Source organism: Ambystoma mexicanum, chromosome 12, assembly GCF_040938575.1.
Source record: "Ambystoma mexicanum isolate Mex_15411 chromosome 12, UKY_AmexF1_1, whole genome shotgun sequence".
NCBI lineage: Eukaryota > Metazoa > Chordata > Amphibia > Caudata > Ambystomatidae > Ambystoma > Ambystoma mexicanum.
In genome coordinates, this window is record NC_090936.1 from 55,806,583 (window position 1) to 56,092,315 (window position 285,733).

Consider the following 285,733-nt stretch of genomic DNA (forward strand, 5'->3'; position numbering starts at 1 on the left):
CGTTCTACGTACTCGTCCCTTCTACGTACTCGTCCCTTCTAGGCATTTGTCCCCACTACGCACTCATCCCCACTACGCACTCATCCCCCACTACACACTCATCCCCAGTACGCACTCATCCCCAGTACGCACTCATCCCCACTACGCACTCATCCCTGTTACTCACTCATCCCCACTACGCACTCATCCTCTCTACGCACTTATCTGACTCCCGCGCTCTTTTGCTCCCCGCATTCATCTGCTCCCCGTACTCATCTGCTTTAAGCACTCGTGCCTTTCACGCATTCAATAGCACTATCCTGTCCTATATATTCACCTCTACACTCATCTGTTCTATACCTTCATCTGTTCTGTACACTCATTCACTCTGTACACTTATCCGCCTTATCCACACATCCACTCATCTGCCCTATCCACTCATCCACCCTATCCACTCATTCTCTCATCCGTTCTATCCTCTCATCCACTCTATCCACTCAATCCACTCTATCCACTCATCCGCCCTATCCACCCTTCCTCTCAACCGTTCCATCCTCTCATCCACTCTATCCACTCATCCACTCTATCCACTCCCCACTCTATTCATATCCTCTCATCCGCCCTATCTACTCATCCTCTCATCCGCCTATCCACTCATCCTCTCAACCGTTCTATACTCTCATCGACTCATCCGCCATATCCACCCATCCTCTCAACCGTTCCATCCTCTCATCCACACTATCCACTCATCCACTCTATCCATTCATCCACTCTATCCACTCATCCGCCCTATCTACTCATCCTCTCATCCGCCCTATCCACTCATCCGCCCTATCTACTCATCCTCTCATCCGCCATATCTACTCATCCGCCCTATCTACTCATCTTCTCATCTGCCCTATCCACCCATCCTCTCAACCGTTCCATCCTCTCATCCACTCTATCCACTCATCCACTCTATCCACTCACCACTCTATCCATATCCTCTCATCCGCCCTATCCACTCATCCTCTCATCCGCCATATCCACCCATCCTCTCAACCGTTCCATCCTCTCATCCACACTATCCACTCATCCACTCTATCCATTCATCCACTCTATCCACTCATCTGCCCTATCTACTCATCCTCTCATCCGCCCTATACACTCATCCGCCCTATCTACTCATCCACCCAACCGCCCTATCTACTCATCCTCTCATCCGCCCTATCTACTCATCCTCTCATCCGCCCTATCCACTCATCCTCTCAACCGTTCTGTCCTCTCATCCACTCCGTCCACTCATCCATACTATCCATTCGTCAGGTCTATCCACTCATCCGCTCAATCCACTCATCCGCTCTATCCACTCATCCGCTTTATCCACTCATCCGCTCTTATCCACTCATCCACTCTTATCCGCTCTTATCAACTCATCCGCTCTTATCCATTCATCCGCTCTTATCCATTCATCCGCTCTTCTCCACTCATCCGCGCTTATCCACTCACCTGCTCTAACCGTTCATCCGCTCTATCCGTTCATCCGCTCTATCTGTTCATCCGCTCTATCCGTTCATCCGCTCTATCCGTTCATCCGCTTTATCCGTTCATCCGCTCTATCCGTTCATCCGCTCTTATACACTCCTCCGCTCTATACACTCCTCCGCTCTGTACATTCCTCCGCTCTGTACACTCCTCCGTTTTGTGCACTCCTGCGCTCTGTACACTCCTCCGCTCTGTACACTCCTCCGCTCTATACGCTCATCCGCTTTGTACATTCGCTAGGTCTACACACTCTCCGCACTTCCATATTCATGTGTTATTCATATTGATGTGCACTACATACTCATCAGGTTCACATACTCATCTTTTCTACACACTTATCCCGTTTACGCTCATCCGTTCTGGACATTCATCTGTTTTACGCACTACTGCGTTTTTCTCGCTTCCCTGTATTACGCGCTCATCCGCTCTACACGCTTGTCCGTTCTACACACCCAGCCTGCTCTACAAACTCATCCACTCAACATGTTCATCCATTCCATATACTCATCGGTCTACATATTCATTCGATTCCCACATTCATTCAAACTATATAGTTATTTGTTCTAAGTAATTCATCCACACCATTTACTTTGTTCGCTCTGCATGTATTCTATCGATTTCGGGAGTTTAAATCTCTTTCCTGTTCCCAAATGATTTATTCTTATTAACCATTTCACTGCTTGATCTACTTTATTAATTTAATTAAGTTTGCCCTTCTAGTTTACATTGGGGGTCGCTGTCAGATTCTAGCATCAGGTGGTTTGATGGATTTGTGTCATTGAGTTGCTGTCGGTCTGTTTGGGTTAGTTTTGTATGTGTTGGTTTTAGGGGAAGAGCCAGGTTTTCAGCAGTTTGCGGAAAGACATTAAATCCTCAGTCTGGCGGATGTGGGGTGGGAGTGAGTTCCATAGCGTGGGGGCTAAGGCTGAGAAAGATGATCCGCCTAACCTGATTGAGTTTGTCTTTGGAATGACTAGGAGGCCGGCTGAGCTTGATCTTAAGGTGCGTGGGGGGTTGTAGGGTTTTAGCTTGTCTTGAAGATATTGAGGTCCGGTTTTATGCACTGCTCGATGCGAGATGCACAAGGTTTTGAAAGTCACCCTTTGGGCTACTGGAAGCCAGTGCAGCGTTTTAAGGGCTGGGGAGATGTGGTCTCTTGGGCCAAGCGCAAGAAGCAATTTGGCTGCCGCGTTTTGTGCCCTTTGGGGTTTATTCAGTTGGTACGCGTGGACTCCGAGGTAAAGGGGGTTTGCGTAGTCCAGTCTTGATATAACGATTGATTGGACCGCAGAGAGTCTGTTGGGAAAGGAGAGATATGTCCAAAGCTTAACATGAAAAGCAGGAGATCTCATACCCCAAAGGAGGGTAGGACCCCGAGTGCCTAGAGTGATATACAAGGTCACAGTCTACAGGCCAGGCAAGTTTTTACATTTTACAGTAATTGTTAACTACTGTCATGATGGAAGGCATGCACAGGATTAGAGAACCCGAGCAAAGGTGTAAGGCGCCAAGCATAGCATCTCCCGCGGAGGAACCAGGAATGGACTACAAGACCCACGCATCCAAGCAACCAGTGCAGGAATGGGCGGGAAGAAGACAGAGCGCCGCTCCGTTCCCTAGACCCAGGAGCCAGCACATGACTTAACCAGGTCCTGCGCCTTAACGAAAAGACTGCTTTTAGAAGTCCTGGAATGGAGTGCTGCATAGTATCCTGTTTTTTCAGCAAGCACTGCAGGAAGAAACTGCCTAAGCTTCACATACAGTGTTACAGCTGTCACAACTAGTATATATGTCCTGCAATTTACAGACATCTCTTTATTATGTTGAATACCGTGACCAATCAAAACAGAAGGGTCCATTATTCACTTAAAATGGCTTCTTACTGAATCACTATAAGACATTATTTTTTGTACTTACCTATTTATTAAATATATACACATTACAAACAAATACTTGACACATTTTACAGAGTACAAAAACAGCCCCCCCCCATCCCTCCTTCACAGTAGTGGCCAATAAACAATAGTAACATCCCTCCAACCATATCATACATTTTGACTCTGCATATGAAGGTCATGCCAGTGGATGCCTAGGTTTTCAACTCCAAGAACCTTTCCCATATTCGTTCCTAAAGGTTGCTTTTCTTATTCCGGTACATGATCACCCTCTCTATTGCAGACATTTGCTGTCAATCTCTTAACCAAGGGAGAGGGCACCTGCTCACTCTTCCATTCCGCAGTATAATTATTTTGCAGATAATGATGCCCTGAAGAACCAACATCGCTGCAGGAAAGACAGATCCACTTTTAAATCCTCTTCCTCCAGGATAATACTTGTGAAATCATAATACACAGTAATCATCAGAACTTTGTTCATAGTCAATGTAACTTCTTTCCAGATGTCCCTTAAACTGCTGCACTCCCACACCATACGCTCAAACCATCCCACTGTGTGTTTGCATCTCCAACATGCCTCTGACTCTAGCAAGCCCCTTTCAAAGAGTTTCTGCAGGATCCAGTACACTCTGTTCAAAATGTTGATCTATTTCTCGTTCCTGCCGATTCCATCTTCATGATATTCGCAAAGTTCATCCCTTCCTCACTTTCTAGGCTTCCAAACTTCTTATTTCTTCCCTAAACTTTTCTCAACGTTTCTGTTGCTCCACCACCCTTTTTGGTCTCTTGAGTTCTTGTCTTGCTCCTCTAAAATCTATCTATAATTCTTCTATTCGTCTACTTTGTCTTCTCTCTTACCGAGATTCTATTCCTTCCTCACGTGCTTCACTAAGTCAGTTACCTTTTCACTCCCAACTCAAATATAATTTTCTTTGTTTAGTCTTTAAATCCCTTGATGGGCTTTCCCCTGATTTTCTTGCTGCACTTGTATCCTTCTACACCCCACCTCGCACTGTCTGTTCTTCTTCCCTCTTTAGACGTAATGTTCCCCGTCCTCCATGCTCTCAGTCTTGGTTTCGATCTTCCTATCTTCTTGCTCCCCTACACTGGAATGCTCTCCCACTCTCTCTCTGCTCCATTAGTGCTTACTCTCTCTTTCGTCTTTCCTTGAAAACCCACCTTCTTCAAAACCCCTGATTGTTGACAAACAGGATTGATGTTTATTGCTAATCATTCTTTTTGTACTGCACTTTGCTTTTAAGATGTACAGCGCTTTGGATTAAGGCGCTATATTAAAATATAAATAAAATACAAATAAAAATATCTAGCCCTTTCTCCTAGTTTCAATGATGTCATGGTCACATTCCTGCATATGTTGTTCCATCTGCACACACTCATTTCTGAATCTGTTACTTCTGACCATTTATCCATTAGCTTCCCATTAGTTTCTTCATATTTTGCGAGGTGTTTATAGACCTTTGACGCAGTGTGTCCTTCCAACTTAAATTCTTGTAGCACTCTGTCCAGTCTTTGTACACTTCAGGGATTCTCTCACCAACAGGCCTCTTCAGACTTCGATAGTCCCCAAATGTGCAATCTTTAAGACCCTTTTCGGTAGTTAATCTGTTAAAATTGATACTTTTTTTATCTTCAAAAAGATCGCCCAGCCATTGTATACGGCTCAGAAACCAATTTGGTTAGAACAGCGTTTTCTCTTCCAGCTTAATCTCAGGGTTTAGCCATAACCATGAATTACTAGAGTAGGAGACATCTTCTTTGGTCTTTTTCAAAAGGCTTTGCCAACATTCTCTCAAGAATTTTGTTGGAGCATCCATTAGCATCTTCTGATGTTATCAGCGCCCTGGGTGACAGTGGTGCACACCTTCTCGTCTCTGCCTGGGTCCAAACATCTGTTGAATTCTCAATGAATGGAAGCAAATGTCTTGCTACGTAAGCTAGGTGGTAGTTTGCAAAATCTGGGACTCCTAAATCACCTTTCTTAGTCGATATTTGCAACTTCCAGAACTTCAGCTGCAGGGGTTTCCCATCTCACAAGAAAGACTGTATCAAACTCTCTATTTTTTTCATTGCCTTCTTTTTTGCCACCATTGGAACCATACTCAGGATGTAACTAATACGTGGAGCAGATGTCATCTTGATTGAGTTCACTCTCCCCCAAAGACTCAGCCTCAGTTCATACCACCTACGCAAGTCATCCTTCTAGTTCTCAGTTACACAATTCAAATTAACATCCATCAGGCGATCCACGTCCTTTGTCAGCAAAATGGCCAAATATTACATCTTCTCTGGGCACCAACGGAAGCCATAATTACTCAACCGTTGACTAGTACAAGCGTCCGAGGCTGGCATAACTTCCAATTTTGACCAGTTTATCTTGTATCTTGAGTGATCATGGAAGATATCGATTTGACTCATTGCAGCCGTGACAGATGTGTCATTACTCTGTAACAGCAGTAGCATATTGTCCTCATATAGCCGTTTTTGTGAGGCCTCTCCAAATTGAACCCCCTGAATCAAGGGATCTCCTCTGATCTGTGCAGCTAATGGCTCCATTACAAGGGAAAATAGCAGTGGGGAGAGTGGACAACGTTGTCTTGTTTCTCTTCCTAGTTCGAATCCTTTTGAAGACAGTCCATTTGTATTTACACTTGCTGAAGGTTTTGAGTGCAACAGCTGTCCCCGTTGAATTATATTTTCGCCCCGTCCAAAACCTTCTAAGGCGGCCATGAGGTACTCCCACTCTATGCAATCAAATGCTTTCTCTGCATCCAGTGACAGTCCCGCCACCTCTGTTGGTAATTTCCTGCTTTCATATAGGGTCAGGATCAATCTATGCATGCTCTCAGATGCATGTCTTCCTTTAACAAAACCCGCTTGTTCAGGTTCAATAATCTCGGTATACCATGTTCTCAAGTCTCAAAGCCAAGGCCTTCGCGAAGATCTTATTGTCAGTGTTAATCAGACTTACAGGTCTGTAGCTACTCAGATTTACTGATGGTTTGCCTTTCTTTAGAAATAACGAAATTGTTGCATGTCTAGTTGTGAGAGGCAGCAAACCATTATTCTTTGAGAAATGCAACATGGCCAACATTAGATCAAATACTTCATCAGGCATAACCTTGTACAGTTCAGCTGGCAGACCGTGCGCACCCAGACATTTCCCTGTTTTCAGGTGACACACGGCTCTCTTAAGTTCATCTATGCTCAAGTCCTCCTCCAAACTGAGTCTCCTTTCCAGTTTAAGTCTCTTCAAATTACAACCTTCAATGTACAACTTTATGGTGTCAGAAATAATGTGTACATCCGAAGTGTATAGCTTAGTATAGTATTCTCTGAACTCCTTATTGATTTCCATTAGCTCACATGTAAGAACACCAGTCATGCCTTCAATTGCACCAATTCCTTTTCCATTACTTGTAGACGGTGGGCTAGGAGACAATCACATCTTTCTCATCCTTCATAGTCGTTGCATCTTGTTTTAAACATGAGTCTATCCGCCTTCTCCGTAAGTAGTTTCTCTATTTTATTTTTCTTCGGTTTAAGAGCAGAGCAAGAATCTTCTGTATAAATTTACCATAGCTTGCTGTTCAATTTCTTCAATTTCCTCTCCAAGTTTCTTCACTTTCATCTCCCTTTCTTTTTTTCTTTTTACTCGAGAGGCCAATCAGCCTACCCCTCATGTAGCATTTAAATGCCTCCCAGACATACTTCACCAACACGCCATCCGTCCAATTAACCTCCAAAAAAGAATGTTGCTTCCTTCACAATCTTGTCCAATATCTCTCTGTCGTCGAGAAGTGTAACATTTTCCAGACACTTGTCTTAGGCATTGGTCATTACAATGAAATCTCAAGAGAAACTGCGGCATGGTCAGAAATCAGAATAGTGTCGATGTCTCCCCCTTTGTATTTCTGTGTACATAATCAGGATGTCAGTAGAAGATCAATTTGTGAATACATTCTATGACTACCAGAATGAAATGTGTATCCTCGGTCTTGTGGGTGTAGAAGTCTCCACATATCTTGTAACCTGCACTCTCCCATAAAATGTACAGAGGCACCGCGTTTCACCATACTTCTATTACACAAAGTGCTTACACTTCTGCCCAGCATTGGGTCAAGTGTGATATTAAAATCCCCCTCCCACTATGAGGTTGGGTTGATGCACAAACTGCACTAGGGTGATGAATAATTTGCTATCACCCTTGTTTGGGGCATAAATATTGCAAACACAATATAATACATTTTGTTTTTTCACATACAACTCGCCCTTCATTGTCCTTCGTACATGTGATTTCGGATATTGGCAAGTTCTTCCTTATCAATGTGCAAAACCTCCTAGAAAATGAGCTGAATGATGAGCAAAAAACCTTTCCCACCCAGCCCCGTTTCAATTTGTCTGCCTGTTTCCAATAAGTGTGTTTCCTGTAATAAGGCTATATCTGCCCCCAACTCGTTTAATCGATTCAAAATCCTCTTTCTTCTGTTTGCATAGTTTGCTCCATCAATATTGCATCAATACAGACAATCTACAAACAAATATAGCAAAACAAACAACCACTTGGTTTTGTCAATCCCAACACAAGGGCACCTCCCTTCCATACTCTTGCAGAGAGCACTCTGTTCCCTCCCTCGCCATTAATTTGAATGTGTTCTCTTGCACTACTATATTCCAATGTAATTGTCACATAAGCCAATAACAATCACCTTAAATTTCCATTCTTTCTGATCTAGAAAATATTCATGCCTCTCTAATTAGCAAACTATATATAGATTTTTGAAAGAAGCGTAGGGATAGTAACTATATCATGAACTCAATCCTGATATACTCCCCGTCAATTGCTGATCAATATCGCGCTTAACCAAACAATTCAGGCACTGCAACCTCAATGGTATCCGGCAAACTTCTCTGGTTCTGCCAAACAGTATACTTGATATATAAACTGGAGGGGCAGCCCATGAAGGCGGAACCTAAGGCTGGGGTAAACAGTATGTCACACAGAGGGTAGCCGCCTGACAAGGTTAAACCATACAATAGATTTAGCATGCCGTTACTTGTATTTGAGTTAGTGGTGTTATCCTAAATTCACCAGTGATTCATAGTTGTGATGAAATCTAAAACCCCCCTAAAACGGTAAAAAAAGGCCAATAGATTCAATTATATTGGTGAGCTCTATATGATTAAGAGCAGCAGTATTTATTTATAGAAGGTACAATTATGTTGCTCAAAGCTTCCTGTATCATAATCAGCAAAAAACTAAAGTGGAATGTCCTGATATCATAAAAGGACTAAGAAAACATGAGCTGTGGACATTAATCTAGCATCAATCAAAAACAAATAAATCAAAAACAACAGGACAGACTAGAAATGGAGTACTAGGCTTCTTAACAACATTTCTACAGTAGAAGAAACTTTGCAGAATTGGGCAGGGGCATGATTGCTTAGAAATATATTTTCGTTCATTTCAAAAACAAGAAAGTGCCCCTTTTTTTCCCAGAGGTTTGTGGCAAGAACAAAGCAAGACAAACTGGTGGGTGTTAGTAAATGGTGTACATTTGTATATAGAACTGGAACAGTGGTCCTTCAGATGCCCTATATTTGTACACTGTTTTTAGATCTATCGGTGACCAATCCTTGGCCTCCGTCATGAATTGATCCATGATCTTGTTTATTTCTTTGAGTTTTTCGCGTGTATTGTCTAATGTACTATCATTAAGAAATAGACTTGAACCACTTACCCTTGCTGGTCGTCTTAGGTCTCTGCCTTCAACACCACACTAACGCGCACTCATTGACTGGGTACTAATCCCTACAATTACCAAGGTCAGAAATCAAGCATCTCTGGGATAATCTTTAACAACTATTGGGTATTGCTGGCCCTTATTATATGGGACAATACCCCCCCTCGCTTGCACCAGAGCAACTATAGTTTAACCTTAAGCAAACATATCGAGAGCAAGAAGCCTCAATTCTCGACCATGCATGCCTCCGAGTGTCCTGTTGTAGTGCCCATTCCTAGGTTTATTGTGGCCTCATTGGTCATCTCTATTAACTTCAATAGGGAACTTGTGACAAATAGGAGATGAAGTTGAGAAGAGGCCCATGCTATATCTTCCCAGAGTGTAGGAATTCTATAACCAATCTAGTGTCCACTGACTGTATGCTGTTTGCTCTCCACGGGATACTATGCATTTGTGCACACGGGCCAATGTAGCCTAGTAGTAAGCCATGTTTCCCAATATCACACCACACCCACATTACATATATGTTCTGCTCTAACAGCTTTCACCTCTCCCCAGCCCCAAGCACACTACCTCAATCCAGATTGCTTAGGTTTACAGGAGCCCGCTCACCAACTCCATCAAAGAGCCTGCATGCTTAACCTAGCTCTGCTTTATACATATAATAGACAACATAGGGGCAGTGATCTTAAATAGGGACTCGGCCCGGGGTCAGCATAGGCAAATGCAGGAGTCATGCACTTACTTCAGTTGTATAGGTTAGATAAATGTGGAAAGATGGAAATCATGTGTTGCGGGAGAGTGCTTGGGATGTGAGTGATTAGGGCAGTCCAGCAAGTCAGGTGTACTACTTGTGGATAAATGAGATATATGTTTGAGGATCGGTGGACAGGGTGGGCATGCTCGTGCTGTGCGACTGGAATCAGTGGTTTGCAGGGTGGTCGGATAGCTGGAAAGATAGGTGAGAGGGCTAATCTGGCCTACAGCATGCTGGAGGTGGCTAGAATGAATGGGTGAGTTGCTAATTAAGGGATCGAAATGTGGGTGGATCGATGGGTGTGAGCATGTTGCAGGAGGATGCATAGTGTAGCTATATGAGAAACTGAGCGCATGCTCACGTTGGCTGCATGCATTGCCAGGAGCGATGCTGATAACTCACCCGCCAGTGTTTCGTGATGGGATTAGAAGGCCTAGTGCATTTGCCCGTTGTATCCGTGAAGGACGTCTCTCTAAACGTCTCCTGGAGTCTGGGTATCTGCAGGCTCTCATAGCCGGAGCGGGCGACTTGCAGCAGAGACAGTCCCTTCCGGAACCACGTCCTGCCGCTGGGAGGGGCGGTGTCCACCAAGCCTGGGCCAGTAAGCCTGTGTGCTGCTGCGAGCGAGAAAGGCAGCATCAGGCACCAGCAGCGGTGATATTGTGGGACTACACTAATTGTATTCACCCCCAAGTCTGGTCACTAACCGCTCTCCATCCCACAATCCTCCCTTAACCGCAATCTCTGCTGCCCGCACCTTCTCATTAGAAGAAGGTACCCTATGCGCTTACATGCTTGCATGACTCCACCACACAAGCCAGTTCCAAAATGCTCACAGAACCGTTAATAACTGTAAATACTCAATTGCGAATATTACCAATAGATAAACATGTTTAACCAATAAAATATAAATATATATGTAAAATAAAAGCTGGTACAACACAATACTGCTAGTTTCACCCAAATGGAGCCAAAGTTGAATTTAGACAAGCACAGTTATTCCTGGTCAACCCTTGGTTTTACAGCTTCTTTAAGCCAAAGTTCAGCCTATGCAGGGTCATATGTTTGCATGCCTCCATCCATGTAAATCTTCAGGACTGCAGATTTTACCAAGATAGTTTTCAGGTTTTTCCCCAATGCTAAGGCCTTTTCAGCCTTGAGAGCCGTCCCTTTCGCCACAATCTCCTTGGGGTAATCTGGATAGATGGCTAGGGGTCTCCCATCAAGAATACATTTCCCCTTTTCCCTTGCAGCCTTCAGGATCCGTGAAAACCAGAACAATTTGCCGTGATTTATCTGCCATAATTTTCCAGGCTCTGTAGGAGTAATCCAAGTTACCAGGTTACAATATCCAAGTTACAATATTCTTTCCTAGCACCTCGGGCAGCACCTCAAGAACTAACGAATACATGTCCTTATCCAAATCAGGACTTTCCTGTAATCTCAGCAAGCTCTTTTTCTTTAGGTCTGAAATTTTAGATTTTAAATTTTTGTAGGCTCTGAAGCTCCCCGCCACTTCTGAGGCCAAAGCTGAGTTACCAGACTCCACTTTTATAACTCCGGTCTCCCGATGGTTCATTTTTGATGTCAGTTAATTCAGGGAATATTTCATCTCCCCCACATCCCGGGAAACCTTCAACAAAAGGGCATACAAATCACTGATGCCAGGAGTGCCTTCCAGCACAATACCTTGTTTAGATTTTTTGCGGATTGGGTTTTCATGAACTTCGATCTTCTTCTTATTCAAGGTACTCATTTCTGAGACTTAGTGACTCTAGTGTCCACAGACGGTGGAGGGGGCAGGAGCAGCTGGCTTAAGATGCTCTTAGGTCGGCAGACATTCCAGAATCACTGTTAGACACATTTAACATTTAAAATTGTAGACGTTATGATGTTCCCATAATGCTCTTTGCATTTATGCAAATCGCTGGGATTAGGTTCTATGAAGAGATGGTGTGTTGTGCAACCTGACCAGGGGTCACACCCCTTGGCCCCGCCCCCTCCTTCCCACGGCCCACCCCCGTTCCAACTAGGTGACAGTTCCCCATTAAATCTTTTCCATTTCCAGCACGCATAGCACTAGGGAGGCCAACTGTCCCGTATTTTGCGGGACTTACCCGCATTGATGGGTTTTGTCCTGCATTTTGCAGGCACCCTTTCTGGGACGCCAAAAGTCCCGACTTTGCCTCGACACCTGGCCTGAGCAAAGCGTTTTATGTCCTGAGCTCACACTTCCATGTGATAGTTGAAGCTCAGGGCAGAAGAGCGGCTCTCTCAGGTGCACAGCATCTTAACACGTTGAAATAAGACTATGGTTTTAAAAAGCCAATGAGAATGTTTTGTCTCACGTGTGTGTGCCTAGTGCTACTGTGACCTTTCAGCAGGATGGGGAAAACAAATCTTAAGTCAGACTCATTTTGCCCAACATGTTTCTATGACAATTTATATAGTGTAATCTCACTGGCCCTCATTACGACCCTGGCGGTAAGGGGTTTGCGCCAGCGTTAGCTGCGCCGACCCCTTACCGCCAACTACGAGTTCCCATAGCGCCATGGTCATTTTTCCGCCCGCTTTTTGCGGGCGTAAAAATCCATGGCGCTATGGGACCTTGGTGTTAATTACGCCACCGTAATTTACGGTGGCGTAATTAACTCCTTCCCCACTCCCATTATACCCTATGGGGCCGAAATGGGAATGGGGAAGGGTCAATGGGGACTTACCGCCCCGCCGACCTCGGAATGGGGCGGTAAGTCCACCATCCGCCATGGCGTAAACGGACTTTACGCCATGGCCGGAAAGTCCGTCGATGGCGGAAAAAATCCGCCAGGGTCGTAATGAGGGCCACTGTGTCTTATCTGGTGTAGATGTAAGTGATTCAGTTCATAGCTTATGCTATTATAGGGTATCTGGTCATTGCATCGAATGAAATAGAATTGAATGACATACCAGAGAAAAAAAGCATCGTAAAAAAGCATTGAATTATTTTTTTTAAAGGTAAAGGGTTTAGTTTATTTAAAATGTTTTTTTTAATTTGTTTATTTATAACTCAACACACAGGAGCATATACATTCACAGTACTTGTAGCTTCTCAAAACATATAAGGCACAAACCCCCCCCCTCCCCTCCCCTCCCAAGTCCCTCGGTGGGCACTGTTCCCGGGCCTAATCGGCCTGGTCCGGCAGCGGCGACGGATCGTCCATAGAGTGAAGGGCTCTCGCAATCAGGCGTGGCTTATGTCAGGGCCGGGAAGTTCTGATCATAGTCCAGCACCGGTGCCCAAATGTCCATAAATCGGTGAAGCAGTCCTGCTTTAGCTGCCGTGACCTTCTCAGCGATCAGAATGTCCCAGAGTTTGACCCAGCAGAGGGTCATCAAGGGTCCATCCGCGGATTTCCAAGTGCGGGCCACCGTGATTTTGGCTGCCAGTAAGAACTGGGATACTAGGGCCGCTCTCCTCCCTGATCTCGGGTATACGTCTGGTAGCGGGATCCCCAGGAGGACTTGCTCAGGTGTGAGCGGAATGGCCACCTGGGTGACGTCCTCTATAATGGCTAGGCAGTGAGTCCAGAACTCCTTTACTCTGTGGCAAGTCCACGACATATGAAAGTATGATCCTGGAAGGCCGCAGAGACGCCAGCAGTGAGGGTCCAGGGCCCGTTGGAAGTGATGGAGGCAGAGGGGGGGGTAATACCACAGCAGGAGCAGTTTATGGGCACACTCCCGGTTGGTAATGCAGCTGGATGCTGTGCCCGTCTGGACCAGATGTCCACCCACGTGTGGTCTTCTATGGCGTGCCCGAGGTCCGTCTCCCATTGAGACATATAGGAGGGCCTGGAACGAAAGGGGTCATCTTGTAGCAGGTTGCTCACTGTTAGCTCTAGTGGAGTAAGGGGTCTTGTGGCCGCAGCCTGGGTCTGGGGGTGGGAGCACCAGTGCCTGAGTTGGGCATAGGAGGAGCTATCCGTCTCTGCCAGCTGGAATGCCGATTTACAGCGCTCAAATGTTAGGGGGGAGTCCCCATCGAAGAGTCTCTCATTCAGCCGGGGTCAAGCCCACTCCGAGCGCCGCTGACTTTTGAAAATTAATGGCAAACCCTGATGCCCTCCCGAAGTCGTGGATTTCAGTCAGGGCCGCCCTCATGGAGCTTTCAATGTTCGTGATGGTCAACAGGACGTCGTCTGCATAGAGGGCCACTTTATGTTGTTCGGAGCCGATCTTCGGGCCACTGATCCGGGGGTCTTTGCGAAATCGTAGAGCCAGCGGCTCCATAGCCAGAGCAAAGAGCAGCGGGGATAATGGGCATCCCTGCCTCGTCCCGCATGTGAGATGGATTGGATCCAATAGGCGGCCGTTGACCCTCAGCCTAGTCTTAGGGGCTTGGTAGTTCGCGAAAACCATTTTCCCGAAGGTCGGACCAAAGCTAAAGGCCTCTAGAGTGAGGCGTAGGTAAGACCAGTCCACCTTGTCGAAGGCCTTGGTTGTGTCCAGCGCCAGTAGGGCCAGTTGTTGGGGGTCCCGATTGGCGATCTCTATTAGGTCCAGTGCTCTGCGGATGTTATCTTTCGTCGACCTGTGGCTTATAAACCCTGTTTGGTCTGGGTCTATGATGCTTGAAAGGATAGGTGCGAGACGGTTGGCCAGAATCTTAGAGTATATATTGGCATCCAGATTCAGCAGAGAGATGGGTCTATACAAACTGATTTCTTGAGGGTCCTTTCCAGGCTTGAGGATGAGGATGGTGATGGATTCCTGCATCGTTGGAGTGACAGTTCCAGTGGCCGCGAATGAGTTGAAGAGGCGAGCCAGGGGGGCCACCAGTTGGGGCCAGAAGAGTTTATAGAAGCGGGTGGAAAATCCGTCCGGACCTGGGGCTCTAGATTTCAAGCTTTTGATGGCAGCCTCCACTTCCTCTGATGTAATAGGTGCTTCATGGTCCTCCCTGGCCATCGAGGTCAGATGCGGGAGGGCCGCCTCTTGGATGTACGCACGCTGCTCGGCCCTCAGGGCTGCCGTCACTATTACTGAGTGGTGCGCGGCCGCCAGGCATAATTTCTCATGGTCCGCGTAGTGGATCACCCCCCGCGGGTCGTGGAGGCTCAAGATGGAGTTCCTGCCCTTCTCCCTGGCCAGCTTATTAACCAGCAGTTTGTTGGCCTTATTGTTATGAAATTACCATTGCTTAGTTCTATTTAATAGGTTTGCAGTGGCCTCAGCGTAATGCGCTTCAAGCTTCTTCCTTGCCATTTGCAGGACCCTATAGGATTTTGGGGCCCAGCCCTTTCTTTTGTGGGTAGCTTCAGCTTCGCGGACCTCGGCTCCCAGGGCAGCACGGGTCGCCTGCTTTCTTTTGTGGAATGCAGCACCTTGGGCGATCAGTTCCCCTCTGAGCACTGCCTTCATGGCATCCCATGTGTTGGCTGGGGAGGTATCCTCATTGCCCTGGCGATTGAGTCTCTCACTGCCATGTCCCCCAGAATAGGATCATATAGACTCCACTGGCGGCGAGGAGGGATATCTGGGTCATGAGACCGCAGGGTTAGAGTGACTGGAGCGTGGTCCGAGAGAATCCGTGGGCCAATCACCACATTGTCTGTGAAGGTCAGGATCTGGGGGGAGGTCAGGAGTAGGTCGATCCTGGAGAAGGACGTGCGAGTAGTCTTTCTCAGCTGGGGATAATACCCTTCAGGAGTCCACAATGTTCAGTGTACGGAACAGGTGGAGCAGGCCAGTGGCCAACTTCAAATCTCTGGATTTCGGGGGGTGGGATCTGTCCTTGAGGGGGTCCGGGACCCCATTGAAGTCCCCTGCCATGACGACTTGCCCCTCGATGTCATGGCCTACAGAATGCGCCCCTTTTGGACTTCCTGGTCCTTGTCTCAACGGGGCTTGCACTCCCAACATGGCCGTCCAGCGTGAAACACCTTCCTCGCTCTACATGTTGGACGTAGCGTGTTCTATTAATAGACCACGCCCCCCGCGGCTCCGCGCGTCTCAATGCTATTGCGAAGTAGCGACCAGACGTGTGCTCCATAGCTCGCAGTATTGTTTCCTTGATTCTACCCCAACTACTCCATTCCTAGACCCTTCCCTTCTATCTTACTTCCTGGACTCGTGTGCTGAGTAGTGCACTTTCTTAAATTCCCGGATTCCTGGATCGTTGCATCCCGGAACTTTGAACGCACTCTGGAGTCGGAAGAGACTTGTGCAGCCTTATTCAAGACCTGATCCGTCCGCAAGAAGGCATCGACCAAGAAATCCAGCAAAGATCGGACTCAGGTGAGAAGGAGTGAACTCCATGACAGTTTGAGACGCCACCCGACCGAACTCGATATGGACATGGAAGCGGCTGTCCAGGACCTGATGCATGGCATGCAAGAGCTATCAACCGAGGTACAGAATCTAAAGGCGGAAAAGGCCGCTCTCAAACAATTAGTTCTATCCCGTGATTCTGCCACAAAAGAAAGTGTGTTGCTGGGCGGCATAGTGGACAAATACGATGGGTCGGCAAAAACCCTTTGTGGATTCCTGGATTCATGTTTGGTCCACTTTACTTTTAAGCCCTACTACTTTTCAACTCCCGGGGCTAAGGTGGGTTTCATAATTTCTCACCTTTCAGGAAATGCCTTAACCTGGGCTACGCCCCTCGTTAATTCTGCCAATGCTCTCCTAGATGACTATGATGGGTTCATACAGGCCCTTAAAAACATGTTTGATCGCCCATAGCAGGTATATAGTGCCCAGGAACGCCTGTTAGACTTTCAGCAGGGATCCCAGGATATGCTCACCTATGTAACCCGATTCAAGCAATTAGTCAAGGAAGCTGATTGGTCCCCTGAAGCGAGTTTTACCCTTTTCAGGAGAGGACTGAATGAGGAGATTAAGGATGAGTTGGCCAGAGTGGCTCGCCCAAACTCATTCCAGGCACTAATGGACCTTGCCATGCAAATAGACTTTTTCTTATCCAGGAAAGGAAGGCAGAGAAGAAGAAATCCAGAGGAAATCCTCTGAAAGTGTCCTTTGAGAGCACTACCAAGACGGACACAAACCCAGGCCCAGTCACTGAACCAGAACCCATGCAGATAGGAGCCTTCCGTGGACCTATATCCCCGCAAGAAAGGATGAGAAGGATTCATACGGGGTTGTGCATGTATTGTGCCTCAGACAAACACTTGGTTAGGGAGTGTCCTCTAGCCCCTCCTCGGTGTTCGGGAAACGCCAGCTCCCGATCCTAGATGGAGCAGAGCTTTGGGAGAGAGATGTTTGCTCCACATCAATTGCATCCTTGAACTCTCCTGGACAAAACAATTTGGTGATACTGCAGGCCTTCCTATCGCCCTCCAAGAATAAGACCTATTCCATTTTGGCCTTGGTAGACTGCGGAGCTATGGGAATTTTCATTGATCCAGATTGGGTTGTTAGTCATCATATTCCATATGATACACGAAGCACCATACAGCCGGTGGAAGCAATCGACGTAAGACCCCTCACTTCAGGACCCATAAGCCTGCAGACTAAAGAGATCCAGCTTTCTATAAACCATCACCAAGAGCGGATTAGATTTGATATCATTAAGTCAGCTCATTACCGCATGGCATTGGGTATGCCCTGGTTACAGAAGCACAATCCGTATATCAATTGGACAGCAGGATCACTATTCCTAGGCTCAGAGTTTTGAATCTCTCACAGTCTATTCCTGGATCCCTCCTTGATACCCCCTAAAGAACCACCAAGAGACCAGCAAACACCACTCATGGTTTCCAATATCATACAAGTCCCTGAGGCCTATCAGGGATATGCTGATGTTTTTTCAGCTGCCATAGTCCAGGCCTTACCCCCTCACAGACTTGAAGACTGCACCATAGATACAGATCCCTCAGCAGTGATTCCCTTCGGCAGAATGTTCATCCTTTCCGAACCTGTGAAAAAGGCCCTCCGAGAATACCTGGACACCAACCTTGAAAATGGAACCATAAGACCTTCAAAATCTCCAGCGGGTGCTTCGTTGTTCTTTGTTCCCAAGAAGGACACCAAGGAACTCAGACCTTGCCTCGACTATCGTGGCTAAAATCAATGCACCCTCAAAGACCGGTACCCTCTGCCCTTGATCTCAGATATCCTGGAAGCTGTGAGAGGCGCCGTAATATTCACAAAGTTGGACCTTCGGGGTGCCTATCATTTGATCCGTATCCGTGAAGGAGACGAATGGAAAACAGCCTTTAGAACACCCTTTGGTCACTATGAATATCTAGTCATGCCCTTTGGACTAGCTAATGCCCCCACAGTTTTTCAACGTTTCATGGATAGGGTGTTCTCTGACATGTTATTCCTCTTCGTCATTGTCTATCTCGACGACATATTAATCTTTTCCAAGGACCTTCTAAAGCATGAAGAACATGTAAAGGCAGTATTACAACGACTCCTTGAACACAAACTTTTAGCCAAACCCGAAAAATGCTTGTTTCACGTTACTTCTGTTCACTACCTAGGATTCATCCTTAGCCCAGAAGGAATTGGTATGGACCCTTCAAAGGTAAAGGCCATACAGGCATGGCCCGCTCCCACGTCCGTGAAACAAGTTCAATCCTTCCTGGGGCTTGCCAACTTCTACCGGAAGTTCATATCCACCTTTTCCGAGATCGTTCATCCGATCGTTGCTCTCTTGAAGAAAGACACCCCCTTTATCTGGTCTACACCGCAAGATAAGGCATTCCAACGTTTAAAGGCAGAGTTCACGCAAGCCCCCATCTTAGCCCAACCCGGCATAAATCGACCATTCCTAGTGGAAACGGATGCCTCTAACTACGCCATAGGAGCGGTCTTGAAGCAGGAATTTGAGGGTAAACTGGAACACCCCATTGCTTACCTTTCACGAACCCTGACTCCCAGTGAGACACACTACTACGTCCTGGAAAAGGAACTGTTAGCCATCCGCCAAGCCTTCACTGAATGGTGACATCTACTTCTGGGTGCTAGATATCCATCGGTTCTACCCTCTGTTCTCCCTCATCCCACACCGGTACCTACTGTCGACTCCTGGATCGAAACCTTGATCAACGTACACCAGGAGGCCAAAGAAAACTTAGAGAAGGCCAGAACACAGACTAAGAGGTATGCGGATTCCAAAAGAAGACCAGGGCCTTCTTATGCAATTGGTGATCAAGTCTGGTTGTCCTCGAAATTACTACCCCAACATCTACGGCCAAAGAAGTTGGCCCCTCGGTACTATGGTCCATTTCCCATCAAGGAAATTATAAATCCAGTCTCATACCGGATCAAACTACCAGACTTCTGGAAGAAAATTCACCCAGTATTTCACACATCCTTATTAAAACCCTACATCCAATCCTCCCGGAAATCCTGCAGACCCCCTCCTCTGCTGGTCGACAACCAACTGGAATATGAAGTATCCCGAATATGCGACTCCAGGTATAAACGGGGTCAGCTTCAATACCTGGTTGGATGGAAAGGATATCCTCCTAGTGAAAGAACCTGGGAACCACTTTCTAATCTCAAGACCCCTCGACTGCTCAGAAGATTTCACCTTATACACCCGGGCAAACCTGGAGGAACGGGTCTTCGGAGGAGGCATGCTGTCCTGGCCTACAGAACGCGCCCCTTTTGGACTTCCTGGTCCTTGTCTCAACGGGGCTTGCACTCCCTGGTACTCCCAACATGGCCATCCAGTGTGAAACACCTTCCTCGCTCTACACGTTGGACGTAGCGTGTTCTATTAATAGACCATGCCCCCTGCGGCTCAGCGCGTCTCAATGCTATTGCGAAGTAGCGACCAGACGTGTGCTCCGTAGCTCGCAGTATTGTTTCCTTGATTCTACCCCAACTACTCCATTCCTAGTCCCTTCCCTTCTATCTTACTTCCTGGACTCGTGTGCTGAGTAGTGCACTTTCTTAAATTCCCGGATTCCTGGATCGTTGCATCCCAGAACTTTGAACGCACGCTGGAGTCGGAAGAGACTCGTGCACCCTTATTCAAGACCGTCCACAAGAAGGCATCGACCAAGAAATCCAGCAAAGATCGGACTCAGGTGAGATGGGGGGAACTCCTTGACACTCGATGAATGGGAGGAGGGAGTCTTCCAGGTCTTGGTAGAAGCCATCTTGGTGTTCGTTCGGAGCGTAGGCCGAGATGAGGGTGTAAAGTTGACCAAGGACGATGCATTTCATTGCGATAAAGTGACTATCCTTACATCGTAGCAAGTCCAGGATCTGGGGCTTCAGGTCTTTTGCGAATAGAATAGCGGTGCCTCCCTTCTTAGTTCCATTGGAATCCAAGAATTGTAGCGGAAAGAGTCTGCTTCACAGATGAGAGAAGTCTGCTGGGATTAAGTGTGTTTCTTGCAGAAAGGCGATCGAAATCCCATCATTCTGTAGCCTTTGCAGAATGGATTTCCTCTTCGGGGGGGAGTTCAAGCTCCTAACATTCAGGGTGGTAAACCTAAGTTTCAAATGTGGCGGCTGGCTTAAAGAGTTCGCTTGCTGGGGGGAGGAGGACTGGGGGGGTCAAATCAGCCATGGCTGTGAGAGCATAGCTATTTCAGGTTCTCCTGTGGTTGAGGATTTTAAGAATAGTATGCAATGGGAGATATGAGCGTTCAACAACTGCCTCCAACGGGAGGTCCAAACTGCGACCAGGGGGGCCGATTTTAAACTATCGGCCTGGCCCCTGGCCGCCCAGGCTTTCGTCGGACAGAACCAACATGGTTGGGAATTTCTACAAGGGTAAAGAGGTGGCATCTACCTTGGAGGAGGGTATGGACCGCATAGGGCCTGCGGCGAGCTTAAGCGGCTCAAGTGGTTCCAATGCTGTGTGTCCTGTGCGGGCATCCTCGCACGTCATTTGGGTTTGCGGTTTCTCTGCACCCTTGACCAAGGGGCCCGATTCAGCCTTGGGGAACTGGGGTTTTTGAGGCCGGGCTTGTTCGGCCCGGGTAGGATGGATCTGAGGACCCGGGGGAGTCCGGATGGAGAATTGATGCTGCATCGTCGAGGTGGCTGATGGTGCGGGGAGTGCCTTTGTAGGAGAATTGTAGCACTGTGGGGAAGAGCCACCGGTAGCGGATCTGCTGGTCTCGGAGGAAGAGCGCTAGTGGGCGAAGCATCCTGCGCTTCTGGAGACTTAGAGGGGAGAGGTCCTGGAAGATCTGTAGTGGGACGCCCTGGAAGGAGAGCTCATCCTTTGATTGGCCTATTGCTGCGATGGCCTCCTTAGAGGTGTAAAAGTGGACCCTTGTAATTACGTCCGGAGTGGAATCGGGAGTCCACTCCCCAGCGAGGACGCAGCCTATGGGTCCGGTCAAGTAGGAGTTGGGCCTCGTCCAGATCCGGTAGCAGGGACTGGAAGAAAGTGCTTACATATCTAGGAAGCTTCTTATCAGAGACTGAAGTAGGTACCCCTCGGATGCGCAGGCGGGAGCGATTTTCCATGTCTTCCTGTTTGAACTCAAGAATTTCGGTTCTCCCCATTAACGTCTGGATGGTGTGTTGTAGAGCCGATAGCAAGTTGGAGTGATCTTTGGCCAGGTCCTCGCCCTCCCCCATCCTCTTTTCTATGCTACCGACCCTTTGATCAGTTTGTTCCAGTTTAGCAGTGAGTTCCGTCATGCAGGTTCTAAATTCTGATTTGATGTCCAACATGAAGGCTTGGAGGTCCTCTTTGGTTGCGAGCGTCCCTTTGTCGTCGGTCACTTTCTGGGGTGTAAGTTTGGAGGAATCTGCTTTCTTTCCTTTATCCACGGCCAGTAGCATGGTGGAAATGTCAGCCGATTTGGAGGACTTCGGCGCTCTGGACATGGCTTTGGAATGAGGGGGCACCCTCTGGGGGTCTGGCCCCGAATCCACGTGGCACAGGGTCCAAAATGGCAGAAGATATTGGGGGTGGACTGGGCCGGAGCGCCCCAGGAGGTGAAGAGAATTTCAGGCCTTCAGGAAGCGGTCTGGGTCGCCGTAACCGGTGGGCCTCACAGAGCAAAATGGCCACGGGGCTCCAGGCGGCCCTCTGTGGTGGGGTCCAGGATGCGGCTGACAGGAGCAGGCTCTGCCCGGCTGGCGAAAAGGGGAGGTGGGCAGGGGCGCCCCAGGAAAGCAAGGAAGGTGTCACGCTCCGGGCTGGGGAGCAACCATCAGTAGTTTCAGGGCCCTGCAAGGAGGAAGCAATGTGGATGTGTGTGGGTCGGCGGGCCACCGGGGGCCAGATGTTGCGAGCCTCAGAAGGCTAGGCCACCCCCAGCTCTCCACCCCAGGCCCCAGGTGGACCGGTGCGTGGATCACGCTGATGGCGGGCTCACCAAGCCATCGGGTGCGGTCCAATGGCGGGATGCAGGCTGGGCTCCTACGAACTGCTCCAGAGCAAAATTTAGGTGGCAGGCAGGCGGGAGCAGGAGCCGTCAGCGCCCCCTTAATGTGCGCCAGAAAGGCTCTGGTCTCCAGTGTCAGCCGCGGGCCGGGGAGGAGGAGCCGGCGAGGTGCAGAGACGCGGGCTTAGAGGAGTGGCCGCCATCTTGGATACGGTGCTGGCCGCCGGAGGAACGTTTCTTTCGCTGCGTTTATAGCGAACCCGGGGGCGTTAAGCTCCCAGATTGCAGGCGATGGTGCTGGGGATGTTCCGCTGCCTCAATCTAGTGACGTTCATGGCGGGCAAAGCAGGAACCAGGAGAAAATAGCTTTTAGCGCGGACCCATGTGGAGGCCATTAATGGAGCTGCCTCATCGCTGGCGCTCCAGGCCACGCCCCCCCTTTAAAATGGGTTTTAAAGGTTAAAAAAAGGGGTGATGGACGACCCCCAATTTGAAAACATTTTTTCGATGCTTTTTTTCCTCTGGTATGGCATTCGATGCTATTGCATTTGATGCAATGACTATAAACCTATTATACTATTATGTTATTATAAGCTGTTATAAACAAATCCTCTCTACTGGTCTTAAGAGCAATAGAGTTGCTACCTATACAATAATAATAATTGTGTAATTTGTGCATTTCACACTACAAAGTTATTTGACACTCAGTTTACTCATGGCAACATATTGTAATGTCACTTTCATTGGTGCTTCTAAGTATCAAAGACTGGTGATGCTTCTTGCAATGCTCTTTCTGTGAAGTCACCTATGTTGTTGTCAACACGTATGCACATTTGGATGTTTGCATATATTTTGTCCCACAGGGCCTGGACAGAGCTCCAACAGATGAGTTTCCTGCATGTATAACAGTAGTACAGTTTTGTGTGTGTGGCTTTTGTGTTTAAATGTCATCTGCCACTAATGATACCAAAAGAGAAGATGCGGCGGGGGTTGCGCGAATGACACCATATGGAACCGCGCGCACTGCAGGCCGCTTCTGATGCGCTACCATGTCTAAAGTGTCCTGCAAAACCATTCTGTAAAGTTGGCCACCCTAGCTAGCACCCATGTTCCTGTGCCATGTACGCTACATAGCTTCAACGTCGCTCCAGGTTCCATGATGGACGGGGGACAATAAATGGTAAAGGGCAGTGCCTTAAGTGGCACTACAAAACGAGCCGGGGCTCATCGAGGGGGCGTGGCCTAACAGCGGGGGTCTTGATGGCCCGTTAGGCCACGCCCCCTTAACGAGCCCGGGCTCAATGGGCTACTGCCACCCCTGCCAGGCAGCCTTTCGTAGAGATTAGCACCCTTTCCCCTCTGGGGGAGAGGGTGCTCATCTCTGCATTTATTTTGTGTAGGCTTGCCTGGCAGGGGACAGTGCCTGCCTATTCAGCCTTAATGGTGGTGCTGTCCCTCGCCAGTTGGGGAGGGGCAGCACCACCATTAAGGCTGAAAGGGTGAGGCCACTGGAAGCAGAGGCCTTTTTCCTAAATACTGAAACTCCCGCGAATGCGCGGCAGCTCCAGTATTTAGAAAGCAAGGCCTCTGCTTTCAGCGGCCTCACGTTTTTTCCATAATGGTGGCGCCGGCCGACGGGAATCTCTTGATTAAAGGGATGCTTCGCAGGTGCGGCGCCAACATTATGGCTGAAAGGCATTTTTTTCTGTAGCCTGAAGCTCTCGCAAACGAGCAGCGTTTCAGGCTGTAGAAAAAAATGCCATTTCGTGTAGTGGCCGGGGCTGCCAGGGGAGATTAATGGGCCCCGGCAGGGCCCCGCCTCAAAACGAAATTTCGGAGCCTGCCGGGGCCCAGCCCCGGCAGGCCCCGGCCCACTTAAAGCCCTGGTAAAGGGACACCAGAAACCAAGAAGACGCCGCTGCTCGACAATACAAGCAATGGATTCTTAGGTGTGCCTGGTGCCGATACGCGCCCATATTTGTTTTAAACTGCTTCCTGTGTTCCGACCCCTAGCTACAGCTGACCTGGAGGGGATCCGCCCCTCCTCCTAAAATAATTGTTAGCTATATATTTCAGCTGCCTTCACTTTACCGAATTCCACTTTGTTTTCTCTCTCTGCATCTGCCAAACGAACCCTCTGACTCATTTCTGATTTTGTCAATTTCTTTGTGGCTGGTTCCTGCATCTGGTTATTGTTGCATTTCTGACAGTTCCATTAACTAACTCTTTCCTGGGTGTTTCTATATGGATCTGCTTAATCCCTGAACTGGTATCTCTGCAGAAGGCTGTTGTTTTTAGCTTGCAGTTTTTTCCCTAACCCCGCCTTTAACAAACGCCCCCTGTCGGCCACTTCCTATGGTGACATATCTGCGCTTAAGCGACCCCATTCGTCCCTTTGGCAAATTCATAATCCAGTGGAATGTTTCTGTCCCAAGTATCCCTATTCCTGCCTCTACTGAATAACCATTGAACGTGGTGTAATGCTGCCCCCCTCCACTGCCAACCTACCCAACACGGATGCTTGATTCTACGCCCTCCCTCCCAAAGCTGCCCCTAGCCAAACACTTATCAGAGTGAAGTATCCAGCCCCCAAGACACACTTCCCTCATCCTAATGTGGAATGCTGTAGAATGAACTCCTTGATTTCTTTTCCTTCATCTTCCTTCTCTGCCCTTGCAGTTGACTGCTTACTGTGGTGGTTCGTGTCCGCCCTAATTCCCTAAACAGGCTGCTTATTGCAGTGCTAAGTTTCTAGTCCTCCACCTTACCCTGATTTCACTACTAGCCAACCATACAACGTAGAGCTGTATTTCTGCCCACCTCCGGGCCTGGTATTCCTCCATTGTCCACTTCAAAATTCCCACAATGTCTCTTCCAGTTGCCACAGGCCAATAACTTGCACATACTTGCCCAATAGACCTGATCAGCAACCATACACAGCTATTCCTATTCTCCACTTCTTTACCCTACTCCTCAAGGCCATCCTCCCTATTTGCTATTTCGATGTGAAATACCCACGCCCACCCCATACACTCAAATCACATTTTGTTAGTTTCTGGTGCACGTTCACCGAGTGAAGTAGCGTGGTACCCCTTACCACACCTGGACCAGAGCATCTTACTCTCTTGGGTATTGACACAACGGGGAAAAAGGGATCCAGCCAAACCCCTCAACTACCAACATGCACAACTAGAGTGCCACCCGTACATATAGCACCACCCTGTCACAACCGCAAACACCAATAAAACGACCCTGCTCACTATAAGGCCTTATCGGGCAGTATGCTGAACCAAGTGCCAAGTCTACCCGCCAAGATCAAGAATGGGGTTTCAGAGAAATTTGCTTACACATTGCCATGCACCCTAATTTGCGGTCATCCTCCCTCGGTACATGTCAAATCCCCCTGCCCTGTTGAAAACTACAGTTGGTATTGAAACCTTATTGGCAGTACACCACAATCCAACATTAATGTAGCCCAGGAGCACCCCCAAAAGCCTTCCCGAACAGGATCCATGCAATCTCAGGAGTTACTAATCCGATACACTCTTGACAACTCTGTCCCTCCATTTTCTATGTCCTGCCTTCCCCACTGAGCGGGTATGTTTCTGGCAGACAAACACATGACACCGACTCACAAACCACAGAGTTAGAAAAAACGTATACTACCGATAGTCAGATATTCCTACAATCGTGGTGTGAGCCCAACTGCAAGGGGAAAACCATTCCTAGAGATCTCAAAGGACCTCCCAGGAAGACGTTCAAGTAAGAGAATTATTGCTGAGTCAACATTAGGACACCTCTTGATAGAAATATTACTCATGTAAAAAACAAAGTGTAAAGCAACATCATATACCCTGGTCCCCTAACGAGAGTGCAGACTGTGGGGCCGAATCATGGAATTTAGTGTGCAGAAAATAAGCTACTTGTTCACAATGTGCACCCAATCTGCGCGCGCCTCTCTGTCGATTCATGGAATGCAATGCGCAGCACTTTCCCTGGACTTGTGTGGATTTCGTGCTGGCCTTGTACGCCCGTGCGAGCCGTCGTGGCCCTGCGTGAGACTCAGAGCAGAGGGTGGCCGTGGCCTGCGCAGAGGGCTGGGAAGGGGCCGGAACACCAGAAATGTGGACTAACTTGTGAAGAAGTGGGCGTTCCCAGGGGCAGACTGCCGGCAGTCCCTCGCAAGCCTAATATTGCGCAGCAAGAGACTAATTCAGGTAATCAATGCAACATCTCGGCTAGGAAATGCGCACCCAAATCCTTTAAGTACACTTGCCCGTAGGATTTTCAGTGCGCAGGTGGGATCGCATATCGAATTCTGGGGTGTGTGTACTCAATCGGGGTTCCGATGTAACATCGGGTTGCACATAAACTGTGTAGCGGGGTGCAGGTACGTTTTTATGTCGGTTTCCACACACATTTCCCGAGTTATTGCCAAGTTATAAATTATCATATTCATGTTGTCATTGGGAGCAGAAACAGTTACGGGAGACCCCATGCAGGCTCCCCGAGTCACAGGCCTGCTTGCGGGGGACCCCACGCACTGTTCAAAGGGTGCGTGTATTGCACGCTACCCAAGGTGCAAACGGTAGCTGATCTGGCAGTTTCCTGCTTTGCGTGTGAGCGTTACAGCCGTGACTTGCGAATACGGTTCATTTGCGCAAACATTTCCATGAATACACGTGGTGTGGATTTTTCTTCCTGCAGGCAGTCCTTGCGCGATTTCTGCACGAAATTACATGAATCGGCAAAGAGTAGCGAAACAAGTAATTGTATTTTGTATTTTATTTATTTGTTTAGCGCACTAGGCCCGAGGGCAACCAGGCGCATATCTTAAGGTACAGAGTGCAAACATGGCATAGATACAGTTACAAAGTGCAAACATGGCATAGATACAGTTACAGGCATCGAATAGATACACACGTGTTTATCTTAAGGCACGTAGGTACAAACAGGCAAAAACATGAGTTCTCAAGCAGTGAGGTGCCGGTAGTACGAAAAGTGGAGCTGGAGGCTTAGGCTGGTAGTGGGTGGGATGTAGAGGAAAGCCATAGCTTGGCTTTGTGTTTGAAAAGCGTGGTGGATGAGAGGGTTCTGATGGACAGTGGCACGGAGTTCCAGAGTTTGGATGCAAGGACTGGGAAACTGAGACCTCCGGCCGTCTGTAGGTTGTATTTGGGAATTGTGAGTGCATGCGCTTGGGCAGATATTAGAGTCAGTGAGGGAATGTACTGCGAGAAGCGGGAGGTTAAGTAGGTGGGGGCTTGGTTGTTGACACATTTATGAGTCAGAGTCAGTGATTTGAGCGAGATTCTTTGGGCGACCGAGAGCCAATGTAAGCTCTTCCTGGTGTCAGAGATATGCGCCGATCTAGGAATATTGAGGGCTGCTCTGATAGCATTATTTTGGGTGATCTGCAGTTTATTAAGATTACGTTGTTTGGTGCCTTGGTACAGTGCATTGCAGTAATCGAGTTTAGACATAACCCACGTCCTGGCGAGAGTAATGCAGTTCTGGGAGGAGAGGAATGGGCGGCAGGCTGTGATTAACTTGCATGTGTAGGCCGATGCAGCGGCAACTGCGTTCGTTTGTCGGTTTAGGGACCGTGTGGAGTCCAGGTAGATACCTAGAGTTTTGGTCTCTTCAGCCACTTTGATGGCGTTACCATCAATGTTGAAGGTGCTAAAGGCCGGATCAAGCTTGCTAAATCTTTGTTGGGTGCCAAGGATGAAGAGCTCTGTCTAGTCATCATTAAGACAGAGCTTGTGGTGCGCCATCCATGCTTGGACGACTTGGTATACGTCGTTCAACGCTTTAGCGTCTGCAATGTAGTCACCAGTGATAGGGATGAGTATCTGGGTGTCATCCGCGTAGTTGGTGTAGGTGACACCCAGATAGTCAAGCACATCGAACAATGGTTTGGTAAATACATTGTAGAGCGTCAGAGATACGCACAACCCTTGAGGAACTCCACAGGGGACCGGGGAAGGGACAGCTGATGCAGTAGGTGAAAATACTCTCATGAGTCTACTATCCAGGAAGGATCTGATCCAGTTAGTAGCTTTTTCTGAAAAGTGGGCAGCAGATTTCAGGTGTTGGCATAAGATTTGGTGATTGACCAAATCAAAGGCTGCGGAGAGATCCAAAAGAAGTAGTAGGGCTAGTTTACCATTGTCGTTTAAGTCCTCTATTTGGGTTTTCAAATCTAGTAAGGCTGTTTCTGTCCCATGCCTAGGTCTGCAGCCAGATTGTCTTGTGCCAAGTAAGTTGTTAGTCTCCAAATATGTCTGTATCTGGAGGTAGGCCACTCTATCTAGGATTTTTAGGAGGAATGGAGCCGTGGTAATTGGTCTGTAATTGGTGGGTATGGACGAATCAAGTGTAGATTTTTTCAGCAAAGGGATGACCCACGCGTCCTTCAAATTATTGGGGACAATTCCAGAGTGAAATGAGGAGTTAATGAAGGCGGTAATAAAGGGAGCAAGGTCCTGGGCAGATTCCTTAATGATGGGTGCCGGGCAGGAGTCCCCTTGGCACTTAGAGGGTTTAAGGTTGCTGATAATTTTTTCGACTTCGGGGATGGTAATGGGGTGGAAGCTAAATGGGGGCTGAGTGAAGGTGGTAGTGGTGTTGGGTGTAGGAGGTTTAGAGAGGAGAGAGTTTTGTTTGCTGTTGATTTTGGCTTGTAAAGTGGTAATTTAGGAGAGGAGAGCATTTTGGATGCTGTTGCACCAGGAGCTGTCTTTGTTGCAGGTGCCTGGTATGGGTGAAGGGGATTCTAGTTCTTTAAGAATTTTGAATAGCTCCTTCGTGTTGGATTCAGCTTGCGAGATACTCAGGTTATAGGTTTCTTTTTTAGCCTGTATGATCGCTTCCTTGTAATTGAGGGATGGGATGAAGAGGTTGTCTTTGTTAGCGGGGTAAGGGAGACTTTTCCAGAGTGATTCCGCCTTACGTTTTTCTTTGTGCAGAGCTCTGAGTTGAGGAGTGAACCACGAGTTCAGGTGAGCTTGTTGTTTAGCTTTCCTAAGTTTAAGCGGGGCAATAGTGTCGATAGCTTTGAGCAGTGTTTGGTTGAAAGTGTCCACTAAGACCATAGGGTCATTGTAGGGTGTGGCACAGATTTTCAAAAAGGGTAGGATAAGCAGGAGTAGCTTGTCCCGGGTGATGTCCTTTTTATTCCTAGTGGGAATAAAAGGGGCTATTTTAGGTTTGGTGCTTGGAATGGTGGCTGGTAGGTGGAAGATGATGACGTGACGGTCAGACCAGGCACAGGCTGAGTTGGAACTTATCGTAGTATTGCAATTCAGGTCTACGATCCAAGTCCCTGGGTTCAGCAAAATGATATACATACTCCAAAAGTGCAACAAACTAGACTGTGTAATGCAATCATTTTGCTATGCCCCAGTTTCATCCCCCAGATTTAGCCCACAGAGCTAAACAATCACAATGGTGTGACGACCAATGTTTATTGTGTAGTTTAAACATATTCCTTTGCCTTAATAATGGACTATTTTAACATGGCTACTTTGTTAAAGTCGTACCATTGTTAGGATTACGCGAAGTTTGCATACTCTGGCGGATCAGCCAACCAGGATAAACAAGCAATCTGTTGAATGTACAGGGCATGATTATTTTAAAATATATTATTTAAAGCATGAATGCAGACTTGGAAATATTCCGCTATTGCTTAACTGTGCATGATTATCTTGAACGTAAAGATCTGTTAAGACCAGAAAATCTTAGAATTGAATACATTTTAGTTACTTTTAATATATACCAATGCATAAAGTCATTGGACATCGATATACGCAGCATACTCGATACTTAAAGAACAACAAATGCTTGTCGGAGTGAAATGCTTAGTCCTAGACTGCATTAATAATGAATAGTTCTCCCCTGGCTTGATTCCATTGTAATGAAAATACTCACCATAGTTTCATAGTGAGCATCATCTAATGCTACCATTGTTTTTTATTTTGTGTTTTTCTACTCTACATTTTTTGAAGCATTTGCTTGTTGGGCGTGGGGGAGCAGGTGGGAGGAACCATCCACACCATGAAGACCACAACACACACCTTACACCCCACCACCAAGTTGGTCGAGCCACTGCCAGCGTGTCTCCCCACTTTCAATGGTGTGGCGGCAACTTAGATTATTGACCTAAGTGACCTTCAGGGGGTCCCCTGGCCTACAACAGGGAAAGCTGCCTGCTGATGTCAACATTGAAATGCATAGGCAAGTAGAAGTTGGAGGGTTTCAGATATGAAATTAGAAATGAATCCTATGGACATTGCACTAACTTTGCGAAACCCACAGCACTGACCTCACTCAACCTTTTTAGCTGCAAACATTTCTGCACAGGCTTAAAAGCTACACCTGCCCAATTAAGAGCTGTTAGGTCACAGTACAGATGTAGCTGCGAACCTTTGAGGCCGCACATTAAGTACCAGTGAATCATAGAATGAATACGTCTCAGATTTGGAGACCTGCAAAACGTGACGCGTCAAACAAATGACTCGAGGCCCCTCCGCCCAAATAAACTGCAGGCAGGCAACAATTTCCTAATTCCAATCCGTACCGAAATGTGGCCCACTGCCAACAGTACAGCAAGGAAGCAAGCTCCGATCTCATGAGTAATGCTACGTCACAGTGCAACCAGTGCACCAACCAGCTACGTCACCAGTAAAGAATGCCAAATATTAATTACATCTCTGTTCAACCAGAAATCCAACAGGTCACTTTAATACTGCACATTGGAGTAAAGGAGTGACATTGCCCTACACCGCTATTATCGTCTGCTAGACAGCCCCCTGCCTCCTTGGGCATGCCTAATACTTTAACCCAAGACACTGGCCAAAACATCAACCATTCTAGCCTGTTAGTTCTGCACCCCTCAACATTTCTTTTGTAGCCTGCCCCACATGGTCAGACAACCTAGCGGCTAATGTCCTAAAGACTTAATGACTTCTCATATTGCCCCTACGCTCTATTGAATCCAACACGGAGCAACTGTGATGCATACTAGTCTTGCTTTGCCTCAATTCCCTCTGGGCTTTGTAGTCCTGGTAGTCTGCAGAAAAGCCCTTTGGAGAGAAAATCTCTAAAACCTTTGTCACTTCAGAAATTATGTACACTTTCACTTGGAAACAGCTGAACCTAACGGCGACACAGTTCCAACTTACCCATGATTAAGACCTGCTTCCAAAAGTAGCGACGCGAGCAGACTTTCTTCCTGGACAATTCTAACTCTCAAGGAAAAGTTTGAAGCAAGACACGGGACTAAATGCGTCAAAACTAAAGCCGTCACAATTTTAGAATCCCAATTGATCGCCCATCGTTTCGTACCCAAGTGAAGATCAGAACTCACTCACAGATGAGAAGTTATCTGTAGCCCCAACCCCACGCTTTTCACTGGGACCTCTTCCCCCTGGTAAGTACTGTAAGGGTGCAGAAGGAGACTGATACAAAGGGGTATGATTGTTGGCATACACTTTTATTTAATCAAACTGAAGAGGAAACCTATCACTTCCAAACTCTAAGAGGGCTTTCACTGCCTCAACTAAGGAACTAAGGATTTGGTCCAAATGTCCAAGTAAATGAAAAGAAACCACTGTCGTGTGTCAAAATGACGACTTCTGTCCCTCACAGTCGTAACTAATACTAAAGAGGCAGTGGATCTTCTTGGTCCAGAACAATGGCTCCCTTCTTCCGGACAGTGGTCTTTAGTTCCAATTGCAGGTGGGGACTTCACCTGAGAAAATGATTCCCTTCCCACAACACTCAGATCCTTTCCAAGATACAAAGTTCCAGCTTGTGATGCTGTATACTTCTCAGTTCCAATTCAAAAAGTAAATTTCCAACTCAAACATCACTAATTATTTCCTATAGTTTTCTTCACTATGGGCTGCCTGCAGAAAGTCTGCCTTCTCGAGGTATCTTGTTCTCAATACTTTCTCAGTGCTAGGAGAATGACTCTTTTCACCCGTACCTTCTTCGTCTTGGCTTTACGGTATACAACATCAGTGGTATGGCTTCCTTTCCCTGGTCTCTTCGCCACAGTTCACAAAGGCTGGGGAATGTCTCCCTGCCCCTGACCTTTTTCAGGCTTCTTATATCAGTTCGCAATGTCATGGGGGAATGTCTCCCTTCCCCTGGCCTCTCTCAGGCTTCGTATTGCAGTTCAAGATGCCAGGGGGAAGGTCTCTCTTCCCCTGGCCCCTCCTGATCTTTGGTTTGGGCAGACCTGGTTCACTATCCTGCCAGGTTCTGCCACCAAGAAGATAACTTGCCAAAAGTTCTTCCCCAGTAGATGGGGGTACCAGACCCCTGTTTCTCTGTCGTTTAGGTGTGGCAAACCTGGTTTACTTCCCTGTCAGGTACTGCCACGTAGAAGATTACGTGTATGGATCCTTTGTGGGTGCAGGTCCCAGACCCACATCACTTTTGTTATATTTCTGTCTCTCTTGCTTCCACCAACGGTTCTGGTAGCCTATGTACCTTTCCGGGCCTTTGCCAGCGTTCTCTGGTTGGTCTCGGGTGCCTCCTGCTTCTCTGGAATTCGTGTTGCCTTTTACAATCTTGCATCTACTGTGTCGGAACCACATAGTCGGGTTCCCTCATGGGCAAGCGAACACTCCTCTGGCGTCTTCCCACCAGTCTCTGCTGTTCCCTTGCCTCCTTCCGCACTGGAGTTCCCCTGACTGGAGAACTCAACACTGGTTCCTGTCCCCACGGGCGAGGGCACTGGTGTGTGTGCTATAACTGTGAGGCCCCAGATTCTCCAACCTCTCTGTCTTTCTGTGGTTCTCCAGGGTCCCCAGTCCTCTCAGGTTTATCAGGCTCTCACAGTTCTCCGCACTTCACTGGCTCTCAAGGTTTCCCAGTCTTTCTGGTAGGCTTGATGGTCTAAAACCCCTTCTCGCATAGTACAACTTCCCTGTTCAGTGCTCCTCGAGGGAGGGCCTCTCAAGTAGGAAAGGCCTTCCTTTTAATTCTTGATGTGCAATAACTAGACCGCCCATTCCAATTCTCATAAGTACTCTTCATTGCTCTGCATTTCTTCTTTGTTCCAGTACATTCCAAGGCCATCTTCATTAAGTTATCCCTACTCCCCCGCATCTCAGTAGATGTTGGTTTTCTATCTGAGAGACGTACATAGAGGTATGTGGTCTATGGGGTAAGAGGACGTATAGGAGGTGGGTGGAGAATTGGTATACCACGTTCCCCATGGCTGGTCATCCTTGTCCCTAGGGGTAAGAGTCACTCCCCATGAGATCCTCCCGCTGAGTACCAAACCCTGGGGGGACTCTCAGGTAGCGGTCTCACCTCCCTGGCCTCATGGGAAGGTGTTAGGTAAAATGTCACTTACTGCTGTTCTACCTCTATATTTGTGGACCCCCAACTTTTTGCTTTTGTTTGAGCCTCCTGACCTGACTTTCTGCCAGTGAAGCAGCCTTCAGCTGCACGCCACTTAGCTTTCGCTCTTTGTTCTGTGGAAACTGACTTGCCCACCTGACAGTCAGTACTGGGAAACATTGTTTCCCTTAGTTTTATGACTTTGTTGCCACTTTTGGCAACTGCGTTTCAGTGCGCAAAGTATATTACTGTACCGTGCACTGGGGTCCTTGCGTTTTCGGGCCCTAGACATCCCTCAAGGATTTTTTGGTAACTGGACAGTGTGCCTAGGAGCAGACTGGTGGCAGCAGAAGCTTTTTGTGTAATTTTATAAACTTTTACCGAGACATACCGCGCTTACCACGTTTGGCTCATGGCTGTGGCTAGTGTCCGCCATTGCCGTGCCATGAGGTCTTTTGTCTTCTCCTTTGGCCATTTTGTTCTTTCCCTTCCCTTGCTTTTTGTGACCCAGAGAGTTCTTATTTGGGCATACATTCACTCCTCTTTGTCAGCTGGGGTGTGAGCACTCACTGGACATTAGGATATGAGGAGGGGCTCTGAGTGCGGACCCGCAGATCACCCCGAGGTCCGAATAGACCTCTACACGGAGCCAAGTATCAGGAGAAACAAAGCCGATCCAAGGAGTGTCCGGAACCGTGCAGAGAAGGTTTGGCACCCTGAGCCCTCTGTTGCCCAGGTAGAGTCCTGCTTTGCGCTCGATTTCTGAAGACCTGCAAAGGTTCTTCAACCCTTTTGAGTGGCGGGACCAATCACTCTCAACGTCTTCTTGGTACCCTGCAAATGAGCCTTCTCGGAAGTGTCCCTGGGCCGTCCTGTAGACTGACCAGCTGGAGCCTTGCTACATCAAGTCTCGGATCGAGCTTTGGAAGAACCCTATTTCACACTGTAAGGCACATTCTTGCCAAATCGCGTCTTCCCTAGTGATTTGGGCCATGAGAGAAAACCATGCGTTAGTCCGCAAGACTAGGGTGTTCCTGTGTCATTGGGCGACAGTGGTGGTCACTGCTGGCAACTTTCCCGTGTTTCTTCAAGTGTCCTGAGACCAGCTGCATCAGTGTTATCTTTGTCCTACATTTGTGACAAGATATAGCACCTGATGAAAATCAGACCCGCATCTGCACCCGGAGTGCCTGTGCACTTTGAAGCGTAACCAAGGAGGGGATTTCGTAGTCCAGGCGATCTTCAAACCAGCCAAGTTTGAACTCGGAGTGAGCTAAAGGCGATGAGTAATCATACCACTTACCTGTGGCCCCTAGTTCATCCATACCATTTTTACGCACAAAGGATCCTGTATGGTCCTTGTCTTGACTTGGGTGGCTCTTCCTTCCTATAGTCGTCTGAAAGTTGGAGACAGGCTTGTTCATCGTTGCAGACCCACCTCTGACTCTTGGAACCAAATTTCTCACATTCCAGTGTCCTCTTCTAACTTTTCCTTCCCATTGAAGTTTGTCCCTTGTGAGCTTTTCACGACGACCAGCGCTTTTACGCACAAACATAACATTGAGCACAAGGCTCCAATCTTCGTAAGGCTGGACTTCTTAAGTTAGGGATAACCATTTCTGGAGTTGGCCATTGTATTAGAGTTTGTGCGTTTTCCCTCCTCACAGGTTTTGGCGGGAATCCGGACTCAACCACATTGACCGAAAAGTGACTGTACATATATTTTACATAGTGTGTGTTTAAGTATTGATATTATTCTAGTCTTCATTATTCACCGGTGTTTGGTAAAGGCCTAATAAAGTGTATATTTGTTTTATATACTACCACTGTGTAAGAGAAATTCTTGCCATTTCCTGCCCTCCAGACCCACACCTAGATGATCCATCCCTCCCACCAGACCCACACCAATATGCCCCCAAATCCACACCAATGTTACCCCACCCCTCCCCTCAGACCCACAGCAATGTGCCCCAACCCCTTGCCCAGACCAATGTTCCTGTCCCTCCCATCAAACCCACATCAATGTGCCCCATCCCCTCCCTCCAGACCCACAGAAAGATGCCGCCATCCCTCCCTCCAGATGCCCAATCCCACTCTCCCAACCCACATCTAGATGACCCATCCCACCCCCCAGACCCACTGTGCCTCATCTCTCCCTCCAAATCCACACCCATTTGCCCCCATAACTCCCTCCAGACCCACACCAATATACCCACACCATCCCTCCCTCCCGACCAGTGTGCCCATCCCTCCCAGACCAAGATGCCCCCATCACTCCCTGCATACCCAGACGCCTGAATCCCACTCTCCAGATGCACATAGATGTCCCCATCCCCCCTCCCAACCAATACCTAGATCACCCATACCACCGTCCACAGATGCCCCATACATGTTCCAATGTGCCCCCATCCATTGCAGAGCCCCCCCAAGATGCCACCATCTCTCCCTCTACACAGCAAGATGCCCACATCCTGCCCTCAACACCCACACCTAGATGATCCCTCCTTCCCAACCCACATCAATATGCCCCATCCCTCCATCCAGACACACACCAATATGCCCCCATCCCTTGCCCCAGATCCACACCAATATGCCCCCATCCCTCCCGTCGAGATCCACACCAATATGCCCCATCCCTTCCCCCAGACCAATGTGCCGTCCCTCCCATCAAACCCACACCAATGTGCCCCATCCCCTCCCTCCAGACCCACAGAAAGATGCCCCATCCCACCCTCCAGATGCCCCCATCCCATCCACACCAGGATACCCAATCCCACCCTACCAAGACACACCTAGATGACCCAGGCCAACCTCCAGACCAACAGATGCCCCACGCCAGTTCCAGACCAACACCAATGTGCCCCCATCCTGCCCTCCAGAGCCACACCTATGAGCCATCCTTCCCCCAAACCTATGTGCCCATCCTTCCCATCAAACCCACACCAATGTGCCCCCAACCCCTCCCTCCGGACCCACACCACCCATCCCCTCCCTCCAGACCCACACCGATGTCCCCATCCCACCCACACCAGGTTGCATCATCCCTCCCCCCAAACCCACACCTGTGTATCCCACCCCCCACACCAATGTGCCCCATTCCTCCCCAGACCCACACCAATGTGCCCCATCCCTCCCCCAAACCCACACTGATGTGCCCCATCCCTCCCATCAAATCCGCATCAATGTGCCCAGTCCCTCCCATCAAACCCAGACCAAAGTACCTCCATCTACTCCAAGATGCCCTCATCCCATTTTCCAGATGCAGAGGTCCCCATCCCACCCACACCTAGATGCCTCATGCCAACCCCCAGACCAACAGATGCCCCATGCCTGTTCCAGGCCAACACCAATGTGCCCCACTGTGCCCTTTGCAGACCCCAAGATGCCCCCATCCCGCCCTCCACTCACACCTAGATGAACCATCCCGACCTACACTGTGTCCCTATCCTGCCCTCCAGACCCACTAGATGAACCATCCCTCCACCCAAACCCACAATGTGCCCCTATCCCTCCCATCAAACCCACACCAATGTGCCCCATCCCCTCCCTCCCGACCCACACCAAGATGCCTTGCCCCACCCTCCAGATGCAAACAGGTGTCCCCATCCCACTCACAATAAGATGCCCCCTCTCATCCTCCCAACCCACACCTAGATGACCCATGACACCCCCCCAGAACAACAGATGCCCCATACCTGTTCCAGACCGACACCAATGTTCCGCCATCCATCCATTGCAGACCCCACCAAGATGCCCCATCCCACCTTCACATGCAAACAGGTGTCCCCATTCCACCCACAATGAGATGCCCCATCCCGCCCTCCAGACTCACTGTGTCCCATAATCTCTCCCTCCAGACACACACCCACTGTGCCCCCCCCTCTCCCCAGGCCCACACCCACTGTGCCCCCCAGGCCCTCACCCACTGAGTCTCCCATCTGTCCCCCCAGGTCCTCACCCACTGTGCACCCATCTCTCCCCAGGCCCACATCCACTGTGCCCCCCATCTCTGCCCCCAGGCCCACACCCACTGTGCCCCCCAGGCCCTCACCCACTGAGTCTCCCATCTGTCCCCCCAGGCCCTCGCCCACTGTGCCCCCATCTCTCCCCCAGGCCCATGCCAATATGGCCTGTCCCAGCCTCCAGGCCCACACCAATTTGCCCCGTCCCTCCCATCAAACCCACATCAATATGCCCCCATCCCTCCCTCCAGACCAACACCCATGTGACCCCATCCCTCCCCCTATCCTCACACCAGTGTGCCCCATTCCTCCCCCAAAGCCCACACCAATATGCCCTGTCCCTCCCATCAAACCCACATTAAATCTACACCAATATGCCCCCATCCCTCCCGCCAGACCCACACCAATGTGCCCATCCGTTCAGACCCACGCCAGCATGCCCCTATCCAACCAGTCAGATCCCACCAAGATGCCCCATCCCTCCCTCTAGACCAATACCATAATGCCCCATCCTTCCTCCACATAGTAAGATGCACCATCCCACTCGGAGACCCACACCAACAAGCCCCTGTGCCTCTCCCGAAACACACGAGGATAGCTCCCGCCCACCCCCTCTAAAACCACCCATCCTAAACACACTCTCATCAAACATTAAATTCCCCTATGAGGACCCTTTCATCGGTTAAACTCCACCATCCCTGCCCTGTTTATTTTCTTAGCCCTCATCTTTAATAAATGACATGATTTTTAAAGTAAACGTAATTATTCCGGCTGCTCCTGCACTGGCAGCCGAAGCCTTCCCACTTCCGGCTCACTGAAATGGCTCAGGCAAATCATAACGATGACGTCAGACGCCAGGTGACAGGCAGGGAACGTGCCCAAAGTCACGTGACGCAGAGTGGGCGGGGCGGGCATTGTTATGGTCTGTTTCTGGGATGGGAACTAGACTCTACCCTCTATGAAAGGCTCATTTCCTGATTGCAGGCAGCATCAGGTGAGTACATGCCATCCGGCTCTTTTAGTGAATTGTGTATGTATTTTTTTTTTAGCATCCACTAATTTAGGCGTCCTCGCTCCTTTGTTGTTATATTGGCAAGAGGAGCCCTTGTCACAAAATGTCACATATCTGGATTGCAATAAAGGACTACACCCCCGCAGGCTTCCAAAGCTGCACTTACTGCCTCCTCCTCTCTCCCTCCCTCACCAGCAGTGTCCATAGTGTCTCCTCCAGGGCCCACCCTGCGGATCATAAGGAGAGATAAACATGCAGCCTCACAGCTGTCAGACCACCAAGTGTGGGGAAACCATTTCACTACTTGGCCTTCCTTTACCTGTTACCCCTGGGGTCCCATAAGAGTTTCCATATGGAGCACGGATTGATTTGGAAAGCCTGAGCAATTTATGTTTTTTTAACTCTGTTCTTTGTTATTAGCAGTGCCTTTTCTAATATGTTAATGTTTATGTAATTGGAGCTGTGATAAACCTTTGTGGCTGAAAACCCAACAGTATGGCCAGTTTCCTACCAAATTCCTTATAAATAATTAGACAATGTTAAAAGTCCTGTTTTGAAGCTTTGTTAACGTCTATGAAGTGTGCTAGTTTGACTTGGAAAATATAAAGTCTCATTCTATATGACTATTCACGTTTTCTTAACAGAGTGCATAACAACGGGCTGGATGTTTGCGAGAAAGATCCCAGATTTACTGCTAAAATGGTGTGATCCTTGCCAAATAATTTAATTTCACTAAGTGTTTATTGACTGCACAAATTGGGAGTTTTCATAACCTGTGATCTTTTGTACATCACAATACTGGTGCCAAAACAGGACAAAACCAGTCTGTGATTTATGAGCGTCTTTGAGTGATGGTTGTATTGGTCTAACAGAATCAAATTTAAAGTTAATGACTTAATAGTAAATCTCAGTATAATGGTTTATCACCGATATGTGTCTGCACAGCATACTCCAAAGGCCAGGCTCTGAAAATAATACAGGCGTACACAGACAGTTAAAGAAAGTGTGAGGGTATGACTGCCTCGGGGAGACAGACCCATAGCAATGGACAAATAGAGAATGATTTCTGAAGAGCAAGAGTCGCAAATAAAGTTAAAGAAATGGAGAACTGAAAATGGAGTGTAGCACAATGCGAGATAAACTGAAACGGTTCAATGTGCCTCGGACTGGCTCTCGCGTAAAAGCGACTTCCAGGCCCTGTCCCACTTAAAGCCAAGATTGGCAACTACTTGCACTTCTTCTTTTTCCACATTTAAAGCACTGTGCACAGGCTAATGATTGCAGACGTTTACTGTCTCCAGTTCCAGTGCCTACTCTGAAAGTAATGATTTCTCAGTGGCTGCAGATCCGGTACGTTCTCTTGGTTTAATGACCCTTCTGTGGATAATAACTGCAGGTACAGTGTCTGTTCTAGGTCTAATGGCTGCAGACACAGAAACAACACCCAGATGAATATCGATAGATACTACCTTCTCTAGCGCTAATGGAAAAGGGCCCATCACATCCTCTGGCTCGAGCGAATGAGCGCAGACACAATACCTGCTCTTGAGCTAATGTCTTCCGATACAGTACGTAATACCTGCTCATCAGCTACATCTGACAATACCTGCCCTGGGGCAAATAATTACAGATACAGTACCGGATGTGGGATACCAATTCCAGACACAGTACCTGCTAATCCGTTACATATGACAGAATACTTGCCCTGGGGCTTATAACTACAGACACAATACCTGCTCAGCACAGTACCTACTCTGGGGCTAACGCTTCCATTCACAGTATCTGCTCTGGAGTTAATGGTTAACATAGTACCTGCTCATGAGCAAATCTGGGGTTAATGACTGCAGAAACAGCAAAATCCCCATTCACCCTTTCCTTCTCGTGTGTCCTTTCCCATTCCTAATTCACCTCTGATACCTCGAACCACACAGAAGTGATCAGTAGGGATAAATCATTGCGCCACGATTTTCAAAACATGTTTGGTGCAACTGGTGGGAAGCCCATTCACTTCACTTGCGCCAAAAAGGTGGTGAACCATGTACGAAGGACATTTAAATGTGTGCATCATAGTTGTGCGTGCACATTAAGATGATCTTTTCCCATGAAATGCACAACTGCGCAAGGCAGAGGGTTGAAAGGTGGTTTGGGGCATTTTCAAGTATATCCCGATTTTAAAAAGAGGTGCACTTTTGAAAGCACAAGGAAAAAAAACGTTTATCTGTGCCTATTTGGAACAGGTACAGGGATAATATAAAATGTATGGGTAGGTCACTTATGATCGTCTCATGCATTGTGTGTGTGTGTGTGTGTTCGTTCGTGCTGGGCCAGGGAGCGGGAGCTGATTTTGGCTGGTGAGGGCAGCACAGTAACAATGCACTTAAAAAAATATATATATATATTTTATTGGCATTTTCAACCATAAGAACACATGTAACACCCCTCCCCCTTCCTTCTTGCCCCCCAACTTCGCCCCTCCTTGCCCCCCTTGATCTCAACACATGTAACCAACATCGCACCCAGTCCTGTCTTCCCGCCCCCAAGTCCATAAACTATGTAGATGGCTCCCGATCCCAGGATTCTGTGAGTGGCCAGCTCTTGTACGGGCCCTTGCACTATTAGAGAACCCCCCCCAACCCCCAGTCCTGGTCTCACCTAGAAATTTCAGCCATATCTTCTCCCTGCCTGTGAAGCCCCCTCCCCAAGTGGCGCGAGTACTCGCACCAGCCCCAGCAATCTAATTTTCCTCGGGCACCATGCAGCCCGTGAGTCCAGCTTCCTGTGATGCAGGACAATGTCCCAGTCTGAGAATCGAATAGGTCACCCACTCCAGTGCCATAAAGTTCCAGATTTTACTAACCCATTCATGTTCTGTGGGGGCAGCTTTTTGTTTCCATTTGTATGCCACCACAAGCGTTGCCGCCACTATCAGGAAGATAGATGTATGTCTTTCTTTGAGCTTTCGAGGGTAGGTTTTCCAGAATGCCGCCCATTCCCAGGATGGCCATCTCTGTGTTATCTGGCATCTGACTCCCAAAAATACTATTCATTGCTGCACAGGTCATGTCCCAACAAGGCTGTATGACTGGGCATTCCCACCAGATCTGCTTCCACAATCCCAGTTCCCCACATCCTCTCCAGCAGAGCGCTGACGCAGTTGGTTGGAATTTATGTCGTTTTTATGGGGTGAGATGCCATTGGACCATTACCTTAACGCACATCTCCTGAATCTGGATGGCCTGCATGAGCTTGGGGATATCTGCTCATAACTGAGTCCAAAGTTCCCCCTCCAGCGGCTGCCCCATTTCAGTTTCCCACTGCTCCATATAGTGCCATGCCTGGCTCCTTGCCCCTTTTGCTATAATCCCATGTTTGTATTTATTAACTTTTAAATAGCGCTTTACACCAAAGCGCTTTACATTAAACAACAAGAATACATAAGAAGCAGTAGAATACAATTCATGATTCAAATAAACAAGAACAGTATGAAGAACAATTTGCTGAGTTCATTAGGAGGGGGTGGGCAGAGAGAAGGAAGATGCCAGCAAAGCGGGTGAGGGGGAGAGTAGAAAGAGAGGAGGGAGGAGAGGTAGGGAGGGGCGAGATCATGAAGAGATGTAAAGACAAGACAAAGGAAGTTGAATTTTAGTTGAGAGTGAAAGGAGAGCCAGCCAAGTGAGGAGAGCGAAGAGGAGATGGAGTCGAAAGGAGAGGAGGAGCAGAGAGCGTGGATAGCAGAGTGGTAGAGGGATTTGAGGTGGGCAAGATGAGAGGCTGGGAGGCCGAATAGGAGAGCTGAGCAGTAAAAACGACTGGAGAAGATAAGGGAAGAAATTAAGAGTCTGGTTGTGTGGAAGGTGAGGGACGACGGATTTTATGGACGTTGTAAAGATGGTAGCGACAAGCATGGGAGGTAAGAGAAATGTGGTGGGTAAAGGAGAGGTTGGAGTCAAAGTGGAGGCCGAGATTACGGGCAGAGGCAGAGATGGTGAGATGAGTGGGCGGAAATAGGATGGAAGGAGGGGGGCAGGAAGAGTGTTGGCAGGAAATAATAAGATTTCAGTTTTGGCAGAGTTTAAAGTGAGAAAGTGGGAGGACCGCCATGTTTTGATAGCGGTGAGACAGGAGGAGAGTTTAAGGTGAATGTCAGGGGGAGAAGGAAGAGAAGGAAAGGAAGAGCTGGATATAATCAGCGTGAAAGTGGTGAGAGATACTGAAGGAAGAGATGATTGGGGCAAGAAGTGAGAAGAGGAAGGGGCCAAGTACGGAGCCTTGGGGAACACCAAAGTCAAGGCAGTGAGTAGGGGAGGAACGGCCGCCCCAGGAGACGGCAAAGGAGGGATTGGAAAGGTAGGAGGAAAACCAGTTGAGAACGGAGCCTTTGAGACCAAATGAGGATAGAGTGTCAAGGAGTAAGGGGTGATCAACAGTATCAAAGGCAGCAGAGAGGTCAAGGAGAATGAGAATAGAAATGTTCGGAATAGCGAGCAGTGAGAAGGGAATTAAGAACAGTGGTAAGAGCAGTCTCGGAGGAATGCATTGGGCGAAAACCGGATTGAGTAGGGGGAGGAGGTTAGAGACAAAAGCTGAGAGTTGGGAGTAGACTAGTCGTTCAAGGAGCTTAGAGAGGAAAGATAAAAGAGAGATGGGCGAAAGTTGGAAGCTAGGAGAGGGTTAGCTGAGGTTTTTTCTGGATGGGGATGATGGTACCATGTTTGAAGGCTGTAGGAAAGGTTGCAGTGGAGAGACAAATGTTGAAGAAAGAGGTGAGATAAGGTATGAGAAGAGGGTAGATTTTGTGAATAAGAGGAGTGGGTAAAGGATCAGAGGGGGCGGCAGTAGGGTGAGTTTTGGACAAGAGGAGGGAGATGTCAGCGTTAGAGATAGGGGTGAAGTTAGACATGAAGGAGGAAGGGGTGGAGTGAGATGTAGGAGGGGTTGAGTAGAATGTTTTGGGGTAAGGTGAGTATTTTAGAGGAGAAGAAGTCAGTGAAATCTGAGGGCTAGAGGAGAGTTAATAATGGTCAGTGGAGGGGGGGAAAGAAGACGAGTTAGTGTTTGGAAAATGTGTCTAGGATGAGAAGCTTGAGAGTGGAGAAGGTTAGAGAAGTAAGAACGTTTGGCTGAGCTAATACAGGAGTCGTACAGGGAATGGTAAGAGAAGTAGGAGGGTTGGTTTGCTGGTGAACGATTTTTAAGCCAGCGTCTTTCAAGGCGTCAGAGAAGACGGCGCATAGACAGAAGGTGAGAGGACAGCCAGGGTTGGGCAGACTTGCGAGAGGGCCGGAAGGGGGAGGGAGGGTAAAGTTGGTCAAGACTGGAGGAGAGAGAAGAGGATAGAGTAGAAAGAGCGTCATTAGCAAAGAGAGAAGAAAATTGGGAGAGAGGGGAGAGGATGGAGGAGCAGGTTTCGTAGAAGTGAGAGGGGTTAAAGTTATGGAGTCTCCTCTGGAGAAAGAGATAGAAGATGAAGGGGTAGGAGGAGGAGAGACGGGGGAGTGAGGGAGAAGGAGAGTAGAGCCTGGTCGGATAGGTAAGTGGGGAGAGAGACCGAGGAGAGGGTGATAGAATAGATGAAGATGAGATCGAGAGTGGAGCCAGAAGAGTGAGTAGGTGAGGTAGGAAGGGGGTTAAGGAGCTAGGGGTCAAGTATAGAAAAAAGGGGGGAGGGTTGGTTAAAGGAGGAAAGGTGGAGATTAAAGCCGCCAAAAACGGTTAGGGGTGTAGGGGTAGGGGAGATGAGGGAGGGGAGGTGGTCAAAGTCGTCGTAGAAGTAAGTGAGAGGGCCAGGAGGGCAGTAAATAATTAGAAAGGAAATAGTGTGGGGGTAGGTGAAGGTTTTGAACAAGGAGGGGAAGACAGGGAGAGGAGTAGAACAGGGGGAAGACAGACATTTGAGGTGATAGAGGAGACCATGGCCGCCTCCACGGCTAGAGGGACGAGAGACATGAGTAAAGGAGGAGGAGGAAGAGGAAGTGAGAGAAGCAGGTACGGTAGAATTAAAGGGGGGGATCCAGGTTTCTGAAATGCATAGGAAATGATGATTTAGTGGAGGAAACAGGTCTAGCTAGTACAGTGGCAGTCTTGTTGCAGAGAGATCTTGCATTCCAGAGGGCGATGTTGATAATGTTGGAGGGTGCAATGACAGGGGGATAGATGAGGTTGGGGCGGTGAAATAGGGTAGAGGAGATGAGGTTGGGGCGGTGAAATAGAGTAGAGGGGTGTCTGGTCGAATGGGGGTGGGAGGGCGGGGGTAGAATGAGGCGATGGCCATGGTGAGTTGGAGGAGGGTTAAGAAGAAAGGCTTAGTAGGGCGATGGGGAGTGAGGTGAGAAGGCAGAGGAAGATAGAGTAGAGGGAAGTGAAAGTTAGAATCTTGCATGCCTAAGGAACAAATGGAGCAATTGGAGGCGTGGTAGAAGAGTGGGAGTATAATGCGGGGATCAGGGTGAAACGGGTTTTACAGGAGGAAGCAAGTGGTTTCCGCAGAGATGAGGGAGGGAGTTCCAAGGAATGGGTGAAGAGGACACAGAAAGATTGGTCAGTGAGCTTAGGCCAGGAATCGATATAGCAGTGCAAATGAAGGTTTCAGTGGGGAGGGGTAGAATGGAAGAGGCAGCTGGGAGGGGAAGCCGTGAGGATGAGCAGGAGAGTGGGGCATAGACAGGTGACTTCAGGAGGAAACATGGCTATGGACGTGAGAGGCTGAGATGCGTATCAGTGCAAGGGGGTTGTGCGTGAGGAGGTGGTCGGTGAGCTCCAGAGCACAGTGCCACGGGAGGGGTGGGGAGAGGATAAGAGGAGATCCAAAGACAGCTTCGCAGTCAAGGAGCACACATTCAGTTAGTAGCAGGTCCTAGCTTAACTGGAAGCGGTATAATGTTAGCTGCCAACTCCACAGCAACAAGCGGGGCGGAAGCAGTCACAGGTTACAGGCTGAGGTAGGATAAGGGAGCACTGCACGAGCAGAGAGAAGAGTCCAAAACACAGTGTAAAGTCTAGGAGCCATAGGAGGAGGAGTCACCGGTAACAGGCGGGGCAAGATGAGGGTGCACTACACAGGCAGAGAGAAGAATCCCAGCTGCAGTGCACAGTCAAGGATCCATAGGAGGAAGGGTCAACAGAGGATGATCATTCAGTTAGAGAACCAGGTTGTGCACACTTGGTAGCAGAAGGATCGATACACAAGGGTACCGGTCTGAGTCTGCATGGGTGGCAAGGCTGGTAGCGAGCCATATCGTTGCAGACTATAAGAAAAGCCCCACTGACTGAATCAGAGCAGGGTGGAGGTGGGCCCGTGGAGGAATGGAGCGCAGAAGTGCCAACAGTGCGAGAGCTCAGAAGGAGGGGGGCCAGACAGCCTGGGTTTAAGCGTCGATCAGGCAGGGAGCTGCAATGGCATGAGGTGCCGGTGGAGGAAAAGAAGGGCAGACGACCAGCTGTGGATGATGTGCAGGCAAGGCGGTGAAATGCAGGAGCTGGCTGGTGGCTCTCAGGCACGGGATGTGGGCAGGAGCCACTCTGTAAGGTGTGGAGCAGGCTCGGTGCACCCTGACCCAGGATGCAGGGTAGGAGCCGCTCAGTCGAGTATGGAGCAGGAGCAGGCTGGGTGCGCCAGGAGCTGGCTGGTGGCACTCAGATGCGAGATGCGGGCAGGAGCAACTCTGTAAGGTGTGGAGCAGGCAAGGCGCACAGGCCACTCAGGGCTGGAGCCGCCCAGCCGAGAAAGGAGCTGGCTGGGTGCTCCCCGAGGCAGTGTGCGGGCAGGAGCCACGCAGACAGGAGCAGTGCAGGATTGGAGGTTTGGTCCTGAAAATGGTAGCGTGGGTACACCTGCCACGAATGAGCACAGGAGGCGGGGACCAGGCGGCCCAGGCCAGTTCGATGATCGGGCTGTGTTGCAGGCCCGAGAAGAGCTGGCTGATTCAGAGCGTTGAGAGATGAGCCGCTGCAGGACTTTGTGCAGGCTGGCGGAGAGCTGCAGTAGCTGGGCGGGAACTCTCGGATGGATGAAGCAGGCGATTGGCGCTATGACGGGTCCGGAGCAGCCCGGAGGAGAGATTCTGAAGGCAAGGAGCGTGGGCACGCCAGCAGCGTACAAGCTCCGGTGGTGGGCGTCAGGCAGCCCACACAGTGTGCCTTGTACAGGCGAGATGAGAGTCACGCTGGCTGTCCGGAAATTCTCAGAAGCAGGTGAATGGCGCACAGACAGGTCCGAAGCGGACTGGAGTAGAGATCTTGAAGGCAAGGAGCGTGGGCTCCAAAGGACTGAGTCCAAAGTTCCCCCTCCAGCAGCTGCCCATTGCAGTTTCCCACTGCTCCATTTAGTGCCATGCCTGGCTCCTTGCCCCTTCTGCTATAATCCCATATAACGCTCCTACCAAATGCCTGTACCCATGTCTATCGTTAAGAACTGTTCAAAGGGCGTGAGATCCCTGGTGGCCGCTGACCTGACCATTGGGTTTGTGAGTGAGTGCCTCAGTTGAGAGTACTGATACCTCTCCCCCTCACCTATCCCAAAGTCCTGCTTGCACTATGCAAAGGATTTAAAGTCCTGACCCGAGAACATGCCACATAGTTTGCAGCACCCTGCCGCCTCTACCCATCGAAGGCACCCCATTCCATACCCGGTGTGAACTGGGGGTTCCTAAACAGCGATGTTTGCAGGGAGGGGAAGGTGGTCAAGTTCACCAAATGTACCAGCTCATACCATGAGTCCCCCACTAGGGCCCTAATCCTGCTGCGGTACATGTTTGCAGGTGTAGCCCCCTTGGGTCGCCACAGCACCATGTCCAGCGGCAAGCCCACCACCGCTTTTTCCATTCGACACAGTCCGTCTCGCGATCTCCCCTGAACCAATCCCAGCTCACTCTGATTTGAGCCGTAAGGAAATGGAGGCAGACGTGTGCTGCTCAGCCCTCCCTTGCTTCTGGGAGACATTAGCATCTGCATTGTTACTCTGGTTCTCTTGCGGTTCCAAATAAATGACTCCACTTGTTTTTGAATGGTCCTGAAGAATCCTTGGGCCGCAAAATAGTACATGATTTTTGGCAAAATCACAATTTTAAGGGTGTTTATCCTCCCCATCCAGGATATTGATGAGGGCACCGCCAGCAGTCGGTGCAGCTTTTCTGCTAAAGGTGGGTAGTTTGTAAGTAAAGAGCACCCAGATAAACAGTAATCTGGACTCCCAAATATTTAATGCTATTTTCTGCCCATCTATAGAGTACCATACCCTGCAATGTCTGACCCTTTTCTGAGTGGGCGGTCACGTTTAATAACTCTGACTTGTGGGCATTTATTCTTAACCCTGCCACCTCCGCAAAGAGCAGAAGTTCCAGTGAGATCCCTGGACATGAGGTTTCTGGTTCTGTGATCAATAGGAGCATGTCATCAGCAAACGCTGTGACTCTATGCTCCTCACCCCCAAAGGCACTCCCCCCTAATATCCGGGGAGGCCCTAATGCTGGCCAAGAGCGGCTCCTGATGGATGGCGCATAAGAGCGGGGAGAGCGGGCCACCCTGCTAAGTACCCTGTGAGACAGTGATCCTCTGGGAAAGTTGCCTGTTGATTGCCAGGCGCAAGGAGGGAGTTTGGTAGTTGGCTCTTATCATTGAAAGGAATTTAGAACCGAATCCCATAACCTCCATGGTATGGAAGAGGAATGGCCATTCGATCCGGTCGAATGCCATCTCGGCATCAAACGCTAGTATACGTGCAGGGGTTCTAGATTTATTTACTTTTTCAATCAGATGACAGACCCGCTGAATGTTATCTGAGGTCTGCCTATGCCTAATAAATCCTGACTGATCGGGATCAATCAGTTTGAGGAGGAGCTTATCCTGGCATGATGCCAGAACCTTGGTGTAGACCTTTGTGTCTAGATTAATAAGGCCAATGGGCCTGTACGAACCGCATAGTGACATCCTTACCCGGCTTTGGGATCACCAGAACCTTGGATTCTTCCATTGTCGGGATGATACACCCTCCCAAAAACAGTGGAAGAGCTGGACTATGTGCAGTATCGGTGCCTCTCTAAAAGTTTTGTAGAAGCATGCTGGAAAGCTGCGAGGGTCTGGAGCCTTTCCTGATGGCAAGGCAGCTATAGCTGCCCTTACTTCTCCTGGAGCAATGTCTCCCTCAAGTTGTTCCCGTTCTTGAGAAGTGATCTTAAGAAGGGGGCACCGGGACAGGTATTCCCTTTGGGGTCCCTCCTCAGGGGAATCTGATGTCCACAGGGATGAATAATATTCTGTGATTTATCAACTGTAACAATAAAACAAAACAAAAAAAAAATATTCTGTGAAAACTGAAATTATGTCGGGTAGTGCAGTGCTTTCTTGCCCCCTTATTGTCTTTGACATAATACCTCTGTTTGAGGTAGAGCAATGAAAGCTCTGCAGGTCTAGTCTGCAAAACATCTTATTGGCCCCTAATCGGCCGAAATTCCCACCGTTATTTGCCATTTGAGCCACTGTTTGTTTAAGTTTAGCTTCCAATTCCTCCTGTAAGAGACCTAGTTTTTTGTCCCTCTGACACTTCATCTCGATGAGCTCCCCCTCAATGTAGCCTTAAACGCATCCCACACCAGCCGGTCCTGTACACCCTCTGTTGCGTTAAGTGCAAAGTAATCCAAGATTTTATTCTTTATGTCCTCACATAGGACTCTGTCCTTAACGATGTGGCTAGGGAACTTCCACCGCAATAGGCCTGGTGCATTCTGCCCCATATTTTTTAGGCAATGGGCGCATGGTCTGACAGGGCGATCACTCCTAGCTCTATCCCTGTGACCCTACCCAACCGTGACCTCGAAATCCAGGAGTAATTTATCCTTGAAAAAGATCTATGAACGTGGGAATAAAATGTGTAGCCCCCCCTCAGTTCCCTTCAGCCATCTACCAATGCTAATCGGGCCATGTGTTTGTTCAAACAGGTAGATGGCGCCACCTGATTGTGGAACACCCTTGCGCTCCTGTCTTCTCTTGGGTCCCAGGCCATATTAAATTTGTCTACCAATATTATCTGCCCTTTGGCAAAAGTCTCCAATTTGGTCAGTGTTGCCTGCAAGAACCCATTTTACCCGGTATTGGGGGTGTAGATTGCTGTCACTGTATATGTCCCCCTCTCCCATTGGAAAGAGGCTACCAGATACCTACCCTCTTTGTCCCCCACTGTAGCTATGACCTGGAAGCCTGGGATGTCCTGAATAGCTATTATAACCCCCCGTCTTCCCAGGGGCATTGAATTGGAACAGATGGCATTACCCCTTGATTTTCAGCTTATGCTTGTCTCCCCTCTGAATTTGCGTCTCTTGGAGGGCTACATTTCCTGCGACTTCCCCCACCCCAAGAACTGTTCCACCTTCCTTCTCTTAACCAGGGAATTAAGCTTCCTGACCTTTAGGGCGGTCACCCGAAGCACGTCCCTATTTCCCATGGTCGTCTTACCGCACGGCCCGCACTAATGAGTGGCTGCCGTTGGGATCCCCCCCTGAATCCCCTTCACCCTCCCACCCCTCTCGGTGGGTTCAGCCAGCCTCGAGCTTCTCCCAACCCATGATCCCTGGAATTGAGCCCTTGTAACAACCCAGAGTAGATATGTGCGGGGCCCCCTAGACCCATGTAGATAAATCAAGAAATCCTGTACCACCCACCTCCTGGTACCTTTCCCCTGACTACCTCCCTCAGGCAGACTCCAACATCCCTTCCCATAACCCCCCTTTTCCCTCAGCGTGGCGCTCCAGTATCTGGGCACCTTCCACTCCTGCCCCCTTGTCGGGGGGTTAAACAGCCCCTACGCTCAGTTTATTTTAGCCCCTTGTCAAAAAACTTCATCCACTCTCACATTTACCTCTTGAGCGGTTCTCTCGCCGGTCTTTGTTCTTGCCTTGGTGACCACCAGGCCCATCATCCCATGCTTCATAAAGCTGGTCCGGGCTACGTCCTTGAACAGCTGAAGTTCCGAGCCATTGTAGCTGATTGATCTGACCCTCCTGGCAGCCACCAGATCCTTCTCTTTCTGCTCGTGCTCGTGTAATGCCATCATTACATCTCTGGGTCTGGCCTCTGGCTCTGACCTTTTTGGCCCCACTCTGTGTATGCGGTCCAGCTCTATCCCCGTCCAGTCTTCCACCTCCAGCAGGTCCGCAAACACCTGCTGCACCATCGTGCATAAATCCTTGTCAGCCACCACCTCAGCAAGGCACTTTATTTTGAAGTTAGATCTTCTCGAGCGGTTTTTAAAGTCTTCTCTCTGGGTCTTGAGGCTCTGCGGGGCCCTTGCTAATTGCTCTAGCAGCTTATCTTCCTTGTGTTCCCTGCAACCACCTCTATGGCTCTCTCCGCTGCATCGGTCCGCTCCTCTAGTTTTGTTATGCTCCCCCTTCACCTCTTGCAACAATTGGGGAAGTTCCGCCCGCATCATGTCCAACTGCGACTGAATGGCGTTTGCTATCTTGTCAACAGAATCCTGAAAGCATTGGCGAAGGACCTCCTGGGTGACCACTTAATCTTTTGACGTGCCTGCCAGCGCCCCCAAATCCTCTCCTGCCCTAGGCCCCTGATCTCCCCCAGCCGGTACCCCGCTGTCTCTGCACCAGAGTCTCTGCAGATTACCCTCCTGTGGTTTCTTCACAGACTTGGGGACAGCTTGCATGTCCTTCCCCTTGTTTTTGGACATAGTGTGTAGGCAGGTCTGATGGGGGAGCCCTGCCCCCTCCTCTTCTCCCTGATATTGTTTTGCATCCTTCGGACTTCTTCTGGGCATTTTTTCAGGGCGTAGGAATCTCCTCCCTCCGCTGCTTTGCGGGTCTGCCCTTGACTGTGCAGGTGGGTTGGTACTCCCCTCTAACTGTGCACAGGTGAGCTACTGTTTGTCGTCCTCCTCAGGTTTCAAATGACCTTCCTCCTGGCCTTGGTGCCAGGATCACTCTGCCCTGAGCCCAACCAAATGGCTTCTCCCTTATTCTTCCTTGCCAGCCACAGATGTAGAAGGACTCTTCATCTCTCTATTCGACCTCAGGATTGGCCCGGGAGGCCAGGGCCCCACCGGTCACTGTCTCCCTTGCTGTGCTTCTGGATGGGGTGTGCTGGCTGAGGCACCATATGCAGCTCCAAAATCCAGAATTTACCTCAAATGGGCCTCCAGCTGTCCCGGCTATAACACCACAGGGCCTCCCCTGGTCTTCTCTGCAAAGTGCTGGCTTCAAAGCTTGAGCAGGGTGCCTCCCGCAACGCTTCCCCACTTCTCCCCGTCACTCTGCTCAAAGCTGGTGATCACTGCCTGCACTGGCCAGCCTCTGTCTGCTTGCACCCTTTCCTTGGGCCAGGGCGCACGCTGACCTGTGATGGTTCTCCCCCAAGGGGGGTTTATGGGGGAGTCAAGCCCCTCAGGGTCACTGTCTTCCTGCCTCTTGACTTTCGCGGTGTGGCACCTCCTGGTCCTCTTGGCCCTTCCGGGTGCTCTTCTCCGCTGCGCAGCTCTCTGCAGTGGGCTACAGGTATGGCCCCTCCAGATCCTCCAGATCTCTCTGATGAGATGCTGCTTCTCTGGCGTGGGGACGGCTCGGTCCCGCTTTCATCTTCCCGCTGGGGCTCGCCGTCAGGAGAGCCCCGCTCCACGAATCCAGCCACAGTGGGCCTCCAATATCGCAGGGAGCTCCTTCCTGATGGGCTTCTCCGCCGTCTGACAGCTGCTGCTTTCTTCCACCACGCCTAGCAGCCGCACTGGATCCTCGGCCACCCTATGTCTCCCCGAGTGGTTCTTCTTGTTCGTGGTTTGCAAACGTGTCTCTCAGCTTGGCCAGCACTAGCCGCGGGCGCAGTGCCCCCGCACCTCAGACACTGCAGGGACGAAGGGCGCACACCCGCCTCTGCCAGTTTTTACATGTTTTCTTGTTGTGACAAGACATTTTTAAAGGCAAAGCCAACAGGAGTGTGTGGGAGAGCCATGGTGGGCATGTTTTCTTATAGTATCATTACTGGCATTATGTTATGTTAAATTGATTTATACCACACCGCTGCCACCCAGTTGCAGTCTTCAGGTGCTCGCAAAAAAGTGGGGTGGGGAGTTAGTGGAGAAAACGGTGAGATGATAGGTTCAGAACCAGGAGTAATTGGTGATTGCGAGTGTTTTGCATGTGGTCACTTGCGAGCGGCCTCGCAAATTGTAACCGTATGGGTAAGATTCCATGCCTCGGGTGTGTGGTAGTGTTTTGTGTTGGTGTTACTGTTGTGTGGTTATTATGGATTGGTCGTGTGCACTGGTTAGATAGTGTGCATAAGGGATTCAGAGTCACAGGTGGTGGTTGTAGCTGAAAGGTAGTCCGGCATCTTGGTGTGTTGTCGCATTTTAGGTGGCATTGGACTATGTGGGTGGTTTGCTCTGGATGTCGGCATAGTAATGGTTCTCTGTATGTTTTATGAGTGTGGCTAGTCCAAGATCTGGTATAGAGGCGCCAGTTATGTAGGAGGAGCAGAAAAGGAAGAGGATTAGTAAAGTTGGTCAGTTTGTTGTGGTCTCTCTCTGGGGCGGCCATTTGGATGCCACTTGACGGTATCTAGCCAGGTTCTTGTTTGCGGTTCTTTGGCCCCTCTTGTCTCCTTTCTAGATGTTTGTCTGCTGTGTTGTTGTTGTTGTTGTCCCTTCTAGGTTGTCATGGTCTGCTGAATAGCCAGGTTTTGTGCTGTTTCCTGAAGGTGATGTGGTCTTCTGTGGTTCTAATTACTTTGAGCATGTTGTTCCAGGTTTTAGCAATTAGACGTGAGAATGCTGTTCCGCCAAATTTCCTTTTTTCTTGGTGTTTTGCCTCTATTTGTAGGTCGTTGCTGGATCTTAGTTCCCTTCCTGAGCGATACCGGCTATTTTTGTCTTGGAGGAATTCCGATCCTTGTCTGTGCAAGACTTTGTGGGCGATGCAGAGTGCTTTGAATTTGATGCGCTTTTTTACTGGTAACCAGTGTAAGGTTTTCAGTGCTGGAGTGATGGGGTCTCTTCTGTTTAGTCTTAGTAGGATCCTGGCTGCTGTATTTTACACCATTTGGGGTTTCTTGCTGAGTCTTTCTGGCATTCCTAGGTAGAGTGTCACAGGATTCCCCTTTTCTCACCTGTTTTGCGGAGTCCTTTGTCTGGGTTTTCATCCGAGCAGTTCAGTTCTTGTACAAGCCCGCTGGGCCGTCTTCGGATTCAAGGATTTGTTCAGCTTCTTCGTCCGGGATCTATGGAAACTCCAGGAAGCTTGGAATAGAGGTAGCACACAGAGGCGGTCTGCGCGGAACACAGAAGAAACAGGATAAAGGAAGAGAGAAGGAATGGAGAAGGAGGAAGGTCCGGGAACCAGGAAGCAACACAGTTCAGGAGAACGAACTACAGAGCACGTCAGGCCACAGCTATCGGTAGCGTTGAGACGCGCGGAACCGCAGGGGAGTGGCTAATTTATAGAACGTGCTGCATAGGATGTAAAGGTCGATAGAGCGCGTTCCGTGTATATGGCTATGTTGGTTGTACTACAGCGATTAACCCCTGATGTGCCAGTGACCAGGAAGACCAGAAAGGGCGTAATCGACGGATCATGACATAGAGGCTGTTTGCCTAGGGTATTCTTGTGAGTATCTGGGATATTACTGTGAGGGTTCTGTGGGAGAAGGAGAGGTAGTGAGTAATCCTCTGAGTAGTTACAGGAGGAATAAGCATTTTTGGTGATTGCATTTACTTGCGGTTTCTGTGCTAGTCCCGCATCCATGAGTATTCCTAGGTTGTTATCTACATTGGTAGTCTCTGGTTGCGTTCGCATGCTGCTGAATGGCCAGTCCAATTGTGGGTTCCCTCTGTCAAACCCTGCGGTGAGAGCATTATTTCCATTTTTGCTGGGTTCAGTTTGAGGTTGTTCCTTGTCATCCAGTTGTATATATCTGTGAGGCAGTTGTTGAGGGTTTGTTATTTTGATCGTGTGTTGTGTTGTCTTTGTAGTTGTAGGCGGTAAGTTCATGGGATCGAATGATTTTCATCAATGGGCACATCTAGAGGGGAGAGGCAGGAACCCTGTGGAATCCCGCTGGATATATTTTTGGTGTTTGAGGTTTACAGTGGCAGGTAGTTTCTTTTGGTTCAGTTTGTTAGGAATAAGGTAAGCAGAATTACAATCTGTATTGGTCCGCATATATTCCTTCAAATTTTCATGAGCCGCAATGATCCTCTTTTTAGGGGCTGAGTGGGTGAGGATGATTAAACACAAAATCAAAAAGGGTCCCACAAATCAGCTTCCTTCCCTTACCGCTCCGAGTGAGCTACCCTAGATGTATACATATTTAATCCTTTGCATCTTTTACCCCAAAACAAGGGCTCTTAACCATGTAGTTGTTGAAAAAATATACATATTTTTATGTTTATCACAACGTATCTTCAATTCAAATACACAATGTTAAAACAACACATAAATTTGTTCAAAACACATACTTGACCACATATTATTGTGTGTGCATTTCACTAGAGGCATAAAAACAAACGCGTCAGAAACCTTATTTATGGCTTTCTATGGTGTATTCTCCACAAGGAGCCACCGTTCTTGTTTATGCCCTTCCCAGTTTGTACGGGCAAAAAAGGAATGTGCCAACACTTGATACAACAATGTGTTTCTAGAACCAACATAGAAATATATCTCTTGAAAAATAGGCCAGGTAAATATTCCCTATTGCGTATCCTGTTGGTGCTGTCCTCAGGGCACTCGGGCTTAGTTCATGTTCTGGTTTTCACACACTGAATGGTATACCACAATTTGCAATCTCTCTAAAAAACAAACAAACAACTAGTCTTAAAAACATGGTTTTCAACTTTATGTGCAAAATAAATACTGTAAAACACCTATAACAACTTCATCTCTGTTATTTATATAGGCAGCAGGGATATATTCATTCTTCAGTGGTATCATTATTGACCACTTTCACACTTTTCTATAACATTAGACATGATTCACTCTCTTTACATCCTGTGTCTGTAATTACACATTCTCCCTATAGGGTCTTCATTTCATTGGTCTGACATTCTTTGAACTGGAGAGACTTATCGCTTTAATCTATCAATGGGGGGACACTTATGATGTCATTTTAAACCTCCATTAATCAGGTGCCCCTCTATACTTGTTTCTCAATCATTTGTGAGACACACATCCTGAATGCTCACCTTTTGTTGACTCTTCAACTGTTATGTACTTATTAAAGTTACTCGTGTATCTGCCATACAGGCGGAGTTGCCTCCCAATTGTGTTCTTTGTCACAGGCCAAAAGAAAACCGTCTCCTATTTAGTACACGGTCTTAGTCTGTAATAAAACAAGGTTCTGTGTTGTTTTACTGATTTACCAATGATCGCCTCAAAGATTCCAGCTAAAGAAACAATATACGCCTTGAAATTCTATAATATTAGAATAGGGTTTACCCATGAGGTTCTCTCCACTACCTTCAAATTACTTCAATGTATACGAGGAGAACTTCTTCTTTCCTCGCCCCTCGCGTGGCTGTGTTGAGCGTGGTCTAAATCGTGACAGTAAACAAAAAGGGGAAGCACAATTAAGTCTCCCTTCTAAATACATTGTGACTAAACATGTGCATAACGCCTGTGTCTTACCTTAGAGGTTAAGCTGCAACCTTCCGTCCCGCTCGCGGTTGACAACTGCTTTTCAGCAGTGTGGCGAGCCTACTAACGGATTAGTCTGTCTTTAATAGCAGATCTAACAATGTCACGTGGTACGCGCACGCATTCACGTGTCGTCGTATCACGTGACTCGTGAGCTTGTTGTTCTGAAGATGTCCTTTCTGCAGAATAATTAGTGCCGTATCGCCGCTATACGAGCATCTAATTTCATTCGTGTTTATTTATCATATGTTCGGGATGTTATTTAATGATGCAACGCATGATCACGAGCCGCATATATTCCTACAAACTCTGATGTTCTGAAGTAATCAGCAAGTCCTCCCCAAATCATCAAGAACAAACATGTTTCATGGCAATGCTCTTGAAGTAATCAGCAGGTCATCCCAGAATCATCAGGGACAAACGTGCAATCTCTTCAAGTGATCAGCAAGACATCCTAAAAGCATCGGGAACAAAGAATTTTCTAAAATATGGATGATGTTACCATATTCATTAAGTCATCCTAAACTATTCCCCCAAATCGTCACCCACCATTTTGAGACATTTGCTGATGACTTTTAACAGTGTGATGATGTCTGATGATGTGGGGATGACTTGTAGTGTAGTTCGATGATCCTCAGATGACCCCAGGATGGTCTCTGAAGGCATCCTTTTAGACCAGGGATACCACTCAACCTGTTGAGAAGCCACGGGTGAAGTTGGATATTTTTACAAAGCAAGCCCCTTGAAGTATATGGCAGGTCTTTAACTTGTGTGGTGTTTAACGATTGTTACCATTGAGGAAGGGTTGGGGTATGCTATGCCCTTTGCCAGGGGATTACATCTAAACTTAAGTGATCTAGTGTCTAATTGTAAAACTGTAAAATAAATAACTAGTGGTACTTTTGATTTGGCAGGGAAAGTGAAAGGTGGGGTAAGGGGCTGGCCTTATTGTCCTTTTTTGGTTATCATTGAACAGAAAAAAAATCTTTGGGACCTCTGATGACATGGGAACTATTCCTTTCTCATTGATGGTTAGTCCCAGAATTGTTTATCCCCAGGATTATGGCTTTTTACCAATATACGGGTGGCTTATTAATTCGCAGAGACTCTGAAAAGTTTCAAGGGTTTTAATTCTAAACTTATCAGATGTTTCAGTTTAATGGTAGACCGGTATTTCGATATAGCGTCCAGGCTGAAAGGGGTTTGAGGAGAGGCGCTAGGTTCGCCCCTCTTTTCTCCCTTGGGATGCCCACCGTATCATCCGTAACTCCTTGTTAGTAATACTGATCAGTAGCCCCTTCTGTCTAATCTCTGAATGTATGCTGATGTTGTGTCCCTGAATGCAGGCTTGCTGATTTAACTCCCTCAGAGACTTGCTAGCTGGCCCTACTCTAGCCCTGCTTAGTGTTCTACAGGGATTTGGTGATGGTGTCTGCACTTACTATGTGTGCAACCACATAAGGCCAGTCACGCTCACCTTGCCCTTCTACTCTGCAACATCCTCTTCTCGATTCCTCCTCACCAACCTTCTCTCTCTTCAATGTTTCATGCTACTCTCCTCCTTCGTCCACCATTTGAGGTTAACTCTTCTCATCTTCCCAATACCTCTACTCTTCTCCCAATACTCCCCTCCTACCACTTCACTACACAAGCACCCTCCTTTCACCCAGTACCATTCAATTCATATTCACTCCTTACACTAACTTCTATTTACCTACCACACACACAGTGACAATACAGCACGCTTGCACTCATTAAGCCAATACGGCCTCCACACTCGGCCACTCCTTTCTTCGTCCTGCTGATCTGTTGGTCCACCTCCACTGCTGACTTCACCTGGATAACCCATACTTCCTCTCCTTTGTTGGGCGGCTCAGCCTCTCTTAGGCACTGTAGCTGCCCCTGTATCCCATGTGCTGGCACTTCTGTTAAGCTGCTGATCTTGGTGTTTGGAGTTTGGAGTTTCTCTTCTCTGTTCTCTTCCAACGTGGCGATCTCTGCACATGAAAGAAAACACTGGTGAGTATTTTGGCAACTAGTTATGGCATGAGACAAAGATGTACTCCCAGTTTATGAATTGGCACCAGGGGAAGGAGTAAGGGTTGAGTTCCCTCAGTTATATCCCCCCTCGGAGCCATGAATGGCTCTGGACTGCTTTGTGGTGAGCCTATCCCTCTTGTGAGAAATCTCAAGGTGTCTCCCTAGCTAGTCCCCGGGGATCTGTCATCCAGCTGGCCAGGACACTGCCATCGCTATGGCATCCTTTTCCTGGGGGTGGACCAGTGAGGGAGGATCACCTGGATGGGGGGTCCTCTGGGAGTGGGACACCGGTGGGTGAGACGCAGTAACCCCCTTCCTTTGACACCTTTTCCCCCTCTTCTCACATAGGACATTCTAAACCACTGCCCCCTCCTCCCCCAACAAACACTTTCGCACAATACAAAGGACAACGGACTAACACCTGAGCCGTTTACCTAACATGTCCCAATACAAGGGTCGAGCAATTGATCAGAATCGCACACACCTGACAGCCCTTTCCCTTCCCCACAGGAATAAAAGATGGAGCCAGGGAGCACAGTGCGAGCATGGCAGGCAGCACAGCTAACGAGGCACAGCAGTTCAAAAGAAGGAGAAAGGCAGCAAGAATCGAGAGGGAGGCGAGGAGAGAAGTAACCTTGCCCTTTTTTGTCCCAGAACCGCGGATCCTTAGTGGAAGAAAGTCTAAGACCGCGAACAATAGCGCAAGTGTCTTGCAGCAGATGTCAATGATACACGGGGCAAGCCTACGCCGATAACGGTACTGGCCTTGACTCCAATGAAGAAGAAAAGCCAAGCAGTTCATCACAGTAAGAACAATAAGAACCGGGCTAAGAAAGGACTTCATAGAATCGGTTTGCTGCAATCAACGGCACCGGGAGTACTGGTGATTGCAACAATTATTTGCTTGCAGTGGCCTTAACTACTGGCAGGCCAGGCCTTCTGGTGGATCAGAGCCTCTACTGGCAAACTCTTGAGTGTGCCGGCCCAGTAAAAATGCTGGAGCTGTTATTACCAACATTTTTTCCAGCAGTTTTACTGGACCAGCACACTCGTAATGAGCCTCAATATCTTCAGTATTTGGCAAGTTGATGTTGAATCTCTGGAACTTTTTTAACTTCATACATTCAGTTCACAACCTAATGTATATAGTTTATCCTACAGTACAACATGTGGATGCTAATGTAACAATTGCAATATTACCATTTTAGAGCAAACTTTTTACAGGAACGAAAGAGACAAAAGTAACCTGCTGGAGCTGAGTTTTCATCCTTCAAGTATTTTAAAAGGCTTATCTTGCCGCTTGTTTCTTCAAGTCACATGCATAGTAAGTCATGGAGATGATATACTACTGCAAATGAAGATTGGTGAAAGATATTCTACTTAAGGAGATTGTATAATAGCAGCTCAAAGTCGACACACAATAAATCTTGTAAACAAATGAACAGTGAAAGAATCACCTAATTTAAGTTTGTTTCTAAGCACGTGATACAAAACTTAATGTACTATGCTAAACCAGGTAATATCTGTATGCCGTCGGCAAAACCCCTTAGAGAGCATTCAGAAAAAGCAAAAACTGCATTTAATAAAACTAGGATTTCCCCCTTGCTTGGATTCTTTAAAGTGCAATAATATTGTGAAAGTGATGTTGGTATTCCATCTCAGAATAGGCAGTATCCTTGTGGTAAATACCCTGTAGAATAAACTTAAATGAAAGTTAAACTGCAGTGGTGTGAACACTAATGTGTTTTCTGAATCGAGAGTTTGAAATGTAGAGTGAAAAAACATTTTAACATAGAAGAACACTCAGTCAAATGAGAATGCAGATTTTCAAAGTAATTTAAGTACCGGCCAGAAGTTGGAGCTCAGTGCTGAAGAGTTACTAGAAATATTGGAGGAGAGTGCATGTAACATATTGAGTATATGAGAGAGTGGTAGCAAACTTGAGAGAGGAGTGGGTGTAAGAGTAGATCAGAGTGAGTGGTGGTAGAGAGGGAGAGGTTGTGGGCGATGGGAGAGAGCGAGAGTAGAGCATGAATATCGTGGACAGTGAGATGGTACACTCAGAGTGCGAGAGAGGGAGAGGAAGTGTGAGCGAAAGAGATAGGAGGTGTAATAGTATATATGAGACAGGTGTAAACGGTGAGTTTGGAGATGGGAGGGCTCAGTAGGAGTGGGAAGGGAGGAGAGTGAGAAAGATTGGAGGGACAGAAAGGCAGAGAAAGACAGAACATTAGGAGGGAGAGAGAAAAAGGATGAGAGTGAGAATGATCAGACAAAGAGAGGAGGCAGTAGGGTTAGAGAGAGCAAGAAAGAAGGAAGGAGGAGAAGACTGAGACGACAAGGGTGTCAGAACTACCATGTGGTTGCATTGGAAACGTTAGCATCCCTCCCGCAGTATCGCTTTGTTCCAACAAAGACCAATGCCGTTTCTGCAGTCCAGTGTTTGTCCATTATGGTGCTCAATGTCTTGTACGTTGTGGTTTCATTGTTGAAATGCGAAACTCACTGAGTGGACACTGCGTCTCAAACAGGTTCTACTATCCCTGTCCAACGTTTATTGTTCTATCTTCATAAACTTTCCTTGTTCCTTATTCCCGATTCCTACTGTCTCTGGTCCTTGCCTTCCCTTGTGCTATTCTCCTTGTTGAATTCCTCACTGCTGACTGCCTCTACCCAGAAAATCTTCCAGTTCTTGGGCCCACTGCAGAGTTTTCATACGGCTATGGACTTCGCATCTCGACCGCTGTTCAACTCGCAAGTGGGGAATCGAAAGTCTCCCAATCCTTTCCTTGCCTTGTGACCTGCTTCTCATACAATTATCCTGCTGAGGGTTTTTCTGGCTCTTGTCTTTTCCCTCATGGACTTTGCGCCTGGCTCTCCCTTCGGTTTCCCAGTTTTTCACGTGGGTTCAGGAGAGGGGAACGGACCGAGTAGTGCCATACTCATCAAGCCACCTTCTTCCCAAAGAAATATGGACGGTTAGTGGGTTTCTTTGTCTCTAGTCTGACAGAGGGACAAGATTAGGGAAAGGAGAGTGAGAGGAGAGAGAGTGTCAATGGCACCATTTTGAGGGTCATTGGCACATCACCACAGTAGGGATTCCTTAGAAAGTCTTAGAGCGAGTAACGTAGATAAGGCTTTGGCTGTTAGACTATCATTGGTAGCGTGGGATAGAACCAGACCGTAGAGGTTTACCTATCACTAGTCTTGGGTTTTGACCTTCTGAGGGCATAGTTAACCCTGGGCAAGAGTGGAGAATGCCCACGGGAGGTTGCAGGGTACACTACTGACCACCCATTAGTCGAGCCTTCCAGTCAAATTGTGAAATCTAAAAATAAAACTCCTAAACTTCATATCTGGATCCTTCATCTATTGCAGCTATCTTTCAGAAATGTCCTCCTGTCGCTGTCCATGGTTTGTTCTTACTCTTATTGCTTCAACTCCTGGTGACAAGACTGGATGGCATTCACATCTTTCTGCACTGGGGCGATTTGATTGCTAAAAGCCGAGTCCTCCCAATTGGTTTATCCTCATTTCAGACATAAGTGCGCTCCTATTCATTCCTTGGAGGTTTCCGCTCAACTTCTAAGAAATCCAAACTGACCTTGATCTAGTTCATCGGTATATTCCTGGTTGGGAAGGTTCTTTCCTCCTGCTGAGAGATAGTGAGGCATTTGTTATGCAATGCCATTTCAACTGCGCTCTAAGCAGATGTTTCTGCCTTTTGAGCATTATGGCAGTGTGCACCTTTCAAGTGCCAGAGGAAAAGCTGTGGATTCTGGGCTGGGAGACATTTTGCCTCCTTGGCCACAATTTCAGTTGCTGATGGACACCTCACTGGTTGCAGAGCCTATCTGTCTCACCCATCGGTCACTGGCCATTCTGATGATCAACAATAGGAGGTTGTTGCATCAATCTCTCCAAATTGGCAGTCATCTGATGTGATTGAGCCTGATGGAAGCTGCAATGAAGCCCTCTGCTCTGGTGGCTATTTTAAGATTGATAAATTCAGTCCGCTCCTGTATAGGCTTCTGAAGACTAGGAATCTGTGAGTTAAAAATCATGTCCATTAAGAAGACTCTTGCTAGAAGGAAGGCAAGTAATTTGTTAATCTCGTTTGGATATCTAAATCTTTGTGCAGGTCACTATCAGTTTGCTTGATGAACGCCTAACAAATGCTTTGCGCTGTGTGAGAAACCTGAGGGTATTCTCACTTCTAACTCCCGCGGATACTCTACGCAGCTGGCCAGGGAAAGACCATCGCTTTTGGTTCAGGAGCTTGGGGGTAGACAAGCGAGGGAGGATCCCCTGGGTGGAGGGTCCTTGTGGGTTTGGGAGAGAGTACCTGAGGACGAGACATGGTATCCCCCTTTCCTAACACTGACCTATCTCACCCCTACTCAGCCTTTATGGGTTATATGCAATTCCAACCCATAACTTGCCATTCACCCCTATCTGGTTCTGAGACTAAGAAGTAGAGACTAGGAGTAATGCACACCTCCTATGTAAAACGCCACTATGGTACTGGGACAAAGAAGAGAAGTATGCAGCCATCCCCTACTGAAGATCAGTTATGTCCCAATAATTGGATTTATTATGGTCAGGCCATACCAATTGACAACATACACCTGAGACCTATTGACAGGGCTCAGGGGTATTAAAGGTGTAGCCCAAATCAGTACAATGAGGGAGAGCTGCCTGGGTGCAGGGAGAGAAAGCTGCCGTGGTGCAGGAAGAGGGAAAGCTGCCATGGTGCAGGAAGAGGGAGCTTCCTGAGAGACGACCTTGGTGGCAGGAGATTCGGAAGTCATGAGACTTGCCACTATCATGGAGGACCCACAAGACCAAAAGCGAGCAAGTCGCATGGTGTATGCCGCACCGGGAACCTATTGCTGTGAAAAAGGACAGCAGGAGATGTCAAACCAAAGGAAAGCAGAACGGCTGCGGTTTGTAGCTGCTCTGTTTGCCTGCGTATGCAGTGAAGTGTCCGACGAGGAGAAGTGAAAGCGGTCTGTGTCCTGGCTGGCCAGGAGGTGAGAGGGAGCAACAGGGACTGCCTTGGTGGAGCGGGAAGAGCCGATGAGGGTCAGAGGACTCGGCAGCACCGGAGCGCTCCAAGGGAACCGCAGGCAAGCAGTGGTTCACCGAAATGAATGCAATTACTTAATCTTGAATACCGAACTAAATGAAAAGCACTGCTTGAAGATAATCACTCAATTTTGAAAACTGAACTGAAATAAAAGATCAAACTTATCGAAAGACACTGTTTGAATGCAATTAATCATTCTTGAATACCGAACTGAATGAAAAGCACTACTTGAATACAATTACTTAATCTTGAATGCTGAACGAACAGTAGTGTTTGAACGCAATTACACAGATTTAAATACTGAACTGAATGAGAAGCACAATGTAAATGAAAATATGCCATATTAAATAGAGGAGGAGAGAAAGTATTGTTTGAAATAAAACAAGACTTATTAAATACTGGAATATTAAACACTGAATGAACATTGGCAAATAAACTGACAAGGAGTGTTAGATTGAGCAAAAGCAGTATTACACACCAAAGCAAAGAGGTTAACAAACTGATGTGGAGAAGACTTGCAAAAGACTGATGTTCAAGAGTGTAACAACTGAGGAACTTGTGTTTGCGCGACCTGTGATGGGTGGACCGTATGATTTGACAACTGCGCCTAGGCCTGGGAGTTCCCCACTGTGAAGTTCACCTACAGTGAAAATCAAGTCAAGGAGGAGCACAGGGCTCCTGGTTTCCTAAGCTGTGATGGGTGGATTGTGTGATCCGACCACTGCGCCAAGACATGGGGGAGGGCGGGCCCAGATGGTGAAAAATCTGAGACCTTTGGTAAGTCAATTGAGCCCTACACTGCACTCTTGGGGGAAGTGAATCCAGATGACCTAAAGCACTGAGAAACACTGTCTTGGGGAAGGGAACCCTGAGGCCTCTTTTTTGTGAACTATGCTAAATTGAACTTGGAGAAGGGAAACTCAAGATTTGTCAGACATTGGTTATACTAAAAGCTATTGGAGCTATATTGAGCCTGAAGTATAAGCTGAGAGCAGGTGAGACTTTAATTTTGAACACTATTTTAGTTACGAGATAGCCAGCACTTTGTTTATTTATAGATGTGAGGGCAAGCATAGGTTTTGGGACACAGACCGTACTTTGATTTGGACTTACTGATTCAGACTTTGCTTAGTTTTCTTTAGGATATAGAAATCCACACATTAGTTAAAGGGCAAGTTAGGCCTTACACCATCCTGGCATTTTAATAAAGCTTGTTGGAACTTGACTTCTGCTGTCTTTGTTGTTTCGCTTGATACCATGCCTGTCTCGCAGCTGCTCCCGACGGGCCCTGCCCTAATGTCCAAAAGTCCCAGCAGACCACCCACTGAGCAGAGACCTGAGCATGTTAGTAAAGTTTGAGGTGTAACTGCCAAGCAACATTCTAAGGAAGGTTTCAAGCAGCATTTTCTCTGAACCAGAGGTTCTTTTCTTCCATAGCCCTTAGCATGTAGCTTATGGTAATGAGTCTCAGCACGGTTCCCCTCCCTCATCTTCTAGATTGCATATGCTTGCTTTGTTGCACATGTGGTGCAATGTATTTATGAGATATATATGTGATAGTGACAGTGTGAGCTTGTGAAATGGGACCTGTATGCAAGAAGCCAGTGATAGAAATGGAGGGTTGGTACCCAGAACCGGGTACTTTCGAACTGCACCCATCAACAACACAGGTTTTGCACATTCCTCTTTCACTAAAGACCCATTTTTTTTTACAATGCTATGCACATTGCGGCCACCAAAAGCGGCAGAAGGCAGCTATCCAAGACCACTTACAACTCACTACCTATGTGCCAAGGACACTACTATTACGAGATGCATCATCCGTGTTCATGTAAATTAGTATATTGTTAAATTAAATGAAATATGATCAGTGTAGTGTTTCGATAACAGGGATGGCAGAAACTGGTGAATGGGATAGTGTAAGTTCTCAAATGATTTTTTTTTTCTGTATTGTTTATTTAAAAGATTATTTGAATAAAATGTAGAGGTTCGCTAGTAGCTATGCTTTTAAGTTTTGTGTTCTATTCATATGAATATTAACTAAATTGTTTGTTTTCGTTGCACTAGGACAAGAAGGTTGAATGTCATTCAAAGAGTTTCAAGTTGGTAATCCGCGTCAGAGAAATTATAAATCTGTAAGTGATGTCCATTAATTTGATTTTGGATACATATTTATACCTTTTGAGCAAGGCTCGAAATCTTTCGAGGAAGCAAGTGGGCAAGCCACTGAACTTTCTTTTTCCCTTTAACATCTGTTCTCGAGTGAGTCACACACAACCTCTTCGATGTTTCCATCTCAGCAACCGTCAATGTAAATGGACCAGAAGCAGGACCTTTTGTGTGACCCAGCAAGGCTTCCTACAGCACAAAGTAATTTTTTACCGCAATAATTGTAAAGTCAGCACTTCTTCGAAGGGAATATCAAAAGTGAGCAGTTCTATGTCACGGATTAAAAGCACTTTAGACTCTGTCTCGAAGGCAGTTGGTGGTACACACAATGAGCTGATTGCCCGAATTGCTCGAGCCAAGGCTAACTCTGACAAAGTGGGGAAAACGCCTAAGGATATTGTTCAGTCGAACAAGGACGTTGCTGCAAACCCAATAGTCGCAGTTCAGGAAGAGCCAAACCAGACCAGAGACACATTTGAAACCAATGGTAAACATGAACTTATTTGGCCAGGTGGCCATAGTACTCCTCTAGAATCTATAAAGGACAGTTCAGACTCAAAAGATGCCCTCTTCCATGTTAGCTACTTTGCAACCAACTTTGGAGAAACCTACAATTTCTTAGCCACCCATATTAACTATTATTTTGGTGCAGATATCACAATGGCTCAGGAGAAGAAAGCTAATGTTATTCTAGCAAAAACGAATGATGGAAATCTAAACGATGCGCCTGCATGTTCCACAACGGACGTTCAAAATGGGCCTGATGCAGTATCTCCGAATGCATTGGTGGGTCAAGAAGCAACTGATGCCGATCATGGAATTGCTGACCCTTCGACAACCACTAAAAAGAGTATTTCCAATTTCCTTTCAAACTCATCTGACAGTGTCCAAGCGTTTGTGGATAGCTACTTGGGTGGGCTTGTCCCCAAGAGGCGGTCTGAAGCAAAAAGTGCATTGGAACCCCAGAGTAAAGAAGAAGAAAACATTGAGGTTGTAAATAAGGGTGACAAAGATCCCGCCAAAGAAAGCAAAGCTTCCGAGGATAAAGCAAGGCGACTCTCTCTTCAACGTGAAAAGGCAAGTCTGGATTACATTTTCATTACTGTGCACTTTTTACTTGCTTGTTTATCTGGATACCTTTTTCATAGTTTTACCCATTGTTCTAACCTTTTAATGTGCTTTGTGAAATGATTGCAGAAAACAGTGCTTTCTTTCTTATAATATTCTGCAATATGTATTTTGTATAGCGGCCTCTTAATCCAACGATTAAAATCTGATAGACGGTTATAATAATTGCAAAAATTAAGAATAATGAAATTTAAGAGTTGCTCAAAGTTTCATGAAAATTATTCATTTAAAGTTGAAAGGCAAAAATAAGCACATTTTATATTTAATAAAAAAGATAATGCAATGGATGAAACAAACGCTTTCTGGGAGAATTATGAAGAAATGCGTCTATACCGTTTCTTACATTTGTAAGTAATGTTTATTCAGAGGGCTCATGGAATGGCCAACTTAAAGTAAAGGTGGTTCTTTTAAACAAAGTGTCAAGGTGGAACAATGTTCTAGCCCTGAGTGTACCTCTCTTGCCTCTGATCCATAGACTGTTCTTCCTGGTCCCTACTGTGTCCAGGAGGGGTTTTTATCACCATTTGCCAGTTCTCTGGAGATTGAAGAACGTCTGGATCCTTAATGCTCCTTGGAGTGACTAGCTTGATGCAGTCTTCCACCATCCAGAACCCCAAAGACTAACTGTATGGCCTAAACTGTATGGTTTAGGCCATCTGCATGCAAGTCACTCATACCAGGCATCTGTGAAGGAGTTGGGAGGACACAGTGAGGAGTCATACTCTGCAAGTATCCCTGTTGTCTCTACTCTTCCAATAAGCTTTGTGACCCCTTCACGTTCCTCCTCCTGGTTTCTGGTCCTGCCTAGTGCTGACCCAGCTGCCCGAACCGGCTTAAGGTAGCTAACTGGATTTTGCTACTGAATAGGGTCTCTCAGGGTTCTCTTTGTAGCCCTTCTGCTCCATCTAATGGCTGTTGCTGTGTTCTCTGGCTCTCCCCTTCTTTTTGATTTCTGCCCCAACCTCCTTTCTGTTGTCTCCTCCTACTGCTGCTCTGCTATGTTCTCATCCTTCTTCTTTCTGTCCTCCTTCATTCCACTCTTTCTTTCCTCACTGCCACCTCCTTAACTCCAGATGATGGTGTCCTTACTATCCTTTCACTACCACCTTCGCTTCCACTGGTCACAGCCTCTTCCTAAGGTTTTCACTTCTCTCTTCCTACCCTCTTTAACCTCCTTTGGGTACTGCCTTAGCCTTGCCCCCTGATGTTACCTCAATAGCATCTCCGCCACAGTTTTTTTGACCTCCACACTCTTATTACTTCTGCCCCTGGGCTCCACCTCAATACAATGCCCGCCAACAGATGTTATCACCTGTCCCTCTGTCTGCCCGGCTGCCACCACTTGAGGTCAGCTCATCCAACTTGATACTCTCTTCACCACCTAATAGTAGGACCTCCTCTGTAGCAATGTACTCACTTGATGTTAGCACTGCCTTTTCTCTTATCAGCCTCTTCTCCCCTACTACACATCTGTCTCTCTAATACCTCTTCCATCTATCCCACTTGCACTCCTTCCAAACCTCACTGTTCTCCAAACCTGAGCATTCTTTTCACTATTTGATTTATTTTCCTTTCTCTGAGTGCTTCCCAGGGCTGTGTCAGTTAATGGCTGCAATTTAATGCCACACACACATATGAGCCAGCTTTATGCTGTGGTACAACATGTATTCATTGTTCACGACTTGTGCATACGATTTACGGGCCCACAGGGTTTGGGCCCCGCTATGGAGACGGGCTCGTGGACCTGTTGGATAATGTGGTGTGTAAGTAACCTGAAGGTGTCTCACCCGCTAGTCCCCGGGTATCTGTCATCCAGGTGGCCAGGACAAGGCCATCGCTTTTGGATCCTAAGGGTGGGCCAGTGCAGGAGGATCGCCTGGATGAGGGGTTCTTCAGGGAATGGGACACTGATGGTCCTTCCCTATAACACCTTTTCCCCATCCTACTAGGTAGGATACTTATGAACTCAGCCCCCACCCCCTTTTCCCGACACAAACACTTTCTCACAGTTAGCTTACCATGAGGAAACCAGACCAACACCAGAGCCGTATACCTGACTTCCATCACACCCCACACGGATAAAAGGCAGGGCACGAAAGCGCACACTGAGCAAGACAAAGCATACGAGGAAGCAGCATTTCCAAGATGGCAGTTTAATGCGAGAAGAAAGACAGCAAGACCAGAGAGGGTTGCAAAGAGGGAAGTGCCCCTGACCTTTTCAGACAGTTATTTTCTTGATCCTTAGAAAATAAGAAACCTTGGACTAAAGCTGAAGATACCTGCATTGTGTCAGCAGTACCCAGGGCTCTCCTGCGTCGATAACCAAGGCGGGGAGGAGCGTTTACCACTGTGGTACTGTCCTTGGCTCCTACAGCAAAGCAGCACCAGTAAAGACAGCACAGCCAGTGAGTCAGAGAGACTGATACCAGACCAGCCTGTGTTAGAACCAAGGTTGCAAGTGGCAACATTGTATGAAAAAATCTAAAGAGAACAGTGTGTGAAACGTATGTGACTAGTAACGTGAATATAATTAAAACCCAGAGGAGGGACTGAACTGAAGTCAAGAAAGATACCGTACACAGTGGTCCAGTGCCACGTGGGTGCTCATTCGAAGGTCTCTGTTAGGTATCCAACTGGGTGACAAATGTGAAACAGAAATTGTGAGATTGAAGTGGCCCTGCAACTGGTCAAGCTAAACCCGCTGCACATTTAAAAGTCTTCGATAGTTTAATGCAAACTGAAATTGGTCTGAGCCCCACTGAGGGAGACTAATTGTATAAGAGGAAGGATTTGAGCCCGGCTGAGGGGGATCCAGGGTGAACAGTGAGTCACACGAGGAAAAGAATATTCTCTGAAAATTGTAATGAGGGATCTGAGCCCGGATAGAGGGGGATCCAAGGTAACGAACATTGTAAGAAAAGGGATCTGAGTCTGGCTGAGGGGGATCCACGGTGAAGAGTGAATCACCTGAATAAAGTACTTATAAGGTATAAGAGGAAAGGAACTTTGTGTTTTGTTTTGGTACATGAGACCCTCTGAATCAAGAAATTTTGGTAAGTAAAGAGACTTGGGCACTGTGATGCTGGAAATGCTTTGGAGGCACAGGGCCTCGCTGTCCCTGTCCTTTTCCGGTACTTCTTTATCATGTGCTTTCTGTGTTCTTTTCTGCACAGGAGTCCAGTGGAACACCTGGCAGTGCAGCTCTTCCTCTTTGTGGTTGTGGTGAACAGAGACCCTTGGGATGCCCTTATGATACCCATGGGTGGGGATACAACCCCTAGTGTATGTGTTTGGGCACCTGTGTGTCGCCCACAGAGCTGGGTATGGGCTGGTGACAGCTTCATGCTGATATGACAGGATCACTGGGTATCCTCCATTTTGGGATACCCAGAGCCTGGCTGTTTGGTGGAAGAAACATATATGGTATTGTGGAAAAGTCCAGTCCAGTGACTGTATGTTGTTGGTACACTCTTGGGGTGGGACCTGTGTGAATAGTGTGTGACCAATATGCATTTTATGTTATAGGTGTCTGGTTTCTGTGTGTGTGACACAATGAATGAGACAGCCCTGCCTGAAACTGACATGAATGCAGTGTGATGTGCTGAAAGGCTGGGTGCTTGCCCCAATGCACATTCCTTCTTATGGGTGTCTGGGTGGAAGTGAATGGCCTGAATTCCTTTGAGCTTGATTGGCTGCCTGCCTACAACAATGCCCTTCTGTGTGATTGGCTAACTGAGCCTGGCGCAGCCAGGGTGAATGAGGGACAGATGTGTATATCTGGGTATCTCTCACTTATCAATTTGTTCAGAAGCTGAAGTTGAAACTTGAAGCTCATCCTTGAAGCCCAGCATGGAAGAAGTAGATTGCTGCTGCATTTCCTTCGAAGTAATCTAAAAGCTGTCGAGTCTGTTGAGGACTGATCCGAGAGAGGACCTGGCTCGCAGACCTCTTCCTGAGCTATGAGGGACCATCGTGAAAAAACTGCTAGCAGATAGCTGTTCTTCATCGAGGCACCCTGGAAGCCAGTTCTGTGAGTCAGACACCCGGGGAAGGGGTCTGCCAAGAATCCTAAAGAGAAGCGTCTGGACATCAAGGCCATCTAAGTCCATTGATGTCAACTGGGGGTTTGGAAGATTTCCGTGACCGCTGGAACCCAGTCGTATTGTGTTGCCCAGAAGCAGGGACATCTTGACGCCGTGCTGCTCTACGCCGGGAGTCCATAAAGCTCCACCATTGCCTAAGAACATTTGACAGAGGGCTCCCATGCCATCACCGTCGACCACTTTGTCCCACCGGAGAACGTCAAGGTCACCGGCTACCGAGGAAAGTCAGCTGGTGGGTTTCCTGCCACCAGTAGCCGACAAAGCCGTCCCGAGGACACCGCCTCAGTGAAGATCCGGGGTCGAGCCCGTGGTTGAGTCCCGATAGTCGAAGCTATCCCGATGTACGTGTTGCAGATGCAGCACCGAAAGGCCAGAGGACCGCCGAACGCAACGCCCGCTGCCGGGCCTGCATCCACCACAGAGGCTTATTTGTGGCACCGAGCACTTTGAATCGAGGTTTACCGCACGCCTCATCTTCCCAGGACTTCCACAATCGATCGTCGAAGAGCACAGCGAAGGTCAGAGCTAAAGTATCACTGCAAGTGTTCCACTTTTCCTCGAGGTTCTCAATGCCCCATGGCTCCCGCTTTAAGGGTGGGGTTCATCCTCGAAGGATACCGTCAACGAACTGCCGAAGAGACTCTTCCACTTCAGGTACATTGGGGTGGTTGAACTATTTTGACCAGGAAGCAAGACTTATTAAGCATTTATGGATTGGGCTTTTTAATACTTTTATTACAGATTGCCCAGGTGGGGGGGATCCTCATTCAGAATTGTGTATCTATAGCCAAAGAAAGCATTCTGCCATTGTTTAACCCTAACCTACCTTCCTTCCTTATTTTCTATGTTGATACACCTTACTGAAAGATGTGTATGCTCTATTATAAACTGCCAGCATTTGATGCATTTTAAAGGAATCTGAAAGTGTGGTACCACAAGAGCATTGTATAGATTTGCCAATATAGAATTACCAGGGTACAAACTGTGTAATTGAATTGTGTATGTATATATATATATCTCTGAACCTTATTTTTATATAAAGAACTGTGGTAGCACATACCATAGTGTGTGGACATTCCTTTGTGGGGGCAAGGGTCTCACTGTACTTAAGAACCAACCCGCTTCACCTCCTGAGAAAATAAGCCTTGGTTGCTCATCCGTAGCTACCATATAGAGAACTTTGGCTGGGGTGATGTGTGCCTCTGCTCTGCCATATAGAGGGCAGAAGTACAGATACCCCCCCGCCCAGTCTTTACTGGCACAGAAGGCCCTGATGCTGGTAATGGAACTGTATCCTCTTGCAGAAGAAGCCAGAGTGTGTGCTTTGCTCGAGTGAACCGCCTTGTCCTGTGCTGAAAATGTGGGGAAGGGAGGCCAACGGCCTGAACATCCTGACATATTATTTTGTGAACACTTCTTTCTTTTTCATAAACACTACCCCACACTATTTGTATTTAGAGGTAAGGATTAGCAATAGTTTTTTTAGTATAGGCCCTTTTATTTTGATGAGACTCCGCTAGAACTGCATTATGATTATTTGATGATGGTTGTAGCTTGCTCCCATCTGAAGATTTAGGATTAGATAGACATTTATCACACCCTTTTTGTAGTTCAATAAACACCCTTGAACTGTAGTCACTTGTGTCTGTTTTACTGTTGATACCATGCCTTTCTTACAGGGGCCTGTGAGCATGCTCCTCTGGCTTTGGGAGAAGGCTGGACCAACTCCTCTTATTTTGGGTCTTGCTGAAGGGAGCTTCGGAATCTGACATACAGGAACACAACGGTTTTTCCCTGCCATGCATTGCGGACCAAGGGAGAGTGATGTGATGCATCCAATGGAGTTAACACAGATTTCCCGGCGGTAACCTCCTCACATGTGGCCAGTGGACGGCAACCGCTACCTGATCCTGACCCTGACTCTGGGGGCAGCTATATGAAGGAGGATTACACGGGAGGAGACAGCCTCGGGGGAGATGTCATGGCTTCATTTGGTGAGCTAGTCCACCATTTGCCCATGAAGAAAGCCCCTTGATCCCAATACTCTAATGCATCTATACCCCCTTTTACGAAACATAGAGAAACCTTTTCCAAAGCCCTTTTGACGAACCTTCCATTCCTGGACAAAGGGGTAAAAGCTCCAAGACTGGTTTTTTTCAGCTTTAATTATCATCCATGTAGAACTGGCTCATCATTTAGAAGAATTGCAAGTAATTTGTCGAGCAATTCGCATCAGTCACCATCAATGGACTTCACCTCCCACAATTACCCACATACTGGAACAAGGAGAAAGCAAGGAGTAATACAGAGCGGAAACATCCTCAAACACAATGATAATGATGTGTTATTTATATAGCGCCTTTATCCAAAACACTTTACAGAGCACATATTTACATACAATATCACCCAACTGAAATTGGTACTCATTTATCGACCTCGGAAGGATGAAAGACTGAGTTGGCCTTGCCAGGATTCGAACCTGCAACCTTCAGATCATGCTCAGATCGCAGCAGAAAGCGCTGAACCCGCTGAGCTATTTTACCGGCAATGGTAAGACAATGAGCATGGTAGTCGTTTTCACAATGGTTTAAAAAACCAATTGCAAGAAGCTGCTGCTGTTTGGAAGAAGTTCTACCTCTCTGCGAGGCATGTGGTCCCTTGGTGCACAGACCGGTGTGGTGTAGCCAAGGGGCCCGTCAGCAAGGAGGCAGGGAAACGTTGCGCGAACAGGATGTGCCGCAGACACTCCAGGAACAGAGGGAAGACTCCTGGGCGTTCGGCAATCGGAGAAAGCAAGGCTTCACTTACCGGGACCTGAAAGGCAGGCGTGCTGACGGGAAGCCGCGAGAGGAACCGGAACAATGTGGAAGTAGTCCAGAGTGGAAAGCGGGCGGCAAAGCGGTGCCACGTCAGCGCAAACGAGACCGTAGATGCCACACAGAGCCGGTGTGTGAACCCAAGCAAAGTGGGGCTGCGTTTCGGCGACCGCGCCAAAAAACATTTTGTAAACTTTAAAGCCACAGAAACCGAAACATTGAAAAGACTGTCTGCAAACCAAGAAGGAATAGTGCAAATACGAGCCCCAGCCATATAGGAGAATGTGGAATGGAGTTTTGGGGGAAACCAAGACCAAATGCTGTAAAAAAGAGATATATTAAACCAAAGAAGATATGTGCAATTGTGGAATTAAAAGAGGAAGTGTTTACCTATGAATGTGTGAAAACTTGGCAGGGGAGTAAACCAGGAAGTCACAAGTACATAAGAAGCCCTGGCAGCGGAGTATACCAGGCAGTTTTAAAACTACGAAGTCCCAAAACAGGACTGTGTTATGTCAAAAAGGAACTTTTGAAACAAAGAACTACAAGGCTAAGGAGCTTTGTAACAATAAGGATTGTTGTGCGACAAGTAAGATAGAAAGGACTGTTTGACCACAAATCTTTTGCATAGTGTTGAAGAATCCAAATAGTATTATTAATAAACCAAGAAAGACATCAAGAACTGTTGCAACATTGACGTTAAGGAAGAATCCAGTCGTAGGGAATAATCCTCTGGAACCAAGGTTTGCTCCTCTTGATGAATTCTTGTGTTGAAAGGATTAATCAATCTGAGACGAAATCCAGGAGAAGAGAATTCCCCTGCAACGAAAAACTTATTTTGACTTTGGAATACCATTTTGTAATTTGAAATGAGAAAGAAACCAGGGGAAGAGAATCACTCTTTGGAACCAAAGCTCTTTTATCTTGGAGGACCTTTATGTTGGAGCAGTTCTGTGTTTCCTATATGAACTCTTTCTGCAATCGCCAGGTTAAAGATATTTCCCTTTTTCACCTTCTAATTCGGTTTGTAGTGCGACAGTCAGGATAGAACAGTTTTGATTTTGACATCCTGACAAAGACAAACTCTCAGTTTTGGTTTTAGGTAGGGAAATCCCTCTTAGAGCAGGGTCGGAGAGGCATTTTCCCAACACATTCATGTAAATAAAAGTTTTTAACCAAAAACATGGCAACTTTCTGTCTGGCTTTTCATTTGTGACTCCTCACAGGGACCATAGGGGACCTTCCCATACCACCCCTGGTGTCATCCTCTGGCTTGAGGAGGCAGTTACAAACTTTAAAAGAGTTAGATTTCTGATGATACAAAGAAAAACAAGTGAAATAGCACTAATTTAATGACATTTTCTGAGTTTGGCTAAGGGGAAGATTTATTTCTGAATTGCTAAATCAATCAGAAATCAGCAACACATTTTAAAAGAAATGCATATATTTTAACAGATTTTGATTTAGTTAAAAAATATAAATGTACTTATTTTTACTTTTGTCATTCAATGTTTACAATAGATTAACATTAATTTCCATAAAATTATTTTTGCCTCTGCATTTTTCCCGGGCTTCATTTTTTGTCTGAGTAATTTGTACCTAGGTATTGAAGTAACTTTTCTTTAGTTATACTGAAAGATGTTGTAATGAATGGCAGCCTTCAATACCTGTATAAAAGCTGCAATAGTTGTGACCTCACAACCCACCTGTAATAAGAAAATGACATCACTACCGCTCTGTAATCTATTATTACAGATGGCTCATGATATTACAATACATGTCACTTGAGCCAGCGCAGAGCAGAATTCCGTTCATTCTGGCACTTGATTAAAGGAATGGTTCGCCCAAAAAATTTTATTGCCCAAAAAGATGGGCAATAATAAAACAAACATACTCGCACTTTTTTTTTTTTTAGTTCCTATGTAAAATTTGGAGCAATTCAAGCTCAAAAATTGGAAAAGCAAGCACATGGCCGCATCCATTTTGTGAAATGGATGCCCGCCTCTGCTGGCTTTTGCTTTTGCGGCAGTAATGAAGGAAAAGCCAGCCAGCTGTAGTAAACAAAAGCTACCACTGGGTGGCATTTCCTTCATTGGTGCTGGGACTCGGAGGACGCGGACCGGAGACTACAGGCAGAAAAGCTGCAGCTGCATCTCGGTAAGTGCTATTTATTTATTTTTTTAAAATAAGCACTAGCTGCAGTTTCTTTTCTAAAAACTTAGAAATAAAACCGCAACTTTAAAAACGTATTTATGTTTGCGGTCGCTTTTGAAGCAACCGCAAACATAAATACAACGTTAATGTGTTTGAAAACGCTGTGGTTTTTCTTTCTAAGTTTCTCAGGCTCCTCCGAGCCTTAGGAGCCTGAGAAATTTAGAAAGACAAACCGCAGCGCTTTCAAACACAACCGCGTTGTGTTTCTGCCTGCCGTGGCTATCCATTTGGGTCTCTGGTGCTCTGGTGTGTTTACATGCTGCAGTGTTTCTGCCTACAGCTGATTTCCCATTTGGGGCCCGAGAGCCCCAAATGGGAAATGGTAAATGCTGCAGTGTTTCTGCCTAAATCTGCTTTCCCATTTGGGGCTCTCGGGCTCCCCGGGAGCCCGAGGGCCCCAAATGGGAAAGCAGATTTAGGCAGAAACACAACGCGGTTGTGTTTGAAAACACTGCGGTTTTTCTTTCTAAGTTTCTCAGGCTCGGAGGAGCCTGAGAAACTTAGAAAGAAAAACTGCAGCGTTTTCAAACACAATAACGTTGTATTTATGTTTGCGGTCGCTTCAAAAGCCACCGCAAACATAAATACAACGTTTTTAAAGCTGTGGTTTTATTTCTAAGTTTTCCGGGCTCCTCCAGCCCGGAAAACTCAGAAAAAATACCGCAGCTAGTGCTTATTTAAAAAAAAAAATAAATAGCACTTACCGAGATTCAGCTGCAGCTTTTCTGCCTGTAGTCTCCGGTCCGCATCCTCCGAGTCCCGGCACCAATGAAGGAAAAGCCACCCAGTGGTAGCTTTTGTTTACTACAGCTGGCTGGCTTTTCCTTCATTAGTGCCGCAAAAGCAAAAGCCAGCACAGGCGGGCATCCATTTCACAAAATGGATGCGCCCATGTGATTGCTTTTCCAATTTGTGAGCTTGAATTGCTCAAAATTTTACATAGAAACTTAAAAAAAATGTGGGCGAACCATTCCTTTAAAGCCATGACAAATTCCTTTCTTGTAAAATATCTTTATGGGACACTTTGCAGTGATTAACTGATAAGGAACTGTTTACGGTATTATTTTTGTTCTGTGCACTGCAAGAGTTTTATTTGCTACATTTGTATAGCACAAAATGAAAACTTTATTCAACTGCTTAAAATATTTTTCTGCAACACATTGAAGGCTGCATATTCGGGTTTTTTAAATCCAAACACATTCTACACAATTTTATGAAACAACAATTTTATGAACCAACAAATGGAAGATCTCTTACGTTAGGTTAAGCAAGATGCCTGGTATTATGCATGAGGCCAGCTATTAAAGGGGATATAGCCATGTATTTATAAGGAATAAAATATCCACTATTTACTTAAAAAGCATATTGTGTGGTACGTAACCTTATAAATGAACTCTGCCTTCAGCCTCATTCCCCCTATTTGGTTGCAGAACTCCTCTGTGACATGCAATCTCCATATAGCCAGGGTACGGCATCCCATATGTAATACTTGAAAGCCCACAGTAGCTATACAAAAAGCTGTACCGTCATTTCCTATTACAATCAGTACTCCACTGTAACAACTCTGAACAGTTGTTATGATTTCGCAATGTGTCCTGCCATAGCCAACATATAGTTTAAAAGCCAGCTCCCTAAGCAGAATTTCAGCGTCCACCAAAACACTTGTTTTCCTTCATTCTCAATTACCTTACTCCAGTCATACTTCTTCATTAGTTGATTAGAAGACAGCTAGGTTAGCATGTTTGTTTAATGTGCTGCTGGTGCTCGCACAAGGAAATCCAATATTTTATCTGCATTTTACCACGTTACCGAGCACAAATTCTGCTTTTAATTGAATTAGTATTAAATAACTTAAATATTTGCAATGCTTTTTAAGCTGTACATTGTGTCAACCCCCCAAACAGCACAGATTCTAAATTTGGCCTGCAAATCACAAACTGAATATCTCTTGCATCGGAGCGAGCAAGAGATCCAAATAAAGGAAAATGAAGGTTCAGCCATGTAGTATAAGGAATAAAATAACCTGTATAGAATATCTAAAAGCATGTTGCAAGACATCTCAGGGTTTACTGTCTTTATATGAAATAAAAGATTTGCTGCTGGGCCTTGTTTCTTTAGGCTTTCAGTGGTTTCGGATCTTCTTAGTGACGTGCAATATTTGTATAACCTACATTAGGGGGTATATTGTACTATATAACGGGGTACAAATTGCAAGTGGCATGTTACTGGCAGGTTTCGATTTCCCCCTACAACCCAATTCTTCACGCACACACAAACACACACTTTCTTACTCGTCAATTAACAATAGTCAATGGATAGTAGTGTGTTTTAGATTTTGAGGCCTGTATAGAATATTGGATGGGCAAGGAATTTATTTTGTTGATCCTGTGATATTTTAGGATAAAACTATATTAACAGGAATATTGTCGGAAGAGTCATTCAACATTTACCGTCTTTGTTTCAGATTATTGCAAGAGTGAGTGTGGATAACCGGACGCGAGGCTTAGTCCAGTCTCTCCGGAGGGCTTCTGATCGCAGGGTGTGCATCAACCGGATTGAGGAACTAAGTTGTCATCTTCTGGAGTTTCCAGAAACAAGAGGAGTAGCTGTAAAGGTGAGGACTATTCTTTTCTGTGCACTTGGGTCATACAGACTGACATATCAGGTTTTAGGGAATGACTTCTGGCATGGTCAATGGTTCATACTACACTCGCTTTCAGTGTTATGCTTTTTCATACAACCTGAGTCTGTCCCCTGCACTTATGCACCAGACTTGGTTTTATTGTAATGTTGAGATTGATCCACAAATCTAAAACAAGTTGATGTGGTAAATGGACTTCTGTTTTGAGACAATTTACCAGATTATGAGGGTAACGGAGCATCTGTATTCTATGTAATAACCAAAATATTCCAGCTGAAAGAGACTTTGAACCAAACACTTCAAAGCAAGGGATAAAGACACAGACGTTCAAACTTTATGGATTGTGTTTTTCAGAACAAGCGGCGGTGAGGGGGTCAGTAATATCAGACTAACGACTAGATCTAGTTTTCTCAAGGTTTGACATTTTATTTTACACAAAAATTGAAAATAAACCCTAATTAAACCTACTCTACCAAGGGATTCCCTATCTATTCTAGGATCTGAGGAAAAAACTCCTAGCATACACAAAACGAACCCTCAGACTAAACAAGACAAACATTCAAAGTAACATATAAACAACATAAATTAAAAGGGTCATCAAAGAACCAGTGTCTGGGATGACTTCTACTTGTCCTGGGTAGATCTTTTTCCCTCGGGAATGTCCCAAAGTAAATGTTCTCCAAGGAAAGGAAAGTCGTAAATCAAGTCTTAAAGTCCCAAAGAAATAAAAGTTCCCAAAAACAAAAAATCCATTGGTAACTGTTCCTTCTTCGCTTGATGAAAAGATTCCCTTTCCAAATTCCACAAAGGAAACCGCACCAATGATATCCCTGGATAACCTCCTTCCAGGAAACAATTGGTAAAGTTTAAGACAAAAGTACCACTTCTGGCTAGCAATAACTAGTCTTGTTGTATCTTCTGAAACGTCTTTGAATACAGTTTGTCAGGATGCTTCTTCTTAGCACTTGCTTTCTCTCTAGCAACTCTCTTGTGCTACTGATACTGTGTGAGCAGGCTTCCTTGCCCCACAGTTTGCTTCTGCTTCTGCTACATTCAAATAATAATGTTCTGACAAAAGTATCAACAACCACAGTTCTACTGCTGCTAGTACAACTTTGTATTTTAGGCAACTTCAACAAGACTCTTCGAACTTTACAGGTTGGCAAGCAACTCTTCTCTCTTGCATGGCAAGAAAGGGCAGCCTCTTTGCCTTTCCTTTCTGCTTGCAGCTACCAGAAAATCTGTCTTTAGCTCCCAAACTGCTTTTTCTTAACTTGAACAGTCCCAGCTCTACAGATTTTAATGAATTCTTTTTAACAAGTACCCAGCTCCCTTACCCATCTTCATATACACCTTCTTGCCTCCAGTAGTTACCCCAAGGCTGTATGGCCACTCTTCCAGCGGATAACCTTGTTACTCTTGTATCTGGACTCTGCATTTACAGCAGCTTCAGCATCTTTAAAACAATGCTGTTCAGTTTTTAATTGAGCTGGTTTCACTTTAACAGGGTTTGATCTACTGGCTTGGTTAATAGTTGTTCTTCGTTTGGCTTCAGAAACTTCTACGACTACTACATAAGTATTCAGTATGTTACAAGGAGTTTGTTTCTCTGTACAAATTAAATTAGGTACACGCGATTTTCGTTTTTAGAACTACCACTTTAAAGTTGTGCGTTCCCTCTTTTCAGTCAGCGTTATGCTTCAAAAGAAATTGGGAAACAGTTTCATGTATGCAACGTCTTTTGATGTTAAATGTGCTTGTACTATTGCAGGAAAGTCAGCTTCTACCTTCATAAGAGTTCCCAGCAACGTTCTCCTCTTTAATAGGAGACACGTGACCGTTCGACCTCAGTTTATAGCGAACAGTTGGAAAAATAGAGGCTTTCTCTTCACATGGGTACTTTAGCTTTGATGATATAAGATGGTGATACAATTCCCTTGTTAAAATGACTTCCCAATCCTGCGAACAACTTTCTTTTTTTTCTTTTTGCATTTGTAGCAGTGCACTAAACCCTCGGGTATCTAGGCGCTAGTTACATTAGGGAAAAGGGAAGCGGTGTATAGGTAAAGGTAAACAGGGAAAGTAGGAGGCGTACATTCAAGACGTTAAGCAGTAATACAATGTCTTGGCTCTGGTGAGCTAAGGCGAAAAGCCAAGTTTTCAAGTTTCTCCTAAAGGACCAATAGGAGGCAGGGTTGCATTCTCAAGAACAGGAGATTGTTCCACAGCTAGGCAGCGACTACAGGGAAGGTTGAGCCTCCTGCAGATTGGCAATTGAAAATGGGCACGTGGTCGTATGAGGATCTTAGTGGGCGAGAGGGGGTGTATTATTCCACGCGCTGAGAAAGGTAGGCAGGTGCAGTTTCAGAGAGGCACTTGTAAACGATGGAGAGGATCTTGAAGTTGATTGACTCTCAGATCAGCAGGCCGTGGGCCTCTTTTCTTGCTTCTGAGACATGGGGGTGTTTGGTAAGGCCGAAGGCAGCTCGGAGGGTATTGTTTTGGATGATTTGTAATCTTTTTAGGTTGCGTTCTGAAGTGCCAGCAAAGAGGGCGTTGCAATAGTCCAACTTGGCCCCAGTGATGGCTCTGGCAATTGTGAGGCCATTGGGTATGGAGAGGAAAGGCTTTCTGGCGTTAATCAATTTGGCTGTGTAGGCGGCAGTGGAGGAGATGGCGTTAACTTAACATGAGGTCTAGTGAAGCGTCCACATAGACACCCAGAGTTTTGGCAGCGGGCGAGAAGGATATTAGGTCGCCGTCGATGTTGAAGGAATTGTAGGTCGGATCCAAGTTGCAGAGAGTGGTGGGGGAGCAGACAGTGAGAATCTCAGTTTTATCGTCTAATCATAGCATGTGTGTTGCCATCCAGTTTTGGACGATGTTGTAGACTGATTGATGGTAGCGATGTCTTGGTGGTAAGAACCTGAGGGGGGGGAGGGGATTTGGTGTCATTGCCGCAGTTCGTGCAGGAGATGCCGAGGACATCCAGGTGATGGAAAAGGGGTTTTGTATAATTGTTCTACAGAGTCAGGGAAAGGCAAGAACCTTGGGGGACGCGCAGGTAACTGGTGTGGGTGAGGCAGCATGATCGTCTATGAAGACCCGAGAGGATCTGTCTGCTAGGAAGGATTTGATCCAGTCAGTGGCTGCAGGGGAGATGTTTGCTGTGATGGTGAGATGATCAGAGATAAACTGATGGTCAATGAGGTCAAACACAGCCGAGAGATCCGGCAGGAGAAGCAAGGCAGGTTTACCTGTGTCTTTGATGTCGTCTAGTTAATTTTTCAGATCGAGCAGGACAGTTTCCGTACGATGCCTTCTGAGGTAGCCTGATTGATAGGGGCCTAAGATGTGGTTGGTTTCAAGCTATTGTACTTGGATGTGGGCTGCAAGGTCGAGGACCTTTAGGATGAAGGGCACTGTTGTGATGGGACAGTAGTTGGTGGGGATCACGGGGTAGAGGACATTTTTTTTAGTAGTCGGATGATCCATGCTTCTTTCAGGGATGCTGCAACAGTTTTTGTGGAGAAGGAGGCATTGATTATGGCTGTGATGAATGGTGGGAGTGACTCTGCTCAGTCTTCGATGATGGGGAGCCGGGCAAATGTCACCTTTGCCACGGGATGTCTTGAGGCTTTTGATTATGTTGGCTACTTCCAGTTCTGAGACGGGGTGGTGAAAGTCAAATGGTGTTGAGGATGAGGAGTTTGGTGCCACAGGGGGAGAGGAGGATGGTGATTTGGCGTGGATGGCTTGTTGCTTGGAGTGGATTTCGCTCTTTCTTGCATGCGAGTGCAAATTAAGCTGGCTATAGTTACCGGCGAGGTATTCTTGATGATTTGGAGTATGGAGCTTCCTTCACCGACTTTACAGCGGCTGCGGGCTGCTTCTACTTCTCAACTTAATTTCTTCTTCTGCTCCTACTGCTAAGGCACTCTTAGGACCCACACCCCTCTGCAACATAGGTTGTTTCCGATCCGGCCTCATTAATGGAGTCTTCCTTTCTCCAGCTTCCCTCAGCTTGCTTCTACACACAGGCCTTGGGTAGATGCACGACTTCAGCTCTGCATTCACAGCAATTAGGTGTACCTGGAAAGACTCCCTGTTTCTCCCAGTCTCTTCCAATGCTGCCACAGCCAAACAGGGTTTGTGAGCACAGTACCAACTCAGAGCCTGCGGGTGAAATCTGCTCTTCCTCTTCTCTGGCGTCCCTTCTGTGGTCACACTTCCTAGTGAACTGCCAGCATAGTGCTCTGCTTCTTCTACTGCTACCTTTGCAGGCCTTCCAGCTTCTTTCTACTGCTCCTTCCTGTTGCAGCTTTTTATGTCCCTCAGGTGAGTTAATTGGATTTAAGTACAGGCCCTTAGGACTAATTGCCTGACCTTGCCAAAAGCTATTAGGCCTGCCTGACCTTGGATCCCCCGTGCCTCTTCAGCCCTCTTCTTTGTCACAGTCCCAGGGGGATTGTGGGACATGTAGTATACTTCAGAGAAATTTAGTTTTCTTCTTTAAAAGGTTTAAAGGTGATTTGTCCTCCCTTGATATTATTGAAGGAGGAGTTATAGGGTTTAACCTTTTGAGAGTCAGATGGGACAGGAAAAGTCACTTGTTCGCCTTTCCTTTTGTCATACTTTTGATCTTGTGGAGGATATGGGGATTTAGAGGTATACAAGATTGGTTATTGGGGTTCAACACTATACTGAATCACTTCTTTAGAATGTACCTTTCCATCCTTGGTAGGAGGTCGAGATATATCAAAATGGCAATAAGCCAATTCCTAAGTCTGTGGTAAGAGTATTCCTCTTCCAGGAGAAATACTGCGTCTCACCCTGCTAAATCTCCCCGCCGCCCTGGGCCTTGTCTCCACCCAGGTGATCCTACCTCCGTACACCACCCCCAAGATTGGGATCAGGAAGCGTCTGACCTCTCGAGGCCACCTCGGTGGAGACTTTAGGCAGGGATCTAGTGGGGGATCCGCAGGATTCTCCACACAGCCCCACCACCTTAATAATGGGACAAAGGGGAAAATGTATTACAGCAAGCTGTCGATCAGTCAAAATAATCTATTAACCGTTCACCATTACACAACACACACATTTTATCAAATGAATCCAATAAAATGCTAGCTTGACATTAAAACATGTCACTAATGCTTAACTTCTGTGTTTCCATTGCTTTTAACACATAATATGACAGACCATTGTGGTGAATCTGGGGGCTTCCTCCCTTCTTTCCTTGGCGGAGCAACCCTGTTTGAGGCTAGGGAGGTGAGCCTGCTAGGCAAAACCCTCCATACAGGGTTTGGGAAAGTGGGACCTCACTGGGAGTGACTCCCCTCAAGGGGACAAGGACTCTCAGTCCCATTGGGAACTCCCTACAATGAAAGCAGTGTCTGTATATAAGGGAATCCAAGAAGAGGATGTTTCCTTCAGCCATGAAACTCACAACCATGTAGAAGTGCCTTTACTTGTTTGTCATAAGACAATTCTAGTTTCTCTGAACTTAACAAACCCAAATCAACAGCATGCCCCCTGTAAGGGTGCAGAAGGAGGAGACTGACGCGAAGGTGGCATGGTTTTGATTATAGACTTTTATTTCTAAGGCAGAAAACCTCACTGCCCGTTTTTCTATGAGAGGTTCCTCAAACTAAAGGAATTTTCAGAAGGTCCATCAAATCAAAGTTCCACCGTCCTGTGTCAATTCCTACTCTAACTCTAACACTGTAACAAAAGAATAAACAAACAAACAGTAATTCCTCCAGGTGAACAGTGTCCAATAATTGTTCTTTCTCAATGGAAAAGACCAGGGGAAATGACTCTCTGCCCCTGGCTCACAGGTTTCACCCAATTCTTTAGCCAATGCCCAGGAGAATGACTCCCTTCTCCTGGGGGACACTTTGCAGTTCCCAGTAGAACCAGAGGGAATGACTTCCTTCCACTGGTGTTGCTTGGTTCAGTTCCCAAATATGACCAGGGGAGTGGTTACTTCATCCCCTGGCTTCTCTTTGGGGTCCCAACCCTTGTCTGGTGGTCAGTGGTCTCCCAACTGGGATTCTCTTTACGGTTCCCCACCCTTCTCTGGTAGTCAGTGGTCTCCCCATCTAGAGAAAGTGACCCTCGGATGCACTGTATCTTTTGCACAGGATCCCAGACCTTCCTGGCGTCTCTCTAGGCCTTGTATATAGTTCACTTTCCTTCAGGGTGTGGTCGTTGACACTTCCCTGGTGGTCAGTGGTTTTAGGGTGACGAGGAGCCAGCAATGAGACGCAGACACAGAGGACTCATTGTTTTGGTTACATATTTTTATTAAATGAAAAGAGGGGTGGGAAATGCCTCGCTATCCCTAATCTAGGAGGTGTTTCCCTACCTCAACCAAAACTAATGGGTCTGTCCTTTGTCAAGATGTCCCAAAGTGAGAATACGTCCTGTGTCTGAACTCCGATTCTGACCCTCACACTCTAAAACTAACTCTGAGGTGCAAAAGATATTGTTTTTTTAAACGTGTGCAAATGTTGTGTTATGTTCTTAGTTGCCCATATTATGAGTTCCCTGTAATCATACTTTACAATAGAATGTATCCGTGTTCTGAGTTCCCTGTACCACATTCCACAATAGGGTGTATTAGTGTCATTTAGAGTGTTTGGTTTGAAAGGTTGACTATTGGTATGTTTGAGTTTGCAGCACATGCCGGGGCCCTGTTGGCTTCAATAAAGGAGCTTGTTTAACTCACCCAACTGTCAGCCTTTCAATGGCGATGAGGATCTAGGCATCTTAAAGCCCATGGAGCACAAGGACAGCAGCTGCCAGTCGCACAGAAGGCGATGGGACCAAGAGGACAGCGTCAGTGAAAAAACAATATAAGTGAAGGAGAGGTCGGTGGTCCCAACAAAGCTCCAGGGAGCCCTTCCCCAGAAGGAAGGTGCGCCGCAAGGAAACCAAATTAGTTGTGTGCAGGAAGACAAAGCGTGCAACTCCACGGGCACATGACCCGATCAGAGTAAAGGACCTTAGAGTGTGCCACGCGCAAACCAGAAAGAACGTTGCCAAGAGAACGGAGAGATCAGCACAGCGTGCGGTGATCAGTGGACAGCAAAACTCGCAAAATAGCACAGCACAGCGATTACTAGCAACACAGTTCCACTGAGTCACTTCAGAGTGAATCAAATATTAAAACAAGCACAAAAAAAAGTGCAGTACTGAATAATAGGTAAGCACAATGGCCATGGCCACAGTGCGTAATCCCCCACCACCACCTTTCCTAGCAGAACCAGGAAACCCCCCAATAAGGTGGGAAAGGTGGAAAAGAATGTTTGACACTTACCCTGTTGGCAATGGGGGGGACACATTTGCCCCTGCAAGGAAACATGCTTTGATATTACCCAATTTGGGAATTGAAGGAGGTTGTGTATTTGAAGGTCTGTCAGAACCCACAACTGTAGTTTCGAGTGATTTGGATGACTTCACAAAAACAATCAGGATGTTACAAGAGCACTATGTGCCGAAAACAAAATATAACATTTGAGATGCATACATCTTTGCAGAGACAAGAGTTTGCAGAACCAGTGGAGGGTTATGTGACTGACATACGCACCCTTAGTCACACTTGTGAATTTGGACGATTGACAAATTCTCTAATCAGAGATCAGTTAGTGAGATGCACAAACAATGTTAAAATTCAAGAGAAATGATTGGCTAAAGATCTGTCACTTGAACAAGCAGTGGAGCCTACTTGCAGCATTGAACAGAGCGCTCACTAGATGAGAGATATGAAAGTTGAGCAAGGAACTAGCAATATTTGTACTCTGAGAAACAGAAGAAGCAACGAAAGAAGGAAAGAACTACGTTGTTTTAAATGTGGTTACACTGGACATGTGTTCTCGAGCCTTTTTTGCCCGGCGAGGACTGCATCTTGCATAAAATGTAAAGGCAAAGGACACTTTGCCAAATTGTGCAAGGAAGGGTCAGTGAATACAATTGAACAGACACCAACCAAGCCAGGACAAGAAGTGGTACAACTGTCCTTGACAGAAAACAAGAACACGAATGTCCGACATGTATTTCAAATCTCAGCTATGGGCGGAGGAAAAAAGTACCTTCAGATGAGTTTCGCATCAATGGGAAATCATTAATTATGAAGGTGGACAGTGCTTCCCCTTGGACAATTATCTCTGGTGAAACCTTCACAAATGTCATTGGCGGAAGAGTACGAGACTTACTGGAACATGACATTCAACCGCATGGTTATGGAGAAGTTGAAATAGGAATGTTTGGAAAATTCAATGCTGAATTAGAATATAAAGACCGTAATTGCACAGCAGAAGTGTTTGTAGAAGAAAAAGGATCATCCCTTTTAGGATGGGACGAACAAGCAAACCTGGGTATTTGCATTCAAGCAAATTCACATGAACCAATAGCAATCGCAGAAGTTCAGGACAAATGGGAGAGCACATTCCCAGAAGTTTTCTCGCAGATGTTGGGAGAACTCAAGACGTCAACCAACTGCATAAAACTGAAAGCCGACGCCAGTCCAGTAACACACAAAGTATGTCCAGTACCTCACCACTTGCGAGAGAAACTGAAGGAAGCATTGGACACGTTACTAGAAAAGGACGTTATTGAAAGAGTGGAAGCAACTGTTTCTAGTGGTACTGGTAGCCAAGCAAAATGCAAATTTGAGATTCTGTGTAGATCTTAGGTATTTGAACAAAAATATTCTAGTAGATCGACATCCCCTGCCAGTGATCTCGGATGCCTTGGAACTTCTACAAGATGCTAAGGAATTTACAGTGATTGATTTTTTTCTGCCGCGTATCATCAGGTACCATTCGCACAATCTTGCCAAGAACTTGCTTTGTTTATCACACCTGAAGAACCTTCAAGTACTTCAGGATGCCCTTTGGTTTGCCTTGGGCGGCCGCTGTCTTCCAGAGGGTAATAGAAAAGGTTCTTGAGTTTGTAGAGAACATCCTAATATTCCAGGATGACAATTTGGTATACTCGCTGTTAGTGGAGGAACATGACAAGAGGGTGAGAGAAGTACTACATAAACTAAAAGAGGCAGGATTAATTGTTCAGACAAGCAAATGCAAAATCCGAGTGCAAACTGTGGAATATTTGGGACATAACATTTCGGCAGAAGGGATTATCCCAAAGCACAGTCTGGTTGAGGCGATCTGGTTGGCTCCAGAACCAAATGACAAGTAACAATTACGTTCCTGGGATTATCAGAGTACTACCACAAATTTGTTGAAAACTTTGCAATTTTGTCCACGCCCCTCAGGTTGTTAGTAAAAAAGGGTGTGAAGTTCACATGGTCTAAAGAGTGTGGAGTAGCATTTGAAAAAAATCTAAGAAAATATATCTAATGCTCCTTAGTTGGGATCATTTTCAGCTAAAAGTAGAACATTCCTGAATGTTGATGCTAGCATTTTAGGATTAGGTGCCTTATCTGTCAAAAGACACTTGCACTAACATAGCCAGGGCCATAACCGGCTCGCGTCTTGATTACTGCAATATTCTTTTCCTTGGGACCTCCAACAAAAATCTTGAGAAGCTCCAAGTAATACAGAATAATGCCCTACGCGCTGCACAAGGCATTGCCAAGAGAGAGCACATCACCGCTGCCAGAAAAGCATCCCACTGGCTCCCCATAAAGGAGAGGATCCTATTCAAGGCTCTTAGCATCACCCACAAATGTGTCCATCTTGCCGCCCCAATGTACCTTTCCCAGAGGATCCACCTGGTCTCCTCCACAAGACCCACTAGATCACCCCATGCCAGCATGCTCTCAGTACCTAGGGTAAAAAGGACCAGAGCAGGGGGCTCCAGTTTCCCGTACCTCGCTGCCGTACACTGGAACACCCTCCCTAGCTCCTTGCGCTCTGAACCCTCACTGACCGCCTTTCGGAAAACCCTGAAAACGACCCTGTTCATCTAACAATTACATGGCCCAGCCCTCATAATTGTATTGTATGATGTATTATCTGGTATATCTGATCACAGGTCACTGCCTCACTGTAACCCAAGGCACAACCTGCACACATTGTAACTAAGTCTTCCTTGCAAGTAACAGTGCCACAATGCCCCTGGGCTGCCTGCGCGCTATATAAATTTAATAAATAAATAAATAAATAAATTGACCCAAAGGGATGGAAGTGGGGAGGAACGAGTGGTAGCATTTGCCTCTCTGCCTTTGAGAGCTTCAGAAGTTAATTACTCGGTTGTGGAGAGAGAAACACTAGCGGTATTCTGGGAAATACTACACTTTATATATTTTTTTTTGGGGTCAAAAGTTTCTGGTAAGGTCTGACCACAAACCATTAGTACAGATGATGGCCAACTTGGGACGGAGTAAAGGCTCTCCAAGGCTATCTAGTTAGTTGTTAGGCCTGAAAGGGTATGAATTTGGTGTCTGTTACCTACCAGGTAAGAGAAATTCAGTAGCAGATTTTCTTTCGAGAATGCCTGTAGACTCCATGGTGCACGAAGAATGTCATCAGGTAGATTAGTGAATGGTGGCGAGCATTGAAGAAGTAGCAATATGTGAAGACGAATGGGAAAATGCAATGGAAGATGACAGTGTTGAAATCATTTATAGAGTGGACGGCCTGGCAGGGATGTGCTAGATAGGTGAACCTTTCTCTGAAGTGAAAGATGAATTATACTTGGTAGGAACTAAAATAAGGAGGGGAGTGAAGTTTGTGCCTCCAGAAAATATTAGGAAAAGCTTGATCGAACTGGCGCATCAAGGTCATTTAAGAATACATGGCACAAAAAGATTACGTCAGAGTTAATGGTGGCCAGCTATGGACAGATTAGTTGAAAGGGAAGTAAGTGACTGTGTAGAGTGTGCCTTGAGTGACAAAAGCAAGGTTGAGCGGGAGACCCCTTTAATCCCAGTAGAAGTACTTCCCCAACCTTGGCAACGAGTGGCGGTGGATGTTATGGGTCCCATTCAGGGTTTGGGGGAAGAAACCAATTAATTTTGTGATGGTAGATCACCACTCCAAATGGTGGACAGGTGTGAATGAGTCCACCATAAGTGAACTAATCAGATTCTTAGAAAATGTTTTCTTTGGAGAAGGGTTTCCAAGTACGCTAGTGACAGATAATGGAGTGCAATTTACGTCTGAAATGATGACGACATTTTTGTGTGAGTACAGTTTCAAACATGTGAAAACAGCTCTATATCGCCCTACGGTAAATGGTTAAGTGGAGAGGGTGAATAGATTTTTCAAAGGACAGATTCAATTGGCGTTGAGGGCGGCTTTACCTTGGAAGGTAGTACTGAGACAATTGATTTGGGGGTTATAGCAACACACCACATTCAGTAACAAACATTTCTCTGTTTGTTTCATTGAAAGGACGTGAGCCAGGGACCAAAATGTGTCCAGGCTGGATGGGGGTGGCAACACCTTTGTGGGTGGATCGTGAGGAGGTAATGCAAGTTATTCAAAGAGGACAATAACATTTATTAAAGAGTGTTTGATAACTCGCATGGGGTGAAAGATCACAAATGGTCAGTTGGGGACATGGTTTGGATCAAAAATCCTCGCATGGGACCAACAAATGTCTGGAGAGCATGTTTTTGGGGCTGAAGAACATTTCTGCTGTAAAGGAATAGGTGGTGGTGGTTGTTGAGTGGGGTGAAGTATGGTCTAAAGGCAGGTTGGCCCCGTATAAGGAGGTGGCGGGGAGTAGTGAAGGGAATGAAGTGATGGGCTTGGAAATGAACAATGCTCCAGGACAGCAGTCTGGTGTTAGGGTTCCGGTCGGAACCAGGATGAGTTGTAGAGAAAGAAGAATGCCAAACCACTTGAAAGATTTAATTCAACAGCTCCTTGTTTCTGTTGTGTACAGCTTGGTGAAAAACCACAAGTGTTTCTGTTGTTTACATTGTGAGGAAACTTCACAAATGTAACATTTTCAATACTTTATCATAGGGTGCTTCATCAGTATGCACCAGTTAATCTTTAACTTACTAATTAAATTATTAGGATTCTGTGGAGGGTAAGATAGGTCATGTTCTTAGCCCCATGTTATGAGTTGCCTTCCTGTAATCATACTTCACAATAGAATGTATCGGTGTTCTGAGTTCCCTGTACCACATTCCACAATAGTGTATTAGTGTCATTTAGAGTGTTTGGTTTGAAAGGTTTACTGTTAGTATGTTGGAGCCAGCAGCACAGGCTGTGGCTCTGTGGGCTTCAATAAAGAACTTGTTTAACTCACCAAAATGTCATCCTTTCATGTTGCAATCCAACACAAGGGTATACAGCCAAACCAAAAAGTTCCAAATGGCTAATGTTCACATTTCCAAGGGGTGGCTCCCTTCCCCAGGTTCCTTTTACTAACTCCCAAAAGTTCAAACTAAGAATAATCAAGTTTCTTAAAGTTCAAAAGGATAACTCTATCCTTCTGGATACTGCAATCCACTCCCGGGGAAATGGCTCCCTTCTGCAGGTTTCTCTTCACAATCAAAGCAGGTTACAATCCAAAGGGTCTGAGTCCTCCTTGGAATTCTCCTTTTACTGTTTCACAAATTGGGTGCAGGTCCCAGACTTGCAGGTCACCTGGTATACTCCTCGGCCTGGTTGTTTCCAAATTAACAATAGCTGAAAGTATTGCGTGTGTGATTCTTCCTTGGTCTTTCTTTCTACAGCAGTTTATCACACATACTGGACTGTGCCTGGTGTTCTCTCCTGCCATGTCCTGGTTATAGTTTCTTTCATTGCTTTTCATACAGGTAGCCTTGCCTGGTGTACTCTCCTGCCAGGACTGGTATGCATTTGTTTTCAACATTGCATATCAGTACTTCTCATCTGCTCCTATTATCATTAATGTATATTTGGTACTTTTTCTTCCGTTCATTCAGCTTGTTTTACAAATATTCAGTAGACCTTGTCATCATGGTTCAACATACAACATACAATGTCTCACTCAGGTTTTTCCTCCTAAGTCTTCCCCAGGTTTGTATGGAGGCTCAATGACTCCAGTCACACTGTCTACCGCCTTGGCGTCCGAACCCTTTCCCTGGGCTCACCAGCTTTTTGTTCATGGCTTCTCTGGGTTCCCGACTCCAAGTGAGGTGTTTCTCCAGGCTCCTGCGGCTCTCCCTGTTGCTGTCGGCGTCTTCAGTGAGCATCTGCACTCTGGGCGGTGTCACAGTCTTTGCAGCCTTCAGGAAGCATGACTTGCTCCACTCTGCGTCCAGCGAGCCTCTCCAAAGCACGTTGCTTCTTGTATCGTATTCCACAAATCTTAATGTCTTTTTAAACAGTTCAAAACACAGTTTCTTGGGACTTTAGTCTTTGCCCCACTTGGGATGCGCATTCCGTATTTCTTCTCACTGCATGATTCACTTCCCTTACTTTCTCATAGTGTGTCGATCAAAGTCTTTCGATTGTACAGGGATTTTACTAGACCTCCTGTATAATCACTGTGACCTCTTTTAGCGACTCTCCTGCGGCTTCTGGTACCCATAGTTTCGCTCCGATGGGATCGACCAGAGTCTCTCTCGAATTAGCACCCATGTGGTGCTGTATTCCCTATGCAGCTGGTCTCCCCTCAACACTTCTTATAGTTACGCTTTTTACAGTTCAATAATCTTGGTTCAAACATGCCACTTTGTGCTTATCGGCGTAGGCTTGCCCTGTGTACTGTTGCCATCTGCTACAAGACATTGGTGCTATTGTTTGTGGTCTTAGGCTCTCTCCCACGAAGGTTCTGCGGGTCTGGGATGAAAAGGGCAAGGTCACTTCTCTCTCTCGATTCCTGCCACCTTTCTCCTTCGCTTGAACTACTGCATCTCCTTAGCCGTCTTTTCTTGCTGTCTGCCAACCTTTTATCCCTGTGGGGAAGGGAAAGGGCCGTCGGGAGTGTGTGATTCTGATCCATTGCCTGAATTTGACAGACCCTTGTATTGGGACATGTCGGGTAAATGGCTCTGGTGTTAGTCCATTGTCCTTGCGTTCGTGTTGCAAAAAGGGGGGCGACACTGGTTTGGAACGTCCTATGAAAAAGGATGGGGAAAAGGTGTTAAAGGACAGAGGATACCGCGTCTCACCCGTCGGTGTCCCACTCCCGGAGGACCCCCCATCCAGGTGATCCTCCCTCACTGGTCCACCCCCAGGAACTGGATCCAATAGCGATGGCCGTGTCCTGGCCACTTGGATGACAGATCCCCGGGGACTTGCTAGGTAGACGCCTTCAGGTTTCTCACAGACCATGGACCCTTCCATCGCCCTACACCCTAGGTAATGGATAAACAAGAAGGGTCATATAGAGCCAAGGAAGGGACGCTTCGAGAAAAAGTAGAGATCAAGAAACCAGATCCAAGATGTAAAGTTGAAAGCAGAAGGGAGGAAGTAAAAGGAAGCAACCCACCTCAGTTGGTCTTTTTTTCCTGTAGAGAAACAGGTAATCTAGCTAGACACTGTCCAAGGAATACAAAAGACGAACCTATGGAAATAGGCTGCTTGAAGGGTGAAGAGTGGGAAGAAGCGAGGAAGTGCCAGAGACCTTTAGCATCTGCTCATGTCAAACCCCTACCGAGTTCACTTATGAAAAAGGCTTGGGTGAATGGTAAACGGGTCAAGGCTTTAATCGACTTGAGTAGTAACCAGACCGCTATACGGGCTGATTTAGTTTCACCACCAGATATAAACCATGCAACCCTAGTCCGAGTAACCGGTGTACATGGAGACAACAAAATCTATCCTAAGATACCAGTAAACATCGAAATCCGGGGAAAGACCTGTGAAATACCATCTGGCATCATTCCAGGACTCCATGAGGAAGTTATTCTGGGGCGATACTTACCCATCGTCTCTACTCTGTTACAGGAATCTCCACCCCCCCACTCCTCTTTGAAGACTTTCTGCCCCAAAGATCCTACCAAGAAAGTCACGAGTCCCAAAATTCTCCAGTATGGGATTGGGAAAACTCAAAACCCATGAAACCCAAGACAGCCTTTGAAACCCAATTTATAGGTTATTGTAGATAGGCGGATAAGGTCCCTTCACCTCCACCTATTAACCCTTTAAGTGCCATGGGTATTTCTCCCCAGTGCCAGGGCCTTTTTTGGTGATTTTGGTATGTGGCCATTCAATGGCTTGTAATTTTTTTGTTACATGAGATATCTCGGCCAAATTTGGCTCCTTTTTTTCCCACATGTAGGCGGTCGTAACGCCACCCAGGAATCCTAGGTTGCTGTAGGGGGGTGAGAGAAAATAAGGAAAAAGTGCGAAAATGTAGGGTTTTTTCAAAAAATGCCAATAAAATGATGTACAAAGAAGCCTGTGTTTTTTTCCTTGTAAGAGATAGGAACAAATAGTTTGCTGTGCAGAGTTCCCCAATTTAGTGGCTTTCAGGAACAGGTTGAGTGGAAATGGAAATAAAATTATTTTGATGTGGTTATCAACCGTTTTGTGAGAGGTAGGCGATTTTTGCCATTTTTGCCAATTGGACATGCATGGACGGAATGGAAGAAAAGGGCAGGAAAGCCAAATTGGAGGACAGAAAGGCATATATTTCTGAAAAGTAGAAAAAATTCCAGGTTTAGGAAGGGGTGATTTGCATAGGTCAGGCAACAACTAGGTAGGGGAAACTGCCATCGAATGGGGGAAAAGCAGGAAAATGACTGGAAAAAAAAGGTATGTGTTGGACATGGTTGGCTTGGTACAGCAATGACTTCTATGAATTTTGAGAAAAGCAATGCTCCGCTACATTCCCCCGACTCTTGCAGTTAAGAGAGCATACAATTTTTGTAGTGTTTTTACAAAACAAGCAATACCACAAGCCAAACACTGAGCCATGGTACACAGGAGTTTTACGCTCACGGCCTGACCAGACGCACTTAGCATGTGTAAATTGGGAAAACCAATGTGGTGAGGAACGGCAAGCATACATTTTTTGAAAGAGCACAGGCAGACCTTTTCAAGGGTAGGTGACTTGTGCAGGTTACAAAAGTGTATGGTGGCTAAAGCAGCGACTAAACGTAGGTCACATTTGGGAAAAGAAAGGGTTGTGAGACAAAGGGCACCAGCAAATGGGTCAAAACATTATGAAAACCACACAAACACAACACATGGCCTACCGTCCCGCGTTCCCACAGGTGTCCCGATGAAAACGGTACCTCACATGTGTGGGTGCACCTACCTGGCCGCCAAGGGGAAAGCCTAAAACACAAGTAACCCCAAGTCTGTTTTCAGAGTGAAATCTCAGACATTCTGCCGACCGCACAACGTACAGATATGGGCCTCGGGTGTTCAAGCCACCGAGGAAAACAGGGAACCCCATGCATTTCCGAAAAGAGGACACCCGTGGGAATACGCAGAGGTATGATTTGCGCACATCGCCCCAGAATTTTTTACCCAGGCAGCCCCGCAAAGTCCGAAATGTCGGGAAAAAAACACTTTTTCCGCACATTTCGCTCGACGCACCCATCGAAACACGCCCCCAACAACACATGGCCTACCGTCACGCGTTCCCACAGGTGTCCCAATGAAAACGGTACCTCACATGTGTGGGTGCACCTACCTGGCCGCCAAGGGGAAAGCCTAAAACACAAGTAACCCCAAGTCTGTTTTCAGAGCGAAATCTCACATTCTGCCGACCGGCACAACGTACAGATATGGGCCTCGGGTGTCCAAGCCACCGAGGAAAACAGGGAACCCCATGCATTTCCGAAAAGAGGACATCCGTGGGAATCCGCAGAGGTATGATTTGCGCACATCGCCCCAGATTTTATTACCCAGACACCCCCGCAAAGTCTGAAATGTGCCCCGGACTTTGCGGGGGTGTCTGGGTAATAAAACACGTGTCCCAATGAAAACGGTACCTCACATGTGTGGGTGCACCTACCGGGGGCGCAAAAGGAAAAGGGTAACCCACTGGGAACCCCAAGCCTTTCGCCACTGCCCATTTTGTTCATGTGGGCAACCTACAGATTCGGGCCTAGGGTGTCGAAGCCAACAAGGAAAACAGGGAACCCCATGCATTTCCCAAAAGAGGACACCCGTGGGAAACCACAGAGGTCTGACTTACGCAAATCGGCCCAGAATGTAATACCCAGAACCACCAGCAAAGACCCACATGGGAGAAGGGTGCCCAAGGCCAGGGATATTACCGCCGACTTTGCTGGAGCCCTGGCTGCCCTGCGTTACAGCTTCTCCCCACCAAGGAGTCTCGGCAGTGTGCCAATACCTCCCCGAAGGGAAAAGCTGTAATGCTGCCCAGCCGCAACTCCAGGACAGTTGGAGGTGATCTGCCCAGACGGGCCATTCCCACCCACACCACCAACAATCCAGCCCCAGTCTCACCCACCCCACTGACAGTGGGCCCTAACCATAGAATAATAAAAAACAGTACTCACATAACGTTGCAGCTGCTCGGGTAGAAAAAGCTGTAAACAAAACAAAGAACATGTGTTACCTACGGTCACACCAGCAAAATGTGGCCCTCCCCGGGGGCAGATAAGGGGGGGGGGCTTTCCTGCACTCCTCCCTGGGCTGAGGCGTCCGTTCCTAGGAGCAGATATCTGGTCCCAGGGAGGGCTGCATGACTTGGCACCCACTCCATTGCGGGTGGGGGGGGGAGGGGGTCAACGCCCCATCCCATTAGAAAATTCCCTGACCCTTTGGGGTGCCCCACCGCCCCCCCCCCTAAAAAGCGTTCCACCATTTTCATTTTTTTCCTTTGGTAACCCAACTCCGCTTGGTGCAGAGGGTCACGTTGGTGTGCCAATCTGGCGCCGGGGTGCCCAAACCTTACTGCCCCACCCACTGGGGGGGCCTGTCCCACCATTTTTGGGGGCCCTCTCCCCTCTCACCCCAAATGGGTGGCGGGGGCACCTCATGCAGGCCTCCTCGGGCCTCCTACAAACGGCTGCGTGAGGTACACCCCACCTCCATTTGGGGTGGGGGGGGAGAGGGCCACCACAAAAGGTGGGGCAGGACCCCCAATAGATGGGGCAGTAGGGTTTGGGCACCCTGGGGGCAGATTGCCACACTAATGTGGCCATCTGCACCAAGCGAAGTTGGGTAAAAAAAAATAATACAAATTCATAGGCTGCTTTTTAGGGGGGGCTGAGGGACACCCTAAATTGACAGCGAATGATGTACTGCAACGGGGGGTGGCCCTCAGCCCTCCCCCACCCCAAATGGAGGGCCCCACCTCATGCAACCCTCCCTGGGGGCAGATAGGGGAGGGGCACCTCTTGCATCCCTCCCTGGGGTCAGATGCCCCTTCCTAGGAGCAGATATCTGCCCCCAGGGAGGGTTACAAGGGGTGCCCCCTTTCTACTTCGGTTGGGGGGGCACCCCCCCCTTTCATTCAGTAAAAAATCCATGGTGTCTAGTGGCCCCCACCCCCTTTTCCCATAATTTCACTTTTTTTTTTTACATTTCCTTGGGGCAGATGGTCAGCCATCTGCCCCAGGGTTCACATGCATGTACACCCATGCTTTGGGGGCCGGGAGGGGGAGAGGACTGCTTACTTGAAGCAGCCCCCCCCACCTCACAAACGGATCCATGGTGGTCTAGTGGGTTGCTGGTCACGGATCGAGCGCCCTGCGCCCGATCCGCGACCAGCAATGCCTCATATGTGGTGTCCTTGGACAGGGGAGAAAGTCCCCTTTCCAGGGACACCACTTTTTGATCAATCCGTGGTGGTCCAGTGGGCCCCAGGGCCCCAAACCCCCTCCCAACTCCCACCTCCCCTTGATTTTGTTTTTATTTTCACCCCTGGGGGCAGTGATTCGCTGCCCCCAGGGGTATCTGGCGCTGTGGCCCCATGCCTTGGGGCCACTGGGGGAGGGGGGCCGCTTACATAGTAAGCAGCCCCCCCTCCCCCTGCGTCACAAATGGATCTGCGTTGATCCACTGGCATTGCTGCCCGCGGATCGCGCGCCCTGCGCCCGATCCGCGGGCAGCAATGCCTCATATGTGGTGTCCTTGGAAAGGGGAGAAAGTCCCCTTTCCAGGGACACCACTTTTGATCCATCCCTGGTGGTCCAGTGGGCCCCAGGGCCCCAAACCCCCTCCCACCTCCCTCCATCCCTCGAATTATTATTATTATTATTTTTTTTTTTTATTTCACCCCTGGGGGCAGTGATTATCTGCCCCCAGGGGTCCCTGGCGCGGTGGCCCCATGCTTTGGGGCCACGGGGGAAGGGGGCCGCTTACCTAGTAAGCAGGCCCCCCTCCCCCCGCGTCACAAACGGATCTTCATTTGATCCGTGACGTTGCTGCCCGCGGATCGAGGCGCCCTGCGCCCGATCCGCGGGCAGCAATGCCACACAATTGGTATCGCTGGAAAGGGGAGAATCTCCCCTTTCCAACGATACCCGTCTCGATCTCCGGCTTGAAATACAGCCAGAGATCGAGGCTGACAAAGAAGGGAACTCACCTTCTTTATCCACCGCAGCAGCCGAAAATGGCTGCTGCGGTGGATTTACTTTCAGTTTCACGCCGACGTGCGTTACGCATGCCGACGTGAAACTGAAGGTAATGCAGCCCCCTGGCAGTGAGGGGGGACCTCCCCCTCACATAGCCCGGGGGTTGGATTACAGTTTTGAGCGATCCCTGCTTTGCAGGAATCGCTCAAAACAACGTGCCGAAAAGGACGAGCTATCTCGTCCTTGGCACTGCGTGTGCACTGTCAAGGACGAGATACCTCGCCCTTGGCACTTAAAGGGTTAAGGTCCGTTGGTGGAATATGCGAGAGTACCTGGACATATCTCACTCCTGTTCTTTGGCCAGCCTTAACAGCAAAACTAACCAAAAACCAGGTATATCCACCTCGCATAGGTGAAGGATATGTGAGTAGGATTGGGACACTGATGGGTGAGACGCGGTATCCCCCTTCTTTCAACACCTTTTCCCCATCCCACCACGTAGGATATTCCAAAACACTGCCCCTCCCCCCTTTTCCAATACGAACACTTTTGCATGACACGGAAGACAACGGTCTAACAACAGAGCCGTTTACCTGACATGTCCCAACACAAGGGTCAGGCAAAGTCAGGCAATTGACCTAAATCACTCGCATCTGATGGGCATTTCCCTTTCCCACAGGGATAAAAGGTGGCGCACAAGAACACATGACGAGCAAGGCAGACCGCATTACATAAAGGCTAACTCAGCACAGCAGTTCAAGAGGAGGCGAAAGATGGCGAATACCAAGAGGGCGACAAGGAGGGAAGTGACCTTGCCCTTTCCGGTCCAGGCCTGTGAAACCTCTGCAGATGGAAACATAAGACTGCGAACAAACGCCAGCGTGTGTTGCAGCAGATGTCTACGGCACGCAAGACCCTCCGCTGCTTATAACCAAGCCGGGGAGAGACGATCGTCTCAGTGGTACCAACCTTGACTCCAAAGCCAAGCGGTTCATCACAGTCTGTGAATCGAGGGGCGTGTCGATTAGAAACCAAACTGTGTGTTATGAAAAGTAGCCAAAGGATAATTTGAACTTTTAAAGATACGAATGAGAAACGAGGCGAAAACCAGCAACAGAGGAGGCTGGCACCTCGTGGGTGCTCAAGCAGGAAACTCTGGGAGATTACCCAATGGTAGAAAGACTACCATAACCAGAAGGCCTTAGGAAGAGGCAAAGATAGGTCAAAGTGGTCATACAGGGGACTTGTCAAATCCTCTGTACCGTCGAAAGTCTTTGACCGACATATGATTGAGAAAGCAAAGGGAAGTGAATCCCGCATGGAGAACATTTAATACATGAACTGTGTTCCGTAAAAATTAGCAAGAGTGAACCCGGTGGAGGGATGCTGATGAGAGAATGCAAAGTCTAAATCCCATGATGAACTGTCTATAACCATCAGCGAGAGTGAACCCGGCAGATGGAAGCCGACAGCCAAAGGTCGGTGAGAGTGAACCTGCAGATGGAAACCAGTATCGAGGGGCAAAGCCCGAAAATTTGTTTAAAAGGACCATAAGATTTGTGAAAGCAGAAAATATTGCAAGACAAGAGGAAGGAAAGTGTCTCCTTTGTCAATTGGGATCCGATCCTGTCCGAGGGAGACACGGGTGGAAAGCGATCACCCAAAGTTCACTGAGAAGGTAACTGTCTTGTGTATTTGTTGAATACACTTTTGCGAAGGGTCTACGCCCGGAAGAGGGGGACCCAGGGGTGAAGCCGTTGCACAAAGTCTATGCAAAGCAGACCTTTGTGTTTGTTTGTCTCGAAGGAAAGAGACTTTTATTGAAAAAAGAATTTGCCATCGAACATCGAAGAACCTGACCGCTGGAACGGAATGGTCAGCTCGTGCTGGGAAGGCTCGAGTGTGTGCTGTGCTCCAGTCCCAACTTGTCCCATGCTAAAAACATGGGATAGGGAGACCTCAAGGCAATCACGTCCTAACTTATTATTTGAACACTGTTTCCTTTATTTTGATACCCTATCCAACACTCTTTCTGTAATTAGGTGTAAGGAATTGGCAATAGGTTTTTCTTAGTACAGGCCTTTTTATTTTGACACAACGCCACTAGGACTGCCTTATTTTTCATTTGAAGGTCGACGCTTGCTCCCATCTTAGATTTAGGTTTAGTTTAGGCGGTATTTCCACCCTGCATTTATTGTTCAATGAACACGCTTGAATTTTGAACACTTGTGTCTGTCTTTACTGTTGCCACCATGGGTTCCTTACAGTCAGCAAGTATGGTAGATGGTGACTTTCTCAGGCCAGCTCGCTCATCATGAAGGTTCTTCAGCCCCTCTACCAAGAAATAACCTGTTCTATGGGAAGGTGCCCACTCAGGAGGGTCTACAACCACGTTTTAGCTCACTGTACCTTTCACAGAGGAGAAATATCCATTTGCATGTCAGTCTTTTTCCCAACCACAAGGGCAGACCAGCACTGAAATGCTAGGCAATACTCCTCTGAACACGATAAAAGGCCTAACCATTTTTGTTTATCCGGTGCTTCCACCTGCTTCCATCGCCTTAGAATGGCCTTCCTAGCAGAGAATAGAACTGTGTGTAGGAATTTGCGTGTTGTGGAATCGTCGTGCCTCTCCTCACTAGCGAGACCAAAAACTATTGCAGTCCAGTTGCAGGGACATCACAGTTTGTAATTCTGGTTAGGCGTTGTGTTCATATCCCCTAGAATGGTTGCATTACTGGGCATGTCCAGAAAATGTGGCCTCTGGAACCCACCTCCCCACACTGGGCCTCATTACAAGTGTGGCGGTCTGGAAATAAGGCTGCCGGTGGCACAGCACCTGCTCCCTTTCCGTACCGCCACACTACAACTCTGCAGGCAGGGGCCGTTGCGCCAGACAGGTCTGACCTGCCGGATGCAGCAGCACCCACCTGCAGAGTTTTCACAGAAGCACCGGCACCCTTAGCAATGGTGCTTGTGCTTCCGTCTCCCCACTCCCATGGAGTCCTAAAGGACTCCAAGGGGATGTGGAACAACATTTTCCGGCGCACGATATCCCAGGCCGCTGGGCCTTGTACCCCGGTGCCATCGGGTGCCGGAAAAAAGTGTACCGAATCCGGTGGCCAACCTGCCAGTCGCACAGGCGGGTTACCGCCGAACTCGTGATGAGGCCCACTGTCTCCAACAATAAAGTAACTGGGTGAAACCCATGGCATATAGTTTCGGGGGTGTAGTGTGCCCGCTGCAGAATCTTATATTACATCTGCCCGTGTTTGCTACTACAGGACACCTCTTTAATCGCTCCGAAGGTGCTATACATATCTTCTGTGTAAAGTGGTGTGTCGACGTCTTCATCCCATAATTCAGCTAGTGTTCCTTTTAAGGTTGTGCGGTATGCAAAAGTCATAGAAGGTCCAACGTCTAGGGAACTCGGACACATCCCGTCCTAGGTGATGGTTATTTAGCTCTAGATTCTACCGTAGTGAATCTGTATGACACTTGATTGTATGGAGTGGTATGCCAGCCATTCCTGAAGGGCAAGGCCCAGTTTATCCCTAACCGCGGGGAATGGCATTATGGTCTCGTCGTCGTATAGGTCCTTTACTCGTATGACACCCCAGTAAGCAGTTTGCCGGCCACGTATCTGTGAAGGGGGACCAATGGACATCACATCATTCAGTCTATGCCAGGGTGGGAATTTGTGAACATTGGTCCCGGTCATCATGTGCATTCAATGCCAATCGGTAACCGTGGGGCATATGATGGGGTGAGTTTTGATCAGTGTTGGGAGTCTTCTAGGTGGGATGTGTGAGAAATCAAAGGGTGTCTCACTGCTCAGTCCACTGGGAACTGTCATGCAGGTGGCCAGGACACAACCATCGCCTCTGTATCCAGTTCCTGGGGGTGGAGCAGTGTGGGAGGATCACCTGGATGAGAGGTCCCATGGGAGTGGATACCCAGAGAAATGTGGTATATCTGTTCCCATTTTCCTGTAGAACACCCTCATTCCATGTACTATCTAGCAATTTTACCCCCTCGCCCTTTTCCTACACACATTCTGCTGCACGGACAATGCACTTCAGGGAAAGACAGACTCGCACACAGCCAGTCTCTTTCACATGTCCCAACATCATGGTCAGGCAGAGTCAGGCACTTAATCTTAATGACTCGCACCTGAATCCTGTTACCTTTTCCCACTGGGATAAAAGGCGGAGCATGGGAGCACCAAGAGAGCAAGGTGAGAAGGGCAAACGAAGCGAGCAAAACCAGTAGAACGGAAGGGCAGGAAATCCCAGGAAGGCGATGCGACCATGGAAGCAGAGCAGACGGGATCAGGAGGTGAATGAAAGGCTGTGGTCCTACCCGCTGCTGGGTGAAGGTCGCTGTGGAATCCCAAAGCGGCAACTTACTGCTACTGCAGAAGGTCACAGTGGTACCTCCTGCATGTGCGGTGTGAGAAAGGAGGCTAATTCGCTGATTATAGAACTTAGAATGAATGGCCACCTCTGCCTAACTTGTTAGATTCTGCTGCATTCAAGTGTGTCTCTTGGAGGAACAAAATGTCACCATTAAGGTTTCTAACATAATTAGGGAGACCCCGTCGCTTAATGGGGTGGATCAGGCCTTGAATATTCAAGTTAATACAGTAAAGCAATACCATAGGGCCCAATGAAATGGTATGTCGCCCCTCTGCCGTGCTCAAACATTCAGGAGCAATCCATAGTGGGCTGAACCATAGCGGCTGCTGTCCCCTGGCCACATGGGAGGAGGCTGCCGCCTGGGAATCCGTGATGACTCCATTAGCTCACGATTCTTCTGTTGCTTAGTCTTGTAGTTTCGTTGTGCTGAAGATCTGTAAGGCCCATCCTTTTTCTTTTCAAGTGTTCCAACTCTTAATTTCGACTCCTAGTTTTTTCTTGTCTAGCCTATTGCTATATACCATTCTTATTGGTCTCTGTGCCTACGAAAGGGCTCCTCTTTGTTCTATATGTAACTCCTCTCTGTGTACTTTTTGTGTCTATCCTCTTTTGATTCGGTCAATTCTGTGTTCTCTTTTTGATAGCTTCCCTTCTAATCTCGATTTATTTTTAAGTGCCTTCATTGTTTCGTTCCACCCGATCTCGCCTCCTTGATCACCTTCTACTCTCCACCACATGCTCTGAGATCTTCCCCAGTTACTGCTGGTTATCCCTCACCCCCTTTTTTTTTTTAACTGTAGCTGTTGCTTGTTTTCTTTACTGTCAAGTGAACAGTGGAATAATCTTCCACTGGCCATGCATTCTGTTCCGCTCTCATCTATGGGACTGTCTTCTATATCTGTTATCCTCTTGATTTCATCGTTTTGAATTCTGGACTCGATCATTTCATTTGACCGTTTTCCGCATATTCAGCAGTTTGGCAAAAACGCTATATACGTTACACATAGAGTACATGTAAACGTGTGCAACGGATCAGTATGGGAAATTTCACTGCAGTCCATCAGAGCAGCATTGATGTTTTGTTGCACAGCTACATTGATGGTGACCAGCTTAATCTGTCTGTGGAGGGCCCAGTTGGATAATTTACCAGGGTTTTCTTAAGATATTGGGCCATATGGAAACCATTTTTTTTTTGCCCCTGCCATGCCTTCTTTTTGGTGGAGCTGTCTCTTCCATGTGGTGAACATCTTGGAGTAATAATCCATGAAGAGATGTTCTTGCGTTCCCCGTAATGTAGCGCCCTGAGATACTGTGTCTTCCAAGAGGAGATTACGGAGGATGTTTTTTCCGTCAGCCTCTGAGCCATTGCTTTAAGGATGACAGTCTGGATGCGGATCGACTACTGCAGCAGACTCTCTAAAGTGACATCCTGTGCATGCAGGGGGTCCATAAGCTCTGCAGAGAAGTCTAACATGCTTGCGAGATAGCCGTAACATTTGTTGGTGTCCATTTTCAGAACTCTACTTTGAAACTATTATTTGCACAACCATAAACTGTGAGCCTTGCTTGTGTGTCTAATCCTAGCCGAGCTTCGCTTACAGCAGAAGTAAAGTTCAAGTCCATTGCCCCCATCAGGCAGGTCGTAGTCTGCCGTCAGTGTGATTTACAGCTAAGGCATTCATATGCTGTCAATAAAAGCCATTGTGTGTGTAAGCGCTTTATTAAATCTGTTGTTTTTTCTCTTTAATGTCAGGAAAAGGCCATTCCTTGTTTGCTGCGCCTAAGACAGACAAATGACGAGTTCCTCCAGGCTGCTGTCCGCGAAGCCCTGGCTTTAATTGGGTACATAGACCCTGTGAGGGGCCAAGGAATTAGAGTACTCACTATTGATGGTGGAGGCACAAGGTAAGTCTGCAAGCACCATTGCAGGGGAGAACTCTGAATGGTTCAGCTCTCATAATAAAGGGGTGTCTGAGATGCAGAAGTGAGCAAATCAATCATGCTGTCAAAAAGCTTACATTTTCACTGTATTCCGGGAACAAAGATTCGGTCTCACGCCAGATCAGTAACCCTAAATTAGAATGCTATTAAGTATGCAAAATTACTGTATTCATTAAAATTTAAGTTACGTTGTCGAACATGGCCTGGGTTTGTCTTTGAGTACTTACCCATTCCTCCCTGGGGAAGTTGTGCATTGTATTTGGTTCTTTCACACCCAGGTGATCCTGCAGGAAGCTGATCTCGTAAGTGGTGACTTCCAGCCGAAGCCCAGCTCTTTGCCAGACCAGAGACGGGGCATTTACTGGCTCCACCTTCCTGCTGCTTTCAAAGGCACAGGAGAAGCTTATGGAAATGTTAGATAAGGCTTTGGGTACAATGGAGGGTAAAAGTGCCTCTGTGGCATATGTTTCTCTATATGCTCGCGTCCGATTGCTCATAAGAACATGTCACCATCACAAGTTACGTAGCGAGCATGCTGGGCTGACGGGAAGTGCATGTTGATTTGTAGCAAGGGACACATCGATGCAATTGTAGATGTAGAATACAAGTTTGGCGTGACAGAGAAGGGCTTCGGACCAAAACCACTGGTTATTCATCTGTGAGCAAACCATGTGTAACCACATTAGGTAGTCCCTCCTCGGGCAGAGCTTGTGATGGCCAGATTTATGGGCTGTGGGTTTGGTAATGGTCCGTGCAGAGATGATATGGTCGTACGTGATGACCATGCCTTAGTAGCCTGGTAGCCTACGAAGTGAGCTTCTAAAGGTGCAGACTAACGGGCTGATGGAAAGATGACCTAAGGGAGAGTGCTCTACTTTCAGCAGGCACGCGACACCTATGCAACTACCGTCGGTGCTGGTCAAGTGAGCCGGATTTTCTGAGACCGGAGATCCCCCAAAAAGTCTCCTCAGATCCGGGAAAACAATGTACTGCCCTTCAGGGGTTTTAATGGTTGCAGTTTGAACACAAATCTCCGAGACAAAGGTCAAGAGATTTACCCACTAGACCACTTGAACCTCTGGTTAGGGTCCATGTGAAATGCTAGTGTAAATTGCATTCTGCAGAAAATATTAAAGCAAACTCTGCATGTTTAGAAAGTTTGCACCTTTTATACTTTGCTTGCAACATCATAGGAAATACCCCTTTCCTTGGGTATTTTTCAGGTGCTAATAAAAAAACACCTGAAATGTAAATGCTTATTAATGGGGCACTTAAAAAAATGTCCTGCATTTGCCATTTGCCCCCTGCAACTCCCCTGTCCCCCAGAATCCTCCACCCACCCCCCACACACCTCCTTGCTGGTGGGATGCCACAGTAAAGATATTCCATTTCCAGCACTGACTGCCGTACCACTCTGACATTGGAGTGGACTTGTTTTTGATGAACATTCAGGCTATGTTATTTATTTAAGGTAAAATTGTGAATTTGGAGGGGAGCAGGTGGTGTCATTACGCACGGTTGGAGCAAAGAATGCTGTACAATTTTGCATTGATAATGGAACTCTGAAATAAACATCTTAAGTGTTTTAGGTTCTTGCATTTCACGTGGAGCCAAGCAGCATGTTGCAAAGGCGAATCTCGCGGAAGGATCAACTTAGCCTTTCATCCTTCCGATGTCGATAAATTGTGCACCATTAAATGGGTTAATAATAACACACTTTTCCAGCATGGGGTCTGGCATGGATTCACATGCTCATGAATATTCCCCGTCGTCAGGCTGGGAATCCTCAGTAAAGAAAAATCAGTATCAGTTTCGTTTCTGATCTGTCTTTCGTAGTAGTAACCAATCACTGATCTCTGCGTCATACTGACCACAGCCAATGACTGCCATCTCCCTAAGCCCCGCCTCTGGCAGCCATCTTCAGATTTTTACCGCACGTTCAAGTGTTGGGATCCTCGTGCTATTGCTCTCGAGCTTTAGTGCTTTTTTCGTGCTTTTTCTTAGGAAAAATTTCTCTTTTTCGGTCAAAAGAGCCTCAAGCTTCACCGTTTCTTTATCCGATCAACGGGGACCCGTGTCGGATTCTTCTACGCCCCTCAAGGGTGAAGATTTCGTCGAGCCACGCTTTTGGAGGACTCCAGAAGTTTCTCAGGCCCATCTCGATCATGGCCCAGGAGAAGGGCAGCTCGACGCCCGGAAGCTGTTCAGGGTCTGCCCTGGATGCCAGCTTCAAAATGTCTTTAAGGAGGACGAACACTCCCTTTGCCTCTACTGCCTGCATGAGGACAAGACGCACGTGGAGAAGGACTGCGTTTTGCGGCAATATGTCGGAGCGGACCATGAAGGACCGCCATCTGCGTCTCGCCAACTGGCTGGAAGGGAAGAGCCCGTCGGGCGAGAAGAAGAAGAAGAAGAAGTCCGAGCGGTCTTCTAAGACCTTTGAGGGCGCCCCAGCGACGGGGGTCCAACAGAAGGCCAAGCACCGCGAGTCCGCTGGCACCGGGAGCGCCGAACGGTCGGGCTCTACGGGCGCCAGTCAGGGCGCATCCTCCCCGGCGCCATCAACCACGAGCCAACGCTCTGGCTCGGGTAAGAGGAAGGCCGAGCACCCGGCGAAGCTCCTGGAGAGACCCCGGTCGAGCTCGAAGGCCCCATTGGAGGGGGAGCGAGGCGGTGACCCTCCCCCCAAGGAGAAGGCGGTGAGCGCACCTAAAGTGGTGAAAGCCTTAATCCACCCGGCCAAGGCCTCTATCGAGACAGTCGCGGCGGCCCTGGCTCAGCCTGTGGAGGCTACACCAGTGGTGGCGACCTCGGGGCCCAGAGTCTCCCTGCCACCGCGGAGGGAGTCCTCTTTCATGCCCATCGACAGGACCCCCGTGAAACCTCCGACGGAGAAGAAAAAGGGGGGCAGGAGGTCCTCGTGGATTCGGCCTCAACCTCTGAGGAGGAGCTAATCAAAGTCTTAAGCCACGGCGTTGGTGTGGAAGAAGACCAGCCCGTCGGGAGGGACCCCGACGTAGGAGACGACGAGAACGTCAAGGGTGCCGACGGGGCTCCTGACCGCCCGTCAGACTCCCCTCAACCAGTGCCGCAAGACAACTCGGTGGCCATTTTGTTGGCTATACAGTCCTTATGCTCGGAGATAAGGACGAGATTGCCGTTACCACCAACGGAGGAACCTCTCCCGACAGGGGACGCGGAGCCAGGCCCTTCTGGAAGCCCCCCTCCTAAGAGAAGAAGGATTCATCCTCCACCTCCTTTTCAATCATCGCGCCCTGCTCAGCCATCCTCCCCGTCCACGACCCGTGGGGATGATACGGGGACTGACACGGCCGCGACGGGCACAGACGATGAGGTTTACGACGAGGATCTCCCGTCGTCACCTCCTCCCCGGGCTTCCCCGCCCGACGAGATTGGATCGTTTCATGCCATGATCGCCAGGGCATCCAAGCTTTTCTAGTTCTACACGGAAGAGAAGAAGAAGGAAGGTTTCCTTTTTCAACGGCGTGAGACCAAGAGGAAGACGGTCCTCGCTGTACCTCTACTGGACGATATCTGGGATGAGGGTCTCGCCCTCCTCAAGAACCCATCCACAACGCCTGCGAGAAGGGACCGGTACGAGAAGAAGTACCGGGTCCCGGACGCGGCCCCCTTGTGCCTTCGGGCACAGCCGACCCCAGACTCCGTCGTCTCCGCGGCGGCCAGGAAGAAAGCGGGGGGGGGCCTCGGCCTCTACGTCAACCTCCCCGCCGGACGGCGAGAGAAAGAAATTGGACACGATGGGACGCAGAGTCATCTCATCGGAAGCAACGACGATTAAGGCTGCCAACGCCTTGGCTATCGTAGCCCGCTACGACAGGGAGTTGTGGTACAAAATCGCCCCCCTGCTGGACTTCTTACCAGACGACAAGAGGGCGGAGGCCCTAGAGATCTTGCAGGAAGGAGAAGTGGCGTCGGACCACGCCATTACGATAGCGACGGACATCGGTGACACTGGATTTCGCCAGTTGGGCAACGGCGTGTGCCTTAGACGGCGTGGATGGCTCAAGGCAACTGACTTCCGTCAGGACGTGCAGACCAGAGTCTTGGACATGCCGTTCGACGGGAACAACCTGTTTGGGAAAACAGTGGACGATTCCCTACAAGCCATCAAGACGGAAACGGAGACGGCCCGGGCTCTTGGTGTTCTCCAGCAACGACGGCCGCCCTTTCGGAGCGGCGGAGGCAAGCAGGGTGCCTCCAAAGGTTCCGGCGGCGGATTTTCCACCTATCGTCAAGCGGCCCGTTCGTCGTCGCAAGAAGCCTACAGGGGACGAGGCAAGTCGGGCGGACCCCGCCGTCGTCGCCAAGGAGGGCAAGGCGGCAAAGCCTCGGCGAAGCAGGACTCAACCGGCCGTGGGGTCGGGCCCCCACCGAAGCACCCCGGTGGGAGGCCGGCTGGCGAACTTTGTCAGCTTGTGGGAGTCCATCTCCACCGACCGTTGGGTGCTGGACGCCCTGGCCCAGGGTCACGCGCTCGAGTTTCTAAAGAAGTGCCCGCGCGTCCCCCCCGTGGCCAGGAAGGAACATCACGTCCCTCAACTTCTCTTGGAGGTAAAGGCGATGCTCAAGAAAGGCGCCATCGAGCTCGTCCCAAAGAGGCTTCGGGGCTCCGGAGTTTACTCAAGATACTTCCTCGTGAAGAAGAAGACGGGAGGATGGCGTCCCATCCTGGACCTACGACGACTAAACAAATTCATCAAGGCACAGAAGTTCCGGATGGTCACCCTCCAGCACGTCCTGGGTCAACTGGAGGAGGGCGATTTCCTGTCGTCGTTGGATTTGGAGGATGCCTACTTCCATATCCCCATCCTAAAGGGACACCGAAAGTTTCTCAGATTCGTGGTCCGAGGGCGTCACTACCAGTTCAGAGCCCTTCCCTTCGGATTGAGGTCGGCACCCAGGGTGTTCACCAAGTGCCTCGCACCGGTGGCGGCGCGGCTGCGCCTGGAGGGGATCCACGTCTACCCCTACCTGGACGACTGGCTCATCCGAGCAAAGACAAAGGAGCTCGCCGCGGAGCACACGGCGAGGACGTCCAACTACTCACGGACCTGGGATTCTCCATAAACTACACCAAGTCCCACCTGGTGCCCGCTCAAGACGCACTGTTTCTGGGAGCGAAGCTCGACACAGTGGCGCGTCTGGCCTCTCCGTCGGAGGAAAGGACAAGGGCCATCTTGGGCAAGGTGCAGCGGTTGCTGGTTGCGGACGCGGCCAGGGTGAGGTCCATCAAGTCCCTCCTCGGAATGATGTCTTCTTGCATTTATCTCGTCCACCTGTGCAGGCTTCGGATGCGCCCGTTACAGGAGTTCCTGGACGCTCGCTGGATCCAGACGACAGGCAGCTTCGAGGACAGGATCACACTCGACGAGAGCTCCCGACGAGCGATCCGGTGGTGGGGCACCCGCGCGCATCTGACGGCGGGCATGGACTTCCAGACCCCGGGCCATCAGAAGACAGTGACCACGGATGCCTCCCTGGAAGGGTGGGGAGCGCACACCGAAAATCTGCACGCGAGGGGCCTTTGGCTGCCGACGGAGAAGTCCCTCCATATCAACGTCCTGGAACTCCGTGCAGTGTTTTGGGCTCTCAGGTCCTTTCTTCCGTCCCTCAAGGGCAAGGTGGTGAGGATCTTCACCGACAACACCACCACCATGTTCTACATCAGGAAGCAGGGCGGTACCAGATCCCCAGCCCTGTCCAAGGAGGCTCAGGATCTGTGGCATTGGGCCGTCGCCCAAGGGATGTTTCTGGTGCCGTTCCATCTGGCAGTGATAAAAAACACCATCGCTGACTCGCTCAGCAGAGAGCTGCGCTCGTGCCACGAGTGGGAACTACGACAGGATCTAGTGGACCGCCTCTTCCGACGGTGGGGCACACCCCAGATCGATCTGTTCGCGACAGCATCGAACTCCGAGTGCCGGAGGTTCGCCAGCAGGTTTCCCCAGCCGAGGAGCATGGCCGATGCTTTCTCGTTCCCCTGGGAGGGCCTGTTCCTATATGCATTCCCTCCATTGCCGCTGCTGATCCGGCTCATCAACCAGCTCAAGAGGTCACGGTGCAGGATGATCCTCGTCGCACCTGCGTGGCCGAGGCAGATATGGTTCCCGGACCTTCTGGACTTGTCAGCGTCCCCGTCAATCAAGCTGCCAGTGGACGCGGATCTTCTCTCCAGAGAAGGAGGCGCCATCCTCCATCACGACCCGAAGTCACTGAACTTGCAGGCCTGGCTCCTGCAGCGTTAGAGTTTGGAGGTTACGACATACCGGCCGACTGCAGAGAGGTTCTTGCAAAGGCCAGGGCGTCCTCAACTCTTAAATGCTACGGACACAAATGGAAGAGGTTCTCTGTCTGGTGCCACGCACAGAAGATTAACCCTCTACGGATTACGGCTTCTCAAGTTCTGCCGTACCTACTGACGCTGGCCAAGGCTGGACTAGCGCACGCTTCCATCAAGATTCATCTTGCTGCGATCTCCCGATACACCAGAACCACGGGACGGACGTCTTTGTGGTCTCATCGTCTGGTGAAAGAATTCATGAAGGGACTGTTCAGATCGTTCCCGCCGGTGAAGGCCCCGGCCCCGGCGTGGGAGCTCAACGTGGTGCTGACCAAGCTCATGGGACCTCCGTTCGAGCCTCTGCACTCAGCTCCGTTGAAGTTCTTTTCGTGGAAAACAGCGTTTCTTGTGGCCATCACCTCTGCACGACGGGTGGGTGAGATCCAGGCCCTTTCCTGCAAGCCCCCGTACTTGACTTTTCACGACACAAGGGTAGTGCTCAGGACGCACCCCTCCTTCATGCCCAAGGTGCCGTTGGACTTCCACCTCAACGAACCCTTGGTGTTGCCTGTTTTCTTCCCGTCGCCTTCGTCGCCAGCTGAAAGGACTTTGCACTCGCTGGATGTGGCTAGAGCGCTGAAGTTCTACGTGGACCCGCACGAAGAGTTTTTGGAAGGCGTCACAACTTTTTGTGAACTTTGGACCTGTCAATCAGGGGAAGGCTCTCTTGAAGGCTTCCATTTCCAGATGGCTCTCCGGCTGTATCATGTACTGTCATCGGTTGGCAAACCGACCGCTGCCTGGCCGTCCGAGAGCCCATTCCACCAGAGCGATCGCAGCTACCACGGCGTTCCTATCTGGTGTGCCCTTGCTGGACATCTGCAGGGCTGCTACGTGGAGGTCGACGCACACCTTCACGAAATTCTACTGCGTCGATCGGGATTCCAGGGAGGAGTCCAGGGCCGGCCAAGCAGTGCTGCGCAACCTGTTCGCCTAAGGTGAGCCTGGTGAGGAGGTAAGAATTGCTGAATGTTGACTTTTGGATGTAATGCTTAATGTTGAGCCTTTGCCACCTCCCGTGGTTGTGCATGTGTGTACTGCTATGTATTCTTTTATTCATGAGCATGTGAATCCATGCCAGACCCCATGCTGGAGAAGGAACAAGTTACTTACCTGTAACTGTTGTTCTCCAGCATGGGTCTGGCATGGAATCACATGCGAACCCTCCCGCCTACCCCTCTGCGGCTCTTTACTTGGTCATACTGCCACTTCACGTGCTACCAAATCTGAAGATGGCTGCCAGAGGCGGGGCTGAGGGAGATGGCAGCCATTGGCTGTGGTCAGTATGACGCAGAGATCAGTGATTGGTTACTACTACGAAAGACAGATCAGAAACGAAACTGATACTGATTTTTTCTTTACCGAGGATTCCCAGCCTGACGACGGGGAATATTCATGAGCATGTGAATCCATGCCAGACCCATGCTGGAGAACAACTGTTACAGGTAAGTAACTTGTTCCTTCTATGCTTAGAGGTGAGGGGAATCCAGTGCGAAGTTCAAACTAGTGTCTTTATTTTGTTATTGCATGAAAGGGCAAAGACCTATTAAAGAGCTGTAAGCAGTAGCTAAACACCACCCAGCACCACCTTTACAATATGTCCCTCAAATTCTTCCCATTTACTCAAAATAAAAGCTTTTGAAAATCAACACCCCTATAAACAGGGGCGATGCTCTGGGTGAAGGCTAAACTTATTGTCCAGTTTAAGGAGCCCATTCAGGGTAGTGAGCCAGCGTTTGTTCAGCGCATACCACAACGTAAATTGTTGCTTGGTGCAAAAGGAGACCAGTAGGCGGTAGCACGGGGGAGAAGGAAGTGAAAGGTTGAGTATGAAGGTCAATAAGACTGGGTTCTCACTTGTAATGGGGAATGGGCGGGGCAGTAAACCAGGCATAGTGATTTTGAATTAGATGCTTTTTTTTTAGATGTAAGTAAAAAGGTAACCTAACAGCAGTGATTGATCTATGCTCCCTGTAAGGGTGCAGGAGGAGACTGACACACAGGTGGCATAATGATTGCTTTATAAAAAGTAAAGAGAAACTATTTTTCCCTAGATCTGAGAGGGGTTTCCCTGCCTCAACTAAAGTGCTAATGAGTCCGCAGAATGTCCTTGTAACTTAGAGTCCACCATCCTGTGTCAAACATCGTTATCTCTGTCCATTACACTTCTAACTAAACTAAAGGTTGGGCCAATGTTCTTGGTCCAGGAAAATGATTCCCTCCTTCTGGACTGGACGGCACTGTTCTGGTTGCTAATTTCCCACCATGGGGAGGACTACATTCTCCTGATTTTAATACTTCACAACAATGGACTGCAATCCTTTAACACTCTGCATTAGAAAGTTCACTATTTCTTCACACCAGGGGGAATGACTCCCTTCCACTGGATCACTGGTTTGACCCTCCTTGCAAGCTCAACTACCAGGGGGAATGACTCCCTTCCTCTGGCATCTGGCTTTAACTGTTTTTCCACACACAAAGCCAGGGGGGATGACGCCCTTCCCCTGGACTATCTTTTCACTTGGTTTCACAATTTCACAATGTCAGGGCAATGACTTCCTTCCCCTGGCCCTTCTTGGCTTTGTTCTCACAGTTCACAACAATTGGGGGGAATTACTCCCTTCCCTGGCTTTCCTTCCACTTTGATTTTACTGTTCAACACTTAGTTTCACCCTTAGATATGCAATACAGTTCATGCACCAGTAGAGTCCCTGACCCATGCTTCACCACTATGGCCCACCTGGTTCTCTGACTTGCCAAGTGCTGCCAAGATGAAGAGGACTCCGCTCTCTCTCCTGCCCTCTGTCGTTGTGGGTCCCAGACCCATATTTCTCTATTCTTTAGTTTTGGCAAACCTGGTTCACTCTCCTGCCAGGTACCTGCCACAAAGAAGATATTTATCTTCCCCTTTTTGACAGGCGGTTGGATCCCAGACCCTTGTCTCTCCTCTCCCAGTCTTGGTATACTTGCCTGCCAAGTACTGTGACGAGGAAGTTATAGCCACTTGTTATTTTGGTACATGGACTTGTTCCCCTGTGGTGTCTATCCCCCACCTATCCCTGCGCGGTTCCCGTTACCTTTGTTTTTTTCCACGTACGCAGCTGGTTTTTACTGGGGTCTGTTTGGGTTCCTTCTCCTAGCGGATCTGTTGCTTTACGCAGGGACTGAAGGATCCTTTGTTTGTTTCCCGCCTTCGGGTCCCTGTTTGCCAAAACTCTGTTTAGTCGTCGTTGGGGATGAGGGGGGAGGAGATTGCTGGCTTTCCTGAATCAGGGAGGGGGCTGCTCTCGGTTCCTCCTTGTTTGGCTCTGCGTCTCCTTCCAACTTCCTGGGCTTCACGGTCTTGCGATCAGGTGGGCTGCTTCTCTTTCCCTCGTAGTCCTTCCTTGCTTTTTATGATGAGTGGGTAAAAACAACTAGACTGCTTATCACAGTTCTCATCATGGCTCTTCGTTGTTCTGCACCTCCTCCTCGTCTCAGTACTTGTCAAGGGACTCATCCTTAAGCAGTCCCATCTCTTCCTTGTCGCCGTGAATGTTAAGCTTGTCACCTTATAGACATACATGGGAGTAGTAGGTAGGGTTTTGGGGTCCCTAGCGTGGGGAGGTGTCATAGAGCGTTCTCCCTAGATGCCGTCCTTGTTTCTAGAGGGGAAATCTGTCCTGTGACAATTCGCTAGGCATCATCACTTTTCCCTGGGATGAGGGGAGCCCCTTCCCATGAGGCTAGAGAGGTGCGGCCGCTGGCCAGTAATCCCCCTAGAGGTGGTATAAAGCGGGAGGACCTCATGCGGAGGCGCTCCCCCACCGGGGAAAGGGGCAACCATCAGCGGTATAGAATAACAAGTTCTACCACACCCACACCTCTTTTAGCCCCTTTGTGTAATTCTGATCCTTACCTTGACTCCAATGTTTCTCTAGAAGCTAAATCTATCTGTTGTTCTAGAATAGATTCTCTTAGAAAAGTCTAGAGTACTGTGACGAAGAAGCTCCTAACTAACTTCCAAGTACTGCCTGACCTTAGTACTGAGATGAGGAAGATGCGTGGAGGCGCAAGGAAATCATCATGGAAAGAGACAAGGGACTTTGAAACTGATGCCTGGGAAACTGGAAGCATAAGAAGGAAAGAAGGACTGGCCACTGGAGTCGAGAGGGAGACACAGCACAGCGGTCAACGGAGCCGTCGAACACACTGCCGTACTGACTGCCCAGCCTAAGGGAGAAGAGCCCGGCTGTGGGAGATGCTGACATGCCTGGGAAGAGTCTGAACGGATGGTTCATGTCAGTAGCAAGGAGAAATCCAGTATAGGAGTAGCTAGAGTCTGCAGGAGTCGTCTTTACAGGCATGATATTCTAACGCAAAACAGGACGCATGGAGAAGCAGATCTCAGCGGTTGCCCGCATTCTGAAGAAGGCACTCCGGGAGTCTTCCCAGACAGGGAGGTAAGCAGCAAGCATCCTGAGACGCACCATAGCGAGGAGCGCTGTCTGCAAGCTGCAGAAGGGCAAAGCCGCAGCAGAGCGCAAGTCTAACACCCGTTTTCCCAGGAATATCCAGGGTTATGCTACAGCCCTAAAGAAGCAAAGGGGCAACACACAAGGTCAGCAGGAGACACAGGGAAGGCTATGGAAGCTGACGCTGATCCCAGTCCCTCGCCCCCTTCCTCGAAAACTAAAGGGGTGCTATTAGCGGGGTGCACTACGAGTAATTCCCTCCTCTCCCCATACCACTGACGAGGCCAGGGCTGCTGGCCACCAGTGAAGGGTTCAGCAAAAAGAAACATCCTTGAGAGAACTGAGAACCAAAGAGGGGGAGTCCTTAATTTCTGTGGCAGTGGAAAGGCAGCTGACCAGGAGAACTGGATCAAAGACCCTAACTGTTAAATTGAAAGGAACCTAGGGGAAGGGAGTCATTCCCCTTGTTTGATATCATAAAGAGATTCCGGTCTGGGACCCACAGTGTGAACCCGAGGAGAGCCTCCTTTTGCAGCTTCATCGTGACGGTACTTGGCAGGGTAGCGAGCCAGGTCTGTCCAGACAAACCACAGAAGAAACCTGGGTCTGGGACCCACGACAAGCAAAGTATATGAGAAGGGTCTGGCCAAGGGAGTTATTCCCCCTAATCCAACCGTGAAGCAAAGTGAAACCAGGGGAAGGAAGCCATACCGCCTGGTGTTGTGTTCTGTGTAATCGAGAAAGATCAGGGGAAGGAAGCCTTAACCCCTGGTCTTGTATACCGTAAAGTCAAGCAAAAGCCCGGGGGAAGGGAGTCCTTCCCCTGGCATTGAGAGAGTATTGAGAACTCTGTTTTGTCACCAGAAGGTGAACTTTGATGGCACGTCCAGAAGAAGGGAGTCATTCTTCTGTACCAAGAAGACTCACCAATTCTTTAGTTTAGTAGGGACTGTAAGGGAAGGAAATATGTTTCTTTCGACACAGGACGGTGTACTATATAATTTCAACGGCCTCCCTGACAGACTCCTTAGTGTTAAGTTGAGGCAGGGAAACCCCTCTTAGTAATAGGGTTAGTGAGGTGTTTTCCTTTCTTTTTCATCTAAATAAAGGTTTTTGCCAACAAGAATGCCGCCTGTGTGTCAGTTTCTTCCTTCCAAACCCTTCAACTCCCCATGAGATCCTCTTGCTGTGTGCCACCCCCAAGGAGACTATCGGGTAGCAGGCTCACCTCCCTGGCCTCATGGGAAGGGGCTCCCCTTTGGGGAGAAGTGCCGATATCTAGGGATTCGTCACATTCCACAGTACAGCAGTGAGGCATCTGACTGCGTTTTGTACTAACTGTATCCTTTTGATAGGCAGGAAGTTTGGCAAGTGTTGGAGTAGTCTAGGTGGAAGGTGACCTGGCTGTTGCCAGATATAAAATGCTTCTCGTGAAGGATGTTAAGGTGGACTTTTATGAGTTCCTTAAGCCCATGATCAGGACCTGAACCAGTGGTTCAACTCCCGATGAAACGGAAGGGCACATCCTTTTTCCACTGTAACTAAATACTTCGCTCAATTGCACAGTACTGATTTGTTTGTTGTGCAGATAGTCCTATTCACAGTGGGTACCTGGAATCTCGTCCTGTTACAATGTATATCATCTGCACGCTCCTCACAGTGGCCTTTGCAGACAGGTGCTCACTTGATAACCTCTTTGCATAGTGCACGGTAGGTATAGAACAAAAAAGCCTAATTGCTGAGCTCCCAGCACCCAGCCACTCGAGCCCTCCTTTTCTGCATGAGACACTGAATGTGCCTTCATCGACTATAAAGTAGATACCCTTGCCCCAGTAGACTGAGCTCATCCCACACATCACATGAGCTTATGGTAAGCCACAAAGCTGAAGTTACATGGATAGAACGCATGATAAGTACCTCTATGTATTACGAATCGCATGAACCCCTCTGGCTAAGTAATCTGCCAGACTTTTGTGCTATATGCTACACTGTATGTTCTGTTCTCTGCAATTAGATGAGCTACTTGTCAATCTAGAACATTAATCTACCCTGTCTTGTATTCCCCACCCAATAACGGAACTGCCCAAGACTGCCCCATGCCCTGGAGATTGGGGCGCTTTGGAGTTTATGGTCCTTGGAGCACAGTCCAACAACTGATCTGACTGAGGGTAGACCTAGTTTGGCGACCGCAGCGCTATTTCTCTATTCTGGTGAAACCCATAAGCCGTCTTTGTGGCGAGACTGCATGCCAGCACTCTGGCCTAACCCTGTGCCTTGGAACCAGATCTTAAGAATTCATAATCTGTCGGCTCTATGTGCTGCTTTAGCAGTAATACCTGCCATCTCTGGAAACATCTGCATCTGGAGTAAGCACTAGTGATGACAAAACCAGCTTTTATGTCTGTATTGATTTTGTATGGTGTTGTATGGTTTTTGACTTAAATTGAGATCTACTAAAATGCTAAAAGCATGGTGCTATATGAAAGGGACTTAAGCTGATCTTGCCTGACACTGATGATGCATTAACAAATTTAGGATAGGTAGCATGCAAGAATATCAGATTTGGTATGTACAAATGTGGTCTGTGCATTCCAAATGCTGTTTGTCTTCTCTGTCCTGAAACGTCACTAATTACATTTATTTGCAGTATGCTGATATCAAAGTATAACTACACCTGACCAAAGACAAGAGTAGATCCCAAAATGTAACTCAATCCGACACACCTCTTTCGTGATAGCGTGATGCACCTAATGACAGGTCACTATCCCCAAGTTCTCAGAAAAATGCTGATGCTTCTGGGAAAGTGGTTAAAGAAAACCAAGGGATAATATTATACAAACTATTTACTCAAGCTAACTACCCCTTTCGAGAACTTGGGCCCAGATCATTATTTCCCTATTTCACACCCAGCCTCGCCCCCGCAATATTAACCAGATGGCATACATCATAAGCGGAAAGAGTAAATTGTCAGGGCAGCTGTCCCTAATTGTACAGCCCCTCGACCCCCCCTTAGAATCACCCCTCCACAATGGAGAACGTGAAAGTATACTTCTTGATATTTAGTTGTGTCTTCTCTGTGTACACAACCTTTGGTGGTTTTGGTTACTCTAGGGGAAAAGTGTGCATGAGGCCTCCACAGAGATCCATGACATCCAATACATATATATAACCAAAGAAACAAACTAGAGAAACCTATAACATGCAATCATGGAACACCAAATCACCCAAAGTGACACTGCAAAATAACATACCGCCCCATTTTACGAAAACCTTGGATTGCTGGCCCTTTGAGAAACAATGCCCATAATATCATTTAAGCACAATAGCAGACTCCTATCAACATTACAAAATGGGTCAGAATATAAAATGGGTCAGAAAACCACAGATACATTATCGTTTATTCAAATGGAGGCTTAAGATGGGGATTTGTGTTCAAAACATTCTTTTATTGCAATAAGTTGACCCCCGTTACCCCCTAATAAGGAGTATAAATAATTGCGATCTTAGAGGGGGACCTTACAAGACAAGACAGTGATAAGATCCGGTTTAGGACAGCTGGCAGTGGTGGCATGGCGGTGAAACCCACTTGGGATCCACTTGTGAGGGCAGATGGGACAACCACGTCAAAGATACAATGAAGGCATAAAATAGTAAGTGGCAGAAAGAAGGAAGAGGGGAATGTGGAACAAGGAAGAAACGGGAGTAGGAGGTGAACACAGGACAAGGAGGAGCATCAATAAGATGACTGACCTGCAACAATACAGTATCTATATTCACTTTTCCGATTGGTAATAGGACCCAAGGCCAAAAGACATCATCCTAGGTTGAAAGTAAGCTAGACAGTTACAGCACATAGCCGTTGGTGCGTCGTGGCTAAATGACATGTTGCAGTGGCGCTCCACACAGGGAGGAGGCTCCGCTCAGGCTAAGGTGCTTCTGACAGATCTATGACACTATAGCGCAGATTAACTTACCTTTTTATATTTAGCGGGTGAATTATTGTCATTCAGGCAAGACGCTGCTTACTTAAAATAATAGATTCAGTCCACCTCACTTTTTTCAACACGTGAAAAATAACCCAGGAGCAGTGGTCTCTGGATCAGTCAATTGATCAATAGATCTACCTGCACAGAATCCACCCACAAGGGATGACGACGAAATTCAAGCCCTGAACCTTAACAGCATAAGAGCTCAAGGATGGGAATCCTGTCCAGAAACCCTGACAACTCAAAGGTTGAGAACTCTGCGTCTCATAGAAGAGCTATGTCCACATAACCCCATCACTGATAATTCTTTTTTAAATTTTGTTTTTACATTTTCATTCAATAATAAGAAATCACCAAAACAAACAGATGAACAAATCAAACCTTCGAACCGCACACATACAATAATACAAACAAGCTGTTTTCGGCGTAACATGCTCCATTCTAGCATATCTTAAAGAGCAATATTGGTCAGTAATTCATAGGGTCACTTCTGTCCCCCTTCTTAATTATCGTAATCACCATTGATCGCCTCCAGGAAGGGGGCTTAGGTCCCTGTGACTTCTAAGGGGTTATTGAAAAGGCTAAACGTATCAGCTGGAATGAGAGGTATGCATTATATAGGAACAGTATCTAAGTTCCATCGATCACAGGGGCCTCTATGATGTGTCTTTGTAGACGTGTAATTGTCAACCTTGTTCCATTACAGAGTCCCTGTGATGGCATAAAATTGCGTAGTAGCATAATTACAGCACCTACTTTCAGTTTTAGCGCGTGAAGAGCATTCGTCCTACAGCGTTTCGCTCTTTAGAGACTGGAACATTGAGCCAGTAATTAACTGTTCATTGACACTGGAACCGCCATGTCCTGTGTGGAGAGAAGTGGGGGTGGAAAGAAGTAACTTCCGAATGTTTACGATAGTGGAAGGTGAAAGTGACTGTGTAGAGAGTTTTTTTGTATATATATATATATATCTATATATATATATGCAGGAATTAAATGGCAAAAACCACTTGCACCAAATCCAAAAACTGTCCCCAGATAGCCTCATATAGATCATTCTTCTTCGACTTGCAGAACATGATTCTCTCTAATAATGACATTTTATTGAGGTCTTCAATCCATACAGAACGTGAAGGAAATGTAACACTCTTCCATTCTCTTATCTACATTTTTTGGCAGACTAGCAAACTCAGAAAAACCAACAGTTCTGGGGCTATGTCAAATCATCTAACAGCTCATCTTCCGGCAAAATGACTGCAGCAAAAGTCATCATGCATTAACATAACTTCATTCATCATCTCAGTCACTTTCATCCAAAATGTTCTCACTTTATTGCACTCCCATATCATATGATCAAAGGTTCCCACCCTAGCCCCCACCCCCAACAGGCCTCTGAATCACCTATCCCCCCTCTTGAATGACTTGACTAGGGCCCAGTAGACCCTACTGAGGATTCTAATTTGTCTTGCTCTTTCACCAAGATTTTAAGAATTCAAAGGTACACTCATATATATGTTTTGCAATCTAAACTCTGTCCTCTCAGACCCCAAAGAATCGGACCATGACTTGGTGAGATCTTCATTCTTCTTCTTGTGATGAAGTAGAAGCTTATAAACTTTGAGAGCTAGTTGTCCGTCATGATTAAAGTCCAGCAGCTGAATTGAGAAATAGTTATCCTCCTTGGGTATCCTTCCGCCAATTGCCTTTTTAAATTTATGATATTCACCATAGGAGCGCTTCCGTAATTGTTTTGTTGAAGACAATTTATTGAAAGGAGTCCATCTTTTGTCTTCAAACAATTCCCCTATCCATTGGACCCCACTCAGAACCCAATTTGGACAAAAAAGTGACACTCCATCAATTCTTCTTGACACTCCTTCTTTGCCTCTGCCTTCTTTCCTCCTCTCCCCTTCTGATCTTTTTCTGTCTCGTCATTGTGCACCTGGTCACCCTCTGACTTTTGGGCCCAGGTACCTGCTCACCCTTCCACCCTCCCGCACTGCCTCCTGGCAATCCCTTGCACTGGGGCCTGCATCTGTAACCCTACAGTTCTCCCACCCTCCCCCCACCTGTTTTTCTGCACTTATCTGTCACACCCCGTCTGCTGCCTTATACCTTGCACTGGCCACTTTCTGGCTGCACTACCACTGTTTGTTGCTCTTATTTATTTATTCATTTATTTATCTGTTTTATGTATTTATTTTTCTCCTTGCTCAGCACTTTTCCTCCTCCGCTCCCCCCTCCCATGCACTTTCCCCTTCTTCCTCTCCCATGCACTTGTGCATTGTCAATGTCACTGGGCCTAGAAATATCTTTGTCTCTGTTCTCCCTTGTTCCCCTCCCTTGCCTTGTCGCGCTCTGAAACACTTGTGTACGAGCGCGATACAATAAAATATCTATATCAATATCAATGCACACCTTAGGGTTCTGCCAGATGGACCACTATGTCGAAAAAAAAGGATCCTCATCAGTAATTTCTTTCATTTTCCACCAACCTTTCCTCATAAACTCTGTTAGAGGTGAAGGAGTCTTGCCCCTGGTATTCTCCGTCACCAGAAGAGCGCCAGGTCATAGAGGCTTATTCATGCACAATTCTACACGCAACTAGGTCTCAGACGACTCCTCCAGGAAAGGAATAAGATGTATGGCCGAGAAAGCCAGATGATGCGAAGCAAAATTCGGCATTCCTAGGCCTCCTTCGTCACACAGCAATTGCAGTTTCCTCAGTTTCAAACGTGGCTGCTTTTGATCCCACAAGCATTATTGTATCAATCTTTCTATTTCATATAAACTTTCTTTACATACCGGAAGCAGGACGATGCTAAGGATATAATTGAATAATTGATACGAAGCCTAGAAGTCATCTTGATTGCATTAACTTTCCCCCACAAGGATAACCTCAGCTCCATCCACCTATCCAGATCCCTCTTCAAGCTTGATGTCATACTCCTCATATTTTCCTCATTATATGTGGCCTACTTCCTTGCTCAAACAAATTCCCAATTTCATCAAATTCCCAATTTCATCTTCTCTGGACACCATCGAAAAATCAATCCACAGAGTTGCTGAGGGCCACAAGTACCTGAGGCTGGCCTGGCCTCCGGCTTTATCCAGATTTTTTTTTTGCCAATAAGGGATTTAAAAGTTTCAATTTGTCTCATCAATGCCTGCAATGAGGATTCCACATCTCGTATCACTAACAGAAAATTGTCAGCATGAAGCGATATCTTTTGTATGACATCTCCATAATGTACTGCTTGTAGTGCAGGGTTCTTCTTAATCAAATCCACCAATGGTTCCACTGCGAGCACAAACGGCAATGGTGACAGGGGACAACCTTGTCTTGTGTCCCTTTCCAACTCAAACCTGTCTGAAGAAAGGCTGTTGGTCACAACTGAGGTGGTTGGTTTGGAATATAGTAATGATATTGATTCTATCAACTTCTCTCTAACTCCGAATCTCTCCATCACCTTAAAGAGGAATGGCCGTTTGATGTGGTCGAAGACCTTCTCTATGTCCAACTACAGAACCGCCACCTCTGCGGAAAACCTATGTCTATTACTGTGTTGGGATCAGCCTTCGCATGTTAACCGAGGTATGCCTCCTCTTAATGAAGCTAGCTGATTGGACTAGACCATTTGAGGCAAGATGCTTTTCAGGCGCAGAGCTAATCACTTGTAATTCTAAATCTCTATCAAGACCCATTTAAAGACGACAACAAAAAATGCAGAAAAAGGAGATTTAACAGTAACAAGAAGCATAACTCTTTACAAGTGGATATATCTGAACAGTTGGAACTATTGAATGCTAGATAGGCTAAGACGAATGTTCCAGATTATTTCAGCGTGATCACAGAACATGACTATGACCTGCTAGTTATCACAGAAGCGTGTTTCACTAATAACTATACTATTATTTTAGATAAATTAGACACACAAGAATTAAATCACCAAACATTTGGTCAGTTAATGTAGCCCACATCCAATTGGGGCCTTGGAAGGGGAGAGTCAATCCTTGCTTCTTCAGTCGGCGGTTATAGCTAATGGGTGACCTGCGGAACACTTAATCGTAATTCTAGGAGACCTTTACCTCATAACGGAGGACACCTCCAGTAAGAGCCACAGGAATGCTACAATAACATGAACACGTGCAAAAAAAAGATTGTGTTTGCGAATCTTGTACTGGATGTACTTTTCACTTGGAACCTAGACATTTCACCATAGTAATAACAAATATTTTGGAATGATCATCTGGTGTAATGCCTCCGAGCAACTCTCAAAAACAGAATTATATTAACACCCACATACAACTTTGGAGACCACCTCCGTCAAATTGTACTCAGAGAATCACAAAACGGCATTCAGAGAACACCTACCCAAATCATTATCTTGAGTGCCCAGAAATAATCTTCCCTGTGATTAAAGAGGGCCTGTATAATATCTGTACAGATATTAGGCGTGGTTTACATGGTATAACCTAGAACGTGCAACCATCAAGAGACAATTCAGCAAACTAGAACATGAGTTTCCGAATGCCAGGACATTAGAATGGCATACCACAAACTAGCCAGAGGATGCAAAAAAGCAATCCATGGAATCTAAGAGGAATTGCATGCAAAAAGGATCTTGAATGCTCCAAACAGAACCAGAGAATTATTCACTGTCAGCAAAGAACTATCCGACCAAGAACAATACAACTCCACTCCCCCCTTCTGAAGAGTACAGGCACGAAATCTCGGGTTTCTTCATCCAAAAAGTATTGAAGAGCGGAACATCCCAGAAGGGACATGAAGGCACCCAAGAGGGGGACATTATTTACTTTAGACAATAACTTCTGCTGCAGCCTGATTTAAGCCCTAAGAGCACAGAAAATGAACTAGTGGATAAGAAAGGTACCCTATGGAAAGTAGATATGAAGAAGGATGTAGTTCTCTCCCCCGTTGTCTTAGCAGCAGCCTAAAGTAGACGCAGCATGCTCTTAGACCTAAGAGGAGACCTAAGAGGCAAGGTTTTCCTTTGGCTATAATCTCTCGTCAGTTAAAGTACTATTCAAGTAAACATGGGTGACTTCCCAGGCATCCCCCGCAACGGGTTTGAATGTGGAATTCCACAAGGATCTTCAGTTTCCTCTAGTTGCTTATATAGTCCATGCTTACACAGACATATTCCATCTGTACAAAGGCAACTTATAACTCGTTTTTGGCATTGAAATAGACAGTAAGAGAAACATCCAAATTGTGACTGCCTCTTATCCAAATAGAAGTGGATGGTGATTAACAAACTGCTCTCATGCTGAGCTCTTTTATACATCGTGTCAAACCCAATGCTCAATATCCTTGCTAGGCCATGTCTTCTAAGCACCACACCAACACCAGTAAACACACCCAGAAACCTGGCAGTAACTTTGGAATCAAACATGCCCTTTCGACATCAAGTGATTAGATTAAACCGACATTGACACCTCAGTTGCATACCATCAATACATCCTTCCGTTGCTTTCCACAGACAGTAAGGTTGAATTAGTGGAATCTCTAGTCCTTGGTAAACTAGACTACTTTACTTGCATCTACCTGGGTCTACCTAAACACCCCTTGAAGAAAATAGAACTTCTACAAAACAGAGCTGTTAGATTAATATATGGCCTTAACACATTCCTGCTTTAAAATCAATCACTGAAATGGTTAACAATTGGGACAAGGATTACCTCACAGCAATTTACCTGATGCACAAATACTACTGGGAGGATCAGTGTGATTTTACCAAAAACATTTTATTCCAAGCATTTTTTTACCGAAACCAAAATCCAAAAGTATTCCAAGAAGTTGATTCCTTCGAGACTCAATAGCCATACCGATACAGATAAGTGGTGTACCGGCCACTTTTACTCCCTGAAAATAGGCAAATTCTCCCAAAAAATGAAAATGGGGAGTAAAAGTACTCCCAACAAAAATTAGAAAACAGACGCATAAAACCTTGTGCTCATGCTTTCACCCACACAGCTCCATGAATATGTTTGTAGCAGTAGTGCACGTTGTACCTCAGGAAGAAACTACTATTATTATGACTTGATTGGAAGAAGTAAGCATGTATCTTTTAATGTGCCTGAATAACTAGGAGCAAAGGAATAATTATTACAAAAACATTCGTGTTTTACAGTTAGAACATATTTGTACGCGCTTATAAAATACTCCTATTGGGAATTGGACTTCCATATTTACTCCATAAAAAAATAGTGTTACTGCCAGCTTTAAAAAATAGGTAGTAAAATACTCCCACTTCAAAATCTTATCTGGAGCACTGTGACTCCCGAAGAGCCTTCCACTCCCCCCTTGCCCCCCACCTCCCGGGAAACAAACTGCTCTCATGCTAAGGTAAAGGAGATGTAACCGCAATCCTTAGTCAGCCAGGGACCACACTATGTAGCAAAATCAAAACTGAACTGAGACGGGCAAAAGACCACAAGCATTTCAACCACTTTGTAAAATAGTAAATGGTTGCAGAACCCCAAGACTAGCAGCAACTAGGAAACATGAAAACCTGCGCTTCATGTAGCACTTGAGGTACCCAGGAAAGTTCCACTAGTAGTGCTCTAATGGAATGCTGAGACTTTGCCTTAACCCCCAATGTAGTCCTATCACCCATGTGCTTGATGTGTGAAATATTTGCTGTACCTGTTGGTCTTGTTACGTCCCTGGATTGGCTGTTGTAACCCTCAAAAGCGATTAACCTTGCAAGCGTCGTATATATATATAAAACACAAAATCTCTCTCCACACGCTATCACAACTTTTTTTTTTAACACCTGTAACTTATTCAAGCCCTCCGTATCACCTCAATGCAAATAATGAAGCAGCCCAAAATGTGAACAATTGTGAAGAAGGATGTTTTCATATCTAAGGTTGTCATGGTATGCAGCAGCAATGGCAGGTATAGTTCAGTTTCTCCAGGCAAGAACCTCTTATCCTCTCTTTACGTGCAGATGAAAACTCAGTTAAAAATGGCTGCTGGTGGATGTATGGTTTTGAACTTTGTATTTCAGTAATGTTGAAAGTAGGCCTCATTTCCACCCTTTTTTTTCTTCTCTGGTTTATTGCAGAGGCGTAGTAGCACTCCAGACACTACGTAAACTGGAAGAGCTAACAGGAAAGCCCATTCATGAGCTGTTTGATTACATTTGTGGTGTTAGCACTGGTAAGTTATGCACAACTCAAACATGCATGTCTGATCTATAGCCTCAAGCTCAAAGTGTGTTCCACACAATGTGTGCAGCCATACAATAGGCCACTATGCTTCTTCCCCAGGGGATCATCTCCTATTTATCCTTCTGTGTGTTGTGAGAAGCCTGAAGGTGCATCACCCGCTAGTCTCCGGGTATCAGTCATCCAGGTGGCCAGGACACGGCCATCGCTTTTGGACCCAGTTCCTGGGGATCGACAAGTGAGGGAGGATCACCTGGATGAGGGGTCTTCAGGAAGTGGAAGTGGGACACCTGAGGGTGAGAAGCGGTATCTCCTTCCTTTTAACACCTTTTCCCCATCCTACCAGGTCGGATAACTAGGAACTCACGCTCCCCTTCTTTCCTAACACAAACACTTTCTCACAGACAGTTCACCATGAGAGACAACTGTCTAACCCCAGAGCCGTATACCTGACATGTCCCAACACTATGGTCAGGCAATCACAGATCATTACACACACCTGACTTCCATCACACTTCCACACACGGATAAAAGGCGGAGCATGAAAGCACACTCGAAGTGAGGCAAAACAAACGAGGAAACAGCAGTTCTAAGATGGCAGTTTAATACAAGGAGAAAGATGGTGAGACCTGAGAGGGTTACATAGAGGAAAGTACCCTTGACCTGTAAAGATTCTTACTTTCGTGAGCCTTGGAAAGTAAGAAACAGAAGACCAGGAACTAAGGCTGGTCAAACCTGCACAGTGTGTCCGAGGTACCTGGGGCTCTCCCGTGTCGATAACCAAGCCGGGGAGGAGCGATTACCGCCATGGTACTGTCCTTGGCACCTACAACAAAGCAACGTCAGAAAAGACAGCACAGACAGTGAGTCGGAGAGACTGATGCCAAACTAGCTTGTGTTTTTGTTAGGGAGAATTCTCACAAATGTACTAATTCCCTTCTACCTTAGAAAGGCCCCAGCACTTTTTCTGGATTTAAGGACTTTACATTTTTATCCTGGAGAGAGTGAGACCTTTTTCCCACTCTCTCATGTATTCTTCATTGATTTGAACATTGTGTTTCTTTTGACTTTGGAGTCTGACAAACTCCATAGGCGTCATCTTTTTACATTGTGTCACACAGCACCTTCAGTGCAGTGACACAGGGAAGTCTTCCAGATTTCCTAAAGGTTACCTTCTCTTGGTTAAACTGCTGTTTCCAAGAGCAATGAAGTGAAATTGACTTTACTTACATTTTGTAACTTTGTACACTCAGCACACACACTATCTTCCCATAGGGTGCTGGAGGGGTTACTTAGTATCCCCTTTGTCTAGTTTCTCATGTAAAATTTTTATGCTACCCTTTCTACAATTAATGGCTGGTGGCAGTGGTTTACTTTTTCCTACCATTGTGTGTTTCTACCGCGGGCTGCAATTGCAGCTGCAGTAAAGCACCCATGGGTGCCCATTTTGTCAAAATGGCCCTGGTCTTCTTTTTTTGGCATTTCTTGTTGGAAAGGTTCTTCTTGAGATTTACTCTGCATGCCAAACCAGGTTTGGTCCCTTTGTTTGTGTTGTCTTGGGCGGGATTCACTGGTGAAGCCCGCCTCTGGCTCCAGCGTGTCTAGCAGGGCAGGAAGCGAGGGAGGTGCCCGAAACTCCCTGTGCTTAGTGTCCTTGCTTACAGGAATACAACCAAACGTGATTGGCCGGCTGGCTGTCCTCGGAGGACAGCCACACTGCTGTCTGATTGACAACTAGGCTGCTAATGAATGGGAGAAACCTGCATAAAAGTCAAGGTCTTTTGCTTGGAAGGCAGAGTCGACCACTGGACGAAGGAATCTGAAGAACTTGGAAGAGATGCTTGCTGCAACTCCTGGACGCTTGCTTTGTCCGATGAAGCCCTGCCGCGTTGCTGAAACTCCAAATTCGCCTCCACTAGAGAAGCCCTGCACAGGACAACTTCTCCTCTTGGGTTGGTGGGACCAATCGACCCCAAGACAAACTCATCTGAAAAACCTCTCGCAGCTGGCTGTACTTCCATTGCTGCTGCAGGAACCGGTTGGCAGGGAGAGGAACACCAGAATCGAGTGTGTCGTCTTTCAGTGGGACCCGAGCTCAAGGAAGATCCTCCAGACTCCCATGAAACTGGACTGACCAAGCCTGAGCCGCCTCAACAGAGTGCTGGACCCCAGATGCGAGCAAAGTCCATAAGGTATCAGAGAACCGCGTGGTGCTATTTGCGAGAAGCTGAAACCGCATAATCTGAAGTTTGCACATTGCTGCCGCCGACCTTCAATTCATAAGGCAGGGGTCCCCAGATGTCGTCCTTCTTGTCCCCACAACTTAGGCCCAGGAACAACAGGATCTGCCATACTACAACTGGAACAGAAGCCAACTGGAACCAATTTCTTCAAACCAAAGGTACTGTAAAACTAAGGGGTTGCTTACCTCTTGTTGTGTAGTCATGCTAGCTCTCAGTTGAATTCATTTTCTACAAAGATGCCTGCTCAGTCACTCTACCAACATGTGTAGTAAATGCTTATAACAAAGGTTGGGTTAACTATTACCAAGAGGACAGGGCTGGTGCTGTCTCCCACAAGGTACTGCATACAATGATGCCTAACAGTTTTGAACCAAGGTTGCAAGTGGCAACATTGTATAAAGAGAACAGTGTGTGAAGAGTTTGTGGTGAGCGCCGCGAATACAATAGCAAGCCAAAGGAAGTAGTTGAACTTTATAATTGAACTTTGGGAGGCCAAGAAAAGATTCCATACACAGAGTGGTCCGGCGCCACGTGGGCAAAGCCTGTTAGGTATCCAACTGATGCTGAGTGTAAGAGAAAGAAATATTGAGTTCGAAATGGTCATGCAACGGGACAAGCTAAACCCTGTGCACATTCGAAAGTCTTTGATAGTTTAATGTACATCACAATTGGTGCGAGCCCGGCTGAGGGAGACTAATTGGATGAAAGGTAGGGATCTGAGCCAGGCAGTGGGGTATCCAGGTTGAACCGTGAGTCACCCAAAAAATAATTCTTTGAACCTTGTTTTGAAACTGATCTAAGCCCGGTTGAATACCCAAGTTGTATACTGGTTGAGAAAAAGAATGTTTGCGTATTGTTTTTGGTACAGCAGGCCCTCTGCGTCAAGAGACTTGGACACAGAAGGTCCTGAACTGGGAAAATTGAACTATATCCTTGTGCAGCAGAAGCCAGAGCGTTTGCTTAGCTCAATTGACCTGCCTTGTCCCGTGCTGAAAACATGGGAAAGGGAGGCCAACAGCCTGTGCATCCTGAAATATTATTTTGTGAACACTTCCTTCTTTTTCATGAACATTACCCCACGCTATTTGTAAATTAGTGGTAAGGATTGGCAATTTTTAAAAAAAATGTTTAGTATAGGCTCTTTCTATTTGACAAGACGCCACTAGGACTACCTTATTATTATTTGATGGTTGTAGCTTGCTCCCATCTTAGATTTAGGTTTAGACGAGGCATTTTTATCACCCATTTATACAGTTTAATAAACACCCTTGAACTGTGATCACTTGTTTCCGCCTTTACTGTTGCCACCATGTGTTCCTTACAGGACCCACCCCCTTTGAGATTAAGGTGGTGAGCCCCGTCCGCAAGATCCTACCTAGGCGTCTTGGCAAGTGGGACCTCACTGGGAATGACTCTCCCTTAGGAGAAAAGGACTCATGTTCCTGTGAGGAACTCTGTGGATCAGACACACGATCCGAATATGGGACTGCCTATTCGGAAGAAGAATACAACATCCTTGTATGTGGCTGCAGGCAATGCTGACGCAAAACTAACAGAGAACATTAAAGATAATGTCCCTTTAAGAGTTTTAAACAAGGAGAGGAGAGCAGAAGAGAGGGTATTCGACGCAGGGGAAGCCCCCTGACGTGATCGCATCAAGAAGCGGTGGAGTCGAGACTAGCCGCAAGGCCCGGGAGGGCGGCGAGCAAGGAACCGGGGAAACCATTGCCCTAGAGAGAAGAGGTGTCTACGAGCAACTACACTGAGACAATAACTGCTGGGAGCAAGCAGAGCTTCCCGTCGTCTGCATCCATAGAAGGCTGCAGCCCAAAGGGAAGCAGAGATTGGGACACTGGCAAAAGCCGGGTGGGAGGAAACTGAGTACTGAGATGAATACCCAAGCGCGTGCCGAGCCCTGCAAGGTTCACATACCCGCCTGAATGTCCCGGGGAACACGGGACAAGTATGTGGCAGCTGGGGAAGGCACTCATGAAGAGTACAACTCGTCTTAGTCATTTATAAGAGTCAAGAGGAACTCAATAGTTGAATTTGAATTACCAATGCGAAAGGTGTTTAGAGACCATAACCAGCAACCCTCTGAGGGAAATAACGTGCATGAAGAGACTGTAACTCGTCCTAGTTCCAAAGAGGAGACAGAAGGACTAAAGTTGTTTAACTGGCAACTTGAGGAGGGGCAAATACCAAATAAACTCAAAAAGGTAATGGAGAGAGAGAGAGTGGAGACAAATACCCTAGGAGGAAGGGATACAGTCTCATAAGCCAAGAGAGGAAGATCAGAGAAAACACGACCCAAAGCAGTGTCTTGGTTTGATAAATGAGTACCAACACAGGTTGGGTGATATTGTATGTATATTTGTTCTATATGAAGCGCTTAAGCGTAAGTGCTATATAATAACACATCATTATCGTTTGGCCTTGGACGTCTGGTTGCATTCACAGTGATTTGGTAATATGGGCCTATACGCACTGGTATTAACGATACATATGGTGATCCATTCCTGTATTAAATGTATATCACTTCACAGTGATATCGTAACCATATTGTTTGTAGTGTACTTTAAAACAATGCTCTGCAATGCCACTTCCTGTTTTGTCGTGGGGTGAAAGGTCGCGTTCCATTGTTTCCTGTGATGTCACTTCGAGGTGGGGGGTCAAATGACATCACTTCCTGTGATGTCATCAGAGGTCAAGGGTCGTGTGGTGTCACTTCCGCTACCCCTGGCATTTTGGTGAACTAACGTCCCTGCCTTTGCGCCATAGTACGTTACTGCTTCAAACCACTTCAATGTGACATCTTCTGACAGCTTAATATGCCACCACAGTTCAAGTACTACTACTACTACTGCTCTGTCTTTTGGAATGGTTAGTCAGGCTCTGACAAGACGCTTCAAACTCTTCAGGTAGGCAAGGCACTCTACTTTTAATGACTTTCTAAAAAGGAGCAGCCTCTTTGCCTCTTGCGTCCTTCTGACTGCCTTAAGAACAACCTGATTATGCCCACAAGACTCCCTTCTTTCTAGCTTCCGCAGTCTTTAGCACCACAGGTTGTATTTTACTTCAAAGTATTCTTCACAAGCATTTGTTTCCCCTTTCCCAGCTTTACTCCCACCTTTCTGCCAGTCATCAGTAATTACCCAGAAGCTTATGTGCCACTCTCTCAGCTTCAGGCAACAACGGTGTACTTGTTTCTTAGGCCACTTGGCCGTTAACAACGTCACAGTATAATTAGATGGCTCTTTAATTCTGGGCAAGACCAGGTTTCACTATGAAAAGGGGTTGCTCTTGGCTTGGATAATGTGTGTTCTTCTTTTCAATACTTTTACTTCTTTGAAATAGAACAATTGTCACTTCTGGGTACTGTATAGGGATCAGTCCTTCAAATGAGAACACAATCGGGTACAGGTGACCTATCTCTTTAAGCAGATTTTAAGGTTGAATGAAGACTTGTATTCCCATGTAATGGTAAAGGATGAGATTCCGACTCCCATTAGGAATTACAATTGGGCACACACAATCTCCTTTTGATGTGTTTTTCACTCTTCGTAACTTGTAACTCGTATAAAGGCACTGTTGGGTATTTGGTAATGGTTTCCAAGAGCGTTCCCTCTTGTTAATTAGGGACAGGCAACCTCTCTGTTAGATAATAATAGTCTTTAAATGCTTCAACAGCGGATTTCAAGGATGTTCGCTTCCAACGCAAATGCTGATCTTCAACTTAATAGGCGCGTGCTACAATTCCATTGTTAATAAGAGTTCAGATAAAGCAAACAGCTTTCCATCGCATTAAGCAATATGCAAGTCACTTATGTGCTGGCTATAGTTACCGGCAAGGCTTGTGCAGTGTGTTTGAACGCCGACCTTCACTTGCCGGCTTCATTGACACTGGTTTTCCGGGTGCCACTGTTTCACCCCCGACTTCCTCTACCACTTCTTCTGCTTCAAGCTCGCTGTGTTCCCACACCCTACTCCAGCACAGGTGTCTTTGGTCTGGCAACTTGATTTGGGAGTTCCTTTTCTTCCTGAGACCTTTGGCTTGCCTTCTCCTTCTGGCCTTTGTCTTCTGCACGTTCACAGCTCTGAAATCATTGCAATCCGGTTCACATATGGAAAACTCAACCTCTTGCATGTCTTCCTCTGCTCAGCGTCTGCACTTCAGGTTTTGGGAGACCAGAACTTGCAGGTGAAATCTGTTGTCTCCATATTCCAGCGTCCCTTCTGTGCCCCCACTTCTTTGTGATTTGCCAGCCTTGTGCTTCTCCTTTGCTACTACTGCTACAGCCAGCCTTCCAGTTCTCGTTCCACTCCTTCTACTCCCCTTTTCGTGATGGGGCCTTTTATGCCTCACAGATTCTAAGATTGTCTTCAGGTGTGGGCTATTGGCCTTAATTGCCTGATTACTGCAATGGCTACTATGCTTAATTTCCTGACTACTACATCTACATGCTTCTTCAGCCCTCTTCTTCATCTCAGTACCTCTAAGATTCTGGGACTTGTAGTTTCTTTGAACAAAGTTAGGTTTTTCCACTTTTAAAGTATTTGTAAGGGTAGATTTAATTCCGTTAAGGCTTTTAACAGAGGGACTATGATGATTAGTAGTTATCGCAGAGGAAGAGGGTTTAGGAAGGTATTTAGTTTGGAATACCAAAAAGGATCTTTCTTTTGGTATAGTTTGTTCTGATTTTATAACCTTGGGGTTACACAAGCTTATATCTAATATGAGGTTGAGTAACATTAAAATGGCAATAAAATGTAACCTCTTAAGGTACAGTGGTAAGAATCTTCCTGTCCGAGGAAACGTACTGTGTCTCATCCCACGGAATCTCCTCATCACCATGGGCCCGGTCTCCTCCTAGGTCATCCTCCCGCAGTATACCCCCCTCTCCTCCCCACCCAGGGTTGGTATCAGGAATCATCTGCCTTCCCCATGCCGCCTGGGAAGAGACTTAATGAAGGATGCGTAGGATTCTTGACCATATCCTTAAGGAAAGCACACACCCCAGGAGTGTTGTCCAAGAATTAAAAGAGCTCGTGGAGCAGATATCTAGGTTTTATTGAAGAAGATTATAAATGGAGGAAACAGGTGAAACAGAGACGTTTCATTCAGAGACTATTGAAGAAAAATCACCAACCCAAGAGAATAAGTATCTTACCTTGGAGTTATTTATCTTAGTGGCAGGTTCAGGTAGAGTTGGGTTTGGACCGAGGGCCTTTTTATTTTAAGACTTCATGACGAGTTCTATTAGATAGGTAGGATGAACCCTTTAGCGATGGGGAAAGTTAGGCCTTAAATATATAATTTCAATAAAACAGATTCCTCCTTCCGACCTGCCAGAGCTGCAACATGAGAGGGTGATTATAATTATAATTGAAATTGTTCTTTTATAACGCGCCTAATACCAATAAGTGGTTTCTAAGTACGGGTCACGTTTTGAACCTGTGCTGCGCTGCATTTTCTTGCTTCCAAGACAAACTCTTTGCCCCTGAGCTATCCTTTTCCCCCCCATGTCCTTGTTTTATGTAGATGCTACACCTGCCTTGGGCTAGTTTGGCTTTGACCTCTGTGGTGGGATACCAAGGTGTCGCATCTGGATTAGGCTTAATTTTCACCATTTTTGACTCCTGATCCCAATAGTGGTGTTCATAGTTCCATGCTTCATCTCGAAATTATGGAATAAGAGTAGGCATTTCTTTACCACTCTTCAATTTTTAGTGAACTGTGGTGCATTCCTTTAGGTCTATTTTGTTTGATGATGTTGCATATGTTTTTGATTATAAAATGTGTGTGTTTACTATTTATGATGGTTTTTAATGATATATAATATTTGGATGTATTGATTATTATTTTATTGTACATTTTGTATGATTGTAATGGTTTAAGATGATGGAAAAAATCAATTATTATTATGGTAAGCTTTGGAGGATGGATTCTGGGTCTGATTTCCTGGGTTCTACTTTATGTCTGTAGACTGCTCGAGCACATCGCATACTTCTTTATAGGCCCATGAATGCATGTTACCCCAATAGTGGGCCCCATTCCCTGTTCTGCTTTTACTGCTTTACCCCGATTTGTAGGATGCCAATGCCAAGGAGAGCCTGGTTTATTTATAGAAAACAGACGCTTAGGACCATGTGCTCCTGCTTCCACCCTCACAGCTCCATGGATATGTCTGGACAAGTAATGCACATAGTCCCACAGGAGGAAACTATTATTAGTGCCTGATTGCAAGAAGTAAACCTATCTTTCTTAATGTGTATGTATAACTAGGTGTAAAGGAATAATTATTACAAAAACATTTCCAGTTTCCATTTTCAACATTTTTACTCGCTTTTAAAATACTCCCATTGGGAATTGGACATACATTTTTACTCCCCAAGAAATCATTTAGCTGATTACTTTAAAAAATAGTGAGCAAAATACTCCCACTTCAAAATCTTATCTGGCATGCATGCTTTGTGTGTTGCTTCCTCTGCTCTCTGCTGCACTCTCTGAAAGCAGTCACTGCTGGCATGGTTGCCATATTTCCTCACTCGGATGCTGGTGTGGGATCCACAACAGCTCACTGTAGCTCAGTTCTTTCTGCTTTCTATTGGCCATCCCTGGTGCCTGTTTTATATTTTGTCACATTAAGACTCTATTCAGTTTTATTAGGCCATCTCACTGTTAGTTGATTTTGGTTCAAGCCAGAATTGTCTTAGCAATTGGGGCCTGAAGCTAATATAGTTGGGCCCACCTCAGTGACATTGACATCTGTAAATGCCCACACAGTGCTGCTGAGTGCGGATTTACAGATTTTGTGTTGGCCTTGCCTGCTCGGCCCTACCCTTTCTACACCTCTGCTCAACACCACTGGAAGCCTAAGTCTTGGGTCTCACTCAGAACTCCTAAAACACCCCTATTGCCTGAACCCATGCAACCTGCCCGTAGGAGCTGTAATCAGCACACTTTGTATGTGCACTTTCTATCCTTGCCATAAAGAAAGTCTTTTCTTTCTCTCCACTTTTTTATGTAAATGGCCCTTTGTCAACCAATTGATCAGCTTTGATAAAATCGCACCGTGGGCAAGAAAAATACTGGGCTGAGTCGCTGTTATGAAGATGAAGTGATACAATACATTGGGAACCTCCTCCTTTTTCCAAATTCTGGTCACTCGCCCCAAAGACTGATTTATGTTGGACTGGTCCTCAAAGAGAAATATTATCAAGTAGTTATTTGTGGGCAGGTATGCACCGGTTGAGGTAAAAGTCAAACTAAACCAACATAGTGAATTGACAATGGAACAAGGTGAGGGTTCCAGATCCTAGCTCTGGACCATGTTACTCGGGTCAGGACATAGCCCAGAGAGGTAGAGGGGGCGTCTCTGCGCCCACCCTTCCCCATACCACCTCCATGTAGCTCTTAGCTCCGGCCACCTTGCCCTAGTAGCCCAGCTTTCCTGCACTGCAGAGTCCACTCCAGGCCCTGGGACTTTGTCACAGCACCTGAATGTCTATGTTTAAATGTCTGACACGAGGTGCACGCCTGTGTATTATTGCCAATGAGGCAGTGTTCAGGCCGAGCGGCCGCCCTCTTTCCTCTACGCTTCTGCTGCTGTCCTGTTTACCTTCCCAGTTCCCAACCGTGCTAGCAGCTCGGAGCAGCGTGTGCCCGTATTAGACAATATGTCCTTTCAGCTTAGGGTGTGCCTCGTCCTTGCAGAGCTCATCAGATCTGTCATTTCGGCTCGCAGCGGAGGAATGCTGCGAGGTGTACGTTAATGTGCTCTGCCACAGCCTTCCAGATCCTCTGCTGAAACAGATGGGCTCTGCTGTTGCTCATTTCAATGCAGTGGCGCGCACACACAAGATGGCACTGTGAGGGAATGGGACCATGTTTACAGTATGTACGCTTTCAGAGGTGCAGAACGTATTTCTAGAGGAAAGTGTTTGACATTCTCTAGCCAGAACTCAAAAACATTAGCCTAATCAAAGGTTGAACAGTTCTCATTGCCTCGTGGATGATAAAAGTGCTGATGTCTTCAACACAATAATGTGATTTGCTTTTGAATCTGACTTGGATTTAATAGAAATTGCTTGTGAGGTCAGCATTTTCTTCTTTTCCCATTCCCATCTTGCAGCTTTTATCAACATGTTAGTTAAAGGAACTTGTGACTTTGCACCAAGAAAAAGGAGTGAACTGCACTGTTTACCATCACTAGTGCCCCTTGTTCAAAAATCGCATTGGAAACTCAGCACCCTTGTGTGGCTGCTGTCTATACCCTCAGTACTTTTATTCTGTTAATTCATGTATGTCCTTTTGCCAGGGCCTGGGGCATTTCGAGGGCAGTTTGGCGGCTACCGTGGTGCCTCAGGTCGATCCAGGCGTGATGCAAAATACAATTCCAGTCTCACTGGCAACAATGCTGAGAAAGTCACATGGCAGGGACATAAGCAAAACAAAAGAGGCGATGGCTGGATGGTTTTGATTTAACTTTAACCTGTGGCATTGCTCTGGGCAACCCTTAAGACCATTGGTCTTCAATTTACCAAGCCTTTATAGAAAGGGGAAAGACCATTTACAATTCAAGCATGGCCCTATCCCCAAAAGTAGCAGTCCAGCCCGAAGTGCTTAGTCATAACCCTTCGACCTGAAACCGCAAGCATCCCCAAACATGTTTCAGTCTCGTGGCATGTGAGCCATGGAGACATCCACAGTGGGCTCACATGACTTGCCTCTGGATAGCAGCAATGACAAAAGTTGAAGCTTCTAGCATTTACTTCACCTTAAATAAGAGCAGTAAGTCGCCTGCGGTGGTCCTCTAGTGTGCTTTCTGCCAGATTTAGCAGCGTTGTTCGGTGTATATGTCTTGGTAACCTTACCCTGTTTTTGGCCAGTTACAGACTTGCATTTTTGCAATTGTGCTTTTGCTGTGCTGTACTGGATACGTGTTCCTTGGCTACTAATCCTTAAAAGCCTAGTGGGTTTGCATTTGAGATTGTGCTTGAACTCTGGGAACAGCACACATTTTAAATCTGGATTTGAGAAACCTGGTCTGCCTGGAGCTATGTATTCCCTGCTCGAAACAGTAACCCAAATCAGTTAGTCCCCTCTGGTTTAGTACCCATTAGATTGTATCCTCAATTCAGGTGGGTTGGTCACGACTGTGTGCACTTATAATGCCGATTGCTACCGTCAGGGCAGGTTTCTGTTCTGTGCATTAAAGCAGGACTTTGTTGTATTTGTTTAAGGGATTTGTTCTCCGATATCTGCTGTGTTAAAGAGAAAATGTCCTAACCATTATTCCTTGCCCTTGCCGCTCTGCAGAAAGAGCCATGGCCCTTTCCTGATTCTATCTGTCCAATTTCCCATCCATAGAGTTCCCCTCTTTACTCCTGGCTGAGCTGTTTGAAGGAAGGAATTTCTGAGGTTACCTGTAGAGCTCTGACCTTGGGCCTTGACACATTTCCTGCCCAGATTACTGTTTTTTCCTCTTGCTTTCTAGATTTTTAGTTTGGCCTGCTCATTTTACTGCCTGTACAATATGCCCATGAACTGTTTAGGCAAACCTTGGCATTCACTTTGCAGAAGTCTTAGCCGTGCAAGAAAAGTTGTCCGGTAAGCTGTGCTGCTGTGACTTGTTGGAACAAGTGGTAGAATGACACAGACATCGATAGTTTGAAGGTTTTGTTTATTTTGTATATTTTGAGGTGTGGGTGAAGGTTGGGTCTGAGTCACAGATAATGCCGAAATGCTTAACCTTTTTTAGGGCAGGTGCTCTACCCGGGGATGGTTGGCATACAAATAGAGGGGTCTTGTCCTCTAGGCGACGCTCCACCAGCATTTAGAAATCTGGAGTAAATTCAGAAATACATTTTGAAAGGTTTGCATTTGAACAGAAAAACTTGAAGCAACAAATGTTGGATTAAAAAAATCCAAAGATGTTTTTTGTTAAAAAAACAGCAAAAATTATTATGAAGACAGAGACTGAGGACACCAATCCATTTCATTATTAATAGAAATATTTTTTATGAAGGCAGAAAAAAACAGAACGTTTGGAAATGTGGTTGGCCAGGTCCAGAAAGAGGTTTAGCGGCAGGTATCCCCTGTTAAAGTTATATAATGATATGCATGACTTCAGGGTAGAGTGCACAAGCAAGGAGGCTGTCAGGAGGGCCGCAAAAGGATATTCACTTTTAAACACAGCATGAATGAATTAACAGTACCAATACAGTTTTAATTTTTAATATTTCTTCCTTCACACACTTTGAACTTGTTCCACTCTTTTCCAGAGGCAAGAGCTCAGCAAGTTAAATTGGGTTAGTATCTGATCTCTCCCAACAAGTTATTGTGGCATTCCCCAAGGCTCTCCCCTCTTCTTTTTAATATTTACGTTAGATCTTTGTTTTGATATTTTTCTTAATTTTGGTTTGGGATATCATTCATGAGTGGATGACTTGCAAGATTTTATCAAAATTGATGATTCAGGTTTCAGTAGGATAAATTTGTTGAACAATTTTTTTTTTTAAAACTTCAGTTTTTATTGGCATTTAAACGGACACAGTCAACAACAAAGACTTTTTGGATACTCCGTACAGGGTGTCATACACCCCCACCCCCTTCCCATTGTCAGCATGTTCGGGCAGCATTAAAAAATTGTTCATTAGAAAGTCTCAGGGGTGGTAACAGATGAGTCGTACAAAAACAACAACAATCATCTGACTTCACATAGAATTAGAAATGGATTGGCTCCCTCTTCGATGCATAGTCCAGCAGTAGACTGTGCCTTTGCTTCCCCAATGGCTAGGGACTGACCCCCTCCAACCTAGCAGTTAGGCCCCATGCCTCCAGGTAGAACCCCAAGTAATCGTTAACAATGGCTGTCAACTTCTCCATCACCATGATATTACATAGTTTCTGTTCCCATTCCTGTTTCGTGGGGATCCCCTCTGCCCTCCATTTTTGTGCTATAGCCAATCTCCCAGCCCTTAGCATGGCCTCGCATACCCATGGCAACCTATATTCATTCCGGTCCCTGGTCGGGATCTCCAGCAACATCTGGACTGGAGAGGGCCCATGCCTAGCTGGATCTCTGAGTATTCCTTATTCCAGCTAAGAAATTCCTGCCAGAAGTTGTGCATTTTAGGACAATATCACCACATGTGAGAGAAGGAACCCACCTGGCTGCAGCCCCTGGGACACATGGGAGAGGCCCTTGGAAACATGCGTGAAATCTTCAATGGGTCGCTATACCACCTTGTAGTGTCTTGAAATTGTGTTCCATGGTAGAGGTGAAATGGTTGCCATGAAATGTTATCCAGAAAACCTTCACGCAGACCTCGTCTGTAATCTCCTCTCCCGCAAGCTCCACCCAAAACCTTTTGAATGTACTTCTTCCAACTTCTGGGGTAGAGACCATGCATTTGTATATGCTAGAGCCGGAGACCCTACGGGCAGCAGCACCATCTAACCATTTCTCAAAGGGGGTGAGATCCCAGGAGACCAAGGGCAGCCACCCTGCTTCAGTGAATATCCCCTTCAGCCTAAGGTACTCAAAGATCATGATCCTGTCCCGCCCTACTCCCTCTTGCATCTCTTCGAAGCTCCTGAATCGGCCCTGTTCGAACCATTGGCCTACCCTCTCGAGACCCCCATCCGACCAGTTTTGTGCATATTTCATCCCTTGCCTCGCCAGATTAAATGAGGGGCCCAGACGGAGTCCAAAGGAGAGGGCCAGGACGTGAGCATTCTATTAGGTCCACCGTCTCTCCGGAGGTTCCATAGAGCTCCCAGCGTAGGATGTTCCCTTGCCGCAGCCGGGATGCGCCCGTAGAGAGCCCACAGATAGTCTCTCACCTTTAGAGGATGTACTACCAAACCTTCAGAGGATGTAATAGCAGGTCTTCCAGGTAGGTCCAATACGTCCGCAGATCCTCCTTCGAGTGCTCCAGCAACACCCTTAACTGGGCGGCCTCACGTGGGAGCGTGAAGGTTGCCCACTTCACTCTCGGCCGTTGGCAATATATTTAAAAAAAAATGGGCAATACAAATTTCAAGAGAGCGTTCTTCAAGTCATTGAAGAATGCTGCTGGAATCCTCACCGGGAGGGCGGTGAACACGTAGAGCAAGCGGGGGGAAGACATTCATCTTTATGGAGGTCATTCACCCATACCAGGAAAGGGTTTATGCAATATGCGCACCGCCTGTCTCTCTTGGGGTTGGGGAGAGTTGAATATATAACTGTTTGCAGCTGTACAAAGTCATTTGGTGCAAATAGCTATCGCCCCCATGTCGGGGGAGAGGGGAGGGGTCTACTGGCATGGCAACAGTCCTGATCCCTTGCTAAAACCTTCGATTTGCTCGGGCCTCTTACACCCTCCGATGGAGGAATTTTCAAAGTTTGATTTTCAAGATTTAATATTCAACTTTGGTTTCAAACTTTAGGAATTTGAACTAAAGACCTATAATTAAAAGATTAGTATCCTTTTAAGATATGTCCTGCAGCAATAACTGTTTTACAGAATCACATGTTACAGGTGTGTATGGCACTTAATTTCTTCTTTTGATTGTTGGATAACCGTAGACTTATGAAAGCACATGGTATAACATTCTTATTACATGTATTATCAGTTACATTTAATTTAATTCAGGTCTTCTAATGCATTTGTCTTTTCAGGATCAATATTAGCGTTTATGGTGGGGTTGTTCCATATCCCTTTGGCTGAATGTGAAGAACTCTACCGAAAGTTAGGAACAGATGTATTTAAACAGAATGTCATCGTTGGAACAGTGAAAATGGGCTGGAGCCATGCTTTTTATGACAGCGAAATTTGGGAAAAAATTCTCAAGTGAGTAAAGTCAGAGATATTGCTTGTTTCATTGCATAATATTTTGAGAAATGTCTTACCTATTTTGAAACACACTGTGACAGCAGTGATCAAACCTGATCTAGGAACATATCTGCTGCTCTTGTCACCGATCTTGTACTTGAATGAGCACGAACCTTATGTGGTTTGAGGTATTCCAGGTAGCTAAATTATAAATTAATTAGGCCTTTATTTTGTAGACCTTATCCATAAAAGCAAAATATCATGATCCTCAATATTGATGAAAAGAACATGAACTAAAAATGTATAATCCAGATTTAGAATGTTATACTGTAGCAGTACTCTATCGGTTGTTAAATGTCCCCCATAAACGTAGAACGGTTCTAGGGAAAAATATAGTTGCCATTTTATTTTCCACTCCCACACAATCTGGGAATTTAGTTACAGTCTCATCACATATTAATATTATTATGTTTGAAGATCCTGATAGTTTTCTTTCAGAGCAACACAAAAAGAAAAATTACAAAATCATGTGTTTTGATACTAAAGTGACAGTGTGTTCAAAAGTAGTATAATTATCAGGAATAATTGTAACCTGTTTCACAGCTTCTAAAGTGGCAGTGCCATTAGCAATAGTATACATCTCTTTAAAATATTTATTTTACCCCAGATGTTCCCATTTAGGTGCTCCCACCTTTTGCCATCATCCTGCACTTTTACAAAAAAATTATTTTCTTCGATTAGTTGTTAGCAGGTGTTTCACTTCCCCAATGATAATTCCTGAGAAGGTAAACCCTTAAACTCACATCTCAAACATCCCCTCTCTTAAAATGATGCGAGGCATGCCCCTCATTGTCATTTCCCAACATTTTACTTTTTGCCCCCTTGCCAGCATTAATCTTTTAGCATTTAATTTAGCAAACATCCAGACAATTTGGTATGTTGAGTGCTGGTGTAAATAAACGCATAAACCTTTTATTTTGTCTGTTATTTTCTAGTAACACAAGTGATGAGCTGATGAGACCTAGTAGACTCTCCACAGGGCAAGCAAACGTTTCATTCAAACCAGAGTAATTTTTATTTGCATGTACTAGAAGCATTTATTCTAATGCTATTGCAAACAAAACTGCAGTCTCTGAGAATTAATTTCAAAGTTCTAGTAAGATGCTCTGCAAGACGTGTAGACCTGTGCTTTATACAGTGTTACAAGTTAGCAGGTTTCCAACCGTGGGTTTCTCCACCAGTGATCTCCAGACCTGCAGTTGAAACAATGTTGCAAGCTCTGTTTTCTTATTGCTGATTTCTCTGCATTTAATAAATTATACTTTGTCTCCTGACTAAGCATTCCTTTGATGAAGTTACATTGTGGCAAAATCACTGGAAACCAGCTTTTTATATGCAGTCAAAGGGTTTAAACTGCTTACTTGAGGTTTTTCCAGCAAACAATATATACACTGAGGGCACAGGAGTCCAGGTTCCTACACAGGGAGCACTAGAGAATAGCAAGAAGGGAAGAGTGAAATCGAAGATGGTGGTTTAGGCTAGATGAACGCTTGGCCCGTCCTCCTAACACAAAGTGAGGCCAGGTGCACCCAGGATCAGCAACCAACTCCACCCCAAGTATACAACATAGGTGCATAGCTGTTAGGGAGTTTTACAAAAGTCCTCCGTATGTAGGACTTTAGAAGACTGTGACAAATCTGAGGATGTTGTCCCTTCTTCCCTAGGATTGAGGCCTTTCCCATAGGGCCAGGGCAGTGCGTCCCCAGTACAATGGTCCCCCTGGGGGTGGTGCACAGAGGGCGGATCACATGTAGAAGGAATCCCCCTATCCAGCCCCTTTTCCAAGTCCTTCTGCCCCCTCTCTGGAAGCAGCTAATATATATATTGCTGTCAAGTTAGCCAAACTAACATACCTGTCAACACTGAAAAACCAGATAATACAAAGCATTATGGATATAGCCACCCTAACCAACATAACAACATTGAAAACCCAGATCATGTAAAGTATTAGCATGTAGCTTTAAGGATGGTACTGGGATGAAGAAGATGGCAAGGAGTACAAGGATCACACGCGAGCAACCGAGCAAATGGTCTAGTTTCCAAAGGCCAGTGATTGGTTCTGAGGAATACATCGTCCGATGCAGGACTATCAACGCAGTTCAAGTTTAGGCTCAAACAAAAGTGCTGGAGAGACACGAGAAAGGGAGAGCGATGCCCCAAAGAGGAATAGCGGGAGACATACCCAACGTGAGACAAAGCGCTGAAACCTGTGAGAAGCCTCTGTCTGCAGGTACACTGCAGCCTCTGCTGCACGCTCAAACGCTGCCAGAGCCTCCAGGAAGGATACAGCTGCACGGGAACGGCTGATACTGCCAAAAAGGAATCAAACCGGTAGGAGCTGTGAGCGGTATGGAGAAGCGTCTGCGTGAGCTAAGAAGCTGGAGAAAGAGAGTCTGGGACCCAAAATCAAACACAAGACTGTTGTATACTTGGCAGGAGAGTGAACCAAGTGGATACAACGCTACGGTGCGAGTCTGGGACCTGCACCCAAGAGAAAGAGTGTGCCCTAATAAAAGAGAGGGTCTGGGACCCTCAAGTGTATAAGCAACAGTTGTATGCTTGGCAGGAAAGTGAATCAAACAGATATAACACAACGGTGTGAGTGAAGTGACCCGCACCCAAGAGAAAGACGGCCTGAGACCCAAATAAAAGAGAAGTTCTGGGACCCTGAAGCAAATTAGAGTTGAATACTTGGCAGGAGAGTGAATCAAGTGAATAGAACACAACACTGCAAGTTTGGGACCTGCACCCAATAGAGGGTCTTGGACCCAGAGAGAAGAATATTAAAATGTAAAATGGGATGAAGACCATGTGTGCTTTGTCCTTGATGGCTAATTTGGAAGCAGGGCAATATTCAATAGTATGGTCTAGAAGGAGGAAGGAACTATTCTTGCGCTTGGTAATTAGTTAAAGTTCTTAATTAGCAATATAGAAAAAATTCTAGGCTTATTTGGGGGTGTTCTTTATACTTTGGGGAAAAAGAAGCATTACAAAATTCACAATTTTTAAATTACAAAAATACAGGTCAGTTTACAGGGTCCATGTGTTCAGTTCTGGTATTTTTCTAAATGTACAGTTTCATTTTCATAAAGTGTAGCATTAGTTATTTATCCTTGTTTAACAATATCCTCACTTGAGTATTCTAGCTGTCTAATGTTGAAATAATGGCAAATGTCCTGGATGGTTCATTCATCAGTTTAATGTCCTTTCTTATATTGTCTTTTCCATTCCATTCTCATAAAGTGTTTATTTTTATTATTGATGTATCCTTTGTTATTTATTCTCTACATGTGTTTAGCCACTTTGGGTAGCTCATCAGGAGGAATCATGGGTTTTATTTAACCTATGATGACAGAAAGGGGGATATTTGAATGTTTTGTGGCAGAAGATTATACTGGATACATGTCTTTTGTAGAACATTTGAGAGTTTATAGATGAGTATCCTTGGTTTCCAATATTTTCAATATTGATGTACTGTAAATAAGAAATACAGAAATGATGTTTGTTTGTTATGTTAGATGTGATAATAGAGGTTTAACTGAATATTGAATCTTAATGTTGCAAAGAAAATGTATACCATTGTTACCGTCTGTTTTCTGTGGAGAAGCAGTGTCTCTAGTGAAACGTGCACAATTGCACTGTTTTCGAGTAATCAAAATGGTCGCTTATAATGGCCTCAGAGAACGTAATTGCGCAATGTTGTGTGATGACATTGCTTACTGTATAGAGAGAATGACATCATCACGTTACATTCTATGTGATGACGTCATTGTGCTCTGCACTTGTTGGTCTTAATGATGTCAAACGCTTATCAATATACAAGATTTCCTGAAATTGATATTCTTTATCTTTAGCATATCAATATTCCAAATTAAAGATGAACATCAATAATTATAGCATATTTTTTGTAGAAGTTGTAGACCTTTTTAATACAGTTGTCATTTGAAATTTCTTTTATTGATTAATCAAACTAACTATTTTAAAGATTTTTCAAACTCAAACCAATGTAGTACCAGATATACATCCTGTCTGTATTCTCCTTACAAGATGTGTATGGGCAGGGCGAGATCATAAAGAGTGGGTTAAGCACCACCTTCTTCCTACTCAAGTTCGTGCCAATGTACATTTTAGTGCCAGGGGGCTGAATCCCATTGCCCCATTGGGCGCTTTCTTGTCCATATGTGTGCTCCCTGGCTCTCTCTGGTAGCTTTGGGGGTCCATTGACGTTTTCTTGTCACACCTCCTCTCTCCTTTGGCTATGAAGCTAAAGAACGCACCTGGGCCTCTACTTCTGTGTTCCCTGGCAGAGCCGTGTGGTGCCTCTGCTGACCGTGTCCTGCTGCAGAATCAGCTGGTTGCTCGCTCTCTCTCTCTCTCTCTCTCTCTCTCTCTCTCTCTCTCTCTCTCTCTCTCTCTCTCTCTCTCTCTCTCTCTCTCTCTCTCTCTCTCTCTCTCTCTCTCTCTCTCTCTCCCCCCTCGCGGCTGGCTGTGATGGAGTCTTCGCATGGCCCGCTTTCTCTCTTGTTCCACTCTCAACTCGCTGCTCTGCCCGATGGTCTCTTTGCTCAAGCCTGGGCTCCCTGCGATGGGGAAAAAAAGACTGGCCAGTTTCTCGCAGAGATATGGCATACGTTTTTAAGGGTATGCACACATACATACTGACACAAGTGAGGGAGCAGGATTTGGGGCCCTCTCTGCTGCTACTTTCCTCTGCAAGGGTAGGGCTGGCACTTGAAGCGTTCACCTCCTTTGTGGCCTTCTTCAGAGAAGGGCACTTACACACACTTGATAAAGCCAGAGTACTGGCCTTGTCACATAAGAGATGACAATCTTTTTGCCCCAGGCTTGTGCTGTCTTACCCAAGGCCCACATGTTATCTATATGATGTCTTATATTGTTCCGCATCTATATCTTGTGGGAACTGCATTTTGTTGTTCTATATTGTGAACTCATGTCTAGTTATCCCATCTAAAAGACATTGCAGTTGTTCAATATTTTACTCTTCTGTTGTTATCGCCCAGCTAGGCATCCCCCAGGATTTCTATACTGTACACAAATTGTGCATCGGATCTGGATACACCTTGTAAGCGCATAACACTGTTCTTTAATTTGAAAGGGTGAAAGCAAGAGTTGAGCAATGAAAAGGTCCTCTTTTTTGTATGGGGGCTGTGGTATTGGAGGAATCAATATGAAGGCAAAAACAAGATATACCGCAAGCTTCCCACCTCTACCACACACCAGTACTGGGTACAGCCTACTCACAGAAAATGGTGCAAAACATTAAATTTGAACAAAAAGGGCCTCATATCAAAACAAACATAATTTAATATTTATACATCACACAATGTGTTCACATAAAACCAATAAAACACTGCTAGTTGCAGATGTGACTTGCAGAGCGACACAATACCACTATGGGAATTCACCCACAGGGAGAGCTGTTTTCAAATGAACTGTCGAGGTTATTATTAATTTGAAGTAACGTGATGTTAGTAATAGTGACTTCAATAGGGAAACAAAATGTGTCCCACATCGGTTGAAGCAGTATCAAATACACAAAAACATCCAACATGGATTAAGACAGCGTCTACACTTCAATGTGTTTCTGGGACAAGGAATGACACTTCCGTGATCTAACTTTGGTTAGTGTAGTACCGAGCCCCGTCTTCAGGACGCAGAAAAATAGTGGCAGTGTTCAACTATGGTGCCTTAAACCTGAGCATCACAGTTGAGAGAGTCCACAATTCTACAAATGGAATGAGATAAATGTGGCCATCAGGCATGTTCTTGCCCATGGAAAGCAATCATATTATTAGTTTTGCTAATGAAGGTGTTAATTAGCTATTTTCTATATGGTGATTTCTTGTGTTAGTTCGCGTTCCTTCAGAAGGAGGATATACACAACATTAACCACAATGCATCATTGGTCCTGTGGGGACACAATAACAAAAGAGCGGGCAGGCATTAATCACCCGTGTAATCTTTACTGTTGTCAAAGTATATGTGCCGTGATGGAAGCCACTTACTTGCTAACCGCGTACCAATGTAATGCAGAGAATAATACAGCTCATGTAACTTCACGAGGTTTGACCCGGAGCCGAAATATTATCAGCTCACGTAATTGACACGTCCCGTTTTGGTCCAAGGATCAGTAATTTCTTAACGGAAGCCTGCACGAGAGAATAACAGGCATGTGTCTCTTAGTTTATATAGTACAAATTAGAATCATTAGAGTGAAAAAATTGTCACGCCGCATTGTACTGACCTTTCCACACCTCCTAGCATTTCTAAATCCAGCGTTGTGTATCGAAATAAACAAAGGACTGTGGGTTTGTACGCGGCTCTTTCATAGAGAGCCCGCTGTCCCGTGATTGGGTAAACACACCGGTCAGCTCAGTACAGCAAAGGAGAGCACCATCTTGTAATAAACAGGGAGAACTAACAATTTGCCTCTTATTGTGGTACCAGTGAATCGATAATTCACTGGTGCATGTCAGAGCCAGTAATGTACCTATTTGAACAAACAATGTATCATATTTATCAGATACTAGTGCAGCATCTACAGAAAAGTACAGAGGGGCTCACCAGGAGTCTATACAACGCCCCTCAATTGCTCCTCTCAATGTGTCAGAGATGGACGTTGGCAAAAAGGTTACCTCCCTCTTATATGTGGTGTGCTCATTCAGTTCAAGGACATCCCACAAAGTCCATGTATCTTTCACGGTAATGTGGAGGAGGGTGGAGGCAGTGGTTGCAATATTATCCTCTGTGGTTAACACTCATCCACACTGTGCCAGTTAAATGGCTGATCAATGTGAATTCTCAGGACATCAGTGGGCAAATAGATTCCATTCCACGGCTATGTTGAGACCGATCTGAGCTGTTTTAAGATTATATATCCATTTTTGCTCAAGTTTTTTTGAGGGACAAGTCCCTGTCTCCGCCCCGTGGATGCGCTTTAATTGTCTGTATAACAAACCAGAAAATATCTTCGCTTGTATGCTTAGCTTCTTTAAAGTGGGCTACAAGAGGTTTGTCTGGTGTTTCATTTCTTATTGCCGATCGGTGTTCTCCAGTTCGCTGTTTTACGGGTCTGATAGTTTTGCCCACATATAGGAGCCCACAGGGACATTTTATCCCATAGACTACCCATTTCGTCAGGCAATTCGAGAAGGACTTGTATTTCCAGATACGACCATTCAGATCGATTTGTTTGATATTATTGGTAAAATGACATACCGAACACTGTCCACACTTAAAGTGGCCAAATACAGGGGGTAAATCCCATAGTGGCTGTTGAGTAGGTCTACCTGGTTTATTTACAGGGCAAGTATGGACCAATTTGTCCCGAAGGTTGGGCATTCTTTTAAATGCAAACCTAGGGGTGTTTGGTGTAAAGTCGTCGGTTTGGACGATCTTCCAGTTTTTCAATATGATCCTTGTAATTTTCTCTTCGTATGGTCTTTTTTGTTTATTGAGGGTAATATCTCGGTTGATTTTCCCTGCACGTTTCATAGATCTTTTAATGATTCTTGCTGGATATTGCCTATTGTGCAGTTTAGTGCACAGTTCATTACTGGTTTTTTAAAAATCATCAATCTCGCTGCAATTGCGGCGAATCCTAAGGAATTGCCCATAGGGCAGGTTCTCCCGAAGACCTTGGGGATAGAAACTGCTGAAAAGCAACAGTGTGTTTTTGTCCGTGGGCTTTTTGTATAGGGTAGTGCCTAATATATTTCCCTCTTTTTTGAAAATCATAAGATCTAGGAATGCAATGCTTTTATTGTCAAAGGACATCGTGAAGTTTATGGTTGATGCTTGTCTATTTAACCATGTCAAAAACTCCGAGAGGTCTCTCTGGGTACCATTCCATAGCATGAACATGTCGTCAATATAACGGTGCCATGATGTGATCTGTCCGTGGAAGGGATTTGTCTGTGAGAAGATGGTTTTCTCTTCATAATGGTCCATATATAAATTTGCTAGATCTGGGGCAAAAGTAGCTCCCATTGAGGTGCCATGTTTTTGTTGGTAAAACAAATTGTTACATAGAAAGAAATTCTTTGTCAACGCCAGTCTGATACACTCAGCGATGAAGTTAGAGGGTACTGACTGGTCTGTCCTTTTTTCTAAATATTGGTGCATAACCTCTATACAATGATCTTGCGGAATGTTGGTATACAAGGATTCGACATCAAGTGTCACCAAAATGTCTTGAGCCCCCATCTGGACCTGCGAGATAATGTGAATCATTGCAGTGGTGTCTTGAATATAGGATCGCATGCTAGTGACAAAAGGTCTGAGAAAGGAATCTGCATAGATGGATAATGGTTCTAACAGTGAACCTATTGCGGACACAATGGGACGTCCGGGTGGGGTGACAGCATTCTTATGCATTTTAGGCAATACATAGAAAGCCGGTGTCGTCGGGTTTGCCTTAGTTAAAAAGTTGAATTCATCCTTACAGATCCATTTTTGATCGTAGGCATGTTTCATAAGGCTCATGACCTCTTCCGCTAGTGCCAAAGTCGGATTATTGGGTAGTTTTTTAATAAAATTTCACATCACCCAACTGTTTATTAACCTCGATGTCGTATGCGGTGGTGTCCCATAGTACAATCCCACCCCCCTTATCAGCTGGTTTGATTACGAAGGAGGGGTTATTTTCTAGGTCTCGTAATGCCTTCCGTTCCATCTTGGTTAAATTGTCTTTCTGTTGATTTTTTGTTTTAAAGAGATATCGTAATTCTCTTAGTATTTTATTTTCAAATGTAAGGTTCTCTAGAGAGAGCATCATTGGCGTAGGTGTAAAGTAGGAAGGAAGTTTTAGCCCAGATTTGTTCTCTTCTGTGGGTATTCCCTCTTTGGCATTACGGAAGAAGTATTTGAGTTTTAGGGACCTAAAGAAGTTCCTCATTTCTATTTCTGTTGTGAATTGGTCAGCTATTTTCACAGGTACAAAGGATGACCCTTTATTTAGCACATTGGTTTCTGCATTGCTGAGAATGTGTGTGCTAAGGTTGAAGATGGGGATTGCCAGTTGGTCTATGGGGGCTGCCACTGACGCGTGGGCATGGTGCGGTTGCCCCACTGTCTGTTCTTCCCCCGTTTGCCTCGCCCTTGAAAAAATTGAGGTAGTGAACCTCTCTGTGTTTGACTACCTCTACTTGTAGAGGGTTGTGCTGTTATAGAGTCGGAATCACTACTGTTGGAGGAGTTAGAAAACGTAACGGATCTGTTACTCCATGTTCTGTTGTTTGTGAAGCCTCTTGTGTAGGCCTGATTCATGTTTTGCTGTTGGAAAAAGCCTGGGTGTAGATACGGATAAATTGACTCCTCTTTGTAGTTAAAGATATCTTTTTTGAGCTTCCAAATCTTTTTTTCAAGGGTAAAGGTTTTGAATTTTTTCATGTCTTCCTCAATTTTTTCAAGGAGCGTCTTGGTTTCAGGTATTATAGATTCTTCTTGGATCTTTTTTTCCAGTAGTAAAAGATCTTCCTTTTGTTTATTAGATTCTTCCTCAGCCGTTTAAATAAGTTGCCCGCCACACCTAAAAAGAATCTTTTTTCCAGGTCAGTGGTATCCCTACTCTCTACTTGCATAATGCATACAGTATGGTGCGTTTTCTCATAGGCCTTTTTTAATTGAAATTCGTTTTTATTTGTCTTTTAGGTTTCAACTGTGATGCTCAGGTTTAAGGCACCATAGTTGAACACTGCCACTATTTTTCTGCGTCCTAAAGACGGGGCTCGGAACTACACTAACCAAAGTTAGATCACGGAAGTGTCATTCCTTGTCCCAGAAACACATTGAAGTGTAGACGCTGTAATCCATGTTGGATGTTTTTGTGTATTTGATACTGCTTCAACCGATGTGGGACACATTTTGTTTCCCTATTGAAGTCACTATTACTAACATCACGTTACTTCAAATTAATAATAACCTCGACAGTTCATTTGAAAACAGCTCTCCCTGTGGGTGAATTCCCATGGTGGTATTGTGTCACTCTTCAAGTCACATCTGCAACTAGCAGTGTTTTATTGGTTTTATGTGAACACATTGTGTGATGTATAAATATTAAAATATGTTTGTTTTGATATGTGGCCCTTTTTGTTCAAATTTAATGTTTTGTACCATTTTCTGTGAGTAGGCTGTACCCAGTACTGGTGTGTGGTAGAGGTGGGAAGCTTGTGGTATATCTTGTTTTTGCCTTTAATTTGAAAGTGCATTGTTCCATATTGTGTTCTGTGAAGCTCACCGAAAGGCATCACTAACAATAGGCATTGCATTGCTTTACACAGTTTTTCACATCTAGGTATGCCTAATATTTCTGTATCATCAATATATTGTACCCTGTAGTGTTCAAATGGAGTCATCTCTGGAACAGTACATTGCATGGTTGCATTGTGTCCTGCTGTGCTTGTTGGGGAGAGTTATTGTGCTAACTGCCTTCAACCTTAGAGACCCCGAGCTCTTTTGCTGGACTTAGGACTTTTTAATTTTAACCTTTTAACCCTTGAGTGTGTGAGACCTTTTTCCCAGTCTCATGTGTTTTGACCTAATTTGGATGATGTGTTTCCACTGTTTATGGAATCTGACAAACTCCATACGCATCTACGTTTTGTATGATGACAAATAGCACCTTCAGATTGCTCAAAGGTTTACATACCTTTTCTTGTGCGGACTTCGGTTCCCAAGAATAGTATAGTGAAATTGACTTTATTTACCTTTTCTCTTTTTAATCCAGCACACCCCATCTTATGTGGAGTGCTGGGGGCTACATTCTCATGTAACATTTGTTATGTTACCCTCACTACTTTAAATGGTTGGTGGCCGTAGTTTAATGTTCCTACCATTGTGCTTTTCTACCACAGGCTGAATCCTCAGCTGCAGTATCACACCCATGGGTGACAATTTTGTCAAAATGTCCCTGGTCTTTTTTTGCCATTTTCTGTTTGTGAGGTCTTTTTTGGGTTTTACTCTGGATTCTGAGCCAAGTTTGAGACCTTTGTTCGTTTTGCCTTTGGTGGGCTTCAGCCCTGAAGGCCGCCTCTGGCTCCAGTGTGTCTGGAAAGGCATGATGTGAGGGCGGTTCCCGAAACTCCCCTGTCTTTTGTCTCTGGGAATGCCTGAATGCAACCAGTCCTGGCTGGCTGGCTGGCTGTCCTTTCAGGACATGCACCCTGCTGTGTGATTGATACCCTAGGCTTTGCATGAATGGGAGAAAACTGCTTAAAAGGCAAGGGTTTTGGGACTAGAGTCAGAGTCGACCACTGGGAGAAACACCCGACGAAGAAACTGTGAACGAAGCTTGCTACATCCTCCTGGACCTTTGAATTGCCAAGTGAAGCCCTGATGCTTTGCTGAAACTCCTTTTTCAAATCGACAAGATAAGCACCGGATGGGACGACATCTTCCCTATGGGTAGTGGGACCAACTAACCCCGAGACAAACTCCACTGGACCATCTTCCCGGATTGGCTGTCCTCCTTTGCTGCTGCAAGAACTGAGTGCCAGGGATAGAGAAATCCGTAGTCGAGTGCAACGTCTGAAATCCTGCCGGAAGCTCCAGGAGTCTCCTAAGGACCCTCCAGAAGCAGGACAACCAGAGCTTGAGTCCCCTCAACAGAGTGCAGGACCCAAAGAGTGAAGGAAGCCCAATCGGTATACGAGATCCACGACGGTGCTGCTTACTGAGCGCTGAAATCACAAAGTGCTGCTGAACCGAAAAGAGCTAGTAGCTGCCGACAACCTCCAATTTGCCGCCACAGGAGCCCTCTACACGTCCTCCCTCTTGTCCCCACGACTAAGGCTCAGGAACCCATGGTCTGCATCGCTGCAACAGGACAGAATCCAGCTGGACCACTCTTCTCCAAACCAGAGGTACTGTTTAGCCATGGGGTACTTACATCCATGTCTTTTTAGCTGTGTTCTTCTCAGTTGGGAATTACAGCTTGTGACCCTACAAGTGATTTCTACAATCTCTCTAAACTTTGTGCAAGACTTTTTATCTAAGAAGTGTCTCTGCTCCATATACTGTGTACTAATTGACTATGGCTGTCCTGGCTCCCTGCAGGCTCTTCTAGTCCATTGACTTTGATATTTCTGCCCCTCATAGGTCGTAACTTGTTTTAGACTGATACTTCTGAGAAAGGCTTGTCTAGACTTCACTGGAAGATGTAGTTGTCCTCGCATGTAGTGAGAACCTGTTTAACCTTTTCCTTCCTGTAAACCTTTCCTTTCTGCAACCTCAGAATCTGCAAAGTATAACTAGTGATATATAAATGCCATTACTGTCCTTGTGAATGAAGTGACCTCAGAGTGTATGAAGTGTGTACGAAGCATATCCAGAGAGTATCCACTAACTTCTTTGATTCTGAAAAGTATTTTTAAGTACATTTACAGTGTTGCATATCTTGCCCTTTTTAAAGAACGCCTATTTCAAAATTGATGTTATATAAAAAAAAACTATTTGCTGAAGACTTGAATGTAAGTGTTACTTGGTTACTTGTATTTGCGAATTTCATTGCTACAGCTCTACAGCTCACATTTACCCCTCTTGAGATAGGCCTGGCTGCTCGGTCACACTGCCAACCTGTGTAGTACAGACCTATACCAAAAGGTGGGTTACCTAATACCAAGCAGATAAGTGTTGTGTAGTCTGTCACAGTGTTACTACATCCATTCTCAAAGGTAAGTATATATAAGAAACCCACTAACAACCACTCATCCACGCTCACTCACCACATACTAACAAACCATACCAACACAAGTAGTTGGAGAAAACCCTCTCCCTAAACACTCTACATCTCTAGTATTGCGACGCAAGACTCGCCAACTGATTTAAACACTCACACAAATCAAACACTGGAGGTTTGCCCTCTGGAAACAATATGCCTTCAGTGCATCCAACAAAACCACCCTGAAAGAACACCCATGCAAAGGCCAGTTACTCCAGATTCTACACTCATCACAGCCTTTGGGCCTGATTCACAGAACGCTTTCCTATGGGATTGTGCCATTTATAAAATGCTTCTGTGAATCAGGCCCGCAGTCTTTTCCCTCTTCTCGCCTCACCAGTCCACCCCCACTGTCCCTTCCTGATCCACGATAGTTCCTGGAGACCATGAAAATTGCAGTGATCTGCGGTATAAATCCATATAACGTAATCTAACATTAAACGTACATATTCCAGTCCTAAGAGCAAAGTAATCATCGGTGTGCTCTGTGGTAGCCCTACCAGTTTCTTTAGAAATGTATTTTCAGATCTTTCCAAAATGCAAAAGTCTTACCCCTACAACATTTAGTATCCTTTGTCACAAAGTGTTTAAAACAGCATTAAGGCTATTAAAAGTCTCAATTGGTTGGTAGTACAAGTAGGCCAGATTGGCAGATTTAAACATTAGGAAGTGATACATCTGAATAGAGGTGTGGGAGGATTGCTGTCAAGTTGGGACATAACCCTCTAATTCTGCACAGGTTTGCCAACACTTAAGCGGAGTGCAGCTGTTGCTTCTCCCCATCACTACTTGATCTAATATCTAATATTATAGTAGTGGTTAATAGTACTAGGTGGGGATCACTTTTAAACTTCTACATTACATTTAGGGTTAACAACCCCCAAGAAGCTAAATTCACTGGGATATAATCCACGTAACTATGCTGAGTTGCAGTTCTAAAGCTAGGTTTTGGTGTTGGGTCACCTGCTAGTCTTGTATTAACTGCCCTCAATTAAGTATTATTAAATAAAATGCCATGTTGTAAAGCACCAATGTGTACTGCCTATGGGGTTTCAGGGCATGAGTAGGTGGGCCCCAAACTGCCTCGTCATTCAATTGTGTTTCTCTAACAAAGTGCTGCATTCCGACCTCATTTATTTAGGTCTCCCAAAATAAATGTATGAGAAAATAAATAATTAATGTTCACTGTAAACTGAGCCCACAAGATAAAGGGAATTCGCATTTACTTCTATAAAGACCCAAATTAGCAGCCCCCCTCCACTAGGCCTCTACATTGAAGGTTTATGGTAAATACCTTTTAACCAGCTTATTCAATGGTGTAGTTGTCCAGGCTTCCTGAAAACATTACTGGCGCAGCATTTCTTAAAGGCTTTCCATCTACATCTTCTAGCTTGAATTTTGCTCTCGCTTTGTTCCACGACCTTCATTTTACTGGGCTAGTGGTATCACTAAGGCAATGCATTACATTTACTTTGTATAAAGGGCCTTGATGGATAGTAAGTAAAGAGGGGTCAGATGCTGTCGATCTAGAATAACAAATTCACTTGTAGGACAGGGGTGGTTAGGAGTTTGGGACCCGAGGAGGTTGAGGTGACAATATCAGGAGGTGATGAAGGAAGTACAGAGCAGGAGGAAGAGGAGGAGGCAGGGATAACAACAAGGGGAGGAGTCCCAAAAGCCGTAGTGGGAACATCAGGGAGTGGATATGAGACTGAAGAGAAGGGGGACAGTAGTTCCATGGTGAGCCAGAATAGAAAGGTTCTGGCAGACCAGGTCCACTCTAGGCTGGACCAGGAGGTTGGAGGATAATAACAGTAGGCGACGGAGGAAACACCCTCTAGTATACTAAGGGATGAAGAATTCTATATTTGCTTCTCTGTGTTTTTGGATGTAGCAAGATCCCCAAAATATTGCTCGTTTTTCCAACCGAAATCCTGTAAAGTAAGCTTTTGCTAGAAGTGTAATAAGTATATATAATATGTCTTCTTTCCTTTTTTTTTTTTTACTAGGGAAAGAATGGGCTCAGATATTTTGATCGAGAGTTCAAGGAACGCTAATTGTCCAAAGGTACATTTTGAATCATTCCAATTTTCTATGACTTTATTCAATGTCCATGCTCTCAAAGGCAGGTCTATCACCAACGCACACAGAATTTGGTTAAGTGCTGTGTATTTCATAAAAAAAATATTTGATCATGTCTCAAAATGCACAATAATTGTAATCCTTTATTTAATTTTTCGACTAAAATAATTCATATTTTCACTGTATATATTTGTGACTTTTATGCACCTCTCGTTTTCTTCATGGTAAGTATTGTCCTTTTATAGATGTTTTTAAGTGAAATGTATATTTGGATCATTTTGAGAGCGTACCCGCATTCACACTTGCAGATGCATCTTATTGTTAAGTCTGCCACAGGGTAATATGCATATGGGTGTTTATTTATGCACTTACTGTCCTAAGACCTTAATGCTAAAAACAAAATGTTTGATTATTATATAGACGCCTGGCAGGGAGGCGCCACGGATGATGGAAGCATGGGTAGTGCCTCTCGATAAATATTTCAGGGTGGATTTCCAATTCCTCCATCTGGCCCTGTGAATGTGCAATAAAATGGCATCTGATGGGGCTTGATATAATCTTTGACCGGATTCATTCTAATTGAAGATGGGCTGGCATTGATCTTTGGGCTTGTGGAAGAGGTTTGTTATGTGGTCCCAGTTTGAGATATAGGGCCGTCATTGGGTAAAAGCGAATAAATGTTCATGCCTACTGAGATCTTTTTGATTGTTAGTGTCTCTTTTGATTATTAATTTACGGAAACTGATGCAGGTGGCTTTAAATATCTGGGAATACAAGTCAGTGTGGATTGGGAGTGGAAATATGGTCAAGCTGATTAATGTGTTTAATAGGCTCATTGAGTTTTGGATTACATTTCCCATATCATTAAAGGGAAGGCTGGCGTTGGCAAAAATGATAATGCTTCCTCGGCTCCTATATGTGATTCAGGTAATGCTGATGTTCGGAAGGCGAACTGTTTTTGCTCACTACTTAATAGGACTCTAGCTAGGTTATTAGGGAATAGGGGGATCCCTAGGATACCATTGAGTACATTACAGCTACCAGCTGGTAAGAGGGGCTTGGGGGGGGCTTGGGCCACCAGATTTCAGATCATATTACTGGGCGGCCATGTTGCAACATATGGAAACCGTATAGAGATCATCAAAACAAGTGGCAAAGAAAGTCCAATTGAAACCCCTGCGCTTGCAATTGTGATGAACAAAGGTAGCAAAGGCTGCAGGTGGCTGGAGGTTGTGGGTACGTTGCCCAAGTAGCCCACAGATTAGGAAAGTGACAGCACAGTTTCCAGTTACACCGCGCCAAAAATAAAGTTAGTAAACTGCTTGAGTTGCAGAAGGTTTTAATTGAAACATATGCAGCGTGACACGTGTTTTTCGAGCTTGATCATGCTCTTCCTCTGAGGCTTGTCTCTGAGTTGTATCTAGTAAGTTCTGTGATTGAGTTGTGCAAAGGAGAAGTGCTGATTTCCAATCTAATTATTTGAAACTTTAATTCTTTGCGATTGCGGAAAATATCTTGGTGGTCGGCTCTTCTACTGCTAATGGTCCCCTTCAGTATAGAGATCATATCACTGCGTGGATTATGAAAGTCTCAGCCCCGCAACATGTCTTGGCATTGCTCAGGGATGGTTGAGAGAGCTTGGGGGTATTTTCTGACCCCGGTCAGTACAATTATTCGGATGTGGTGGAGGGCCAATGGTGTGGGACAGAGGTTCCCTTTCTGCCTGTTATGCTTCTGGGTTGTGCCAGACTATACAGAGGACGTATGGGAGGGGATGGGGATTCAATGAACCGAGTGGGATGGGGTGGTGCGATTGATGACTTATATGCATGTAGGCTATCCGACTATTACCTATGAGGAATTTAGGGGGGCACACCAGGAAGTGCATTTGAATTTCCTGGAATTTGCAAGTCTTATGGCTGGGGTGAGGGAATTTTGGGATTGCTTTCTGCAAAATGTGTGTGTGCACGGACTGAAAAATGCACTGCTGCGTCTGGCTGAGGGGGAGATTTATTTCGGAATTATACGTGGCAGACAGAATCAAATGTGCCACTAAGGACGGGGAACTGAGGCTGAAATGGGAAACAGACATAGGGGAACAACTCCCATAAAGGGAGTGCTGTAGGACACTTGGCCATGCAAAGCCAGTTTCCAGGAATGTTAGAGTCCAATAGATTCAATATAAAATAGTGCAGTGTGCCTATATTAAGCAAGTTAGGGTGGTTAAAATGGCCGCTACGGCAAGCCCATCATGCTGGAGATGTCGGAGGGAAACGGGGACCTTTTTGCACATGTGGTGGCGTTGTAATGGGGTGAGGTGGTTTTGAAAGATGGTCTGTTTGGAATTATTCTGGTTGGTTGTGATCAGGGTTTGAACCTCGGTTAAACACTGCTTGTTGGGATTGTTGCCTCGAGGGAAGGGAAGTCTGGGTACAGTGATTGCTAAAGTCTTGGGCCTAATCCTCGCTATGCGGTTCATCGCCATGTCATGGAAAGCACAATGAGGGTCCCTGCACGCAGATTGGCGCAGGACAATGCGCAAATGGGTGGACCTGAGATGGATTCGTGGAACAAGGGCCCCCTGTGGACAGACCAGACATGCGGTTCAAGGATCCTTCCAGTTCCAAACAAAAAGACACAGTTCCTGTTAGGCCTGTCGGGAATCCCTTCTCCATGGTTTAGGCCTCTCTTCACAATATTCAACAATGTCTCTGGTGGGCCTCTCTGGATTCCCTTCCCCAAGCTTACGCCTTTCTCCTTCATGTCTTTTTGTGGACTTCTTACGGTTCCCTTCCCCAAGCCTAGGCCCTTCTGGTTTCACATAAAAGTTCACCTTGTCAAGATGCACCGTTTTAACACACAGTTCTTTCCATGGGATAGTGTTGGAAACATTTTTGAAACCGCTGGGCTTTGACTCCTCCCCTGCGTGACCACTCCTACTCCTGATCCCTCTCTTTGTATCATGTTTCTTCTTTTTGGGCACCTTTCTCCTCTTGTGCTCTTTTCCACTTGGACTTTGTTTCTCTTTCACCTTCTTTCACCTTTCTTTCCTTTTATGGTGCACACTTGCACCCTTCTCTCTTCTTTGCAGTGCACACGTGCGCACTACTCTTGACTTTATCATACCCCTGGCACATTCTGCTCTTTGGTTGTGCACCCTTGCACCTTCCTTTCTTTGTATCGTGCCTCTTGCACTTTCCCTTTTCAACCTGTGTTTCTTTTGTACCCCCTGGTCCTGCTTTCGTGTCGCTTGCATCATTTTCTTTACTTTCTCACTTTCTAATTCATTTTCTCAATCTGTCTGGTCGCTCGCACCCTTCTTTACTGTTTCAGGTTGCTCGCGCCCTCGCTTTGCTTTCTTTCACTCATTTTCAATCTTTCACTTATTTTCAATCTGTCGGGTTGCTTGCATCCCCTTTCCTGCTTCGGGTTGCTTGCACCATCACTTTACTGTCTTTCGATTCACTCCCCTTACGCACTCTGCTTTTCCCTTGCTATCTTTTCCTTTCGCTTACCGATTTACTTTCTACTTTCTCCTGCTCCAGCCATCCTCCCACGCCTGGGTTCCTCTCATTCATCTAGCGAGACTCAGCCAGACAGGACGGCTAGCAGCTCCCTGGATACAGGGCGTGCGGTCAGGGTCTCACCACCTGCCCCTCAGTCACCCCTGGGACCGACACATGTACCAGGGGTGACTCTGTCTAGGATCCAATGGTATCCTGGACACGGCCAATAAGCAGCACTTCGCCTTCCTCTGGCTTCGCTGAGTTACGGCTCCTTCGCCACGCTGCAACCCCTCTGGTACACAGGCCCAGTGTCTCTGCGTCCCGTTCTCCGGTTCTCCCAGGCTTCTCGTGTTGCTGCCTTCATGTTCCAACCAGCAATCCAAGCTTGCTAGTTCTTCTTGGCAGAATCACACCTTTTATACCTAAAGTAATTGTCAAGTGGAGTTATGTTCTGGGTTGATTGCATGACCATTCCTGACTCTATCAGTGGGACAATCTACTGGTGTTACACGGTAGGCCTCACTTTGCATTCCCATGTTGTTTCTATGGATAATCCTCATAGCTCCCGATCACCTCTTCTTCGTCCCAGTACTTACTGAAAATGGGGAGAGGGAGTTGAGGTGTTATTGAAAATACCCCAATAACGGCAGAGTTAGAGTGGGTTGGTGTATAATTGGGAAAGAGGGAATACCATATGTCGCCCCTTGGGCATTCTCCTTCCAATCCCCTGTGATCCTCCCTCACTTGTCCACCCCCAGGGTCGGGATCCAAAAGCGATGGCCCTTCCCTGGCCACCTGAATGGAAGACCCTGGGGAAGTAGGTGGAAGAATACAGTCCAGTTTCTCACCCGCCATGTGAATTTTGTTTAGAAAACTGTTCAATAATTGGGTTGATTGTGATGTATAAAAACCAGGATTCCATTACAATGATATGTTCTATGTTGAAAAATGATAGATAAAATGGATTAGGAAAAAAAATACGTAAAGGTGAACTCTATGAAAACAGTCAAGACGCTTAACATTAAAGGGGCACGTTCAAAAAGAAGAGCTAAGAATGGACACGGCAGCACTATGTGCACTTGCAAAGAACACCACCATCAGAAACAGATGTGTTTTTAGGCGTTGCATTAAAGCCACTCAACAGGTCCTGAAGCAGGGTGGGCCCATTAAAGTTCAAGGAACACAGTAGAATGTTAGTAGTAATAAAACGATTTAGCCCTACTGTCGCCAATAAAATCTGCTTTTAGATGCTACATAAAACACTACTCAAGTTGCTGTTGAAAAAGTGTAAGATTGCAATAGTTAAAAAGCAAAGCATATTTTCAAACCACTATTTACAAAGTGTTTTATTCTGACCTTAAAAAGTGGGAAAGATATAACTATCTTAATGTTGCTTAGAAGGAGGCTCCAGGGGCTTAACCACTTCATCTTGATCATTTTACCGCATCTGCTCCTATGTTATCCATTTTCCTCCCAGGATTTTCTGTTTGTCTTGTATAAACTTGCTTACATTTCTTAATTGGGGTTTATTTTAATAATTAGATTAGCGCAAACCCAGGTAGGACGTTATGGAGGGCTCTACAAGTTAGTTGGGGATAACTGGGTCATTTGAAAGGGAGGTTGCAGGTTCTAGTAGCTTTGGTGTACTATACTACAGAGGTGGTGTATACCTAGGAGTAGCAGATACTAAATGATCCCTAGGTATTTCCTGAAGAGCAGGGTCTTGAGATCCTTCCTGAACTACAGCGGCATTGGAGCAGTCCTGATTTTGACAGCAAGGGTGTTCCAGTAGGCTGGGGCGTAGCAAGAGAAAGCCTGTTTCCTGGATTTCTCTACACGTGCAAGCTTAATCTCAAGCACTGGAATGATCTAGCTCCTAGAGGAGAGCGTCTCACCTAAGTACAAAGATTTTGTCGCTAGGTAGGCTTTTGTTCAGCCATTAGTACCTTATGTGATGCAGACTGTTACGAAGAGTCTCCTGGCTATGATATGTAACAAGTGTAATTCTCTTAGGATAAGAGAGATTTGAGTGAATGTCCTAGTGTCTGCTAAGAGGCATGCAGCGGCGTGTTAAACAGGCCTAAGAAGGGGTCTAGTGTCAGAATGCGGTGGCTCTGCGTTTCTCATTGGTTGCTAAGGTGACGTTGGGCCAAGAAACAACTTCTCCCTACCTTCCCAAAATGGCTGCTTGGACGCGTACATGCGTCCCACAGCAAGGTGCCACTCGTGCCATTATTGGGACGCAAACCCAGAAGTCGAGATTTATAGAAAAGAGAACGACGCTGGTAAGCAGACACGTTGCAACTTTCCCTACTCTGTCAGTTGCATGGGTGCTCGTTTTTCTGTCCTTGTACTTCATTACTCTTTTTCGTGCTTCCTGTTCCCTCCTCTCCTTCTTTTGCTCTATGTCCTGGTGGCTGTGATCCTGCCCTATGGTATTCTGCTTCAGAGATACTCTGCCTATCAGCTCAACTATTCCAGTTGTTACCAGTTTCATACTCCACAAACCCTGGCAAGGGTTTTCCCTCTTTTTGATATTTTTCCCTAGTGAAGCCTTAGCTCTCTGTACCATCAGAGGCAGCAGTGGCTGTGCCCGGGGACAGACTTTGCCTCTACGAGAGACAAAGCCCCAAGACACCACAGGTAAGGCGAGTCACTGAAACCTGGTGTTACTGGGGCACAGGTGAGGAGGGACGTCAAGCTTTGATATTACCAGGGTCTAGACCGTGTTCTGAATTCCTCATGTGGGAGGAAGTGTTTTATCGTCCAGAGGAGTGTGACTTGATAACAGGTGGTTTGGGCTTTTTTGCATGTGTTGCTGGTAAGGCGTGCATGCTTTCAATAATAACCCCATGTGATTTGTTACATTTGTCTAAGCAGAGGTGTGAATTCATCAAGGTGCATGTCTTTCAGCCACCCTTGAATGGCCTCATGCTTAGATGTCTAGCCTAGTAGTATGAATGCCGTTTTGGTGGGATTGAGTTTCAGGTATGTGTTTTTGATCCAAGCTTGGACTGAGCCATAGCATTTCCGGAGGCATTCAATGTCTTGAGTACAATTCACTTTGAAGTGTAAATGAGTGTCAGCATATCAGTAAAGTGAGATAAAGTTATTGAAAAGCAACCATAGTGCTCCATAGAGAGATTAAAGATCACTGGGGAGGGGGCGTTGTTCGGCAGCCTGCAAAATGGCTGCTCCTCTCGGAGCTCAGCCACACCCTCGCCCAGAAACAGATCCATAGACCCGGATTGCAGCACACACAGCGAATCCAGCATGGCTCTGAAGACTCCTGAAAAGCCAGGGCACATCTGAGACGACTTTCAGACCGAGAGCCTCGCTACAACACACAGCACTGAGAGCTGTGCAACGGCGGCTCTGGAATCGCCTCCCCCCCCACTAGCGCGAACGGGCAGCACTGTACCAGCAAAGCACGCCGCTGCCAGGGAGGGAGGCGCGGAACATAACCGCACTGTAACTGGCCCCAACGACCCTGCCACGCTGCTGGACCCGACCTGCTGGCACATATCCTGGCTCAGCCGATACTGACACACAGAAGGTAGCGGGCCGGGGCCCCGTGGCGGATGCGCCTGTTGCGTCCTGCCCACCTCACCCCACCCAGCTATAGGACAGTCCACTGTGCGAGTGTATCCTCGGCCCCAGCAGCAGACTGCTCAGAGGGGCACTCTGCGAGTCCACAGCGGGGTGCAGGATACCTGAAGGACTGGGACGCACCCAGACCGTCCCTGAGCTTAAAAGCCATACTATAAGTCTGGACACTGGGGGAACAGTGACCTGTACACCCCCCCCCCCCCAGATTGAGAGGTAAGCGCAGCACCGACAGTGCACACCACTGTGGAGGAGTGGGGCCATCTCATATGACATGGCGACACTGAACCTGCGCCCACACACTCTGCAAGGGGAGCCCATTACGGGCCCTGCAGGGCCTGCTGCGACCCGCTTCCCAGCCCAGCTGATGAATAGGCTGTGACAAGTGACCGACCCTGCGGTGAGCAGAGAGCACAGCACCGCATAGACATCTGGAAATACTGCTACAAGAACGCCACTTGGAAGATGGAGGACATTTTGCAGGGGGAGGAGAAAACAGTAACTGGCCATACTCTTCCCCGGTCCCCTACGTAGCAAGGCAGAATATTGAGGGGTGGGTACGTGGATAAACACAACACCACACCACCTGCGGTGTGTACAACTTGGTGCCCCCCCTCCTACAACTTCCCAGTCATAACGACCTGGAGGGGGTCCGGACTCTGGGCTTAGAGACTCCCGGACACCAGCCACAGTGAGCGATTGTAACCAGAGCGGAGAGTGAGGGGCCTGCCCACTCCGCGCCCATGACTACCAGAAGTGGGCCACACAAAAAGCAAGGCAACATAGAACCCTTCACAAGGCAGGTAGCCAAATCTGCTGTGGACACCAAAAAGGCCCCAGGCGACAATGCGGAGGCAGCAGTTTAGGACATGCAGGATCAGAGCCAAATAATAGACAGCATGCAGACGGGCTTCGCTACTCTGGGTGGCAAGCTAGATGACATTGACATTAAAGTCCCAACACTAAATGCCAAAATAGAGCGCGAAAGCACCAGAGTGACAGAGGCGGAGACGTGTATTGGGACGCCCGAAGATGACATTGTAGAGCTGAAAACCCAAGTAACCTCCATGTCCAAAGATTTGAAACGTGCGCTGCAAAAATGCAATGACTCTGAATCTCCTCCAGGTGGAAGAACATTTGTATAGTGGGCCTACCAGAAGGATTTGGCAGTGGTATCATTGAGGTCGCGATTGAAACGCTCCTGAAAGAACTTCTAGAGGACCCACCCTTCTCAACATCGTTTGTGGTGGAGTGCAGCCACAGATCGCCAGTGGTAAGACCCAAACTACGGGCCCCGCCCAGGCCCGTGTTAATCCGCCTACTGAACTATCGTGACCGGGATGTCATCCTTCGACTGGCCAAGGAACGGTTCCCCCTCCACCATCCACATCTACCCGGACTTCTCCACAGCAGTCCAACAAGAGTGCAAAACATTTGCAGGCGTAAAGTAACTGTTAAGGGACAGGTTGTTGCAGTATGCAATGCTATTCCCGTTGATCCGGTTTAGATACAGTCTTTTTGTACAATACCGGAAGATGTGTTTCTGACATATATATGTAATTCTGATGGCTGCCGCAGCATTTTAGCAACATTGTACACGATGATCATAGACTAAGCAGGCGAGCAAATGCCCCCCGCTAGAGTTAAATGGGTAGGGGAACTAAATGTTGAAATCACTGATCAGCAATGGCAGAAAATGTGCCCACCGACCAAAAATGTGTCCGCCAACTCCAGGCTCAAACTCATTCAGTATAAACTACTCAATAGACTATGCTACACCCCTGACAAACTATGAAATATTTCTTCGGATCAAACGGGCAAGTGCCCCCAGTGTAACAACAAAGAGGCTGGCCACTCGCATATGCTGTGGAGCTGTATCAAACTCCAGACTGTCTGGAAATTCTTGACACACTTGCAGAGATAATGCAACGACCCTCATCGTACTCCCCAAGGAGGCAATGTTTGCACTATGGGAAGACATTCAGGATAAAAGCACTCGCGCCTTTTTAAACGTGGGGTGTGTTTTAGCCAAACGCTGCATACTACAAAGTTGGAAGAAGCCCAACCCGCCCACGCAACGGGAATGGTTTTCCAATGTGATCTGGGCAGACGAATGTGAGGAACTAGACCTATCCACCATGCCGGGCACGTCTAGGTCCAGAGGCGTGTGGTGCAAATTTTGCTCCTGCCTTGGAAACGTGCCGAGGAACCAGCTGGTTCCTGAAGATTGGGAATCTCAGTGTTAATACAGCGGTTGTTGGCGTCGGGGCAGGGGGGATGGAATGATTCAGTTGTGTATGTTTTGTAAAATGCTGCTTGCACTGCCCTGGCACTTACTGATTATACTCCAGCACTGGCAGGCTACACTTTGTATGAGATAAGGGCAGGAACCGTCTTTTTTCTTTTTTTTAAACGGGGCCTGACTCCAGAGGGTTAGGGCAAAATGTCATGTTTTCGTATTGCCTCAATATTAGCAATTCATGAAACTACAGTCCCCTCAGTTGTACTAACCCACCTATGTGCATAATCATTTGTGATGTGTATGCAATGTTCTTTGCTGTGCCTAGGATAGCATAAGTCCTTGTTTTAAATACTTTTTGTGAAACTAATAAATTGCATTGTTTATGTCTATAAATAATCTACTCCCTTGTGTTCCTTGTAAGAGCTAACTGATACATGCTATCTTAGCTCCACTGCTTCCTAAAGAAAACTACCAGAGCGTTAATGACAAGGGCAGCCTTTGACTCCATCTCTTTCCTCCAGTTATGCTCTACTTTGTACCACCGAGGCATAATGTGCTTGCTCTTGACCGAAAGTATATGCTGTATTATTCTTTTGCTCTCCCTTTTTCTCTGCCAAACACAAATAAAATAAAGTTTAAAAAAAAATAAAAGATGCCTGGGGAAAATATTGACCCTGGGCCTCATTACGACCCTGGCGCTAAGGGATTACCGGTACCGGTAAGGGTACCCGTACCGGTAATCCCTTAGCGCCTGATTACGAGGTCCCTTTGCGGGTTGGAGACTTTAACGCCTTTGCAGACGTTAAAAACCAACCCGCAAAGGGACCTTGGTGCTAAGTACGGTGCCGCAATTTGCGACACCGTACTTAGCGCCTTCCCCATTCCCATTGAGCCCTACGGGGCAAAACTGGGAGTGGGGAAGGGCCATGGCGGCATGGGGAATTACCGCCCCGCCAAACTTGGAATGGGGCGGTAATTCCCCATTTTGCCATGGCGGAGTCAGTAAGTTACCGGCATGGACCATGGTGCTATTAGCACCATGGTCCAACGCCAGGGTCGTAATGAGGCCCCCTGTGTCTTGGTATCCGTCTGAGAGTTGGGAGGTCAGCCAGTTGAGGACTATACCTGTGAACCCCATTGTATCTGCGGGTAGGCTTGCACGTGTGAAGTGGCCAGCCCTGTCAAATGAGGCAGAGAGGTCAAGGAATAGAGACATGCGTGACCTTTTATTCATGATTTGGAGGGCATCCTCTGTGACCTGGACAGTGCTAGTTTCCTTGCTGCTTTTTTAGGTTTAAGGCAATATTTTTGGCCACAGAGCAGGCCGTGTTGGCGAATCTGATAATGGAGGTGGCTGGCATCTGCCCTCGCATTGATTTTACCAGTGAGCGGATGGCTAGTGTTCGGCCAGTGGTTGGCAAGGTCATCTGTGTGTGAAGTCGTTTCTTTTGAAGAATGGGATGATTAATCCCGTTTGATTTAGTTGGTGCCCTGATTGAGCGAGCTATTGGCTATTTGTAGGAAGGGGAGGGGGGGCGGGCAAGTGTTGATACCTAGAAATGTTCTTGATGGCCGAGGGAAGGATGCCATCCTTGTATGAGGTAGGTATGCTTCAGCAATTTCTTTTGGACTTTAAAGGCCTTTTTGTCCAATACTTGCCATGCATAGTTTTTCAAGTACCCCTGTCTCCTTTGTAGATATTACAGGTTGTCATTAAATTGTGCATTTTTTTGGTGTCATGCTTTCAGGCATACATCTTTGTGTTTTTGGCGTATCCATTTATTTATAATGGAATGTTGGAAATGCCTGGTTGTATTTGTTAGCTGTGGTTGCATTCTTTTGTCCTCATTGTGTTAGTGCTCTGCTTAGTAGGATTGTTTGGTTACACGATGGCCAACAGTTGTTTTTCTATAAAATGTTATTTGGCTGATTAGGTGTACTTTAAACGTTGTTTTTTGCATGTCATGGTAGTGTTTTATTTTAGCCTGTCATGTCACATGTGATGTAGGAATGCAGTATTGCTAATTCGGATTTATTGCTACGCATTTCCTCTAAATTCACGTGTTGTCCACTCTTCAGACACGTTAATTAGTACAAGCACTTGATTATGAGGTGTTCAAGTGTGGTTTGATCAGTTTGATTTTCTTTGTGCAACTGTTTTAATTGGTACTCACTAACATGTGCTAATTTCCTTGCTTCAAAGAAAGCGTTTGTAGTGTACCAACAGCATCCCAAGTCTCACACGATGGAACAGATACACGAAGTTTGTGTGATGAGCAAGGGTTTAGCACGTGAAAGCGCCATGTTTAAACATGTGCATGCGATTGGATGTCTGGTGCATTGTTCATGAAGTGTGTAAACATGAAAGTGTTTGCCTGTGGTCTGTCGCCTGTTTACACAGAGCGTGTGTGTTGTCTTTTACTGTCTTGGCGATGTTGTCTGCCTTTGTATTGTATAAGCCTCAGGTGTGCATTCATGGTATTTTGATTATTGGTATTGAATACTGCTCTTGCAAAGTATTTGTCAGTGGCATTCTGCTTTCTGTTGTTGACCAACCGTGTTGTGGTGCTTTGCCATTGTCTGCGTGTCTAGCATACACACGTGTGAGTATATCGAAACGACAGTTTAGAGATCTGCATCGCAAAAGCGTCTTTTTATTTTTGTTTGTGAATCTGTGGATTGTCAATGGAGGAACAACTTGGTCTGCGTTGATTTTGCGCACGAACACACGTTGGACTCTTGGCTTGAGTGGTAGTTGCTTGGCAAACCTGGGGAACTTTTGTAGAGGAGAGCAAATCCTGATGCAGGAAGGTATGTTTCCTTTTTAAATGTCCTGTGACCTTAACTGTGGAGTCATGGCAATGACTGTATCATATAAAAGTATGCAGTGGGTCCCTGGCGTGAGGGCCTACCTTGCAGTAAGATGAGAGCGAGGTTCAGGCCAGTGAAGGCCTAGACAGCACGTGGCGGCTCCAAATCTCCGTGTTGCCGTGTTGCCCAGAACACGTTCTGCAGTGTTGAAGGCCCGGATCGGTCTTCCCCAGGCGGGATGTAGGTCTTTATCTGCAATTTGCCGTGAGTGAGTGAGTGGGTGATATGTCAGCGAGTGGTAGTTTCCCAAAAGGGCGCCACTCTCATCTCGCATGACCCCACTCTGCCTACCCTGCCAGCGACTGTCAGACACAATAGGCGGGAGGGGGGGCGCAAGGAACATTGCTGATGAAAATGACATTCTATAATGCTGCACTCGCCGCCCTGCATAATACACTTATTGATTTCATTTGGTTAGGATTGTGTTTTGTTTTATGCTCGAGCTGGAATGACCCCATCGCACATACTCGTAGTAACCTCTATGCAGAGTAGAGAATTGGGTATTCTCGTCATGCCTGCCATATCCCAGCGGATTCCCTTTTCCTGACCCGGCGTGTCCTTGCCTGGATGCAGTATAATTACACGTGTGCCGCCCTTTTATGTTTCCACACCTGCTATGACTCGAGGTCGAGCCCTAATCAAAGCCTATAAGAGAATGATTTATGTCCGTAAATGCTGACCTTTATATGTGCACACGTATGGCGGTTCCCCTCCTCGTGGCTTGCATAATTAGTGGAGTTTTCCTTTAGCTTTGAAGCACCTCGCTCGGCTACAGCGTCTCGCCCGGTGGCGCATGTCACGGGCAATGCAGCTCAGAGGCAACGCGCTCGTCGACGCGCAGCAACCCGGGTTCGAATCCCAGGCTCGCGCTCAGAAACCTCTTCGGATGTACGCGCGTTATAAAAATTATTAGAGCACACATCGGTGCTTTTGGAAAGAAGCAACTACGCCCGATTCCTCACGATGGCTTTGCAGAAATATTACGCATTAGAAGCTGTGCCCCTTAAAGCGCCATGTGTTCTCTTAACCAGCACTGTCTGTCTGATTAAGGGCACACGCCCAAAAGTATAAACCAAAAGAGCTCAGAAGTGTATTTTATTATGTATTATTCTAGTGCACGGACATCTTGCTTGCCTGCTCAGAAAAGCTTGCCATGGCTCGAATGGTCTGTGATGGTGACTACATTGTGTTTGGGTGTCTGTGATCTTGCCAGCACAAGGGTTTGGGGGTCTACACGTGGACGCATTTTCATTGCTGGTGCAGTTTCTCACCCATATGCCACCGTGTATTGGCATCGCATCTGATGTAGGGGAGTTGAAGTAGTGCATTCCCAACAGCATGTTAACAGCAACGAGTGTGAGGTGGTCATACTCCGAGTCTGGATGTTCTACACGGCAGAGTTCGCGGCTCGCTTGGCGCAGAAGTCTTGATTTGAAACCCTGGTTCATGCCCAAGATCATGGGGTGGGAGGCGTCCTGATATTGCTGGATTTGTCGGCCGCTTTCGACACCATAGACCATACTACTCTGCTTCATAGGTTGTCAGTGGTTGGTCTTTACGCAATGGTGTTGGATTGGTTCCGGTCCTTTCTGGCTGACCGCTCCCAAGTTGTGTCATTGCAGCCATTTATGTCATCTTCTAAGGTTTGTCCTGTGGTGTCCCTCAAAGGTCTGCGCTTTCGCCAATTCTTTTTAACATATATGTTCAGTAGGGTGACCAGATTTTCAAAACAAAAAACCGGGACGACCAACAACATAAAAGAGGGACTACCCCATAGCAGCCCACCAATAACCGCCCCTCCCCCAACACGCCCCCACATCCACCCCCCAACCATATTTCCAGTACTTCTCCTTTCTATAAACTGTATATAATCTCATTTGTGCAGTTTTTTCTGTGAATCGTGGCATGTTACTTCAAAACGAGCGTAAGCTCTAATTGATATTACATGGCTTGCTGTACAATAATTTCCAAGCCAGTCTCTGTGGCACAGTCAGTAAGTGTTCTGACTTGTACCTGAGAGGTTGGGGGTTTGAGCCAAACCTCCAACTTCAAAATACTAAACGTGTTGTGAAAAATAATTACGGTTTTAATTAAAGTAGCCCCCCAAACATGCTAACGCCGGACGGGGTTTCAAAAATGAAAAAATTCCCGGGACCCCGGGATGGAGGGTGATTTCCCCGGACTGTCCCGGGAAAACCCGGACGTCTGGTCACTCTAATGTTCAGCCCCTTGCTCATCTCATCCAGTCCTTTGGTTTGTGCGGTCATATGTATGCTGACGATACCCAGAATATAGTTCCACTTAATCTGGCTAATCCGTCTGGGGCGGCCAATCTGAGGGCTTGTCTAAAAGCGGTAGGACTGGATGGGCCTAAATTGGCTTAAATTGAATGCTGGAAAAATAGAGGTGTTAATTGTCTGACCATCTTCAGCCATCCACTCTTGGACACCTGACTGTTAGCCCCGGTTCCTTTTCTCAACCTGAACCTATGGCTAAAAAATGTGGGTGTTAAGATACTGGCCTCCCTTTCGATGGAGGCACAGGTCGGTACAGTTTGCCAAGATGACCACTTCAAGCTCTGTTTTCTGCGTAAAGTCCTTCCGACCGGTTTGGGTTGCAGGCCCCGGTTGTGGTATCTTTTGGTTTTAAGTTCTCTGGACTACTGCAATGCCTTGTATCTTGCTCAACCAACGTAGCTTTTGGATAGGCTACAGATACTGCAAAATACTGCGGTTCGAGCAGTTCTTGGCCTTTCCTTCTGCGATCATGTTTAATCAGGAAGGTGTTCCCTTCGTTGGCTCCCGGGGCTCAACTTGTGGGGTTTAAAGCATTCAGCCTAGTTCACCGTGCTTCTAATTGCCAAGGGCCTGACTATTTGCAGTATACATTCTGTTGCTATGTCCCGGCACGTTTACTCTGCTCTTCTGCAGATTTTTGTATATCGGTGCCAAGAATTTTCTGAGCTAGGTTAGGCGGCAGAGCTTTTTCTGTCACCACCACCCATTTATGGAATCAGCTTCCTCTGGAACTCCGAAGCATATCTGACCTTTCGTCGCCAGTTGAAAACTTGATTTCAGGAACTGTGATCATCCCTCTTTTTTACCTGTCTCGCTAGATCTCTCTTAGCGCCATGATGCCTTCTGGTGTACGTACGCTTTATAAGACTGATTAACATAATTTAACATAACATAGATTACCAGGGGACTGGCGCGCCACACCTTCCTTCAGAAGAGGTATATCCACAAACCACATAGATTATACTAGCTTATTCCAGCGTAACAAACACCGTTCTAACCTATCTTAAAGGATAATATCTGTCGGTAATTTATAAGGTCACTTCTCTCCCCCTTCTTCTGATCGTTTCCAGCAAGGTGCGTAGTTCCCTGTGATTATTAATGGTCTTTGAAAAGGCTAAATGTATCAGATGAAATGAGAGGTATGCGTGGTATAAGAACAGTATCTCAGTTCCATCGATCACATGGACCTCCATGATGTGTCTTTTCTTTATAGACGTGTAATTGTCAAACTTGTTCCATTGCAAAATCCCTGTGAAGGCATAAGATTGCATAGTAGTATAATTACAGCGCGTGCCTTCAGTTTTAGTTCGTGAGAAGGCATTAATCCTACAGCGTTTCGCTCCTTAGAGTCTGAAACGTTGAGCCGTTAATTAACTGTTCATTGACACTGGAACCGCTCTGCCCTGTTGACGAGTATTGGGGGTGGAAATAAGTAACTTTAAATTATTCTGAATATTTGCAATCGTGTTACTTGAAGGTGACCATGTCGAACCATGTTCATTCTGTTTGTTGAAACGATAGCTGTTGTTGAAGTCGGTGCACTTGGCCATTTAGACAGCAGAGGGCAACCCAACACTGATAAATTGCATAAACTGAGTACGGAAACATACCGAAGCGTTATATATTTATTCCTAGAGGCATCACAGTGGTCAACTGGGTTATCGTTGGAGCAAATCGCCCAGATTGTGTGTGATCATTGCCCTATCTGCCTTTAACTGATGGGCACTCCCTTCTTAAATACATTTGTTGAACACACATTTATGTCTCCTGACATTAACTTGTCCAGTAACAGAAAATGAATTTACTGGGCAACTTCAATTATCACAAATCTGCCTCACTGATCTTTTCAGCCATTGCTCCAATATTTGAGGAAAGCTACATACAGGGGTGCTTCAACGCGCCAGCTCTGGAAACCATGTACCAAACTATTGTTGGTGCAATTGCACCCTGGTGCCGAAAAATGGTAAACAAATTAAGGGAAATGTCCTCTCTCGAAACTCTTTGTACAACAGTGAAGGCAGAGCCGCAAAATCATCTCTTTTGCATGAAATGAAATCCCCACACAGTCAAAATGTCTCATCCCTGGCCCGCGCAACCTATAAGAAATAATTAGCATACAAAAAATTGATAGTTAAAATTGTGAGCCATTAGAAAAAGCCTTATTTGGACAAAGACCAAGATAGTTTTTGGCATATCATCTCTAATATGCTCTCCGAGAACCCTACCACAGACCCTAATATCGAATCACTAAATACTGAGGAGGTGTGGCTCAAACATTTAAGCAACTTGCATTCTCCCTCATTGGCCAATTGCACTAATCCTATTCTTGCATTCGTACTTATACGGATAACTGAACGAAAGGTGGAAAATGCATCAAACTCCCAGAAAGCCGCCAAGGCCCCGGGCCCTTATTCCATCCACAGATTGGGATTCCACTATTGTGCTGGTTCTTTAACAAATTGTATTCCACTAATTTCGTTCCTTCTAGTTGGATGTCATCTGAAATAGTCCACGTTTTAAAAAAAGGCAACCAGAAATCTCCCAGGAATTACATGCCAATCATTGTGCTGCATAGCCTTTCAAAGGTATGTGGTAAGATATTCCTCGGCCGATTAACCTCTTAACTGCTGGGCTATTTTAAATAAAATGGGTGCCCGACTCAAATTGAATCTGTGGATTCTAAGCAGGCTTTTGGCCAGGCAAGGGCACCGTTGACGAGGCTTTATGCTGTTTTTTTACTTCTGACCAATTATGTGACCCTAGGAAGAGAGTCACTCTTTTTTTATATTTGTCGATTTGCAAACAGCATTTGACTCTGGATCGAAATTTACTTTTGGAAACATTAATCAACCTTAAAATCCCCACTGGCATTCTTCACTCACTAATGAGACTCCATTAAAATACCTGAGAAGGCATTACATTTGGGCACAACTGCGCAAGAACCAAAGGATTCCCGGTCGCCACTGGTATCCACGTTGGCCCTACATATTTCTATTGCAGAAACCGATGCCCCCAGGATTGCACATCTTAAAATCGTCCTATTTCAATATACTGATGACGCTGTGCTGGTCTTCAACACCAGTGTGGGACTGCAAAAACAATTGAGATTGTTCTTGATTTCTGTACAGATAAAGAATTAACTGCCAACCATCAAAAATCAGTAACTCTGGCTTGCCATCCATCTTGCAGGATTAAAGGCGATATTCCACTTGAAGGAACTTCTCCAAGCACTTGATTCCTTTGATAACCTTGGAGTCAGATTTCACAATTATGCTAAATGGGGTCCCCAGTATGAAAGAAGTGCATTGATTTTAAAACGACACGGGGTGCACTGGACACCCTAAATTGCCGTCCCGGGTTGCCACCTACCCCATGCTGTTTTAGACACTTATAAAGCCCACGCCATACCAGTTGCTCAATATGGAGGTGAACTTTGGGGAATGGAAAATGTGCAGTCTTGGGACTGGCAACCAATACTCTCAACATCTCCACATTCATGGAAGCAGGGATGGAGTCAATCTCCTTCAAAACTCACTATAAACCCCTTTTTTACTGGCTCTGCATAAATTAATTCAACCATCTGTCATGATATAAAGACATGATCGGCCTGGAATGTCATTAACTCCCCGGGGCCAATCTTGGAAATGGTTTAACCACATCAAAACTCTGTTGGATGACCTAGGCTTAACCAGTTTGCTAAATCGTGATGCTAACATTACTTCAGGACTTGTTTCTGAAGTAAAATGTAAACCTAATATTTTGTATTTCTAAAACCACTTGTCAGGAACCATACGTCAATGTCTTTTTCGAGGCTACATTACATTCAGAAGTGACCTATCTGCAGAACGATATTTGAATTCAATCTATCTATGTATAATAGAGTGCTATATACAACAGCTGATTTTAGTCATAATTGGTCTCCCACAGGCGATGAGCAGTGCCCTTTTGCCACAGAGTTGAAGAAACTACTAACTTCTTGGAATGCCCAAAATATTCCACCCTGAGATGTAGGTGGTTCTTTCCTACTATACGCAAATATGATGCAACCTCGCTTTACAATGCCCTTAGTATTTCTAAACTGACCGCGCATGATGAAGTTGTGTTTGCCGTATCAAATTATTTAGCCAAAGCTTGGCCGATAAGATCAAACGTGATCTGTCTACCAACTGTTTTAGATTTGAACTTATAGCATGTTTTAATATTTCCTTTTTATGCAGCTTATCAATTTAAAAAAAAGGCTTTTTATTATTTAATGCAATATGTTTTATATACTTTTTACTGGATTGATTTGTCACTTATTATATGCTTATTGTGAGAAACCTGAAGGCGTCTCCCTATCTAGTCCCCCGGGACCTGTCATCCAGGTGGCCAGGACATGGCCATCGCTTTTGGATCCAGTTCCTGGGGCTGTACCAGTGTGGGCGGATGGCCTGGATGGGGGGTCCTTGGGGAGTGGGACACCGATGGGTGAGACATGGTATCCCCCTTCTTTAAACACCTTTTCCCATCCTACCACGTAGGATATTCCAAAACACTGCCCCCCCCTTTTCTGACACAAACACTCTCGCACAACACGAAAAACAACGGACTAACACCAGAGCTGTTTACCTGATGTCCCAATACAAGGGTCAGGCAAAGTCAGGCAATAGATCAGAATCACACACACATCTGACAGACCTTTCCCTTCCCCACAGGGACAAACGGCGGAACATGACAGCAAACTATGAGCAAGGCAGACCACACGAGGTGAGAGCTAACTCAGCACGGCAGTTCAAGTGAAGGAGCAAGGCGGCATGATTTGAGTGGACACCAAGGGGAGAAGTGACCTTGCCCTTATTGACAGAGACCCGTGAAGCCTCAAGAGAAGGAATTGTAAGACTGCGAACAATAGCCTGCATGTGTTGCTGCAGATGTCAAAGGTACCCGGGAGACTCCTCTGCTGACAGCCAAGCCGAGGAGAGATGCATGACCCAATGGTACCGGTCTTGACTCTACAGACAAGAAAGCAAAGCAGTTCATCACAGCCGGTGAGTCAAGGGGAGAGCCGATAAAGTAACCAAACTGTGTTGAACGAAAGTAACAAGCAGCTAATTGAGCTTTGAATGAGCAAAGAACTATTGACATGATATGAAATGGCATTTGTAACGTGCCTATACACAAGTGTTTCGAGGCGCATAAGGAAAGGGGAAAGCAAGCATCACAGAACCAAACACCACATGGGTGTTCACTTGAGGAATACTAGGCGATTACCCTGCTGTTGAACTACAGTATCCAGAAGGCCTTAGGAGAAAGGCAGAAGGGGGTCAAAGTGGTCATACAGGGGTCTTGTCTAATCCTCCATACAGTCGAAACTCTTTGACCGGCATATCATTGGGAAAAAAAGGAAATTACTCCTGCATGGTAAAAAAGAGTGCACAAATAGTGGCTTGTAAAGTTTGGCAAGAGTGAACCCGGCGGAGGGATGCTAACAGGAGGGGACGAAATCTGAAGTCCCATGAACACTGTGTTGACAGGAGTGAACCTGAAGGAGGGAGGCTAGAAACTGAAAAGGGGCTGAACCCGAAGGAGGGAGATCCAGGGGTGGAAAGTCATCGCCCTAACTACCGTATGAAAGGAACTGTTTTATTGAGTTGTTAAGTACGACTGTGAGGCGTCTGCGCCCGGAAGAGGGGAACCCCCGGGGTGAAGCCATCACCCAAAACCATACGAGGAACAGAACCTTTGTGTTTGTTTGAAACTATCAGGCCCTCGAGGGCAAGAGACTTTTTATTGAAAAGAGACTTTAACCATCGAAGAACCTGATGTCTGGAGCAGAACTGTCGGCTCGTGGTGGGAAAGCTCAAGTGTGTGCTGTGCTCAGCAGACCCACCTTGTCTCATGCTGAAAACTTTGGGAAGGGAGACCCCTGGCAATCACATCCTGACTTATTATTTGTGAACACTTTGAAAACCCTATCCCACACTCTTTCTATTATTAGTTGTAATGATTTGGCAGTAGGTTCTTTTTTTAGTATAGGTCGTTTTATTTTGACAAGACGCCACAAGGACATCCTTAATTTTCCTTTGATGGTCGACGCTTGGTCCCATCTTACATTTGGGTTAGGTGTTTTTCCATCCTACATTTACAGTTTAAACACCCTAGAACTTTGATCACTTGTGTCTGTCTTTACTGTTGCCACCATGAGTTCATTACACCATACACAAGTGTTTCAAGGTGCAACAAGGAAAGGGAGGGGGAACAGAGGGAGGACAAGACAAGGATCTTACTAGCCCTTGTACCACTGAGATCGTGCAAGTGCACACAACAAGAAGTGCAGGGGGGAGGGTAAAGGGAGGAGTGCACCCAGAGCCCTGAGTTAAGTGCTGGGAGGCTGGAACTACAGGGGACAATCCCAGCCCAGTAGTGCAAGGCTAGCCAGGAGGCATGTGCAGGGGACTGGTCAGGGGGGCTCTGGTGTCCTGTAAAACACGGAGGACAGCCATTCAGCAGATGGAGCAAGGGAAAGGTTAGCAGGGTAGAGGGAGAGAGAAAGAAGAGGAGAAAAGGTAGGCCTTGAGGAATTTCCCCAAACTTGAGGGGGTCCGGCTAAAGACGGAAAGAGTCAGGGAGGCCATTACAGAGGGAGGTACCTGCAGAGGAGAGAGTTCTACTCCCCAATATCTGCTTGGAAAAGTGACTCACCCACAGGGAGTTGGAGGTAGATGAGTGAAGGGCTCTAGGAGGTAGGTACTAAGGAAGAGAGAGCTAAAGATAATAAGGGCCATTGCCCCAGAACGCCTTGTGGACGATGCAGAGGATCTTAAACTTGATCCTTGCAGCCACCGGGAGCCAGTGGAGGGATTTCAGGGCCGGGAGATGCTGTCCCTTGGCTTGAGGCCGAGGATAAGTCTTGTGGTCCTGTTCTGGATGAGTTGAAGAGGGCGAAGGGTAGAGATAGGCAGATTGAGAAAGAGGCTGTTGCAGTAGTGCAGCCCAGAGAGAACCAGTGCTCTGGAGACTGAGCTTCCATGGGAAAGTGAGAAAGGGGAGAATACCTTTGAGGAGGTACAGCTGGAAGTGGGCCTTCTTGGCAAGGCCTGTGATGTGTGGCGGGGAGAGTCGAAGATCACTCCAAGATTTTTTGCCTCAACAGAGGGTGAGGACAGAGGGCCTAAGGAGGGGGGCTAAAGTGGGAGAAGGATATCCGTTTTGCTGGCATTGAGGCAGAGATCGTTAGAGGCACACTATGACTGAATAGCAGATACACAGTCCAGGATGAGCGAAGAGGAGGCCGAGGGTAGCCTGAAAGAGAGCTTTGTGTCATCTGCATAACAGTGAAAGTTAGAGGTGAAGGTAGAGATTAGGAGGGCCAAAAAATGTATCCTTTTTTTGGCATGTTGCTGAAATAAAGTTGAGGATGAGTGCATGGACTGACCTAGCAGAGGCCCTGACCCAGCCTCAGTTCTGCTGGATTTGCCTGAGAAGGCTGCTGCTTTACTTAGCTCCTGGTGGATTTGATGCTGCAATTTTGATATCCTGGATGGCATACCAGCCTTCTGTCCTGTTACCTTTAGGATTGATTTGAATTTTTCACTGCTGGACTGGGCTGTCCATTTGCTCTCCCTGGTTCTCTGCGTTGACTGGGCTCAGACTACTGTGCTGTGACCGCCTCCCAACCGTTTTACTGCTGCTGTCCTATTTTACCGCCTTAATGATCTGTTTTGGTGTGGGAAGCTGCTCTCACCCAGGAGGGTATTGGGACACCAGTACCTCACCTCTTCTGTTTGTTTGGGCTGCACTGGTTTGCCTTCCCAGTTACCTTCATTGTGGGACTGCTATGCTTTTGGACCATCAACCACCAAGCTCGTCTGTCTTCTAGGAGTCATCTGCTGTTGATTTCCCTTCTGGCAGATAGAGTCCCACTCCTGGGAAGAACGATTGTTGTTCATTTTGGCTTTCTGAATTGCAGTTGGCCCAGGTTTCAAGTCTCTTGTTGACCAAATCCTGTAAACCGCACCTGAAACTGAAGAGCTGTAATCCACTAGGTTTTTTAGGCATTCCTAGTCCAACTTTTCTGGAACCTCGACCATGAGTAATTGGGCCTCAAGTTGGTGGGCTATTTGTGATACTTACCCTCAGGGATTCACGTGGTCTGTTTGATTTCTGCAGGTCCTCTTCAACCATGTGGATATACTTCTGTTAGCTTGAATCATGTTTAGCTGCTCCTCTTCCTAGGGCTGCCTGGTCTTGAACTTGGCACTGGTGCTCTTCAAGAGGGTGTCCGCTGGCCTCACTGGGTCGCGGGTGCCGTCTTATTCGTACTTGTGGGTAGGAATGGTACTTAACTTTATTTTCCCAATATCCACAACTGTGACTACTAGCTTTGTCCGAATCATTTCTATGGTGAACTTTAGAATTCTCCTGGAACACCCCTAAAGGAACACCCCTAAAGTAACTTCCGGGGTACCCTGGACATTTTTCCCACCAACCCCCCATCCCTTGGGCCTATCAAGTGTTTGGCCAAATACTGGAATTGTAGTAAGTATCACTGATTTTCTATGCATTTGTAAAGTTGTGTATTACGTTCCTGCCCATGAAGAATGTGTTTTGCAATGTATTACTGCAAAGTTGTTAGTGTATCTATTTTTCTAATAGTGGAATTAGTTGGTGCTGTGAGTGTATGTGTGCCCTGTCTTTTGGTGGCATCTAGTTTTGTTCCCAAGTGTGCTCCACGTTTCCTCCTCTCTAGGTCCTACATTTGCTGTAAGGTGTGCATTTGTATTTCTTGTAACACTTTGTCCTAAATGTTGAGGAATACTTTTGCTAGATTGAGTGTTCTCATTTTGTGCCCTGAGCCGGGCTTTATTTCTGTGCCTTTTGAGTGTCTAAGGTTCCCTTTTCTTCCCTCCCCATAGCCTTTTTGAACTGCCTGTCACCAGGTAGTGGACATGCATCTTGGTTTTAGGAGTTGGTGAGAGCTTAAGTGACCAGAACTGTTTTTTGTATATGCACTGTGTCTTACTATGTGTTCTCCAGCATGGGCTCTGGCATGGATTCACATGCTCATGAATATTCCCTGTCACGCTGGGAATCGTCGGTAAAAGTAAAAACAGTTTCACTTTACCTTTAAAACTGTATTTCGAATGGATTGCGTCCTCCCACGTATTCCTCATCTTATGATAAGTCGTTATCTCCAGCTTCGCTGCTTCGGAAAATATTTTCGCGGCAGAGGGCGCTGTGCTCGAGGTCGTGGCATTGATTGTCCCTCGACGGACTCCGTACTCTTTCGACGTCACCGATGGTATAAATAGCTCGAGCCGCGCCCATTGCTTCAGTTCCGTTTTTCTGATCGCTTCGCTATCGAGAACAGCGCGCTTGAGATTTTCTGTGAAGAAAATGTCGTCGTCTTTGACTCCTTCGACACCCAAGACTGGGTTAAAGAAGTGCGTAGATTGTGGATCGAAAATGTCGATCACGGATCCCCACCGAGTTTGTCTCTGGTGTCTCGGTTCAAGTCACCGAACTGGCGAATGTGGTTCCTGCCAATCCATGACCGAGAAGGCCCTTCGTGAGAGGAGAGGTAAACTGTTGGTGGAAGTGAAGCCTCTAAGAAGGCTACGTCCAAAAAATATAAAAAAGCGACCGATTCGAAGGAATCGGATCACCATAGGCATTCCAAGAGATCTCGATCTCGGAGTAGATCGAGACACTTCTTCCTCGTCCAAAAAAATGAAGAGGAGACATAGATCTCCCTCATCATCATCTTCTGAGTCGACCGAAGAAATTCGATGTCCGACAAAATCGGATTCCCCCAGAAAATGGAAGGAATTTCGTAAAAAGATGATGCAGGTATTCGAGAATGCGGCGCTGACCCCCTCGAATGAACCTCGGAAGAGCCATATGCCTAAAGCCGCTCCATTGGACGACAAAGGGAAGTCTAAAACTACTATGGTAAAAGCCAGTAGTGTCGAGGATACTCGAAAAACTCGAGTCGATGACAAGTCGTCGAGGACTCTTCAAGAGTCGAGCACCGCTCCGGTGCCACATAAAAAACATAAGTTGTCGCTTTCGATGACTTCATCGACGCCATTGGCGTCGATCGTTTCGGCATCGAAGCCAAAAGCATCCGTGACGCCTGTATCGAAGTCATCGAAGATTCCTTCGACAACTTCGAAGGATTTTTCCATTCCTTCGACGCATATTGTAGAGGAAGAAAGGAGATTACTCCATTGCCCAGGTGAGACTTTTTTAAGTCCATGTCCTCAATTTATGAGGAATCTGGCTCAGAGGAAAATGAAGTCACTCCTTTCGGAGTTTCATATGGCACGAAACAAGTTCCTGAGGAACTCATTGATCAAGAGTCTAAAATGAGAGACCTGAGTGATACCCTACAATCTGCTAGTGGAATCGACACTTCCCCAGAATTAGAGTTTGCCAGACCTGATCCTGCAGAACATGCAGACTCGGGGTACAGGAGTCTTATGACCATAGTGATTGAGTATATGGGTTGGTGTAACACTTCACCCGTTTTCAAACAGGACGACATGACAGATATAATTGTCAGAGGTCCTCAAAAAGATCCAGTTCTCCCTTTCCACAGGGCTCTTCAGAGGACGGTGGAGAAAAACTGGGAAAATCCTGAGAGCATTGCTGCTGCAAATAGTAATTTCCCCAAGAAATACAGACCAGCTGGTACGGATCCTGAATATTTAAACAGGCATCCGACTCCAGAGAGCCTAGTTATTCAGGCAGCATCCACATCAAAACAAACTGCATATACCTCTATCCCTCTGGATAGAGAGGATAAAAAAGTTGATGCTTGGGCCCGTAAAGTTTTCACTTCAGGCAGCATGGCCCTTAAATCGACAAATGTCACCTGTACCCTGGTCAGGTTTACCCATACCCTGTGGGACTGTATTTCGGCGGCGGCAGATCATATTCCGGAAGGCGAGGAAAGGGTAGGCTTCCTGAATATAGTCAAAGACGGGAAGGAGGCAATGGGGGAATGTCTCCAGTCTGGGCTGAATACTGCTGATAGTATCAGCAGATCCATGGCTGCAAGCATTGTGCTACGCAGATTTGCGTGGTTGAGGAAGTCGGGGTTTGCACCAGAAGTGCAAGCCAGACTCCGCAACATGACCTTTGATGGTTGAAGGCTGTTTGGCAGTAAGGCTGATGAAAGCCTAGAAAAACTTCAGACCTCGAAAGCGGCAGCTAAATCGCTTAGTGCCTCCATGCGCCAGCCTCAAAAACCCTATTCCGGCTCATCTTCCTGGAGGGGTCGTTCTTTTCGTTACTACTCCTCATTTGGTAGAGAAAGAGGACAGGCTTCTCAAGGAGGCAAAAGAAATTTCCCTCATGGTGCACGAGGAAGAAGTGCAAAATCAGCCTCCGGAGCGGCATCTTTACCCTCAGCCACTCCTGCAGCCGCCTCGAAATCCCTCGGAGACCTTGTTGCACAAAACACCAGTGGGAGGCAGGATCTCTCAGCATCTGAAGGAATGGCGGGGCATTACCTCAGATGCTTGGGCACTGGAAACAGTAGCTCAAGGTTACTGTCTCCCCTTCTAAAAGAGGCCTCAGAATCATCCACCAGGAGCCAACTCCGTAAAAATTCCAGACCCGCTCCTGTTGCAGGAAATTCTAACCCTGCTAGAGAAAGGCGCTATAGAACAGGTACCTGTAGCGGAGAGGAACAGGGGTTGGTACTCCCCATATTTTCATCCCAAAAAAGGACGGAGGATTGAGACCCATCTTGGACTTAAAAAACTTGAACAAGTTCCTCAGGAAGGGGAAGTTCAAGATAATGACCCTTTCTCAGATCCTTCAGGCTCTCCAACTCCAAGACTGGTTTGTATCATTAGACCTTCAGGATGCTTACTTTCATGTGCCAATCCATCCAAAGCACAGAAAGTACCTGAGGTTCGCGATTGGCAACTCTCATTATAAGCTTCGAGTTCTGCCATTCGGGTTGACCTCCGCCCGAGGGTTTTCACCAAACTGTTGGCGGTTGTGGCAGCGAGTCTCAGGAGAGGGGGTATTCACATCTACCCCTACCTAGACGATTGGTTGATTAGAGCAAGTCCTCTGAAACAAGCTCAGGAACATCTTTCGATCACCTGCCACTTCCTCCACTAATTGGGTTTCTCACTCAATTTCAAGAAGTCCCATATGATACTATCCCAAAAGCTCCAGTTTATCGGAGCAGTCTTGGATACTTCCTCGGGAAAAGCCTCGCCCCCCGAGGTGAGAGCTCTCCACATTCTGCAGATGGTAACAAAGTTCCAGAATGCCCAACGTCTACCGGCCTTCGATTTTCTCAGGTTGCTCGGCCTCATGGCATCCGGCATTTTCCTAGTACCAGAGGCCAGTTTGAGAATGAGATCCCTTCAATGGGCACTCAGAACTCAGTGGTCCCAGTTCTCAGGGAATATGTTGGATCTGCTGCAAGTCCCGAGTGCAGTTGTTCAGGATCTTCTATGGTGGGCTTGCAACAACAACATTCTCAAGGGAGAATCTTTTTGGCAACCATGGCCGGAGGTAACAGTAGTGACGGACGCTTCACTCACGGGGTGGGGAGCACACACCAACGATCTGACAATCAGCGGTCGTTGGTCTCCATCGGAGTCCAAACTACACATCAACCTTTTGGAGCTGAGGGCAATCAGACTAGCGCTGAAGGCCTTTCTGCCCTCTGTACAGGGAAAGAATGTCCTGGTAATGACGGACAACACAGTGGCCATGTACTATCTCAACAAGAGAGGAGGTGTAGGGTCACTACCACTGTGCAGAGAGGCAATGCAGGTCTGGTTCTGGGCAATATGAGAAGGAATCTCTCTATCGGCAGTTCACCTAGCCGGAGAGCAGAACACGGCGGCAGATGCTCTGAACAGGCAGAACACAGTCTCTCATGAGTGGGAGCTAGCTCAGGAAGTCCTTCAAGAGATCTTCGCCCTTTGGGGAACCCCTCAAGTGGATCTGTTTGCCACCGTAATCCATCAGAAGTGCCCAGCAGTACTGCTCAAGGGAATTTCCTCAAAGAGGAGCTCTGGGAGACGCATTCGTAGTGGAGTGGAATTTTCCACTACTGTACGCGTTTCCCCCAGTCCCCGTGATTCCTCAAGTAATCAGGAGGTTGAGAAAGTTCAGGAAAACCATGATTCTAATTGCCCCGGATTGGGCCAGGAGGACGTGGTACCCGGACCTTCTATACATGTCCATCTGCCCTCCAATACGTCTTCCACAAAGAGAGGATCTTCTCTCGCAGGAGGAAGGTTGGGTTCTCCATCCAGAAGTCAAGACACTTAACCTTCATGCATGGTTTTTGAGAGGTTGAGATACAAGGATTGGGATCTTCCGGATGAAGTAATGGAAGTCTTGCTTTCGGCCAGAAGGCCAGCAACAAAATCTGTGTACCGATATCCCTTGAACAGGTTTATTAACTGGTGCAGAGATAAGGATGTGGACCCGTTTCAGTGTGGCACTCCAGTAGTGCTCTCTTTTCTATTACATCTAGCCAATCTGGGGCTCCAGATAGGAACAATCAAAGGATACCTTGCTGCGCTGTCCATTTTCAAGCGCACCTCGGAAGAGGTCTCATATTTCAAAATACCATTAATCATTCAGTTCTTAAAAGGGCTTACTAACGTATACCCTCCAGTACCTTTTCATGTCCCAACTTGGGATTTAAATTTAGTACTAAAATGTTTGACTTGCATACCTTTTGAGCCTCTGCACTCCTGTCCATTGAGGCTTCTAAAATTAAAAACTGTCCTCCTTGTGGCCCTATCATTAGCCCGCAGGGTTAGTGAACTTCAGGCTCTCTCATGCATACCACCATATACTATTTTTTATAAGGATAAGGTAGTCCTTAAAGTTAAACCTTCCTTTTTACCAAAGGTAGTTTCGGACTTCCATTTGTCACAAAAATGATATTAGCAACATTTTATCCTCCTCCTTATTTGGGCAAGGAAGAGGAGAGACTGCACAGACTAGATCCAAAGAGGGCTCTTAGTTTTTACATCTCAAGGATGTCTAAATTACGACAGGATGACCAACTGTTTGTGGGTTATACTGGTCATAAACTGGGCTTATCAGTAACAAAACAGACCATATCCCGCTGAATCATTTTGGCCATAATTGAATGCTACAGATTGGCGGGAAAAGACCCACCATATGGGCTTCAAGCCCATTCTACAAGGGAAATGGCTACTTCTGCGGCTCTAAAGAGGGGATTCCCGGCAGCAGATATTTGTTCAGCTGCAACTTGGAAAACAAGGCATACTCTCATCAAGCATTACTGCTTGGATACTGCCTCCTCCAATGAGGGGTTATTTGCCAGGGCAGTTCTACATTCTGTCCATGAAAACTGTAATTAGTACTCCCACGGAGTACGTGGGAGGCCACAATCCATTCGAAGAACAAGTTACTTACTAAGTGTAACGTTCTTTCGACTGGATGTTCCCTCTCACGTGTTCCTCATCGTCCCTCCCATCCTACCCCACAGTAGAGTTTACGTTTTCTTACACTTTCCTCTCACAAAGAAGGTATCAGTCATGGGGCACGCCTGGGAGTTCCTCCTATATGTTCATCGAAAAAACAGAAGTGAAGCAACAGGCGCGGCTCGAGCTATTTATACCATCGGTGACGTCGACAGAGTACGGAGTCCGTCGAGGGACAATCGACGCCACGACCTCGAGCACATAGCGCCCTCTGCCGAGAATTTTTTTTCCCAAGCAGCAAAGCTGGAGATAACGACTTATCATAAAATGAGGAATACGTGGGAGGAACATCCAGTCGAAAGAACGTTACAGTTGGTAAGTAACTTGTTCTTCTGCTCTAAACCAATTATTGTCCCCAGGGGTCTACTGCCCCCATCCAGCAACAGTCCTCACCCTAAGCTCCACCTTGGTGGTCATCTTCATATGTTTACTGCACGCTTCAGTGTGGGTACTAGCCTCCATACCTTAATGCCTAATTGTTCAGCTACAGCTCCCACTTAAGAGAGTCTGGTCTTTCGTTTTGGTCAGAATAACTAACTGCTTCACTTTAGGGTAGATGGTTACACAGCCCTCACCAGGAGCTTGTTGAAAAATCTCCCTAATAATGGCCCTGCAGAGTCCCCAACCTTCCTTAAGTTAGAATGTGCATTATCCAGGTTGCTACAACCGCCTTAGCCACTTATTGACGTGGCAATGACAACCGGAGCAGTGTGCGAGTTTCAAAGAAATTGCAGCTTGCAGGTGATTTCAAAAACATGCATAGAGAAAAAGGGTTTTTTAATATCGGCGCTGATTGAGTTATACGTCTACCCAGGCAAAGGCAGTGTAAGGGCTGTTTATCATACAGTATCAGCCCGTGAATCTAAGTAGCAATACTGCATTATTTTACTAACATAAATTGTGTTTCAGGCTTGTTTTTTTATTACAAAATATAATCTCTCTGTGATCAGCCTGCCTAAAATGACTCCCTGTATAAGACCAGGCTACAGCAAGGCTGGTTTGTCCCAGCATGTAATTTCCTTGCCGTCTGGCCCAGTTCCTCACTTTGTGGACGCAGGCGGTGCAGCGGCTCAAGGACAGCACAGCTTTAGATTGAGGTTTTGCTATGCAGTCTTTATTTTTTCTGATTATCAGAGCACAAGAGCATCATAATTCTAATATGTTTGTTTTCTTTTATCAATATATTTTACGATTGGAGGCACCACTCTAAAACAATTACCCCACATAAGGAAAGTAAATGTTAAACAGCATGTGAATTGGTGTACTGTGCCTGCTTGGATGTCCCTTCCTGAAAAGCAGTACTGTTGTAATAGACTTCAGATTTCATTGATATTACTCGGTATTCTCCACTGTTCTACTCTCTAATGTCTAACAAAAAATGTTGGTAGTCTGTCGGTAAATCTATTTCGACCCTTGTAGAATCTTCCAAATGTTGTGAACCTAATTTTAAATATCCCAAAGCTCAGTGAAGATGAAAGGGTTTGCTTGATGTTATAGATCCTGTGCACTTGTGTGTGGCATGTGAATGTAATGTCAGATTCTTCTTTGTCCCTCAGGTTTCTGCAGTGAGCACGATTGTGAACAGAGGGACACCACTAAAGGCATTTGTGTTCAGAAACTACAATCATCTGCCGGGTGTCAAGTCTCACTACATGGGCGGATGCCAGTATAATCTTTGGCAAGCCATTCGAGCCTCGTCTGCAGCACCAGGCTACTTCCAGGAGTATGCGCTGGGGAACGATCTTCATCAAGTATGTCTTCAGCTTCTTGTCATTGTAAAAATGCGCCAGACTCGAACGGCTGACGCACATTAATCCTTGCCTCCGAGTACCAAGCATCTCTCTCCCAAGAGGATAAATGTGCTCACTTGGTACCTTCCATGACCTTTTACTGAGAAAGTCACTGTACGATGCACGATTGCTCTTTTCACAAATACACTCCATTGAGCCCTTTGTGCTGAATACCAACAAAGGCTTATATCCTATCTAAAACCCTTGTGCAGTCCCCAAATCCCATACGCTGGTAGAAGTGGGTCCTTTTGGTCTGTGGTCGGCTGGTGACTCGATTATGGAGAATTCTTAACTGTTATTCAGCTGGAGGGGTGCGCCCAGGGTGTTTGTGTTAGAGGAATGTGCTTACAGATGTGATGTGGCTGAAAGAATCAGATTACTAAAATCTTTAAGGCATATCTGTGCCATTCTGAATACATGGAAATATGTGAGCTGTCTTGCACTGCTCCCTTTATCAAGGAATCACCATTTCGGTTAGTAGCCTTTACATCACATCCTTTGGCAATGCGGGTCATGTGGGAATCCTCAGCTAGTTAAAAGCTCATCCGAGACATCTGTGTTCCGCTTTCAAGATCCCGAATTGAATCTCAGCATATCCAACTCTTCCCTTTACCCCTTCTGAGGTTGATAAAGCCGATCTTCAGACTGAGACCAATGATGACTACCTGTCGCCCTAGTGGTCTTTTAGATGTCCCTAACCTAGCCCGCTTAGTACTCCTGGGGTGTTATGGGAGGCTGTCTCCATCCACCCAGTTCCATCTGCTCTTCTTGCACACACAGTCTCACCTGACCTTACTGTACACTAGGTCCCAAGATGTTGTCCTCCCACCATACTAGTGTCCCCCCGATCTCACACTCTGCTTTCCTACATCTACCCTTTGATGTTACCACTCCTCCTGCTTCCCAACTCCTCCACTCACTACTGTCAATGCGGCTGCTACCTCTAGTGTATCTTCTCCTTGCTCTTTCCTCCTCCTTGCCTCCGCTGCTACTATAGCCTCTCAGTTCCTACCCCTAGTCTTTACTCCACTACTCCCCATCTCTATTGCCACTCCTACTTCTCACAACCGTAGTTCCCACTCTACTGCTACTGTCATCTCGTTACAACCACTACCGCTCTGCTACCTCTTCTAACTCCAGTCTTTTCTTCATGCTGCTTCTACTACTTACTCCACCTCTCTGCTACTTCTCCACTTCCTATTACCACTACCTCCACTCCCAACTACTACACCCACCTTTTTACTTCTATTCTATTACTAACGCACTCACTCCTCACTCACACTCTACAGATCCCCCTCACCAATAGCCTCTGCACTCCTGTCGCAAGCAAAGCACCTCCTCTGATCTCTCAGATGTCGTTCTCCACTGCCTGTCCTCATCCAACTGTAGGCCACACTAAACCACTCCCAAGCTCCTTCTTACATACCAATCCCCCCCTCAGGATTGGCTAACTTACCCTACCGATAGCTTACCTTGCGCTCAGCAGGGGTGAAAGTGGATGGCTTAGGAGACTTTATACAGGCTTTAAGCTCCACACCCTTTTTACTCTGCCTTGCCACGGTAATGAGTTTCTTCTCGTGTGCAGGCTCATCTCCTTTGGCGGTCTGCTGTCTTTGTTGCTGGGAAGTCTTGCAGTGTGACACTGGGGCCTGGAGCCTGCAGCTTCAAGTTGGCTTCTGCAGCCTCTTTTCCTGACGGTGTCCTGTATTAATCACTAATTTGCAAAGGATGCAGGTTACAACCAGAAAAAGGATACAGGTGATGAGAGTAACTTCTGGATCTCTCGCAAACCGGACACCAGCTTGAAGATAGAGAAGCCAATTATAGACCTTCCAAGTGATGGCACTCTATGACTGAAAACTCACAGCCAGAGGGGGGAATCACTGGAAAGGGCGTGGAGCAACAGTTAAACACCAACCTATGAGAAAAACAATGGATCCTGAATATTTATGTCACTTGCTACTAATCTCTCTATTTAAACTATTAGGCCACCACTAACCTGTGGACTTTGAAAGGGTTTGAGCAGTTCCGACAAAACACACAGGAAAAATAATCCAATATGAAACAACGAAAAGGAGGGAAGGTTAGTAAGGGAAACATATCCCGAACGGCACGAGGGTCACGCTAGATACCAGGTTGGTGCACCACAGGATAGCGTCCAAAGTCTTGTGCACTAAACCTTCTTTAAAACAAACTTAAATATCAGTACTTGTCGAAATGAAACAATCCTACCCTTGTAGGTTGGTATAGCAGTTTAGGGAAGTTGATGTCAATGTGGGAAGATCCCTATATAAACATATATTCCTTAGTGAAAATAATGAATCTTACTTGGGTTTCAGATAGTCCTGGATTGCAGCGGTAGTCAGAAACTCCACGAAATACTACTGAAATGGAACACTGGACACTTGGTTGAACAGAATCCAAAAAGGTTGCCACATTGAGTGCTTCCTGGTAACAAATGCAGTTGAAAACACATTGCAGAGGAGCCGCCGCGTGGTAAATGGACTGGAGACACACACGGCTGTGAACGTGTTTCAGAAGAGTTGTTGAATTCAGTCCTATCAAGAAACACCTGCGGCAACAAAACCAGTCCAAGGAAAACTGCTGTGTAACTGGCGGCTGTTAACGCAGACGGCATCGAGCAGAAGTTCAAAAGGCTGCCGCGTAACTGAATGACAGAGTCAATGCTCCCGCTGCCTGATTTCCTGAATTGGAGGCGGCGGGAACGGGGAAACAAGAAAGTAGCGAGCGGTGCGCCAACTGCACAGAACTCCATGTACACGGAGCTCAGAATAATGCACCGCTAGCCAAAATGATGGAAGGGCTGAAAGCAATTGTTGCGAGAAATGCAGGTTAGCTTCAGACAGAGATTCCAGATGAAATATGATCAGAAGCAGCGAGCGTGAAGCACCACGCTGCTAATAAGCACAGAGTTTGAAACTCACATGATAATGCCAATCATGTGACCTTAACGGCGGGCACAATGTAAACGCCCTTTTCCTAGCAATATGTAAAAAAGTCTCCACCTCGAATAGAACAGTTTTACTGTTCTATAGGCAGAACGTCCTCTGAGAAGAGGGGGCCCTAGGGACAGGTGCTCCACGGTTGCCATTTGTGACAGACGGGCCGGATAAGCAGCCCTGTCACATAGCACATTGCTTAGAAGAGGCTGAAATCCATCCTGAAGTTCTGTATGTGTGCAGTGACGTAGTGTCTGTGCCACCATCCTGGCAATATGGAGAGTTTGCTAATTGACTTAGGTGATGATGTTGCATGTATTGGTATTTATCACCTCTCTGCCAACAGCCTGGGATGTGAGACCAGATTTGAGGAGGAATACCTTAGGTGTGCAGTCTCAGGCAAGACGGATTTCCCAATACTGGAAGAAGGCCCAGGGATTCGAGGGGGAAATAGATAAGTGAATTTATGTGAGGATGAAGTAAAGAGCCACGGAAAGGGAAACCAAAACCTGAAGTAGCAAAAGGAACCATAGAGAAACCGTAAAGAGCAATACAAAGGGAAGAGAGAGACACTTAAATTCCTGGAAAGAGCAGATGGGCTGAGACGAGACCCCCAAAAAAGGCAATCTGGGAGAAATGCCTTGGGGAGAGGGGGCGGCTGAATCTGAGAGGCCCATAGAGGAGAAGGAACACAAAGCTCCCAAAGGGAGAAGAGGCACGTTACCCAGAAAGGGAAACGGAGGATACAAGTCTGGAAAAGGGAGCACAATTGTGTATGCCATAGATGGCCAAGAAGGAAATATTCAAGAGTAGAGGAGAACCCAGATGTAGTGACACTAGAAAAAGACCCTGCAAATGGGGCAAAGAACTAAAAACTGTAAAGGACTAAGAGAAAGATCATCGATAGGAGAGATGAAGAGAGTTCCAGAAAAAGAAAACTGAGAGACGATCCTGACCAACGGCAGACAATTGAGTAATCCATTGAGGGGCTCAGCAAATTGTAGAGGGGAAAAAGATTGAGAGGCGCCATTGAGGTGGCGAGAACTACAGAGGAGGAGGCCAGTGAAAGAGCCCTGAAAAGGGAAGAGATGTGGAGATCCCCGAGAGGAGATAAACCCCACAAGATCAGAAAGTTGATAAGAGGTGGGAATTCTAAAAGCAGAGGGAGTCAACTCGACCCTGCAGCCCAAATCCCGAGACAGAAGGGGCAGTGGAATTCGGCTCAAAAAATAATTTAGTGCTAAGCCCAATATTACCTCTTACATTTCCTGGGAGTCACTGGGAGTCCCTAGAAGAAATCATTATGCCCATTCATGCTCCATCCTGAGGCAGCACCAACAAAACACACTTAACAGAGTCCACATCAAATGTCACATTGCATAACAGATCTCTAGTTCTCTTTCTCGCTACATCTCAGCCTCTCTCTTGTGGGCACTCTCCAAGCCCCTGCTACTTCTTTGCACTGACTCTCCTCTGCTTCTTGCCTTCTCTTGGCAGACCTTCCTTATCTTGCCACCCTGCACTTAGTTACCTCCTGCACAATCCAGCGGCACTTACATTGTCTGCGTGCCACATCTGCTAAACCTCTGTGGCATAGACAGTCCAGTCTGTCTTGATGGAGGTGAGACAGTTCTATTCATCTTGTGTTATAGTTGCGGCACCCTATACCCTGTAGGAGTTTGACCAACTTGTATCCTCAAGGTTACCCATAGGGGAACCATTGGGGACATTTCCAGGGTAGAACAAACAAGGTTTACAGACTTTAGGAACCCTTTACTACATTACTGTTCTGTCCCTTCCTTTCCCCTCCCAATCGCAATTTTCACAGTACAACTAATTTGGAAAACCATTTCCATTATAACTTTCCTTATATCCACTAAGCTTTCATCCACCCCGTCCTGTGTTAGAAATAAAGCTATTAAATATTAGTGTCTATTGAATGTTCTGCTCATTTCCCACCGTTACATGTCTCGCAGTATATTCAATTTTCTGAGCAGTGGACCAAGCATTCGCTGGCCTGGTGCATGTTCCTAGTCACTCACGGCCTCCTATGTAGATTTTCAGAAACCTGATGTATTCAGGGCATCGGGCCATTGGAGCATCTTGTGTTTGTCTTTCTGTCGAGAGCCACTTATTGTGAAACCGTGTTTCTGGATGGTGCTATACCCATTTCTATACCTAAATTACTTGGCTGCTATTGATTTTTTGTTGTGTTTAGCGACAATTCATGGTCCTTTATTTGTTTGCTTGTGTACTAGATGATTATTTGTGTTTAGTGTGCTTGGTATAGTTTTTTCTGTAGTTCTTTTGTGTTTATTAACTTTGTCTTCTCATCTTTCTCTTTAAATGGTATGCATATATTTAAGGGGTCGCTGAAGTGTGAATCTAGCTGTGAAGCCAAGTGTAGGAGACGCACACACAGGGTAGTGGCCAGGGGTAGCAGAGGAGCTTTAATAGGACGGGGGTAGGTGTGAGTGGAGCCATTGGCGAGATGTTCTTTGAAGAGCAGGATCTTCGGATCCTTATTGAATGAAGTGTAGGATTGATGGGGGCATCCTGATTTGACTCGCTCCATCCTCCGACACTTGAGATAGCTTCATCCTAGCCTTCTTCCATTCCTCAACCCTCTTTGTTGCTTTCAAACTTTCTTTCTTACAGTTTTCAAACATTTGTATCTAGACTCTGTAAATAGGTGAGGTTGCTCCAGAGTGCACATAGTCAAGGCTTCAAGCTGACAGACCAGTGAGGTATACAGGCTAGTCTTCTTCATCAAATAGCAAATCAGACTGTGCTCCTCCAGAGTGAAATAACCAATCTGACATTGAACTGATGGTGGAAGATTGATTGAAAGACTGGCATCCCACTGTGTCCTCTTAGAGTGAGCCAGAGTTGTTGAGATCTGCAGACACCAAATGCAGTCTGTCCTCGAAGAGCCCAGCTGCACGGCGGAACGGGGTGGTCTTGTTCCGCCGAGCTTTCATTATTACCCTTTCACTGGCTATTACAACGTTTGCAGTGTCGAGAGTTTTCTTTCTTTTTTGCCACCTCGCCTGTGGATTGTTTCCTCCAGAGGAAAGGATAAAAGGCCATAGTACTCATTGCTTTATCACATGCTGTGTGAAGAACAGGGCTCTGTGTGTGACTCATCACCTAGAAGAACACACAAGAGTTCCCTTTTCAACTAAATGCTAGGCCGCAATGTCATTATTAAAGGCTCCTAATTATGTGAAAGCGCGTTTCCATCACAACACCTAGATTTCTTATGCAGAGCTTCAGGGATGATGTGAATAAGACATTTGAGCAGACTGGCCTACTGCTGTAAAAGAAAACCTGGCTCAGAGATTTGTCTCGGGTTTCTTAGAAGTGACTTCTGTGTTGTGTTGTTGTTTGTGCACAGTCTCCATGACTTCACTTAGTCTGCTTTATAAATGCAACCAAGCGTTACAAACTACAAAAGGAAGACCTCTTGGGTGAAGAAAGGGGGACTGCTTCACACTACAGAGACTTTTGTTATGCAGCAGTAGACATTAAAGTGAATACAAAATCGGAAAACTACAAATATTACACTGCATTATTTGGTAGGGAAATTCTCCCTACAAAACAAAGCACTCTGTCACTATACGAATATTCAAAGAGGAAAAACAAAAGTTGTGGTATGATTTCCATCATGTGGCAAACTTGTGTTTTTCGAAAGCTATCATGCCCTCTTTCTTTAGTTTAACAAATATACCTGTAGCAGGTAATATAAGTAATATAACAGCTTAGAGAGTGGTGCACGTTTAATATTGGTCTATCTATGGCAGGGCTTGCAAAATATACTAGCCCACGCAAAGAAACGTTGTTTGCAGTAAATGGCAAATAAACATTTCACTGTGCATGGCTGTCATGCTCCATTTTTACAGAAAGCACTGGTAAATATTTTATCATCAGTCAACATGGGTTGAGCGAATTGCTCTTAGATCGAGTATGTAAACTACGGAACTTGCCATGCAGGTCAAGTGGGATTTGTAACAATGTGTGAGGCCTGCATAGTTTTGTTTGGCTAATGTTCTTACACAAAAGGTATTGGTATTCATATCAGAACCCTTATTTCCATTAAACATTCCAAAAAAGCCTAAAATGCTGTATTGCCCAACAGTACCATTTTAGGGTCCGGGTTATATTTGGAATCAAATTGGCATTTAACCTCATAGGTATATATATATATATATATATATATATATATATATATATATATATATATTTCTGAGGCTTGTGGAATCGGCTTAGATCACATGCTATGCTTGTGTCTATCGCACGATCACGACGAGGGGCATTGTCGAGCCTGCAAGCTCTTCAAACCAAAACCTCTTTGAGACCGGAAAACTAAACGCTAGGCCCATCATGCCATGCAGGCCGAGGCCACCATGGATGAGGAGGGAGCCTCCAGTGATGGCAGTGTTGCGGTCTTTACAGATAGCGAAGACGACTGGGAACAGTTAGGTTCCCAAGTGCAGGCACCGCACCCCAAGAGACAGGCCAGCGGCTCTGTTACGGGGAACGACACCCAGCAGCGAAAGCACTACCACAACCCCTGACACTAAACACACATCCCGGGAAAGGAATCGATATCGTCGACCAAACGCCCACACACAGCATCGTTAAGGGAGAGATCTACAGAATCCCTGTCCTGGGCACTCAAGGTCCCGATCGCCCCATGACAGGCCCCACAAGTCTGAAGACCAGCAAGACTCCATCCCCAAAACATCGACCAAATGCTGAACATCGGGAGACGAGGCTGTGGTCCGCCCCACGATCGAAATTCGACTCGTCGAAAACATCTAAGTTTCAAAAACACTGGTTTATCTCATCTAGTGAAGAAACATGTCCCTGAGAGCCTGCTAAAAACCAAAAACTCCAAGAAACACTCCTCCAAGAGTCCCACTCATAAAGATAAGCCTAAAGATATGCCTAATAAGGACAAGTCTACCCCTACTCATAGGGAGAAACACTCTGTCCCACAGGAGGAAGGTTCCTTGGCAGAAGCCTTAAAGAACAAAGGCCAGCCTCAGACTTCGGCCCAATCTACACTCCAGGCCCATCCTACACCCCTAGGACAGGTCTCTACCCCTCAGTACCCTGGTGTCATTCCCGGTTCAGACACATTGACTGCCGAAGACATAGACAGGGTCATGACTAAGAGGACCTTCATGGCAATTTCTTTTTTTAAAAACGCAGACATATCAGAATTTTCAAAGCACACCTCCTACAGCCGAGGCTTCCACCTCTCAGCCCCCAGCTAAGAAAGCTCGACCTGGCACTCTCCCTATTCCAAGTTTAACCCAACCAATACAAAGTGCTCTGTATGATGTACACACAGACACGGATGATGATGAGACCCATCAAGAGACTGATCATTATTACAATGATGAGGAGGAGGAGGTGTATAACCTTGCATCGCCAATTCAACAGGATCCGCCAGTGGTCGATTTGCCAGTGGATAATCAGCCTCACCATAATGACATGTTAATCAAGGCAGCAGAACACTTTTGTATACAAACCCAAGAAATTCAGCTAGACAAGGACTTAGTAGAAGATATATTGGGGGACAAGAAGGCTGCCACCCAATTCATCTCGATTCTGCAATCTGCCCAAAGAAGGATTCAACCTTCCCTGGAGACCCCAAACCAGACACGGTTGGTAGTCAGCCTGCGAGTTGATAAACGTTTCCGCCCAGCGCCATCTGACCCACTCTACATCAGGGGCCTGCTCAAGCCGTATTTGCTCGTGGTTACAACAACCCGTAAAAGGGCAGGGACACCGTTAGCCTCTTCAGAGGCACCCCCAGATAAGGAGAGCAAAAAACTCTAAACAATGGCGAGAAAGGTAGTGACTTCGGCAGCTTTCCAAGCAAGAATCGCCAATAATTCCACACTGTTGGCAAGTTATAATTGCCACAAATGGGATGACATAACTACCCTGATAGCATCTGATCCCGAGTCTCTAAAGTCACAACTAGCCCAGGTAGCAGCGGACGGCAAGGCAACATGCAGCTGCATTCTTATGAACAATCTAGATGCTGCAGACAATGCGGGCAGGATTATTGCCAATCAGGCTTTAAACTTGAGACCCTGGATACACTACTTACTAGGCAGGTGGAACCTACAGTCTTATTTGGCAAAGACGTAGAAGACGCATTAAAGTTTGCCAAGGAAGAATGACACCCTAAAATGTCTAGGCCAGCTGACTAACAAACCACAAGGCCAGAGAGCCGGAAACAATTTTGGTCGGTTTCGTGGCCAAAACTCTGAAAGAGGCTGCGGTTTCGGACAGGGTCAGGGCTCTTCCTGGAATAACAACCAGGGCCAAGCCTCACGGGGATGACAAAGAGGCCAGCTCTCGTGGCCGGGGGGAGGCCCTCCACATCTAGAGGTGGAGGTACACCTTCTAAGCAATGACAGCCTGCTACAGGTCCCCTCCCATGCCTCCCCAGTAGGAGGGCGCATCTCACACTTCACCCACGCATGGGAGGGAATCACCACGAACAAGTGAGTGTTATCGACAGTAACGGGAGGTTATTGTGTGGAGCTCATCCAAAAACCATCAAACCATCCCTCGCGTCAAAGAAGATCAACGAGAAAAGAACAACTCATCCTTCTTGAAAAAAGTCAGCGCACTGTTACGCAAGGACGCTATAGAGATTGAAAAAGCAAACGAGGTAAACGAGGGTATCTATTCAACCGACTTCCTTGTGCCAAAAATATCTATTTATGCACCCAGTGTTAGACTTACGGCCTGCAAACACTTATGTAAAGCCACAAAAATTCCGCATGACAACGCTACAAGAGTTAATCCTCCTGCTAAAGCGGGGAGACTGTAGGGCCTGTATGGGTCTCCTTGGAAGGTTCAAAACATACACTGCTCTAAAATACTGCAGTATGGAATTAGAGAGGACAGGAACACTCAATGTATATACATCTTGTTTTTCCAGCCCATTAGTTCCTGCCCGATTTTAGGGCTGTCCCTCCAGTTATAAATATGGGAGACTGTAGGGCAGCACTGGATATGAAAGATTACTATTATCATATTTCAATGTTACCAGCGTACAGAAAACTCTTGCGTTTCAAATGATCAAACCAGCACTACACATTCAAGGTGCTACCCTTCGGAATAGCGTCTGCTCCGAGGGTATTCACCAAGGTACTGGCGGTGGTGGCAGCACACCTGCGCAGGGAGGCAATTCCAGTGTACCCCTACCTGGACGACTGGCGGATCACAGGGGAATCGCCCCATCTTTGCAAGCAAAACGAGCAAAGAACCATAAACTTTCTCTTCCAATTGGGCTTCTCAATAAATGAGAACAAGTCAAGCCTTGTGCCAAACACAACACAACAAAACAGTTCCTAGGAGCTGTTTTAAACACAGAAGCGGGGTTAGTGTTTCCATCTATGGAAAGGGTTCAGAACATGTTACGGCAAATACCTCTGTATGAAGCCGGTCGCCAGATAAGCGTACGAAAGCAATTACTAGGCATGATGGCGTTGTGCATTTACCTGATCCCACATGCACGTTTGCGCCCCATGCAGGAGTGGTTGGCGAAACAATGGTCTCAGGCAAGCGGTCAGTGGGATGATCTAGTGGTGGTTTCACCAACACTAGTACAAACTCTACGCTGGTAGAACCTGTTAAAGTAAAAACCCTTCCACAACCCAGAAGAGCAAGCGGTCATTACAACAGACGCATCACTCTCCAGGGGGCACACTACCGTCACCACACAGCACACGGTCTGTGGACTTGCATCACTGCACAGAACCACGTCAACCTGCTGAAACTCCTAGCAGAATTCAAAGTGCTTCAAGCATTCGAAGCACAGTTGACAAATCAGTCGGTTAAAATCCTAACAGACGGCACCACTGCAATGTTCTATGTCAACAAGCAGGGGTGCACAAACTCTCCAAATCTGTCCAAGCTGGCACCGAAAATATGGTTGATGGGCACTGACGGGGATGTTCCTATCCTCCCAACACGTTTGAGGGGTACTCAACACTCTGGCAGACTCTCTGAGCAGAGATTCTCTACCAGAGGAACACGAGTGGCAATTAAACCCAAGTGTCGTAGACCACATCTTCTCACAGTGGGGTTACCCCATGCCAAAAAATAGTTGCCTACACTGTATTATAGGTTGCAATTTGTAATCCCCCTCAGATGGTGCAGTGGAGGAGGTAGATGGAGGCAGTAATGAGGTTGGGGGAGGTGCCGCCTTGCACGTTTCTTGGTTCATTAACCTAGTGTAATGCATAGCTCTGGATTGATAAAACACTGGAAGAGGATGTTTCGGCTTGCTGAGATCCTGGCTCCAGAATATTTGGGTCTTATAAAATATTGTTAATAGCGATCTGAATGATAGTGTTCATCCTGCATTTTTTTCATTTTTATTTTCATTTACTCCAAATGAGACTGACGCCTACTTCCCGACCGAAATTCCAGACAAGTAAGAGACAGAAAGGTGGACCTGGTTAGTCCAACCTAGTATAACTGCACGGATTAGAAAGATCCAAGAATGTACGATTTTGAGGGGGGGGGGAGTGAAGTAACATTTTAAATGCAGAGGATCATAACAAAGTAACATTTTCTCTTTGAAAGTCATTCAGAGCCTTTCATGTAATCAGATACTTATTCAGTACATGTGTAATTTAGCATTCTCGATCTTGGTAATTTGTTAAAATCCTAATTTTTGTAACATGATGTCACCATTTGTGCATTTTCAGTATTACATACAGTATACTTCAAAAAAAATGAAATACATACAGAATACATTTTGCAAGAAACATACAGGATGTAGGACATAGTCAAAAATAGCACTGAAAAGCATGTCAGTGTGACTCTTTTTTGAAGAAATCCTGATAAATTATCACCAGAATGGTTACACTATTTACCAAATTGTATGTTTATACAATCTGATATTTGACACTAGTTCAGATCCTAATAAATTGCTTTTCTTTGCTTTTCAGGATGGAGGTTTGCTCATTAACAACCCATGTGCTCTTGCATTGCATGAATGCAAGTGTCTGTGGCCAGATGTGCCGCTGCAGTGTGTCATTTCACTAGGCACTGGACGGTACGAAAGTACGGGAAAGAATAATGTAACATACACAAGTTTGAGAGCCAAACTGACAAACGTTATTAGCAGTGCCACAGATACAGAAGGTTAGTATTTTTACGCATGAATAATAACATTTTCAGGTGTGGTTTATTCTATTTCATCTGCTATATATATTCAACACTTAAAACAATAGTCCGAAAGTATAGCTTATATAATACATTTAAGTAAGACCCTCTCCCATCACAACTGAGATGACTTCTAACACCACCTAACAGGTGTGTGAACTGCAGCTGCAGGTAGAACACTTGGATGACAGGTAATGCAGTTTGTGCCCCACCTCCCCCCATAGGGAGCCCATATCCAGCCCTGTCATGTATTACCCATTTAAACCCTCTGGAAACCTTTTTGTCTTTGGGCATTCTTTTCAACTGGCCAAGCAGGAGTGATTGTTTGAAGAACTTTGTGCTACTGTCATGTGAAGGTTCTTTTCAGAAGGTTCTTCTTTTCAGACCCATTCCTTTGCCGTTTTGTTTTTCCCCCACACAATGGCATATGGTTTAGGGAAGGGCCCTATAAAGCATACTTAGCAGTAATCCGAGAGACTTCTGTGTTGCTGCATCTAGAAAAGGGATTGGTTCTTCTGTCCCTCCCATCATTGGTCATTTTTTTTTCCAACTTTTATTTATTGGCAAAAGCTTACAGCACACATGTTTAGGCATTTCTTTGTATGTATATATACAGACAGTTTACATATGGTAAGTTAATAATTGTAGGGCGTGTTACAGCTACACCAAGATGCCACCTGTTTACTTCTCGTGGGCCAGGGAATGATCCAAGTCGACACAGTTCAGTTACCGATAGACCTTCGGACCCTCTAACTCACGCTGATTCGGCGGTAATCTAACACAGTATCGCAAGAATTACTTCGGCGGTTGGGCTTATTCCTGTTCCGCTGAAAAACATGGGGCAGGCCGCGGACAAATCTTTAGAAACGCCATGGTGACCCGATTCTCACGATACCTATGAGGCCAGTCAAGAGCCTCTTTCCAACACCCTGAGAGACAATTTTCGGCGCCAAAGGGCGGAAGACAACACTTTTCCACCCGTAGGCCCTTCTGGGTCCTCTAAATGGACAAGGGAGAAATTTGAAGGGTGTATGGACCGTCTTGAAAAAAAATTCAATTTTTCCGAACATCCTTCCCCGAAAAGATCTCGTGGAGAACCTAATCTTCAATCTGCTTTACATTCCAAGAAGATCAGCCCTCTGTCCCCGTCCATCATGAAGACATCGTCCAGATGGATACTTATCAGGACATTTACAGTGAGGATGAAGAACCTTCCTTCCTACAGAATTACAATGAGGACCAGGCGGATGCCACAGACAATTGGGAAGAAACCCAGCAGTGGGAATGGACCCATGGACGCTCCCCCAACAAGATCAGGACACTGATATATTGTGCCTGGATTCCCCTCCGTCCTCCCCGGCTTGCCAGGCCTCGCCTGTAGATGACCAAATGGCCTTCAATACCATGTTAAAGAAGGCAGCTGAAAATGTTCAAATCTCTTCTTAAGGAGAAACCACCCTCTAGCCAGGCCATTCCCCTCCTTAATTCTATTAAGAGAAGATTGGCTCCCTCCCTGGTGTCACCAGCTCAATCCCGGCACTGAACCCAATAGTAGAAAAGTTATTTCGGCCAGCTCCTTTGGAACCCTCAATACATTAAAGGGCACGCCACCCCCGATTCCCGGTAGTGACTACCACCCGAAAACGGGTACCCCTTGCTACGGGGGAGGCGCCTCAGATAGAGAATCAAAGAGGTTATATGCCCTAGGTAAACGGGTTACCTCGGCTGCTGCATATACCACGCGCATAGCGAATAACACTGACGCTCAATGGAACCTAGTACAGGAAGGTCTCCAAGAGGTCCCAGAGCCCATCAGGTCCAAGCTTCTCACTATTGTGGCCGAAGGCAGGCAAGTGAACCAGAATGTAATAAAGAACACACTGGACACAGCTGAAACAACAGGCAGTTCTCTGGCCCAAGGAACCTTACTTAAAAGGCACGCTTGGATTCGTACCTCAGGGTTGAAGCCTGAAACACAGGCCTCTCTCCTCAATAAACCAATTGAAGAAACTAACCTCTTCGGAAAGGCAGTCGATGAGGCCCTAGAAACAGCCAAAAAAGAGCATGAGACTTAAGTCCCTGTAACAAATTACTCAAAGACCTCCCCCCCAGAGAGGAGGTAATTCTCTGGGGTATTTTCGAGGGCAGTCCCGTGCAAGTCAGAACAACTATGGCACAGGAAACTTTAATGCTGGACAAACATCAAGAAAACCCCACATACTACCAACCAAGGGGTCAGCGACCCAACAAAACCAGAGGTAGAAGCCCCAATCCTAGAGGAGCCGCAACCTCTGGTCAAAAATGACCATCAAATCCAGGTCCCCTCCCATCTCACCCCGGTCGGGGGGCACTTAACATCTTTCCTCATGGCATGAGAGGGGATAACTTCAGACCAGTGGGTCATAAAGACGGTCGCCCATGGGTACTGCGTGGAATTTGCCTGACCTCCACAATTCAGACCACCGCGCTCATGGTGCCTTTCACCAGACCATCTGGAAATCCTGAATCAAGAGGTGGAAGCGCTGCTGGGAAAGGACGCCATAGAAGCCGTCCCTATTCTTCAGGTAAACAAGGGTATTTATTCAGTGTACTTCCTTGTACCCAAATAGGACCTCACCATGCGCCCTGTTCTAGACCTGCGCCCAGCGAACAGGTTCATAAAACTTCAAAAGTTTTGCATGGTAACGCTACAGGTGGTGATCCCACTGTTGAAACGGGGACTAAATGGCAACATTGGACATGAAAGATGCATACTTTCATATTTCAATGTTGCCAGTGCACAGGAAATCTCTAAGGTTGATGATAGAGGACAGGCATTACCAATTCAAGGTACTCCCCTTCGGCATCGCCTCGGCGCCAAGGGTGTTTACGAAGGTCCTGGCAGTAGTTGCAGCACACCTGCGCAGGCTATCCGTCCCGGTTTACCATTTCCTCAACGACTGGCTCATAACAGGGGACTTATACGACACATGTTTTTTGAACACCCAAAAGACCGTAGACCTTCTGTTCAGTCTGGGTTTCTCTACCAATGAGAAGAAATCCAGTCTAGTCCCCAAATAAAACAATTTCTGGGAGCTGTAATCCGGACGAAAGACGGCCCCGTCTTCCCCTCCAACGAGAGATTTCAGAACATGCTTTTTCAGATCCCTCAATATGTAGCCAGTGGGGAGATGACAGTGCGCAAAGCCATGTGTTTGCTAGGAATGATGGCGTCGTGCATATACTTGGTTCCCCATGCGCGGCTGTGCATGCGTCCCATGCAAGAGTGGCTCAACAGCCAGTGGTGTCAGGCCAGCAGACAATGGGAAGATCTGGTAGTTGTCTCGCCAGCCCTCGTTCTCTCTCTGCAGTGGTGGTCAAGAGAAAACCTCTTGAAGGGGAAAACCTTCACCACCCCTGCAGTGGAAGCCACTCTCACGACAGACACATCCCTCACAGGTTGGGGGCTCACCTGCTTCAGCAGACAGCGCATGGAGTGTGGTCCCCACAAGTAGCGTCCAACCATATAAATTTACTGGAGCCATTAGCGGTGTTCAAGGCATTAAAGACCTTTCAGATGCAACTACAAGGGAAGACCATGCTAATTCTAACAGACAGCACAACAGCCGTGTATTACCTGAACAAACGGGGGGTACTCACTCTCCAGGGATATCCAAGCTGTCCCAAAACATTTGGATATGGGCTTTCAGACAGAAGATGTTTCTGTTGTCCCAACATGTTCCAGGGGAACTCAATCTTCTGGCAGACGTGCTCAGCAGAGATTTTCCTCTGCCCGTAGAATACGAATGACGTCTGCACCAAGACATCGTTTCCAATGTCTTCGCAGAATGGGGCTTCCCAGAGATCGACCTGTTCGAAACTCAGGAGAACGCCCAATGCCAAGACTACGCCTCCAGGTACCACCAGAACCGGAAATTTGTCTGCGCTTTTCCCCGACTCTCCTTCTCAACAAGATAGTGCACAAGATGCACCAGGGACCAGTTACCATGATACTGGTGGCCCCCATGTGAGCCTGCCAACCTTGGTTCGCTCATCTAATGGAAATGTCCCTCTCCCCACGAGTAAAACTACCCTGCCCATACAACATGTTGTCTCAGGACAGAGGGGAGACTCTACACCCATGCCCTCAAACTCGGAACTTAGCAGCTTGGCTCCTGAGGTCACAGAGTTTGGACACCTACAGCTCCCTCAGAGGTGCATGGGCATACTCAGGGAGGCTAGAAACCCAACACACCTTATAGCTAAACCAGCAAATGGAAACGTTTTGTCATCTGGTGTAATTCCAAAGGCATCAATCCCATCGATTGCTCACCCACACAGATTGTGCTGTACCTAACCCATCTGTTAGACACTGGGTTGGGCTTCATTCCCTAAAGGTTCATCTGGCTGCTCTTTCAGCCTACACCACATCACAACAAAAGGTGTCGTGGTGGAAAATACCAGTGATTAAAGCCTTTATGGAAGGGGTTAAAGGATTTATCCTCCCATTTCTCACCCAGCTCTTGGATGGGATCTAAAAGTGGTTTTGGCCAGGCTCATGGGATCTCCCTTTGAACCAATGCTTAAAGCACGTCTAAAAGACCTGACTTATAGAACGGCCTTCCTAGTGGCTGTCACTTCTATTAGAAGGGTTGGCGTACTACGGGTACTTTCTGTTCTAGACCCCTTTGTTACAGTCCACAGGGATAAGGTAGTTCTGCGCACTCACACCAGATTTGCGCCTAAATTCATCTCGAAGTTCCATGTGAACCAATCGATTGAACTTCCTACCTTTTTCCAGAATCCCACTAGCATGGTCGAAAGAAGCCTACACACACTAGATGTGCACAGGGCAGTCATGTTCTACCTGGAAAGAACTAAACCACTGAGGAAAACAACCATTTTTTCGTTACAGTGGCAGCTGGTAGAGAAGTGGATCCTGTCTCTAAATCAGCTATCTCAAGGTGGATTGTTAAATGCATCACACTATGTTACACTCTGGCTAAGAGAGAAATGCCCTTCAAGCCTAGAGCACATTCTACTCGGGGCACTGGGGCATCCATAGCATTCATTGCAAATGTTCCCCTTGAGTCCATTTGCAAAGCGGCAACCTGGAGTTCTGTACACACCTTTACAAAACACCATTGCCTAGACACTCATTCTAGGTCTGATTCTCAGGTGGGACAAGCAGTACTAAGACATCTTTTCTCTACTGTTCCTTCTCACAACCCACCTCCAACTCCGGGTACTGCTCGCTAGTCTATGCACAGCATGTGATTCTAAGCAGATTAACAAGCATCAGAAGACATGTATTACTTACCGTAATAGCATTTCTGATGGTTGTATCTGCTTAGATTCACATGCACCCACCCTATCTCCCCGCTCGGGGTGGAAGGAACATGGACGTCTTACTACTTTCTCTCTTTATGTACTCACTCACTATAGCCTTGGGCTCCCTCATGGCAGAAAAAATACAATCGGAGGGACCTCGGCGCGCGAGGTATTTTGGGTGCACTACAAGTCACGATAGGGATAGTGTTACAAACACCAATACTCCGCGGTTACCACTGGATGTTGGACCATATGCACAGCTTGTGAATCTGAGCAGATACAATCATCAGAAATGCTATTACGGTAAGTAATGCATATCTTATAAAGCATAGCATGCGTGAGGCGGCTGTGGTTTTCGTGTGCCGCTATCTGCCGCTATCTGCTCATGACAGTAAGGAGAATAGAAAGCTCATATGGAGCAGTGTGAGCTATGCATTCTCAGTCAGCGTGGTTATCCTCCATTTTGTCGTTGGCAGGATTGTTCAGAGATATTTGCACCGTAATTAATTTACCCGCCTCATTCGGGATGGTGAAGAAGTAGAGTTTACCCTTGAAGATGAGTTTGAGGCGTGCTGGGATATTATCAAGGACCATAAACGCCACGCTGGGCCCTATGATATATGATATGTCCTTTATAACGCGCCTACACACTAGTGTTTCAAGGCGCAAAAGAGAGTGTAGGAGTGCCTCCACCGGGCGCAGTATTGGGGCCAGCTCCCGAACTCTCCACTGATGAGAAATAACACTCACTTGTAGTGGCTAAAAACCCTGATAACAGGGTAACAGTTTATATCAATATTAAATTAATAAATACTTGAACTTATATTAACAGCCGGCCAAACAGTGCAAGGAAATCAAGTCCGTTCACAGCAGGAAATACATTGGATCTACCTTCGGCCCGAAACAAACAGTACAATTAATAAACCGGTTTGCAGCCTGCACGGAATTGGCCTGGCATGACAGGCTAATCAAACAGGACCATGAATAGACCTTTTCCCAGCCTGAAATACATTAGTTCTATGTTACAGATAGGTTCGCCGCCCTGACCAACTAGCATACAATGCACTTGTGATTTCCATTTACTGCTGGAGGAATGAAAGGCTCAGTTAGCTTTCATAGATCCGTTTTGGAACAGGTGCCTCCTATCTTTCACGTCACATTCTTAAAACCCTATAAATAATAAAGTGCTAAGCTGCATAATCTCTAGGTAGCTGCATTCTACCACACACACACACTATTACCACAGACAAAGAAATGCACAAAAAGGTATACACAGAATGTCTTACACATGTCAACGCCCGTATTCTACCTGCAACAGGGCAGGGGGTTAGAGTGCTGCAATAAGTGACACAACCACACTGCGCAATTACAAATATCAATTTATGAAGAATTTGATATGTTGAATGCAGCCCACACGTGTTTCGACCTCAGGTATTCTTCCAGGCTGTGGATTCTTGTTCGACTCACTGAGGTGGAGTAGATACTAGTTATATTGATAATTTTCGCAAGTGCGCAGAATTGATATCAGTTCCCAAAGATAACACTGCAAGGGCGGAATGCTTCTCTCTCGTCCCAGTGCTTTTCAGCTTCACCGGTATACAAACTAAAACTGAAAAGCACTGGGACAAGAGAGAAGCATTCTGTTACTTAGCTACTTAGCTTTGTAGTTCCTTATTTTGTTCAACAAACGCAGTCTTTTCTTGGGACTTCCTATCGATTTGTAACAGCCTGGTTTACTCGCCTGCCAGGACATGTTATATTCATAGGTAACAGTTCCTCTTTTACTTCCACAATTGCATATATCTTCTTAGGTTTTGTATATCTGGTTGTTTCGAACATTCGCACTGGGTTTCCCCCATATCTGCATTCCATACACCCATATATGGCTATGGTTCTTATTTGCAATATGTCTTCTTGGTTTGAAAACAATCTCATTAATGTCTCTGTTTCTGTGGCTTTAAAGTTTACAAATTGTGTTTGGTGTGCGGTTGCCGAAATGCCCCGTGGTCCCCACTTTGCTTTGGTTGACTCACCGGCTCTATGTGGCGTCTTCGGACCTGTTGCGCACACGCAGCAAAGCTTTGCTGCCTACTTTCCACTCTGGACTGCTTCCATGTCGTTTCAGTTCCTCTCGTGGCTTCACTTGAGCACGCCTGCCTTCCTTCAGGTCTTGGTAGGTAAAACATTGCTTTCTCCGGTTTCTGAATGCCCCGGAATCTTCCTTTAGTTCCTGGCATGCCTGCGGCACGTCGTGCTGGCGCAACGCAAGGTTCCTCCTCCTCCTTCTCCTTGCTAGTGCGAGCCCCTTGGCTCTGCCACACTGGTCCGTGCTTCCAGTGTCCACACGCCTTGCGGAGAGGTATGGCGACTTCTCCCAAACAGCAGCATCCTAGCGTTTGTTTTCGATCTTTAAATGTCCTGCGCACAAGTGCACTCTAAAAATACCTAGCACGATCATTGAGCTTGAGGCTCCTTCTGCTCTATATCGTTCCTTTCTTCCTCCTCGTCCCAGTACTTGGGTGTTTGCAGGAAATGGAGTCCATTGATGTTAACTGATGCAGATTACTTGAGAAATCACTTTCAATGATTCCAAAGGATAGGCCAGTTCTACGTGGAGGGGAATTAGAACTGGAAAATGTAATTTTGGAGTTTTTACTTTTTAGATCAGGGATGGAACTTTGGCCTAAAGGGTTTTGATAAAAGGATTTTCTATTTTCCCTGTACGTGGGTATAGTTGCATGATAGTAGGCCATTAAGGTATTGGGTTTCACATGGTTTTCTTCATGGGCAAATGGGGGATAATCATCTAATGAAGCATGACAGCTCCCCCGACGCTGTCTCCTCTGATGTGATTCTCCCTCAAATATCTGCCCCGAGGCTCAGGATCAGGTAGCGGCTGCCGTCCCCTCGTCACATGGGAGGAGGTCACAGCCGGAGAATCCGTGTCCCACAGACAATGTTATGCTTTAAGAATGTGTTCATTATCTCATCAACGAGGATTATGGGTCCACGGCCATGCTTGGAGATGCACACCCAGATGTGCGCACATTCACACATTCATATTTGGGCAAATGTGGGCAGTGTGAAACACTGCATGTTTCGGTCGGTTGTGGGTTAGTAGATTGGGTAGTCCCTTCCGAAATGTCATCTTGTTGAAACTTTTGACAAGGGTGGCTGTTTTCCTGCTGAACAGTAGGTCTGCAAAGTCCTAGCCTGTTTCCATCCACTGTTCTGAGTGCGCCAGCAGCCTCTTGTTACAGCACAGGTCATAGGCAACTGTACTCTCGCCCTGCAGTCTTCCCTCCACCTGGGTAGTGTAATCCTGAGCGCAACCTTGATGCAGCCTTTGCCCCTGCTTCTCAACAAAGCACCAGTAGTGCATTCTTTTTCCCGGTCATCACAAAAAACTGAAAGAAAACCTCTTACTATAGTGCACTGTTTTTACGTTGCAAAGCAATGTAAAGCCTGACTTGCATTGCAGTGCACCATTTTCAACCCAGACTTTGCTGAACATGATATACTATGCAGCGCTCTTTGGCTTTCCAGCCAGGCTTGCTCTTTATAAATTCAACACATACATAAAAGCAGGAATCCATTTTTGACGTCAATCATGTGTACTGAGGACAGCAGAGATGTCATTTATGACAGTCCATCAATTTCTTGCTACTGATTGCAAAAGTAGAGGGGGGGTCTGCAACCTGTGACTGTCCAGATGTTTTGGATTATGACTCCAATTGATGCCTCATCATTGACTATGCTGGCTGGGCTGATATGAGTTGTGGTCCGAAACGGCCCCAGAGCCAAACGCTGCAGAACCTCCAAGTGCAGTAAAGCAAACCTCAAGGGAAGTTGGAGTGCTGATACACAGTACACTCATGCCGCGTATAGTACACTCACCAGCACTTACTTGACCTGCTGCTTAAAAATCTCTTTTGTGGGTGTTAATATCCGCTGCTGAGATGAACGATATCAAACGGCATGAGGGCAATGCCAGGCATTAAAAGCCATTGCTGGATTTCTTTTTTGATATACCCAGCTGCGAAACGCTCACTCAGCTCTGTTCCAATCAGTGTATGTACATGGACACTGCTGCAAACAGCAAGGTTGCTCACAAAGGATAATACACACATGACTAATTCCAAGCCAAGGTCTGGTGGAAGGCCCGAGTGGTGGGAGTAGGGTGGAGAAGTGTTGGGGTCGCAAAGCCCCTGAACTGCGGCAGGTGTTGGAATATGCCATCTTAACTCTTAGTATCCCCATTGTGCAGCCTATGAGCACACTGATGACATCACTGATGACATCACTGATGGTATTGATGGCATCACAGGTAGCGCAAATCACTGCTGAAGTGAGACGGATGCAATGTTTAAATATATCCATTTAATTTATTTCTTAAGCGCTAGAGACAGTGGCCCTGAGGAATAAGAGCGCTAAAACACAACAAACTACAAAAAACAGGAAAGGCCGAGAGGACCAGGGCGAATCAAACATCCCAGGAGATTATTCGAAAGGGACAGTTTTCAGCTTTGATTTTGAAGGTGGGAAGGCTAGGGCAAAGCCGGTGGTCAAGTGGAAGGGCATTCCACAGATGAGGAGTAGCAAATGGGAAACGGCCACTCTGTACCAGTAACAATTTGGCCTTTAGCACCCAAAGTAGCCCTGAGTTGTTTGACCTCAGGAAACATCTGTCCGGAAGCCATTTCAGCTGAGCTGCCAGGTAGGATGGGCTCTGTCCAAAGAGGCAGGAGTGTGCGATGCAGAAGGTACAATACTGGATTCTCTTGGCGATGGGCAGCCAATGCAGAGCTCTCCGAGCAGATGACCCATGATCCGTTCTGCATAGTCCCATTACCGCCCTTAATGCATCATTCTGCACCACTTGCAGACGGTTAAATTCACCTTCGTCTACACCTAACTGACTGCTAACACAGTAATCCATTTGGCTACCAATGATGGCTCTGGCTACCGTAGAACAGCTTGATATGTCTAGGTAGGGCCTGATTTGTGTCAGGAGTTTGATGTAATAGGAAGCATTGGACACCGGGCCAGCCAATGTGGTGTTTCATGTAAAGCCTGTGGTCAAAAGTAACTCCTGATGTTTGGGGAGGAGACGCGTTTGGGGAGGAGACGGTCTGCAATTTGGACATTTGCATAGGTCTGGTCTAAGAGGCGCAGTTTAGGGCCTGTGCCCAGAATTATAATCTCGGTTTTGGAGTTCTTCAAAGGTAATCCGTTTATCGCCATCTAGCGATACATTAGATTGTAAATAGCATTGATGACTATAGTGTCTTTCGTATAATCGCCAGAAAGCGGAAACAGACACTGGGTATCATCAGCATAGTTGGCGTAGCAGGTGCCCTCTGCGTCCAAGAGATCAAACGGAATAAGCATAAATAAATGAAACAGAGTACGGGACAGACAAGATCCCTGCGGCACACCACATTGTGGAATAAAGCCCTCTGATATGGCATTTCCATGGAAAACCTTGGCTGAATGTTCTGACTAAAATGAGACAACCCAATTTACTGCTTCCTTGGGGAATGAGGCCCGTTCAAGCAGCCTCCTGGCAAGAATCGAATGATCGATCCGTCTTCATGTCTCATCTACCGCCTCCTGCTTCAAATTAATGTCGCTTTTTAGCCATCAGATTCTAACAGTCCTGAGTTGGATTCTGATGGTAGTAGAGGAGCGTCTTCTTATCAAAGGATTTGCAGTGCAGTTTTTTGATCTGAAACTGTTGAAATTGATACATTTTATTTTGAAAGCCATTTCAACTAGGTTGTGAACTCAAACAATGTTAAAAGCATTAACGTGCCCATCAGTATATGTCAAAAAGTCTGTATGGAAAACGGTTACGTGTTAAAAAGTTCACACTGTTCTTTCGAAGAATGGCGAGGAAAAGAAGAGATGTGCGAAGTGTAACTATGACTTTGCAGCAGTCCATAGAAGGGTGGTAATGTAAAAGTGTGCGAACAGTACACCAAATCCCTATGTTTTTATTATCACAACTAAATATCTGTTCCTCGAATGAGAGCGTAGGCCAGTAACATGCAAAATGTTAATGCTTTGGTAAACTAATTAGTAAATGGTAATCTTGGGGAATTCTAGTTGCATGTTGTGGGGTAAAACAGGTTTTTTATTTGTACAGGAAACTGGAGATTTTCTGGACCTTGAGGTACATTTTGGAAAGGATTGACATACTAAAGGAGTATATATTTCTCGGTTGTTAGCATGCACTAAATATCTACCTGCAGAATGTTTCTCATATGGCTTGCAATAAAGATCATTCATTTTTCATATCTTACTTTCCGATGATATCAGTGTTGTCTAGTTTCCAGTGACGTGAACAATGATGTCATATGGGATGTCAAATGTGATGTCATGTGTGTGCTCATGTTAAGTAGCCTGGCTTGTACCTTGCTGAATTTCACACCACCTGTATATTATTATGACTGACGTCATGTGCATTATCATCAGTGTGTTTCTAAGCTACGCGTCAGGGGTTCTCCCCATTGTGGGACCGCGGACCTGAGGATATATGAATATGGCCTCAGCAATTTGCCATGTTGCGCGGAGCATGCTCCGTGCCCCTCTCTGCCATAGAATGAGGGAAGAAAGTAAGAGGGTCTTGATGGTGGATGCACGCAGGATCCTGTGAGTGAGGTAAATGGAGGAGGCAGGTGGGCAATAGGCGAGGCAGGTCTCATGGGGGGACTGGAGGGGGGATGATGGGGGGGGGCAGGTCTCCACGGGCGATTGATAAGTGGGACAGTGGAGAGGGAGGAATGGCTCATGGGGGTCTTGCCCAGGACACGTCTGTGAAACGCCCAGCACCCCTTGCATTCCACTCTGAGGAGCATCATGTCTGGGCAATGGTCCACCGTAGATCATACTAGTAGATAGTGTTGTACACCAAATAGCTGCACAGAAATACAAAGGGCAATTCAATCTGTGTCTACTAACTAGTTCCCATGGAAAATGAGTGTCGCCTTGTTCACGTCAAAGGCGTGTTTAATAAGACACTCCCTCACAAGTACAGCAGGCGCTTGAGCAGAAAACTTGTTCCAAATTTAATTTGAGCATCTCTATAAAATGCGCAGCTTCCTGCCACTTCCCCCACCAGTTATTTCAAATTTAACAAATAGCGCACATTCTCCTCCACTTTTCCTTTTTCTGAATGGCTTTTTTCCTAAATCAAATCCACACGAAAATGCAGGATTTGTCTGGACTTATGCTTTTGAAAAATCTCTGCTTCTGCTTCCTGCAATGCATTATGGGTGGTATATAAATGATGTTGGTACCAGTGGCAGCCTTCTCTCAGACACATTTAAAAATAAAATACTGGACGGATTATTATTAAACCAACAAAAGCCACATCTGCAGCACTTTCTGCCGCACCTGAAACACATTTGAAGTAAATCCCTCCAGCAGTTTAGACTGTGCACCTGTGCTATAAAACACCCCTTTTGTCATGCATTCTAACGTAGAAACCGCTAGACGAATGTGTAGCAAACTTTCCGGCTGCGAGGCCTTGGGCCAATAAACATTTTTTAGAGACTTTCATACAGATGCGTCAAACGAGTCAAAAGTGATTAGCAAGAGTCTCTGTAAGAAGAGAAGTGAATCGCTAAAACCCCTGGTCTTATTCTGTCCGGCATTAAAAGAACTGAGCACGGCCCATCTGCATGAGCGCAGAGTTGACTTAGGCAGCCTAGAGGCGAAAAAATGGTAAAATGGTAGGGACTAACTAACTAACATAGGAATGTCGAAACTGGACCATACATTTTGGAACTGCAACATTTCTCGAGTCCACACTGAGAACATTGGAAGAGATGGGACCAAAGGACTCAAATAATGACAATTAACATGGACATTAGAAACGAAATGAGCGCCATATGGCTGAGAGGGCTGAGCCCACTGTTTCGATTCTTAATATTTTAATTTTTTGGTTTCAATTCTACTGTGTTTAATTTTATGTTACCAATTTTCAAATAGTTCTAATAGAGTCGTCTCTTCCGTTCGTGCTTTCCTTCTTTTCTCCTTATTTCTTTTTTTTGTGCCTCTTTTTTCGTTTTCTTCCCCTTCTTTTATAGATAATACGAATAGTGAAAAGTTTGTAATGAACTATGTAGACTTAATAATAACAAGATCCTGTGTTTCACCTTCACTATGGCGATCGCCTCCTATAATTGGAACGTTAGTCGCTGTCGTGGCTCTGTATAAGGTTCCTTCACGCGTTATAAGTTCAGGTGGAAAACCACTTTCCCATGGAACCTTTGAAGCTGTGAATGGATCATCTTGAAATCGGACAGCCTCTTAGTTCAGCCTGATCCGGTTGAGTGTGATCCCTGCCTTGGTTCAAATAGTATCAGAAATTGAAAAAAGTGCTTAGAGTGGGGATCTCAATAATGTGGGCAGTTGCTTTCAGTGCAAAAAGGTTGGGAAATGTGTGAAAGAATACATCTATCTCTACTTTTGACATGTTCACCAGTGCAGTGACGTTCAGTTAGGAAGTCCTCCCCTCCCAAGACATCCAGTCGCTTAATAATGCACGCTTCTATGAAGTGCACATCTGGAGGCGCGTCACTGCTGTAAAGATGGAGAACATTTTCCACAATGTACAAGAGACACAGACTCCTTTCCTCCACAATGTGCCCTTTATTATAATGTAATTAATGGTAATAAGAATTTCTAATACAGTTGCTGCGAGGAATCACTTGGCTAGAGATGTACTAAGTAACACGCATCGTGAAAGCCAATTCTTTTGCATGTGTAGTTGTTAATTGACAAAAGAATTTATGAATAAAAGGACCAGAGGAATCCAATGTATGAAATACCAAGCATCACTAAAGGCAATACGCTTCGATGGTTGCATGTTAAAATTAAAAATCGCCTGTCATTCCTCACCACGCATTATCATCTTCCTCGACCCAGTCCCTAATTACCACCCAAGCATCCACCTAACAGTATGTCGCTTATTACCTTGCGTCATCATCCTCCCCCCACCATCCCCAGTTTCATAAGCACGCACCAACATCCTCGTTGCCCCAGTGCCTCATTACTGGCATCGGCATCCTCATCCCAGTCCTTCATTACCACTCAGCATCATCCTCGTCTCTGTCGCTTGCACATCTTTACTCTACTTCCAGCCCCTCTTTACTGCGCACCATCATCGTTTTCCACCTCCTCCCAGTCTCTCATTACTGTGCACCTTCATTCTCCTCATCCTAGTCCCTTATTACACCAGTCATCCTCCTCGCCCAGTCCCTCATTACTATATATTATCATCAGCCACCTCTTCCCAGTCCATCATTAATCCTCCTCCTCCCACCCAGTCCCTCATTACCGTACATCCTCCTCCTCATCCCACTCCATTACCTTGCATAATCATCATCGTCACCCAGGTATCATTACTGTGCACAATCATCCTGCTGTCCGTCCCCTCGCTCCCGTGCACCAACATCTTCCCGATCTCAGTCCTTAATTTTCATGCACCATAATCCACCTTTTCCCAATCCCCCGTAATCCTCATCAGTCTCATTACCGCGCATAATCATCATCCTCATCCCAGTGCGTCTTTGCTGCACATGATTATCCTTTTCGTCACAGTCCTTCATTACTGTGCTGCATTATCCTCCTCCACGCCCCACATTACTGTGCACCATCACCCTCCTTGCCAAAGTCCTTCATTACCGCTCATCCATGTCCTTCTTATCCCAGTCCTTCATTACTATACATAATTCTCCACCGAGTCTCTCAGTACCACACATCACCCTCCTCGTCACAGTACCTCATTACCATGTATAATCATCCTCATTTCAGTCCATCTTAACAGTTCATCATCATCCTACTCGTCCCAGTGCCTCATTTTCCGCTACCATCATCCTCCTTGCCCCAGTTCTCCGTTACCATGCATCATTATCCTCTTCACTGTCCCTCATTACCTCATACCAGCCCTACAGATAAGGGGTGTATCGGACATTTTTACTCCCTAAAAATAAAAATAGAGAGTAAAAATATTCCCAATAAAAAATAGGAAAAAGACCTGTAGAATCTTGTGTCCCTGCGTTGAACCCTCACAGCTCCATGGACATGTTTGGGCCAGTAGTGCACGTAGTATTACACGAAGAGACTGCCATTATAAATGCCAGAATGGAAGAAGTAAACATGCATCTTTTAAGGTGCAAAGAAATAACCATTACAAAAACATTTACGTTCTTTAGTTAAAACATTTTTACTCGCCCTAAAAAATGATTTTACTACCAACTTTACAAAAAAGCGAATAAAATACTCCCACTTCCAAATCTTGTCTGGAGCACTGTGACGTGCCATCATCCTACTTCTCCCAGTCCTCGTTATCTCCCACCATCACCCTCCTTGCCGCAGCCCCTCATTACCATGCATCCTCCTCTTCCACATCACTTAACAATAAAAAAGATGAAAAAACATTTAGGCGCCAATGTATACAGAGTAAACGCTACAAACACTGGCATTACCACAATTAAGATCACTATAAACTCTCAATGTAAATGTACCATTGACCCTTTGTCCTAATTGACCTAATAATACTGGTCCTAATTGACCTTCTGCACAATTGACCTTTACCTTTATATATATATATATATATGTGTGGTTTGGGTTTGGGGTAATAAATAATATAATGGGATTGGGTGGGGGTTGCTGTTTTTTTTTGGATTGAGTGGGGTTTGCAGGGGTTCCCCCTCCCCCCGCATATATGTCCTAATTGACCTTCATTTCACGATCAGTTGTGAAAGGTCAATTCTCCCGCGGTCAATTGTGAAAAGGTCAATTTGTATACATCCACAGTCAAATAAATCATCTCCCACACTATGAATGTAATCTTAATTCAGACCACACCACTACTTCAGAACACCCAATTGCACCATGGTATTCTCCTGATGTTAACTACCTTGTATTTAAAGCCAGTGTTGGGAAGTAGTGTTGTAAGGTAAACCCAAGGGACCCTTTTAGTTCTATTATTCCTAATAAAACATTTTGAAACCTATTTTCTGTCTCCCCCCTCTGTGCTTTCCCACTTCTTGGCCAGTATGGTGACATACCCTTTCATTATAGCCCCACCATGACTGCCAGTGTTGGCATAGCATAAAACATCCCTTCTTATCCGATACGTGAACTAGTACGTGTTACCAGTGTAGAAGTGCTTTGTTATTGAGCAAGGTTTAATCACTGCTGCTTAATATGTTCTGGTGGCCTAGTAAAGACTTGCCTGCATTCATCTGTTAGGCCTTACTTTATAAAGTGCAATCATCCAACACAAATCAAGCCATCAACAGCCAATTAATATAAACGCATTAAGGTGGAATATGTGAGTATTCCCAAGCGCATGTTTGGACACACAGACAAGGGTTGTGCATGCCTAACCTTAAATAGTCTTCTATGACTGTACAGCATCCAGGCATGTTCAGAGTTCTTGCTAGATAAGGTCAGCATGACATGCATGTTAATGAATGGAACCTCATAGGCTGGATTAGAAGTGTACGGAATGAGTCACCCTGCAGGGCTGGAGCCCTTCTTTGATTGGTTGCATGCCGACGGTGTCGGTTAACCTTGTAAATGTGACACTGTCTGGTATGCATGCCTGGCCTTTCCGCATGCAGCGTGCACTAGTATTGTTTTGGAAAGGATAGCTTCGCAGTTAATCCACATTCTTAAAGACACAGCTGCTCCAGGCGAAGTTTACAGCAGCTAAACTTGATAGCACACAGGCAGTTTATATGCTAGCCACAACAAAATGCCGGTTCATCCACAAGCAACAGGATGGAGTCTCTGATGCAAATGGAATTCTAATGCATACATAAACTATTTGGCCTGTATTTAAACAAAGGTATTTCTGCACCTGTAGAAAACACTGCAGTGGTAAAAAAAAAAAACATCAATTAAAGACTCGCCAAACATCCTACAGCAACAGGCTTTCTAGGCAGTTAATAGCCCAGAGTAAAACAAGGGCAGCTAATGGTTTTAACATGCCAGTGTAGGCAGCAGCTTGGGGTATGGGGCTATTCTTGTTCGGGGCAACAGCACTGCTGCTTGGATCTTTTGTTCACAAACGGAATACTCTGCGCCTGGACCTAAAGCAATTTTCCCTCGATGAACTAACAAGGCAAACAAGGCCACCCTGGAAATTGAAAGGGAGCTTGTTCACGAAATGAGTCCCTTTTCCATTTTAGTAACAAATGAATGCCATGGCAGGCCAATGAGCTGCAGAGTGAGGAAGAGGGTGAGCCAAGTCTGAGCACCGCTGGGAAAAGCCTCTCTAAGATTGCTTCAAACTTAGCCTCATTACCGCCATTGACCAAGATTGACCTCAGAGTTGCTAATTATTGAAAACAATTCATAAACACCCTTCTATTACTCCCTCATACCTTTAGGGCCAAGTTCTTTCCCTAGTGCAGTCTCCTGTTCAGAATCTATAGCATGGCATGTAGTCAGAAATGTATAGAACGCAGTTAAGTGACTATTGATCGTCTAAATGTAAAAAGGGGAAACTCGGTAGAATGCCAGGAACGAGCTGTTATGTATTCATATTACAATGTGGTGACTGAGTTCAGCAGATACGCTACAGTAAATGCAAGCCCATTTGCAAGACTTCCTGATGTATGCTTAACTGAAGGTAGCTATGGTCACCAGTCCTTCTAAGGTAAAGGTTAATGATTTTGTGTACTGATGTTCAGTTTACAAAACCTCTTTGCAAATGAGTAGTTCTTCTTTTCGGCCTGGTTGAACCACAACGTACCACGTTGAAGATCCTTGACGATGTAATCTTGTGTCACAGACGGCACAAGAATCCTTCCAAGTCTCTGAGATAGTTCATGAGTTTTTATTGACTTCTTTGTGGGATCTAGTGCTGTCGCCCTCTTTCTCTTGACTTAGGTTGACGCCCCTAAACCCGGTTTGGTAGATATCAAAAGGTTAACCCCTACTGTTTAAAGTCTGTCTTGTTCTGGAGGTGAGGACCTGAAGGCCAAACATCCTTTTCTATTTACGGCTCCCTCAGGGACTTCCTAAATGCCCATACTCTATCCAGTGGTTAGTGTTCTACCGGGATTTAGGATTGTGCCAATCAACTACCCTGTAAGATTGAGACGGTACCTGACATGACCACTCACTCTCTGCCTTTTCTACTTTTCTGCTTCACTACTCCCTCCAATCTCCTGGCCCTTCATTGTTCTCACTCCTCCTAGGACTTTGTCTTTACCCTTTGATGTTTTTCTTCCCTCCAAACCATTACTTCTCCCAAACCACTGCTTCTCCCTCCACACCACAGCTTGCCCCTCCACACCACTGCTCCCCCCTCCACACCACTGCTCCCCCCTCCACACCACTGCTCCCCCCTCCACACCACTGCTCCCCCCTCCACACCACTACTTGCTCCTCCACACCACTACTTGCCCCCCCACACCACTGTTTGCAACCACACCACTGCTCCCCCCTCCACACCACTGCTTGCCCCTCCACACCACTGCTTGCCCCTCCACACCACTACTTGCCCCTCCACACCACTACTTGCACCTCAAGACCACAATTTCCCCTTCACACCTCTACTTCCCCCTCCAGACCGCGATTTCCCCTTTACACCACTACTTCCCCCCTCCACTACTGCTTCCTCCAGACCATGATGTCCCCTTCACACCACTACTGCTCCCTCCAAACCACTTCTCCCTCCAAACCACTACTCAATCACCCTCTTCTCACTCAGAATCATCAGCTTCATAAACTCTCCTTACACTCACCCACCTCACACACTCACACCACAGTAGCACTTCAACTCTTTAGCCAAAGCCGCACCTGCTCCAAAAATTGCTTCCTCGGACCGCAGCTCCTTCCACTTTACTACTGATCTTTTGGTCACTCTAGAATAACCATCTTTAGATCTTCATAAGGGGTCTGTTTTCAGGGTTCTGAGCCACGTTGTGCGTGCTCGCTGTGGCGTCTTCTGTGGGGACTGGGAAGACGCGCTATAAGTCCCACTATGCCCTCTGGTCACAAGAACTGTATGCGCATGACACACACACATGTGGGCGGCGCAGCAGGGTGACACGCCCCATCCGACGCCGAGATAGGACAAATGCCCCTTAAGAAACACTCCGTGAAGAGAACCAGTTGGTGAGTCCCCCCATGTGTCTTCCATATTCCTTCCTGTACCTTGGTATCCGCTCCCTACCTTGTTTGATCTTTGCTGTATATGACCACTTGCCTGTTTCTGGACTGCCTTGTTGATCCCCTGCCTACTACGTGTGACCCCTTGACTGCCTTGTTGATTCCCTACCTACTTGTTGCCTGCTACTACGGCGTATAACCCTTGGTCTGTTTTTTGACTGCCTTGCCTTTTGAACCACATTTTTTTTATACCCTTGTTTGGTTCTTGGATTTTGGTTGGTTATTCTTCTACTGTATATGTGGAATTAAGAAATCTTGACTCTTTGTGGATTGTGAATTCTTTTTAAGTACGCACCCTCGTGCCGTTCAGGAGATCCCTGTGTTTTAGTTCATTTTTTCACCCGTTTTCTCTGGTATGGTTTTTCCGGGCCTTCTTGAATTTCCTGGATCCTTCGAAGACTTCTCTGGATGCGTCACACAGGTACTTGAGCTCAGTGATTCTGGGACAGGGAATCCTCTGTCCTTGTTTGATTGTATGATCCTTATCATCTTTCCTTATCTGTCCATTAGGGTTTCTTACCCTCTCTAGTCAGTTGGCTCTCTGGGTGACTCTCTCCTACCTCCATTTGGTGGGTCTGGGATTCCTGGTTAGCCAGCACGACAGGCTCACCGACAACCTAGATTTCCAACCGACATTGAAGCACTCTGCACCGACATCCGTCCATCCAGATTTAGGGTCTGGAATGTTTATTTGGCTTCTCCGGTCAATAGTGGGGCAATGTACTTGATCCAACTGTTACATCATCTTGTCTTTCTAACCCTCTCGAAGTTGACAAAGTGTATGGATCTTCTCCAGTGCTGAGTTTTGTAGGATCGTCGGGGATGCCACTGGCTGTTCCCGCCTCTGTTCTCACACCCTGCAGAGCTGCGAGAGTCTCCGGGTGACTGATAAGTTGTCTATATACAAGGGTTCTTGGCAGATCTTCCATAGTGCTTGTGGCGTCCCGGGCTCCTCACCACTACTATCAATGCTGTTATGCCATATCTTCGTCCGAGGAAAAAGGTTTCCTCCACTGCTGAAAGGCAGGCCCAATTTCAGCACTTCCCAACTCACTTTTGCTGGCTTGTGCTTTTTTTTATTGACAGATTGTCTTGCGCGCCTCTCCTATTTTCTCAAAGAGGCTCTTTTTAAGTTCTGTGTCCAGGATGGGACTTCCCTCAAGCAATTGAGCATGGGTGAGAGGAAGTTCTGGGTCTGCTGGCTCAGAGGACTCTTCAGAGGCTTTGGGTAATGGCTTGAGGCTTATGGATTCCAACTCTACTCAGAATTCCGAGACTTCTCTGTCTGAGAGCTCAGTACTTGTGATTACCCAGGAATCTCCTATTTCGGGTGCCTTGTCTGTGTTCCCTTGGCATAACACGACCTCTGTGTCAGGGTCTGGAAGATCCCACGTCTGACTCTGTGTAACCAATAACAAAAGAATCATTCCAAGTCTCAGATATCAAAAGGGTGTTATGGACATCTTTGTGGAGCCTATGGCCGTCCCTCTCTAGGACGAGCTCCAATGTTCCAATACTAATGTGAGAAACCTGAGAATGGGTTCACATATAGACCCCGGGGATTCTTTGTTCAGGTGGCCAGGGCACGGACATGGCCTTTGGAACCAGGCCATGTGCGGGAGGATCACCTTGACAGCTGGTCCTTGGGGACTGCTGGAGGAATATCCTCAGTGAGACGCAGTATTCCCCCTTTTGCCCGACATGCCCCTAGCCGATATCCTCTCTGTCGTTGGAGGATATTTTCAGCCGAATCCTGTCACACCCCAACTCTTTAACTTAAAAAAGGGAAAGCGAAAACACCATGGAAAATCAAACCATCTTTTGACCCTTAAAAGTAACCTAGTCCCCCCCCTCTTCTAAACTCAGAGGACATTTAATGCATCCCCCCTTTTCTGATGTGTCCATACACGATTGATCTACTGTCACAAGAAACTACAACTCCCATAATTCCTTATGTACTACAACTAGAAGAATACCTCTAGTAATATGCTGTGGCCCTGCCCCACTGAGACCAAGCGCTCAATCACAATCGCACCCACTCTGCCCCTAAAGGACAATATTTCCATCACAGCTCTCCCCCCGCCCCCTTAAGTCTCCCCCCGCCCAATTTTGAAAATCACTAAGAAGAAGAGGAGGAGGCGACTAAGAAGAATACAGGTTACTCAAATCACACTGAGAAACAGAAGACCGACTGACCCATGTTGAAACTGGACTGTCCCTCTAATAGAGTCAGGCAAGGACAGGCAGGCTCAGCCCAGAACTCACACCTGCAGCCTGTTAAAGAAACCTAGGTGTATAAAAGGTGGAGTTCCTGGCAGAACAGGGAGCAGCAGTTGGGAGAACTGAGGGGAGGTTGCGTGGCTGAGTCCAGCAGGGGATCCCTTCTCAATCCCAGCCCCACTTGTTACTTGGGCCAAGGAAAAGCAAAATGCTGGAACGCTAACCCGGTGTGGCTAGAGGCTTGCAGCCTGGATAGAGAGCAAAAGAGCAAGGAGAGCTGCTCGCAGCAGGCCCGATACAGGCCAGTGCTGCTTTCCCTGGGTGCACCTTGATCCCTAGGGAGACAGAGGAGCAGGTGGCGACACCCTGACCTTAGATCTGAGAGCGGCAAGTCTTTTCCCAATAGCATTGTGTAGCCGGTGAGTTTGTGAGGGAGGGTTACTTGGCACGCATGTGAGGCTGAAGCGGGAACTAAATATATGAACTTTTCTTGTGAGCATGAAATCCACTATTTAACCATAAGGAAAGGTGCATTATGGTACATGTAGTGAAAATACAACCCCAAAGACATCTACACCTTGTCTATAACTTGTGAACTGTGGACAGATGCTACAGAGTAACACAGTGGTCCAGCATAGTGAAAGTGCCCAATCGAAAGTCTGTTTAGACGAACATTTAAGACTGTGAGAAACTAAATTGAAGGGAAAGTCGAAGTGATCCTGTGGAGGTCTGTAGCAAAAGCCACTCCCACTCTAAAGTCTTCGACATCAGGAAACGGTCCGAGCCCGACTGAGTGAGACCGGACGTATAATAGCTTGTAGGAAGGGAACCCCTAAAGGATATGCATTAAGCTTGGGCAAGGGAACCCCTTCAAGTTTTTTTTTTTTGTTTGAAAGGTTTGAGCCTGACCGAGGGAGACCTATTGAGATTTTGTGTTTACAAGGGGTTCGAGCCTGACTGAGGGAGACCTATGTGAACCTTTTGCTTTGAAAGGTCCGAGCCCGATCGAGGGAGACCCAGTATGAACTGTGAACATGAGCTTTGAAAACTTTGAGATCCTCAAGAGAAGGAACTTTGTTTTGTGTGTGTCCAGACATTCTGTGAATGAGAGACATTGTTTTGGAACAAGACTTTGTCGCGGAAGGCCCTTGCTTATGTCCTGACCTGCATCCTCAAGCCGAAGAAGCCAGAGAGTTTTCCAAAGCCTGAGTGTGCCCCCTTGTCCCGTGCTGAAAACGTGGGGGAGTGAACCCCACTGTTAGGTTATCCTGATACACACTTTCTTGAACACAGTTTTCTTTTGCATACATCTTTTTCCCCGCACACATTTGGCGTAAGGATTGGCAATAGTTTTTTTTTTTAGTATAGGCCATTTTTATTCGACAAGACACTACTAGGATTGCGTTATTTATTATTTAATGGCCGAGCTTGCTCCCATACTTAGATATAGGGCTAAATAGGCATTCTACCACCGTCTTTGCTAAATAAATACCCTTGAACTGTGCTTCATTTGTGTCTGTCTTCATTCATGATACCATGCCTTCCTTACACTGATCATCGCTCTCTGAGTATATTCACTATTTCCTCTCTACTGTGGTGAGTATGAATGTTCCAGGTTTAACACTCTCTCTTCCGCCCTTCAGCCCTTCTGGCTAACTGGGACAAATATGAGCATTACATTAATGCTTCTTGTGAGTGGGACGAGCATAAGCACCCCAGTAATGATTCTTATTCTTCCTAGGGTCCCACCCAGGTCTCCCGTTGTGCCCGTTACCTGTACTTTGCAGGGGCAAGGTCACTGGGATCCTGTGAGGATTTGAGCCATCTTCTCTCTTTATCAGGAAAGCTTCTCTCTCGGTTAACAGCGTCTTTGATGGCTGCTTCATTTTCCTCCTGTGCGCTTCCTTCTGCCGTGGTTCTTCCACCGTGGTTTTCAGCGTCGTTTATGGACTCACTTATCCACTGCGTCACATCTGTGGTCACGCCACCACTCTTACACTCTTCGAGTTTGGGATGTCTCTCTGCGCGTTGTAAGGAATCAGAAGCATGAGGCGGACACAAAGGTGTCATTTTGATTGCTACAAACTTACTGAAAGTAAAAAGGGGTTGGGGAACCTCCTAGCTTGCCCTAAAGCTAAGAGGGGTTTCCCAACCTCAACCAAAACTACTAGTGTCTTTGTCAGGATATCCAAATCAAAATGTGTCCACCATCCTATGTCCAAACCTATTTCCGTCCCTTACACTGGTAACTCAGGATACTGTGAAAAGAAGGGATTTCGCTGTAGAAAACAAAGTTCCAAAAACAGGGTGCCAAAAAAAGATCCAAAACTAAAGTTCAGGAGTGCCTGCCTCCTCCTGACAGGTCTTAAAGTTCCAGTTAAACCAGGTGGGACGATTCCCTTCCACTGGTTTGCTGCCACACAAAGGTTCTCAAAGACAGTCTTGCTCTCAGACTGCTGTGCGCTCCGAATGCTCAATGGGGGGCCTTTAATTCTTGCAAATAATCACCGGTCAAGAGGGTACCTCCCACCTCATGGATTTTCCTGAAGTTTTCAACACCAGGGGGAGTGACTTCCCCTCTCTGGGTTAATCTGCTGCTGCTGATACCACAGCCAACCTGATGCACTACCCCGCCAGGTTCTGTGACTACGAAGATTCAGCGTGCTGCACTCTTCATATGGGTGCAAGTCCCAGACCCGCTTTCTCTGGGTTTCATAAAGTTCTTCTACTGCTTCTACTTCCAATTCTTCTATTTCTACTTAGGCTGCTTCTACTTCTTTAGCATTACTTCTATAGACTTCAATGGGTCCTTGACGCTTCTGTAATTTAGTCAGGCTTTCCCAGTTTTATATGGGTTCCAGACCCCTCTCCCAGGGTTGTCCTGTAGCTCAGCACCTTGTGTGTGCTTCCTTAGACTTACTCTTTGGATTCTCCCTGGGCCTTCGCGGTCCTCCTCTGCGTACCTTTGCACTTGGTCCACAAGGGTACCGGTCCTCGACAACACCGCTAAGCTTCCGTGGTTTCCCCAGGGCTCTCGTGTCTTCCTTCGGCAACTCCCCAGCTGGTCTCTTCCCGTGAGGGAGTCTCCTCCTTCCCTTCGTCCCTTGCAGACTGCTGGTGCTCCAGGGATGCCCCGGTGAGAGCAATTCCAGCTTCCCTCAGTTCTCCACAGGCTGCTCGGGATCAAGGGTTCCCTCTCTGAGTATTGCAGTGGTCCACAGCCCTGTCTGTTCCAGCACAGGATTCCTGCTCCTCTCTCCTCCAGGATAGGCTTGACAACACTTCCTGATTTCCCTCCTCTATTTCTACCCTAAATGGACCAATAAGAAACCAGTAACCACTAGACTGTTCCTTGTGGTTCCCAAGTGTGATCCTCATGCTACTGTGTATCTCCCTTGTCACAGTACTGATCTTCAGACTCGCTTGTGAGTCATTGGGGATCTTCCTCGTCCCAGTATTTTCTAGGAAAATGTTAAGATGACCACAATTCAGGAGCTTATTAGGGAAGGGCTTGGTCTTAGGTTTGCAGGAAGGGGTTCTAGGGTCAGGTGATGGGTGAGGATACTTCTTCTAATGCTGCACGTTGTCAACCTGCTTTGAATCTGCACTCAGCGGCTCTTCACGTTCCAACAGCCTTATAGGCTTCTCAGCATCTCCTTCAAGTTTCGGATGCTGCACATCATGGGTTCTCTCCGCGGGATTATGCCAGCTGATTCGAAAACTCCTGAAAACTCCTGGTCCCTCTTTATCCAGGGCCCTGCCTTACATTTTGATGACGTAGTCCAGGGGCTTTCCTTGTATGTTGTTTAAGTCCTTCTTCACTTTCGGATTCATATTCAATATGGTTCAAATGCTCTTCTTCGTCCCAGTTTCTTTAAAGCTTTCTCTCACAAACTTTATTGATGTACTTGGTTGGCAATAAAAAGGTCAAGGTTTTTGTCATGTCTTTCTTTGTGACATTTCCTTGGAGATCGTGTAGGGATCGTTGACTGAGGGAGTTCCTTACTGGAAAGGGAGTCCTTGTCGCCTAAGGGGGAGTCTCACCCGGTGAGGTCCCGCTTGCCTCTACCAATAGGGAGGGTATTGTGTAGCGGACTTACCTTCCTAGCCTCACAAGGGAAGGCTCCCCCCGCGTGGAGAAGTGATAGAATCCTTTGATTCGTCGCACTGCATAGAGATCGTGGGACTGCAGTTGGTGACCCTAATCCACTTTCAAGTGGTCACCCATCTTTGGACAGTGGCAGTGTACAAGCCATGGAACAAGGCCCTACAGAACAAGTGAAGGAGACGAGGATAACTTGGAAGAGTGTCAAGGTCACTCAAAATATCTGACTGTGTGTGGATTTGATCCCCGGTGGATCACTGGGTCAGGATGCACATTTTGAGACTGTTAATGTGAAAATTACTTTTTGGCTTGGTTATTGCAACGAATGCAAAGTCATAATGCTGTTTTGTTTGCCACTTCTTTGTTTACCTATTTATGCTTGAGGTAAAACGACCCTGTTATTTCTTTGCGTGTAATTCCCTTTACTTTTATTTCTGAACTAGAACTTCTTTGAACTGCCACATTATCTATGTATTTGATGACAAATGATGCATCATTAAGATGGTGAAAACCACCTCATTATAACCCGGAGCACTGCCCACTTAACACAATTTGACAAAGTTCAACAAAATGTTCAGGCAGTAATGATTTATAATCCTCTAAAAAGTAATGGAAAGAAAATCTAATGTCAAAAGTTGTAAGGCTGTTCAGAATGTATAAATATCTGTGATAAAAACTGTATGCTAATAGTGGTTGCAGAATTTTTGGAATAGAAGGAAAATAATTTAAACCGCAAGAAAACCAAAGTCATGGTTATTGAGCACGGGTTACCAAATGAGGTAGAAATATAAATTCTACTTTACAGTAAATTGCGCACATTCCGTGGATGACCTGAATACCTTGCTGCTGTTTTATCACTTACATTGTTTCATCCTGGATAATCTTGGAAAGGTATTGCCACCAAAGAAAAGTGAACCCCAAACAGATTGAAATCTCTCAATGTATTGAAAATAGGAGACGCAAGTATTTATTTATTACATTTGTTATACGCCCAGACCCTGAGGTATCACGGCGTAGTTACAGACAGTTTAGTAATACAGTCTTTACAGTTATAAACAGTAGAATCTATAGTTTCTTTACAGTTATAAACAGTAGGCAATAAAACAACACATACAGTACATAGTGAAACAGGAACATAGTGCATAGTTGGGACGCCAGGTTGGGCTATCTGGTCTGCTAGAACTGGTTGAATAGCCAGGTTTTCAGTGATATTTTTGAATTGCTGGTGGGATTCTTCATTTTTAATGTTTGTCGGGAGAGCATTCCAGTGTTTTGTGGCTAGAACTTTGAAACTGCTACCCCCGCTCTCGAGCTTTTGAATCATGGGATTTCCAGGAGTGAATTGTTGCTGGATCTAAGGGGTCTGGTAAAGGGTTTTTTCATGACTGTATTGTTGATGTATTTGGGTGCTTTATTGGCAATGCATCTATTTTGTTGGACAAATTCCTGTTTAACAGGACACTGCTATTCAGATCTGGGGTTTCCAAGTCCAGTCCTCAGGAGCTAACTCTACTTAATGATTTTAGGATAACCGCCCACAATCAATTTGTAAAACTAAATGGGAGTTATTAGTCAGTGGTTATGCTGAGTTTCCGTTGTGATTGAGGCTCTCGAGGACCAATCTTGGTGTCTGTTGGATTATGCAATTTATCTTAGTGTTTGCTTTTATGTATTAAAGCAACGCAATGTGTGATCTGTAGTTACTCTTGTGTACCTGGTGCTTTTGCAAAAGGAATCTGAGGTCAAATCTTTTGAAACCTGGTTGCCACTGATGAATGTGGCTTGTATATGAGCATGCAGAAGATTTATTTTTAAGCATGAAACATAATTTGAGCTGCCGAGGAATAGCACAAACTGAAGAAAGTTGCATTGTGAATCACAATGTCAAGAGAGTCTATTGAAACTAAAATACATGATCCAACAATTGTGAAACGAAAAAGCTTGCTAAATTAATTTGAAATGTATTGTTTTGTTATTTCTCAAAAACAGAAGTTCATACAATGCTTGATGCCTTGTTGCCGCCCAACACCTATTTCCGGTTTAACCCATTGATGAACGAAGATGTGCCCCTAGATGAGAATCGGAAAGAAAAGCTCAACCAGTTGCAGGTCGATGGATTGCGCTATTTAGACCGAAATGAAGAGAAACTGAAAAAAGCTGCCAAAATCTTAGTGCAGGAGAAGACGGGCTTCCAGAGAATCAATGACTGGATGAAATTAAAAGCAGACATGTACGAAGGCTTCCCCTTTTTTTCCAAATTATGAAAGAATAATGCATGATACTGTCGATCATTCATGTGCAATGCTTTCCCAGCAATTCCTTCTGCTACTTTGGGATCCGTACATCTGGTAGTTCTGGACAAACATTGATAAAAGGAGAAGGTCTATTCGTGAGAAGGTCATCTTCAGTAAAACAGCCTGAGTGCTGTTTGTATATAACGGAATTCACAGGAGTCTTTCTGTTGGACATGTTGGCACTTATTGACCTTATGATTCTAGTGGTTTAGCTGTATTCCGGTAATTACTTTGTAATTTATTTCTGATGTATTTAAGTTCCCTTTTGATTTGCACCAACTAAAATAGAATATGGAAGTTAATATGTAGCTAATTTTGAATACCGTCCACAAGTACTGTTCTCATTCAAATCAATTTCCTTGATGTAGATATTTAAGTAAATCTAGCACTTTCTGAAAAGCTGCAGCATGCCCTGTGAAATGGATCTTTCTGCCAAAATTGCTGTAATGTTGTCACTAACATTATTCGCTTACAGATCATGTGTTTACGATATAATTTGAGCATCCTTTATTAATGGAATTAATGTTTTATTTCCGGCCAGAAAAAGAATAACTTATGCTCCCAAAACGTTAACTAGTTACATTTGCCTTCTTCTGAAGAATGCAAACCATTACCCTGTACTTCATCATCTTTATTTGTCATGTATTATTTACTCCAATGGACTTAATATCAACAATTTTCTCTGCACCCTTTGACAATAAATTATCAAGGTAATCATTGTGCCTGAAGTTTGAAGCGAGTGGTGTTTGCTGAAAGAAAATGAGGTTTTAGGTTTTCATATGTTATTCCATAATTTTAGGTATTACTTTTATCATTTTCATCATAAAGTCTGGAGTTTATTAATTTGTATGTACATGTTGTGTGTGGATGAGAAGTAGTATGTGTCATGTCAACTGTCATAACCATGTAGGTCGACCACAGTCTGTTTCGAGCAACCATCTATCATGTATCGGACGAATGGTAAAGGCTGCCTCTATTAGAAGTTGCAAATGGCAAGCCAAGACTCTTAATCCTGGTTGATCTGTTCAGACACCTTTAAAACAGTCTTGCCACAAAATAGTCTAGAGTCATTTGCGATATTGCTTTTACTATTTAATTTCTGCATTGTGGCTGAAATCTTTTCTTACCAGCCAAACTGAAAAGATTGGCACATTTGAATTTATTGATTTATAAAGTGCTTTCGCCAAAGCACTCTACAATCAAATAGTACATAATGTAAATGATATAAAACAGGAATGATATGGTAAAGATTAGAACATAGAGCAAAGAATTGGAGCTAAAGGTCAGAATTGAGCAGGAGAGGGAGCGTGACAAAGACGTAATAAGGAGAGGTTCTAACGTCAATGAGTTCCATAGCTTAGGAGCCAGCAATGAAAAGGAACGGAAGCAGGATTGTGCTCAGTTGGCTTGGGTGAAGAGAGTAGGAACAGATTTGCAGAACGGAGAGGCCCAGGAAGAACATAGAAAGAGATAAGATAAGGCGGCGCAAAGTGCATGGGTACTTTTGTAGATGATGGAAAGAAAGTGTCACACTATCCCATTATATAAAAAGTAAGCAAAAAAAGAGAGAGCAATCAGAAGATGAGAGCAAACAGAGTACGAACAGTAGAGTTGAAAAGGGAATGCAGAGGAGCAAGACGGTGGGAATTGTGAAGGCATCATGAAGTAGAGACCGGCAACTGAATAAAGTTTGGGCTATACATTTTTATTTAAACAAAAGGAGGGTTTGGAAAAAAAGGCCTAACTTGCCCTATGTTAAGGTGGGATTTCCTACCTAAATAAAACTAATGATAGTCCGTGTCAGGAAGTCCAAAGCAAATGTGTGTCTGTGTCCAACCCCTATACTTGCCCTCACATCTAATTGTATATAATTTGTAGGAATGTCGGCCTCAAAGTGAGAAGTGTTCAAATAAAAGTTCAGAGCATCTTCTAGCTCTTAGTTGGAAAAGGTGTTTTCCCTCCCCCATGGTTCAAGATAGTTCACTTCACAAAAAGAGCGTTCCCTTTCCCAATCTTTCAAATCTCTCAACTTCTAAAGCAACACCTTGGGATACTTCCAGCTCTTCTGGCTTGGTTGCCTTTCATCAATTTCCTAAAGTTGAGTTCCTTGATTTCAAATCGCATACATTGGTGACTTAAGTGGCTTTTCCTTAGGTGGGTGTACTAGGTCTAAGCGCAGTTGCCGGACCATAAGGTGCACCCATTAGAGATCACACAACCAACACACCTTTTTGGCTTCTTCATCATAGGCCATTGTCACTATTTCAGCTTCACGGTGGGGTTTAACTTATTCTCATTTCACATCCTCTTGATGCTTTGTCACGGCTTAGTTTTGTGATTCTTTCACATTTTCTCAGGGTTCTTGCCACTGCTTATTCTTTAAGTAACACAGTTCTTCGTCTTCTTATGGCGCTTGCCAATACACAGCTCCTTTTTATCTGTGAATTTTGCAAAACTGCTTTCAGTCAGATCACTATTCAAAAAGGCTATTGTTATTCAAATCAGTCCCTTTGTAGAAATCAAATGTTTTCTCTGGCCCTCTTTTGGTCTTGTTTAAACTCATACTTTCATTTAATTCATCGTAAGATTTTGCTTGGCTCCAGGTTAGCCTTCTTTCACAGTTCGGTATTCACAATTCACAATTCACTGTGGGGTTTTATTTGGCTCCAGGTTAGCCTTCCTTTCATCTCCTTCACAGTTCGGTATTCACAATTTCCTGTGGGATTTAATTCGGTTCCAAGTTAGCCTTCCTTTCATCTCATCAAACCTTTTGCTCAGTTTGTTTAACAGTTTTGTTTCATCGTTATTATCAAAAGTATTCAGTAACTTGTCTGCTTTAAAACTCGACCAGCATTCATATCGTCCAAACGGTCCCTTGCTCACTTGCGAACGACCCGACCTGCAACAACCATGCGGTCTACACCCCAGCATCGCATAGTCACTTGAGCTTCTCTGACTCAACAGGTACGCTGTCTCCAGGTGTTCGTCTCTGCGTTGGCAGGCTCGCTGTGGCTTTCGCTGCTCCCGGCTCTGCGTCCCTCTTCTCCAGGGTCTCTGCCGCCTCATATGGAGAGGGAGTCTCTCTGATTCCGGGAGGTATGCAGACCAGCTCTGCTACTGGAGAACTCTCCAATGCTACTGCCACACTCTGCTTCCGCTACAAACTCTGCAGCTCGTAAGCACTAAAGGCACGCATCTCTCTGGCTTCACCACAAGCTTCTCCAGCAGGCATTCTACTGTCGATTCTATTGGCCTCGCGTGAGCAGGCCATTTATAACACCCCGCTTGGCTTCAGTTGCAGGCAATGTTCGTTCATTACACAACGATCGTGGTACTTGGCATCCCTCTTGTTCGTCCCAGTACCAGAGTGGTTTGTATATGTGTTAGAATCAATAAAGAGGGAGGATGTATGGCTCTGGTTTGTCTATTCCTCATCCCAGTACCTGACTGGTGTTTACTGGGAGATGATTTTCTGTACAGATAGGGAAGGGACTGGTAACAACCTATAAAGACTTGGGGGATATTAGACTCGTTAGAAAAGGGAAATGGGGGATGCCATGTCTCACCCAAGGGTGCTTCTCATCCCCACTCCCCAAGTCTGCTACACCCAGATGATTCTCCCTCGAATATCTACTGCCAGGGTCGGGTTCCAATAGCAACGGCCTTTCCCTGGACACCTGGGAGATGGATATATTGGGGGGAAAGTGAGGACGCCCTCAGATTCCTCACAGAATGAAGACCAATATGAAGAGAAGAGTAGTAGTCAAGCCAACAAAATATAAGGTAGAGATGAGGAGCTTAGTTGCTTGAAAGGAAAGAAAGGGTAGAGCTTTTTGAATATTAAAAGTGAGAGGATAACCCAAAAGAGGAAATAAGAGAAGATAGGGGTGGTATAGAGAGAGCAGAGGAGTGGGCTGTGGACAGAGCCTTGGGGACACCATGAAGAAGAGGATAGGAAGACGACATCCCAAGAAACCGAGAAGCAGCGGTCCTTAAGATGAGCGGAAACCCAGACTTGGATAGAACTAGAAAATCCAAATTTATAAAGAGTAGAAAGAAGAGTAGGTTGGTCCTCAGTGTCAAAAGGGGCCGATAGATCGAGAAGAATGAGAATGTAGGGAAAGCCTGAATGGCGAGCAGAGAGAAGAGAGTTGGAAACAGTAAAGCTTTCTCCGCAGAGTGATAGCACGAAAGCCAGATTGGAGAGGAGAGAGAAGGGAGTTGCATCAAGATAGGAAGAAAAGGCATAGGCAGAGGGATAGGAGGTATGCTTATTGGCCACAGTCACCCCAGATAGTGTGTCTGAAAACGATCCACATGTAACAAGCTCTCCTTTCACCTGCTCTTTATCTGGAAACATGCCCTTTTTTCCTTTGTAATGAACAGTTCATAGATTGTCCAATCACGCATTGCTACCAGTAGCAAATGTGGAGTGGAATGAGGGCTATGGTTGAAAGGAATTAATTTTTTGCTCTGCCCATTCATTTTCCAACAGATAAGAACTATGAACATGGAATCATCCTACCATATAATCCTCAAACCTGAGCAGACATTTCCCAACTCTAGTGCTATGGCGCCATTACACATTGGACAGGACGACCTTGATGCTTAGTGTGCCCAGTAGTGGATGCTGCTTGTTGCATTTCCTTTAGCCATTCCTGCAAATCAATTCCCTTTTGATATCTTACCTGCACATTCTTGTTCCAATGTTTGCCATCATCTAGTACTACATGGTGTGATCCTACCCACTTCACCTCCCACGCAGCAAAATACACAGAGTGCCATCTTCAGACCCTTCCTGGGTGAAAATCTGCATTTTTTTTACATGCCCTACATGTTTATCATGCCTCGAATTCTACCCCCACGGGTATCTCTGTAACCTTTTAACAATGCTTTTGACAATGCTATTGGAACATTTCCTAGGAATGTGACCTGCATGAACTTGAATTTGCACTTTTTCCTCACCACTGTCCTACCTACTTTTAGTGCCACTAGTACATGCCTCAACAGCCTGTCCTGTGCCTCCTTCCCCTCTTCTTTCCAAGCAGATCCCAGGGTATTGTACTAGAAGCACTGTTCATCTTTAGCATCAGGAAAGAGGTTCTCATCACTCTGGAAAACTGCACTGGCTAATGCCAGTCCAAATGGCATTATAGTGGTACGCCTCCAACGGCAATGAGTGAGGTGATGCATTGTGATTTAGAGTGCAATTCTATGTGGTGATAGGCAGACAAATGGTGAATGGTGGAGAACTACCTCCTTCTCAAAGTGGATAGCATGTTGACTATATTGGGAAGGGGATTTCTGTCCACCCATATTGATTTGTTTACATCTCGTAAGTCAACCCATACAAATCTTCTCCAGTGTCTGGCCGACTACTATCAGGGATAACCACTCACTGTGTTGTATAGATTCTATAAGTCGTTCTTCGCACAATTGTTCTAATTCTATACTCTGCTTATCCCTTACCCTTTTCGGTACTGTGAGACAAGCATGATATCAAGAGAGACACAGATGACTCAAAAGTAACAGTTTGAAAACCTTTATTATCAAACTTTGTGGGGTTGGTGTAAGGCCCTAACTCTAAGAGGGTTGTTCCCTCAACTGATGTTTCTAAGGGCAGTCTATGTCCGTAACTCCAAATCCAAAGTTCGTTTGTGTCCAAACCTATGCTTGCCCTCACTCTTAAACCAAATGTGATAGGGGGTCTTCTTAAAGGGAAAATGGTGATTCAAAAGAAAATGTAAACCACAGCTGGTTTCAGGTAGTCTTACCAATAGGGGCAGTTCTGCCAATTCAAAACAGTTCAACTCAAAAGGGTTGCCCTTGGAACCTTCCACGTAGGGGCTCTTACAGCAAGTCAATAGAGTTCACAATGTCTCTGAGTCCCTTGGGGTTCCCTTTCCCATGCTTTGAGTCTTCCAGTTCCAAACAAAAAGACAGTTCCTTTAGGATTCCCTTCCCTGAGTCTAGGCCTCTCTTCACACAGTTCAACAATGGGCCTCATTACGAGGTAGGAGGTAGCCATGGTGCTATTAGCACCATGGCTACCCCCTTACCGCATTCCGGGTCCGGGTTCCCGAAATAGGGATTTACCGGGTCATTCCAACCTTGGAGGACCTGGTAAGTCCCCATTCCGGGAACCATTCCCATTCCCATTCGAGCCCCAATAGAGCTCAATGGGAATGGGGATGGAGCTTATAAAGGTACCGCAATTTGCGGTACCGTTATTAGCTCTGAAGTCCCTTAGCGGGTCCCTTCCATAACGCCTGGTAAAACCAGGCGTTAAGGAAGGGACCCGCTAAGGGACCTCGGAATAGGGTGGTAAGGGATTACCAGCACCGGTGTCCTTACCGGTGCCGGTAATCCCTTACCACCTACCTCGTAATGAGGCCCAATGTCTTTAGTGGGCCTCTTAGGGTTCTCTTCCCCAAGCCTAGGCCCCTCTTTACGAAGTTCAACAAACAAACAAAATGTTTCTCTTGTCAGGATGTACCTTTCACTCTACAGTTCTTTCATGAAGGTAGTATCAGAGACTTTCGATAACGCTGGGTTCTTTTCTCCTCCCAAGCGACCACTCTGACCTCAAACCCTCTGCTTATTCTTTGGCACCTTTTCTTCTTCTGTGCCTCTTTCACTCTATCCTTTTCCACTTTACTGTCCTTCCTGCACACCCTTTTCTGTTATACACACCTTCTTTCCACCTTTCTGTGCCTCTTGCACACTGCCTCCTGTGGCTGACTCACACCCTGACACAGCCCTCTCTAACTTTCACTGTTCCATCTCCAACACTCTTGACATTCTTGCCCCTGAGGGTCCAACTGAACCCTTCCAAAAAGTGAAACTCTTGGTACAACTCCGATCTGGCTGCCCTTAAACGCAAGTGCAGGCCAGCGGAATGGAAATGGTGATCTTCAGATACACCCTCAGACAAAATGGCCTGCCGCCTTCTTCAAGGGCAATATAGACTCTGCATCCGCTCCAAGGAAAGAGTCTACATTCAACAGAGAGTTGCTACGGATTCGATCCTGAGATTAAAGGTGCTAGAGCTGTAAAGTAAATATTACAGAAGGGAGGCTGTGTGCACCAAAAGCCTGCTGTCATGACTCAATGTTTGCCCCAAGACAACACTAGGGGTCATGGCACGACATCAGGAATATGGGCAGGGTATAGGCCCCTTAAGGACTGGAAAAGGGCCCACCTGGGCCCAGTCCTGGCACCTTTGGCGCCAGGCTCATAAGAAATGCTCAGGTGTTTCAGCACTACACTCTTGGTGATCCAACATGGCAGGTAGATAACTGCATAAACTCCTTCTTGTGGTCCAGTGTTCAGGGAGTGGCTGCATCCTTGGGCGGGCCGTCTATATAAGCCACACCCTTCCAGCAATCCGTGCTTCATGTTGTTCTGCTTCCAAGCAGCAGCACGCTCACCGCCGCTCAGCATCCAAGAGCCAGCAGCTCCGGACCAGTTTACCTGGATGAGGAACGCCCGCTGCAACAACCGCCATCTCTGCATCTACCTGGACCAGTTTACCTTGATCAGGATCGCCGCTGCACGACCGCAACATCTTCACAATCCGGATCAACTTCCCAGTGTCGCCCGATACAGTGACCGCTCCATTTTGCACGCGCTTACCTGTCCGCTTACTCGCTCATCTGCGATCCGGTCCGGAAAGCAGGTCCACACCTGGTGCCTGAAAGACAAAAGAACAAGGTTAGTGAACATGGAAAATACTTGGTAACGCTCGTAATGAAAAGATATACTTAGCACGTATTGAAGTCTCGATCCCACCAAGTGCTTCACACGTGTTGGTACCGTAGCAACAGTTGTCACACGTGTTGGTATCACAGCAACAACAGTCATACATGGCGGTACAACAGCAACAACTGTCAAAGGAAAGGAGAAAGACATTAGCACAATAAAGACTGGCAGAGAAAAGACTCATAAAACACAACACGTGAGAGGAACGTGGAAGTGAGAAAGACAATACAAGAAAGACTTTACAAGATCAAAAACTAATACCTGAGAGGAGTCACAGCAGGTCTGGGTACCTTACACTGCACGAAGATCCAGTGACGTAACTGGACAAACAACGCCCCTGCTGAATTAAGCAGGATGGAGAGCTCGCCTTCACTATAAAGAAGTTAAGAAGAAGTATTCCGAGCAATAAAGTCACTTACAAGGGCACAAGGGAAGCGGACCCAAGGTACAACAGTGGCTTGAACTGATCAGGAACCCTCTCATTGCAGGTACACCTTCCTCTTCTAGGGGAACCATAGTAGGCGGGAATTCCAGACGCCTCAGTAGAAGTAGCCCTCCTGACAAATAGCACCCCTGCTGAATTAAGCAGGATGGAGAGCTCGCCATCACTATAAAGAAGGTAAGAAGTATTCCGAGCAATAAAGTCACGTACAAGGGCACAAGGGAGGCGGTCCCAAGTTTACAACAGTGGCTTGAACTGAACAGGAACCATCTCATTGCAGGTACACCTTCGTCTGCTAGGGGAACCATACTAGCAGGGAATTCCAGACACCTCAGCAGAAGTAGCCCTCCTGACGGATCAGTGCCCCCGCGGAAGCAAGGTGAGTGTTACACCCATAGACCACCCGTAGGGTCTATCGTATGTGTAAAGGAAAAGAAAGGAAGTTGGGTCTTGGTTCTTAGCGCTCTACCCTGTTGATTAGCTCAGCTCAAATGTTGGAGGAAAATTCAATATTGATTGTTAGAAAAAAATAGCTGTCATCAATGATATAATATGACAATCGTATTTTCATTGTCCATTTGGCAAAGTTGCTCAGCCGACACGTGTTTCAACCCCATCTGGGTCATCGTCAAAGCTATTTTAGTATATACATAAGAACAAAAAATCGGCAGAAACCAAATAAACATAAATATTGTCCACATGTGAAATAATATAGATTAAGAGATGAAATAGATCTGTGCGATAGTAGCTGGAATAAATATTGGGAGAATGAAATTCTTATTAGTTTCTTATTACCCTTTATTATACCTTAATATTTATTCCAGTTACTATCGCAGAGATCAATTTCATCTCTTAATCTATATTATTTCACAGATTAGTCTGGTTCTCTATAGTCGGGTTTTCAGGCTGTGTTTGGCAAAAGAGGTGCATGCACCTTGAACCCCGCCTTTATATTGATTAGTAGTATGCTGATACATTGTATAATACACAATTTCTTTGATTTTGGGAACATCACCGATTTATTTATTTTTGCTATGATGTTGCAAATGTACTTCCAATCTGTATATAACAATACATATATTCTTGTTTGTGTCCTTGCTCGCTTCCTTAATACCTCTGTCCTGACATTTGCTAATGGGTATGTACTCTGACTGATTTTTGGAGTCTACATTCCAGCCTGAATCTCTGCAGCATCTAACAACATGGCCAAACCTTTCAAGGTCTGCAAGGAACTGGCCAACCGTACTGCAGCCGAATCCTCTACTGCACACACCCAGGCCCTTTGCTCGGCCCTAGCCGAGCATTTCACCACCAAAACACAGGACATCATGTCCTCTCTTTCCTCTGCTCCCCTTCTTGCACCAGCATCTCTTTAGGCTCCCTTGGCTGCCCCGCCCCTCCCCCTCTTCTCTCCTGTCACACCGGAGGAGGTCACTAGACAAGTTCAGTCTATGAAAGCCTCTTCCCCTGCCCCTCCAAAACCATTAAGGGCAATATAGACCCTCTCCCTCCAGCCTTGGCCGACCTCTGCAACCCCTTTCGCCACTGTAGTTTTCCCCTCTCCTCTAAAGCACTCTTTTGTTCACCCTCTGTTCAAAAATCCCTCTGCCGCCCCGTACATTTCGGCAAACTATTGCCCGATCTCCATCGCCCCTTTCCTGGTTAAACTCCTGGAGAATCTGGCTTTCACTGAACTTATCCTCCACACTGAATCTGTTGGTTGTCTCCATGACCATCATTCTGGCTTTAGAGTATCCAGAGGCATGGAAACTGCTCTTCTGAACACCTGTGAAGACCTGCTCTCAATTCTTGACTCTAACTCTCCCTCTGTCCTCATTCTTCTCTACCGCTCTTCTGCCTTCGATACGGTAACACACAACATCTTGATCACTCGTCTTCATGATACCCTGGCAATCGCATATTACTGGGGCATTCCGGCCCCACCGGACCCGGTATTTGTCAATTCACGAGCGCCAGAAAAAAGATGCTCCACATTCTCATTCAGCCCCACAGGTCTGAATGGGAATGGGGAGGTCAGATGCACCGCCACCATTTAGAACGGTGCCGGTGCATCCGACATGTTGTGCTCGCGGGTGCCTTTCTGCCCACCAGGCACCCGCGAGCACAACTTGTAGTTTGCTGGTCCGGCAAGCTTACCGGTACCGTAGTTCCCAGACCGGCAAACTTATAATGAGGTCCACTGTCTTTTTTGTCTTTTCTTCTAATCTTTAACCAGGTTCTCGGTCCTCTGGCGCCATGCTCCTCCCTAGCGCATGTCAACGTCCTTGTGCTTCAGCAGGTGTCCAGCCTGCGTAGGGCTCTTCCCTACGCCCGACCCCCACGCTTTGTGTCTCCGCTGCCTTGGCCCCGACCACGGATGGGAGGGCTGTACTGCATGCAACACGCTCACACCTCGAGCTCTGAAGAACAGGTTAGCAGGGTGCAGGGAGCTCTTTGAGAAGTCGCCTCCAGAGGACTTGAACCACTCCATCAAGCACAGATCAAGGTCCAAGGCAGGGCCTCTCTTTTCCATCGCACCCCGCAAGGACGATTCCTTCCCTAGGAGACGTCCGAGCAGGATGGACCTCTCAGGTCCACACACCAGCGCTGGTACCGCGGCTCATCCAGCTACCGGCTGCCAGGCAGGGGGGGTCACTAGATCCCTCCGGAAACAGTGCTGAGGGACCGCAAGTTCTTTTACTGGGTGTTCACCCGAAGGGCTATGCCCTCGTACTGGACAAATGCCTGAGGGGGCGCATGTACGCAGCAATACCAGCGATTCAGCCGAGGGCTCTACGCCTGCCAGTTCTGGTCCTGAGGTGCAGGGTAGACCTCCAGCTCCACCACCAAGAGTCCATGAGGAGGCCGGTCCCAGCAAGCCAGGCACCACGATGCAGGCACGTGGCATGCAGCTCGACAAGATGGCCGCTGCGCCAAACAAGGTGGCTGCTCATCAGACACCAACCCTTTTGGGGAGCTGGTAGAAGATAGTGTCCAGGTGGGACTGGTGTCAACCAGTACGTGGCTTACAGCTTATCCTTCTTCATTGCAGGGCAGATACCACCTGCAACCAGCAAGGCAGAATACGCACAGGCCCCAGCAGCCAGCCGCTACTCCGTCAATAACACCTGCCTCCCCACCAGTCTGCAAGGACAGGTTTTTTGAAAAATTCCTCACGTTGATGAGGTCCCCTCAGATGAGCTGCATCCTTCGGGATGTTAACAGGGACATGCTACCCCCAGTCCCGCCACGAGCACCCATAGTTATTCCTCCAATGGCTCAGGTGACTCAAGCCCCCTCGAAGCCTCAGCTGCCCTCGCCGGGTCCTTCGATTCTGGCTCCCCTGCCTCCAACAGTTCAGGCCGTTCCACAACAGCCTTCACAACAGCCTCCGGCTCCGGTCACCACACCTCAGCCGACGGCTCCCAGCACTCCTCCACCGGCTCCAGACCAGTCGCCCTAGTGGACACTGACACACCATCCTCAGTCAAGGCCTTCCATGATCGACTTGCAGGTTTGGTGATATACTTGGGGCTCTACAACCAGAGGTTGAACAACCAGAGGCAGGGTTCCTGGCCGAAGTCCTCACTCTAGGCCCCGTGGCTAGAACAGGGATTCCAATGCAGAAAGACATTGTCGCTTTGGCCAAGAAGGGATGGCTGAAACCGCACTCCCTGCCGGCCCAACAAGAAGGGCCTTGACACCAAGTACAGGTAGTTGGAGGGGGATACACTCTTGTTGTCGGCACACCCTCTAACACCCTCCTCTGTGAGTGCTGCAGCTTCCATATACTCAAAGCCTCAGTCGTCATTGGGCCACCTCGTCCTCTGCTCTGCTAGGCAAGGAGGAGAAGATCTTGGAGGCGTATGGGAAGAAGGTCTACTCCAACGCCTCTCTGCACCTTCGTCAGTCTAATGTGGATGCCATGCTCGCAGCAGTTAACCAGAGGCTTTGGCGGGAAATAGCCGATTTCCTTCCGGAACTTCTGGTGCACAGTCAGGCACTTTTAAGGTCAGGCTGGCATAAGTGAAGATGGTGGCTCAAGATATCATGGAGTCCACAGTGGCGCACATTGTCACCTCAGCCGGGCCACCTGGCTCCGGGCCACAAAATTCAACCCGGACGTCCAGGAACGCATATTGGACCTTCCATTCAAGGGTAGCGACCTCTTCCATTCCACAACTGATGAGGTATTGGATAAGAAGAAGAACAGTTCCCATATTGTGAAGTCTTTATCCATCCTCACAAAGTCCACGCCCAAGACCTACAGTCAAACGCACCAGTGTTCCGACGAGGGTCGTGCCTTTGGCGGGTTCCGGGGCTTCCAAAAACGACACTCCAGGCAGCCTGACCAGTCTCAGAGCCAACACCGCCGCAAACAGCACAAGGCAGAGAATAAGGGCTTCTTTCAGTCGCCCTCTTCAGCCTCAGAGGGAAAGAAGGCATGACACTCCCCTGCGGGTCCACGTGTCTCCAGTGTGGGCGGGCTTGCCTTCAATGCACACAATTGGCACGTGAGGTTCGCGGACTCCTGGATCCTATCAGTAGTGTCCACGGGGTAGCGACTACCAGTACCTCCCTCTCCTCTCCTCCACTTCCACATATTGGGACAGCAACTCTGTTGGATGAAATTCGATTGCTCGTAGAGAGCCCGGCAGTGGAAGAAGTCCCAGCCTTCCAACGGGATATGGGCTTCTATTCCAGGTTGTTTGCCATACACAAGAAGAACCAGGCGGGCCTGAGAGTTGTGTTGGAACTTTCCACCCTGAACCTTTCCCTGCCGCTTCAAAAGTTCTAGATGGTTACCCCAGTGCTTATTGCAGAGACACTGTGCAGGGAAGACTGGATGTGCTCCCTAGATCTGAAGAACGCTTATTTACATGTCCTGATTTGGCAGCCCCATCGGTCCTTCCTTCGGTTCAGGATCATGGGCTTCCATTTCCAATACAAGGTGCTACCCTTTTGCCTCAATTCGGCCCAGAGGGTCTTTACCAGGCTTATGAATGCAGTGGCAGCCCTTCTCGGGGCCAAAGGTCACCATGCCTACCTGTACCTAGACGGCTGGTTCATCAGGGCAAGTTCTCCAGAGGCGGTCCAGCATACATACTCTACCCTCATGAACACGTTACACGACTTGGGATTATCCATCAATCTCAAGAAGTCTCCACTGGAGCGGATGCAGAGTCTAACGTTCCTTGGCCTCATCTGGGATACGAGATCCGAGAGAGTTTTCTGCTCGGAGTACAAGATTGCAGCCATCAAGAGGGCCACGGGTCACTTTCTCAGCAGAGAGGTAACTGCAGCATGGTGGTACCAGCACCTCCTCAGTATCATGGCGGCTTGTCTTCTGGCAGTCTCTTACACAAGAATCAAGAGGAAGAATTACAGCTGCACTTCACAGCCTCATTGAATCAGGAGCGGGGTTCACAGGCGGAACTCGTCAGCATTTCTCCCCTCCTACACCAGGACCTTATCTGGTGGAACACAGACTGCAATCTGAGGATAGGCAGGCCCTTCCGTCAACCAGCACCACAGGTTACCCTCACCACAGACTCATCCCTGGAGGGCTGGGGAGCTACCCTGGACAACCACACCGTCCACAGAGTTTGGTCCCGGCAGGAACAAGAAGCACATATCAATTGGCTAGTGCTGAAGAATCTGGCTGGCTCTCAAGGCCTTCCTACCGCTCATCAGCAGCAAAGTGATCCTCATTCAGACAGACAATTCCACTAGCATGTATTACCTCAACAAGCAGGGTGGCACCAGGTCCCCTCCTTTATGCACCCTTGTGGTTCATCATCTGGGAATGGGCAAACGACATCCACCTTCCGGGGGAGTCGAACCTGGAGGCGGACAGGCTCAGCAGGCTGGGGTGGACAATTACGAATGGCAGTTGAACGACCATGTCCTTCAGCAGATTTTCAACAGATGTGGTCATCCTCAGGTGGACCTATTTGCCACCTGGTTCAACAGGAAGTGCCCTCAGTTCGCATCTTGGCAGGGACAGAGTCTAGGCTCACTGGCCGATGCGTTACTTATTCAGTGGAAAAGCATGAACGTCTATGCCTTCCCGCCCACGCCTTCCCACCCACTCCAGTGGTACACAGGGTGATCTGCAAGATAAGAGAGTCCAGCCCCTCTGCATCATTCTGATAGTTCCGTGGTGGTCAGCGAGGCCATGGTTCTCTGAGCTACTCAGCTGTCGGACCAACCTCTGATGCACCTTCCACTGGGCCCAGCTCGTCTACTGTCACAGCAGAGGGGCACAGTCATACACTCCGCCCCTCAGAAGTTAGCCCTTGCAGCGTGGTTCCTGAACAGGTCACTCTGAAGCGTCTGCACCTCTTGCAGGCTAATCTAGACATCATTGAGGGTGCTAGGAGCGATGCCACTAGTAGCCAGTACAAAAGCAAGTGGTCTAGGTTTTGCCACTGGACTGAGTGCAAGGAGGTAGATCCTCTCACTTGCTCACTGGATGATGTGCTATCCTTTTCTGCACACCTAGCACACTCTGGGTGCAGATAGACACATGCCGCACCTATCTGGCGGCCATCGGACCTACCAGAATTCGTCAGTTTTCTCGTCCTCCAATCCGGTGGTTAAGAGACATTTGACGGGACTCACTAGGCACTACCCACCGATCAAGAAGCCACACCCCATGTGGGACCTCAATATAGTTTTGGGTGCCTTGTTGCATAAACCGTTTGAGCCTATGGCGTCCAGAGACATCAGGGTGGGCACCATGAAGACAGCCCTTTTGGTGGGTCTTACGTATGCACGTCAGGTCAGTGAGATTCAAGCTCTAGTGGCTTTTGAGCCATACACTACTTTTCACAGGGACAAGGTGTTCCTCAGAACGCAACCCGCTCTCCTTCCTAAGGTAGTCTCAGCGTTCCACCTAAACAAGGAGATAGTACTCCTGACTTTCTTTGCATACTCCAAGGACGATGCTCAGAGGGTTCTGCACTGTTTAGATGTTAGGAGAGCGTTAAAGTTCTATCTGCACTGGACCAAGGGCTTCCGCAAATCTGAGGCTCTATTTATCACCTTTGGCGGGTCAAGGCCCGGATATCAGGCTTCCAAGGCCTCCATAGCAAGATGGATGGTGGCAGCCATTAAGGGGAGCAGCACAAGCCGCTTCTGGCGAACATGCATGCACATGCTATCAGAGCCAAGGCCACAACGATTGCATTCCAAAGACACGTAACGTGGCAGGTCATCAGCATGGCAGCCACGTGGGCCACTCCCTCGGCTTTCTGTAAGCACTACTGTTTGGATGCTGGCTCCAGGTGAGAGGAGGCATTCGGGCAGACAGTATTAAGGAACTTGTTTACTTAAGGAGTGTCACTCTCCACCCTTGGGCTACATTCAGTTGTAATCGCCTGTACAGTATGGAGGAAAGGAGACGGGATGTAAGAGAAATTATAAGTTACTCACCGTAGTGAATAGCATAGTCTTAGTCCATGTCTCGGGAGGATCGCTCAGGGGAAACATGCTCGCCTTGGAAGCATGCCGACACGGAACACCACAGGTTCGATCCCCGAGTCTGCACTTAGAAACCTCTGGGTATTAAGCGCCTTATAAATAACCTATCATATCATATCATAGTCCCCTTTCCTCCATACGTCCCACCATCCTCCCCTAATAAAACTAGTGTCATTAGGCAATGTTAATATTGTGGACGCGTCTATGGGGACTGAGGCGTGGTGCCGGAGGGCGGAGTCAGATGGGTGCATGCTCCCAGAGCCGCACCCCTGCGCACCTCTAAATTTAAAGGGAAGAAGAGTACGTTAGTCACTAGAGTGGGTAACTTATCATTTCTCTTCTCACATCTCCGGCATCTCCAAAAAGTCCCACTTCCAACTGCACCTCCTCAGAGGTATTCTACCTTTTCTCACTTTCCCCCAGAGGCTCACCTTCTTGAGAGCACTGGTTCTCTCTAGGCTGGACTATTGCAACAGCCTATTTCTCAATCTTCCTACTTCTATTCTCCGTCCTCTACAAATCATCCAGAACAGAACCGCAAGACTTATCCTTAGCCTCAAGCCCAGGGACCACTTCTCTCCTGCGCTGAAATCCCTCTACTGGCTCCCTGTGACTGCAAGGATCAAGTTCAAGACCCTCTGCATAATCCACAAGGCTTTCTGGGAATTGGGCCCGCTCTATCTACAAAGCTCTCTTCCCAAATGCTCTCCCTCTGGAGTCCTTCGCTCGTCTTCCTCGAACTCTCAGCCCCTCCACCACCTGCGCCTCAGACACCTTTGGGACCGGCACATGTCCCAGGGAAACAAGCATTTCCCTGAATACCAACGGCAGGATACAGCCTGCCTCGCTCTGGATCCCTAGCCATGATGCATCCCCTCACGAACACCCGGCCAGCGTCTCGACCCGCCATTCTCCTCTGGATCCTCAGGGCTTCTCTTCTTGCAACTCCCTGCTCCTCAACTCCTCTGGTCCAGTCAGCACCCCCAGCTTGCTCTCTGATTCTGGCAGAACAACCCTTTTTGTAATGCAGGGGAGAGTCGATTGGAGTCAGGTGTGCACAGTAGGGGAAAGTGCCTGACTTTGCCTGGCTCTATTGGTGGAACAATTCAAAGGTGTTAGATGGTAGGCCTCACTTTGTATCCCTATGTTGTTTCTAGAGGTAAATCTCATTGCTCCTGATTGCCTCTTCCCTGTATTAGTTGGAAATGGGACGGGGGAGTTGAATTGGGATTGGACGTTGGATCTATTTACTGAAATATTAGGGGATTGACAAAGGGGATAGGGGAATCCTCTAGCCTTGTTTTTGTTTACTTGGATGGCTTTCCCTTTTGGTAGAGTATTCCATATCCCTGATGTTCTTTTATACAAGCATAGGTCTTGATAGTATTCCATGTGGTCTGGATTGGTAGAATATGAATGGATATTAATTGATAATGATATTCTATTTCTATCGCACTCGTACACAAGTGTTTCAGAGCGCGACAAGGCAAGGGAGGGGAACAGGGGAGAACAAAACAACGATCTTACTAGGCCCAGTGACATTGAGAACGTGCAAGCGCATGGGAGAGGGGGAGGGGAAAGGTGTATGGAAGGGGGGAGAAGTGGAAAATAAGGCGCAGAGGAGAGACAGATGAATAATAATAAATAAATAATAAAGGCAACAAACAGTGGTGGTGCAGCCAGCCAGTTGCGAGTGCTAGGTTTAAGGCAGCAGACAGGGTAGGTCTGATAAGTGCAGGAAGAAAAAAGGGGGTGCTGTATGGGTACAGATACAGACCCCAGTGCAAGGAGTGGCCCGGAGGCAGTGTGGGAGGGTGGCAGGTTGGGCAGGTACATGAGCCGGAGGACAGAGGGTGGCCAGGTGCACGGTGCCCGGAGTGAACAGATCAGCAAAGTGAAGGCAGAAGAAACAGGAAGGTCTTGAGGTGCCTCCGGAACCGGAGATGGTTCTCAAGATTTAGAGTGGCAGGGAGGCTGTTCCACAGGGAGGCCCCAGCCAGACAGAGATCTACCCCCAGCTCGTTTCTTTGAAAAATAACTGACCCTGAGGGAGTTAGAGGTAGAGGAGCAAAGAGCTCGACAGGAGAGGTATGTGCAGAGGGATAGCTGAAGGTCTTTTGGATCCAGGCCCCAGAAAGCCTTGTGGACAATGTAGAGCATGGGTGCACAACATACGGCCCGCGGGCCAGTTGCGGCCCGCCATGCTGTTTTTTCCGGCCCGCGAGGCACAAAGACTTTCCTAATGGAGGGCGGCCCGCAAGCAGCATCGGCCGCCCTCCATTAGGAAAGTCTTTGTTGTCTTCCGGGCCGGACAAAACACTGGCCCTCATTGGCTCAGCACACACGCACCACGTCACTCCTACGAGCCACGTAGTGCGTGTGTGCTGCACCAATGGAGGGCCAGCACTACGGCTGGAATGGCCAGGAAGGCTTGATGCCGGAAGGCATTTCAGCCTTGATTGCCACGCCAGCCATAGCACGATTCCACTTACCTCACCAGCGTTCCAGCTTACCTGCCTTCCAGCACATCTCCGGTAAGTGGTCTGTGTGTTTGTGTTTGTGTGTCGGGTCTGTTCTGCTGTATGTTTGTGTTGTGTATGTTGAGATGTGGGTGGTGGGCGTGTCAGATGTGTATGAATGTTTGTTTTTTAGTGTTTGTGTTGTGTATGTTGAGATGGGGAGTGGGGAGGTGTCGGATGTGTATGAATGTTTGTTTTTGAGTGTTTGTGTTGTGTATGTTGAGATGGGGGTGTCGGATGTGTATGAATGTTTGTTTTTGAGTGTTTGTGTTGTGTATGTTGAGATGGGGAGTGGGTGGGTGTCGGATGTGTATGAATGTTTGTTTTTGAGTGTTTGTGTTGTGTATGTTGAGATGGGGGTTGGGGGGGCGTGTCGGATGTGCATGAATGTTTGTTTTTGAGTGTTTGTGTATGTTGAGATGCATGTATGGGTGCATGCTTCAGAGTTTGCGTGCTGAGTTGGGGGTTTGGGTCTGTATGGGTGCATGCTTGAGAGTGTGTGTGCTGAGTTGGGGGTGGGGGGTTTGGGTCTGTATGTGTGCATGCTTGAGAGTGTGTGTGCTGAGTTGGGGGGTTCGGGTCTGTATGGGTGCATGGTGTATGCTTGAGAGTGTGTGCTGAGTTGGGGGGCTGGGGGTTCGGGTCTGTATGGGTGCAAGGTGTATGCTTGAGAGTGTGTGCTGAGTTGGGGGGATGTGGGGGGTTCGGGTCTGTATGGGTGCATGTTTGAGAGTGTGTGTGCTGAGTTGGGGCGTGGGGGTTCGGGTCTGTATGGGTGCATGGTGTATGCTTGAGAGTGTGTGTGCTGAGTTGGGGTGGGTTCGGGTGTGCATGAATGTTTGTTTTTGTATGTTTGTGTTGTGCATGTTGAGATGCATGTATGGGTGCATGCTTCAGAGTTTGTGTGCTGAGTTGGGGGGTTTGGGTCTGTATGGGTGCATGTTTGAAAGTGTGCTGATTTGGGGGGTGGGGGTTCGGGTCTGTATGGGTGCATGCTGGAGAGTGTGTGTGCTGAGTTGGGGGTGGGGGTTCGGGTCTGTATGGGTGCATGCTTGAGAATGTGTGTGCTGCGTTGGGGGGCGGGGGGTTCGGGTCTGTATGGATGCATGCTTGAGAGTGTGTGTGCTGAGTTGGGGGGTGGGGGGTTCGGGTCTGTATGGGTGCATGCTTGAGAGTGTGTGTGTGTGCTGAGTTGGGGGGTGGGGGGTTTGGGTCTGTATGGGTGCATGGTGTATGCTTGAGAGTGTGTGCTGGTTAGGGCTTTGGGTCTGTATGGGTGCATGTTTGAGAGTGTGTGTGCTGATTTGGGGGGTGGGGGGTTCGGGTCTGTATGGGTGCATGCTTGAGTGTGTTTGGGGCATAGTGTTTGGTTGGGGGTGAGGGGGCCATGGGGCATAGTGTTTAGTTAGGGGTGAGGGGGCCATGGGGCATAGTGTTTGGTTGGGGGTGGGAGCCATGGGGCATAGTGTTTGGTTGGGGATGAGGGGGCCATGGGGCATAGTGTTTGCTTGGGGGGTGAGGGACAGGGGGCATAGTGTTTGGTTGGGAGTGGGGGGCCATGGGGCATAGTGTTTGGTTGGGGGTGAGGGGGCCATTGGGCATAGTGTTTGCTTGGGGGGTGAGGGGGCCATGGGGCATAGTGTTTGCTTGGGGGTGGGAGCCATGGGGCATAGTGTTTGGTTGGGGGTGATGGGGAGCCATGGGGCATTGTGTTGCACTCCAAGAGTGAACTCAATAATAAAGCTAAAACAGGCACAGTTAAGAGATGTACATCCTTTGCTTTTTGAGGAAACCTGACTCAACGAAGGCCATACTCCTCTTGGGCAACCCAAACAGCAAACTATAGCAGTCCAAAATAACGGAATGTCCAATCAAGGGTCAATAAAATATATATAATTTAATTAAACAGACGATATACAATAACTAAATTGAAATAAATGATAACAATGGAAAATGTATAGTACAAAATGTAAGTTTGAAATGCAATAAAAATCGTTACCCCTCAAAAATATATTCTTTTTCCATGTGTTTAATACATATTGGGGGTTGAAAAAGCCTCCAGACATGTCCCGCCTACCACCCCGCCCACTTTTACTTTTCGGCCCATGTAAGGTACTTTCGGCCCTCTGTCAAAATCAGTTGTCCACCCCTGATGTAGAGGGTTTTGAATTTAAATCCTTGCATCGACTGTGAGCCAATGGAGAGATTTCAGAGCTGGAGAGATCGGATCCCAGGGCTTGAGGCCAAGTACAAGTCCTGTTCTGGATTAGTTTCAGAGGGCGGAGAGTAGAGGCAGGTAGATTTAGAAAGAGGCTGTTAAATAGTCCAGCCTAGAGAGAACCAGAGCTTGGGCTACCGTGAGCTTCTGGTGGAAGGAGAGGAAAGGCAAAGTACCTCTGAGGAGGTGCAGTAGGAAGTTTCATTTTTTAGAGACCTCGGAGATGTGGGCGGAGAAGGAAAGGGTGGAGTCAAAGATGACCCAAAAGGTTCTTAGTCTCGCAGGTGGGGGTAGGAGGAGGGCCAAGGGAAGCCAGCCAGAGAGAGAGAGGGGAAAGGATGGTGAAAGTGTGCCGATGATGAGGATCTCCATCTTGCTGGCATTCAGACAAAGATCATTGGCGGCACACCAATCTTGAATAGCAGTTAGGCAATCAGAGATGAGAGAGGGAGAGGAGGTGGCCGAGGGGAGCCTGAAAATGAGTTGAGGATCTTCACGGATGTTCAGGAGAGCAGTAATTTCTGTGCTTCTTGCAGCTATGAAGCCAGACTGGTGGCCATGGAGACAGCCAACAGAATTGGAATGAAGGTTAAGCTGAGAGATTGGCAACTTTTCCAGGAGTTTTCCCAGAAAGGGAGTAATGGAAATTGGGCGATAGTTAGCTGGACAAGAAGGATCAGCTGTGGGTTTCTTGAGAAGAGGATGCACAAGGGAGTGCTTCAGAGGGGAGGGGAAGGATCCTGAGCCAAAGGAGTGGTTGCAAAAATCAGCAAGGGCCGGAGCGAGGGTGTCAATGTGGTCCTTGATGATTTTAGAGGAACAGGGATGAACCTGTTTTGATGAGGCTTTCATAGATCGGACTTGACTAGCGACCTTGTCAGGGGAGAAAAGAGGGAAGGACGAGAAGGATGGTGGGGGGGTGGCTAAAGGAGGGTCAGCAAGCACAGATGGAGAGGGAAGAGGAGGGCTGGGGTGGAGAGGTCTGAAAGTCCTGTCTCTGTTGTATTTGTTTTTTCTTCTCACCCAGTTTTAGGTACTTAACTCTTTTCCTCCTCCCTCTTGGATACTTGGACTTGAATTATGGTCAATGAGACCTGAATCAGGGATGGGGAAATCAGCATATCCCATAAAAGCTTCTGGGAGTTCCTCTCCTTCCCTTACCATCTCGTTTGGATGCCGCATCTCGCCCATGAATGGCTCGCTCCCAATCCCCAAGGACCCTACGCCCAGCTGATCCTCCCCTGCTTGTCCACACCCAGGTCCTGGATCCAGCAGCGATTGCCATCCCCTGGCCACCTGAGAAGAAGATCCAGGGGGAATAGGAGTGAGAATACCCTCGGGTTTCTCACAGTACCTGTCTCACCTTGTGTACATCTGGCCTGGCACCCCATTTTGATATAATTTGTATTGTGAAGCCCATTCAATTTTCTATCTTAACACGAACAACTGCAGGGAATATGCTAACTACTCCATTCCCCAATGTGCTTATTTGTTAGCCTACTTGCATTTCCTGCCCTGGTTTGAGTTCCATCTGTAGCAGTCCTTAGTGGCACCAACTGAATGGATTGCCCCCTTTCTCAGTTACATAATCCCTTCCACTGACTGTATGGCTCCCTGCGCTTATTTTGCACAACCTGTAGCCCAGAATGTTTATTGGCTGTCTGCCAATTGCGCTGGGATCGATATCAGTTTTCAGTAGGACACCCTCCTTGCCTTGTATTTGCATACCGTGGGTCGCCTTTGACACAATTGTGTATGATGACACTGAGCCCAATGTCATCTCCAAGTTTCAGTCGTCCACATGAACCAATGTAACTGGAGGTCTATATGGTCCTGCCTTTTCCATTTCTGTTCTTCTGCAGTAGGGTGGACATGAAGTATGTTTTGTGAGAAATCTCTATTTTCATTCCTTGCAATGACGTTCACCTACGTGCTCCCTGCTCTGGGGGAAATGTATTCCCTTGACACATTTGAGAAAAGTGTCCCCTCGGATTAAATTTGCAGCACTGACCTCTCACTGCCAGGCCCTCCATGTCTTGGGCAAAGTGACCCACCATCCCACAGCGAAACCAGTACGTCTAGGGTTTTAGTTGTTGATTATCGCTTTGACTTCTCAACCACCTCCAGGCCTCACTGCTTCATTGGCATTCATGTACTTTGTTCATTCGCTGCTTAACTCTGACCAGCCACAGCCTCTTCTGAATCTTTTGGTTGGACGTGGATAATACTTGTTGATCTCTGTGCTTGTCCACCCACCCACCTCATTCCTTTGAAGTTGCAGGTGGCTAATACGGTTCTCTGATCCGCAACATAGCTAGCTACACTCTGACGGGTCTTGTTTGCGGGAAACTCATTTTTTAGCAGTGCAGAATTATATTGGTACGGTGACCTTATTGCTCTTTCATTTTTCTGATGGCCTTCCCATGCATGGGCTCCCAGACTGCTCAGTTGACATCACCTCCTTCGTCTGTTCCATGTTCAGGCAAATGTTTAATTATGCTCACTGCCTGTTTTGCTATGCAGTTCATGAGGGTAACATGTTTTCTTTAGTCCAGAATTTTGTCACCACCAATGGTCAATGGATGGTTCTATGTCATTTCATCGACTGGTGCAATTTCGATGGGATTTTTATTTTTTAGAAGTATGTTTTACTGAAAAAACTAATTGAAAATGATTTATTTTTATTTTTGGGGGCTCCACCCCCTATTGTTTTTTTTTAACCTATTCCCGACCCCCCCCCCACCCCTTTATATATACTTTTCCTCCAGCCCCCCCCGGCCCCCTTATATATTTCAATGAGTTTTTCGGTAAATTGTACCCGTTAAAAAAAAACATCGAAATTGCACCCGTCGATGAAACAACATTCTACACAATGGATAATCATTTGAACAGGTCCTTCCGTGCCTCCCACTGCGTGGATGGTTCGCCTGCATTCTCCAGGAACTTTCCTGGAGGCGTCATGCTGGGGCTTGCCATGGCCCGGACACCCAATAAATCGCCTGGCTCCTGTGTTCACCAGAGTTCCCACTACTATTTGTGGTATGTTCTACTGCTGTCAGTGGGCCTCATTACGAGTCCAGCGGTAACCGAGCCGGAAAAACCGGCAGGTTACCGCCGGACTCGTATTACCATTCCGCCTCCGTGATTCCCGGAATCACCGGGGTATTACAACCCCGGTAATTTCGGAGGCGGAATTCAGTAAATCCCCATTCCCATGGAATCCCATAGGACTCAATGGGGAAGCCGAAACACCGGCACCATCTCGTGATGGTGCCGGCGTTTCCACGTCCGCCTGCAGGCGGGTGGTATTAAACCCGCCAGTTCAGACCTGGCGGGAATGACACCTCCCGCCTGCAGAACTCGAGATCAGCTGGTCCAAAAACAACAGTGGCGGCGGGTTTACCGCCACCATTATTTCCGTACCGTACTGACTCGTAATGAGGCCCAATGTCTGTGTCATTTCTGCTATTCTTTGCTCTTTCCTAAATTAACCTTTTCCATTTTGCTGCAGCGAATAGGCTATTGTTTGTGTGCTGCCCTTTCTCCTGTTGAGATTGTCCTGACTTAGCCGCCACGCCTTGAAACACTTGTGTATAAGCGTGTTGTAGATGCCATATCATATCATATCAACCGCTTTGCTTTTGCAGCTTGCAGTGAATTGGCTGCCGCCTCCCTCCTTTTCTGTTTGTGCGTATGTTTGTACTCCGCCTCTGAGCTTTCTTTGGCAGCGGCCCGGTGCTCCTGTCTGAAATATTGGCCCGTCCTGAGCCTTCCCATGCTCCTCTTTTCCTCCTTCTGATGACCTTACCTGGCGGGCATGTCTGATGGCGGGCACTGAATGCATCTCTCAGTTGAAAAGTGGGGGCTGCCCCTACACTGCTTGTCTGGTTGGGGTTCTACGCCATACTGGTCCACCCTTGCCACCACAGCTACAACGAAAAAGAGGTGTAGGAAGAGGGATGGAAGTTAAGTTTATTGGCTGTAATGATCCCGAACCGGAGGCCCCAAACAGTATATCCAAACACAATGCGTCCTTCACTAGCGTCACATTCTGCAAACTCCCCCTTCATATGCTCATAAACATGGAAGACTAGAACTGGTCTTGTTCCAAGGTACAAGTTTACAACCCCTCTTCTTTCCACTTCCATGCCCCACAACCATCGGGCCTTCTTCGCCTTTCCTTGGTTTTTCTTCTTCTCCTTTGAATGACCCTGTTCTTTCACCTTTCTGCACTCACTCCTCCTTCCTCTTTAGACTCTCCTCTCTTCCGCCTCCTGCTTTCTTATATACTTCATCTCTCTGCTTCCTTCACGCTCTACTTGCTTCTATTGGGTTTCCCATTGTCCTCATTGCTTTTCACCGCCTCCTCTTTGTCTTTCCTTTCCCTTCTTCCTCCATTTTGTTTGCTTCTGATCTACTACGCTGCCTTCCTCTTGAATTGCTGTCCTCTCCTCGCCCTTTCGATCTACTCTTGATCGCCACCACTTCCCTCACTTCAGCACCCACACCTGGAGTTGACTGAAAACTGCTTATATGGTAGTGACTACCTGCCTACCAGGGCCATGTATTCTAAAACTGCATTCAGCTGTTGTAGTGCAGAGGCTGAGCACGGGGATTAGTTGCCTGATTTTTAAAAGTTCTTCATGGTTGCATAGTGGTGTTCTGTGCCTCCCAGCACCGCTCCATGGACCAAACCCCCCTTTGGAATGTTGTCTGCCATTTTGAATTTGGCATTACTCTGCAATTTGCTGCACCAATCTCCACTGTGGTTGCATCTTGGATTCTCTGATTCTCGCTCTGCCCCGTTTGCGCTTCTCCTGCCCATCCGTCATTCACAAGAAGGACGTTTGCGCTATACTCTCTTACTTCGTATGATAGTCGAATGCTGGGTGGTTAGACGTGGCTGAATACGATGGTTGCAGATACTCTCGTGGGACTCACTATCTCAGGTTGCCTATTTTGTGAACAATGCTTGATTACAGGTTCTCTTTAAAGGTCTGCTGCGTACCACTCATTCCGTCTGTAGATTTGTGCTACATGCCTAGAGGAAGGGCCTTGATGTAGGGGAGAGGTTTTGGCAGCCAGTTGTCTGCAAGATGGGCTCACCACAATGGGTAGTGAGTAAGGACAGAGAGGGAAAGGTCAAGGCAATGGGGTGAAGAACTTGGTTTTGTGGGTTCCTTGTAGATACTGGCGAGCAGGCCTTCTACAACAGACCATACGTTTTATTAGTCTTGACCAGTAGACGCATGTGACCCAGCTGTTGTTTATGCTTCTTCTTTACCCAAACATTACATCCTTCTCTCCTTGGATGACAGATGATGACCCATCACGTTAGTCTGAGCCTCCTGATCTTGACTGCAGGTCTTTCCCTTCTCTGTGTCGTCTTTCCACCGCCAGGGGACCAATTTCCACCCGTGCTTTGGCTTGTGCTGCAAATGTTTTTCTTCCTAGGTTGGCGATGCGCTGCAGTTTCTGGGGGACCTCTGATTTACCTCCTTCAGGCCCTCGATCACCCGACCCCAATTGTTACCTCAGCCTAAAATCTCTTACTTTGTCATCGATGGTAGTTCTCGCTGCTGTTATCCTTGGTGACGGTGGAAGACGGTTTCATCTCATGTGACGGATGTTGACTTCTTTTTGCATTCTAGCACCATTTGTCGTATATAGGCCTACAATTTGATGTGATGTGAATGTGAGCATTTCAGAGGCCTGGACCAGCCATTTCCAGCTGGCTGCATCGAGAGGTGATCCAGACATATGTCGGCTGTCTCCAACCTTCTCCTGATTTACTTGATCACTGCAGCGATGTTAATTACACTGATAATCCCAGAAATCTCCTAATGCACTGGGTGGCTGTGCTCTTCAGGTAGCCTAGGCACAGGCATTCTGTGTGTGGGGTGGACACGAGCTAGGCTTTAGAAGGGCTTTAAGCTAGTATGTTCTCCATGTCCTCGCGCGCCATGGAGTGGTCTTAATCATGCAAGCTATCCTCCGCATTCGGTGTTCAATAAATTCTACCTCCACTAAGCAAAGAGCTCCCTAAACTTCTCAAATTGAAAAGTTGATCCTAGTGTGCTTCGGCCACCTGGGTTTGTGCCATGGTATCCGTATAAGGATCTCTTTTTGTGCATAGACACATAACCTAAGCCACCTAATACAACTATTGATACATTTAGTATTTTCTTAGGACATGTCCCATATCGGATCCTTCTGTCCTGGTGGAAACCATTGGCATAACAGTTTGGTTACGGGATTGATTGTCTCGCTGCAAGTTCTGAGGAGGGGGCCTACCTGTCTCTATGAGGTCACGGCCGGATATTTTGTGATGTCCTGGCATTGGGCCATGTGCACCCGCTTGTGGATGCTCTGATAGCCTTGTAGCCCGACCAGCCTTGGGGACATTGATGGAGAGTGTGAGATACTCTGGGAGGAACTGTTGCTACATTTACCCCTTCTTTAAGCAGCTCTCTGTCGCAGTCTTCTCTTAAGCCTCGGATTTGTGACAGGCGGTGTGATTGTACGGCCCTGCCACCCAGCAGCGCTCTACTGCACATCAGGTGTAACATTTCTGTGCCATTAAGCATTAACTCAGTAGTGACATATATACACGACCCATACTATACTTTTTTTTACCCATACAGTAAAATTGACATAATATATTAAAATTAAACTGCACATAGGTAAAGTCATCCCAGATGCCAGAGAAAGGGAAGGGGCTTAGGCAAGCGATTAGCCTTCACTACTAAGGACTTGGATTGTCGTGAATGGTCGCGTGTTTTTGATTTAGAATGTGCACCTTTTTCATAAAGGAAGTTGCATTTTGGGCTTTCGGATGCATTGCCTGCCTCATCATCTGCAACAGAGCCCCAGAAGTTATTATGGAGCAAGGCATTCCCTGTGCCCTGGGGAAGATGCCATAGTAGGGGTGCCCTGGTACAACAGAAGTGACTGCCTGCACTGTGTTGCCCCCCCAATCTCTGAAATTCTATGTCTAGAGATGTTTCAATATAAGACCACTGGACCTTTCTTAAACTGATGAAAACATGGCTCTATTCCAAGCCTTGGTAAGAAATATGCCATGACTGCTATATCCCATAAGGCAAAATGACAGAATATGTGACAACTCTCTCGTGCCAGCACGTCGGGGGGGCCTCCAATAAAATCATCTGTCTAAACGTAATGCCAGAGAGTCATTCTCCTCTTGGAGCCCAATGTCCCATCCATCTCCAAATGAGAAGAGCCTCAGATGCCAAATGAATGAGCATGAATCCCTTGTGGCACTGCTTAATCCAGTGATCCTCGGTGTGTAGCTCAGGAGCCACATGTTGCTCGCGGCACCCTACAATGGTGCCCGACAGTTGCTCTGGGCCATGGTTTGAAGGCCAGGAAAGAGGTGCTGGAGGGATGAGACCACAATACCAGTATAGCCAGCCAGGACTGAGAGTCACGAGCTATGCTGGAATGTTAGCCAATGGAGCTGGCTGTGGTTCCAGTTGGCTTATTCTTGTAGATGCAAGATTTGTCCTTGCTCGTTGAAGTGTCATTGGTAAAACATGGTCATCTTCAGATATTTGGCCATGCTGGCAAATGGATTAATGGTCAAAATAATTAAACCATGTGCCATGTTTGTGTCCCGGAGAAAATGGTAATCTATTCCTATGTACAGCTAGAAAGTGCACAACGGACAAATAAGTTGCATGCATGTCCAACTTTCCATTATTAAATCATTTGCTGGTTTCTGTTTGATGCCACCATGCACTATATTTATCAGAAATGTTACTTTTGTCACCTTCACATATTGTTACATAGTGTCCTTGTATACAAATGGTCACATTTGATACTCTATGCAACTGGCCCATGGATAATTGGCAGATAAGTCAAATGCATGACACATTTTTCAAAATCAAATTATGTGCCTTATATTCAAATCCAATTAAGTTACAATTGCCTAGTTGACACCACTACACCACCTCTATGAAATGGTCTTCAAAGGCTGAGAGCAATATTTGCCGCTACTTTTCCTGGAAAATCCCTTTTGTGGGCATAGGACAGAAGCTCCAAATCCTTCAGAACATTTTTATTTGTATTCCTAACCACATTTCCACCAATCTAATAGTCCTAGGTGCCTTAACATGCACTATTTGCCATTATGTGTCAAAAGAAGTCTTGGGGGGGGGGGGGGGTAACTCACAAAACCCCCAGTAAAGTGATCTGTAAAGCGATCTGTAAAGCCTACCATGTTCTGACCCGTATTACTGCTCTTATATGCTCGGGAATGCATCATTGGCCACTGAAGATCACTGAAATTCCTTGGGGGGGGGGAGAACCCCAAAGTACCCCTGAAAATCAGTGGTCCATTTGTGACCGATTTTCATTTTTTAAAAATGTTTTTGAGCATCTACCCAACATGCCTGGTAATGGTTATTTAGTCATACCATATTTTTGAACAACTTGGCTCGTCCCATCTGTCTAAAAATGGCCCACTTGCCATTCCCCCAGCATTTCCTGTAAACAACCCTTTGATATTCAATTCCTGGACTACACTGGCACCTGGGCTACATAATTAAGTACCGCAAATTAAAATGTCCTACTAGCAGTCTTACATGTATTACAATATAGTTTGTGTTGCAATATTTTTTCAACAATTGAGTGCAATATTTTCTGTCGGAGAATGAATGTTGGTAACCATTTTGCTTTATACGCAAATTTTGCTCATTGCCCACAAAAGGTTGCGGACCCCTGGCTTAATCCAAGGTCAATCTCAGATGTGCCCATACAAATAATTATGAAAGATCTGGTATGGCCTACTCCACTATTAGGGCAAGAGACAGCACCATATGCCCATGTTTACACCCAGGCCACACATCAGTGACCATCTACCTTAACTGTCCCTCACCTATTCCAAAGCTGTAGATACTCCTTCCCAAAAAGGAGAAACCTCAATCTTCAAAACCTGGCACTTTGTATACAACTGAGCCCACGACAGAGCTCACATCCATTCAAGAGGTGTTGCATCCCATAATGGGTGGCAGCCTGAAGGACGCACAGCAGAATCTAGGTCTCCCTGAACCTTACCACCCACAGACATCGGCTTGAATATCCATGCCCTCCTTTCCCCACAGTGCTAAGCAGATAAGGTTTTCTATATTTTTGCATTTTCTTTATGCCAGTAATAGCACAGAGTGTCATTTATGTGTCAAGCAATTGCTGGGTATGTGTAGTGCCCACTTTGATGTGCAGCATTGCACGTGGATGTTTGTTATTCGCAAATCAATAGCTTGATCGCTCCATCAAATGCCGTCCTGCAGGCAGAGGTGCACTCCTCCAGCAAGGCTGAAGCAGATCCTTCTCTCCGCAGGGAACCATTGGTTTTTCCAGGGAAGTGATGATTTTAATAAAGAAGTCTGCAGTGTGCCCCGTGGATAATAGTCCTTTGCTTCCGGCTACGCTACAGACTCTAGTCGTTCTGCCTTGCATTGTGTGCTGTATTTTGATGACTATGTCCAGCAATAAATACATGTGTGCTAAGACTGATCTAAGTGTGATAAATAGGTAAACTCATTCATACACTTACCGGATGGCGCTCTTGGTATATTTTTATGGTAACCCTTAACATTTGTTTTTCATTCTTCTTCGCTGCTCGGAAGATGGCCATGCTATTGTTTGTTTGTTTATTCATTTGTATGGGGCACTAAACCCGTAGGTAACTGGGCGCAAGCAGTACATGTAGGCGTTAGGCTTAGGTTACAGAAATGTACAGTTAAAAAAATTGCAGTTGCAATATGACAGATACATAGGTGACAGGGTAGTCATATGAGGAGAGCGGACAACAAGATAAGTACATAACAGGCATCAGCGAAAGTAGTAATTCAGAATAGAATACTGTACATAAGTATAGAGAAATAGTCATTCAGAGTAGAATACTGTACATAAGTATAGAGAAATAGTAATTCAGAGTAGATATTGTGGCATGTTGTTTAGTTAGCACATTGTTCTTGGGATTAGGTCCCAGGGTGAGAGTCATTGGTTCTCAGCCATTTCTGGATATTACGTCTGAAGCTGGTGTAGTTTTGATCAGCACGTAGTGTGAGTGGGAGTGAGTTCCACGGTTGTGCTGCCATAACTGGGAAGCTTCCACCGCCAGATTTGGATAAGTTAAATCGTGGTACATTAAGGCAAAATTAGTTGGTAGTCCTGGTAGGTCGATTGGTAGATTTCCTGGCTATGTGGTTGGTGAGGTAAAGTGGGGCAGCGTTATTCAGGCAGTTGAAGGTCAGGGAAGTTGTTTTAAGCAGGATTCTGTCATTGATTGTCAGCCAGTTTTGTCTTCTGAGCTCAGATATGTGATCTTTGTTAGGGATGTTTAGGGCCGTTCTTAGGGCATTGTTCTGTAGTGTTTGCATCTTATTTAGGATGTACTTGTTAGCGCCCAGGTAGAGGGCATTACAGTAGTCTAGTCTTGAGAGTATTAGGGCATTTGCTGGGATAGTGTAGCTAGATGAAGATAAGTACGGCCTGCAAGCCCTAATTAATTTACAAGTATAGGCTGATGTAGAGCCCAAGGAGTTAACTTGTTTGCTCAGGATAAGTGTGGAGTCAAGGTAAAAACCTAGGGTTTTTACTTCCTTTACGTCCTTGATGGTATTGCTGTCAATGTTGAAAGAGGAGTAATCAGAGTTATGTTTTGTTAAGGTTAGCCGTGGTTCATAGAATCAGAAGTTTGGTATTATCGTCATTCAGGCAAAGGCCATGGGGGACCATCCATACCTGAATGAGGAGATAAATTCTGTTCACGAGAGCAGTGTTACTGAGGTAATTGCCCGAAAGGGGTATGAGGATCTGGGTGTCGTCTGCGTCGTTGGTGTAGGCAGGTGAACACCACATGGGGGAGCCAGAAAGGGAAGACAACATTTTCAAAATCACCTTTGAGCCTTAATTGGCTGCCCTCTTTCAGCACCAATGGAAGGTAGGGCTTGAAAAAGCACCCCACGCGGAATGTTTTGGCCACTTCACTGCTGCAAAGGAGCTGGTGGGCCAGCCCAGCGAGGACATTTCTCTGTAGAGAGCTGTGTTGATGTTGTAGCGCAGAGCTTTGGAGAGGCACGCCTGATTTCAGAATATAAATCACTTTTTTCCTTCAGGGACTTGTGTTTTATGCTGCACTGTCATTAAAAAATACTTTAAATAGAGTTTGCAGTTGCTGTGAGAATTTGAGGCCGAAAGTCACACCTTACTTCTCTGCTTCTAGGCCCCTATGATTGTTTTCCCTTTTCCTATCTTGTCTACCTGATTTCCCCTATTGTCTCCTGATTGGAGGTCACATAAGAAGCATGGATACTGTGGGCAGCCCCCGCCACCCCTAGGAATTCTTAGCCCTTCACTGTTAAACGGTGCACCCTGGTTCCCCTGTACGAGTGTCCAATTGCTGGTACTGTGCGTTTTGCTATTTTAGTGGCCTACTCAGTGGTGCATGCTATTGGGGCCCCCACCGGAAGCCCCTTCTAAGACGGATTGCCGAGAACTGAGGCTGCTATGAAACTAAACTGCAGGCTAAATAAACTACAAAGAAACTCAAAAGTAAATGCCAGCATCCTCCGGAATAGATCTCCTGCCTGAACTGCGTCCACCTCACGCTGTCAGCGTCTTGTACCACATGAGCTTTGCTTGCATTGAAGATAGCCCAGCTTCATCAGACCCCACCCTCCTGTGACTCCTCGCCTGTCATCCTTTGCCTTCGCTCCCTTAATCAGGACACCTATGAAGGGAAAGTGGAAAATGCCACCCTCTTTGGTCATGGTACAGTGCCACGGGTAAATATACCATTGAGGTCAGGCAGGAACTGGTGGAGGAGGCCCATGGGGCAGGCAGAGTGGTTAGTGAGGCACTCCTACAGACCCCCCTCATCCTGACCAGCCAGGAGACTTGCATGGCTAGCGCACAAGCTTAGGAGCAGACTGGACCACCACATGTTGGCTGGCTCGTTTTGTCGCACGCGGGCCCACCGAAGTGTAGTGTGGTCCATCTCAATGGTCCCCGGCGAATGGTAATGTAATCTGCCTAACCCTCCAGCACACATGCACGCAAATGGAGGTAGTCAAGGATTCCCACAGCCAAAGTGGAGGGTTCCATGTAATAATGTCGCCACAAAAATCCCGGCGATATTATTTACGGCGACCATATATATGGGGATAATATTACCTGATTCCAAGTGGAGTGCTCTTGGTCGCGAGGACCCCAAATGCAAAGCAGCGGGGACTTGTAGGACCCAGATTAAGACACAGCCCGCCAGCAAGGGTCTAAGTAGGTGTTCCGTGCGTGAGGCCATGGCATGCATTTCACCATGTTGCTCTCTTGATGGCCTTTTTCTATTCCTGGCTGCCTGCGTGCTGTATTCTGATATGTGTTTAACCTATAGATATATACGCACCGCCTATAGGGGCTGCGTGAGCATGATTTCACTCGGTATTCTAAAGGCTAGATACCTATATGTATGACTATATACGCCCACACTAATAATGTGCACTAAGATACAAACTAAACAGGCACCTGCTCTCACACCAGCACATACACTAATGCAAACACATCTGCATGCCCACTAAAGCAAACACTCGTGCCTTGTGCGTGCCTTTGCATGTGCAATGACCGATCCATAAAATGACCGGATCCTCTGCTGCCTCTCTGCACAATAGATGGGGAGTGGGATCTGCCAGGCTCTTATGATCCAGTCCCAACCAAGCAACTCTGCGACAGGAGCTGCTGAGCACGCAGGAACTAGGAATTGGCGGGAAAGAGTATCTTCTCTTGGATGCTCCCAGCTCTTTGATGGACGGCAGGAAATCGGGAGTCGGAGCAAGTTGGAAGCCCTGCAGGGAGTGGATGGTACTGGAGCTTCAGCAGCGCAGATGATGAGAGCCATTCGTCCCCAGGATGCCACATCAATGCCTGCTGAAGTGACAGAGGGCCCCACCCTCGCTGATTCCTTGGTGCTTTGGAGAGCCAGACTCGCCCCGGCCTGCCTGTGAGCTGCCCTCCCCGCAGCCCAGCTTCTGAATGTTCTGCACAGAAAGACTGTCCAGGGCTTGCACGCAACAGCATATTCCAACCTGCTCCTTTTATGCTGAAGAATGGCCACTACCCGCTCTTGAGTAAGCAGGGGAGGCGACCCGCCAGCTGCCACTTAAAAACTGTACAAAAGAAATGGGCTTGGCAGTGCATGCACTCGGGCACACCTGCTCCTGCGAGCACTGCAATTAGCTAACCTCACTCCATTGCTCGCATTTACAGGCCAAGCAAATATCAATGACCGTGTTCTCGCCACCCCATTGGTCTCTTCTCTTCCTATTTCATCTCTAGGGCTTTTGTGGGTTTTGTGAAGCATGACAACCAGTGGAAAACTGTATAGGTAGGTATTTTTTGGCCCTCTAAATAGGGTTCTCGCTTCATAGAAAATATTTTTAAATGCAATCTTTGCCTTGGCCTTTTGCCAAATGCTGCATTACATCAACTGCTTTAATTGTTCGTGGTTGTACTGTTAAAAAAAAATGCAATGGCCATTTACAAACACAGATGATTAACTTGCCTGCCCTTCGGATGGATAGCTCAGTGAGTTAGTTGCTTTGCCTCCGAGCAAGGGTGCCAAGCTGAACTTTGCGAGTTTGGATCCCGGCCAGGCCGACTCGGCCCTTGTTCCTCCTGAGGTCAATACATTATGTACCATTCGACTGGTTAATTAGCACCTTTTATAACAGTGCCTTGAAGTGGGAGGAAACCAGCATGAAGCGCCACCTAATATTCTTTTTTTATGTAAAGGTCTTTGTTTGATGGAGGAGGGCAGCAGTAGCTGTCAACCCTTAGCCATGTGTAAAGCCCACCCTAATGTAAAATCTCACCACTACCTAATCTGACGTCCCCCCGAAACGAATGGAGTACGCTGTAGGATACGGAGTGATGTAGTTGTTGCGTGGCACCTGGCAGTTTTACATTGAGGCGTATGGTTGCACCAACTACCCTTGCACTCAACGCTGCCTTGATCCTCCAGCCAGCACTGAAGGATACTCTGTGCGGAGAGGACGTTTTTCCCTCAATCAGGTGGTATATTATAAACACCCGGAAAGGATCAGGATGCCAATTCCAGTGCAGATTCCGCTCAGAAGATGGCGGTAGTCAATGCCGAGGATACAAGTCACCTTGTAAAGAGGAGTCTGACTGCCTTTAAGAGAAGGAGAGCTCTACTTTCATTAATGGTATTATATATACACTTGGTGAACTCTGTGTTAAGAGCACACTCTTGCAGAGGTTTGATAATGAAAAATGAAGAACAGACAGTACAGCAGGAAGGGCGAACCTGCTTTGCCACTGAAGAAAGGGCACATTAGAGAGGGAGCGATTCAATGGAGTAGGGAATAAGTTTTAGCTAAAATAACAATTCACAAATGCGAACTCTTCCCCTGTGTCGTGGGGAAAATTACCACTGACTATTCCGGTTGTTTGGTGAACAATTTATTAGTAAAACCAAACAGGACAAAACAAACCAACAACAGTACAAGACGTTGTCGCAAGTGAGAACCCCCCTCCCTCCTTGCACCATTCTCTTATACCCAAGGGTAGAGATCCAGACAGGGCAAGGAATCCTACTGAAACAATGTTACGAGCATGGAACAAAGCCCCCAAGTCTTTGATACCAGCTGCATTCTTGCCTGTTAGTTTTATCAGGGAGGACAGCATAACGTGATTGATTTAGTGAATCTGGATATACTCCTCAAAGACATCCACACAGTCTGAGGCAGACAAGCATGCTCACGGTATGATGACTTCCAGCTACTGTAGCTGCTTTTCCTAAAACATGCTTACATATGCCAAGAGGGAAACAAATCAGAAGTGAGATATGTGAAGGTGAGCATAGCTACACACTATGCGAAAAGCCTTCATCGCAAAGTCAAGCACAGCAAAGCCTAAAGCCTCCGCATATACAAGCAAGAAGCACTTGTTTAAACATGGCAATTTTCAGTACCTCCTGTGATGAATCAAGGGAATTTGTGCATTCTCCCCAAGCGGACCCCCTCCCCCTTGTGAGGCTAGTGGGGTGAGCCTGCCCGCATCTCCCTCCCTAGGGGCTGGAGCAAGTTGGGACCTCACCGGGAGAGAATCCCACTTTGGGGACAAGGACTCCCGTTCCTTTGAGGAACTCCCTGAGCCAGTCCCCATGGTGACACATATGGGACTATCAGAAATGCAGAACACTGTTGAAGTGTGGGGTGAAATATAGCCCCCCTGAAGGCCAGATTTAAAGAGGCCAGTTTGATTTGTAAATGCCCATTGAAATCGAAAGCCAGCATAGAAATGGTGATGTCAGACATGAGGCCTAAAGAAACAAAAACAGGCATAGGGAAAGAAAGTGGTTTGAAGTCTAAAAGTGAGTAGATATGCGAAATGCATTTCAGCAAGGAAAAGAAAGACATGGGACTGACAATGCCATTTTACTCAATCCATGGAGAGCTGCACTTGTACTTAGTGTCAGTAGTGCATACCTTATCTTCAATGTAATACCAGATGGTTCTCCAGTCATCGAAATTGAAATCAAGCTCCTTGCAATTTACAAGAAAAAAGAATTTCCTTTTTTTCCCTCGTCCAAATGACAGTATGCCAAGAAAAGTGCTCACTAGACTTTCAAAGTTTGACCATGGTTTTCTCATATAACTGCCCTATACACATGGACAATCCAGAAGTTATACTCACGTATTTTGAAACTGTAAAATTAAAGAAACATAGTAAATATGGATAAAGCAGTGGTGCTTTATAAGATGTCATGTAAATTGCATTGTATGTGTGTTTAAAAGGCCATTGCTGCAGGGTACATGAGCCGGTAATTTCTCCAGAGATGAAACTTAACCTTCAAGACCTTTCCTCTGCTGCCCTGAAAAGTGGGGGGTGGTAATAAAATATAGAATGAAATACACTGCTTAGATGTAAACCGCGGTAAGGACTGATAAGCCTATGCCTGTTCTTTCAGCAGAAGTGACCTTGAGGTCACAATTCCCATACAGATGTTCATTAGAATTGCTATCAGGGCCTTGCAGGCCTGGGAGGGGAAACGGATGTAAAAATGAGCCAGTCTCTGCCTGGTCACATGCCCAGGGTATATCAAACTGAAAGCAAATAAAGAAAAAGAAATGCAGTTTAGTTAATGGAGGAAAAATACATATTGCATAAAAGGGGCAGCGTAGATGCCACAACAGTCATTCCAGACTTTTATTAAAGGTGACAGTCACCCCCTTTGAACCATGCTAAAACGATTTTTGTGTGATAAACATAACTAAAGTTATTAATGAAAGTTTGATTTGGGCCTTCCCTTGATTCTGAGGGATTTGAAAGTTAGTGTGAGGGTGAAAGAAATAATTCTCAGGAGAACGATAAAGTGGCATATTTTTCACTGATATGGCTCCTGAGTAAATGAAGAAAACTGTATCTCTGCATAGGAAGGGCATGCCAACTTCAGATTAGCATCATCTGATTTGCCTTAAATGTAGTTCTTAAAAATATATTCATACATGTAAAGATTTGAAAATGTAGGGTACTTGTCATGTTGATAAATCTTTAGTCTTAAAAATGCCGAGCTCACTGTCAAATTGGGATGAAGAAGCTTTCTCCTCCCACAGCTGTCGCGCTCTGAAACACTTGTGTACGAGCGCGATACAAATAAAATATATCATATCATATCTCCCTGTCCTATTAGCACACAGGTGGGAGTTGGTTAGAGAAAATGAACCAATCCCTTTCGCGGGAATCATGACAAGTTGTTGATGTCATTTGCCCTACAAGTATACCAGTTTGCATTAGAACTGAGCGTTTTCTCTTATCCTGGGAGTCAACCTGCTGCTAAAATCTTGCGAGAAACATCCCAGCAGAGAGGCCCAAATCTTGCATTGGAGACAGGAACCAGGAGACATAGAAGCTGACTTGGGACCCTTTGGAGAATTCAGAGGAGACTATCCTTGACACACCCTTGCTGTCCCAGCAGTGCTCTGCTGTTACCTGATGCCCATTCCAAGTCCTCTCCTGTGAGTAAAAACTATGCCCAAAGCCATAGATTGTGTAGGCCCTGCATTGTTCAAGCATTGTTTTAGTTATTGCCCCATAGCAAAATATCCTGTTTGCCTGTGTAGATCCTTAGCATATTGAATTCAATTAATTCCCCTATAGAATTCATGGGATGGATTTTGTTATTCGAAACCAACAAGCCATTCCAAATGTGTTTTGAGCTGGTATAGACATAAAGATTTGCCAAAAGGATTAATCCTAAAACCCTGTTTCCATGTGTGTGTGCAGGGTGGAAACGAAATTGCCCATTTATTCCCTTCATTTTAAATCGGAAGTGTGAAGCCTGGTAGTGCCTTTGCATGTGCAGGGTGCCAAACAGAACTGCCCCCTTGTTCCCACTGTGCTCTGACCAGAACCACAAAGCCCTGCCTGTTCTTTTTAGGTGTAGCAAAACGAATTTCCCTGGATTCCCTTTTTCCAAAGAGTGCATTTTATTAGCATCCTAAAACTATTTTCCCATTGTGCTCCCACTCTCTGCCACTGGCCTTCCATTCATAGGGGTCAAGTCTAATTGAGAAAATGTGGGATATATTGACCCATTTAACATTATCTCCCCACATCACCAAGCCGCATTTGTGCAGACACAGCCAAATAGCTGCGCTGGTTCCTGTGAGTGCAATGGTCCCAAAACTGCGTTTTGCAATGACAAAAATATGGCTGCACCATTTTGCCAAGCACATATGTGGCAGGATTGAACCAGGGGGCACACTGAAGGAATTTGCTAGTGTGTTCCTACACATACAAAAGGAATAAAGAGAAAAAGCAGCGTTGCTTTGCTGCAAAAGCCAAAATCCCCAGGAAAAATTAAACGTTTTCACCTTTAAAACTGCTGCTCTGACACTTTTTCCATCTGTCCTTCCTCAAGCCACTGTGATTAATAAGGCCCTGGCCTTGCCCATGCATATCCCCACTGTCCCTCAGCAAAACCAAGCCTTATTTCAGAATGACATGCTCTGCCAGCAAAACCTGAAAACCAACAAAAGCTGTACTGCATCAACCACGGAAAAGCATTTAACTTTGGATAAAAAGCGTAAAATCACTGTTTGAACAGGAATCAGAGCTGTATGTGCACATGTCAATTTTATGGAGACCTTTGCCTTATACAAACTGTTGTGTAAACCATATTGGAAAGACAGATGCGAAACCGAAATTAAAGGAAACACCAGTTCTCCAGCATGGGGTCTGGCATGGATTCACATGCTCATGAATATTCCCCGTCGTCAGGCCGGGAATCCTCGGTATAGAAAAATCAGTATCAGTTTCGTTTCTGATCTGTCTTTCTTAGTAGTAACCAATCACTGGTCTTTGGGTCATACTGCCCCCAGCCAATGACTGCCCTCTCCCTAAGCCCCGCCTCTGGCAGCCATCCTCAGATTTTTACTGCACGTTCAAGTGTTGGGAGTCCTCGTGCTGTAGCTCTCGAGCTTTTGCTGCGTTTTTGCACTTTTTCAGGAGATTTTTCTCATTTTTCGGTTAAATAGAGCCTCAAGCTCCACCGTTTATACATCCGATCAATGGGGATCCGTTTCGGAGTTTTCTACGCCCCTCAAGTGTGAAGATTTCATCGAGTTACGCTTTTGGAGGATTCCAGAAGTTCCAAGGCCTACCCCGGACATGGCCCAGGACAAAGGAAGCTCGACGCCCGGGAAGCTGTTCAGGACCTGCCTTGGATGCCAGCATCAGAATGTGTTCAAGGAGGACGAGCATTCGTTATGCCTCTACTGTCTCCATGAGGACAAGCCGCACACGGAGAAGGACTGTGCGTTTTGTGGGAACATGTCAGAGCGGACCATGAAGGATCGCCACCTCCGTCTAGCCAACTGGCTGGAAGGGAAGAGCACGTCAGGCGAGAAGAAGAAAAAGTCTGAGCGGTCTTCTAAGTCCTGTAAGGGCGCCCCGGCGACGGGGGCCCAACAAAAGGCCAAGCACCACGAGTCCGCGGGCACCGGGAGCGCCGAACAGTCGGGCTCCTTGGCTGCCAGGCAGAGCACAACCTCCCCAGCGCCATCAACCACGAGCCAATGCTCTGGCTCGGGTAAGAGGAAGTCCGAGAACCCGGCGAAGCTTCTGTAGAGGCCCCGGTCGATCTAGAAGATTCCGGCAGAGGGGGAGCGAGGCTCGGACTCTCCCCCCAAGGTGAAGGCCCCAGGCGTACAGAAGGTGACGATGGCCTTAATTCACCCTGCTAAAACCTCGATTGAGGATGTCGCAGCAGCCCTGGCTCAGCCTGTGGAGGCTACGCCAGTGGAGGCGACCTCAGGATCCAGAGTCTCCCTGCCACCGCGGAGGGAGTCGTCTTTCAGGCCCATTGAGAAGACCCCCACGAAGTCCTCGTTGGAAAAGGAGGGGGAGGGGCAGGTGGCCATCGTGGATACGGACACGACCTCTGAAGAAGAGCTCATCGAAGTCGTGGAGGAGGCCCAGCCCATCGGGAGGGATCCCGACGAGGGCGACGACGAGAGCGACAACGAGAGCGACAGTGTCGCCAACGAGGTTCCTCAAGAGCCCTCGCGCCTGTCGTTTCCGGTGCCGCAGGACACTTCGGTGGCCATTTTGTCAGCGATTCAGTCCTTATGCTCGGAGATAAGGACAAGGTTGCCCCTCCCCCCGACGGAGGTACCTGAGCCAGACCCGATGGGGGAACCGGAGCCGGGACCTTCGGAAAGTCCACCGCATAATAAGAGGAGGACGCATCCTACGCCACCTCTCCCACCTCTGTGGCCTGCTCTGCCTTCCCCCCGGTCTACTACCCACAGGGATGATACAGGCACGGACACGGCTACGACAGGTACAGATGACGACGGAAGCGACGACGGGACGTGTCCCCCATTGGCCCCTGCTCGGGCGTCCCCACCCGACGAGATTGGATCCTTCCATGCCATGATTTCCAGTGCATCCAAGCTCTTACAGCTCTTCCCAGAAGAGAAAAAGAAGGAAGGGTTCCTTTACCAATGGCGCAAGGCTAAAAGGAAGACGGTCCTCGCCGTACCACTTCTTGATGACATCTGGGATAAGGGGCTCGTCCACCTCAAGAACCCTGCCACGGCACCGACAAAGAGGGACCGGTACGAGAAGAAGTACCGGGTCCCCAACGCTGCCCCCTTGTGCCTTGGGGCGCAACCTACCCCGGATTTGGTTGTCTCAGCGGCGGCAAAGAAGAAAGCTGGGGGGGCATCGGCCTCGACATCAACTTTCCTGCCGGACGGTGAGGGCAGGAAGCTGGACACGATGGGACGACGGGTCATCTCATCCGCAGCGACGACTATCAAGGCGGCCAACACCCTGGCTATCGTAGCCCGCTACGACAGGGAGTTGTGGTTCAAAATTGCCCCTCTGTTGGACTCCCTTCCGGATGCCAAAAGGGCGGAGGCCCTTGAAATCTTACAGGAAGGTGAGATTGCTTCGGACCACGCCATCACGGTGGCAACGGACATCGCCGACACAGGTTACGTCAGTTGGGCAACAGCGTTTACCTGAGACGACGAGGATGGCTCAAGGTGACGGATTTCTGCCAGGACGTACAAACCAAGGTTTTGGACATGCCCTTCGACATGAACAACCTGTTTGGGAAGGCGGTTGATGAGTCCCTTCAGGCCATCAAGACAGACACGGAGACTGCCCGGGCACTGGGAGTGCTCCAACAACGACGGCCGTCCTTTCGGTGCTCCGAAGGCAGACAAGGTGCCACCAAGGGATCCGGCAGTGGCTCCTCCACGTACCACCAAGCGGCAAGATCTTCGTCCCAGGAAGCCTACAGGGGACGCGGCAAGTCAGGTGGTGCCCGTTGTTGTCGACAGGGAGGTCAAGGAGACAAGGAGGCCTCCAAACAAGATTGAACCGACCGTGGGGTCGGGCCCCCGCCAAAGCACCCCGGTGGGAGGCCGGCTGGCGAGGTTCATCAGCGTGTGGAAGTCCATCTCCACCGACCGTTGGGTGCTGGACGCCCTGGCCCAAGGGCACGCCCTCGAGTTCCAGAAGAAGTGCCCTTGCGTTCCACCCGTGGCCAGGAAGGAAAATCACGTCCCTCAACTACTGTTGGAAGTAAGGGCGATGCTCAAAAAAGGTGCCATCGAGCTTGTCCCAAAGAGGCTTCGGGGCTCCGGAGTTTACTCAAGGTACTTCCTCGTAAAAAAGAAGACAGGAGGATGGCGCCCCATCCTGGACCTGCGACGACTGAACAAGTACATCAAGGCACAGAAGTTCCGGATGGTCACCCTCCAGCACGTGCTGGGACAGCTGGAGGAGGGCGATTTCCTGTTGTCGTTGGACTTGGAGGATGCGTACTTCCACATCCCCATTCTAAAAAGACACCGAAAGTTCCTCAGGTTCGTGGTCCAAGGGCGGCACTACCAGTTCAAGGCCCTCCCGTTCGGATTGAAGTCGGCACCCAGGGTGTTCACCAAGTGCCTCACACCGGTGGCGGCACGGCTGCACCAGCAGGGGATCCACGTCTACCCCTACCTGGACGACTGGCTCATCCGGGCAAGGACAAGGGAGCTCGCCATGGAGCACACTGCGAAGACGGTCCAGCTGCTCACGGACCTGGGGTTCTCCATCAACTTTCCAAAATCCCACCTGGTTCCGTTGCAAGTCGCCCTGTTTCTGGGAGCCAAGCTCGACACAGTGGCGCGGCTGGCCTCGCCATCGGAGGAAAGGACCAGGACCATCCTGGACAAGGTGCAGCGTCTGCTGGCCGCGGACATGGACAGGGTAGGATCTATCAAGTCCCTCCTCGGGATGATGTCCTCCTGCATTTATCTGGTGTGCCTTTGCAGGCTTCGGATGCGCCCCTTACAAGAGTTCCTCGACGCCCGCTTGGTCCAGTCGATGGGCAGCTTCGAGGACAGGATCCCTCTCAACGAGACGTTCCGTCAGGCGATCCGGTGGTGGGGTACCCGCTCCCGCCTGTTGGCGGGCACAGACTTTCAGACCCCAGCTCACCAGGTGACTGTGATGACGGATGCCTCCCTGGAAGGTTGGGGAGCGCACTCCGGAGATCTTCACACGAGAGGCCTTTGGCTCCCGGAGGAGAAGTCACTCCACATCAACATCTTGGAGCTCCGCGCAGTGTTCTGGGCCCTCAGGTCTTTTCTTCCGTCCCTCCAGGGCAAGGTGGTGAGGATCTTCACCGACAACACCACCACAATGTTCTACATCCGGAAGCAGGGCGGAACCGGATCCCCTGCCCTATCCAAGGAAGCCCAGGATCTGTGGCATTGGGCCTTCGCCCAAGGGATGTTTCTGGTGCCTTTTCATCTGGCAGGAATAAAAAACACCATTGCCGACTCACTCAGCAGAGAGCTGCACTCGTGCCACGAGTGGGAACTATGCCAGGATCAAGTGGATCGACTCTTCCGACGATGGGGCGAACCCCAGATCGATCTCTTCGCGACGGCGACGAACTCCAAGTGGCGGAGGTTCGCCAGCAGGTTCCCCCAGCCGAGGAGCATGGGCGATGCTTTCTAGTTCCCCTGGGATGGCCTATTTCTTTATGCATTCCCTCCGCTGCCGTTGCTGCTCCGGCTCATCAACCAGCTCAAGAGGACCCGGTGCAGGATGATCTTCGTCACACCGGCGTGGCCGAGACAGATCTGGTTCCCGGACCTTCTGGACTTGTCAGCGTCCACACCAGTCAAGCTGCCGACGGACGCAGATCTTCTCTCCAGAGACGGAGGCGCCATTCTTCACCACAACCCAGAGTCGCTGAACTTGCAGGCCTGGCTCCTGCGGCAGTAGAGTTTGGAGGGTACGACATCCCGGCCGACTGCAGAGAGGTTCTTGCAAAGGCCAGGGCGTCCTCAACTCTCAAGTGCTACGGACATAAATGGAAGAGGTTCTCTGTCTGGTGCCGTGCACAGAAGATTAACCCTCTGCGGATTACGGCCCCTCAAGTATTGCCGTACCTACTGTCATTGGCCAAGGCTGGACTAGCTCATGCTTCCATCAAGATACATCTGGCCGCCATCTCACGATACACCAGAACTACGGGATGGGCGTCCTTGTGGTCTCATCGACTGGTGAAGGAATTTATGAAAGGATTGTTCCGATCATTCCAGCCGGTGAAGGCCCCTGCCCCGGCGTGGAAGCTCAACGTGGTGCTGAACAGGCTCATGGGGGCCCCATTTGAGCCTATGCATTCGGCACCGTTGAAGTTTCTGTCATGGAAGACAGCATTTCTCGTGGCCATCACCTTTGCACGACGAGTGGGAGAGATCCAGGCCCTATCTTGCAAGCCACCATACTTGACGTTTCACGACACGAGGGTGGTGCTGAGGACGCACCCCTCCTTCATGCCCAAGGTGCCGTCGGACTTGCACCTCAACGAACCCTTGCTGTTGCCAGTTTTCTTCCTGTCTCCTTCGTCGCTGGCTGAAAGGACTCTGCACTCGCTGGACGTAGCTAGAGCGCTGAAGTTCTACGTGGACTGCACGAAGAGTTTTCGGAAGACATCACAGCTGTTTGTAAACTTTGGACCTGTGAATCAAGGGAATGCTCTCTCGAAGGCTTCCATTTCCAGATGGCTCTCCGGCTGCATCATGCACTGTCATCAGTTGGCAAACCGACCGCTGCCCGGCCGTCCGAGAGCCCACTCGACCAAAGCGATCGCTGCTACCACGGCGTTCCTATCTGGTGTGCCCCTGCTCGACATCTGCAGGGCTGCAACGTGGAGGTCGGCACACACCTTCACGAGATTCTACTGCGTCGATCGGGACTCCAGGGAGGAGTCCAGGGTCGGCCAGGCAGTGCTGCGCAACCTGTTCGCTTAAGGTGAGCCTGGTGAGGAGGTAAGAGATGCTTAATGTTGAGTTTTTTTCGTATTGCTTAATGTTGAGCCTGTTGCCACCTCCCGTGGTTGTGCATGTGTATACTACTATATATTCTTATATTCATGAGCATGTGAATCCATGCCAGACCCCATGCTGGAGAAGGAACAAGTTACTTACCTGTAACTGTTGTTCTCCAGCATGGGTCTGGCATGGATTCACATGTGAACCCTCCCGCCTACCCCTCTGCGGCTCTTCACTTGGTCATACTGCCACTTTACGTGCTACCAAATCTGAGGATGGCTGCCAGAGGCGGGGCTTAGGGAGAGGGCAGTCATTGGCTGGGGGCAGTATGACCCAGAGACCAGTGATTGGTTACTACTAAGAAAGACAGATCAGAAACGAAACTGATGCTGATGTTTTCTATTCCGAAGATTGCCAGCCTGACGACGGGGAATATTCATGAGCATGTGAATCCATGCCAGACCCATGCTGGAGAACAACAGTTACAGGTAAGTAACTTGTTCCTTTTCACCACACATGTGAAATGGGCTTGTGCAAGCTAAAGAAAAATAAATGCCAGTGTAAAAAGAAAACTGTGGAATGAAAGCCTGCCTTATTAGCAATGTGAAGAGGTTTTGTTGCTGGGGAAAGTACACCCCTGAGCTATCTTTATTCCTTAGGTTTGTTCAATTCAGGACCCCAAAAATCAGGAAATTAAGATTTTGAACCAACTGTGCTGAATTTGCAAGCTAAAAATAAATAAGTTATTCCAGATGGCAGGCTGAAACTTACTCCAAGGGGAAGGGGACTATCATAAAAACTCTCAGCAGAGAATAACAGGATAATTACAGGGTGGGGAAGAATCTTGTCTCTGCTGAGCTCACTGACAGTGAGATTTCTGGGACAAGGAGATGTGAACAGAATGTTGCACGTGATTGTGAATTCTGCAAGGAGCTCCAAGGAAGATCTCCATGCAACCCTGCTTTTCAGGGGGTTTGCTTGCCAGCTAAGACCATGTATGGCCTACAAAGGATTGCCATTTAATGCTAAGGACTATGTATGAATAAAAATGTAAAGACTTTTATCTCTGCAGCAGGACTTTGGAAAAATGTAAATATCTCACTGTTTAGAAGTAATTTATGACCTTCCTTTTAAGACATCATAGGTTTCATTGCTACATAGGGGACAGAAGTACCCAAATATTGCAGATTACCAGAAAAGTATACATCTCCCAAATGTAAAATGTTATACATACATACCTTATGATCAACCCCACATATGTACAAAGTTATGGAATTTTAGGCTGAACTTTTCATGCTTAAAATGATCAAAAAGTAGTAACCGTCCAAAATAATGTCTCACAGATTGCGGATTCGACGGCTGTCCTTTTACATGAAATATGTGACCTGATTATGCAATTTATTAAGGTGCCACAATGGTACAAATGTATAAATATTGATATGACAGATTTTTGTCAAAAAGGTCCATGGGAAGTCTTTTTCCCCCCATAAAGGTCCATGGGAAGTCTTTTTCCCCCCATAAAATACAACCTCATAAACTGGGTAGAACCCGGGGAGGCAACCAACATTGATTGTCCAATCAGTTGTTTAAAGGCGTGCTTAGCTAAGCCGGCCGAGCAGTATAGTCAATGATGTCACTATGCTCTATATAAAGGGTCCCTGACAGGACTCCAGGACAGACTCTCTTCCTGATTTCCTGTGCGGCGTCCTGTCCCGTTTCCTTCATCTTTCACTGATCCAGATTCCAGATCCAACTATCAGGCCAAGCATTGCAGACCTTTCCAGCAAGGCCTCAATTCTAAAATCCCAATACCCAAAGGGAGAAGCAGTGGTATTTTTGTGGGAAGCCTCCTGATACCAGCCTGGCTTGCGGTCCACCAATTGCTGCCCAATAACTGCATCCAGAGGTACCTTTGCCATCCGGTGACCAGAACTATCCTTTGGTATCCATTCCCTGCCCAGCTGATCCTGTCCCGATGATTTTGTTTGGCTGTCCTTTGTTAGACCAGATCGTGTGGTGACCAGAACGCTGACTGTCCCAAAATCCTGGACTGTGAGTATCAATAGGATCCCATAGAAATCCATTGTATACCTTGGCTTGCTTTGACCTTAGTTCCCCTATCTAAGCCATCCTATTCTGACCCCGATATCCTGTAAAAACTGTCGCCATTATCTGTGAAACCCACCTTTGATTCCTAGTGTCAGCGGCAATTTTCTCTTCATTTTTATTTTGCATAGAACATAAGCCATTAGCAATTTTGATTAAATAAATGAATTTTCCCTGAAGGAAACGGGGTACACTACATGAAGGGTTACAACTGCAGCGTAACTTCAGAGATTCACGAGTGGCTTCCTCTTTTTCTTACCCATAAAATCTAGTTTATGTAAAATTTGCAATCCATTTTAAAGCCGCTTTTCTGTTTTTCACTGCCCGATTTTTTCCAAAAACGCATCTCATTCTATCTTGCCTATCTCATTCAGTTTAACAGCTAAAGACCTAATTTCACCTCCATAATATAATATACCTGTGATATATATCTATCTCCCTACCTAAAAACAATATTTAACTCGTTTTTCAAAGAAACCGTTTTAGTAAATTTACACTGAAAACGGAAATATTTGTGAAGTTTGCAACGTTTCATTTTGATTGACAACTGTTTTAAATCTTCCACTCACTTTTCGAACTGTATGCTCTTGCTAATCCATTGCTTGTGATTGTTTGTACCTTTATATTGTTGCTTTAGTGAAGAATTGTATCTGCTTCAAGGTTTTTACACACATTCCTTATTTTATTCATCCATTTCCGAGTGTCATTTTTAACATTGCCAGGGTTTCAAATCTGTTTTTCACGCTTATTTGGGGAGGGAAGGTCGATTTGAATTCCGTTTTGAGCTTATTATTCCTGATTGCCTGCTGTTTCTTCATATCCATTTAGAATTGATTATTTATGGGATGAGGGAACATTGCAGGGGGAAATTCTAACTTGAGTGCTATCTTTCCTAAAATCAAAAAGTGCTCCTATTCCCTGGTGTTTTGTAGATGTGTCAATAGAAGTTTAAACCCAGTGCATTGCACACCTTTTCATTGTTCTTATCACCCCACTGGTGATTGCTGCCCCATATTAAAAAGTGTATGATTTCTTTTGATTTCAAATAAATAAATATTGTATTTTACCAACCCACCTGGTCCATGGTCCATTGTGACCCGGGGTATTTGAAAAGGGGGTGTGATATGAGTGGTGTACCATCTCAATATTGAATCTAACATAAAAAGATAAGCATTTCAGTCGTGTGCTGCATAGTAGGCCGAGACCAAGGTGTGTGTCGCCTGATTGAAATCCTTTACAAACATTAACCAAATTAGCAATAACTGTGTGTCTTGAATTGTTTGTTTTCTGTATTTGTGGGTGATTTAAAAAGAAATCATTGTGACTGCATATCTCAGTATTATCTCTGTGTTGGTGCCATTACGGAAGCCATTTTTGTTCTTGTGTTGCCACAGCATTGGTGGCTAATGTTAGTCTGTAAAATTTGGTTTAAATAAATAAAAAAAATCTATATTTTGAATACACACCGGCCTGGTTCCTAGTCCATTGTGGCACCGGGTATTTGTTGGGGTTGGGTGCGAGACGGGTTGAAGACCTTACCAAATTGGACCAGATTGAATCATAGTGATTTATTGTGTGCCACATTCATTGGGGGGAAAGGAACTCCCTGAGTTGAGTGTGACCGCATAATAAACCGCAACAGAAGCCTGAGATGGGGCAATAGCCAAAACTGAAACAGACATTTGCAAGAAAGAGAAGCTGTCTCTTTAAGGAGAAACCTCCATATAACTGAGTTGAGTAGACTGATGACGGAGAGGAAGGAGGAGCATCAGCAAATGCCAAGGCGAAGTGAAGTCCATAGAGAGGGCGGATAGCATAAGCATGGGAAACCCCCGTGATTCTGTGACATACCGTGACACTTAGGAGAGGTGGAGTCTGAAACTTTCAGAAGTGGTTTGAGCCAGACGCTGGCAGCCCAGGGTATACAAACAGTGATGAGAGCTGCAGACGGAATCTGAATCCCGTGGTGGTCCGACCACTACGCCGATGATGCATCTGCTTATCCGCAACCATACCTGGTACCAGGGAGAGGGAACACCAAGAGCGAGATGCCGACAGAGTGGTCAAGATGGAGAACCGGAGTGGACGAACGAAGTGTACCAGAGCAGCTAAAGGCCCTGGCAACCTTCTGCTGGAGAGTCAGAGGTAACTGGGAGAACGGGCGAACTGCAAGGCCATCAGGGAATCGTTATGAAGCAAGAGAAATTGTCCCAGGGACTTTTTGAATTTAAAGTCACTAAAGTGGAACTATATAAATGTGAGAAAGAGATTCACAAATAATTCCAAAAGAGAGATCATTTGGAAAGGGACACAAATACCCTTGCAAAGGGGCGGGGGGGTCCCCCATAAGTCATGAAATGAAGAGTGGAGAATATCAGAGAGGGACTTCTATGAATTTGAAGAGAAGTCAAGTGAACTAGTTAAGGGAAATGATATTCAGACTCAGTGACCCGAGGAAAGGGTGAACCACAAGACCCAAGATAGCACATTGCAATTAAGAAATTATATGTTACAGAACTTGAAAGGAGATAACCTCAACCTGAGAAGAAGGAAGAGATCATAAGAAGGGTATTGCAAAAAGACCCCTAAAGAGGAAGGAAGACACAAATGGCAAGAACTGATACAGAAAGTGGCAAGAGACTATTTAAGAATATCCTGCTAACACAGTGTCCTGAAGAGAAGGAGTGACATATGATATGATATGATAGGTTATTTATAACGCGCTTAATACCCAGAGGCTTCTATGCGCGGACCCGGAAATCGAACCTGTGTTGCGCTGTGTCATCTTGCTTCCAAGGCAAGCACATAGCCCCTCTGCTATCCTCCCGAGACAAGGATCATAGTCAGGAGGAGGGAGACATCCTTCTGAGCTTATTGAAGTTGTTAGAATAGTGGTAGGGTCAGCAAGAAATCATTTTCAGACAGCAGACTTATTTTACTTTAGACATCCTGATGACTGATGAGCACCTTACTTATTCATATAGGCTTAGAACACCCGCACAGCAATAGGTGAAGATAGGCCTTATTTTTATCATTTAATAAACCACTTGTAGAAATGCAATCAAAGCGTCTGCGTCCTTCTTCTGACTCGCCAAACTCCTCAATATTATAATGCAACACTATGCTAGAGATTCCATAAAATGTTCAATTCCAAACTTTCCCCCACACCTGTTCCCTGATGAATGTGCAAACAGCCTTCTGAGTAATACCTTCCTAGTGTCATGACCCTCCCCAGAGGTCTTAAATCTATAATTTTATAAGTTACTATGTTGAATTCCTTCTTGCAAATCTAGGAACACACATGTTTGCAGAAGTGATCAATTTGTTTGCAGTAGTTTTCCTTCTGAAGTAGCTCTGCAAGGAAACCAGGCATTAATACCACCACTTTGACCCACGCATGTGTTGCTCGTTCTTTAAGCAGGCGTCATTGGCCAGCAACCTTGATCTTATCAAGAGATATAGGAACCTTGTCCGACCAAAAGCACTCTCACCTTCTGCATGTTGAAGTCGATTTTAAAGGCTGGTTAGATATTGTTAGGCAGCAAGGTCTAGTGAAAAAGCTTGTTATATTTAACTCGGCCAATCAAGAACACGTATACTCAGTCTTCAGAAGATCTTGCAGATTTGCCAGCACTGTTCTGCATTTAGACACCTTGGACTTATTGCACTGTTGTTCCTGGCCTCTGTGAGAAACCCAAAGATGTCTCACTTACTAGTCCCCAGGGATCTGTCGTCCAGGTGGCCAGGAGACGTCCATCACTATTGGATCCAGTTCCTGGGGGTGGACCAGTGGGGGAGGATCACCTGGGCAAGGGGTCTGCGGGGAGTGGAAGTGGGACACTGAGGGTTGATACGCGCTATCCCCTTCCCTGTAACACCTTTTCCCCCATCCTACACTGTAGATTATTTAGAAGCTCTACCCCGCCCCCTTTTCCCCACACGAACACTTTCTTGCACTGTAACAGACAACAGACTAACACCAGAACTGTTTACTTGACATGTCCCAACACATGGGTCAGGCAATTGACAATAACAACATACACCTGACGGCCCTTTACCTTCCCCACAGTTATAAAAGGCGGACCACCAAAGCAAACTTTGAGCAAGGCCGAATGCACGTGGAGACAGCTACACCAAACCGGCAGTTCAAACGGAGAAGAAAGGCGGTGAGACCTGGAAGGATGTCGAAGGGGGAATTGGCCTTGCCCTTTTCAACTCAGACCTGTGAAACCTCTGAAAGGGAAAGCATAAGACCTGGAGCTGGTATGTGGAATAGCAGATGTCAATGATACACGGGGGGCCTATTGCTTTGATAACGCAGGCGGAGAGGCAAGCTGGCTACTGTGGTACTATCCTTGACTCCAGAGAACAGAGAAGCCAACGGGTTCTGCACAGCCAGTGAGTCAGCGGTGAGTCAGCGGAAGCTGATAGCAAACCTAACTGTGTTGAGCCCAAGGTTGCAAGTAGCAACATTTTGAATGCAAGGAATGTGCAAGAGAAAGAACATGTGTGTTTGAACTTTAAAGAAAGCCTAGTTCAGGTCCAGAGGGGTCCGGTGCATGTGGCCGTTCATTCGAAAGACTCTGACTGGGACCCGTTTTGAAACTTCAAGAACCAGAAGGCCCTAGGAAAGGGTGGCATGAGGCATCAGAGTGGTCCTACAAGGGTTATGTCAAATTCCTTCTACAATTGAAAGTCTCTGACCTGTTGCCAGAGGAAAGCTAGGGGAAAGGAACCATGCTCCCTGATGCAGAACCAGGGGCTGGTGTGAGAGATGATCTCCTAGTCGTTCTGTCATGTGGGGCCGGACCTTGACACATGTCGGAAAAGGCATCTTCTGCTGCTTTAAGTAGCCATGCCACAACGCTCCTGATACCTATGAACAAGTCAGTAACTGTACCTGCCCATTAAGACATGCTCTGTTACTGAAAGTGACATTCAGCTAAGAACAAGCATTATTGGGACTCCCACAACTACCACCGCACCCACCTTCATAAAAGAATTGCACCCGCTACCCCCTCAAACTGATACAAACACAGGCAGCCATTGAAGGAACCAGAAGCGGGGGCACACTGCAAGGGCACCGCAAGGAGGTGAAATACATCCACCAAAATGATGTTTGTCTCTAAAACCACTCTAACAAGTCACATGTCACTTAAAATGCACTTGAGCTGGCAAGGGCCTCTTTCCCATTCTAATCGAGCACCCTCAGTCGCTGCAGTCCCCGCAGCCCCCATCCCTCCAGCAGCCGAAAATGGGCCAGAGAGAACAGTGCAAAACATGGTCATGTAAATGAAGGAGGGGAAGTCACCCATTGGGTACCGAAAGTGGTCAGTTGCAGAACTTGTCCGTAAAAGATGAGCACAATCACAACCCAGTAGAGACAGGACTGGGTTTTTTTATTTTTATTTTATATTGCTTATTATATATGTACAATGATCTATACCAGCACAATGCTATATCCCGTTCCCATCATTGGGCTTCAGTAATGATGGGGATCTTAATAAGTATGTTATTTAGTGTGTTAGTTCAATGATATACTGCATTTAATATTTGATTGTGGTTGCCATTCGACCTGTATAGTGTTTAATTGCTACATAGGGGGGTTCCGATTAGTAATTACTTGTTCTTGAGTTGAGTGCTCCATGTTTTCCTGGCATGTGGTGTGGTGAGTGATTTGTTGGCTGTTGGTTCATGTTATGATATGGGGAATTTGCAGCTCTTCGTTGTATCATACTGCACACCTTGTGTTGATTGTTTGCGGCTGTGCACTATCTGCTATGTCTGGGGAGATTTCATTGGCACTATTGGGGTACTGTGACTTTGCTGTCGTGATCTGGTTGGGCCTGTTGGTGTGAGCTACATGTATCGGCTTATTTTGACTGCTAGGCTGAGGGGACATGTATTGTTTATTTATTTATTTACAGATGGTTTGGCTAATTGCTTTGTGGTTGTTTTTTCTTGTTGAGGTATGTATATGGTTGTAGGGATTGCAATTTGGTTCTTGGTTTTCAGCAGTGATGCTTGTGTTCATGTATGGACATTTGTAATCTTATTCGGGAGGGTGCCAGGGGTATTGGTTTTTTTTTTTTTCTGAGCGCTTGTAACGTTGGCGTCATATTTCTGCTTTAGGGGGTTAGGTTTTTCTTGGGTTATTTTGTTTTTTGAACTAGTGCTTACTTTTTGGTTTCATTTCGGACCTTTCATTATGTCTGCTAGCAGGGAATCGTGTCTTTCGATCACCTCATGGAATATTAATGGTATGAATAATCCGGTGAAACGGCAGAAGATTCTTAATTGTATTGAGGATATGAAATGTGATGTTTGTTTTTTGCAGGAAACTCACCTATTGAAAGAGGATGTAAGTGTTTTGCAGAAGAGGTGGGTTGGCAATGCCTTCACCTCCTGCTATTCCAGTAAAAGCAGGGGTGTTGCAATTCTTGTTCGAAAAGGTTCGCCGATTAAGATTTTGAAAACTCGCAGTGATAAAGCAGGCAGGATGATTGCTCTTTTGATGGATATTCAGGGGACTAAGAATGTGTTTTGCAGTATTTATGCTCCATCTATGGATGATGGTTCCTTCTATAGGGATCTGTCGCAGTTATTGCTTGATCTAGATTGTCCCAATATTTTGGCTGGAGGCGATTTTAATCTGGTTTATGATCCTTCTATTGATCGCTCAACTCGGAGGATGATTCAGAGGAAAGATATTCATTATCGTTCATTTAGGAATCTTATTGAGGATTTTGATTTGAAAGATTGCTGGAGGCTGCAACACCCTAATGTAAGGGAATTTACCTTTTATTCTGGCTCGCATTTGAGTTATTCGAGAATTGATATGCTACTCACGGCGGGTGGAGTGACCGCGAATTTGTTAGACAGCAGCATTGGCTCTATTGCTGTTACTGATCATGCTCCTGTCTTTATGCAGGTAGCTCTGAACTTTGAGTGCTGTAGATCGTTTCAATGGAAAATGAATACATCAATTTTATATGATGATGTCCTTTTGGAGAAGCTCCGGACTGAGGCTGAATTTTTTGTGTTGGAAAATACTTCGGGAGAACTCAGTAAAAGGACTATCTGGGAGGCCTTTAAATGTACAATGCGAGGTCTGGCTCTAAGTTTGTCTAGCAGCAAAAGGAAGAAAATGCATAGGTTGACTTCAGATATTGATGCTCGTATTATTGGGGTGACGAGGGAATTGGTGTGTACTCCGAATGATGATGGTAAGAGGAATGAGTTAAGGAAGCTGAAGAGGGAACTAGATGACATTTTGAGTATGAAAGCTAATAACGATTTGTATAGGATCAAGTGTACTTATTTCGAACGAGGCGAAAAATGTGATAAGTGGTTAGCTTACAGATTGAGACAGCAAAACTCTGAGGGTGCCATTACTTCAGTTCAGGACGGGAATGGTGCGACTACTTTTGATCCGCGTGAGATTAATGCAGTCTTTAAGACCTATTATGCTGATTTATATAGAGACGAATCTGATGTTACTGGTCAAGGTGAGCATTTTATACACGGGTTGGATGTTCCAAAGGTTAATTGTGATGAGGAGGAAGAGTTGAACAGACAGGTCACGATTGATGAAATCAGATCTGCCATTGGTAAATTGAATTCTGGGAAGACTCCGGGACCTGATGGTTTACCGGTTGAGTTCTATAAAATTCTGCCGGAGAGGGTGTTGGGTCTTTTGAAGGATATGTATACTGAATCCAAGGAAGCTGGACTTCTCCCGTCGTCTACAAACCATGCTACTATTTCAGTCTTTTTAAAGAAGGGCAAGGATGGTAATTTGCCGTCAAACTATCGACCAATCAGTTTGATAAACACTGACAATAAGATTTTGGCTAAATTACTTGCTTTACGGATTGAACAACTCATGCCGAAGCTTATTCACACTGACCAATCTGGGTTTGTTAAAGGCCGTAGGACTTCCAGTAATATCAGGAATTTGTTATTGACCATGTCACATGCACAGGATTTAGATGAAGACGTGGCGATTTTCTCCCTAGATGCTGAGAAAGCATTTGATCGAATTAACTGGCAATATTTGTTTATGGTTTTACGAAATATGAACATGGGAGAGGAATACATTGCGTGGGTGGCCCTTTTATATGCTCGCCCCACAGCCAATGTTAAAACTAATGGCTTATTGTCGGAATCTTTTGATTTACACAGGGGCACTAGGCAAGGTTGTCCATTGTCCCCTTTGCTGTTTGTCCTAGCCATTGAACCGCTGGCTATTGCATTGAGAGGTGATTTGAATTTGCAAGGTGTTTCCTTTCACGGTGTTGAACAGAAGATTTGGTTCTACGCAGATGATCTTTTATTAGTTTTGAGGAACTTGGATTTGTCTTTGCATTCGTTGATGAACACACTTAATTGGTTTCATGAAGTGGCTGGATATAAGATTAACTGGTCTAAATCGGAGGTAATGCCGGTGACTGCACTTTGTGATAAGTCTTTGGTGGTGGGGTTTGGATTTCAATGGTGTGAGAAAAAGCTGAAATACTTGGGGGTTTGGTTGACTCCGGATGTTAGTGATATGGTTGAAGAGAACATGGGTATGGTTTGTAAGGAACTGAAATTGAACGTCCAAAGGTGGTCGGTACTGCACCTATCTCTGTGGGGTAAAGTAAATGCGCTAAAGATGAATTCTGCACCAAAAATTAATTATATTCTGAGTATGCTTCCCCTGAAAATTGGTCAATCCTTTTGGAAGTTGATCGATACCACTCTCCAGTCCTTTCTTTGGGATGAGAAACCGCCTAGACTGAAGCTTTGGAAACTCCAGCTCCCGGTCGAGAAGGGGGGACTAGGTGTCCCAAATTTTAAGGCATATCATATGGCCTTCTCGTGCCAATTTTTTCTTCCTTTTCTGAAGGATTCTCCTAGTGAATGGGCGATGGCAGAGGCAAGTGTGATGGGCCCACTCGCCCCAAGAGCGATATTCACGACTGTTAGCAAACGTGGTAATAGATGCCCCTTGACGGAGTTTCTAAGAGACGTTTGGAAGAATATCTATGATATGTGTGGCTCGGTTGCTCTGAAATCGCCTGATGCATCGCTGTGGCTGAATAAAGCTATAACGGACAATGGCAAGTTGTTGTTTTGGCCGGAGTGTTTTCTTGGCGGAATTCAATGGATTAGTGATGTTTTTAAAGATGGAAAATGGATTGACTATGCTGAGTTAAGTGCTACTTTTACTGTTGAAAATTTTTCTATCTCGGACTTCAGGAAATTGAAGAGATGTATTGGTGAAGTGCATTGTGACGGGGATGTGAATGTTGAACTTTTCACTTCTGGCGTTCAGTCGCTTGCGAGTAGGGTGTATCATCGAATAGTATCGAACTATAAGGAGAATACTGAATTACTAGATGAATGGAGCAGAAGACTGGGTTGTGAAATCAATCCTGACCTGTGGCTTGTGATGTGTGCGAATGTGAAGCTTTGTTCGATAAGCTTGACTGAACGGTCGAGACAAATCAAAATTCTCAATAGAGTTTTTTGGAGCCCGGAAAGGCTTAAAAATAGAGGTTTGTCTGATTCTGATGTTTGTTGGTGTTGTTGGAGTGAGAAAGGCAGTATGGAACATTTGCTGTGGGACTGTGTGAGGGTTCGTGGCTTTTGGCATGAGGTTTGTATTATTTGTCTCGGGGTTCTGAACCAAAATGTTGACTTGGATTTTAAGACTATGGTGCTGGGCTGTGATGATTTACTGGACGACCTTTCACTGTCGGAAAAGAAATTTTTGTTCAGAGGTGCTTCTATTTGCAAAAAAATGATTTTGAGGAGCTGGAAATCGTGTGTCTCACCAATATTGGAGGATTGGATTACAGAAATGAACTGCTTAGCGAATATTGAGAAATTTATATACAGGAAAATGGGGAAATTGAGTTTACATACAAAGGTCTGGGGGGCTTTTTTGAGTAGGTACTAGTTCATCGCTTATTTCTTTCCTTTTTCTATTCCTACATGTATATATCCTTTATGCTGTGTTGTGATATTTTGTGATTTATTGTTCAGTTTTGTTCTAAGTACTAAAATTAAAATAAAGAATTAAAAAAAAAATAAAAAAAATTGCATTATTGGGACTTACTGTAGCATTTCCGAGTAGATGAACAGTGAGCGGGAGGCATCATGGATCTCCACGGCCCCCTGCACCAGCATGGGCTCTGGTTCCTTCGTGAACCTACGGGTAATCCAAGATCCAAAAGGGACACACATACCCCATGCCTATGTGGTGTGTAAGTGAGCATGTGACAAAGCGTCTGGAAGATGCAGCAGGAGTTAACAGATGACCATGAAGGGGAAAGGAAGAAGTAAGTGGAAGTTCCTTTCGGCACAAGCCCGCGTTGGGGCAAATCCGAGAAAAGATAGACCGGGATATGGAGGGCTGTATGGTGTGGACCCCAGTAGAGAACAGCCTACGGAGCCTCTGAAACAGCTGCACCTCTGAAGGAAGCTGTGGGCCCTAAGGAGTAGAACTGAGAGCCGCGAGTTATGCAATCAAGAAGACCCGAAGACCAGCCGACATTAGTGACACCAGGAAGAGACCCGGAGAGACTTTGAGAGTCATTGGGGGTCATTTCCAATATCCTTGGATCAGTAGGTAATAAGTGGCAGGAAAAGTAGCCTCAATGATGATCACCACTTTTCCTGCCATGGATCTATGAATTTCCACGGCGGATGGGTAAGGTGGAGTGGACTTTGCATGTCTGCTAGCTAGAACTATTCACCTTTGAAATCTTAAAGCATTACCACCAGTATGAAATGTTCATGCCTGCAGCAATGCAATGGGTTTCTATGGAAACTGCCTTCTGCTGTCATCTGATAAAAGCAGGTGGATTGCATAGGACTCCATTGTACATGCTTCCCGCACTTGTAAAATGTGAGAGGCTTTTGCACTTTTCCAAACCGTAGTGGGGAAGTGTAGAGCAAAGCCAAATCCCCCTGAGTTTTACTCTTTACATTTCCACTCCGTTTAGTAAACAGCACAACATGCACAGAGGGGGCCATTTCTCTGCCTCCTCCAGTGCAGTGTAAGAGATCTATAAAATGACCCGCAGCAACCTTAAACCTGATAGCTCCAGCAGCCAGAGAGATGCCACACTCACCAACTATTTGACTTCAGCTTAGGTTTGCCGGCCGTTGTCATTGACTTCTAATAAATAGTGATTACAGCTTATTCCTGGTTAGTGCTCTTCATGGAGACCACTCGACATGGGACAGAAATCTAATATTACTTTGACATTATAGAGCACCCCATCTCAAATGTTACTTTGACAAACATCAGATGTTTGTTACGTAATACCCCATTCATTTTTCAATAATAAATGATTCATTTCATTATGGAATAAAATTTTAAAAAACGCAGCGTTGTGAGGTTGTTCAGACTGACCAAACTCCGTCGCGTTCTATGTGTTTGTATTTTAGGCTTCAAACACCTTGAAAATTCTAAGGCAAACAGGCCGCCATTATGCAGGAAATCTCCTTATGTGTGTCCTCCATCAGGTAGAGGATTATGACGTCATAAAGGAATAGCACTCTGGAACATAGCCCTACATCAGCCAGACGACGATGACATCATAAAGGAATAGAGGAATAGCACTCTGGAACACAGCCACCAGCAGCACAGCCCAACACTGCTACTTTGAAAGTTGTTCACACTTAGCTAAGTACTACTCATTGGAGCGCACTCTCGCCGCCTTCTATTTTGTGTATCCCTCAATGGCTATTTGGGGGCCTTTGCTGTCTGTGAGGCTCGCCTGTTCTTAGCTACTCCCTCTGGGGCAGTACTTTTCCCCTTTTTAATTTCCGAGTGCCCTCTTTGGCTGAGGGTACCTTAGCCCTGTGTCCGCCTTCCCCTCTCTAACGGTCTCCTGGAAGAGTCTAGAGAGGGCAGTATGTCACTGAACTCTCCCCCCCCCCAGGTCAACACAAACACCTAGTCTTCTGTTTGACCACCAATGCATTTATTCTTGGGAACAACACTGATAAACCCTGGCAGCTCTCATCTTGTGCCTGCTTCATCTCAGCTTGGGCAGAATCCAAACCCTCCAAATTGTGATGTCCCCAGACTGCAACAACAGATCATGTCCAAGATTTGTG

The 285,733-nt window shown here is 46.6% G+C and overlaps 1 protein-coding gene across 1 annotated transcript; it reads left to right on the forward strand.

The window, feature by feature from the left end:
- The first annotated feature begins 38,424 nt into the window (after positions 1 to 38,424).
- On the forward strand, positions 38,425 to 227,311 carry PNPLA8 (patatin like phospholipase domain containing 8). The gene is made up of 10 exons (XM_069627957.1): positions 38,425 to 38,542; positions 65,381 to 66,559; positions 78,208 to 78,357; positions 103,955 to 104,106; positions 126,059 to 126,153; positions 141,076 to 141,247; positions 156,038 to 156,095; positions 186,669 to 186,863; positions 198,853 to 199,048; positions 226,893 to 227,311. Exons 2-10 carry the CDS (start codon positions 65,456 to 65,458, stop codon positions 227,165 to 227,167), a joined length of 2,397 nt encoding a protein of 798 aa, XP_069484058.1. The 5' UTR covers positions 38,425 to 38,542; positions 65,381 to 65,455; the 3' UTR covers positions 227,168 to 227,311.
- The last annotated feature ends 58,422 nt before the right edge of the window (positions 227,312 to 285,733 follow it).

Bases quoted from the DNA above. Each gene is read 5' to 3' on its own strand.
- PNPLA8 (XM_069627957.1), top strand. From the start codon at position 65,456: ATGTCCATTAATTTGATTTTGGATACATATTTATACCTTTTGAGCAAG. The intron at 126,154-141,075 runs GTAAGTTATGCA...TTGTCTTTTCAG, and splicing joins CATTTGTGGTGTTAGCACTG to GATCAATATTAGCGTTTATG. The intron at 199,049-226,892 runs GTTAGTATTTTT...TCTCAAAAACAG, and splicing joins CAGTGCCACAGATACAGAAG to AAGTTCATACAATGCTTGAT.